The sequence below is a fragment of the Drosophila arizonae genome, chromosome 4 (assembly GCF_054131065.1).
Source record: "Drosophila arizonae isolate 15081-1271.41 chromosome 4, UAZ_ARI_1.0, whole genome shotgun sequence".
Classification (NCBI taxonomy): Eukaryota; Metazoa; Arthropoda; class Insecta; order Diptera; family Drosophilidae; genus Drosophila; species Drosophila arizonae.
The window spans coordinates 26,991,519-27,221,143 of NC_142924.1; the positions used below are offsets into that span (position 1 = coordinate 26,991,519).

At 39.5% G+C, this 229,625-nt stretch overlaps 1 protein-coding gene, 5 long non-coding RNA genes and 1 pseudogene across 33 annotated transcripts; 1 reads left to right on the plus strand and 6 right to left on the minus strand.

Moving 5' to 3' along the window:
- Positions 1-4,083: 4,083 nt before the first annotated feature.
- LOC149269514 (uncharacterized) lies at positions 4,084-6,001 on the minus strand. The gene is made up of 2 exons (XR_016269802.1): positions 4,833-6,001; positions 4,084-4,774 (listed from the first exon to the last, which is right to left on the minus strand). It is a non-coding gene; the product is annotated as an uncharacterized LOC149269514 (long non-coding RNA).
- Positions 6,002-26,144: 20,143 nt separating this feature from the next.
- LOC149269515 (uncharacterized) lies at positions 26,145-49,818 on the minus strand. Its single transcript, XR_016269614.1, has 2 exons — positions 48,644-49,818; positions 26,145-29,762 (listed from the first exon to the last, which is right to left on the minus strand). It is a non-coding gene; the product is annotated as an uncharacterized LOC149269515 (long non-coding RNA).
- A 4,732-nt stretch (positions 49,819-54,550) lies between these two features.
- Positions 54,551-58,732, minus strand: LOC149269516 (uncharacterized). The gene is made up of 2 exons (XR_016269615.1): positions 56,323-58,732; positions 54,551-56,258 (listed from the first exon to the last, which is right to left on the minus strand). It is a non-coding gene; the product is annotated as an uncharacterized LOC149269516 (long non-coding RNA).
- Positions 58,733-73,936: 15,204 nt separating this feature from the next.
- Positions 73,937-163,092, minus strand: pHCl-1 (pH-sensitive chloride channel 1). Of its 28 annotated transcripts, none has more exons than XM_089467659.1 (16): positions 162,340-163,092; positions 137,902-138,720; positions 137,763-137,777; positions 137,041-137,129; positions 114,158-114,232; positions 113,170-113,234; positions 112,893-113,113; positions 98,597-98,679; positions 93,427-93,564; positions 92,885-93,037; positions 92,026-92,178; positions 89,977-90,191; positions 88,373-88,423; positions 85,616-86,242; positions 75,965-76,075; positions 73,937-75,899 (listed from the first exon to the last, which is right to left on the minus strand). In XM_089467659.1, the coding sequence occupies exons 1-16, from the start codon at positions 162,342-162,344 to the stop codon at positions 75,753-75,755; spliced, it is 2,967 nt and encodes a 988-aa protein (XP_089323785.1). In that variant the 5' UTR covers positions 162,345-163,092; the 3' UTR covers positions 73,937-75,752. The 28 variants fall into 28 exon arrangements, with proteins under 28 accessions (XP_089323785.1, XP_089323789.1, XP_089323788.1 ...); XM_089467663.1 differs by having other exon boundaries at positions 162,114-163,092; XM_089467662.1 differs by having other exon boundaries at positions 161,931-163,092.
- Positions 104,496-112,886, minus strand: LOC149269517 (uncharacterized; annotated as a pseudogene).
- LOC149269518 (uncharacterized) lies at positions 161,074-204,668 on the plus strand. Its single transcript, XR_016269857.1, has 2 exons — positions 161,074-161,748; positions 202,239-204,668. It is a non-coding gene; the product is annotated as an uncharacterized LOC149269518 (long non-coding RNA).
- On the minus strand, positions 203,379-205,245 carry LOC149269519 (uncharacterized). Its single transcript, XR_016269856.1, has 3 exons — positions 204,315-205,245; positions 203,699-204,228; positions 203,379-203,572 (listed from the first exon to the last, which is right to left on the minus strand). It is a non-coding gene; the product is annotated as an uncharacterized LOC149269519 (long non-coding RNA).
- Positions 205,246-229,625: the final 24,380 nt, after the last annotated feature.

Here is a 229,625-nt window from a genome sequence, read left to right on the forward strand (position 1 = left end):
TTCTCGAGAGAGCTCTACAAGAATCAGCTGCCTTTTTATGCACATATTCTAAGTGCTCGCGGAAAGTTAATCTTGTGTCTATCATGACACCAAGATATCTTATCGCCCTCTTTGACGCAATGGTGACGCTGCCGATCTTTATATTGGCAGTTTCCACTCTTTTGCGACTGCTGACTAGTACAACTTCGGTCTTGTGTGCCGCTAGCTCGAGTCCAGCTCCTGTCAACCAGCTTCGTATGCGATTGATACTTTCGCTGCACATATCCTCTGTATCTTTGAGCTCCTTTCCTATGGCTACGACAGCTACATCATCAGCAAAGCCAATGGTGTGCGCACCTGCTGGTAGTTCCAAGCGCAGTACGCCGTCGTACATGATGTTCCATAGGAGAGGCCCCAGCACTGAGCCTTGGGGTACTCCAGCTGACACTGTATGAGTTTGGGGACCCTCACTCGTGTTGTATACCAGTGTTCTTCCTCTGAAGTAGCTCTTTATTATCTCTCTTAGATATTTAGGGATATTATATTGTGACAGCGCATTCAGTATCATATCCCAACTAGCTGTGTTGAAGGTATTCCCTACATCCAGGGTCGCGATGATGCAGTATTCCTTCGTCCCGTGCCTCCATCTGGTGCCTTGAATAGCGGAAGTTGCCAGACCAACAACTTTGTTAAGCGCGTCCGTTGTTGACCGGGCCTTCCGGAATCCAAATTGATTTGGTGATAGACCTCCGGCGCTAGCAATAGCAGTCTCCAGTCTAGAGCAGATCAATTTCTCAAACACCTTTCCCATGGTGTCTAAGAGACAGATCGGTCTGTATGAAGATGGCTCATCTGGTGGTTTGCCAGCCTTGGGTAGCAACACCAGGTTCTGGGCTTTCCATTTTGCCGGGAACGTCTCTTGAATTAGACATTCGTTGAATAAGTCAGCGAACGTACTAGGGTGCAAGGCGAGGGCTAGCTTTAGCGCACGATTTGGGATCCCGTCCGGCCCTGGAGCAGTGTTGGTTCTAAGACCCCGGAGAGTTACTAAGATTTCTTCCTCTGTGACTAAAACAATTTCAGTGTTCGTTGAGCCCTGATCAGCAGACTCGGACCCAGGGGCGTGAATGGAGCTTAAACGTTCTGGAGAGAGCGTTTCCACAATCGATTTAAGCTCCAGCCGATCCGTAGGCTGCACCTGTCTACCTGCGTATAGTCTTTTAACTACTGCCCTGGGTCATATTCGGCTGAGTCGCACAACTGTAAAAAGCATTCTCTTTTGCTTGCCCGAATGGCCCTCTTCAGTTTTCTTCTAGCTGCCTGGTAAGCTAATTGTTTCTCAAAAAACGTAGACCTACCGCGAGCCCGTTGGTAGCTTCTTCTCGCCTGGATGCATTTGCGACGAATGTCACCTATTTGTGCATTCCACCAATACGGAGGCTCTTGTTGTCGCGTGAACTGCTTGCGGCGTAACATGCTGCTATTGCAGGCACTCTGTATTTGGGCTACCATTTGGCATGCTCTGGCCTCAGCATTACCAGTTGTACCCAGAGACTGAATGGCCTCTGAAAAGACCGCGGGGTCAAAAGTATCTAGCCGATACGACTCCCTCCACAAGGTTGACGCCCTGGCAGGTGGCTCACCTATTGTGAACAGAAGTGCCGTATGATCGCTGCCTGTATAGCTATCGCAATGGCTCCATGTTGCTCCCCGAAAGAGGGATGAAGTGACAAAAGTAATGTCGATAACAGACCCGTATCCCGCCCGACTGAAGGTGTACTCATGGCCAGTGTTGAGCAGTGCAACATCTAGTGTCGCGAAGATCTCCAGTAGGATACGACCTCTGGCATTTGTTGTTGGGCTACCCCATTCTAGCGCCCAGGAGTTAAAATCTCCAGCTATAATGGCCTTCCGACCCTTAGCATCCTCGGCAAGCTCATCGAGCACCGTCGTGAATTCACTGAGCTGCATGCTGGGGGCCAGATAGCAACTGTAAAGCCATAAGTTACCATATCGGCCGCGTACGAACCCATTGAATGACTTGACATTCGAAAGTACGTTCGTTGTGTTGCCGCATACCCACAACGCAGCTTTGCCATTAACGTCTATTGACCATGTCCTAGGGCAGCTGGTTATACAGTGGTGGGGCTCACTGAGAAAAGCTACGTCTATACATTTTTCCCTAATGGTCTGCTCTAGAAGATCTTGTTAAGCTGCAAGAACCTTAACATTTCATTTTACGATCAGCTTCACGGTAGGATGGGCACTTGAAGCTGCCTGCTGAATGGCCCGTCTGCTTTTCACCTTTCCGGATGCAGAGGCTACATTTTGGTGGCTTAGTGCATGCTTTTGCACTGTGACCCATCTCTCCACACCTGAAACAGGCGCCCTTTAGGTCACAGTCGCTGCCACAGTTTGCTGCCATATGACAGTAATCGAGGCACTTGAAACAGCGTTTAGGCTGTTCCACGGCTCGGATACGGCATACAACCCATCCAATTCTAATTTTGGACAGCTGGAGCAGAGTTTTAGCTTTCCAAATTGGAAGAGCAACCGTAGCTCTTTGCTGTCCACCAAAAGCTGGCCGAAGCGATTTGATAGCCTCAATGGGGAGTGAGCTATCCTTCAACTCCACTCTAATTGCCTCCAAGATCTCCTCTTTGCTTGCTAACTCATCTAGGTCCCGAATCTCAATTTGAGCCGATTCGGTAAGTGTTTTAACTACCGCTCGGTCACCCAAGGCTTTGCCTACAGCTTCGTGCAGAGCCTCAGCGCTATGCTCCGGCTTTCTATTAAGTTGCAACAAGAGGTCCCCCTTAGCTGTCTTCCTAATACCTTGGACGTCGCCGCTCAGATGCTTTAAATTTGGGTCGCTCTTCACTACGCGAAGCATGTCCACATAGCTGCAACCACCTACACCTGAAACCGCGATGGCGTCACTTCTGGAACGTTTTTGCAGCGGCTTGTGTCCCTTAACAACCGTCCAGCTGTTCGAACTCGTCTGTCGACCTGCCTGGTTGGTTTTATCGGCTGCAGCCCGTAGAGCCATTGGCTCTATTGGGTTTGCTGCGCTTTTATTGTGCCTCGGCTTTTTCGAGGGAGTTTTCCTCTGCTCAGTGGCAACTTCCCTCGACCGCTTGGGCGTATTACTACCTGCTGTAGCACTAACGCTCGCTGTTTTAGCCTTCTCAGCTACTTTCTTGACCAGCGTGGTCTGCACCTCGCAGTCTTTGACCGGTCGGTTGCAGCCAGCCTAGCCAGTTCCTCTCTCATTAGTGCATTTATATGCCGCTGCCCCCCAAATAGGGCAGACAAACCCTCTAGCGAAGCTCCTATTTGGGCTAACGCTTCTTTTAGTGAGTTGGGTGCCTGGCACTCAGCCACTGGGGACTGATTAAAGGTCGACGGCTGCGGCAGCGCCCTCTGTTGTTGCTGCGGTGATCGCTGCAACGAGGAACGACGCGCAAAAACTTGCAGCTCGTCCTCCATCCTGGCATTAATTTTTTGCTCCGACTACAACGACGTGAAGCCTGTAGTGGGTAATGGCTACTAACTACAGCAAGAGCCCGAAAATATGCACTACTTTTCGTAACTGCGTCTTCACTCCAGATGTTAGGTTGCTGTCTTTGCTAAGACTTAGCAACTTACCAAAGTTAGTGAGCAGCTGATTGTCCGCTGCAATTTCCAACACTACTAACAGCTGTTAGAGTGAATGCACCTGATTTTTTATTATTTGCACAAATGTGACGCCTAATGTGACAAATCTTTTCGCACTTAAAAAAAAAAGAAAGGGAAAGAGGAAAGCCCTGACGCCAAAAACAGTGACGCTATTGCCCCCCTCTCTTGCACCACCGGATTGTACCACTGGGGTACTCCGCGAGACCGCCGTGAAGTAAGTCTTTGATAGTTTTTGTCGTCGCTGGGTGCGTCGCGCCCACAGCAACCACGTTGTCTACAGTTCTTTCCACTTTCACAGGGAAAAACACAGATCAAGCTATTGTCCATGATGGATCACGATGACGTCGACCGTACTCTACGAAAACGCAAAACGCCGCCCTTCCGCCCATGCGTGTTTATGCTTGTGTGTGTATGCGTATGTAAATGTTTGTGTATGTATGTGTGTGTGTGTGTGTGTGTGTGTGTGTGTGTGTGTGTGTGTGTGTGTGTGTGTGTGTGTGTGTGTGTGTGTGTGTGTGTGTGTGTGTGTGTGTGTACGTGTTTCTTGTGTAAGCTGAAAGACGCGAAAAATTATTGAAATAGCTATTACTCCAAGGGTTCAGGGGATCTCGTAGTCGAGTAGTCTCGACTAGAGCTTTCTTACTTGTTTCGGTTGAAAATGTGTATAAAATAATTTTAATTATATATAATTATTTACGGATATAAACACATTTACAAACATGATTAGCAATAATAATAATTATATATAAATAATTATATATAAATGTACTTATGTATGTACATATGTATGTTCATACATAGTACATCTGTGTAAAGTGGTTATGACAGTCCGTAAGACCGACCAAATGCAAATGCTTTGCAGCAAGAGTAACGCACGCAGGTCACAAATTCTCATACATGTAGCAAGGGACTACAAGTGTGTGTGTACTTGCCCGTCGCGAAATCATATTCTTTATGCGTATCAACGCTTTCATACCCTTCCCACGAATAACCATCGAAACGCTTACATGTTGTTTACATGAGCGTGACAAACGCTTTTATGATTTCGGTATACCCTTCACTCAAAAGGAAAGAGCTGGGATCGTCGCGAACAATTTTCAATTTCTGTGCGCTGCTGCTATAGAGAGAGAGATAGAGTGAGAGAGAGAGTAGGACAAATAGCGCAAAGCGCATACATGATCATTTCGTTTGCGTGCTTGGAGCGCACTGAGCCAGCCAATACCAAGCCGAGCGAATACGAAGTTGGCCGGGACCTGCTAGACAGATGTTGCGGCGTGGAAAAACGTTGCTCTACATGTCTATGTGTTGTTTGGTCAGTGGTTTGGCGCGAATTAAACGGAGAATGGGTGGGCAACCCAGTTGCCAGAATGTTGCAATTAACTTGTAGAATACTATTGACTAGCGTTCGGCCACGGAGACAAGATTTGGCGTTGCCCCACCACTGACTTTTCGCATTCCAGTCACCACCGACTATAAAAGTGTCACCCAGAGAAGATAGCAGGTTGTTGAGATCTTGCCCAGACCAGATGATTTGCGGCGGGCAGTAGATTGAGACAATATTAATGTGACTGCCATTTTGAAGGCTGACTGAAACAGATTGATGCGAGTCGTTAGATGTAAAGCGCATAGCATAATGGCATATATATATATATATATATATATATATATATATATATATATATATATATATATCAAGAAGAGAGTTCTCAGTGAGAGTTAACAGACGTGTTTATTTTTGTGCTCTGCAATTATTATTGTTTTCTTAGTTATATGGTAATGTTAAATTTCACATAATTGCGGTTCGGTTGAATATTGCAAATATCTATATTTCCTGTGCAAGGTTTGATCCGTGGTTGGCTTGTGTTTTTAATAATTTGCTTTTTATACCCTGAACCCATTTTCAATGGGAAATCAGGGTATAATGGTTTTGTTGAAATGTATGTAACAGGGAGAAGGAGGCGTGGCAGACCCCACAAAGTATATATATTCTTGATCAGGGCGACGAGCTGAGTTGATTTGGCCCTGTCCGTCTGTCTGTCCGTCTGTCCGTCTGTCCGTCCGTCCGTCTGTCCGTCTGTCCGTATGTATGAACGCGTCGATTTCAGAAGATATAAGAGCTAGAGACTTCAAATTTTTTTTTAAAATGTCCGTAATTACAGCGCGCATATCAAGTTTATCATTAAAATTCGTTAACTCATCCCGATCTTTTTTTATCGATAAAAAACCTTATCGAAAACCAGTTATAAAATTATATCTTCTACACCTTTATTGCTAGAGTCTCCAAATTTTTAATGTATGCTTATATGCAATTTATACAATTTCGATTTTTGTTAAAATTAACCCCCCACCCTTAAATTCACCCCCTGACCCTCACTTTTGTAAAAAGCGTATTTCAAATACTAGAGACTTGTGCTTTAGCAGTTACATGCATATCCATGTTATAAACATAATCTAAAAGTTTCATGAAGATCGTACGTCCACAAAAAAAGTTATTAAACAATTAAGTTCTCATAGTAAGCGCTCACTGCCGCCCATGCGTGTATATGCTTGTGTGTGTATATGTATGTAATTGTTTGTGTATGTGTGTGTGTGTGTATGTGTGTGTATGTATGCCCGTGTGTGCGTGCGTGTGTGTGTGTGTGTGTGTGTGCGTGTTTCTTGTGTAAGCTGAAAGTCGCGAAAAATTATTGAAATAGCTATTACTCCAAGGGTTCAGGGGATCTCGTAGTCGAGTAGTCTCGACTAGAGCTTTCTTACTTGTTTATTTTGTGAAGTTTTGTGTGCAGCGTCGGTTCATTAGTTTCATTATTTGCATTTTTGCTTTAGTGTTTCTATTTGTTGGCGCTGTTCCCAGTTCACTCTTTCTAAGTTTTGTTAGTGTAGTGTGTGCATAATTTGCTCTCACTATCTACTGTTGTTGTATTTGCCTCTCTCGAATTTTTGATTTTCGTGTTGGGCAAGTATACTCTCTCGCTGTGTACTTTCGATCTGCTCTTTAACGGCTGTCTTTGTTGTTGACTCGCTCTCTCATCATATATTTTCGTTGCGCTCTGTAACGGCTGTTTTGTTGTTGGACTCGCTCTCAACACATTTATATCTCTCTTTGTTTTTATACCCTGAACCCATTTTCAATGGGAAATCAGGGTATAATGGTTTTGTTGAAATGTATGTAACAGGGAGAAGGAGGCGTGGCAGACCCCACAAAGTATATATATTCTTGATCAGGGCGACGAGCTGAGTTGATTTGGCCCTGTCCGTCTGTCTGTCCGTCTGTTCGTCTGTCCGTCTGTCCGTATGTATGAACGCGTCGATTTCAGAAGATATAAGAGCTAGAGACTTCAAATTTTTTCTAAAATGTCCGTAATTACAGCGCGCATATCAAGTTTATCATTAAAAATCGATAACTCATCCCGATCTTTTTTTATCGATAAAAAACCTTATCGAAAACCAGTTATAAAATTATATCTTCTACACCTTTATTGCTAGAGTCTCCAAATTTTTAATGTATGCTTATATGCAATTTATACAATTTCGGTTTTTGACAAAATTAACCCCGCACCTCTAAATTGACCCCCTCACCCTCACTTTTGTAAAAAGCGTATTTCAAATACTAGAGACATGTGCTTTGGCAATTACATGCATATTCATGTTGTAATCATAATCTGAAAGTTTCATGAAGATCGTACGTCCACAAAAAAAGTTATTAAGCAATTAAGTTCTCATAGTAAGCGCACACTACAGCCCATGCGTGTTTATGCGTGGGTGCTTGTGTGTGTATGTGTTTGTGTATGTGTTTGTGTATGTGTGTGTGTATGTGTGTGTGTGTATGCGTTTGTGTGTGTATACGTGTGTGTGTGTATGTGTGTCTGTATGCGTGTGTGTGTATGTGTGCCTGTGTGTGCGTACGTGCCTGTGTGTGTGTGTGTGTGTGCATGTTTCTTCTGTAAGCTGAAAGACGCGAAAAATTATTGAAATATCTATTGCTCCAAGGGTTCAGGGGATCTCGTAGTCGAGCAGTCTCGACTAGAGCTTTCTTACTTGTTTACATTTGTGTTTACATTCAGTAATTTGTGTTTGATCCCAATTGCCAATATTAGTTGCTGTAAAAAATCTTGCAGTTACAGGCAGGCAGTTGATTCTGCTCAACCGCAATTGATAAATTGCTGGTTGTGCGATAATATGATGCATACTAAGTGTGCAGGTCTTACTGGGCGTGATAACGACAAGATTATGTCCACTACTAAAGCTGGTAGTGGAGGCGTACGCTGGTCTTGTCCGACTTGCTTGGAAAAACAGATCAACTTTTCTAAAATGTATAGTGCTGTGAGGGCTCAATTTTTGAAACTGAAGAAGATTTCTATGCAGTTGACCAGTGACATGGCTGCTGCTGAAGAAATATTAAATCAGTATGGCTTTGAAAATCCTCTCTCTCAATTGGATACTTCTTTGTTGTCGGTAACTCCTTCTATAATAGTACCGTCACCTAATTCGCTTGCTCCTCCCTCACCTTGCGCTTCTGTTTTGTCATCGGCTCCTAATTCACTTGATCCTCCTTCACCTGGTCCCATATCTGTTTCTCCTGTTGATGCTTCTATTGAAACCCAAGCCCCTGTTCCAAAATTGGATACTACTTCTATTGTTGCTCAAAGAGTGACAATAAGTCGGTCACTCCGGGCATCACCTTATCCGTTGTCTCTCCACGAAAGCAAGTATTTCTATCTAGGCTTTCATCTGATACTACATGTGAGGCAGTATCTGCTTTTATTTCTAGCAAGATATCAGCCAATGTTTTTATATCGAAGTTTAGTTTCGCAACTCCGCGAGAAATTGCTTCATTTAAGATTAATGTGCCGATGGAATATTTTACAACCATATGTGACCCTAAATTCTGGCCACCTCACGTAGTCGTGCATGAATTCAAACCTAAGAATCGCAATAAATCAACTCCTGTTTCCTTGAATCCACCTTCGGTGCAATCAACATCAAACATTATACCAAAAAACTAAATAGTTTACATTCCTCTTCTCATATGTCCCTGGTTTATCAAAATGTACGCGGCCTAAATACTAAACTTAAAAAGTTATTCATACATAGTTTTAGTGTTCAATATGATATTATTGCTTTCACTGAAACATGGTTGTGTAAAAATGTTCATAATAGCGAGAGTCTTTCAAGTAATTTCACTATCTATAGGCTTGACCGTGCTATGCGTAGAGGGGGTGGGGTGTTAATTGCTGTTAAATCCTGTATTCTCTCCGAAGGGTTTAGCTTTTCATCCCTTCATGATGTAGAGATTATAGGGGTTAAATTAACTCTCCTATCGTACTCCTTATTTATCACTTGCTCTTACATCCCTCCATCGTCTGATATACAAGTTAATGTTCAACATATAACTTGTATTAAAGAAATGTATGCGTATGTAAATGATAAAGACTTGTTTCTGGTTTTGGGTGATTTTAATATTCCCAACACTTCTTGATCATCAATTTTTAATGCAAATTACTTTATTCCGACTATCGATCACTATCTCTTTGATGAATTGTTTAACTCTATTTCAAACCATCTAAATCGCACTTTAGATCTTGTGTTTGTTAATCATGATTCGCTCATTAATGTCGCGAGATCAACTCCTTTCTGCTTACCAGAGGATACACATCATCCCACTTTAGAGGTTTTATTCAGTTTTGATAATCCTCCCACTAATACTCCAATGCCTTCTAAGCTTAGTCGCTGTTATAGTAAATGCAATTTTGTTCTGCTTAACGAATTAATTAATTCAACAGACTGGTCTATTTTATATGAGTCGGTTGATATTAATTTGGCAGCATCGTTCTTTTATTCTACCTTAAACTCTATTTTGGATGTTTGTGTCCCTCTCTGCCGTATTTCGCCGGTTTCAAATAAGCCACCTTGGTTTACCAAAACACTTTCGAACTTAAGAAACATTAAAACCAAATGTTTCAGAAATTATAAAAAATCTGGTTCAAGTGTTGACTGGTCCAAATATTCCATTGCCAAGTCAAATTTCAATCTTTTAAATTCTAGTTGTTATGAGAATTATCTTATACGTTGCAAACGTCAGTTTGCTCGAGATCCCAAACAATTTTACTCATTTGTTAATTCGAAACGTAAATCTTCTGGTTTGCCGTCCTCATTTGTCCTTTGTGGTGTAAAAACTTGCAATGACCAGGATTCCTCTGATCTATTTGCTTATTTTTTTCAATCCACTTATTCTTCTGCTGATCTCTACAGCAACTCATATCCATATTCACTTCCTGAATTTGGGTCTATAAATGCTCCTAAAGTTACTGCAGCCTCTCTGGCTGTAGCCATTAGGACATTGAAATCATCTTTCTCTCCTAGTGCAGATAATATTCCTAGTTGTGTGATTAAAGAGTGCAGTGTTTCTCTTCAGTCACAGCTACTAAAATTGTTTAACTTGTCCTTGGATACTTCTGTGTTCCCGTCAATTTGGAAAGATTCTTTTATCATTCCCTTATATAAACAAGTAAGAAAGCTCTAGTCGAGACTGCTCGACTACGAGATCCCCTGAACCCTTGGAGCAATAGATATTTCAATAATTTTTCGCGTCTTTCAGCTTACACAAGAAACACGCACACACACACACACACAGGCACGTATGCACACACAGGCACACATACACACACACGCATACAGACACACATACACAAACACACACGCATACTCACACAAACGCATACACACACACACATACACACACATACACAAACACATACACACACAAGCACCCACGCATAAACACGCATGGGCTGCAGTGTGCGCTTACTATGAGAACTTAATTGTTTAATAACATTTTTTATTGATGTACGATCTTCATGAAACTTTCAGATTATGATTATAACATGAATATGCATGTAATTGCCAAAGCACAAGTCTCTAGTATTTGAAATACGCTTTTTACAAAAGTGAGGGTGAGGGGGTGAATTTAAGGGTGGGGGGTAAATTTTAACAAAAACCGAAATTGTATAAATTGCATATAAGCATACATTAAAAATTTGGAGACTCTAGCAATAAAGGTGTAGAAGATATAATTTTATAACTGGTTTTCGATAAGGTTTTTTATCGATAAAAAAGATCGGGATGAGTTATCGATTTTTAATGATAAACTTGATATGCGCGCTGTAATTACGGACATTTTAAAAGAAATTTGAAGTCTCTAGCTCTTATATCTTCTGAAATCGACGCGTTCATACATACGGACAGACGGACAGATGGACGGACGGACAGACGGACAGACGGACAGACAGACGGACAGGGCCAAATCAACTCAGCTCGTCACCCTGATCAAGAATATATATACTTTGTGGGGTCTGCCACGCCTCCTTCTCCCTGTTACATACATTTCAACAAAACCATTATACCCTGATTTCCCATTGAAAATTGGTTCAGGGTATAAAAAGGTGGAAGATCTGATATTTCCAATTATAGAGGCATTGCTAAATTATCTGCTATTCCGAAGTTATTTGAGAAAATAATAACGTCGGCCTTTCAGCATTTTTGCAAATCGATTATTCAACCATCTTAACATGGTTTTGTTCAAAATCGATCAACATCCTCTAATTTACTTGAGTTTACTTCGCTCGTTAATGACAGCTTTGGTAAAAAAAAATGCAAACTGATGTTATTTATACTGACTTCAGTAAAGCATTTGACTCTGTACATCATCACATATTATTTCTTAAGCTTGAACGCTTAGGATTTTCTCCTAGACTTGTGTCTTGGATTTCTTCCTATTTAATGGGTAGAACCCAAAGAGTCTTGCTGAGAACAGCTATGTCTAAAGAGATTTTTGTATCGTCAGGGTAGCCATTTGGGTCCATTGCTCTTTTCCCTTTTCATAAATGACCTTCCTAGCTGTATCTCATATTCTACTATGTTTATGTATGCTTTGCCTTCCATACTCCAATGCAAATGGTCATCATCACCTTTAAGATGACCTTAATGCATTTCAACTTTGGTGTGTGGCAAACCAGCTGGACTTAAATTGTTCAAAGTGTACGACAATGACCTTCAGTCATACCGTTCCTCTAATTGCTGATTATAAAATTAGCAACATTTCCCTAAGACGCATCTATACAGTCAAAGATCTTGGTGTGCTCTTTGACTGTAAACTTAACTTCAATCTTCATATTTCTACCATCGTTAATGAAGCCAAAAGTGTGCTCGGCTTTATTAAACGTTGGTCTAAGGAATTTAAAGACCCTTTTATCACCAAGCGATTATTTACTTCGCTTGTACGTCCTATATTAGAGTACTGCTCTGTTGTATGGTCTCCTCAGCATAAACTGTGTCAGGATCGTATTGAATCGGTCAAAAAACAGTTTCTTCTCTTTGCCTTAAGAGACCTTAGATGGGACAGTAATGTACGATTACCGTCTTATCATAGTAGGCTCCAGCTGATTGACCTTCCATCACTAACCAATCGCAGAACAATTCTAGGAATTGTTTTTTTGCATAAATTGATTAGTGGTGACATTGATTCAGCCTCTCTGTTGAGTCGTCTAAGTTTTTCGGTTCCGTCCCGAACAACTAGACACTATCGGCCTCTCCACTTGCGTTTTATGTCCTTTGTGTGAATTTTAATAAATACTATCACGTTTTTCCCTTATTTTATGTCCTTTGTGTGAATTTTAATAAATACTATCACGTTTTTCCCTTAGAGCTCTCTCTTCCTAAACTTAAATCTACTCTGTCAGCTTATCTTAGGGAAATCACTCACAATGCCCAGGCATAAGCATTGGTATACATTTTTCGTTGCCAATGTTGTGCTGTGAATTCTCAATTCTATCCTATACTCTATTTCGACTATTCCCTTACTCTTTTCTTTTTGATTTCTCATTATCTGTATTATCTCTTTCGCAACTTCTTTTAATATCTTCATTTTCCTTTTTCAGTACTAAATCTTTCTTAATATTTTTTTTTCTTTTCTCTCTTTTTTTCGTAATTATTATAATTTTTTTTTCTTTTTTTTATACCCTGAACCCATTTTCAATGGGAAATCAGGGTATAATGGTTTTGTTGAAATGTATGTAACAGGGAGAAGGAGGCGTGGCAGACCCCACAAAGTATATATATTCTTGATCAGGGTGACGAGCTGAGTTGATTTGGCCCTGTCCGTCTGTCTGTCCGTCTGTCCGTATGTATGAACGCGTCGATTTCAGAAGATATAAGAGCTAGAGACTTCAAATTTTTTCTAAAATGTCCGTAATTACAGCGCGCATATCAAGTTTATCATTAAAAATCGATAACTCATCCCGATCTTTTTTATCGATAAAAAACCTTATCGAAAACCAGTTATAAAATTATATCTTCTACACCTTTATTGCTAGAGTCTCCAAATTTTTAATGTATGCTTATATGCAATTTATACAATTTCGGTTTTTGTTTACCCTTCACCCCTATATTCACCCCCTCACCATCATATTTGTAAAAGCCGTATTTCAAATACAAGAGACTTGTTCTTTGGCAATTACATGCATATTCATGTTATAATCATAATCTGAAAGTTTCATGAAGATCGTACGTCCATAAAAAAAGTTATTAAACAATTAAGTTCTCATAGTAAGCGCACACTGCAGCTCATGTGTGTTTATGCGTGGGTGCTTGTGTGTGTATGTGTGTGTATGTGTTTGTGTATGCGTGTGTGTGTGTGTGTGTGTCTGTATGCGTGTGTGTGTATGTGTGCCTGTGTGTGCGTACGTGCCTGTGTGTGTGTGTGTGTGCGTGTTTCTTGTGTAAGCTGAAAGACGCAAAAAATGATTGAAATATCTATTGTTCCAAGGGTTCAGGGGATCTCGTAGTCGAGCAGTCTCGACTAGAGCTTTCTTACTTGTTTTGTGTTTTATTTATTTTATTAATGTTTTTTTTGTGTTTTTTGTTTTTATACCCTGAACCCATTGAAAATGGGAAATCAGGGTATAATGGTTTTGTTAAAAGTATGTAACAGGCAGAAGGAGGCGTGGCAGACCCCACAAAGTATATATATTCTTGATCAGGGCGACGAGCTGAGTCGATTTGGCCCTGTCCGTCTGTCTGTCCGTCCGTCCGTCCGTCCGTCCGTCCGTCCGTCCGTCCGTCCGTCCGTATGTATGAACGCGTCGATTTCAGAAGATATAAGAGCTAGAGACTTCAAATTTTTTATAAAATGTCCGTAATTACAGCGCGCATATCAAGTTTATCATTAAAAATCGATAACTCATCCCGATCTTTTTTTATCGATAAAAAACCTTATCGAAAACCAGTTATAAAATTATATCTTCTACACCCTTATTGCTAGAGTCTCCAAATTTTTAATGTATGCTTATATGCAATTTATACAATTTCGGTTTTTGTTAAAATTTACCCCCCACCCTTAAATTCACCCCCTCACCCTCACTTTTGTAAAAAGCGTATTTCAAATACTAGAGACTTGGGCTTTGGAATATACACACATATTCACCTTATGATTACGCTCTAAAAGTTTCATTAAGATCGTATGTCTACAAAAGAAATTATTCAACAAATAAATTCTCATAATATTGCCCACACTGCAGCGCAGCCCAAGCGCAGTCGCTGCTTACTGCGCAGTTAGCAGAGCGCAGGCTTATGCGTGCGTGTGGATGCATGTGTATGTATGTGTGCACAAAAGAAGTGCAGAATGATTAGAATATCAGCTTGGAGGGTTCAGGGTATCTCCTAGTCGAGCAGTCTCGACTGGAGCTTTCTTACTTGTTATACCCTGAACCCATTGAAAATGGGAAATCAGGGTATAATGGTTTTGTTGAAATGTATGTAACAGGCAGAAGGAGACGTGGCAGACCCCACAAAGTATATATATTCTTGATCAGGGCGACGAGCTGAGTCGATTTGGCCCTGTCCGTCTGTCTGTCTGTCCGTCTGTCCGTCCGTCCGTCTGTCCGTCTGTCCGTATGTTTGAACGCGTCGATTTCCGAAGATATAAGAGCTAGAGACTTGAATTTTTTTTTAAAATGACCGTATATACAGCGCGGACGTCGAGTTTGCTTTTAAAATTCGATAAATCATCCCGTTATGTTTTTATCGAGTAAAAACATTCAAGTTCAAATCAGATGCCTCTATAGCTAATTGTGAATGATTTTTCTTTTTTTTTAATTTCTCAAATATTCAATATAATATGTAGATCATATGCTGAAAGTTTCATTAAATTCCGTTCAGTCAAAAATTAATAAAAAATAATCAAATATTTGGCCAATTAACAAACGCACGTGCAGCAGCTACAACAAATACATCACATCAGCTGTTAGTTTCGTTTAGTTTTGGTAGATGGCGCAGCAACAGTGAATCTATTTGAGTTTTGCCAGCGCCACCAGCAGGAGTGGGGTGGCCTAGTGTGTTAGCAGCATGACGCTCGATCAAAAAGTCGTGGTTCGAATCCCGATCGGTGCAACACTGATGTTAATTTTTTTTAATTGTTTCAAAATATTTTTATATTTTCATAAATGCGTTTTTTATTTAATTTATATTTTTAAATACACCGAAATTGAAATTTTAACTATACTTTATGTGCGTTTTTAATAGTTTGGTTATTCTAGCAGATTCTTAGAATCACATCAGCAGTTAGTTTCGTTTAGTTTTGGTAGATGGCGCTGCAGCAGTGAATCTATTTGAGTTTTGCCAGCGCCACTAGCAGGAGTGAGGTGGCCTAGTGTGTTAGCAGCATGACGCCCGATCGAGGAGTCGCGGTTCGAATCCCGATCGATGCAACTGATGTTAATTTTTTTTAATTGTTTCAAAATATTTTTATATTTTATTAAATGAGTTTGGTATTTGATTTATATTTTTAAATACATCGAAATTGAAATTTCAGCCATACTAAATGAGCATTTTTATTTGTTGGGTTCAGGGTAGTATCTAGTCGAGCACTCTCGACTAGAATTTTCTTACTTGTTATTTTTAATTTTATATAGTTAATATATATGCATTTAATATGTTATTTTAGTTTTCTTACTAACACCTTTTTTTCATAGCTTCACTAGTAGCACTGACCATATTTGGCTGTGAAATGTGGGCATAGCTGGCCAGACTGGCAAATAAAACACCTCCATCGGGTCGGTGCTACTAATAATATTCTCTGTACTTTGTTTAGGCTTTTTATACTCATTCACGAAAGTGAATCAGTATATTGGTTTTGTGCAATGTCCGTCTTGCTGTCCGTCCGTCTGTCCGTCCGTCCGTCTGTCCGTATGAACGCAATCTATTTCGGCGCTATTGAAGCTAGAGGCTTGAAATTTGGAGCACATACTCGTGTATATCTCCGATTTATAAAGTGTTAAAATTTTCCCGATCCGCCCACTAGGGGCGTGGTAAATCGGAAAATGCATTTTCCGATATACCAGAAATCATGTTAGTTAAAGAGCTAGAAAACTGAAATTTGGTATGTAGGTCCGCGCCGACCATCCAAGATCACAAGCTATGGCGGATATATCTCCGCCCATTAGGGGCGTGGCAAATCGGATAAAACTGTATCTCCTAAAGTTACAAACCTAGAATGTTGAAATGCACGTAAGCTGATGTTTTGATTCTATGAAGATGGGTAAAAAATTATATATCTACGCCTACTAGGGGCGTGGTAAATCGGACCTGAAGATATTGTGATTTTTCGAATTCAGGTATATTTTAGGCACTATTGATGCTAGAGATCTGAAATTTGGTATATATACGCGGGTTGATCGCCCAAGTCCAACGAGCTATGGTAGATATATGTCCGCCCATAGGGGGCGCAGCAAACCGCAAAAGTTTATATCTCCTAAAGCATAATAGCTAGAAGCTTCAAATTTGGATAGTTGAGTTACTGGTAGCCTCCTCTATCGATTCTCCAAAAAATAATTTTTACGTCTCTTTAGGCGCGTGGCATATCGAAAAATACCCTGTAATTTTCACTTTTTTTGAGAGTAAGCATTCAAACTTTGCAGTTAGGGTACTGTTATCTCGTTCTAGAAACTAACCAAAAATTAGGTGTCTACGCCCAGTAGGGGCGTGGCAAATTGGAAAAGCCTCTATATTATACAGTATTAGAGTGAAACTTAACTATAGTTGATGGGATGTGAATGAGTATTCCGCAGTCGGTAACGCCCGACTGCAACGTTCTTACTTGTTTAATTTTAATTTGACTCTATGTTTGTCAATTATCCTTAAGAAATAAATAAATAAATATACATATGTTGTTTAATTATAAAGGCTGCACCTCCTCTGCGTCTGTTTGTGGGGTGATTTGCTAAATAAGCAATATAACAATTAATTGCAATGCTATCATTATCAGTCAGATGCGTCTCAGACACTAGCATTATGTCTATATCGTGCTTGACGAGATACAGATTGAGCTCATTAAGCTTTTTCTTGACACCGGCAGCATTCCAAAAATATATGTTCATATTGTTGACACGTTGAGATACAGCAGGCTGCAGTGCAACGCTGCGTCTACTGGCATTTGGGGAAGTGGATACATTGTTAGACATTTAAGCGCTCATTGGGAGGCGCAGGCCGTGAGAGTGGTCATCATCCCAATGAGTTTGTCTATTTTAGCCTCTAGTCTAAAGCTAACTTGCTCTGGCATACTTGGCACACTCGCATTCATTGGCTGCTCGAACACCCCCACTAACAGGATGCGCGCCCTCATCTATTGGTTGCGGATGCCTACGGCGCGTACTCAGACTACGGCTACGTTTGCCTTGCCTGCCTAGGTAAGCGGACTTGTTGCTGCTGCTGTTGTTGTTGCTGGCTAACTTTGGTGGCTTTTTGCCTCGACTGACGCTGTTTGCTGCTAATAGCTGCCGGTCCGACAGGCTGAGCAAATTGAAGGCCCGCCCGAAGGGCAGCCGAATAACTGGGCCCTGCAATAACAGTTTGCGGTCGTGACTGAGGGGGGGCTTGCTGTAAAAGATTTGGCATATTAGACATATTTGGCATATTTACTCGACTGCTCTGGGTAGCAGCAGTGGCAGCTGGCTTGGCTAAGTTGCTAATGACTTTAGCTAGTTGCGTGGCACTCTCATTTTCACGTCTTTTGCACGCTTCTTTATAAGAAGGGCAGCCTTTGTAGCTCGCAGCATGTGGGCCGGAGCAGTTGGCACACTTCGCTGGAGTTTGGTCGCCATTCTGCTTGCCACAGTCCGTGGAAGCATGGTTAGCGCCGCACTTGACGCATGCAAAGGGGCGATGGCAGTAAATTTTTTGTGTGCCCGAACTTTTGGCACCTATGGCATTGAGCAATTTCGTTCGTTTTATACGGCCGCTCAATTTTAACACGCTGATTGCCAATGGCAGTAATTTGCAGCAATTCTGCGTTGTTTGCGCTGACGGCCAACTCAACCTCGAAGAGATCGAGAGGCTTTTTTTGAAAACCGAGACTTAATGCCTCTTAGAAAGCGGACTTCGTGCCCTAACTTGGCCAACTGCTCACGAATATAGTGATCCGGAGTGGAGAAGTGCAAGTGCCGAATAATGGCTCTATAGCCGCACTCGCACTTTAATTGAAAAGTGTAATTTTCAATTGAATTAGCATCGAGGTACTTTACCAATTTGCGGTGCGTGGCGACGTCCTTGCACTGGACACGAATGCCGTGGTTAGCAGCCAGCTTGGTTGAATAGAATAGCATCATCCAGGCGTACTAGCAGAGGCATAATGTCCGTGACGTTGGCAAGAAATAGCGGCGCTGGCTTCGCGCTTGGTTGCGCACGGCTCCAGTTGTAGTGGCAGCGGCAGCAGCATTAACAGCGGCAGCAGTAGTAGCAGCTGCAGCGGCAGCATTAGGTGGCATAACTTGCACTTTTGCAGGGGTGCAAACTGTATTGGCGAGGCAAGTTGCCTCTCGCTGCATGTCCTCAGTCCTGGGGGTCCGTATATAGTTGTCAATTGGCAGGTAGTCCTCGTCACTGCCATCCAGATCAACTGCGCCGAGCTGCGCAGTCTTCTTCTTGGGGCTGTCGCCTTTTTCCGCAGTCCTCTTTGCTGCTCTCTCACTAGAGAGCGGCTTTGTAGCACTTTGCATTGCATTTTTCGCAGCTAGATATTCAGCGACCATAGATGCGGATGCAGAGGTGTAAGGTTTTGCCTTAAATTGCTGAGCCGCAGCTCGAGAAGTTGTTGGTCGTGCCATAACCACACTTTTCTTCACCGGCACTTTTAATGGCGTGGGCGCAGGCGCTAATGGCTGCGAGTCGATTAATAATTCGACTTCCACGTCCATATCCTCTTCACCGTCATCTGCAGTATAGCCCCTAGGCATTGCAGCAATTTAATTTGCAAAAATGAATTGCAAAAACACCGATTTAAATAGATTTAAATAACAACTTTTTTCTGTTCGTATGTTACAAGAGAACACACATTGATGATCTCAGTTTAATTTAATTATTTATTTTTTTATTATTTGCACTTATTAGTAGTCAGTTAAGTTTTTTTTTAATTACTTGTCATCTGCTTGCTATCTATCTTTATATCGATTAGAAAATGCCTTTATCGCGTAGTAGCGAAAATTTATCCCGGCCTGACGAGCCTATCATAAACTGTTTTATTTGCACAGAATCTATTATTAATGAAAGTCAGCTATTCAAAACAAGTTGTGGCCATAGCTTTCATCAATCGTGTTTTAACACCAAGATAGATAATAAGACAGTTTCTCCAGTTTGTAAAAAGTCGTTGCGTTTACAGAGTGTTGCCGTCAGCACAGAATCTTTAATGGATAAGCCATCAGAGTCGAATATAGCAACCAAAACTAGATCTCAGGCAAGAAAGACAGCAACCTCCAATATGTCTGAAGGTGATATTTCGTCACCAGTCTTGGTGCCTTCAGTGGCTACAATAATAGTTGACGCCATTTCTGCCGCTACACTTTGGCAAACAGAGTTGATGGCTCAGATTTCTTTGAGGAAAAGTGAGACGTTGTCGCAGGTGATAGAGACTGGCTTCCAGAAACTGCTTTCATCATCTTCAGGGCCGTCTACAAGTCGCAGTCCCAAACTGCCAGTGCAAGATAACACCAGCAATCTTCGCCAACAAGAGTTTCAACCAGCCTCAACTGTATCTGGCACCCATTCCAACAATAGATTCACGTCATTAGAAACGGATTTGCGACCAGATCACATCGGTCAAATTATTTCAAATTGGAAGGTTCGTTTCAATAGCAAAACGGCCTTGTCAGTAGACGATTTTATTTATCGAACTGAAGCGCTAACGCATCAGACTCTAGAAGGCAATTTTGAGCTGTTGTCTAGATACGTTAGCAACCTCTTTGATGGTAGCTCGAGTGATTGGTTCTGGCGCTATCACAAAAGTGTGCCTGAGATTCGCTGGCAAGAACTTTGCTTTGCACTTAGAGAGCAATTTAACGATGATAACGATGACCTTCATATCCGAGCTGCTATCGATAGGCGTAAGCAAAAGATAGGCGAACCCTTCGATGAGTTCCATGAGGCCATCGTAGCACTTGCGGACAAGCATTCGAGTCCCTTGCGTGAGTTATCTCTACTCCAAGTTCTCCGTAATAATTTGCTCCCTGAAACTCAGCATGAACTTCTTTATGAGAGAATTGAAAGTGCGCTACAGAAATCAAATTTAAAAATGAAGCTATAATGTTGACGTTTTATATAGTACCCTCCTTGTCTCAAGATTTATATTTAGGTACAGATTTTTGGACCCAATTTAATCTTCTTCCACTGGAGGTGGTGCCCACAGTTAATAATTTGTCTTCTTTAGCGGATCGCAACCTAAAACCACTTACAGTCACGCAGCATCAATTGTTGCTGCAACACGTTAACATGTTCCCTTCTTTTGCTAAACTGGGCTTAGGACGAACAACTCTTCTTTCGCATGAGATTAATGTCGCCGGAGCAGCTCCAATTAAGCAACATCATTATCCAGTTTCACCAGCAGTAGAAAAGTTAATGTATGAAGAGCTGGACAGAATGCTTAAATTAGGCGTGATAGAGGAGTCACAAAGCGCTTGGTCTTCTCCAGTTGTGTTAGTTCGCAAACCAGGAAATGTTCGTTTTTGTTTAGATAGCAGGCGTGTTAATGCGGTTACCATTAAGGATGCATATCCTATGCCGTTCATTGATGGTATTCTTAATAGGCTACCAAAAGCTGAATTCATAACCAGCTTAGATTTAAAAGACGCGTTCTGGCAAATTCCATTAGAGCCAAAATCACGCGATAAAACCGCATTTAGCGTACCTTGTATCAATGTAATCACTGTAATACCTTTTGGGCTTCGTAATGCAGATAAGATTGCATCTATTGCAGAATTACCAGTTCCTAGGTCGGTCAAACAAGTTAGGCGGTTTTTAGGCATGACTGGATGGTACAATAAATTTATTCAGAACTATGCCACCATTGCATCCCCTATAACAGATACGCTGAAACATAAACAAACAATTGTATGGGGTGAATCAGCACAAAAGGTGTTCGAAGAACTCAAGGAGAAGCTTAGTACGGCTCCAGTTTTGCATAGTCCAAATTTTGACAGACCATTCTCTATATATCATATTCTCTAAAATGGCTCATGTCTCAAACTGACTTGAATTCTCGGTTAGCAAGGTGGGCTTTAAAACTTCAGGGTTATGATTTTAATATAGTCCATAGAAAAGGCAATATATAGTCCATACCAGATGCTTTATCGCGAGTATACACAGAAGATGTGTCTGCAATTTCAGCCGATTGTCTAGTGGGTCTCGACTCGGTATATTTTAAGACATCTGACTATCAAGAACTCAAAGCCGAAATATTATCCAAACAATCAATCTAGATCACCAGATGTGAAGGAAGTTGACGATTATATATATCGGAGAGCCAATCACGCGTCGGGTGAGAAAGTAGCCGATGATCTGTGTTGGAAACTTTGGGTTCCCCAATCGCTGGTTCCAGATGTCCTTAAGACGGCCCAAGAGCCTCCACTAGCTTCTCACCTCAAAAAATGGTAGTAGATGTAAGAAAATTCCACCCTTAGGAAAATCGGGCTAAACGCTACGCGTGGAATATAGGAGTCTTTGTTGTTTTAGACCATATGTCGAAATTACCTTTTTTAAAACCCGTCAAAAATTTGACTGCCGACGCCATCACCGACTATTTAGAGCAGGATTTGTTTCATTGCTTCGGAATTCCCGTAACTATAGTCTTTGACAACGGTGTACAGTTCAAGTCTCAGTTGTTCAACGTATTATTACAAAAGTATGGAGTTAATCATACATATACGGCCGTTTACTCCCCACACAGTAAATGCTTCGGAGCGAGTTAACCGATTGGTGATAGCAGCAATAAAGTCATATATTGTGCCTGATCAAAAAGATTGGGACGCTCATCTAAGCTCTATCTGTTGCGTTCTGCATTCAGACGTGCATTCGGCTATCGGCACAAGCCCTTATCGAATTGCCTTTGGCCAAAATATGGTGACCAATGCATCCACGTAAAAACTGCTACGTAATTTGAACTTCTTAGAAGATCGCGCTATTCGATTTAATCGCGACGATTCATTTGATCTTATACGCGACAGGGCAAAAGATTGCATGCAACAACAACGTAATCGAAACGAGAATACCTATAATATGCGTTGTCGCGATGTTTCGTTTGTGGATGCCCTCGGTAGAACTGGGAAGACATTTCTCATGTGCGAGATCCGAAATTGCGGTAGCAATTGCTTCTTCTGGAATAGCGGCCACATTGAACAACCGACATGTAACATTTCGAAACACTCCGCAATGGCCAAAGTTTTAGTAGCATCAAAAATTATCATATGGGACGAATGCACAATGGCGCACAAACGCGCATTGGAAGCACTAGACCGAGATGTTTTGGTGGTTCAATGATTTTATTATCTGGCGATTTCCGACAAACGCTATCAGTAATTCCAAGATCTACTGCTGCCGACGAAATAAACGCTTGCCTCAAATCAAATCCGCATCAAATCTATGGCGATATGTACATAAAGAAACTTCAACTGTCTGTAAATATGAGAGTTGCATTGTTGAACGATCTATCTGCTGATGATTTCTCGAAGCAATTGCTGAATATTGGTAATGGCCGTGTTCCTGTTGACGAATCGAGCAGTTTAATTTCATTTCCTCCAAATTTTGCAATTTCGTCTCATCAAAAGATGAGCTTATCAACAAAGATATCATTGCTAACAAAAACATATTAAATGGTTAAGCGAGCGAGCAATTTTAGGGGCTAAAAGTAAAGATGTAGATGACCTCAATTTTATAATTCAAAATCAAATCGTAGGTACTCTGTATTCATTCAAATCTATCGACTGTGTAACACGCGAAGAAGAAGCCACTAATTATCCAACTGAATTTTTGAACTCCTTGGATGTGCCTGGATTATCACCGCACAATTTACAATTGAAGGTTGGCTTGGTAGCTATCATGCTTAGATATTTAAACCAACCAAAACTGTGCAATGGAACGCGTTTGGGGATAAGAAAACTGATGAGCAATGTGATTCACGCGTCGATACTCAAAGGACAATTTGAAGATGAAGTTCTTATTCCAAGGACTCCGATGATCCCAACATTTATGCCCTTTGAGTTTAAACGAATTCAATCCCCGATTCGTCTTGCCTTCGCCATGACGATTAACAAATCACAGGGCCAATCCTTGACTATTTCTGACCTCAATCAAAAGAGGCATGTTTTTCTCATGGTACGTGGCATGCTCACGTGTCGGCAAACCATCCGCATTATTTGTTCTTGCACCTGACAAAAAAATAAATTAATTAGAGTGTATCCCAGCCTAAACAACATAGCTTTCAATGATTTTTTTCTGACATGGGAAACTTAATTATTTCTTTTCGTTTTTTAATTATACCCTGAACCCATTGAAAATGGGAAATCAGGGTATAACGGTTTTGTTGAAATCTATGTAACAGGCAGAAGGAGGCGTGGCAGACCCCACAAAGTATATATATTCTTGATCAGGGTGACGAGCTGAGTCGATTTGGCCCTGTCCGTCTGTCTGTCCGTATGTATGAACGCGTCGATTTTAGAAGATATAAGAGCTGAGACTTCAATTTTATTTTTAAATGTCCGTATTTACAGCGGATATCGAGCTTATCACAAAAAATCGATAACTCATCCCGATCCTTTTTATCCACAAAAATCCTTATCGAAAATCAGTTATAATATTAGATCTCATACATCTTTGAAGCTACATTCTCCAAATTTTATACAATTTCGGTTTTTGTTAAAACCCATTGAAAATGGGAAATCAGGGTATAACGGTTTTGTTGAAATCTATGTAACAGGCAGAAGGAGGCGTGGCAGACCCCACAAAGTATATATATTCTTGATCAGGGTGACGAGCTGAGTCGATTTGGCCCTGTCCGTCTGTCTGTCCGTATGTATGAACGCGGCGATTTTAGAAGATATAAGAGCTGAGACTTCAATTTTATTTTTAAATGTCCGTATTTACAGCGGATATCGAGCTTATCACAAAAAATCGATAACTCATCCCGATCCTTTTTATCCACAAAAATCCTTATCGAAAATCAGTTATAATATTAGATCTCCTACATCTTTGAAGCTACATTCTCCAACTTTTATACAATTTCGGTTTTTGTTAAAATTTACCCCCCCCCCCCCCTATATCCACCTCCTCACCCTCACATTTATAAAAAGCGTATTTCAAATACTAAAGACTTGTGCTTTGGCAAGTGCCCGCATATTATTGTTATAATTACGATCTAAAAGTTTCATGAAGATTGTATATCCACAAAAAAATTATTAACCCTCTAACGCTCATAAGTGTCTTGAGACACTTATTTTATTTTTAAATTTAAAAAAAAAAGGGAGCTTTTTTGTCTTTCAAATATTGCTTGATCGTTAATAAAACATTCAAATTTACTGAGAAAAAAGCTTTAAAAGCTCTCCAGTGCTTTAAACGGTACTTTTTATTTTCATAAACACAAAACATATGTTTTTTCGCGCGTGTAAATTGATCTGCTGCATGTGCTGTTGTGCAACAATTATTTTACAAAATCTGTGAAAGCAATCCATTTAAAAAAATTTTTTATTGGAAGGTATGTTTATTTACAATTAAAACTAGTTTACAAAAATAAAAATAAATAAAAAATGTGCGTTGTAGCTTAAAAACAGTGATAAGTGTCTTGAGACACTTTTGGGGCTGCAAGCAACTTTTTTTACCAGCAGCTATTTCACAACTGCTTGCAATTTTGTGTGTACACTTATTCATTATATGGATTGTTTTACTAGAAACTGACATATTAACCATATAAAGATGGCAAACCGGGTACGATTCAAATTATCCGATTTAACTGATGAACAGTTGTTGGAATTGTTTGAGAATGTCCCTTCCGATGCAGAGTTATCCGAGTCAAGTGACGACGAGGAAGATGACTTAAATGTGGCAGAAACTCTAATAGCTGCTGTGGAGGATATTAGCACAATATCATTTGCTTGTAATGATGAAGAGAATGTGCCTGATAATGGTCAGTCTGAGCCTATTAGGAAATCCCTGAAAAGACAACGATCGCCACTACCAACTATTAAAGGTATAACATGCGTGGCTTTGCCATCTTCTGGTGGCTTTACTGGTGCTGGTAAGACAACAACATTGCGATATATTATTTTATATTATGTGATTAGTTAATTAATGTCTTTTAGGTATTGAATCAATAGCAAAGGAGCCGAGCAAAATTTTGTGGCGACAGCAATTTATGCAATTGCATGTAAACAATGTTGCTTTTCAAGGCGACTCTTCATTGCCGGCTGAAATAATGAATCTCAAAACTCCTTCAGAGATATTTCGTTATTTTTTTGATGCCAAAATCATGGATATGATAGTGGAAGAAACCATGCGCGCAGCTTTAGTGGAGAACATATCAACAAGATTCCAAATGAACATTGAAGATGTTCATCATTATATAGGAATTTTGATATATATGTCAATATATCGCTACCCGAGTATGAGAAGCTACTGGGGAAGAAATGCCTTTTTACCCATTGCATCCAGTATGAACCGCACAAAATTTGAGACAATTAAACAGCACCTGTCATTACGTGATGAAAGCCAGCGGATCAAAAAGGGACAACCAGGCTACGATCCATTATTTCGCACTAGAAGACTTGTCGATTATCTTAATACAAGATTTGACTCAGTGCCAAAGCAACCACGCCTCTGTGTTGACGAACAAATGTGTAGCATAAAGATGAAACATCACTTACGACAATATATGCCCAATAAGCCATACAAATGGGGTATTAAGCTGTTCGTTTTGTGTGATTCATATGGCTATGCATACCGATTCGAAATTTATAGTGGAGCAGGCGATAACATTGTCTTACCTGGTCACCCAGATCTTGGTGCTTCGGCCAACATAGTAGTACGTTTGACCAAAACAGTACAAAGCTTTAAGCACCACATCGTCTACTTTGATAATTTTTATACCTCTTTGCCTCTAATGGTATATTTGCGAGCAAAGGGTATTTATAGCCTTGGCACAGTACGTGCGAATCGAATCCCCAATTGCAAGCTACCTGACGATACAATCATTAACAAAAAGCCGAGAGGGTTTTCGACTGAGTTCGTAGGCACGTCATACGGGGTAGAAGTCAGTAATGTACTTTGGAAGGATAACAAGGCCGTTCGCTTATTGTCAACTTACGTAGGTGTTAAACCGTTTGCTACGGAAAGTTTAAGTGAAAGAACACTTAAGATTGACCGTTATGACAGGAAGAAAAAGCAACATATTGAAATTGACTGTCCGCAAATAATTCGGGAATATAACTCACATATGGGCGGCGTTGATCTTATGGATGGACTTATGGGCCGTTATCACATCAAAGCTAAAACCAAAGATGCTGCTACTCGAATTTTTTATCATTGTATTGATATGGCAGCAACAAATGCTTATATTCTTTATAGGCGAATTCAAAAACAAAACGCAATCAGTGACAAATTGATGGAACTTCCCGATTTTCGCGAGTTAATCGCTGAAGGATTGGTGGCTTTTAGAAATAAAGCCCACGCAGGTCGTCCAGTCAGTACCGTATCTCTACAAGACCAGATGCAGTCACCATCTTTGCGAACAGATCGGTCACCTTTTTCACAATCCCCACGGGCCCGACCATCACAGCTTGAGCTTAAACTTGGAAAAAAAACTTTACACCCAATAGCGGAATTACGTTTTGACCAAGTCAACCACTTCCCAAATTGGTTGGATCGGGACAATAAGAGACGGTGCAAGCTCTGTAAATCATCACAAACGCAATGCATTTGTGAAAAATGTAATTTACATCTATGCTGCACATCAACAAAAAATTGTTTTAAAACATATCATATGAATAATAAAAATTAACATTTCTATTAAATACGTTTTTTTTTTACTCTTAGATGCCCAAGAGTGTCTTGAGACACTTATTACCTTTTTTGCACCTGACGGCTAAACAAAAACTTCTATATTTTTTCTGAGTTCATTTTTGAGTTTAGAAGCCTAAATTTACTTAAAAAAAAATTGTTCCAATTATTTTCCTCCAATAGTTAAGAAAACAGCATTAGAGGGTTAAACAATTAAGTTCTCATAGTAAGCGCACACTGCTGCCCAGGCGTGTTTATGCGAGGGTGCTTGTGTTCGTGTATGTGAGTATGTGTCTGTATATGTGTGCGTGTGTATGTGTGTGTGTGCCGAAAAGAAGTGCAGAATGACTAGAATATCAGATTAGAGGGTTCAGGGTTCTCCTAGTCGAGCAGTCTCGACTAGAGTTTTCTTGCTTTTATTCTCATTCTGTGTGAACCACTAACCAGAGAACAAATAGACTGGCCACGTGGTCTAAAGCGTTTTGAACGCTTTCTTTCGAGCGTTGAGTCCCACACAACTTCGTATTTGCTCGGCTTCTCACTTTTAGGCTTGGTCTACGAAAATATACGAAAGCGCAAACATTTCGCTTCGTGCGCTCTGCCGAGATGGTCGGCTGTTGAACAGAAGATCCCTCTATATTCAATGTTCCCTTCCTCTCTCTCTCTCTCCGTCTCTCTCTCTCGATGCTCTCTGCTCCCTCTAATATGTATACGTTATTATGTAAAGCTTTATAAATCCAAAGTGACATTCGATACAGGGGCTTAAATACTATCACTCGAAGCTTTGTTCCCACAAAGCTAATCTCAGCTGATAGCACTATCATTGAATCTCCCTGTGGTTATCACTCGACGCTTTGTCCCCACAAAGTTATTCTCAGCTGACAGCCCAAACGTAATATATCTATGTGGTTGCTGACGTGGCGTCCGATTATTGGCTTTATCTCTTGGAGCAGATCGCGTGGCCGACTGTATCAAAAAGAACTCACCTAAGAGTAACACGCACAAGCTGTTGCTAATAGCTATTAATTAGAATAAAGTCGAGCTTATACAAATCTTTTGTGGATCGCTAAATAAAGCCTCCACACTACAAAATAAAATAATTTTTATGTATGTATGCATGTGAGCACAAGAAGGAGCTCGCAAAAATAGATATTTCTTCGCAGCAAGACCCATGTCTTCCCTTCTGAGTGAAGAGTATTCTGAACTATTCAAACCGTTCGCCATGCTCGCGCAAATAGTTTGTCATTATTTGTGGGAAGGGTATGAAAGCGTTACTGCGCATAAAGAAAATGATTTCGCGACGAGAATTCACACATATTCTGTCCCTTGTTACATGTACTATGAGCACTTGTATGCCTGTGTGCCTATGCTCGAAGCTCTGGCTGCCTGTGCTCACATACATATGTATATACATTTGAATGTGTGAACGCATGGGATGAGATGCCCATTATTATGGGATATCACTTGTAAAAGCGCGGTTCAAAGAGTTCGGAATACTCTTCACTCAGAAGGGAAGACATGGGTCTGCTGCGAAGCATTATCAATTTTTGTGAGATGCTGCTTTTGCTCACATGCATACATACATATGCATATTTGAGAGAGCAGAGAGCATCAAGAGAGAGAAATAGAGAGAGAGAGAGAGAGAGAGAGAGAGAGAGAGAGAGAGAGAGAGAGAGAGAGAAAATTGAGCATAAAGGCATCTCAGTCGAGCGCACGAAGCGAAATGATTGTGCTTTCGTATGTTTTCGTAGCCCGAACCTAAAATAAAGAGCCGAGCAAATTCGAAGTGGTGTGGGTGATAACTTCCGAAAAATAGTGTACAAAACGCTTTACACTACGTGTCCGGTCTATGTGTTCTCTGGTTAGTGGTTCTATTGTTAGTGATAGAGTTTATCAGCAAACCAATTATTTTATTTTTAAGATTCATACTATGAATCTTTAGGATATAAGATTTTTGCATCCCATTTTTTCCACTTTCAAATGATTCAGGATATAAACACAAATCGGGAAGAAAGTATTGCGCATTCGGTTACGTGAACATTAATTATGTGGCATACTTAAATACTATTAGCATTTCAAAAATTTTATTGGTAAACTCAATAATATATAAATCAAAGTTAAACTAACATGTTTACATTACTAACGTAGAATTCATAAATATTATCAACGAACTTTATGTTCTCAACCATTTTTGTACTTTTTTCCAATACCATTAGCTTAAGGTTGTTTATTAGGAATGTAAATCGTTTCGTCTAATTTTTCAGCTCGAGGAGCTCGTTCTCCGTTTTAATATCTTCTGCTTAGGCTTCAATATTAAGTTGCAACTTTCCCACGGAAAAGTCCATATCTCTATTCGAATACCTCTCATTTTGTAATTAAGGATGTCAATTTCTCACGTAAACTATTGTTGTTGAGCAGATTTTTGCGTCGGCGTCGAATGCAATTGTTGTCGATAAATGTTTCAGATATCTTTTTCCTTTGACGGTGCTTGTTTTAAAGAAATTCATTTGTATGTGGGTTTTCGTACTGTTTCGTACTGGTAATATTACCCATATTGTAACGTGTTTCCTTTTTCGACGAAAATAAATTCGTTTTATCGTTAGTCTCAATGGTTAAATTCAAAATCCCTTTCATCCATTTAAAATTGAAAACCGTGGGGAAAATTTCATAAAGTCAAGTAATAGCGATTTTATTCTTGATTTCGATTCCTTTACATATGGACGGTGTTTGAGCGACAGACACAACTATAAAATGGAAAAATATGAATATATGTAAAATAAAATATAAATATAAATAAACATTTTCATTTAACCAATATTAACCCAAAAATTAGCGAAATTTTTTTAAGTAAAGTGAATTGTGAAAGTGAGTTTACGCATGTATACCAAACACTAGGTTTCAGAGATTGAAATAAAAACCAATTTTTTTAGCGTCAATGTTAAAATAGACTAAGGCCATATTTTTATACCCTGAACCCATTTTCAATGGGAAATCAGGGTATAATGCTGTTGTTGAAATGTATGTAACAGACAGAAGGAGGCGTGGCAGACCCCTTAAAGTATATATATTCTTGATCAGGGCGACGGCCTGAGTTGACTTAGTCCTGTCCGTCTGTCTGTGTGTCCGTATGCTTAAACGCGTCGATTTGAGAAGATATAAGAGCTAGAGATTTCAATTTTTTTAAATGTCCGTATATACAACGCGGATATCGAGTTTATCATTAAAAATCCATAACTCATCCCGATCTTTTTTTATCGATAAAAAACCTTATCGAAAACCAGTTATAAAATTATATCTTCTACACCGTTATTGCTAGAAGCTTCAAATTTTTAATGTATGCTTATATATATCCATGTTATAATCATAATCTAAAAGTTTCATGAAGATCGTATATCCAAAAAAAAGTTATTAAACAATTGAGTTCTCATAGTAAGCGCACACTGCCGCCCATGTGTGTTTATGCTTGTGTGTGTATGTGTGTGTAAATGTTTATGTGTATGTGTGTGTGTGTGTGTGTGTGTGTGTGTGTGTGTGTATGTATGTATGCCTGTGTGTGCGTGCGTGCTTGTGTGTGTGTGCGTGTTTCTTGAGTAAGCTGAAAGACGCGAAAAATTATTGAAATAGCTATTACTCCAAGGGTTCAGGGGATCTCGTAGTCGAGCAGTCTCGACTAGAGCTTTCTTACTTGTTATACCCTGAACCCATTTTCAATGGGAAATCAGGATCTAATGGTTTTGTGAAATGTATGTAACAGGCAGAAGGGGGCGTGGCAGACCCCACAAAGTGTATATATTCTTGATTAGGGTGACGAGCTGAGTAGATTTGGCCCTGTCCGTCTGTCCGTATGTATGAACGCGTCGATTTCAGAAGATATAAGAGCTAGAGACTTCAAATTTTTTTTAAAATGTCCGTAATTACAGCGCGCATATCAAGTTTATCATTAAAATTCGTTAACTCATCCCGATCTTTTTTTATCGATAAAAAACCTTATCGAAAACCAGTTATAAAATTATATCTTCTACACCTTTATTGCTAGAGTCTCCAAATTTTTAATGTATGCTTATATGCAATTTATACAATTTCGGTTTTTGTTTACCCTTCACCCCTATATTCACCCCCTCACCATCATATTTGTAAAAGCCGTATTTCAAATACAAGAGACTTGTTCTTTGGCAATTACATGCATATTCATGTTATAATCATAATCTGAAAGTTTCATGAAGATCGTACGTCCATAAAAAAAATTATTGAACAATTAAATTCTCATAGTAAGCGCACACTGAAGCTCAGCGTGCTTAAGCGTGGATGCCTGTGCGCGTGTATATGTGTGTGTGTATTTTCGTTTATTTACAATCTTATTATACTACAAGATGCAAGTTGAGTGGTGGCTCGGATAGCGCGCGATGCTTGCGGGACGGCCGTAAAGCATTGCTTCGCAAGCACTATGCGCTACCTTAGCCTGGTACAGCTCGTCTTCTTATTCGCTCGACTCTGCGCAGCACCATCATCACTGTGTCCGCGAAGGTGCTTCTTAGTTCCCAAGCTTCCTCCGATTCCAGCATGGTGTTGACTATGTTGTCCACTCTGATGGAGCGGCCCAGTGCCACTTCTAGACGATGCCTCTCCTCCAAGAAAAATCCATATACAACAAGTAAGAAAATTCTAGTCGAGAATGCTCGACTAGATACTACCCTGAACCCAACAAATAAAAATGCTCATTTAGTATGGCTGAAATTTCAATTTCGATGTATTAAAAAATGTAAATCAAATACCAAACTCATTTAATAAAATATAAAAATATCGGGATTCGAACCGCGACTTCTCGATCAAGCGTCATGCAGCTAACACACTAGGCCACCCCACTCCTGCTAGTGGCGCTGGCAAAACTCAAATAGATTCACTGTTGCTGCGCCATCTACCAAAACTAAACGAAACTAACAGCTGATGTGATTCAACGAATGTTTTTGTTGTAGCTGCTGCACGTGCGTTTGTTAATTGGCCAAATATTAGTTTATTTTTTTATTAATTTTTGACTGAACGGAATTTAATGAAACTTTCAGCATATGATCTACATATTATATTGAATATTTGAGAAATTTAAAAAAAAGAAAAATCATTCACAATTAGCTATAGTGGCATCTGATTTGAACTTGAATGTTTTTACTCGATAAAAACATAACGGGATGATTTATCGAATTTTAAAAGCAAACTCGACGTCCGCGCTGTATAAACGGTCATTTAAAAACAAATTCAAGTCTCTAGCTCTTATATCTTCGGAAATTGACGCGTTCAAACATACGGACAGACGGACAGACAGACAGACGGACAGGGCCAAATCGACTCAGCTCGTCGCCCTGATCAAGAATATATATACTTTGTGGGGTCTGCCACGCCTCCTTCTGCCTGTTACATACATTTCAACAAAACCATTATACCCTGATTTCCCATTTTCAATGGGTTCAGGGTATAAAAAGGATGTTGTTGTCGTCTTCCACACGCCCTCGCCCGCACCAGGGGAACTCATCAGTTTCCTCGTGACCAAAGCGCTTCAAATAGCTCCGAAAGCATCCATGGCCCGAGAGGATCTGCGAAAGATAGAAGTTAACCTTGCCGTGTTTGCGGTTAACCCATGGTTCGAGATCCGGGATGAGCTTGTGCGTCTACCGCCCTTTAGCTGAGCTATTCCAATTTCTTTGCCATCGTGCAATGCTGTTTGCTCTGATATCGTTGAGTCGCGCAGGCGCGTGCGAATTCCGCTCCACGGCTTCGGCGACCAAGTACTCCAGTGGTACCATACCAGGTATGACGAGCGCCGCGTCATCGGAGATAGTCCTGAAAGCGCAGCTGACTCTGATTGCGCTCAGTCTGTAGATCGCGCAAATGCCCCGGCAGTAGCTCGGCGTTGCCATCGCTCTTGCCCATATTGGCGTAGCATAGAGGATGACAGACCTAATGACGCTCATTAAGAGGAGACGTCGTTGCTGTTTAGGTCCCCGCGTGCTAAGCATATTTCTTGAGAGAGCTCTACAAGAATCAGCTGCCTTTTTATGCACATATTCTAAGTGCTCGCGGAAAGTTAATCTTGTGTCTATCATGACGCCAAGATACTTTATCGCCGTCTTTGATTCAATGGTGACGCTGCCGATCTTTATATTGGCAGTTTCCACTCTTTTGCGACTGCTGACTAGTACAACTTCGGTCTTGTGTGCCGCTAGCTCGAGCCCAGCTCCTGTCAACCAGCTTCGTATGCGATTGATACTTTCGCTGCACATATCCTCTGTATCTTTGAGCTCCTTTCCTATGGCTACGACAGCTACATCATCAGCAATGCCAATGGTGTGCGCGCCTGCTGGTAGTTCCAAGCGCAGTACGCCGTCGTACATGATGTTCCATAGGAGAGGCCCCAGCACTGAGCCTTGGGGTACTCCAGCTGACACTGTATGAGTTTGGGGACCCTCACTCGTGTTGTATACCAGTGTTCTTCCTCTGAGTAGCTCTTTATTATTTCTTTTAGATATTTAGGGATATTATATTGTGACAGCGCATTCAGTATCATATCCCAACTAGCTGTGTTGAAGGCGTTTTTAACGTCCAGGGTCGCGATGATGCAGTATTGCTTCGTCCCTTGCCTCCATCTGGTGCCTTGGATGGTGGAAGTTGCCAGGCCAACAACTTTTTCTAGAGCATCTGTTGTTGACCGGGCCTTCCGGAATCCAAATTGATTTGGTGATAGACCTCCGGCGCTAACAATAGCAGTCTCCAGTCTAGAGCAGATCAATTTCTCAAACACCTTTCCTATGGTGTGTAAGAGGCAGATCGGCTTGTATGAAGATGGCTCGTCTGGTGGTTTGCCAGCCTTGGGTAGCAATACCAGGTTCTGGGTCTTCCATTTTGCAGGAAACGTCTCTTGTAGTAAGTATTCGTTGAATAATTCGGCGAACGTACTAGGGTGCAAGGCGAGGGCTAGCCCTGGAGCTGTGTTGGTTCTAAGACCTCTGAGAGCTACTAAGATTTCTTCGTCTGCAACTAAAACAATTTGAGTGCTCGTTAAGCCCTGATTAGCAGACTCGGACTCCGGGGCAAGGAAAGCATTCTCTTTTGCTTGCCCGAATGGCCTTCTTCAACTGTCTTCTGGCTGCCTGATAAGCTAATTGTTTTTCGAAAAACGTAGGCCTACCCTGAGCCCGTTGTTTCTGCCTGGATGCATTTGCGTCGAATGTCACCTATTTGTGCATTCCACCAATACCTAGGCTCTTGTTGTCGCGTGAACTGCTTGCGGCGTAACATGCTGCTATTGCAGGCACTCTGTATTTGGGCTACCATTTGGCATGCTCTGGCCTCAGCATTACCAGTTGTACCCAGAGACTGAATGGCCTCTGAAAAGACCGCGGGGTCAAAAGTATCTAGCCGATACGACTCCCTCCACAAGGTTGACGCCCTGGCAGGTGGCTCACCTATTGTGAATAGAAGTGCCGTATGATCGCTGCCCGTATAGCTATCGCAATGGCTCCATGTTGCTCTCCGAAAGAGGGATGAAGTGACAAAAGTAATGTCGATAACAGATCCGTATCCCGCTCGACTGAAGGTGTACTCGTGGCCAGTGTTGAGCAGTGCAACATCTAGTGTCGCGAATATCTCCAGTAGGATACGACCTCTGGCGTTTGTTGTGAGGCTACCCCATTCTAACGCCCAGGAGTTAAAATCTCCAGCTATAATGGCCTTCCGACCCTTAGCATCCTCGGCAAGCTCATCGAGCGCCGTTGTGAAATCACTGAGCTGCATGCTGGGGGCCAGGTAGCAGCTGTAAAGCCATAGGCTACCGTATTGGCCACGTACGAACCCATTAAATGACTTAACATTCGAAAGAACATTCGTTGTGTTGCCACATACCCACAACACCGCTTTGCCTTTAGCATCCTAGGGCAGCTGGTTCTGCAGTGGTGAGGCTCACTGAGAAATGCTACGTCTATACATTTTTCCCTTATGATCTGCTCTAGAAGATCTTGGGCAGCAACACAAAGATTTAAGTTAAGCTGAAGGAACCTTAACATTTAAATTTACGAGCATCCTCGCAGTAGGATGGATGGTCCGTCTGCTTTTCACCTTTCCGGACGCATAGGCTACATTTTGGTGGCTTAGTGCATGATTTTGCACTGTGACCCATCTCTCCACACCTGAAACAGGCGCCCTTTAGGTCACAGTCGCTGCCACAGTTTGCTGCCATATGACAGTAATCGAGGCACTTGAAACAGCGTTTAGGCTGTTCCACGGCTCGGATACGGCATACAACCCATCCAATTCTAATTTTGGACAGCTGGAGCAGAGTTTTAGCTTTCCAAATTGGAAGAGCAACCGTAGCTCTTTGCTGTCCACCAAAAGCCGGTCGAAGCGACTTGATAGCCTCAATGGGGAGTGAGCTATCCTTCAACTCCGACCTAATTGACTCCAAGATCTCCTCTTTTTTTCCGCCCTCTGTTGTTGCTGCGGTGATCGCTGCAACGAGGAACGACGCGCGAAAACTTGCAGCTCGTCCTCCATCCTGGCATTCATTTTTTGCTCCGACTACAACGACGTGAAGCCTGTAGTGGGCAATGGCTACTAATATAATTTGAGTTCACAGACCGCAGTATCTTAAACTCAGCTTAACTACAGCAAGATCCCGAAAGTATGCACTACTTTTAGTAACTGCGTCTGCACTCCAGATGTTAAGTTGCTGTCTTTGCTAAGACTTATCAACTCACCAAAGTTAGTGAGCAGCTGATTATCCTTTGCAATCTCCAGTACTACTAACAGCTGTTAGAGTGAATGTACCTGATTTTTATACCCTAAACCCATTTTCAATGGGAAATCAGGGTATAATGGTTTTGTTGAAATGTATGTAACAGGCAGAAGGAAGCGTGGCAGACCCCAAAAAGTATATATATTCTTGATCAGGGCGACGACCTGAGTTGATTTGGCCCTGTCCGTCTGTCTGTCCGTCTGTCCGTATGTATGAACGCGTCGATTTCAGAAGATATAAGAGCTAGAGACTTCAAATTGTAAAATGTCCGTAATTACAGCGCGGATATCGAGTTTATCATTAAAAATCGATAACTCATCCCGATCTTTTTTATCGATAAAAAACCTTATCGAAAAGCAGTTATAAAATTATATCTTCTACACCTTTATTGCTAGTCTCCAAATTTTTAATGTATACTTATATGCAATTTATACAATTTCGGGTTTTGTTAAAATTTACCCCCACCTCTATATCAACCCCCTCACCATTACTTTTGTAAAAGGCGTATTTCAAATACTAGAGACTTGTGCTTTGTCAAATACATGCATATCCATAATATAATCATGATCTGAAAGTTTCATGAAGATCGTATGTCCACAAAAAAAAGTTATTAAACAATTAAGTTCTCATAGTAAGCGCTCACTGCGCGCATGCGTGTATGTGTGTGTAAATGTTGTATGTGTGTGTGTGTGTGTGTGTATGTATGCTTAAGTGTGCGTGTGTGTGTATGTGTGTGTGTGTGCGTGTTTCTTGTGTAAGCTGAAAGACGCGAAAAATTATTGAAATAGCTATTACTCCAAGGGTTCAGGGGATCTCGTAGTCGGGCACTTGTTACTTGTTATTAATTGCGCAAGTGTGACGCCTAGTGACAAAACTTTTCGCGCTTAAAAAAGAAAAGGAAAGAGAAAAGCCCTGACGCCAAAACAATGACGCTATTGCCCCCCTGTCTTGCACCACTGGATTCTACCACCGGGGTACTCCACGAACCGCCGCGCAGTGAGTCTCTGGTAACTTTCGAGGTCGCTGGGTACGTTGCGCCCACAGCACACACGTTTTCTTTAGATATTTCCACTTTCGCAGGGAAAAACTCGGAGCAAGCTATAGTCAACGATAGATCACAATAAGATCGACCGCACTCCACGAAAACGCAACTCGAACTTTTGTCTCTTGTGTGTGTATGTGAGCAAGTGTGTGTGTGTCTTGTGTAAGTAGAAAGACGCGAAAAATTATTGAAATAATCGAGCAGTCACGACTAGAAATTTCTTACTTGTTTAGTTATAAAATGATATCTCCAACAACTTTAAAGCTAAGGTCTCTAAATTTTTAATGTAGATTTATATCCAATTTATACGATTTCGGTTTTTGTTAAAATTTACCCCCCACCCCTGTATACACCCCCTCACCCACATATTTGTAAGAGGCGTATTTCAAATACTAGAGACTTGTGCTTTGGCACATTCACGAATTTCAATGCTATGATTACAATCTTCAAATTTCATGAAGATAGTTCATTGACAAGAAAAGTTATTAAACATATGCTTATGTGTGTCTGTGCGTGTGTTTCTTGTGTAAGCAGAAAAACGCGAGAAATTATTGAAATACCAATTCCTAGAACGGTTCAGGGGATTTCGTAGTCGAGCAGTCTCGACTACAGCTTTCTTACTTGTTTTTATTTTGCTAGTGGTGCATATTCAAGTTATACATATGTATGTATGTATGTACATATATCATTGAAGTATTAAACCAGAAACTACACACATACATACAATGGTTCACAGCCTAATTCAACCAGCACCTCAAAAAAAGTTTGCTGATCTATAAAATCTAAACTATTGGGGATTTTGAAAAAATTTATACGCAGGTTGTTAGTGTGATGTTTAAACTAATACAAAATCAATTTATTTATTTTTTAAATATTTTTTAAGATTTTAAATTGCTTAAAAACTAAAAAATGAGACCCAAACAATTCCACAGCTTATTTCAACCATAGACTTAGCTGCTTATTAAAGTCCGTTATTTCGCAATGCAGATGTAGATTCTTGTTATATGCTTTATTCAATGGTTTCGAAATGTGATGATATAAGTTTGTGTTGAATTTGGAGAGCTCAACTTGCAGAAAAGTGAATTTAGCAAAGTGGGACCACGCACAACTATTGAGCAGCGGGAACTTGTTCTTAAACTCTATGAAAATGACCATTCCCGTACAAAAATCGATGAGGTGGTTGGATCTAGTGATTCTACAGTTAAAAGCATCATATACCGATTTTTCCGTGAAAATAGAACCCACAATAAAGGTAGAAATGCTCCGAACAAAATTTTGAATCCCACGGATGAGCGCTGTATTGTGAGAAAAATCCGAGACTACCCAAGGCTATCGGTACGACAAGTGGCCAATTATGTTAAGGAAGAGTTGGCAAGTCATTCCACCCAGAAACTATTCGCCGTACGCTTCGGGAACATGACCTTAATGACAGAGTACCACGCAAGAAGCCCTTCATTAACGACAAAATAATGAAGTGTCGCCAAAAATTTGCCGAGGAGCACTTGCACAAGGACATTCGATTCTGGAACACTGTCATAGTTTGCGATGAGTCCAAATTCAATTTATTTGGCTTGAAATGGCTCTCATATTGTTGGCATAAGCCTAATACAGAGCTTGACACAAATAATTTGATGGCTATAGTAAAGCATGGCTGAGGTAACGTTATGGTTTGGGCCTGTATGTCCGCAGCCGGCATTGGGAACTTGGAGTTTATAGAGACTACGATGGATAAAGGCAAATATCTTGATATTGTGAAGTCTAATTTAATTCAAAGTGCTCAGAAACTGGGCATAAAGGATGACTTCAGATTTTACCAAGATAATGATCCGAAATGCACTGCGGAAATTGTCCAAACTTGGCTGATCTAGAAATGTTCCAACATTATGAGCCACTGGCCCAGTCATCAGAAATAAATATAATCGAAAATTGGTAGTTGATGTTGGAAATAAACATTCGAAAACACAAAATATCAAAGAAATTGGACCCAAAATCTGCATTGGTTGAGGAATGGGATAAAATTACTGCAGAAGTCACTTAAAAGTTGGTGGAATCTATCCCAAAAGGGTTTAAAATGGTAGTTAACCAAAAGGGCAGTCACAAACAAGTAAGAAGGCTCTAGTCGAGACTGCTCGACTAGGAGATACCCTGAACCCTCTAAGCTGATTTTCTAATCATTCTGCATTTTTATGCACACATACATACTTACTGCTAACTGCGTAGTAAGCAGCGACTGCGCTTGGGCTGCGCTGCAGTGTGGGCAATATTATGAGAATTTATTTGTCGAATAATTTCTTTTGTAGACATAAGATCTTAATGAAAAGCACAAGTCTCTAGTACTTGAAATGCGTTTTTTACAAATTGGGGGAGAAGGGGGCGTGGTATCCAAAATCTGTAAACTACAAAATTTTTGTATCGATTAACTTTATATACAACGCAAATTTGAAGACTCCAGGTCTAAAAGTGTTCAAATTATGCTAAAAAAACAAAATCAATTTTTCGATTATTCTCGATAAAAAAGTTATCGGATGAATTATCTAAAAAATAAAGCAAACTCGTACTGCGTATGGTACACACGAGTATGCATGCCAAATTTCAGCTCTCTAGCTCTTATAAGTTCTGAGATCGACGCACTCATACGGACGGACGGACGGACCGACGGACAGACGGACGGACGGACAGACGGCTATATCGACTCAGCTCGTCGCGCTGATCAAGAATATATATACTTTGTGGGGTCTGCCACGCCTCCTTCTGCCCGTTACATACTTTTTCACAAAACCATTATACCCTGATTTCCCATTTTCAATGGGTTCAGGGTATAAAAATATTAATTTTCTGTTATTTCAAAAAACACATAGTTAATGTGGTTTTGTTGAAATGTATGTAACAGGCAGAAGGAGGCGTGGCAGACCCCACAAAGTATATATATTCTTGATCAGGGTGACGAGCTGAGTTGATTTGGCCCTGTCCGTCTGTCTGTCTGTCCGTCTGTCCGTATGTTTGAACGCGTCGATTTCCGAAGATATAAGAGCTAGAGACTTCAAATCGATAACTCATCCCGATCTTTTTTTTTATCGATAAAAACCCTTATCGAAAACCAGTTATAAAATTATATCTTCTACACCTTTATTGCTAGAGTCTCCAAATATTTTATATATGCTTATATGCAATTTATACAATTTCGGTTTTTGTTAAAATTTACTCCCCACCTCTAAATTTACCCCCTCACCATCACGTTTGTAAAAAGCGTATTTCAAATACAAGAGACTTGTTCTTTGGCAATTACATGCATATTCATGTTATAATCATAATCTGAAAGTTTCATGAAGATCGTATGTCCACAAAAAAAGGTTTTAAACAATTAAGTTCTCATAGTAAGCGCACACTGCAGCCCATGCGTGTTTATGCGTGGGTGCTTTTGTGGGTAGGTGTTTGTGTATGTGTGTGTATGTGTTTGTGTATGTGTGTGTGTATGTGAGTGTGTGTATGCGTTTGTGTCTGTATGCGTGTGTGTGTATGTATGCCTGTGTGTTTGTGTGTGTGTGTGTATGTTTGTTGTGTAAGCTGAAAGACGCGAAAAATGATTGAAATAGCTAACACTCCAAGGGTTCAGGGGATCTCGTAGTCGAGCAGTCTCGACTAAAGCTTTCTTACTTGTTTTATTTCATAAGTGGTTGAAATAAGCTGTGGAACTGTTTTGGTGTCATTTTTTAGTTTTTAATCAATTTAAAATATTAAACAAGTAAGAAAATTCTAGTCGAGAGTGCTCGACTAGATACTACCCTGAACCCAACAAATAAAAATGCTCATTTAGTATGGCTGAAATTTCAATTTCGATGTATTTAAAAATATAAATCAAATACCAAACTCATTTAATAAAATATAAAAATATTTTGAAACAATTAAAAAAAATTAACATCAGTTGCATCGATCGGGACTCGAACCGCGACTTCTCGATCGAGCGTCATGCAGCTAACACACTAGGCCACCCCACTCCTGCTAGTGGCGCTGGCAAAACTCAAATAGATTCACTGCTGCAGCGCCATCTACCAAAACTAAACGAAACTAGCTGCTGATGTGATTCTAAGAATCTACTAGAATAACCAAACTATTAAAAACGCACTTAAAGTATAGTTAAAATTTCAATTTCGGTGTATTTAAAAATATAAATTAAATAGAAAACTCATTTATGAAAATATAAAAATATTTTGAAACAATTAAAAAAAATTAACATCAGTTGCATCGATCGGGATTCGAACCGCGACTTCTCGATCGAGCGTCATGCAGCTAACACACTAGGCCACCCCACTCCTGCTAGTGGCGCTGGCAAAACTCAAATAGATTCACTGCTGCTGCGCCATCTACCAAAACTAAACGAAACTAACAGCTGATGTGATTCAACGAATGTTTCTGTTGTAGCTGCTGCACGTGCGTTTGTTAATTGGCCAAATATTTGATTATTTTTTATTAATTTTTGACTGAACGGAATTTAATGAAACTTTCAGCATATGATCTACATATTATATTGAATATTTGAGAAATTTAAAAAAAAGAAAAATCATTCACAATTAGCTATAGAGACATCTGACTTTAACTTGAATGTTTTTACTCGATAAAAACATAACGGGATGATTTATCGAATTTTAAAAGCAAACTCGACGTCCGCGCTGTATATACGGTCATTTAAAAAAAAAAAAATTCAAGTCTCTAGCTCTTATATCTTCGGAAATCGACGCGTTCAAACATACGGACAGACGGACAAACGGACAGACGGACAGACAGACAGACGGACAGGGCCAAATCGACTCAGCTCGTCGCCCTGATCAAGAATATATATACTTTGTGGGGTCTGCCACGCCTCCTTCTGCCTGTTACATACATTTCAACAAAACCATTATACCCTGATTTCCCATTTTCAATGGGTTCAGGGTATAAAAAATAAATAAATTGATTTTGTATTAGTTTTAACATCACACTAACAACCAGCGTATAAATTTTTTCGATACCCCCAATAGTTTAGATTTTATAGATCAGAAAACTTTTTTTGAGGTGCTGGTTGAAATAAGCTGTGAACCACTATATGTATGTATGTACATGTACATACATATGTATGTATGGAGTAACAAAGACAATGGTTAGGGGATGAGAATGGCGATGGTTGGTTCTGAACGCGAATTTAGCCTTTTCAGTCGCGTGTGGCGCCAGACGGACGAGAAGAAGCGAAAAAAGCCTATTATGCAATCACTGTCAACTATCGTTCATGCATTTGGGCCTAGTTTTTGAACCGCAGAATATGGTGCTAGGGTGGTAACGGGAAGTGTGGGCTTAGTGCATATTACCTCATTGTGCACACGGCTCCAAGTTAGCCAAGTATATAAAATGGCCATGTTGCCATCGTAGCTGCGCTCGATACCACGCCAACGTACCGTTATAATGAAATCGTTGTAGTCACGCAATTCCGTTCCAGAGTTTGACTCATGGTCGCCATCTTCCTTTTTTTTTTTTAACACAGAGAATGTAACAATAAAAAAACTAAGATAAGTAAGAGTGCTCTTGGAACTCAAGAGCTATACGAATTTAGGCTTTATATACAAAAATATACGTACTCATCCATACACATACATACGTTCTAGACTATTTTAACCCCTATTTGCTAATGCACAAATATCTAATAGTTAATTTATATTTTTATTTTTCATATTTGTATTAGCGCGAAAAATAGGAAAAATCTATATGCAATATTGCAATATTTCGTTACTTATTTATTTATTTATAACAGTTAACTATAATTAAAATTATGAGCTAACTTAACAATTAAAGCACTGGCTACTAAGGCCTTCGGCTTGCTTATATATATGTACTTCGTTACTTATTTTAGTTTTCTTGTCCTGTCAGTATCCTAATGTAAAATAAATAAATAAACCCGTGTAATTTCGCCAGAATAAATAAATATTAAAAATGCAGAAGTGAAACAATAACAAGTAAGAAGACTCTAGTCGAAACTGTTCCACTAGGAGATACCCTGAACCCTCCAATCTGATATTCTAATCACTCTGTACATCATTTAAGCACACATACGTACATACGCACGTATTAGAACGCGCTCTGCTAACTGCGCAGTAAGCAGCGACTGCGCTTGGGCTGCGCTGCAGTGTGGGCAATATTATACGAAGTTATTTGTTGAATAATTTTATTTCTAGACGTACAATCTTAATGAAACTTTCAGAAGTTAATCATAATATTCAAATGTATGTACATTCCAGAGCACTTAAAATACGCCTTTTACAAAGGTGATGGTGAGGGGGTGGATATAGGGGTGGGAAGTAAATTTTGACAAAAAGGAATTTCTATAAAGTACATATGAATATATATTTAAAACTTATCTTTAAAGATGTAGCAGATACAAATTTATTACTGGTTTTCGATAATGATTTTAATCAATAATAAAATATCGGAAGTAGTTATCGATATATAGAGAAAAACTCGCGCGGGGTATACACTGACCTTGGACAGACAGACGGACAGGGCCAAATCAACTCAGCTCGTCGCCCTGATCAAGAAGATATATACTTTGTGGGGTTTGCCACGCCTCCTTCTGCCTGTTACATACATTTCAACAAAACCATTATACCCTGATTTCCCATTTTCAATGGGTTCAGGGTATAATTAGGTTATGATGGCTGTAAGTAAAAGGCAGAAGGAGGCATGCTAGACTTCAGAAAGTGATCTAGTTCGACGACGAGCTGCGTCGATTCCGTCGACTTCGATTAAAAAATCGATATGTAATCAATACCAAAGTTTTGATATTAAATTAAATGTGATTCGTTGAGATTTTCTACATATTCTATACATATATAATTAATATGAAAGTGAAAGTGAAGTGAAGTGAAGTGAGGTATAGGTCGTTTGCTAATTGGATACACCAATTATGGGTTTTTGGAAGAATAAAAAAATATGTAAATGTATTAAGATTTCAGTCAAGCACAATGAAATGTGTCTTAATTTTTTATTAGCAAGTCAAGAAGAATATGATGAGTCCCAGAAAAAATGTGTATCAACTATTTCAATTTATTTTCAATTTTCTATATACTTCTATATATATAAAAGAGAGTTGTGTAAAAGTGTCCCGAGACTTATAACTTGATATGTGCTGGACCAATTTTCATGGTTTTAGATTTGTTGGACTTGTCTCCGCCACGAGTAGGATAGTAGATCTTAAAAATACTGAAAAAATTTGACGAATACTTGAAAAACGCGGTTTTTTCCTTAAGATTCAAATTTCCATTGATACGCAGTAGGCTTGATAACAGTGACAGTTTTCGGTCCTGCTCTCATATTATACAATAGTATAGAAGTAAATAAACAAATGTAGTCAGTCAGTCTCGGCACAGCCTCAGGCAAACCTGACTATTCATAAACAAGTAAGAAAGCTCCAGTCGAGACTGCTCGACTACTAGATACCCTGAACCCTCTAAGCTGATACTCTAATCATTCCGCACTTCTTTTATGCACACATACATACACATGCATCCACACGCACGCATAAGCCTGCGTTCTGCTAACTGCGCTGTAAGCAGCGACTGCACTTGGGCTGCGCTGCAGTGTGGGCAATATGAGAATTTATTTGTCGAATAATTTCTTTTGTAGACATACGATCTTAATGAAACTCTCAAAATGTAATCATATGGTAAATATGTGTGTACATTCCAAAGCACAAGCCTCTAGTATTTGAAATGCGTTTTTTACAAAGTGGGGGAGAAGGGGGCGTGGTATCCAAAATCTGTAAATTACAAAATCTGTGTATCGATGAACTTTATATACAACGCAAATTTGAAGACTCCAGGTCTAAAACTGTTCAAATTAGGCTAAACAAACAAAATCAATTTTTCGATTATTCTCGATAAAAAAGTTATCGGACGATTTATCGAAAAAATAAAGCAAACTCGTACTGCGTATGGCACTCACGAGTATGCATTCCAAATTTCAGCTCTTTAGCTCTTATAACTTCTGAGATCGACACACTCATACGGACGGACGGACAGACGGACAGGGCTATATCGACTCAGCTCGTCACGCTGATCAAGAATATATATACTTTGTGGGGTCTGCCACGCCTCCTTCTGCCTGTTACATACTTTTTCACAAAACCATTATACCCTGATTTCCCATTTTCAATGGGTTCAGGGTATAAAAATAAGCACATTTGATAAAAATAATACGAGTGCGTACAGAAACTAAATATCTCGAAAGTTCAGGTATTTTTTTGTCTCAAACATAAATTTGTGTAAATTATTTATATTTATATTTCTCGATTGTTTCATGTGGTTTTGTGCGAGGGCATATTCAGTATTACTATTAATAAAAATTCCGCGTCCTAGAAGATCTAATCTTTCCCGGCGGACCCATAATGCAATTAGGCATCGGAATATCGCGAGTCAATTATCTGACGAAGAACGAGAAAGGCGCCGCGTTAGTACCCAGCAAAGAAGGGGCTTAATTCGTGCTTCTCAAAGAGAGGCAGTCCGTGAAACGGCAATAAGAAATGGTTCAAGGATTGATTTGAATCGAGCAGCGTTTCGATATGATTGCACCATTGACTACAGCTTGAATCGTTTAGTTTGCATTGGTCCAATGGACGGTGTTTGCCACCCTTGTGGCGTATTGAAGTTTGCTGGTGAAACGCCCGGTTTGTGCTGCCTTAATGGTAAAGTGACATTGCCATTAGTGGTCCCGCCACCAGAGCCATTGCGTTCCCTGCTTTATGGCGAAACACTAGAATCACGACATTTTCTAGCGAACACTCAAAAATACAATGCCTGTTTCCAAATGACTTCATTTGGGGCGGAAATTATTGGAGACGGATATAATCCGACATTTAAAGTAATTTACGTTAAAAAATTTATTTTCTATAATAAAAAAAAAAAAATGATTTAAAAAAAAAAAATTTTTTTTTGAATAATGTAGTTTGTTAGATTTCTGTAAAAAGTGTTTGTAAATCTAACTATAACTATGGCCTTGAATTTAAAGATTCAAGGCCAGATTTGCCAACGCATTGGATCATTGCAACCTATTGAAGATGCACAGCACTAATTCTTGCAAATATACTTCATGGGCAATATGGAAGAACAATTTGACCGGCGTCAAGAAATGAACACAGCTATGAAAAGAGCAGTTCTCCAAGATTTGCAGCAAATGCTTCACGAACATCATATATTGGTCAAACTGTTCAAGACTGCTTTAGAGCGCATGCCAAGAGATGACTATAAAGTAGTAATCAGAGCAGATAAAAGACCAGCTGGAACACATGAACGCACATTTAATGCTCCAACAATCGATGAAGTGGCAATCCTGATTGTTGGTGAAAGCTTGAAAGCACGCGATATTGTGCTTACACGACGCAGTACTGGGCAACTACAAAGAATATCTGAAACGCACCGTTCATATGACGCTTTACAATACCCGCTGATGTTTTGGCAAGGAGACGATGGATATCACTTTAATATCAAAATGATTAATCCATTGAATGATAAAATCAATCATTGTTTTCATTTTAACTTTATATACATTTCATTCTTTTTGTTTTTGGTACACAAAAAAGTTATCACTCTTAATTTAGTAAAGAGTAGCTGTAAGAGTCGTAAACCTATTAGGGGTTCTAAAATACAATTTTTACTGTATTTGTTTCAGGTGAGGAAACTGCCAAGTAGGTTAGTTCGATGAATTATTGCGTATATTGTTTGATGATTCGTGATTGTATTATTGCATTACGTTCATAAAAGCCTAAATTAGTTCAGCTAAAAGGTAATACGACATTACTTACTGATTTTGATAAAAAAAATTTGAAAGCTCCGAAATTAAAGAACTTTTAGGGAAAATAACGTATTTTTCACCTATTCCTAAATTTTTCAGTATTTTTAAGATATATTCTGCTATTCGGGGCGGAGACAAATCCAACAAATCAAAAACCATGAAAATTGGTGCAGCAGATCTCAAATTATAAGTTTTGTAACAAACTCGACTTTGTTTTATATATATAGAGACTGTTAGGCGGTACGAAGTTCGCCGGGACAACTAGTATGTATATAAATATGTATGTATATACATATACATATGTATACGCTTGAGTAAAAATACAGTGCGGCGGATCGTCCAACTACAGGTTTTTCATTTGACCGCATATGAACTATGAAAAACAAGTAAAAAAGCTCTAGTCGAGACTGCTCGATATAATGGATATAATATCCCTAATTATCTAAATGAGATAATAAAGAGCGACTTCAGAGGGAGAACACTGGTATACAACACGAGTGAGGGTCCCCAAAGTCATACAGTGTCAGCTGGAGTACCCCAAGGCTCAGTGCTGGAGCCTCTCCTATGGAATATTATGTACGACGGCGTATTGCGCTTGGAAAATCCAGCAGGTGCGCACACCATTGGCTTTGCTGATGATGTGGCTGTTGTCGCCATAGGCAAGGAGCTTAAAGATACAGAGGATATGTGCAGCGAAAGTATCAATCACATACGAAACTGGTTGACAGGAGCTGGGCTCGAGCTAGCGGCACACAAGACCGAAGTTGTACTAGTCAGCAGTCGCAAAAGAGTGGAAACTGCCAATATAAAGATCGGCAGCGTCACCATTGAATCAAAGACGGCGATAAAGTATCTTGGCGTCATGATAGACACAAGATTAACTTTCCGCGAGCACCTAGAATATGTGCATATAAAGGCAGCTGATTCTTGTAGAGCCCTCTCAAGAATTATGCTTAACACGCGGGTACCAAAACAGCAACAACGTCTCCTTCTAATGAGCGTCATTCGATCCATCATCCTCTATGCTGCGCCAATATGATCAAGACCGATGGCAACGCCGAGCTACAGCCGGGGCATTTGCGCCGCCTACAGATTGAGCGCAATCAGAGTCTGCTGCGCGTTTAGAAAAGTCTCAGACGACGCGGCGCACGTCATAGCCGGTATGGTGCCTCTGGAGGACTTAGTCGCCGAAACCGTGGAACGGAATGCACACGAGCCTCTACGACGCAACGATATCAGAGCAAACAGCATCGAACGATGGCAAAGAAGGTGGAGCAGCTCAAATAAAGGGCGGTGGACGCATACTCTCATTACGGAACTTGAGCCATGGGTAAACCGCAGACCCGGCGAGGCTAATTTTTATCTTTCACAGATTCTTTTGACAAAAAAACAAAAAACGAAATGGTATAAAATGCATATAAGTATAAATATAACATATAAAGATGTAGGAGATATAATTTTAAAACTGATTTTCGATAAGGTTTTTATTAATGAAAAAAAAAAAAAAAACGGGATGCGTTATCGATTATTTGTGATGAACTCTATATCCACGCTATATATACAGACATTTTAAAATAATTAAAAATCTCTAGTTCTTATATCATCTGAAATCGACGCGTTCATACATACGGACAGACAGACTGGCAGGGCCAAATCGACTCAGCTCGTCGCATTGATTAAGAATATATATACTTTGTGGGGTCTGCCACGCCTCCTTCTGTTTGTTACATGCATTTCAGCAGAACCATTATACTCTGATTTCCCATTTTCATGGGTTCAGAAAATAAACAGGTGAAAGCTGTTCTTGAGAGTATTAGCTTTAGTAACATTTATTTAAAATTTATAATTTATTTTGCGCAGATTTATTCTGAATATTACATTTTGGCACCCGCAGAACCACAGAATATTATATAATCAACTGTGAATTCTCCCAGTGCCAAGATAAAATATCAGAACATTCGTTTCATCGGGATGATCATATATTATTGCCTTACCAATTGCTAAATTTTCTATTTAGTTCGAACTAGTTACTGATCACAATAATTTAAATAATAGTTCAATAGGCTCACGGTCTGGATATTACTTTGGATAAAAAATCTAGAGACTAGCTGCCTACTAGGTGCAGGACATGTTAATCCATTCAGCTTTGATACTTGACTGAAGTTCAAATTTGAATGTACAGCTGCGTCAAGTTCTTCTACAAGTCGACGTCAGCAGCGCCGCCAATTCGATAGTGGAAACTTCTTATATTTCTTCTAGATCTAGGCAGGTGTCATGCGCTTAGTTGCTGTCCTTGTTTTGCTGCAGGTGTAGAATGATTACCGCAGCATATGTGCATACCAGACGGTTCACACACACTAAAGCCCGCGGAGAGTCACGAGAGAGAGAGAGAGAGAAAGATAAAGAGAGAGAGAGATAGAGAGAGAGTGAGAGAGAAAGAGGGAGAGAGAAAAATAGAGTGAATGAGAGCTAGAGAAAGTGGACGAGACGGAGAGAGTTAAAGAGGTACATAAAGATAGAAATAGAACGATAGATTATTAGAGTGTATTGCTAGTGTTTTATGAATATTCTGTTGCAGTCCTATAGTCCGCTGGCTAGTTGCCATTGACAACTTGCGTTCGATGCACAACAAACAAAAATTACGATGACGTATCCTTGACAACGGCATGTGACTAACTAAAATTTTATTTGCTACTACACAAAACTTTAAAGCAATAGTAGGCAGCTACAAGCACGCACGCACACCTGCCATATATACAACATATGTGCACGCACACACATATATGGTATTATAAAAAGAGGGTAGTTAGGTTCTGTTTTCTACCGTCATCAGCGAATGTTGTGGCTAGCAGTAGCACTGAGCGGCTAAAAACAGGCCTGTCGTCGTTTTTGGCCAACCAGCAGCAACCACCAACCAAACGAAGTCGCGTTTCGTCGTATTAACAATTTCCCACTTGCCATACAGATAGGCGAACCACATGCGACCACTCCCTCAATCCACAGTAACTTTTTTCTAACTTTTTTCATTGCGTGCAACGGCTACTTTGACTATCACCACACCACTCAACTCCCTTTGATGTTATTAGTAGATATTCGTCTACCAAATACACAAATAGAAATACACAGGCGTTATTTGGTAAAAACAGATTGTTGATAAAATGTCAGGGAAACTAGCTGTATGTATATTAAATTTACTTAACTGGCAGGACCGAATTCTAGACTTCTTATATATATATGTATATATACATATATAAATATATATATATTTATATTTATATATGCATATGCAATGAAAACCAGCAATATGTACATACCCACATAAAATTTACTTTCAATAAATATAATATAAAAGTAACTTTGTTCTCCGGTATAAAAATCATATATCTAAATAAATAGTCTTTTCTTTACCAAATTATGACTTACAACTATCAATTCTATCATAAAGTCTCATGTATAACATGTTAATCCTTTCACAATCCTAGAGGTTCTGAAAGAAGGCTACGTCGGGAATCTTATGTGATTATCAGGGACCGCAAATAAGAGTTATGAATTTAAAAACAAGTAAGAAAGCTCTAGTCGAGACTGCTCGACTACGAGATCTATTGAGCCCTTCGAGCAACTGCTATTTTATGCCTCTTTCTGAAATTGTTACAGTCGTGCATTGCGAACTGCAGAATAATCATTCACATCCCAATTTTCGATTTGGTATAAATGTGTATCTACTCTTTTTGTGCAAATTAATAGACGATGCTGTAGTCACGTAATTTTTGATCAGTTTTTAGAACTTGTGACTTTAAATTTTGAACGAGGACACCCAAAAAATGTAAAAGTTACAGTGTAACCAGTTACTCAATTATCCAAGGGATAAGAATTTTAATTGACAACATTGAGTTAAGTTGCGAATGAATGGTAAGGATGCTCCATTTAATACCTACAAAAAATGTCGAAATTTGTTTTTTTGTAAAGTCTTCTTATATATGCGTATCATATATATAATTATGTATATATTATACTGTTCTGTTTGAGCCTTGAACAATAATATTTTAAAGTTGAATAACAACATAAATTTAAATATATACATATACCGAATTATTTATATGTACATATATAAAAGTTATCAAAAGATGTAGCGAAATAAAAAGTGAAATATACAACTTTTTTCTACCCAAAAGATCCAGAAATTTTAGGAGGAGATAACAGATACAAAAAAAAAAAAACGTTGTCGTTGCAGCGGCAGGTGTTTAAAAAAAACACAACGACGAGGGTATCGAAGCGGGGCTGACTGTTTAAAACTGTGGCCGGTGGTTGCTTAATAAGTTGGCTACGTTTAGCTGTTGCTTTGGCCAACACACTTGTTTTGTAAATGTGATGGGGAAGGAACCTGTTTTAAGCGCGCGGATAATGTAAGCAATTTGCCACTGGTCATTGCTTTTCTCTTTTTAGGGGTGGTTAGGTTAAGATCCTGGCGGCTGCGTCGCAAATTCATTTACCTTATATGTATTACTAGTTGACCCGGCGAATTTGATGAACGTAATACAATAATACAAAACAATATTAATATAGATAGAAATATTAAAGTTTTTTTATACCCTGAACCCATTTTCAATGGGAAATCAGGGTATAATGGTTTTGTTGAAATGTATGTAACAGGCAGAAGGAGGCGTGGCAGACCCCACAGAGTATATATATTCTTGATCAGGGCGACGAGCTGAGTTGATTTGGCCCTGTCCGTCTGTCTGTCCGTCCGTCCGTCCGTCTGTCCGTATGTATGAACGCGTCGATTTCAGAAGATATAAGAGCTAGAGACTTCAATTTTTTTTTTTTAATGTCCGTAATTACAGCGCGCATATAAAGTTTATCATTAAAAATCGATAACTCATCCCGATCTTTTTTATCGATAAAAAACCTTATCGAAAACCAGTTATAAAATTATATCTTCTACACCTTTATTGCTAGTCTCCAAATTTTTAAAGTATGCTTATATGCAATTTATACAATTTCGGTTTTTGTTAAAATTTACCCCCCACCCTTAAATTCACCCCCTCACCGTCACTTTTGTAAAAGGCGTATTTCAAATACTAGAGACTTGTGCTTTGGCAATTACGCTCAAAAAATGTGAAAATTACAGGGTATTTTTCGATTTGCCGCGCCCCTAAAGAGGCGTTACAATTATTTTTGGGGCATCGATAGAGGAGGCTACCAGTAACTCGACTTTCCAAGTTTGAAGCTTTTAGCTCTTAAACTGTAGGAGATATAAACTTCTGCGGTTTGCCACGCCCCTTATGGGCCGACATATATCTACCATGGCTTGGGTGGTCAACCAGCGTATATGTACCAAATTTCAGGTCTCTAGCATCAATAGTGCCTAATATAGAGCAGAGGTCTCTAGCATCAGTAGTGCCCAATATAGAGCAGAATTGCAAAAATCTCTATATCTTCAGGTCCGATTTGCCACGCCCCTAGTAGGCGTAGATTTCAGCCATCCTTATTGAATCGAAACATCAGCCCACCTGCAAAATTTCAGCATTCTAGACTTACTACTTTAGGGGATAATGGGCAGAGATATATCCGTCATAGCTCGTGATCTTGGGTGGTAGACGCGGACCTACATACCAAATTTCAGCTTTCTAGCTTTTCAAATAACATGATTTCTGGCATATCGGAAAATACTTTTTTCGATTTGCCGCGCCCCTAGTGGACGGATCGGGAAAATTTTAACACTTTATAAATCGGCGATATACACGAATATGTGTTCCAAAGACTGCGTTCATACGGACAGACGGACGGACAGCAAGGCGGACATTGCGCAAAACCAATATACTCATTTCACTTTCGTCAATGAGTATAAAAATTACCATCGGTTGCCCGGACGGGACTGGCACTCAAGATTTCTCGTTCGGGCGTCACGCCTCTACTCACTACGTCACCTCACTTTTCAGAGTTTCGTTGGCAAAACTGAAATAGATTCACTGCTGCAGCGCCATCTAGCAATACTAATCCAAACTAACTACTGATGTGATTCTAAGAATCTGCTAGAATAACCAAACTAAGACAAACGCACATTTGGTATGGTTAAAATTTCACTGCAGCCAATGCGTGTTTAGGCGTGGGTACTAGTATGCATGTATGTGTGTGTATGCGTGTGTGTGTTTGTGTGTGTGTGTGCGAAAAAGGATTGAAATAGCTATTGCTCGAAGGTTTCAGGGGATCTCGTAGTCGAGCAGTCTCGACTAGAGCTTTCTTACATGTTTTTTTTTTTTTTTTTTTTAATTTGTCAACTATTCAATATCATATGCTGAAAATAATAAAAAACTAGTAAGAACGTTGCAGTCGGGCGGTACCGATAGCAGTATACTCATTCACAGGCCAAGCGCTGTCAACCAGAGTATATAGTTCAATTTTCAAGTCCAGTGCGCAACAAAAAACAGGGCATGATCCCATTAAAATTGGAAAATCAACGATAGCTATTTATACAGTTTTGATTTGTATTATATATTTATATCCATGTATTGGATATTCAAACTAGCTGCAGATCAGCTCGATTTTCCTATACATGTGCACACACTCAAAGTCTATTCTATGCGTACAGACAGAAGCGAGCCTTTTCGCACATTCTTGGAACATCGAGTGATTTCTGTATTTTCTAGCCGTTACTGTAGCTTTTCAGATGACGCTCTGTTATTAAGTTATTCTATTTTATCTACAAGCTGATCAAGTTATGTAAGTGTAGGGGAGGTTAAAAACCTCTTCAATGTTATTTTTTTTTTTTTTTTTCATACATATTTAGTTGTTTATAAAATATATATTTTATTGGGAAGGTGCGAGCTTGAATGAATGGTACTTAATACTTTTCTTTTACTTAGTCGAATAATTTTATAAGTTTAAATTTGTTTCTTCTTAAATAGCCCTCAAATACATATTTATGTATATATGTATATATACATATGTAAGTCTGCACGCATAGCATCAATCATTCCAGCCTTATACACGCGCTCATTTGTCTCATTTGAGTGTATGTATGCACACATAAATGAGTACTCTAGCGTATTCTAAGAATCTCAGTTGCGATTGATTTGTCTTTGCATTGTTTTTGAATTTCCAGCCGCTACACTGGCTTTTCTTTGCTATATGGCGTCATAATAATAATATGATATCGATTGTGATTTTATTGATTATTGTTGTTGTTTTAGCTTTTTTGACAAACATGCTATTTCTCATTTAAAAGTGTTACTTTCCGTATTATGAATATCTATTAATCTTATTTATATGTACAGATACATAAATAGATGGCTCACTAAAAATGTCGATTGCCACGCCCCTAGACTCCTCATTTTTGGCCAGTTCTTAAAACGAGCAACCGGTAACCCAAATCACTATATCTTCAGGTCCGATTTGCCACGCACCTATTGGGCGCAGATATATACACTTGCTCGCAGAACTCTGCGTACACTGCCAAACAAACCCCTATTTCTAAGTTTACATGTATATAGTATTTAATATAGAAGACTTACGGCAATACTTCTTTTTGTATAACAATTTTCATGAATTTATTAACATAATTATGTTTTCATTTTATTATTAAAACTAATCCTAATATTAAAAAAAATTATAAACAAAACACATTACCAAAAAATGACACCTCAAAAGTCTGCGTACATTTTAAGTTTGCTACGTACAGCGCTGGAATTCACGATCACCGTTAGTTTTTAACCCTCTAATGCTGTTTTCTTAACTATTGGAGGAAAATAATTGGAACAATTTTTTCTTAAGTAAATTTAGGCTTCTAAACTCAAAAATGAACTCAGAAAAAATATAGAAGTTTTTGTTTAGCCGTCAGGTGCAAAAAAGGTAATAAGTGTCTCAAGACACTCTTGGGCATCTAAGAGTAAAAAAAAAACGTATTTAATAGAAATGTTAATTTTTATTATTCATATGATATGTTTTAAAACAATTTTTTGTTGATGTGCAGCATAGATGTAAATTACATTTTTCACAAATGCATTGCGTTTGTGATGATTTACAGAGCTTGCACCGTCTCTTATTGTCCCGATCCAACCAATTTGGGAAGTGGTTGACTTGGTCAAAACGTAATTCCGCTATTGGGTGTAAAGTTTTTTTTTCCAAGTTTAAGCTCAAGCTGTGATGGTCGGGCCCGTGGGGATTGTGAAAAAGGTGACCGATCTGTTCGCAAAGATGGTGACTGCATCTGGTCTTGTAGAGATACGGTACTGACTGGACGACCTGCGTGGGCTTTATTTCTAAAAGCCACCAATCCTTCAGCGATTAACTCGCGAAAATCGGGAAGTTCCATCAATTTGTCACTGATTGCGTTTTGTTTTTGAATTCGCCTATAAAGAATATAAGCATTTGTTGCTGCCATATCAATACAATGATAAAAAATTCGAGTAGCAGCATCTTTGGTTTTAGCTTTGATGTGATAACGGCCCATAAGTCCATCCATAAGATCAACGCCGCCCATATGTGAGTTATATTCCCGAATTATTTGCGGACAGTCAATTTCAATATGTTGCTTTTTCTTCCTGTCATAACGGTCAATCTTAAGTGTTCTTTCACTTAAACTTTCCGTAGCAAACGGTTTAACACCTACGTAAGTTGACAATAAGCGAACGGCCTTGTTATCCTTCCAAAGTACATTACTGACTTCTACCCCGTATGACGTGCCTACGAACTCAGTCGAAAACCCTCTCGGCTTTTTGTTAATGATTGTATCGTCAGGTAGCTTGCAATTGGGGATTCGATTCGCACGTACTGTGCCAAGGCTATAAATACCCTTTGCTCGCAAATATACCATTAGAGGCAAAGAGGTATAAAAATTATCAAAGTAGACGATGTGGTGCTTAAAGCTTTGTACTGTTTTGGTCAAACGTACTACTATGTTGGCCGAAGCACCAAGATCTGGGTGACCAGGTAAGACAATGTTATCGCCTGCTCCACTATAAATTTCGAATCGGTATGCATAGCCATATGAATCACACAAAACGAACAGCTTAATACCCCATTTGTATGGCTTATTGGGCATATATTGTCGTAAGTGATGTTTCATCTTTGTGCTACACATTTGTTCGTCAACACAGAGGCGTGGTTGCTTTGGCACTGAGTCAAATCTTGTATTAAGATAATCGACAAGTCTTCTAGTGCGAAATAATGGATCGTAGCCTGGTTGTCCCTTTTTGATCCGCTGGCTTTCATCACGTAATGACAGGTGCTGTTTAATTGTCTCAAATTTTGTGCGGTTCATACTGGATGCAATGGGTAAAAAGGCATTTCTTCCCCAGTAGCTTCTCATACTCGGGTAGCGATATATTGACATATATATCAAAATTCCTATATAATGATGAACATCTTCAATGTTCATTTGGAATCTTGTTGATATGTTCTCCACTAAAGCTGCGCGCATGGTTTCTTCCACTATCATATCCATGATTTTGGCATCAAAAAAATAGCGAAATATCTCTGAAGGAGTTTTGAGATTCATTATTTCAGCCGGCAATGAAGAGTCGCCTTGAAAAGCAACATTGTTTACATGCAATTGCATAAATTGCTGTCGCCACAAAATTTTGCTCGGCTCCTTTGCTATTGATTCAATACCTAAAAGACATTAATTAACTAATCACATAATATAAAATAATATATCGCAATGTTGTTGTCTTACCAGCACCAGTAAAGCCACCAGAAGATGGCAAAGCCACGCATGTTATACCTTTAATAGTTGGTAGTGGCGATCGTTGTCTTTTCAGGGATTTCCTAATAGGCTCAGACTGACCATTATCAGGCACATTCTCTTCATCATTACAAGCAAATGATATTGTGCTAATATCCTCCACAGCAGCTATTAGAGTTTCTGCCACATTTAAGTCATCTTCCTCGTCGTCACTTGACTCGGATAACTCTGCATCGGAAGGGACATTCTCAAACAATTCCAACAACTGTTCATCAGTTAAATCGGATAATTTGAATCGTACCCGGTTTGCCATCTTTATATGGTTAATATGTCAGTTTCTAGTAAAACAATCCATATAATGAATAAGTGTACACACAAAATTGCAAGCAGTTGTGAAATAGCTGCTGGTAAAAAAAGTTGCTTGCAGCCCCAAAAGTGTCTCAAGACACTTATCACTGTTTTTAAGCTACAACGCACATTTTTTATTTATTTTTATTTTTGTAAACTAGTTTTAATTGTAAATAAACATACCTTCCAATAAAAAATTATTTTAAATGGATTGCTTTCACAGATTTTGTAAAATAATTGTTGCACAACAGCACATGCAGCAGATCAATTTACACGCGCGAAAAAACATATGTTTTGTGTTTATGAAAATAAAAAGTACCGTTTAAAGCACTGGAGAGCTTTTAAAGCTTTTTTCTCAGTAAATTTGAATGTTTTATTAACGATCAAGCAATATTTGAAAGACAAAAAAGCTCCCTTTTTTTTTTAAATTTAAAAATAAAATAAGTGTCTCAAGACACTTATGAGCGTTAGAGGGTTAAATGTTTCTTTAATTCCTCTTCGCTGATTTGCGTAATTTGCTATCACTTTGAAAAGAAATTTGGCACGCGTTTCATCATTGAGCAAAAAGGAAAAGAAATATCGGTAGAAGTTCGTAAGCTTATATTAAAATATAGATTAGAAGGCAAATCCTACCGAGAAATTGGTCTATTGGTAGGCAGAACTCATTCTTCGTGCCAAAGAGTCTACGACAATTATGTCTCATCGGGCTCTATATTATCAAAGCCTCGTTCAGGCCGCCCAACCTTGCTCACGGAACGAGAGAAAAAACGTATTGTCCAATTGGTACCTCAAAATCCAATGATATCTGCTCACCAAGGACGTCTGGAAGTTGCAGAACGTTTCTCCAAAAGTGTTTCTGAGGAAACCGTTCGACGCACTTGGAAAAAAGCGGGCTATCATGGCCGCGTTGCACGTAGGAAGCCACATGTATCAGAGGTGAACAGGAAAAAGCGTATGGACTTCGCCAATGAGCACATTTCCAAGCCTTCTAGCTTCTGGAAAAGGGTAATTTTCTCAGATGAGAGCAAGTTTTGCCTATTTGGCATAAAAGGAAAGAAAATAGTATGGAGAAAAAGCGGAACAGCCATGGATAAGGAAAATTTATTGCCTACAGTAAGGCATGGTGGAGGTGGTGTAATGGTGTGGGGATGTATGGCGGCTAGTGGCGTGGGAAATCTCTCTTTTATAGAATCAACAATGGACCATAAGGATTATATAAAAGTTCTTAGTGAGAATCTGCATCAGAGTGCCCAAAAATTGCACCTGGAGGGCGAGTTTTGCTTCCAAAAGGACAATGATCCGAAGCATACAGCCCACAATGTAAAGCTCTGGCTACTTTACAATGTAAAAAGCCAACTCCGAACGCCTCCCCAGTCCCCAGACCTCAATCCTATTGAACATCTATGGGACTTACTCGAGCGTAGGATTCGGCAGCACACCATAAGGTCTAAGAACATGCTGAAGGAGGTCATGATGGAAGAATGGGGCAAAATACCTGCAGAGGACACTAAAAAGCTGGTTGAGTCAATGCCTCGCCGTCTGGCTGAGGTGTTAAAACAAAAAGGGTATCCTACAAGATACTAACAACTAACAAATTCCAGCGCTGTTCGCAGCAAACTTAAAATGTACGCAGACTTTTGAGGTGTCATTTTTATACCCTGAACCAATTTTCAATGGGAAATCAGGGTATAATGGTTTTGTTGAAATGTATGTAACAGGCAGAAGGAGGCGTGGCAGACCCCACAAAGTATATATATTCTTGATCAGGGTGACGAGCTGAGTTGATTTGGCCCTGTCCGTCTGTCCGTATGTATGAACGCGTCGATTTCCGAAGATATAAGAGCTAGAGACTTCAAATTTTTTTTAAAATGTCCGTAATTACAGCGCGCATATCAAGTTTATCATTAAAATTCGATAACTCATCCCGATCTTTTTTTATCGATAAAAAACCTTATCGAAAACCAGTTATAAAATTATATCTTCTACACCTTTATTGCTAGAGTCTCCAAATTTTTAATGTATGCAATTTATACAATTTCGGTTTTTGTTAAAATTCACCCCCCCACCCTTAAATTCACCCCCTCACCCTCACTTTTGTAAAAAGCGTATTTCAAATACTAGAGACTTGTGCTTTGGCAATTACATGCATATCCATTATTATAATCTGAAAGTTTCATGAAGATCGTACGTCCACAAAAAAAGTTATTAAGCAATTAAGTTCTCATAGTAAGCGCACACTGAGCCCATGCGTGTTTATGCATGGGTGCTTGTGTGTGTATGTGTTTGTGTATGTGTGTGTGTATGTGTGTGTGCGTATGCGGTTGTGTGTGTATGCGTGTGTGTGTGTGTGTATGTGTGTCTGTATGCCTGTGTGTGTGTGTGTGTGCGTGTTTCTTGTGTAAGCTAAAAGACGCGAAAAATTATTGAAATAGCTATTACTCCAAGGGTTCAGGGGATCTCGTAGTCGAGTAGTCTCGACTAGAGCTTTCTTACTTGTTAGGTTTAGTTTTATTAATAAAATGAAAACATAATTATGTTAATAAATACATGAAAATTGTTATACAAAAAGAAGTATTGCCGTAAGTCTTCCATATTAAATACTATATACATGTAAACTTAGAAATAGGGGTTTGTTTGCCAGTGTACGCAGAGTTCTGCGAGCAAGTGTAGTTTTTTCAACGATCTTTATAGAATCGAAACATCAGCCCACGTGCAAAGTTTCAGCATTCTAGATTAACAACTTTAGGAGATACAGTTGTACCCGATTTGCCACGACCCCAATTGGCGGAGATATATCCGCCATAGCTTGTGATATTGGGTGGTTGATACGGACAGACGGACAGGCGGACATTGCACAAAACCAATATACTCATTTCAGTAAAATAATAAAATATTTGGACAATTAACAAACGACGTGCAGCAGTTAAAACAGTATCGTATACGTGTGCACACATTCATTCAAGCTTCTTCTGGAACATTCTTTGAATCACATCAGCTGTTAGTTTTATTTAGTTCTGATAGGTGGCGCTGCAGCAGTGAATCTATTTGAGTTTTGCCAGCGCCACTAGCAGGAGTGAGGTGGCCTAGTGTGTTAGCTGCATGACGCTCGATCGAGAAGTCGCGGTATTTCAGTTTTGCCGGCGCAGCGTCCAAAAGTGAGGTGGCGTAGTGAGTAGTGGCGTGGCGCTCGATCGAGAAGTCGCGGATTCGAGCCCCGAGCGGCGTAACTGATGTTAATTTTTTTTTAATTGTTTCAGAATATTTATATATTTAATTAAATGAGTTTTTTTTCCATTTAATTCATATTTTTAAATACACCGGAATTGAAATTTAAACCATACTAAATGTGCGTTTGTCTTAGTTTGGTTATTCTAGCAGATTCTTAGAATCACATCAGTAGTTAGTTTGGATTAGTATTGCTAGATGGCGCTGCAGCAGTGAATCTATTTCAGTTTTGCCAACGAAACTCTGAAAAGTGAGGTGACGTAGTGAGTAGAGGCGTGACGCCCGAACGAGAAATCTTGAGTGCCAGTCCCGGCCGCGCAACCGATGGTAATTTTTATACTCATTGACGAAAGTGAAATGAGTATATTGGTTTTGCGCAATGTCCGCCTTGCTGTCCGTCCGTCTGTCCGTATGAACGCAGTCTTTGGAACACATATTCGTGTATATCGCCGATTTATAAAGTGTTAAAATTTTCCCGATCCGTCCACTAGGGGCGCGGCAAATCGAAAAAAGTATTTTCCGATATGCCAGAAATCATGTTATTTGAAAAGCTAGAAAGCTGAAATTTGGTATGTAGGTCCGCGTCAACCACCCAAGATCACGAGCTATGACGGATATATCTCTGCCCATTATCCCCTAAAGTAGTAAGTCTAGAATGCTGAAATTTTGCAGGTGGGCTGATGTTTCGATTCGATAAGGCTGGCTGAAATAATTTTATATCTACGCCTACTAGGGGCGTGGCAAATCGGACCTGAAGATATAGTGATTTTTTCCAATTCTGCTCTATATTAGGCACTATTGATGCTAGAGAGCTGAAATTTGGTACATATACGCTGGTTGACCACCCAAGCCATGGTAGATATATGTCGGCCCATAAGGGGCGTGGCAAACCGAAGAAGTTTATATCTCCTACAGTTTAAGAGCTAAAAGCTTCAAATTTGGAAAGTTGAGTTACTGGTAGCCTCCTCTATCGATGCCCCAAAAATAATTGTAACGCCTCTTTAGGGGCGCGGCAAATCGAAAAATACCCTGTAATTTTCACATTTTTTGAGCGTAAGAATTCAAATTGTGCTCGTTCTAAGAACTGGCCAAAATGAGGAGTCTACGGCTACTAGAGGCGTGGCAATCGGCATTTATAGTGCCCGACGCATTTATATGCGTCAGCCAAAATTTGCAATTTACAAAAAAGAGTTTTCCGTGGGATTTGAACTCGCACCCAAGCCGAATAGCATATTTGCCAAAATAACTAAGAACAAGTAAGAAAGCTCTAGTCGAGAAATTGTATAAATTGCATATAAGCATACATTAACAAGTAAAAAAGCTCTAGTCGAGACTGCTCGACTACGAGATCCCCTGAACCCTTGGAGCAATAGATATTTCAATAATTTTTCGCGTCTTTCAGCTTACACAAGAAACACGCACACACACACACACACACAGGCACGTACGCACACACATACACAAACACATACACACACATACACAAACACATACACACACATACACAAACACATACACACACAAGCACCCACGCATAAACACGCATGGGCTGCAGTGTGCGCTTACTATGAGAACTTAATTGCTTAATAACTTTTTTTATGGACGTACGATCTTCATGAAACTTTCAGATTATGATTATAACATGGATATGCATGTAATTGCCAAAGCACAAGTGTCTAGTATTTGAAATACGCTTTTTACAAAAGTGAGGGTGAGGGGGTGAATTTAAGGGTGGGGGGTAAATTTTAACAAAAACCGAAATTGTATAAATTGCATGTAAGCATACATTAAAAATTTGGAGACTCTAGCAATAAAGGTGTAGAAGATATAATTTTATAACTGGTTTTCGATAAGGTTTTTTATCGATAAAAAAAGATCGGGATGAGTTATCGAATTTTAATGATAAACTTGATATGCGCGCTGTAATTACGGACATTTTAAAAAAAATTTGAAGTCTCTAGCTCTTATATCTTCGGAAATCGACGCGTTCATACATACGGACAGACGGACAGACGGACAGACAGACGGACAGGGCCAAATCAACTCAGCTCGTCACCCTGATCAAGAATATATATACTTTGTGGGGTCTGCCACGCCTCCTTCTCCCTGTTACATACATTTCAACAAAACCATTATACCCTGATTTCCCATTGAAAATGGGTTCAGGGTATAAAAATTTGGAGACTCTAGCTATAAAGGTAAAGAAGATATAATTTTATAACTGGGTTTCGATAAGGTTTTTTATCGATAAAAAAAGATCGGGATTAGTTATCGATTTTTAATGATAAACTTGATATTACGGACATTTTTAAAAAAATTTGAAGTCTCTAGCTCTTATATCTTCTGAAATCGACGCGTTCATACATACGGACAGACGGACAGACGGACGGACGGACAGACGGACAGACGGACAGACAGACGGACAGGGCCAAATCAACTCAGCTCTTCGCCCTGATCAAGAATATATATACTTTGTGGGGTCTGCCACGCCTCCTTCTCCCTGTTACATACATTTCAACAAAACCATTATACCCTGATTTCCCATTGAAAATGGGTTCAGGGTATAAAAAGATCGCCGGCGCTTCTGCCTACAGCTCCACCGCGTCGTTTCAAACAACAGTAATTAAAACGAAATCACGTTATAACATTACGCCATATAGAAAAAAAAAGCCAGTGTAGCGTCTGGAAATTTAAAAATAATGCAATGACAGATCAATCGCAACGAGATCTTAGAATATGCTAAAGTACGCATTTATGTGTACATACATACCCGAATACAAATGAGGCTGGAATGCTTGATGCTATGCGTGCAGACTTACATATATACATATATACACTGCTTTTCTTGACCAGCCAGTTGCTAAAATAGAATAGATTAATTAGAGCGTCATCTGAAAAACTACAGTAACGGCAGAAAGTGCAGAAATCACTCGAAGTTCTAAGAATGTGCGCAAAGGCGCGCTTCTGTCTGTTCGCATAGAAAAGACTTTGAGTGTGTGCACATGTATAGGAAAATCGCGCTGATCTGCTTTTAGCTTGAAGCCGATATCAAATATATGGGTAATATATAATAAAAATAAAAATTGTATAAATTATATATGTAATTTGAAGATCCTAGCGGCAATGATGCAATGATGATAGCAATATCTATCGCTGATTTTCCAATTTTAATGGGATCATGCTCTGTTTTTTGTTGCGCACTGGACTTCAAAATTGCACTATACACAGCGTTTGGGCTGTGATTGAGTATTCTGCAATCGGTATCGCCCGACTGCAACGTGCTTACTTGTTTTAATTGTTTCAAAATATTTTTATATTTTATTATATGAGTGTTGTATTCATTTATATTTTTAATTACATCGAAATTGAAGTTTTAGCCATATTAAATGGGTATTTTTATTAGTTTGGATCAGGGTAGTATCAAGTTGAGCACTCTCGACTAGAGTTTTCTTACTTGTTATACCCTGAGCTCATTGAAAATGGGAATTCAGGGTTATACCTTGGTTTTGTTGCAATGTAAGTAACACGCAGAAGGAGTGTATATACTCTTAATCAGGACGACGAGCTGAGTCGGTATAGCCCTGTCCGCCTGTCCGTATGTTTGAACGCGTCGATCTCAGAAGATATACAAGCTAAAAACTTGGAATTTGTTTTCCTAGGTCTTTGTATAGCACGCGCATATCAAGTTTTGCTTCAAATATCGATAACTTGCTCTGTTATTTTGTTATCGATTAAAAACATTATCGAACACCAGTAAGAAATTTATATCGCCTACATCTTTAAAGATAGTGGTACCAAATTTTTAATGTAGATTCAAAATCATTTCTGCCTATGTGCCTTTACATGTGCGTATGTGTATGTGTTTGTTTGTATGCATGGGACATGAACATTGGCGTGTGCCTACCACAACTTAGAATTGTTTGTGAGAACGATTTTCGGTTCGAATTTCAGAATCGTGTTTATATTTAAGTACCTGATTAACTAAAGTGACAAGTGCACTGCCCAATACATTTTATAGGTAGTTTTTACTTGCATGATTTTTATGACATATAAAGATGCACCCATTTAAATGGGTTCATTTAACCAGTATGTGTATGAAAGTATGCTTATTTTTAAAAAGGTAAATTTTAACTGTATATGTATTTACATATATTCACAGGTGTAGGGGATCGAAAATCGAAAATCCTATTTTGCCCACTGGGATTAATCAGGTACTGCATTTTTTTTTTTTTAAACATTCATTCAGAGAGGCATTGACATAAAATCAGGGTCTGTAGTGTGCGTGTGCACGCTCGTCGCGAAAACATTTTCTTTATGCGCACCAACGCTTTCACACCCTTCTCACAAATAATAACGAAAACGCCAACTTTTAGCACGATCATAGCAAACGCTTTGAAGAGTTCGGTATACTCTTCATATAGAAGGGAAGACATGGGTTCTTGCTCAAAGAAATTTCAATTTTTGTGAGCTGCTGATTGTGCTCACATGCATACATACATATACATATTTGAGAGAGCAGAGAAAGAGAGAGAGCAAGAGATAATTGAGCATAGAGGCATCTTATTTTCAACATTTGACCATCTCGGTCGAGCGCATGAAGCGAAATGATTGTGCTTCCGTATATTTTCGTAGCCAGTAGCCCTAAAATTGTAGAGCCGAGCAAATACTTATTGGTTATTTGGTTAAATGTTCTCTGGTCAGGGTCCGTGTATATCGTGCGCATATCAAGTTTTTCTCAAAACATTGATAGCTATAGAAATGTGCATTAGCAAATTCATTTAGACCATCGATAGATCATCGACAATAAAAGTTATTAAACAATTAAGTTCCCATAGGGAGCACTGTGTCTGAGTTTCTTTTATAAGCAGAAAAGAAGCGAATAGTTATTGAAATACCAGTTGCTCGAAGAGTTTAGGGGATCTCGTAATCGAGCAGTCTTGACTAAAGCTTGCTTACTTTTTCTAAATTATTGAAAATGATAACTCTTTAATCTACAGAAATAATAAAGTAGACAAATATCTTTGCAAAGGATTTATTTTTAAATTTTTGTGAAGCTTATCACAAGGCTTTAAGGATTGAGTTTTTTAAACATTCTCTGTTCTATATGCAAATGTTGAGTTGCAATTTTAGCGCTTTAAGCTAAATTGTATATAAAATACCTAGGTGAGTTATTTGTAATTGAGATAACATTGCTTCTACTTTTTTGGTTTTGGGCTTTAAATATATTTATACATTATATTTATTTTTGATATGTAATATTGAATCCAATTCCAATTTAGGAAGTATTAAAATTTATTCACATTAAAGAATTTGAGTAGTTATTTTCCTATTGCAATTTGAAGCTTACAAAAGTGGAATTGCAAATGACTTCGTACATTTTTATACCCTGAACCCATTTTCAATGGGAAATCAGGGTATAATGGTTTTGTTGAAATGTATGTAACAGGCAGAAGGAGGCGTGGCAAACCCCACAAAGTATATATATTCTTGATCAGGGTGACGAGCTGAGTTGATTTGGCCCTGTCCGTCTGTCCGTATGTTTGAACGCGTCGATTTCCGAAGATATAAGAGCTAGAGACTTGAATTTTTTTTTTCTAATGACCGTTTATACAGCGCGGACGTCGAGTTTGCTTTTAAAATTCGATAAATCATCCCGTTATATTTTTATCGAGTAAAAACATTCAAGTTCAAATCAGATGCCACTACAGCTAATTGTGAATGATTTTCTTTTTTTTTTTAATTTCTCAAATATTCAATATAATATGTAGATCATATGCTGAAAGTTTCATTAAATTGCGTTCAGTCAAAAATTTATAAGAAATAATCAAATATTTGGCCAATTAACAAACGCACGTGCAGCAGCTACAACAAAAACATTCGTTGAATCACATCAGCTGTTAGTTTCGTTTAGTTTTGGTAGATGGCGCAGCAACAGTGAATCTATTTGAGTTTTGCCAGCGCCACTAGCAGGAGTGGGGTGGCCTAGTGTGTTAGCTGCATGACGCTTGATCGAGAAGTCGCGGTTCGAATCCCGATCGATGTAGCTGATGTTATTTTTTTTTTAATTGTTTCAAAATATGTTTATATTTTATTAAATGAGTTTGGTATTTTTTTTATATTTTTAAATACATCGAAATTGAAATTTCAGCCATACTAAATGAGCATTTTTATTTGTTGGGTTCAGGGTAGTATCTAGTCGAGCATTCTCGACTAGAATTTTCTTACTTGTTTTTTTTTGCTGAGGTTTTTTTTTAGACGGCGTTACTTTTTGATATATACTTTTAGCATAAGTTCTTAAAAATCATTCATTTAAAACAATATTTTTCTGTATATATTTTTTGAATCATTTTTCGTATTGAATTTTAATCATTTTTCACGGCTTTTAAATGAAGCAGTCGATTTTTTTTTTGTCTACTCTGTTCACGAAGTAATAAATTGTGTTAACGATCATCTTAATGCAACATTCTTTAAGTACGGCTGTATAGCCGTATTTATAAATAAAATAATATATTATATTATTTTATGGCAAAAAAAGTCTTCTAGTTATTATTAGAATGTCCATATAAACTGAATTTAAATACATTGCACCAGGGCTACTGTGAACAGAGCATTTATCAGCCGGTTGCACCCGACCACAAGGTTCTTATATATTCATTTTTTTTCCATATAAATAAAATATAATAATAATAATTAATTAATTCCTTAAATTTTAGATGATTACGCTCTGAAAGTTTCATGAATATAGTCTATCCACAAAAGAAACTATTCAACAATGTAATTCTCATAATATTCCCCACACTGCACTATGGTCCAAAATCCAGATTTTGTGTCATTAACTATAAGGAATGCAGTTACAGAGCTCATATAACCATATTAGCATGCATAATAAAAAAAACTGTGTGATTTGACCACGCCCTCTTGACCTCCCATACTAGCCCACGCAGCGTATACGTAATGTGATTTAAATTAATCTGGGATTAAAATAATTATAGCAATTAATAGTCAACAACTTAAATTTTAATATTTTATTTTGAACTGTTATTAATAAAAAATTTTTGTTTCTAAATTTAGCAATACAAACTATAAATAAAAAACTTTGATTTTATTTTTAATACAAATAACGGAGTAAAATACTTAATTAGTTTTCTTCTATTTCTAATTCAAACGAATATAGATTTATTGATTCGGTTTCGGAATCAGAATCACTGTCCGACTGATCAACATGAATATAATCACCAAGGAACGGTTCATCTAAAAGTGCAACGACATCCTTAGATAATATTGGTTTTTTATGTTGAGCCGACCTTTTTTTGAGATTTAAACTAGATATAAGTGGATCGGAGGAGTCCATTGATCTTAAGAATACATCTAACAAGTTATTAGCGCGAGAGTTTTTACGAGCATGTAATTTTCTATCTCGATTGTACAATTTGTTTTTCGCTTCAGAAGCATTTTCACCATGTTTCCATAATTTGCGATCCATGTACCAACATTTTGTGTAAGGTGGGTGGCATTGGATACCACGGGAGTATTACCATATACATAGTATAGACCTTATTACAAAACTTTTGAAATCGAACCGTATTAACAGAAAATTCACTTGAAATGACTATTAAAATGGTACGAAGGCATTTTATAATTTCTAAGTCGATTTCTAAGATAGAAGCAAAAAATTTTGCATTTGAAAACGCCCTTCTCGCAGTGTTGCCATCGTTTGTGTTACCGTTGCCATTTTGTTTCGGTTTAACCACATGTATACCCATTTTTTGCCAAAACATTTTTTGTATACACTGTTTTTTCTCCATCATTATATTTTTTTCAGCTTGATCCCTTACTTGCCATTTTTTTTATCCCAATCCTGTACGAAATTTTAAGCAACAGTTCGAAAATTCGTATCCAGGCATGCAGAGGACTCATTCCATAAATGAGACTCCCAGGATTAGGCTTAAATTTCAAAGAGCTCATATCATTGACCTTCATAAACTGTTTAGGACCAGCACCACATATTGGACAAAGTTGACAGGACTTTGTTCCAGTTAAAAAATTTAATACTTTACCGTCTATAAGAGTCATATGAATATTATAGGACACTGTGATTGTTTTTTTTTTTTTTTTGCTAAATGTGAAAGTGAATGGCAAAAGTTCCATTATTTGTTTGTCTAAATTAGCCTTCTCAATTAGAACGTAATCTTTGGTTTCTTTAGCGAAATCTATTTTGAAAGGCCCACAAAATATCACAGATTGAGGAGTTCTATTTAGCCAGAAAACTGTATTAGAGCTGTCTATAAGTTTGAGCGGTATGACGGTCGTTACGAACAATGAGTGGTCATTTGTTTCGTATATTTGTTTATACATGCTTTGTCCCATAGATCCATCAAATCCAAAGCTTAGTATTAACACGGCAGTATTAGTATTCCAGCTTAGTATTCCAAATTGAAAAATATCTCTTCTTGCATAAGAACGATTCGACTGGCCGTATGATTCAAAAGTTCTTGTAGGGAAACTTCGGCTGTAATATCAGTACAATGTACTCCCTTGGGTCTTAATAGCGATTTAGCTTCTAGAACTTGGTGGTAGCTTGGGAATATATCACAGTTTTGTTTTTTTTTTAAGATCTCTCATATCATTGTATTGCTTATAGCGAGCTCTCAAGCAAATGCGCTAAGGCTTCGTGCGGTGTTAGAGGTATGAGTTCCTTAGCAGCAATTTTTTTTCTTATTTCACTAGGTACACTAGTACAAAAGCTGCATCAGTTTCATTTGATTTTCTTGCAGAGCAAGCTGCCGCATAGAACAGAAGATTTGTTTCATCTGCAACTTCTGCAAGTTCCGATGCCATCTTCCGCTTCAGACGTGCCCCTGCTGCATCATATGATAAATATGGGCGTCCCCTTATTATTTGATGTTGTTTTTAAATCCAATAAAGTAACCACGGGCATCGAAAGCCATTTTCATTTCAAATAGTTTTGCTTCACATAAAGTTCAAAGCTCTTGACCTTTTTGTTAATTTCAGTTACGTTTTTATTGCTCAGAAAACTCTCACCAACTTGCTCAGAGATTCAGTTCAAAATTGCAGAAGCCTTTCGATTATTTTTCGCCCAAACCTCCAAAAGCGAGGTGCGGCAGAAGTCAAACTTGGCTAAATAAATGATAATATAAATTTACCTCGGAAAAAGTAATCATAACATAATTTGATACATACTTTGAGCTATAATTTGCCATAATTACAAGTTCGCAGAAATTCACAGAAAGTTAGTTTTCACTCCACAATAGACGCACACATGGGTTAAGTTTTCTTTATTTTAGGACTTAAACAATCATTACACAAAAAAAAAAAAATAAATAAATAAATAAAACAAGTAAGAGGGCTCCAGTCGAGACTGCTCGACTGGGAGATACCCTGAACCCTCTAAGCTGATATTCTAATCATTCTGCACTTCTTTTTGGCACACATACATACACATGCATCCACACGCACGCATAAGCCTGCGTGCTGCTAACTGCGCTGTAAGCAGCGACTGCACTTGGGCTGCGCTGCAGTGTGGGCAATATGAGAATTTATTTGTTGAATAATTTCTTTTGTAGACATACGATCTTAATGAAACTTCAGAGCGTAATCATATGGTGAATATGTGTGTACATCCAAAGCCCAACTCTCTAGTACTTGAAATTTTTACAAATAGGAGGAGAAGGGGGCGTGGTATCCAAAATCTTTAAATTACAAAATCTTTATATCGATTAACTTTATATACAACGCAAATTTGAAGACTCCAGGTCTAAAAGTGTTTAAATTAGGCTAAAAAAACAAAATCAATTTTTCGATTATTCTCGATACAAAAGTTATCGGAAGATTTATCGAAAAAATAAAGCAAATTCGTACTGCGTATGGTACTCACGAGTATGCATGCCAAATTTCAGCTCTCTAGCTCTTATAACTTCTGAGATCGACGCACTCATACGGACGGACGGACGGACAGGGCTATATCGACTCAGCTCGTCGCGCTGATAAATAATATACATACTTTGTGGGGTCTGCCACGTCTCCTTCTGCCCGTTACATAGTTTTTCACAAAACCATTATACCCTGATTTCCCATTTTCAATGGGTTCAGGGTATAAAAAGCGCCAAAATTTCTGGGGTGCAGTAAAAACAAAAATTTTTTGTATTCGATATATTCAAAGTATTCTGTCCAACAAGAAATTGTTTAAATACGATTTTGTTTCAACAATTTTTTTAGGTTTATGCCACAATATCTGGATTTTGGACCATAGTGCACTGCAGCGCAGCCCAAGCGCAGTCGCTGCTAATTGTGCAGTCAGCAGAGAACGTGATTATGGGTGCGTGTGTATGCATGTGTGCATAAAAGAAGTGCGGAATGAGTCGAATATCAGCTTAGAGGGTTCAGGGTATCTCCTTGTCGAGCAGTCTCGACTAGAGCCTTTTACTTCTTCTTATTTTGGTTTTTTATATTCTCTTCTATTTCAAAAAGAGTCGTTTGGTATGTATATCGGCAGACTCATTTGGCAAGGTGATTCTAAACAAATAAGAAGACTCTAGTCGAGACTGCTCGACTAGGAGATACCCTGAACCCTCTAATCTGATATTCTAATCAGTCTGCACTTCTTTCCGACACACATACATACACACACACGTATTAGAACGCGCTCTGCTAACTGCGCAGTAAGCAGTGACTGCGCTTGGGCTGCGCTGTAGTGTGGGCAACATTATAAGAATTTATTTGTTGAATAATTGAATTTCTAGACGTACAATCTTAATGAAGGCGTAATCATATGGTGAAAATGTATGAACATTCCAAAGCACACGTCTCTAGTACTTGAAATACGCCTTTTACAAAGTTGAGGGTGAGGGGGTGGATATAGGGGGGGGGGGGGGATGGTAATGTTGATAAAAACCGAAATTATATAAAATACATATAAATCTACATTTAAAGTTTGGAAGCTCTAATTTTGATAAAAACCGAAATAATATAAAATACATATAAATCTACATTTAAAGTTTGGAAGCTCTAGCTCTAAAGGTGTAGGAGATATAATTAAAAAACTAGCATTCGATAAGGTTTTTAATCGATAATAAAATATCGGGAGTAGTTATCGATATATAGAGAAAAACTTGATATGCGCGTGAAAATTTCAAGTCTCTAGCTCTTATATCTTCTGAGATCGACGCGTTCATACATGCGGACGGACGGACGGACGGACAGACAGACGGACAGGGCCAAATCGACTCAGCTCGTCGCCCTGATCAAGAATATATATACTTTGTGGGGTCTTCCACGCCTCCTTCTGCCTGTTACATACTTTTAACAAAACCATTATACCCTGATTTCCCATTTTCAATGGGTTCAGGGTATAAAAATTATCTACCATTTCTACAGTTTGAGTACCATGTACATCATTGGGCTTAAAAACCAAGCTTAAGTGTTTTGCAAATGCTTCAGCCCTTCAACGTTGGCTCCTGCTGTCTACAATTGTGGTGATTCTTCTGACCGGTCTCTTCAAATATCTCGTCGCTCTCCAAAGCCTGTAGTTTTATATTTTCTGAAGTCTTCTTTTTGCAGGTATTTGTGCTCTCTGTTCTAGTGGCAGAAAAGTTTGGTGCAGTGAACATGCATCCAGCCACGTTAATTGAATTAGTGAGTTTTTCAATCACATTCAATTTCATCCCCTGACTTTACTGATATGTCTAGATTAGTTCGTTCTTCAAGCCAGTTCTTAAATTCATTTATATTTGTTTTTGCATTAATGATCCTATAAGGTCTCTGCATGAAACAAACTGTAGAGCCGTAGGTCACAATAATTGGTGAATGATCAGAGCTCAGATCGAAATTCTCCTCTATTTTGAAATTGTTCTGCGGTAGTCCAGAGTATACAACAAAATCCAGTAAATCTGGAATTTTATACAGATCAGCAGGCCAGTATGCTGGCATTCCGGTAGATAATGTTGAATAGTTGTTATTATACTCATTCACGAAAGTGAATTAGCATATTGGTTTTGTGCAATGTCCGTCTTGCTGTCCGTCCGTCTGTCCGTTAGTTGTTATTATACTCATTCACGAAAGTGAATATTATTGAATATTAATTAAAGAGCGAGGAAGCTGAAATTTGGAATATAGATCCGCATCGACCACCCAAGATGACGGTATATACATATCTCCGCCCATTGGGGGCGTGACAAATCGGATAAAATTGTATCTTCAAGAGTTTTACAGCTAGAGCGCTGAAATTTTGCACATCAGCTAATGCTATGATTTTATAAAGTCTAAAGGCAAAAATTTATGTCTACGCCCATTAGGGACGTGGCAAATCGGACCTGAAAATATAGTGATTTTTTAATTCTGCTATATTGTAGACACTATTGATGCCAGAGACCTCAAATTTTGTATATATACTAGGGCTGACCACCCAAGACTAAAAAGTTTTGTCGGGTATATGTCCGCCCACAGAGGGCGTGGCAAGCCGCAAAAGTTTACATCTCCTAAAGTATAATAGGTAAAAGCTTAAAATTTTGATAGTTGAGTTGTAACCTCCTCTATCGATGTCCCAAAATAAATTTTACGACGAGCTGAGTCGGTATAGCCCTGTCCGTCTGTCCGTATGTTTGAACGCGTCGATCTCAGAAGATATACGAGCTAAAAACTTGGAATTTGTTTTCCTAGGTCTGTGTATAGCACGCGCATATCAAGTTTTGCTTCAAATATCGATAACTTGCTCTGTTATTTTGTTATCGATTAAAAACATTATCGAACACCAGTAAGAAATTTATATCGCCTACATCTTTAAAGATAGTGGTACCAAATTTTTAATGTAGATTCAAAATCATTTCTGCCTATGTGCCTTTACATGTGCGTATGTGTATGTGTTTGTTTGTATGCATGGGACATGAACATTGGCGTGTGCCTACCACAACTTAGAATTGTTTGTGAGAACGATTTTCGGTTCGAATTTCAGAATCGTGTTTATATTTAAGTACCTGATTAACTAAAGTGACAAGTGCACTGCCCAATACATTTTATAGGTAGTTTTTACTTGCATGATTTTTATGACATATAAAGATGCACCCATTTAAATGGGTTCATTTAACCAGTATGTGTATGAAAGTATGCTTATTTTTAAAAAGGTAAATTTTAACTGTATATGTATTTACATATATTCACAGGTGTAGGGGATCGAAAATCGAAAATCCTATTTTGCCCACTGGGATTAATCAGGTACTGCATTTTTTTTTTTTTAAACATTCATTCAGAGAGGCATTGACATAAAATCAGGGTCTGTAGTGTGCGTGTGCACGCTCGTCGCGAAAACATTTTCTTTATGCGCACCAACGCTTTCACACCCTTCTCACAAATAATAACGAAAACGCCAACTTTTAGCACGATCATAGCAAACGCTTTGAAGAGTTCGGTATACTCTTCATATAGAAGGGAAGACATGGGTTCTTGCTCAAAGAAATTTCAATTTTTGTGAGCTGCTGATTGTGCTCACATGCATACATACATATACATATTTGAGAGAGCAGAGAAAGAGAGAGAGCAAGAGATAATTGAGCATAGAGGCATCTTATTTTCAACATTTGACCATCTCGGTCGAGCGCATGAAGCGAAATGATTGTGCTTCCGTATATTTTCGTAGCCAGTAGCCCTAAAATTGTAGAGCCGAGCAAATACTTATTGGTTATTCGGTTCAATGTTCTCTGGTCAGGGTCCGTGTATATCGTGCGCATATCAAGTTTTTCTCAAAACATTGATAGCTATAGAAATGTGCATTAGCAAATTCATTTAGACCATCGATAGATCATCGACAATAAAAGTTATTAAACAATTAAGTTCCCTTAGGGAGCACTGTGCCTGAGTTTCTTTTATAAGCAGAAAAGAAGCGAATAGTTATTGAAATACCAGTTGCTCGAAGAGTTTAGGGGATCTCGTAATCGAGCAGTCTTGACTAAAGCTTGCTTACTTTTTCTAAATTATTGAAAATGATAACTCTTTAATCTACAGAAATAATAAAGTAGACAAATATCTTTGCAAAGGATTTATTTTTAAATTTTTGTGAAGTTTATCACAAGGCTTTAAGGATTGAGTTTTTTAAACATTCTCTGTTCTATATGCAAATGTTGAGATGCGATTTTAGCGCTTTAAGCTAAATTGTATATAAAATACCTAGGTGAGTTATTTGTAATTGAGATAACATTGCTTCTACTTTTTTGGTTTTGGGCTTTAAATATATTTATACATTATATTTATTATTGATATGTAAAATTGAATCCAATTCCATCCTTGTCATGCATAATGAGGTGCAAATATAGGACAAATATGCCATTATTGACACACATTATAGAAATAATAACGAATAAATAATAAGACTTACTTAATATTAATTAATAGTATGTTACTTTGATTCTGGTTTAGTAGGACAAATAATCTAATCAGGCTCTAGTTGAAAGTAGTCGATTAACATAATCCCTGTACCCACTTTTGAAATAATGAAAATTATACATTACTTACTTAAAGCGAATTGTTCATATTAAACCGTGATTCAGAAAAACGCTCCAAAAAAGGAAGTCTGTCGTTGAATATAAGAAAATACTCAGCAGACAATAAAAGAAAATTATTTTAAGTTTTCGGTTTGCAGTTCGAAAAGCGTTTAGGAAATATTAAAATTTATTCACATTAAAGAATTTGATTAGTTATTTTCCTATTGCAATTTGAAGCTTACAAAAGTGTAATTGTGAAATTAAACATATAAAGAAATTAGTTTTGCAAATGACTTCGTACACTTTTTAATACTTTATTTTAAATAATGTTCAAAATCTGAGTAACAAATTTGAAGATGGGTACAGAGTTTAACAACTAGTTTCATTAAAAATAACTACAAATTTATTTAAAAGTACAGTGAGGAACATAAAAATGGTAAAATTGCTTGTGACAGTTTTCTGAAGGCATTAAAATAATTAATTAGAACAATATTCCTTCACTCATAGCATCCTCACATTTGAGTTTACCGTATTATTTTCAATAATTGTAGTTATGGTAAGTACGAATAGCGTGGTATGGTTATTTACTTATAGCAATAAAGTATATATATTCATATGTTTTTTTTTTTCTGAGGTTTTTTTTAGACGGCGTTACTTTTTGGTATATACTTTCAGCATAAGTTCTTAAAAATCATTTATTTAAAACAATATTTTTCTGTATACATTTTTTGCATCATTTTTCGTATTGAATTTAAAGCATTTTTCACGGCTTATAAATGAAGCAGTCGATTTTTTTTGTGTACTCTGTTCACGAAGTAATAAATTGCGTTATCGGATCATCTTAATGCAACATTCTTTTAGTACTTAATACAGCCGTATATATAAATAAAAAAAAATATTCTTTTATTTTGTGGCAGAAAAAGTATTCTAGTTATTATTAGAATGTCCATATAAACTGCAATTAAATACATTGCACTGTGAACAAAGCATTTATCAGCCGGTTGCACCCGACTACAAGGTTCTTATATGTTCATTTTTTTCCATATAAATAAAATATAATAATAATATCAATTAATTAATTCCTTAAATTTCATACAAAAAATTATGTTTTATTTTAAGTTGCTTATCACGTGTAATTTTTGTTGCTTTATATTTACTGTTTTGAAGATTCAACTAATGTACTTTAAAATAATTTGGGTTGCTTTCTTGTTACATTTAAATTAAATGTCCTGAATAACGACGAAATTTTTATTTATTTATGACCGAGATATTACGAGTATTTACCACATTTGAAGATTACTTAATAATTGATTTTACTTAGTAAAGCGCTTGATAATTGATGTTGATATTAGTTTAGCCTTATGAAAATCCCTTATAGTGTACAAAGAAAAATATGAGAAAAATCGCATAGGCTGTTGGAAATGTTATTCTTGCAATGACATCAATCGTCTTAGCCACACGTATAGGATGTGGCGGCTCCTTTTTGCGCATCTGTACAAAACAGGTCTGAGGACAAATAGTATATGATTTAAAATATTGTTTTTTTGTATAGTTAATGTATTATTTTTTACCTCTGTGGCGCATCCATTATTGACCGAATGGGTGCATGGGCTATTACTGCTGCCACATGTGGTGCATGCCACAATTTCATTTGGCGCGCCGGCATCGCGTCGCTTTTCACCCTGATATGCGGTATTGAAAGACAAGAAAAATAAATTTATTCGGAGGAGAGCACTTATTAAATTAAATTAAATGTCCAGTTTGAATAAATAATTTTAATGTAAAATCCATCCATAATTTACGAGAGCTGTGAAGTTTACAAAACGTACGAAATCCACAGTTGTTAGTTAACTCTTAATCACTTAATATATATAATCATTAATAAATTAACTTCCTTTATTTATTATAAACTGCTGGTCTTAGGTTAGACGCACCCATAATTTTTGTAAAAAAAAACGGTTTTATTTAATTATTAGGCATGTCTTGGCTGCCAAAACTTTTTATACTCATTCACGAAAGTGAATCAGTATATTGGTTTTGTGCAATGTCCGTCTTGCTGTCCGTCCGTCTGTCCGGCTGTCCGTCCGTCCGTCTGTCCGTCTGTCCGTATGAACGCAATCTATTTCGGCGCTATTGAAGCTAGAGGCTTGAAATTTGGAACACATACTCGTGTATATCTCCGATTTATAAAGTGTTAAAATTTTCCCGATCCGCCCACTAGGGGCGTGGCAAATCGGAAAATACATTTTCCGATATACCAGAAATCATTTTAGTTAAAGAGCTAGAAAGCTGAAATTTTGTATGTAAGTCCGCGTCGACCACCCAAGATCACGAGCTATGGCGGATATATCCCCGCCCATTTGGGGCGTGGCAAATCGGATAAAACCGTATCTCCTAAAGTTGTAAACCTAGAATGCTGAAATTTTGCATGTCAGCTAATGTTATGATTCTATAAAGTCTAAAGACAAAATTATAAGTCTACGCCCGTTAGGGGCGTGGCAAATCGGACCTGAAGATATAGTGATTTTTTTAATTCTGCTATATTTTGGACACTATTGATGCCAGAGATCTCAAATTATGTATATATACTCGGGCTGATCACCCAAGACCAAAAAGCTTTGACGGATATATGTCCGCCCACAGGGGGCGTGGCAAACCACAAACATTTACATCTCCTAAAGTATAATAGCTAGAGGCTTAAATATAGTTGAGTTACTGGTAGCCTCCTCTATCGATTGCCCAAAAAATAATTTTTACTCCTCTTTAGGAGCGTGGCATATTGAAAAATACCCTGTAATTTTCACTTTTTTTGAGAGTAAGCATTCAAACTTTGCAGTTAGGGTACCGTTACGCCCAGTTGGGGCATGGCAAATCGGAAAAACCTGTATATTCTACAGTATTAGAGCGAAACTTAACTACTATATTGTTGATGGGATGTGAATGAGTATTCCGCAGTCGGTAACGCCCGACTGCAACGTTCTTGTTTATTATTAAAGTTCGAGTCTAGTCGAAAAACATCTGTTAAAAGTTTGTTGATATTCGAAAAGATAACTGTGAATTCGAAGACTCTAGAAATTTCTATGCAATCACATGGCTTTTTGGTTGGTCAATGAATTACGCGCACATTCACTTTCTTAGTTTTGTGTGAAAAACTGCATCGTTTTTGATTGGATAAAAGCTAAAAATTAAGAAATCAATCATTTTGAAGTGATATTAAAAGAAAAAATGGGAAAAGCTACTATGTTAAACTTATTGGAGCGTCAAAAAGAAGACTTCTTCCACTCACAGGGACTGTCAAACAGAAATATTGCCAAAAAGATAAAACGCAGCTCCAGAACTGTTGACAGATACTTGAAAGATCCAGAGGCATATGGAACATACTTTAAAAGCGAAAACGAGCACTTACTTCCCGAGATGAGCGTAAAATTGTTCAACTTGCTTCAAATTCGACTAAGTCTGCAGCTAAAATTAAGGAATCAGCCGGTGTAAACGCCAGCCTTTCAACTGTTCAGCGTACAATTAGAAATGCAAAACATCTAAAGCGTCTGAAAATTAAGAAAAAAAAAACACCTCTAAATGCTATACATAAAGAAAAAAGGCTCCAGTATGCGAGAGAATACATGACATGGACAGTTCAATCTTAGGGATCTTTTCGGACCATTGCCATGGGTTTTCCAACAAGATAATGCTCCGATCCATAACGCTAGTGTTGTGAAGTCATTTATTACGAGTGAAAATGTTCAGGTCATGAATTGGCCTCCGTATTCCCCAGATCTTAACATAATTGAAAATGTTTGGGGATGGCTTTCAAGGAAAGTATTTGAAGGGGGTAAACCATACGCTGCAATTAAATTCGCTTGGAGCGAGATTTCACTGAGCTACATAAACTCATTGTATCACTCTATGAAAGACCGGATCTATGAAGTTATTTCGAACAAAGGAGGCAGCACTCATTATTGAAATTATTTTTGTATACTTACTTATTATTCAAATATTGATAAAAAATTAAATTAAGGCTTAAAATGAAGTTTCTTGCTTTACAAAAAATGAATTTGTTTAAGTGCGTCTATTTCAGTGACCAAGAAAAAAGTTCCTTTTTTTTTTAACAGTTTTCATAAAATGAATAAAAAAAACTGCTATTTTATAAAATTAAAATTTTTATGTTTTGTATACTTGAAGAGTCATCGAATATCGAACATTTTTGTATATCCACTTTTTAAAAGTTGCTTTCCAAATAAAAGTTAAAAAGCATATATTAACGAAAGTACGAGTGCGTCTAACCCAAGACTAGCAGTGTATATGTATATATAGTTAATAGTTTAGGTTATATATATTATTTATTTATATTTTTTTGTTCCTTATATTTCTTATACCTGCTTCCTTCCAGACATTAAGTAATTAATTATTACCTATATTATAATATATAATATCAATATTTTCAATTAATTTATGATGGGACACCAAACAGACTACAAAAAAAAAAAAAAAAAAAAAATATATATATATATGTTGTATCATAACAAGATGGAAAAGAATTCCACAGTCTATAAAACAATGTTTTGGATGTGTTTGATTTTAGGTGTTTACAAATTTATGAAACAAAACTTCATACTTACGGGCTGTTTTATTATTATATATTATAGTTTTTCAAGCAGCATTGAATAAATTGGATCATAAATTAGTTAAAGATATATTGTTTTATTCGTTTTAATTGTATTCTTATTAATTATTATTAATTTATTTAAGCCCTTGCAGATTTGTAATTTATTTCCAGAGTTTATGCATAGAAATGCATAATTTAATAATCAAATATTAATCACATATAAAATATGTGATTTATTTAAATTCATTTTTTTAAATGAATTGTTTAGTTGAACGTCGTACGACAAATGTAGATTAATCACTCTCAAAGTAAATTTTAAAAATCACAACTACAATGAATAATAAAAAGAAAAATTAAATGATAAAAAAGGGCTTTCTTCTTTTCACTGTTTAAAAATATATTTATATTGGTACTGAGAAATCATATTTTAGTCAATCAAGTCCACAAGGTCTTGAGTGCTCAAACACTATAATGGTGAGACGATACATAACAATTCGAAATATTTTAGTCAGTAGCTTCAGACGTTTTCTTCTTTTTCTACTCGACTACGAAAGTAAAATTGTTAAATTGGTTTTCTGCAGTTTTCATCTCGGTGTCCGTCCGTTTGTCCGTATAATACTAAAAATTTTGAGCATATAGCGTCGTAATAAGTGACTTGACTTCATAAGATACGGCATACCCTGAAATTAAAAAATATCAAGATTTTTACGATCCGCCCACTTGGGGTGTATATTTTCAATATTACAAGGATTTACCTTGACAATGCACTACGAAAATCAAACTTCTCTAGCTCTCAGATTTTCGATAATGTTTCTAGTTAATTACATTAAAACAAAACAAGTTAGAAAGCTGTAGTCGAGACTGCTCGACTACGAGATCCCCTGAACCCTTTGAGCAATAGCTAATTGAATAATTTTTCGCGTTTTTCTGCTTACAAAAGGAACACGCACGCACACACACACACATACACACACACACGCATACACATACACACATACACGCACACACACACACGCATACACACACACACACACACACACACACACACCGATTATGATTATAAAATGGATATGCTCTCTCGCTTTATCGCGTAATAAAGCTTGTCTTATACGTGTGTTTTCGTTGCGCGATGAGCTTAAATAGCCGTTGGTTAGTAGGTGAAATATATTCTTTTTGGTAATTCAAGCAATATTTCTCTCTTTCACTCTGACATGGCATCGCTTTGCAAATCGCTTCTATAAGTCTCGCTTATAGCATCGCATCGTTTATCGCGGCCACTCTGTCATCAGCCTAAGAATTGACAAAAATAAGGTGTATACGCCCAATAGGGGCGTGGCAAATGGGGAAAAACTTAGTTCTCTACAGTATTAGAGATAAACTTATCTACTAAATTGATGATGAGGTGTGAATGAGTATTCCTTAGTCGGTAACGTCCGACTGCAACGTTGTTACTTGTTATACCCTGAACCCATTTTCAATGGGAAATCAGGGTATAATGGTTTTGTTGAAATGTATGTAACAGGGAGAAGGAGGCGTGGCAGACTCCACAAAGTATATATATTCTTGATCAGGGCGACGAGCTGAGTTGATTTGGCCCTGTCCGTCTGTCTGTCCGTATGTATGAACGCGTCGATTTCAGAAGATATAAGAGCTAGAGACTTCAAATTTTTTTTTAAATGTCCGTAATTACAGCGCGCATATCAAGTTTATCATTAAAAATCGATAACTCATCCCGATCTTTTTTATCGATAAAAAACCTTATCAAAAACCAGTTCTAAAATTATATCTTCTACACCTTTATTGCTAGAGTCTGCAAATTTTTAATGTATGCTTACATGCAATTTATACAATTTCGGTTTTTGTTAAAATTAACCCCCCACTTCTAAATTCACCCCCTCACCCTCACTTTTGTAAAAATATAAAATACTAAATAAAAATTTCAAATACTAGAGACTTATGCTTTGGCAATTACATGCATATTTATGTTATAATCATAATCTGAAAGTTTCATGAAGATCGTACGTCCATAAAAAAAGTTATTAAACAATTAATTTCTCATAGTAAGCGCACACTGCAGCGTGCATGCGTGTTTATGCGTGGGTGCTTGTGTGTGTATGTGTTTGTGTATGTGTGTGTGTATGTGTGTATGTGTGTGTGTGTATGCGTTTGTGTGTGTATGCGTGTGTGTGTGTGTATGTGTGTCTGTATGCGTGTGTGTGTATGTGTGCCTGTGTGTGCGTACGTGCCTGTGTGTGTGCGTGTTTCTTGAGTAAGCTGAAGGACGCGAAAAATTATTGAAATATCTATTGCTCCAAGGGTTCAGGGGATCTCGTAGTCGAGTAGTCTCGACTAGAGCTTTCTTACTTGTTTTTAATATGATTCCGAACAAATATTCGACCAAATAACATCATCTATTGTCATATTTCTACCGGCCCTTCTATTAAAAGCCAAAATGTGGTACGAAGTTATCGATCTCTTAACACAGTCCTTTTGGTAGAAATTAGATGTACCATTCCATTAAGGAACTAAGAAAATAACAAATAAAGGTAATAGCTGAACACTTTATAGTTAACTGTCTACTAAAATAAGGATGTGAATTGTTACCAACCCGCTTTATGTTAATGTACTGAAGTTTCATCAGTAATATAAATAGATCACAACTCTGCAAGGGTATTCAATCTTCGGTTCACCGATAATCATTTTTGTTTTTTAAAATTATAAAAATAAATTTTTTTTTAGTTTTAATTATGGTTTATCCTATATGGCATGAGAATTTTTCTACTGGTTTATAAAGATTATGAATCGATTATACAATCTGTTATTTTAAAATGATTTAATTTGGTGATTAAAATTGCTATTGGTTAAAATTTTCTTTAAGCATATTAAAAACGTGCCAAATAAAATTTACGAGTGTATAATGCAAGAATTAATAAACAGCCTCAAATTGATATACTCTCTTATCAATTAAAAATTTGTTGGTATTATTGTGCAAATTAATGTAATAGCCAAAAAGGACAGAAAAGCGATCTGTAGCTATATTTTTTTACATATCAACTTTGTGAATTTAACATGTGCTAGGGTCATGTATCTGCTGATACATGATTGTACAAATTCGCATAGCTAATTTAGATCCTGTCAGAAATATTATTCGCAAATTTAGCTATCATCATCTAAAAAATCTTGTCATTCTCCAATCGTTTGCTAATTGGCATTTGACAAAAAGCGGTTGCGTCCATATTCCGCTTTTTGTGTATTTACTCGGTTTATTTGTATTTAAGGTTGGTAAAAAATGAATATATTTTACTGTAAACTTTTGGAGAGTTATCCATGTCAAATTACTACGTTTCGCTGTTTTATCCGTTATAAATCTCATACATATTTGATAATTATGATAGTATTATAGCATATTAAGAGCTGAATCGTTTGTCAGAAAATATTCTGTAAATATAAGTTTACATACATATCCAATACTTTAGCATAATGAGAATTCATTTTTATTATTATTAAATCTTCGGTTTCGTTAAATGTTTATAGTAAATTTAATTTTAAATCTAAATATTCCAAAAAACAATATATGTATATAACAGTAGTAATCATTCGCAAAATTGGCACCTTGTAATCTAAATGTTTTTAATAATATTTTAAACTAATAGCTACTTTTTATACTCATTCACGAAAGTGAATCAGTATGTTGGTTTTGTGCAATGTCCGTCTTGCTCCCGTCTGTCCGTCCGTCCATGTCCGTCCGTCCGTCCGTCTGTCTGTCCGTATGAACGCAATCTATTTCGGCGCTATTGAAGCTAGAGACTTGAAATTTGGAACACATACTCGTGTATATCTCCGATTTATAAAGTGTTAAAATTTTCCCGATCCGCCCATTAGGGGCGTGGCAAATTGGAAAATGCATTTTCCGATATACCAGAAATCATGTTAGTTAAAGAGCTAGAAAGCTGAAATTTGGTATGTAGGTCCGCGTCGACCACCCAAGATCACGAGCTATGGCGGATATATCTCCGCCCATTGGGGCCGTGGAATCGTGTTGGGTAAACGTTGCTCAATTTGGGGAACTTGTTCACTTGTTCTTTTTTTCGAAGTGAGTCGATTCGCTCACTTTGCTCAGTTGCTCATTCACATTGCTCACTCACATTGCTCACATTGCTCAGTTGCTCACTGTTCATGAACAGCTCAAAGCTACTGAATTCTTCACACAACAGACAATGAAATACGTTCTTGTGGGAAGCTTATACCCTGGAGCGTGCGAGACATCATCAATAAGCTTTTTGAATTCCGGCTCTTCAACCAATCGCAAAGCGTGATGACCCTTGTCGATCATTTTCACAAGCTGGCGGTCAATTTGTTCTGCTTTTCCATCTGACAACGGCTTATTTACAAAATTTGTAATTTTTGGTTGAGGGTTTTGTACAACACCGTTATCTCCTCGCTCTGTCGAACAACGGGCTCCATAGCTGTAGGGTGTTTGTTTTTAAAGTGCCGGCTCAAATTTTTGCATTCGGTCTGTTGACTCCCTATGTCGTCAAAATGATTCCAAATCTCACTGTGTTTCCGGATTAGCGACATAATGAATTTTTAAAGGCGAAACAAAAATTGGCGCTAACACGAAAATGTGAGTTTGAAGACAATAAAAACCGGAAGAATGCAAAATGAGCTATCAGTACGTAAAAATGAGCAAAGCCAAAAAAAGTGAGTGTTAAAAAACAGCTGAGCAAAAAAGCATGTGAGCAAAAAGAGCAAGTTAACAATAGTGAGCAAGTGAGCAATAAAGAACAAATGAGCAAAAAAGAGCAAATGAGTAATAAGGAACAATTCGAGAGGAAAATATTCAGTTGCTCAGTTTAGTGAACAACTCTTTTTTGTTCAGTCACTCATGAGCAACCCAACACTACCGTGGAAAATCGGATAAAACGGTATCTCCTAAAGTTGTGAACTTAGAATGCTGAAATTTCGCACGTCAGCTAATGTTATGATTCTATAAAGTCTAAAGACAAAATTATAAGTCTATGCAAGTCGGACCTGAAAATATTGTAATTTTTCGTATTTTTTATTTTATTATTATTATTTTATTATTATTTTATTTTGGTCACTATTGATGCCAGAGACCTCAATATTTATATTATATTTGTATATATACTCGGGCTGATCACCCAAGACCAAAAAGATTTGTCGGATATATGTCCACCCACAGGGGGCGTGGCAAACCGCAAAAGTTTATATCTCTTAAAGTATAATTGCTAGAAGCTTCAAATTTAGATAGTTGAGCTATTGGTAGCCTCCTCTATCGATGCCCAAAAAATAATTTTTACGCCTCTTTAGGGGCGTAGCAGGTCGAAAAATACCCTGTAATTTTCAGATTTGTTGAGCGTAAGAATTCAAATTTTGCATTTAGATTACCGGTTGCTCGTTTTGAGACTGGCCAAAAATGAGAAGTCTACGCCCAGTAGGGGCGTCGCAAATCGTAAAACCTGTATATTCTACAGTATTAGACCGAAACTTAACTACTAAATTGTTGATGTGAATGAGTATTCCACAGTCGGTAACGCCCGACTGCAACGTTCTTACTTGTTTACTTTTATGTTATGCTAGAAGTAAGCTAGAGACTTGAATTTATTTTTTTTTTAAATGACCGTATATATAACTTTAAAAAAAGATAAATCATCCCGTTATGTTTTTATCAATTAAAAATATTAAAGATTAATTCAGATGACAGTATAGCCAATTGTGAATGATTTACCATTTTTTTTTTATTTTTCAAAATTTTAATAATATAAATATGTAGATCATATGCTGAAAGTTTCATTAAATTCCGTTAAGTCAATCGACATTAATATATAACAAAATGTTTGGCCAATTAACAAATGCACGTGCAGCAGCCACAACAGTTTTCCTATGCGTGTGCACATACATATTCAAACTTATTATAGCACATTCTTAGAATCACAAAGCAGTTAGTCTACCTTAGATTTGCTAGATGGCGCTGCAGCAGTGAGCCTATTTATTCAATTTTGCCATTACACTTTTAAAAAGCGAAGTGGCGTTGATACTAGCAGCGCGACGCTCGATCAAGAAGTTTTAGGTTCGGTTACAGAGCACGCAATTTATGTTTATTTTCATTGGTTCAAAATATTTAATTTTTCCAATTGATACTAGTAAAAGTGCGCCATATCATTTCTTTTTGCACTACATATGTACATAAATATAAATATATTACACTTTGTAAGTAAATGAGTTTTTTTATTTTATTTATATTTTTAAATACATCGAAATTAAAATTTTGAACCATACTAAATGTGCGTTTTTATTAGTTTGGTTGAGGGTAAAATATAGTCGAGCACTCTCTACTAGAGTTTTTTTTACTTGTTTGTATCTGGGTTTATTGGTAGACAAAATTGCTTGTCTTATTCATATGAAATTCTTTTTTAACAAGTTTCTGTTTTACAATAAATTTTTCTTATATTTACTACCTATATTTATATTAGTATTGAAAAAGTATATAAAGAGTTCACTTCTTAATTCTCAGTATGAACTTGTTTGCAGGCAACAAATAAGAAATTTTTAAAGGGCACTTGAAAATTTTTCGGTTTGACAACTTGCAATTACTCACATTTTCCACTGGAGCTTTAGCTTTAGCTGCAGCTATCTTTATCCTGTTATTCATATCTGATTCCATATCCGTCACATATATGCTATTTGGAGAACTAGAGCGCGAAGATTTCTTACGTGGCGGTTTTAGTGGCATGTTTAATTGACGTCTCATGTCCACCGGTTTTTCCACCAGCTGTTCCTCGTTATCTTCTAATTTTTCTTGGTCTATGCGTACAACTAATGCTGGTGTGCTTGTTGCGATGGAGCGGCGCAACATGGGAGATAATTCTTTTTCCTGAATATCTTCAAGCTTAATTCTTGTCACAATTACATTCGTCCTCTTATTATCTGTTTCTGGCTCGTGGTAAACATTTTCAGTTGGCAACGTAGATACGGAAGACAATGTCGCCGCTAATTTTGAAGAAGCGGCCGTTGTGATCTGATGACCACTTTTATGATTCATAGAACGTGCTCGCAAATTCTTAACTGCTGCTCCAATGATTCCACCATGTGCATCCTGCCACCTCATACCGCTTAGAAATTCGGTCTCCGTTTTCCTTAGACCGGTACCCGCTATAAATTTAGAGGTGGCTACGTTCGTTGGGAGTGGTGCACTGATCATCTCCGATGTGCCGATAGCGCTTGCCTTTTCGTTAAAAGACGATAAAGCAGCGTCAAATTGTCTTTTTATTATTTCCTATATTTTTATATTTTGATTGGAGAGTAGGGTGCTACAATTGATTTGAAAGTTGAACGCGCACATTGAGAGGAAATTTTGATGTTGAGATTGGAGAAAAAGTTGGAGAATGATTTTAGTTGGGGATTTCTTGCAGCATATACGATTTCTCAGTTAGTTAAATTAGTAAACATTCAGGTTCATAATGTCTGAATTCAGCACAAGCAATAGTTACAAGAAGAAGTCAATTTATGTATATATATTATATCATATCAATAATCTGCTTACAAGTAATCAAAACTCATCTGTCTTTTTAAGTTTAACAAAATAATACATATAAACTTATCAACTAAAATTATTAATATAGGACCTACTAATAAACTAGGTTGGTACATTCGTATCTAAGTCAAACTTCCCTTTTAATATTTTTTGTGGCGATATGTAGGAATAAATGTAATTACAAATTTTTGTACAATTTCAAGATACTCATAACCAAGTATAAAGAAGTGCATGTGAAAATTTTCATGCCTGAGTGTTAATTTACACACTGACGAATTTTTTCATTATGTATAATATAAACGATTAATGTGTTATTTGAATTAGGGTTTTTAGTAAAGAAAAGAACTTTTTATGCATACATTACAAACATACGTGTAAAAAATTATTTGTTGGATATCTAATATCTACTTATATTTTTAGAATGTGTTGGACTACAGTCACGTGCAATAAGAAATAGAAGAGGTACAGATGTGAATACATTTTTTGATTAAAAATGAAAATTGATATCTATTGTGCTAAGTTCACAACAGTATTTCTCAATTAGAAAAGTCGAATTAAATGCATATTATCAGGTTTTCGAATTTGGCATAATAAGTAAACACATATAAAACAAAAACAAAAAAAAAATATATATTAAAAAAATTGTTAATAAATAATCAAATTAATTTTCAATAATGATTTTATTGCTCATTAAAATCTTTACTTAAGGTTTCTGAGTAGTACCATAAGGAAAATGAACATATTTTCAAAGGTGCATTCTATTACATCTTTTTAACATTTTTCCCAATTGTGAGTGACCTTAAAGTGTGTTTCTTTTCTTATTTTATTTCTTCAATTAACTTTTTACTCTAGTCTTGCTGGTTGCAAATTCTTGTGATTTTTGCTGCTTTCGTATTTCATTTTATAATTATTATTATTTTTGTGGTATTTTACGACAGAACTAATTGTTTATTGTGGTAAAAAACTTAAAAAGAAGAAAATAAATCGAATAGAAAATTTGAAGAAAAACATATACGCCATATTCGAAAAATAAGGTTTGTAATGCATGCTCCTACATAATAATAATGTAGTTTGATTATGTCTTAATAATTGAGTTGCGCTTAAAATAAATATCCCGAGCCATTTATTTGTATGTTCTATGATTTAAGTAATTCATTTAATAAAAAAGCAAAATTCACATGCCATATGTAAATGTAAATATAAATGTGAATGTAAATGTAAATGTAAATGTAAATGTAAATGTAAATGTAAATGTAAATGTAAATGTAAATGTAAATGTAAATGTAAATGTAAATGTAAATGTAAATGTAAATGTAAATGTAAATGTAAATGTAAATGTAAATGTAAATGTAAATTTAAATGTTAATGTTAATGTAAATGCAAATGCAAATGCAAATGTAAATGTAAATGTAAATGTAAATGTAAATGTAAATGTAAATGTAAATGTAAATGTAAATGTAAATGTAAATGTAAATGTAAATGTAAATGTAAATGTAAATGTAAATGTAAATGTAAATGTAAATGTAAATGTAAATGTAAATGTAAATGTAAATGTAAATGTAAATGTAAATGTAAATGTAAATGTAAATGTAAATGTAAATGTAAATGTAAATGTAAATGTAAATGTAAATGTAAATGTAAATGTAAATGTAAATGTAAATGTAAATGTAAATGTAAATGTATGTATTGTCAATGAGAATTTCAAAATTTATGTCAATAGCAATGTCAATGCCAATGTTAAAGTTAATGATTTAATTAACTTTAATTTTTGTATTCAGTGTATTTGCTTATTAGCAAATTAATTGGTGATCAAAAGCTTACCAAAGGACTTGCAAGAATTACTCCGATCCTGCTTAGTACTGCTGGAAGTCGCTGCAAAAATTTACACAAAATAATTCATACTCAAAACACACTTTAAGTTTAATTGTTGTTCATTTCAGTTTGAATTGCTTTGACTTTGTTGATGTACATATTTTATACAAATTAGTGGCTGTTATTTAAGCAATATTTTTTTTATGCTCAAGTATCTGTCTCAAATAAATATAACATATATAATATTTTTTACAGCACTTAAATTGGGAACAATGTTTCATTTTTAGTTGGAATAAAATATTTATAAAAGCTATTTCGATGAGTAATTAAATTTAATGTCATGAAAATTATGAAAATAATTTTATTTCAAAACTTTAAAATAATAAGCCCAATGCTTTAGTGGTTAAAAACTAAAAATCAACTGAAAATTTAACAAATATTGATCGTAGTTCAACATTTCAAAAACAATTTTTAATGTAATACATAGTATATGCGATGGATATCTTTGAGTTCATATAAACATTCATATATATATCGGTATACTCGAACAAAATAAATAAGCCACTATAATTTATATACGCTATCAATATTTGTTGAATTTGTATACAGTTGCAATTAAATGAATAGCATGCACCATTTTGGAATTATCAAATTTGTTATCCTGTTTCATTTGCAAACTCATACAAGGAAAAATAGATGTGTTGAGAAAAATAAACAAAATCAACAAAATACACTAGCATATAACCATATAAGTTTGTCTGGGGTCCAGAATTTTGAAATAACCGTATGGACGCTATAAGAGAATATATGTTTAAATATTATATGTAATATACATACATATATATATATATATTTAATACCAAAGTTAATAATAATAAATATTATATTATATTATATATATATATATATATATATATATATATATATATATATATATATATATATATATATATATATATATATATATATATATATATATAATTTATATAATGTAATACATTATTAACTTTGGTATTATTAAACCACACACTTATATTTGGTTAACAAACTGATAAAGAACGTTTTATTCACACTCCAAGAATTTTTTTTTCTATTTTATTCAAAATGATAATTTATTATGGGGATTTCGAGAGCATAATTACAATGTGAGGGAAGATGAGAGTAAAAATATACACACATAATTTGGCTTTGAACAAAGAGAGAAACAACACAGTGAATTCATTTCATTTTATTTAAACAAAATTTTTGCCTGTTTATGTGTGCTCACATGATGCTTATATATATAAATAAAGTGCTATTTTTGTTTTTGTTATTATAGCTGAATTAAATATAAAATAGCCTAGACTCGAAAATTATCAGTAAAATGGAGATGATTGAAACGAAGCTTGTACAAACTTTAGAAAAAAAAAAATTAGATACTGTGTTAGTTTACAAATAGTTTAAAGGATCCACAAGAAAGGTTTTTATTAAATATTCGGAATGTGGAATGTGTATAGTATGGATCATGTAAAATAGATAATTATTTTCTCGAAGTACATAATAGATTGAGTTCAGACCACCTTAGGGCGTCTTTTTGGCATTCACTTTTTTCTTGAGTTTCAATATTAATTTACCTGTGTTACGGGATTTTCCCCGGGGCGATAGACGACGTTGTGTAGTGGTCGTTTACGTCCCACATAATTAACACAGACGAACTCCAGTAAAGAGGCGTAAATAAAGCACATGCAAACGCCATCCCATACATTCATCGCCGTCAAATTTGACACAACGGGCAAGGTGCTGCGGAAACCATTCGAGGTAGTAAAGAAATTCAACATTGTTGTCACGCCTAGTTTGTGTTGGTAAAAAAATTTGGGTAAAAGATAATTAAAAAAGAATAAGAAGAGCAAGAAATTTCCATTAGATTTTTTAAAATATTTTTTTGTTAGCTGTCTATGTTTTAGCGGTCTATGTATTTTCTTTGGTTACTACCATTTTTTATTAATAGTATATATGAGAGCGAATATTCAAATTTAATTGCATGGCATATTGTGGATATATGTATGTATAGCGTGTTAAATATCAATTACGAAAATATTGAATATTTATATGATATCTTTACTCAATAAAATAAAAATAAATAGTACATTCTGTTTTAAAAAAAATGTAGGGAATCAACTAGCAACATTATATATGTATAACAACTTTTCTGCTAGAATCACAAAAAGACACACTGAAATTTATTTCCTAATGCATTTTAGTGTGCCTTCGAAAGTGTCCGTGGTGATTATAGATACTTACCTTATATACGGATCGAGAAGCCATAATACTTTATTTTACTTACGTATATAAACGCATGCATTATTTGATTTTCGATCGTGACTAGATTGAATAATATACATACAAAATCATGTTTATTTTTATTAGTTTGCTGTTTTGGTTACTCTTCTTCGTCTATTTAACTGTATACCCAATAAATTATATTATATTCTTGGTCAGGACTACGAGCCGAGTTGATCTAGTCATGTCCGTCTGTCCGTATAAACGCCAAGATCTCAGAAGGTATAAGAGCAAAACTCTTAAGACTTTATATTAATTATTATTTTTTCGGTAACTCATGCCATTTCTTTGTTATCGCAATATAATAAATTGATTGTAATTAGAGACATTAGATTAGATTACAGAGAATACAAAAATTTTGTAATTTATAGATTTTTGATAACACGCCCCTTGCGCTCTAATTTTTAATTCAAAATATTTCATGTACTAGAGACTAGTGCTTTATATTATGCTGTATGTATTCAACAAATGAGTTCATACAATACACTTCAGCGCAAGCTCAGTCGGTGTTAAGTGTGCAGTTATGCAGTTAGCAGTATATGTATATGTATGTACAAAAGAATGCATACAAGAACCGTAGAATGATAAGAATAAAAGATCTTTGCAGGACTATATGTAAAATGATATTTTCTTCAAAATATTGTGCATTATATATACTTAAGTGCATAAAATGGTGGTATTTCATACAATGCATCTCCAACTAGGACTTTTGTTTAGTCTTAGGAACATAATTAAAAATTCAAGTCTCTTACTTAAGGATTAACAGTTTAAATCAAATAATATTGTATGCTTGTCAATAAAAATTTGGATTCAAAATATTTTTAATCTACCCAAGCATCCAAATAATGGTATATTCTAATAAAAATGAAAAGACGATTAGTACGGGTCAACAAAAAATATATTCATATATTGGCGGTCTAACACGCCTTCATGACTGCTGCATGCTTACAAAGGGTAAGCATGCAAAGTATGGCTTGTACTGTGGCTAATGCAATAAATACTAAAAGTGCAAGGATAAAATGTACATTAACTAGAAAACATGAAAATATTTACTTTGTTCCCAATTCTAAGCCCCTAGGTCTAATATCTTATAATGAATTCTTCGAATACTTTGAATATATCACAAGCCCTTTTATACACTCTTGGTTAAGGAAAAGTTCCGTTATTTATTATTACTTGCTAGATTTTCACTGTCTAAAATGCCATAAAACTAATAATCGGAGAGATATGACATAATTGCTTTTTTTTTATATGAGTTTCTGATATAATTTTAATTTGGTTGAACTGTAAATTGACTTGTGTTTTTTCCTTTGCATTAAACATTTGGTATTTGTTTTACGTACCGATCATAACCCGTGCTGGTACTGCATTCCACTCTAGCCAAAATGTGATAAACGACGAGGTGACCAATATAATGCCAGGTATAAAAACGGTTGTAAAATAATATGCACGATCACGGGTAAATGTCATTTCGACTTGCAGGCAACTGTAATTTCCTTAAAGTACAATGCCAAAATCATTGAATTTGGGCCACATAATAAAAATTATACGCAATATAAGTCTATTGATGCAGACGAATCAAAAACCAGAGGCAGAGCCACAGTCAGTATATATACAGATTTATCTCCTATCTAAGCTCTAAATATTTTCATTTTAAGTTGTATTTCCATAGAAAACAAAAATTACTAAAAACAAAATAAAAATAAATATTTATCTAAGCTTTTTGATTGATTCAGTTTTGGTTGGTTGGCTTTGTATAGAAGCCATTGCTATGAATTATACGCATATATATAATTTAGAAACCATGCTCAAAATCCATAAAGCCATATTTTGTTAAGAGGAAGTGTCGGATATTTTTTTGCAATATTAAAGTTTGAAGTAAATGCTGTTAAATAAATATTTTTTTTTTTTAAAGTTGTGTCTTTAAATGCGAACTACTTTAAAAAGCAGGTAGGCAATTTACAAGTTGTCGCCTAATAAAATTTAAATTATGATTATAAATTGCATATGCAAAGGACAGAAGAATTGTTGTAAGTCTATCGCTACAAATGCGAAAAAATTGAAACTATTAAAATTTGTTTACCTTTTTTTTGTGAAAAAGCAAGGTCAAATTTATATAAAGCAAATATGTTTTTGGTAGTTTTTTTAAACTTTGTTTTGGTAAATTTTTAAACTGGTACTTTATTATATACTATTCGTTACCTATCATTGATCTAGCAGGCACTGCATTCCATTCTAGCCAGAAAGTTATAAAAGATGACGTCACCAATATAATGCCAGGTATAAAAACGGTGGTAAAATAGAACGCACGATCTCTCGTAAAGATTAAATCGACCCTAAGGCAGCTGTAGTTCCCTATTTAATTTTTGATAACATGTATGTACGTTGTTAATGATTTTTTAGTAGTAAGAGGCAGCACAAATATTTGTGTAAAAGATATATTTTATTTTATTTTATTTTAATTATATTTTTTGTTTGTTTAGAAGTAGACAATTATTATACCGTTAGCTACGCAAAACAATGTTGTAAAAATATATATTTTTTATTTTAATTAGCGTTACTAATATTCAGACTTCACGAAGAAACTTAAGTAATTGCTAATTCCCATCACAGCAATTAAAATAAAAAACTAATATAATAACCATAAACAAAATCTATCCTTCGAATAAACAAATTTAATCATATGTAAAGGACAAACACAAGATATAGGTGTTATTAAATTTGATCGCCATGGGGTAACTTACCTCGCCAACTATTTTGATCACATGCCGTTGTTTGATTTTTAATCAAATATGCATTTAATGTTGTTAACGAGGGGCTTTTACGTAGTGTGTCTTCATCATTCTTCCAAACATATTTGATTTGTGCTTCCTCGTAAGAAACTGGTAAATATTTAAGGATAAAGAATATATGGAGATAATCATAGAATCAGTTAAGGTTTTTATATATTGGCCCAATATTTTTCTGAAGTTTTTAATACCCTGAATGGGGTCAGGGTAGAAAATGGGAAATCAGGGTATAATGGCTTTGTGAAAAGTATGTAACAGGCAGAAGGAATCATTCTTGATCAGGGTGACGAGCTGAGTTGATTTGGCCCTGTCCGTCTGTCCGTATGTTTGAACGCGTCGATTTCCGAAGATATAAGAGCTAGACACTTGATTTTTTTTTTTTTAAATGACCGTATATACAGCGCGGATGTCGAGTTTGCTAGAACATTCTTTGAATCACATCAGCTGTTAGTTTGGTTTAGTTCTGCTAGGTGGTGCTGCAGCAGTGAATCTATTTCAGTTTTGCCAACACAGCTTGGAAAGGTGAGGAGGCGTAGTGAGTAGCGGCGTGGCGCTCGATCGAGAAGTTGCGTGATCGAACCCCGAGCTGATTTTAGTTTTTTTAATTGTTTCAAAATATTTTTATATTGTATTTTAAATGAGCTTTGTATTTCATTTATATTTTTAAATACATACATCGAAATTAAAATTTTAGCCATACTAAATGGTCATTTTTATACCCTGAACCCATTTTCAATGGGAAATCAGGGTATAATGGTTTGTTGAAATGTATGTAACAGGCAGAAGGAATCATCGCAGACCCCACAAAGTATATATATTCTTGATCAGGGTGACGAGCTGAGTTGATTTGGCCCTGTCCGTCTGTCTGTCCGTATGTATGAACGCGTCGATTTCAGAAGATATAAGAGCTAGAGACTTCAAATTTTTTTAAATGTCCGTAATTACAGCGCGCATATCAAGTTTATCATTAAAAATCGATAACTCATCCCGATCTTTTTTTATCAATAAAAAACCTTATCGAAAACCAGTTATAAAGATATATCTTCTTCACCTTTATTGCTAGAGTCTCCAAATTTTTAATGTATGCTTATATGCAATTTATACAATTTCGGGTTTTGTTAAAATTTACCCCCCACCCTTAAATTCACCCCCTCACCGTCACTTTTGTAAAAAGCGTATTTCAAATACTAGAGATTTGTGCTTCATGAAGTTTCATGAAGATCGTACGTCCACAAAAAAAGTTATTAAGCAATTAAGTTCTCATAGTAAGCGCTCACTGCCGCCCATGCATGTTTATGCTTGTGTGTGTATATGTATGTAAATGTTTGTGTATATGTGTGTGTGTGTGTGTGTGTATGTGTGTGTGTGTGTATGTGTGTGTGTATGTATGTGTGTGTATGTATGCCTGTGTGTGCGTGCGTGCGTGTGTGTGTGTGTGTGTGTGTGTGTGTGTGCGTGTTTCTTGTGTAAGCTGAAAGACGCGAAAAATTATTGAAATAGCTATTACTCCAAGGGTTCAGGGGATCTCGTAGTCGAGTAGTCCCGACTAGAGCTTTCTTACTTGTTATTAGTTGAGTTCAGGGTAGTATCACTAACCAGAGAAAACATAAATTAGACATGGAGATCAAACTTTTTCAACACCGGAAAAATGCGCTGAAGCGACCGGACAACTTCGTATTTGGTCGGCTCCGTCGTTTGAGGCTCAAGCAGTGAAAATAATGCACGACAAATCAGTGCGCTGCGACTGCTGCCACGAAATGTACACATTTTCATATGAAGCACGGTTTTACGCTCTTTTTCCCCTACTCACTCTCTCCCTCTCTTTATGCTTTCTCTCTCTATGGTCTCTCAAATAGCAGCAACGCACAGAAATTGAAAATTGTTCGCGACGATCCCAGCTCTTTCCTTCTGAGTGAAGGTAATACCGAAATCATAAAAAAAATCGATAATTTGCCCCGTTATTTTGTTATCGATTAAAACATTATCGAAAACCAGTAATAAATTTATATCTCCTACATTTTTAAAGCTAGTTTCCAAATTTTATATGTATGCTTATAAGTATTTTATACAATTTCGGTTTTGTCAAAGTTTACCCCCCACCCCTATATCAATCTTATCAGCATCATGTTTGTAAAAGGTGTATTTTAAATACTAGGAACTTGTGCTTTGGCAAATGCATGCATACCTATGTTATATTCAAAATCTGAAAGTTTCATGAAGATAGTCCATCCACATCTCGACTGGGAGATACCCTGAACCCTCTAAGCTGATATTCTACTCATTCTGCACTTCTTTTATGCACACATGCATACAAACGCATCCACACGCACGTATTATCACACGAAGTTAACAGCGACTGCGTTTGGGCTGCGCTGAATATATATATAAATATATTTCAAATACTAGAGACTTGTGCTTTGGCAAATACATACATATCTATGTTATATTCATAATCTGAATGTTTCATGAAGAAAGTACATCCACAAAAAAAGTTATTAAACAATTAAGTTTCCATAGTAATCCACTACTGCAGCCAATGCTTGTTTATGCGTGCATGCGTATGTCTGTGCGTGTGTGTGTGTGTGCACGTGCAAATAATTATTGAAATGTCAGTTGCGTGAAGGGTTCAGGAGATCTCGTAGTCGAGCAGTCTCGACTAGAGCCTTCTTACTTGTTTTTTTATACCCTGAACTCATTTTCAATGAGAAATCGGGGTATAATGGTTTTGTTGAAATGTATGTAACAGGCAGAAGGAGGCGTGGCAGACCCCATAAAGTATTCTTGATCAGGGTGACGAGCTGAGTCGATTTGGCCCTGTCCGTCTGTCTATCCGTCCGTCAGTCCGTACCCGTCGATTTCAGAAGATATAAGAGCTATAGACTTCAAATTTGTTATACTAATTCACGAAAACGAATCAGTATATTGGTTTTGTGCAAGGTCCGTCTTGCTGTCCGTCCGTCTGTCCGCCCGTCCGTCTGTCCGCCCGTCCGTCTGTCCATCTGTCCGTATGAACGCAAACTATTTCGGCGCTATTGAAGCTAAAGACTTTAAATTTGGAGCATATACTCGTGTATATCTCCGATTTATAAAGTGTTAAAATTTTCCCGATCCGCCCACTAGGGGCGTGGCAAATCGGAAAATGCATTTTCCGATATGCCATAAATCACATTAATCAACCACCCAAGATCACGAGCTATGGCGGATATATCTACGCCCATTGGGGGCGTGGCAAATCAGATAAAACTGTATCTTCAAGAGCTTTACAGCCATAACGCTGAACTTTTTATTCTATAAATTTTAAGTCTACGCCCATTAGAGGCGTGGCCGAAGATATAGTCATTTTTTTAATTCTGCTATATTTTAGACACTATCGATGTCAGAGACCTAAAATTTTGTATATATACTCGGGCTGATCACCCAAGACCAAAAAGCTTTAGCGGATATATGTCCGCCCACAGGGGGCGTGGCAAACCGCAAAAGTTTATATCTCCTAAAGTATAATAGCTAGAAGCTCCCAAATTTAGATAGTTAAGCTACCAGTAACCTCCTCTATCGATGATCTAAAAATCATTTTTACGCCTCTATAGGTGCGTGGCATATCGAAAAATACCCTGTAATTTTCACATTTTTGGAGGGTAAGCATTCAAACTTTGCAGTTGGGGTACCGCTATCTCGTTCTAAGATCTCACGCCCAGTAGGGGCGTGGCAAATCGGGGAAAACTGCATTTTATAAAGTATTAGAGCGAAACTTAACTACTAAATTGTTGATGGGATGTGAATGACTATTCCGCAGTCGCTAACGGCCGACTGCAACGTTCTTACTTGTGTTTAAATGTCCGTATTTGCAGCACGGATATCGAGTTTATCACTAAAAATCGATATCTCATCCCGATCTTTTTTATCGATAAAAACCTCGATCGGAAAACCTTATCAATAATCAATTAAAAAATTATATATCCTACATCTTTGGAGCTACAGTCTCCACATTTTGAATGTACATTTATATGCATTTTATGCAATTTTTTTTGTTAAATTTTACCGCCCACCTTTCTATCCATCCCCTCACCAACATATTTGTAAAAGACGTATTGCAAATATTAAAGACTTGTGCTTTGGCTAGTGAAGGCATTTCATTGTAATAATCACGATCTTTCATAAAGATCGTATGTCCACAAAAAAAGTTATTAAGCAATTAAGTTCTCATAGTAAGCGGACACTGCAGCCCATGCGTGTTTATGCGTGGGTGCTTGTGTGTGTGTGTGTGTGTGTGTGTGTGTGTGTGTGTGTGTGTGCGTGCGGGTTTCTTGTGTAAGCAGAAAGACGCGAAAAATGATTGAAAAGGTATTGATCGAGGGGTTCAGGGGATCTTGTAGTCGAGAAGTCTCGACTAGAGCTTTCTTATTTTTTTATACCCTGAACCCATTGAAAATGGGAAATCAGGGTATATTGGTTTGGTTAATTGTATGTAACAGGCTGAAGGAGGCGTGGCAGACCCCATAAAGTATATATATTCTTGATCAGGGCGATGAGGGACTTGTGCTTTGGCAAATACATGCACATATATGTCATAATCATAATCTGTAAGTTTTATGAAGAAAGTACATCCACAAGAAAAGTTATTAAACAATTAAGTTCCCATAGATTGCCACCACTGCAGCCCATGCGTGTTTAGGCGTGGGTACTAGTGTGCGTGTATGTATATGTGTGTGTGCGTGTGTGTGTTTGTGTGTGTTTGTGTGTGTGTGTGTGTGTGTGTGAAAAATGATTGAAATAGCTATTGCTCGAAGGGTTCAGGGGATCTCGTAGTCGAGCAGTCTCGACTAGAACTAGAGTATGAGTCAGTAACATGCATATAGTTCTATCTAATTCTATATTTATAAATATACATCTACGAATAACAATCTGGATTGACTATTATGTATTTCCCTGACATTAATCATTATCATATGTATTCCTCAACTAAGAAGGATAAATTGACAAGCTTTCTAACCTAAAAAGCTTCTTTTCTAAGTTTTCCTTATGGAAACGCCGTATTAGATTGAGATACCACTTTCGGTTAAGGTTCTATAAACTGTTGCTTATATTATATTACATTCAATTGGCTAGAAATAAAACTCATACTTACTGCTTTCCATTGAGAACGAACATTTTGGATCATCGAATGGAAATATATGCAGACTTCCCTGACACGACAATATCAAGTGTCTTCTGTAATATTTAAAAGAAATCAAACAGAATTATATAGTTATTCAATTTATGATAGTAACAAGTAAGAAGACTCTAGTCGAGACTGCTTCGAGCAATAGCTGTTTCAATCATTCTTCGCGTCTTTCTGCTTACAGAAGGCACACACACACACACTAACACATACACACACACACACATACACAAACATTTACACACACAAGCATAAACACGCATGGGCTGCAGTGTACGCTTACTATGAAAATTTAATTGTTTAATAACTTTTTTTTTGGACATACGATCTTCATGATTTAGATTATGATTATAACATGGATATGCATGTATTTGCCAAAGCACAAGTCTGTAGTATTTGAAATACGCCTTTTACAAAAGCGATGGTGAGGGGGTGAATATAGGGGTGAGGGGTAAATTTTGACATGTATGTATGCATATAAGCATACATTAAAAATTTTGAGACTCTAGCAATAAAGGTGTAAAAGATATAATTTTATAACTGGTTTTCGATAAGGTTTATTTATCAATAAAAAAGATTGTGATGAGCTATCGATTTTTAATGATAAACTCGATATCCGCGCTGTAATTACGGACATTTAAAAAAAATTGAAGTCTCTAGCTCTTATATCTTCTGAAATCGACGCGTTCATACATACGGACAGACGGACAGACAGACAGACGGACAGGGCCAAATCAACTCAGCTCGTCGCCCTGATCAAGAATATATATACTTTGTGGGGTCTGCGATGATTCCTTCTGCCTGTTACATACATTTCAACAAAACTATCCCTGATATATATACCCTGATTTCCCATTGAAATTAGGTTCAGGGTTTTTATCAATACACGCATTAATAAACATGATTAGATATAATAGTATATAAATGTACGTAAATATGTACATATACATCTGCGTGGAGTGGATATGGCAGTCCGTAAGACTAACCAACCAGCGGCAAAATGATCTATATTGCCAAAATTACTGATTGAGTCATAAAAGCTCATTTGACAGTCACTCTACAATTCAAACAATGCAAAATTGATAAACTACTGCATCGCCAGACAATTATCATCCCATCTCATACATACATACACATATGTATGCAAATGTATGTGCTCCCTCAAAGGCCAATTAACGGTAAATTTTGGGAATCACAAATTGCTGAGGCAGCAAGAGTTACGCACACAGGCCACAAATGCTCACACAGGTTTCCAGAGACTGCAAGTGTGTGTGTACTTGCCCGTCGCGAAATCATATTCTTTATGCGTATCAACGCTTTCATACCCTTCCCACGAATAACCATCGAAACGCTTACATTTTGTTTAAATGAGCGTGACAAACGCTTTTATGATTTTGGTATACCCTTCACTTAGAAGGAAAGAGCTGAGATCGTCGCGAACAATTTTCAATTTCTGTGCGTTGCTGCTATTTTAGAGAAAATAGAGAGAGAGAGAGAGCATAACGAGAGAGTGAGTAAGGGATAAAGAGCGTAAAACCGTGCTTCATATGATAATGTGTACATTTCGTGGCAGCAGTCGCAGCGCACTGATTTTGTCGTGCCTTATTTTCACTGCTTGAGCATCAAACGACGGAGCCGACCAAATACGAAGTTGTCCGGTGGCCTCAGCGCATTTTTTCGGTGTTAAAAAAGTTTGTTCTACAGGTCTAGTCTATGTGTTCTCTGGTTAGTAGTAGTATCTAGACGAGCACTCTCGACTACAGGTTCTTACAGTTTTCTTACTTGTATACCCTGAACACATTGAAAATGGGAAATCAGGGTATAATAATTTTGTGAAATGTATGTAACCCATTTTCAATGGGAAATCAGGGTATAATGGTTTTGTTGAAATGTATGTAACAGGGAGAAGGAGGCGTGGCAGACCCCACAAAGTATATATATTCTTGATCAGTGTGACGAGCTGAGTTGATTTGGCCCTGTCCGTCTGTCTGTCCGTATGTATGAACGCGTCGATTTCAGAAGATATAAGAGCTAGAGACTTCACATTTTTTTTTAAATATCCGTAATTACAGCGCGCATATCAAGTTTATCATTAAAAATCAATAACTCATCCCGATCTTTTTTTTATCGATAAAAACCCTTATCGAAAACCAGTTATAAAATTATATCTTCTACACCTTTATTGCTAGAGTCTCCGAATTTTTAATGTATGCTTACATGCAATTTATACAATTTCGGTTTTTGTTAAATTTAACCCCCCACCTCTAAATTCACCCCCTCACCATCACTTTTGTAAAAAGCGTATTTCAAATACTAGAGACTTGTGCTTTGGCAATTACATGCATATTCATGTTATCAGGGATGCCAACCCTCCGTCTTTTGACGTAGATCTCCGTATTTTAAAGGAGATCTACGTGCCTACGTGTGATGAGATTAAAACTACGTACTTTTAAAAGGGATAAAGAGCGTAAAACCGTGCTTCATATGATAATGTGTACATTTCGTGGCAGCAGTCGCAGCGCACTGATTTTGTCGTGCCTTATTTTCACTGCTTGAGCATCAAACGACGGAGCCGACCAAATACGAAGTTGTCCGGTGGCCTCAGCGCATTTTTTCGGTGTTAAAAAAGTTTGTTCTACAGGTCTAGTCTATGTGTTCTCTGGTTAGTAGTAGTATCTAGACGAGCACTCTCGACTACAGGTTCTTACAGTTTTCTTACTTGTATACCCTGAACACATTGAAAATGGGAAATCAGGGTATAATAATTTTGTGAAATGTATGTAACCCATTTTCAATGGGAAATCAGGGTATAATGGTTTTGTTGAAATGTATGTAACAGGGAGAAGGAGGCGTGGCAGACCCCACAAAGTATATATATTCTTGATCAGTGTGACGAGCTGAGTTGATTTGGCCCTGTCCGTCTGTCTGTCCGTATGTATGAACGCGTCGATTTCAGAAGATATAAGAGCTAGAGACTTCACATTTTTTTTTAAATATCCGTAATTACAGCGCGCATATCAAGTTTATCATTAAAAATCAATAACTCATCCCGATCTTTTTTTTATCGATAAAAACCCTTATCGAAAACCAGTTATAAAATTATATCTTCTACTCCTTTATTGCTAGAGTCTCCGAATTTTTAATGTATGCTTACATGCAATTTATACAATTTCGGTTTTTGTTAAATTTAACCCCCCACCTCTAAATTCACCCCCTCACCATCACTTTTGTAAAAAGCGTATTTCAAATACTAGAGACTTGTGCTTTGGCAATTACATGCATATTCATGTTATCAGGGATGCCAACCCTCCGTCTTTTGACGTAGATCTCCGTATTTTAAAGGAGATCTACGTGCCTACGTGTGATGAGATTAAAACTACGTACTTTTAAAAAATATTGCAAAATACACTAAAAGCTAAATTTTTTGGGTAATATCAATATATTATGAATTAAATAAAAAGGATAATATGGTTTATATTGGGTTAGCCGCACTAAACTTCATTTTCGATATGTTTACGAATGCCGTTTTCAATGGGTTAGCAGCGCTAAATTGAAAAAGATTGGCATCGCTTACTTTAGAATTTGGGCTTTAGAATTTGGGCTAAAAATTGGAGAGAAAAAATTCAAGTGAATGAATTCACAAAAAATGGAAATTTTGACAAGTGACACCGACGAAGAAGCAAACGTAACTCCAACCAAGAGTAATCCGTACTGCCAGACGACTTTTGGCGTTATGTTTCAAACGTAAAAAAGGGAAGTTCAACCCACATGTTTCCCATCTTGACGGAGTTAACGCAAAATATGCTTATTTTGCCACATAGAAGTGCTAATGCTGAGCGTTTATTTTCAGCAATTAATGTAATTAAGACAAATAACAGAAACAAATTAGACACGGAGACTTTAAAAGGCTTGCTTCACACCAAAAGTGGATTAAAAGAAAACTTAGAGACTTCTGACAAACACCTGTAATATTTAAATCGAAACATGTATACATTTTTGTAAAACATGTACATACATAAATGAATATGTATAATTTGAATAATGTAATTTGCTTTCTAAAACGACAAATGAAATTAATAACGACGAAGTACAATACAGTTAATTTACAAATTTAATGGTTTATTCATTTTTTTTTATTGCTTAAAAAAAGTACGTAGATCTACGTATTTCAGCAACATTGCGCTACGAAAAAACACGTAGATTTTGTAGCCTGGCTACGTAATTTTCAAAGTTTGACTTGGCATCCCTGCATGTTATAATCATAATCTGAAAGTTTCATGAAGATCGTACGTCCATTCTTCTTCTTCTCATAGTAAGCGCACACTGCAGGCCATGTGTGTTTATGCTTGTGTGTGTATGTGTGTATATGTGTGTGTGTATGTGTGCGTATATATATGTGTGTGTGTGTATGCGTGTGTATGTGTGTGTGCGTGCGTGTGTGTGTCTTGTATAAGTAGAAAGACGCGAAAAATTATTGAAAAAGCTATTGCTCCAAGGGTTCAGGGGATCTCGTAGTCGAGCAGTCTCGACTAGAGCTTTCTGACTTGTTTTTAATTACTGTTGTTCGAAACGATGCGGTGATACTGTAATCTTAAGCGCTGGCTTGGGTGCGAGTTCAAATCCAGCGGAAAACTCTTTTTTGTAAATTGCAAATTTTTGTTATTTTAGCTTCTGTTATATTTTTTAAATTTTATAAAAATGTTTCTTTCCGTATTATGAATATCTATTAGGCTTATTTATATGTACAAATACATAAATAGATGGCTGACGCATATAAATGCCGCGACTCGGGCACTATAAATGCCGATTGCCACGCTCCTAGTGGCCGTAGACTTCTCAGTTCTTAGAACGAGCAACCGGTAACCTAAATGCAAAATTTGAATTCTTACGCTCAAAAAATGTGAAAATTACAGGGAATTTTTCGATATGCCAGGCCCTTAAAAAAGCGTTACGATTATTTTTGGGACATCGATAGAAGAGGCTATTAGTAACTCAACTATCCAAATTCTAGCTCATAAACTGTAGGAGATATAAGCTTTTGCGGTTTGCCACTCCCCTTATGGCGGACATATATCTACTATAGCTCGTTGGACTTGGGTGGTCAACCGACATATATAAGATAAGGCTATCGCTTAACTTGTATACCAAATTTCAGTAATCTAGCATCAATAGTGCCTAAAATATAGCAGAATTGGAAAAATCACTATATCTTCAGGTCCGATTTGCCACGCCTCTAGTAGGCGTAGATAGAAAAAATCTGAGCATTCTAGACTTACTACTTTAGGAGCTACAGTTTTATCCGATTTGCCACGCCCCCGATGGGCGTAGATATATCCACCATAGCTCGTGATCTTGGGTGGTCGACGCAGACCTATATACCAAATTTCAGCTTTCTAGCTCTTCAACTAACATGATTTCTGGGATATCGGAAAATGCATTTTCCGATTGCCACGCTCCTAGTGGGCGGATCGGGATCACTTTCGTGAATGAGTATAAATATAAAGCATACTTCGGTTGTTTACAACGCTTTTGACTATAACGGCATCCCCACACAGTTATAGTAAATTAGTTATTTTATTTGCAAAGCAACGTTTGCCGGGTCAGCTAATATTATATATTATATAGCATTAAATTAAAATAACTTCAAAATATTACGTATGTCTTTAAAAAGGGGTGTAGTATGTTTAATATAACATCAATAATAGGCGACGCAATGTAGAGTATACTACATGCAATAGCGTCATATACACACCACCTAGTAGTATATACTACATGTGCACATAGTTGTTACTATGTATTTACGTAATCATAACCGAAATATTATCAGTCTTGTTGAAGGTTTTTCTTAAATGAAACACGGTATATGTAGGCGCAACGCAAAAAGTTTATTTAACACAATATTCAGTAACAAGTACACTTCTTCACGTACCGCGACGATTTGAACTTAACTAACCGAGCCGACACACTGACATTGATCTTACACAATGAACTTACTGAATTAACTTTGGCTCGACTTACAGCACGCTTATATACCTACTTCTACTGCATATCGAATGTTCTGGATGTCTCCTTATGCTTCTATGTTTGCGTCTATTTCATAATCCAGAACATTCGGTTTCTTATTCTAGAGACAAATGTGCGATCAGCCGACGACTGTGTTTACCGTTAGGTCAAATGCTTACTTGATGATGAGTTTTTCGAGATCAATCCTCAACACCCTCCCTAAAACTCAACATCTCCTTCATATTGTGACTCATGGACCTAGAAACCCAAATCGGCAATCACCGCATCCAGTTCATCCTGCAGATTGGTAGCTCTGGAGCGCACCTGTGAATTTGGTCCTGCAAATTATCCACGTTCGCCTGCAGCAGCACATTGCACTTCTTCATTGCTGCAAAGCGACTCTCGTTCTTCTTCACGCGCGGCTCCAAGTTGTTCTTCTTGGCGGAATTGGGAGCATCTTCTGCCTCGGATTCACTGTCCGGTTCTGCTTCGCTCTCCTCTGATTCGGATTCTTCTGACTCCTCCTGTCCCTCTTCGGCTGCCTCCTCTTCTTCTTTGTCCTCGGCATCGATCTCGTCCTCGTCCAGCTTCATCGATGCGGCCATCTTTTGCACCTCTTTCTCCAGTTTCTTGAACTTTTTGTTCTCCTCTTTGAGTATAACATGATTCTTCTTCATGGCTTGCTTCAGCGCATCCTTCTCCTTCTTGGCCGCCTCCTCCTTGACCTTCAGTTTGGTTAGCTTGCTGCGTAGCACCTTCACCTCCTTGCCCATTCGTCGCTCGCGTCGCTCAGTCTTCTTCTCCTCCGGCTCATCGGGATCGCTCTCGCTCAACTCCAGCTCCAGTTCGGGTGAGCTGTCGCGTCCGAAAAGTGGATCGCTCGGTCTTCTCGAGCCATCAAATGTGCCGCCCTTATGATTGCTCCCCTTCTCACCGTAATAATCATCGTCCTCGTCCTCGTCGTCGTAAGCAAAGCGAAAACTAATGCGCGGTCTGTTAGTGCTTGGTGTCGTATTTGCCTGCAAAGCAGCTGCCAATTTGCGTTCGAGCAATTGTATCTGTCGCTTTTGTTCCTCGATTTCTATTTTCGCCTCGACTAGCAGTTTGCCCGTGTCGTGATAGTTCTTCTCTGTTTCATAGATGAATTTATCGTCCACTTTGGTCATCGATTTGCATGTCAATATGGGCTGAGATCTGTCGTTGCATGCCACGTGGGGCAGCTTCTTGACGCTCTCCACCTCCTTCATCATCTCGGACCAGTCGGGCCGTCTGCGTGGTCGTGACTTGAGCTTCTCGAGCGTTTGCTTTTGCGTTTCGCTGAGCACCCGCTTCTCGCCGGGCGCCAATGGCGGTGGGGGCGGTGGTGGAGCCTTTGGCACCAACGAGGGCAGCGGCGGTGGCGCTGGAACGTTACCTACGCCTATCCTCTGGGGCTCCAAAAATTCTTCATAAGTAGAATACCAATCTCGACGCCTTGACATGTGATCAGAAGCTCCTGAGTCGATCACCCACACGTCATCTTCTCTGCCGTCCCTGCTCGCAATCAATCCTTTCCTCGATGATTCACCCAATTCTCCTTGATTATTTTCCGCTTGACTTCCTGCATTTCTCCTTTGGTGACAGGTGTTGCTCTTGTGGCCTTTCTTCTTGCATATATAACACCTGTAGCAGTCCTTCTTCAGATGTCCCATCATGCCGCAGTTATAGCACTTCATAATTTTCTTCTTATTTTCATGTTCTCTTTTATTTTTTCCGTTGTCGGCAACTAACGCTGTTGACTCTTCAGGTACCACTTCTTGTTCTTTTGACCGCATTTCTTCTGTCATTAAACGAGTCGTCAAATTGTTCAATGTTCTTTTGCTGTCTTCGACCGAATCCCACGCACTATGAAAATAGTTAAACTTTTGAGGCAAAGATGACAGGATTCGCGACATTAACATTGTTTCAGGCACAGCACTTCCAAGATTTTTCATCTTGCTCCACAAAACTTCCAACTTTGAAATATTGTAGTCCACACTCTCACTTTCAATCCATTTGAAATCAAAAAATTGTTTCTGAATAGCCGATAAATTTTCTTCTGATTTCATATCATACACTGAGTTCAATTTTATCCACATTTCTCTTGCTGTTTTGCAGCTCACAATCAATTCCATCGGTCTTCTCTCGATAGAATGAATAATTATTTTCCTTGCAGTCTTATCAGCTTTCAAGAACCTTTTCGAGTCTCTCTCGTATGTTGCAGACTCCTGTGTCGGACACGTCAAACTACCTTCACAAACGGCAAGAACATCGTCGTCTTCTTCCAATAGCGTACGAATCATAAAACACCACAAATGCCAATTGTCTTTGTCGCGTAATCGTTCAATTCTCATATTTAATGGCTCCATTTTCATTGTCTTTATTTAGTTACAAATTTGCCACTAATTCACTTTTGTACTTGCACTCGATTTCACACTACATTACACATTTAGCACTGTCTGGGCCCATAACCTGTTGAAGGTTTTTCTTAAATGAAACACGGTATATGTAGGCGCAACGCAAAAAGTTTATTTAACACAATATTCAGTAACAAGTACACTTCTTCACGTACCGCGACGATTTGAACTTAACTAACCGAGCCGACACACTGACATTGATCTTACACAATGAACTTACTGAATTAACTTTGGCTCGACTTACAGCACGCTTATATACCTACTTCTACTGCATATCGAATGTTCTGGATGTCTCCTTATGCTTCTATGTTTGCGTCTATTTCATAATCCAGAACATTCGGTTTCTTATTCTAGAGACAAATGTGCGATCAGCCGACGACTGTGTTTACCGTTAGGTCAAATGCTTACTTGATGATGAGTTTTTCGAGATCAATCCTCAACAAGTCTTCGTAGAGCCACTAACCTTAGAATATATAGACCGGATACGTAGTGTAAAGCGTTTTGCACACTTTTTATACCATGAACCCATTGAAAATGGGAAATCAGGGTATAATGGTCTTGTGAAAAAGTATGTAACGGATAGAAGGAGGTGTGGCAGACCCCATAAAGTATATATATTCTTGATGAGCGCGACGAGCTGAGTCGATATAGCCCTTTCCGTCTGTCCGTCCATCCGTCCGTATGAGTGCGTCGATCTCAGAAATTATAAGAGCAAAGAGAGGGAGAGAGCAAAGAAAAAATTGAGCATAATGCCTTCTTTTGTTCCTGAACCTAAAAGTGAAGAGCCAAGCGAATACGAAGTTGTTGGTGGCTACTAGACAGATTTTTGGTGTTGAAAAAGTTTGTTCTACATGTCTAGTCTATGTGTTGTTTGGTTAGTGACCATACGCAGTACGAGTTTGCTTTATATTTTCGATAAATCATCCGATACTTTTTTTATCGAGAATAATCGAAAAATTGATTATGTTTTTTTAGCCTAATTTAAACACTTTTAGACCTGGAGTCTTCAAATTTGCGTTGTATATAAAGTTCATCGATACACAGATTTTGTAATTTACAGATTTTGGATACCGTGCACCCTTCTCCACCAATTTGTAAAAAACGTATTTCAAGTACTAGAGACTTGTGCTTTGGAATGTACACACATATTCACCATATGAAAGTTTCATTAGGATCGTATGTCTACAAAAAAAATTATAAACAAATAAATTCTCATAATATTGCCCACACTGCAGCGTAGCCCAAGCGCAGTCGGGGCTTACTGCGCAGTTAGCAGAGCGCAGGCTTATACGTACGTGTGGATGCATGTGTATATATGTGTGCATAAAAGAAGTGCTGAATGATTAGAATATCAGCTTAGAGGGTTCAGGCTATCTTCTATCATCATTATAGCATCACTTCGTATTTTCTCGGCTCCTCACTTTTAACTTCAAGCTAAGAAAAAATTTGAAAGCACAATCATTTTGCTCCATGTGACCGACCGAGATGGTCTCTCTCTCTCTCTCTCTCTCTCTCTCTCTCTCTCTCTCTCTCTCTCTCTCTCTCTGTCGATGATCCCTGCTCTCTCAAATATGTACATATATGTATGTATGTATACATGAGCACAAGCAGCAGCTCACAAAAATTGAAATTTCTTCGCAGAAAGAACCCATGTCTTCCCTGTGTGAAGAGTATACCGAAGTCAAGCTCGTACAAAATATTTGTGTTTTCGTTATTATTTGTGGGAAGAGTATGAAAACGTTGGTGCGCATAATGAAAATGTTTTCGTGTCGAGCATGCACACACTTACAGTATGCTACATGTATTAGCATTATGCCTGTGTGCGAAGCTCTTGCTGCCTGTAGCAATTTTAGAACGTAGCATATGAATTTGCTAGATCTTATGAACTACACACCCATAAATACGTTTAATTGTGTGTACGCAGGTGTCGCGGTGCCTACAATATGTGGGGTATCAGTTGTAGGAGCATTTGTGTGCCTATGTGCATGAACATGTTTTTTTGTTTTCTCTCTATTCGTTTATTAACAAATTTATAAATGACTGTGGCCGCGAAGGTGCTTTTTAGTTCCCAAGCTACCTCCGATTCCAGCATGGCGTTGACAATGTTGTCCGCTCTAATGGGGTGGTCCACTGCCTCTACTAGACGACGCCTCCACGACGTCCACAGTCGAATAAGACGTGTTTGGCGTCTTCTAAATGCCCTCGTCCGCATCAAGGGCATTCGTCGGTTTCTTCGTGGCCAAAGCGCTTTAAGTAGTTCCGAAAGCAACCGTGTCCCGAAAGGATCTGCGAAAGATAAAAATTAACCTCCCCGTGCTTGCGGTTTACCCATGGTTCAAGCTCCGGGATGAGAGTATGCGTCCACCGCCCTTTAGTTGAGCTGCTCCACGTTATTTGCCATCGTGCAATGCTGTCTGATATCGTTGCGTCGTAGAGGCTCGTGTGCATTCCGTTCCACTGCTTCGGCGACTAAGTCCGCCAGAGGCACCTGCCGGCTATGATGAGCGCCGCGTCGTCAGAGACTGTTCTGAACGCGCAGCAGACTCTCTACGCATGTAGCTCGGCGGTGCCATCACTCTTGCTCATCAGAAGGAGACGTCGTTGCTGTTTTGGTGTCCGCGTGTTAAGCATAATTCTTGAGAGAGCTCTACAAGAATCAGCTGCCTAAGTGCTCGCGGAAAGTTAATCTTGTGTCTATCATGACACCAAGATATTTTATCGCCCTTTTTGACACGATGGTGTCGCTGCCTATCTTTATATTTTCAGTTCCCACTTTTTTGCGACTGCTGTCTAGTACGACTTCCGGTTTGATCGCCGCTAGCTCGAGTCCAGCTCCTGTCAACCAGTTTCGGATGCGATTGATACTTTCTCTGCACATATCCTCTGTATCTTTAAGCTCCTTGCCTATGGAGACGACAACTATATAATCAGCAAAGCCAATGGTGTGCGCACCTTCTGGAAGTTCCATTCACAGTACGCCGTCGTACATGATACTCCATAGGAGAGGCCCCAGCACTGAGCCTTGGGGTACTCCAGCTGACACTGTATGAGTTTGGGGACCCTCACTCTTATTGTATACCAGTGTTCTTCTAGCTGTATTGAAGGCATTCTTTACGTCCAGGGTCGCAATAATGCAGTATTGCTTCCATCTTGTGCCATGGATGGCGGAAATTGCCAGGCCAACAACTTTTTCTAGAGCATCTGTTGTTGACCGGGCCTTCCGTAATCCAAATTTATTTGGTGATAGGCCTCTGGCGCTAGCAATAGCAGTCTCCAGTCTAGAGCAGATCAATTTCTCAACTACCTTTCCTATGGTGTCTAAGAGGCAGGTCGGTCTGTATGAAGATGGCTCCTCTGGTGGTTTGCCAGCCTTGGGTAGCAATACCAGGTTCTGGGTCTTCCATTTTGCAGGGAACGTCTCTTGTATAAAGCATTCGTTGAATAATTCGATGAACGTACTATGGTACACGGCGAGGGCTAGCTTTAGCGCACGATTTGGGATCCCGTCCGGCCCTGGAGCTGTGTTGGTTCTAAGACCTCTGAGAGCTACTAAGATTTCTTCGTCTGTAACTAAAACAATTTGAGTGCTCGTTGAGCCCTGATTAGCATACTCGGACTCCGGGGCATGATTGGAGCTTAATCTTTCTGAAAAGAGCGTTTCCACAATCGATTTAAGCTCCAGACGATCCGTCGGCTGCACATGTTTACCTGTCTACTGTCTACTACTACTGTCTTATATGCCCTGCCCCAAGGGTCATATTCGGCTGAGTCGCACAACTCTAGAAAGCATTCTCTTTTGCTTGCCCGAATGGCCTTCTTCAACTGTCTTCTGGCTGCCTGATAAGCTAATTGTTTTTCGAAAAACGTAGGCCTACCCTGAGCCCGTTGTTTCTTCTCGCCTGGATGCATTTGCGTCGAATGTCACCTATTTGTGCACTCCACCAATACGTAGGCTCTTGTTGTCGCGTGAACTGCTTGCGGCGTAACATGCTGCTATTGCAGGCACTCTGTATTTGGGCCACCATTTGGCATGCTCTGGCCTCAGCATTACCAATTGTGCCCAGAGACTGAATGGCCTCTGAAAAAGCCGCGGAATCAAAACTATCCAGCCGATTCGATTCCCTCCACAAGGTTGACACCCTGGCAGGTGGCTCACCTATTGTGAACAGAAGTGCCGTATGATCGCTGCCCGTATAGCTATGGTAGTGGCTCCATGTTGCTAACCGAACGAGGGATGAAGTGACAAAAGTAATGTCAATTACAGATCCGTATCCAGCCCGACTGAAGGTGAACTCGTGGCCAGTGTTGAACAGTGCAACATCTAGTATCGCGAAAATCTCCAGTAAGATACGGCATTTGTTGTGTGGCTACCCCATTCTAACGCCGTTGTGAAATCATTGAGCTGCATGCTGGGGGCCAGGTAGCAGCTGTAGAGCCATAGGCTACCGTATTGGCCACTTACGAACCCATTAAATGACTTAATATTCGAAAGAACATTCGTTGTGTTGCCACATACCCACAACAGTAGCCAGTAGCATCTGTTGAGCATATCCTAGGGCAGCTTGACCGACAGTGATGAGACTCACTGAGAAAGGCTATACATTTTTCCCTTATGGTCTGCTTTAGAAAATTTGTGGCAGCAACACAATAATTCACATTAAGCTGCAGGAACCTTAACGTTTTATACTACGCGTAGTTTCGGTAGAATGGGCACTCGAATCTGCCTGCTGAATGGACAGTCTGCTTCTCGCCTTTCCGGACGCAAAGGCTACATTTTGGTGGCTTGGTGCATGCTTTTGCACTGTGACCCATCTCTCCGCACCTGAAACAGGCACTCTTGAAGTCACAGTAGCTGCCGCAATTGGCTGCAATATGACCGTAATTGAGACACTTGAAACAGCATTCAGGCTGGTACGCGGCTCGGATATGGGATACTACCCATCCTATTCTAATTTTGGACAGCTCGAGCATAGTTTTGGCCTTCCCAACTGATAGAGTGATCGTAGCTCTTTGCTGTCCACCAACATGCGCATGTGCGTATGTGCATGTGTGCAGAAAGAGTTGCGTAGACAGGCACACAAATGCTTATACTCAGCGAGGGACTACAGTTGAGTGCTCACGCTTTCATACCCTTCCTAGAAATAATTATGTGAACGCTAAACTTTTGTATGAACGTGGCAAACGTTTTTAAGATTTCGGTATGCTATTCATTCAAAAGGAACGAGCTGGGATCGTACATTTTTGTGCGGTGCTGAGCTGATGATTTGAGAGACTGTAGAGAAAGAAAAGAGAGACTAGGACAAATAACGCATTAAATAACGGGACCATTTCGTTTGCGTGCTTGCAGCGCACTGATTTCGTCGGGCTATCTTTCATTACCCAAGCCAAAAAAATACCGAGCCTAGCAAATACGAATTTGCTTGGTAAAAATTTAGAAAAAATTTATTCTAGATGTCTAGTCTATGTATTCCTTGGTAAGTGGTAAAATACTTACCAAATATATCAAAAGTCTAGCTTAATTTATTATTTAAATCACTACTTTGAATTTATATTTTACAATGATTCTAAATTACTGAAAAAAACGTGGCTCGTCAAATAGAATAGCTATATCTTGGTGTCTTCTGATATGTGAGGAATAGAAATGTACTTTAATCTTTAAATCTTGTATATAGGTAAAGATAGCAATGAAGCACGTAATTATATAACTTCATTTAGATACATTAAAATCTTGAGTTTTTAACATAAGAACAGAGTTCCATTGTTTGTGTTTATATAGCTGGGCAATGCCATCTTATTATGAGATTATTCAAATTGATTTAACACACCTCATTGCGTATGTAATGGTCCCGTTTCGGAATATTCTTAAAGCGAAATGCATTGGTATGATGGGATCCTTAAAATCGCCATGCATAATGAAATATGTGTCGGGCGTCCAGATACTGTCATGATGATGCAAAGCATTTAAGAAATCATAATGAGACTTATTGCCATATTGCAGACGCGGATCGTTCCATTGCTGATTCAACAGAAATTCCACTTCATATTTCTGCAATAAATTTGTATTTGATTATTACATAATGTACATATTACCTATCTTCTTACCAAGCTGCTCTCATCTGGTGATGCCAAGCTTAAAAGCAATACGTTAACATTAACCGTCAGTGTACCTAAAACAATATTAAATAATAATAGTTACAATAATACTGAAACTTTGTGAAAAAATTATTTAAGGCTATATGCACAATAACTAATTTAATTAATTTTTATGTTTAGTATTAACCGAATAAATAAATGTACGATTTTAAATCTTAATCTTAATTACAGGAGAAATAAAATGTAGGGTACCTATTAGGCAGAGAACTGCAAGTGTGTCAATTTTTGCCGCCTTACTCACACTCAATCAAATTTGTGTGCCGGTGTCACTCATTACTGGCTCAGCAAATCATAAACACACACTTATGAAAAATTGTGTAAGTGCTACTCATGCAGGCAAAATCTTGCTGTCCCTCACAACAATGTACCGTTTTCTTTTTGCTTGTCACAAGTATTTTTCGTTAACGCTTGCCTGTCGCACTTATACTTACAGGGAACATAGAAAAAAAAAAAAGCGAAAGTGTGAAAAAAGCAATAGGCAATAAATACAAGTAGACAAATCACATTAATGTCACCCAAGTGTTTTACAGGCACCATGGTGTGTGTGTTCAAGTAAAGGTTGTTTTGATTTTGCACTAGCTCCTTTTTTAGTTTCCTAGTTTATTTCGTGTTTCATGTTGTTAATTAAATGAATGTTTATTTAATATATTAAATGAATGAAAAAAAAAAATTATTTTTGATTTCAATATTGTTTTTTTTTTTCTATTTGTTCAAATATTTTTGTGAGGCGAGTGATTGTATGCATTTGTGCGGTGGCGGAAAACAGCCGGGTGTCAAAATCATCCAACATTTACCCGGTACACCCTAAGTGCCGGTGGCTTGTTGCAGTTCTCTGGTGCCTAACTATATGGTGCCAATATAAAAAAAAACTAATTCGTGATGTGCTTCGTAAAAAATGTTTACTGGACAAATTAATTTCGTTTGTATTTTTACCAACCGCGATTATGTGTTCTGCGCTCATTATGAATTGTAGCCATATCGGGTGATTGCAAGCCACAGCAAAAGTCCTCATCTGTAAGATTTAATTAGTATGATTTTTTATGCAAAGATATGATAAAAACGTATTGTATATAATTCCTATTTAATACATTTTGCAGTCCAACGCTTCCAGACACGTTTTTTCAACGGCACTGCACTTGCTTTACGTCAATATCACCCTTTTTGTGCTTTTATTGCGATGTTATTCGGCTTTTATGCCCTAGACCCATTGACCCATGATTTGAAAATGTTATGTAACAAGTCAACAGCACATATTCTTGATAAGGGCGAGGAATCATCGTCCATATGTATGAACGCGTTAATCTCAGAATATATTTAGGTAGAGAAACGAAATTTTTTTTCCTAGGTCCGTGTATATTACATGCATATGAAGACAGTTCTTCTACAAGAAAAGTGTGTGTATATATGTGAAGCAGAAAGATGCGAAGAATTATTTTGATACATGAACCAGTTCCGCGAAGGATTCAGGGCATCTCCTAGTCGAGCAGTCTCGACTAAAGCCTTCTTACATGTGTAAACACAGAACCCATTGAAAATCGGAAATCAGGGTATAATGGTTTTGTTAAAAGTATGTAACAGGTAGAAGGAGGCGAGGCAAGCCCCACGAAGTATACATATCCTTGATCAGAGCGACGATCTGAGTCGATATAGCCATGTATGTCTGTCGAACCGTTTTTCGATAACTCATTCGGTTCTTTTTATCGAGAATTATCGATAAATTGATTTTTTTTAACTAATTCAGATATACTGTCTATATACAGCTGCAACTGATATTTCAATAATTATTCGCACATGCACACACACACACAGACACACATACGCACGCATAAACACGCATTGGCTGCAGTGTTGGCTTACTATGGGAATTTAATTGTTTATTAACTTTTCTTGTGGACATACGATCTTTATGAAAGATCGTGATTATTACAATGAAATGCCTGCACTAGCCAAAGCACAAGTCTTTAATATTTGCAATACGTATTTTACAAATATGTTGGTGAGGGGATGGATAGAAAGGTGGGCGGTAAAATTTAACAAAAAAAATTGCATAAAATGCATATAAATGTACATTCAAAATGTGGAGACTGTAGCTCCAAAGATGTAGGATATATAATTTTTTAATTGATTATTGATAAGGTTTTCCGATCGAGGTTTTTATCGATAAAAAAGATCGGGATGAGATATCGATTTTTAGTGATAAACTCGATATCCGTGCTGCAAATACGGACATTTAAACACAAGTAAGAACGTTGCAGTCGGCCGTTAGCGACTGCGGAATAGTCATTCACATCCCATCAACAATTTAGTAGTTAAGTTTCGCTCTAATACTTTATAAAATGCAGTTTTCCCCGATTTGCCACGCCCCTACTGGGCGTGAGATCTTAGAACGAGATAGCGGTACCCCAACTGCAAAGTTTGAATGCTTACCCTCCAAAAATGTGAAAATTACAGGGTATTTTTCGATATGCCACGCACCTATAGAGGCGTAAAAATGATTTTTAGATCATCGATAGAGGAGGTTACTGGTAGCTTAACTATCTAAATTTGGGAGCTTCTAGCTATTATACTTTAGGAGATATAAACTTTTGCGGTTTGCCACGCCCCCTGTGGGCGGACATATATCCGCTAAAGCTTTTTGGTCTTGGGTGATCAGCCCGAGTATATATACAAAATTTTAGGTCTCTGACATCGATAGTGTCTAAAATATAGCAGAATTAAAAAAATGACTATATCTTCGGCCACGCCTCTAATGGGCGTAGACTTAAAATTTATAGAATAAAAAGTTCAGCGTTATGGCTGTAAAGCTCTTGAAGATACAGTTTTATCTGATTTGCCACGCCCCCAATGGGCGTAGATATATCCGCCATAGCTCGTGATCTTGGGTGGTTGATTAATGTGATTTATGGCATATCGGAAAATGCATTTTCCGATTTGCCACGCCCCTAGTGGGCGGATCGGGAAAATTTTAACACTTTATAAATCGGAGATATACACGAGTATATGCTCCAAATTTAAAGTCTTTAGCTTCAATAGCGCCGAAATAGATTGCGTTCATACGGACAGATGGACAGACGGACGGGCGGACAGACGGAAGGGCGGACAGACGGACGGACAGCAAGACGGACCTTGCACAAAACCAATATACTGATTCACTTTCGTGAATGAGTATAACAAATTTGAAGTCTATAGCTCTTATATCTTCTGAAATCGACGGGTACGGACTGACGGACGGATAGACAGACGGACAGGGCCAAATCGACTCAGCTCGTCACCCTGATCAAGAATACTTTATGGGGTCTGCTACGCCTCCTTCTGCCTGTTACATACATTTCAACAAAACCATTATACCCCGATTTCTCATTGAAAATGAGTTCAGGGTATAAAAAAACAAGTAAGAAGGCTCTAGTCGAGACTGCTCGACTACGAGATCTCCTGAACCCTTCACGCAACTGACATTTCAATAATTATTTGCACGTGCACACACACATACACACGCACAGACATACGCATGCACGCATAAACAAGCATTGGCTGCAGTAGTGGATTACTATGGAAACTTAATTGTTTAATAACTTTTTTTGTGGATGTACTTTCTTCATGAAACATACAGATTATGAATATAACATAGATATGTATGTATTTGCCAAAGCACAAGTCTCTAGTATTTGAAATATATTTATATATATATTCAGCGCAGCCCAAACGCAGTCGCTGTTAACTTCGTGTGATAATACGTGCGTGTGGATGCGTTTGTATGCATGTGTGCATAAAAGAAGTGCAGAATGAGTAGAATATCAGCTTAGAGGGTTCAGGGTATCTCCCAGTCGAGATGTGGATGGACTATCTTCATGAAACTTTCAGATTTTGAATATAACATAGGTATGCATGCATTTGCCAAAGCACAAGTTCCTAGTATTTAAAATACACCTTTTACAAACATGATGCTGATAAGATTGATATAGGGGTGGGGGGTAAACTTTGACAAAACCGAAATTGTATAAAATACTTATAAGCATACATATAAAATTTGGAAACTAGCTTTAAAAATGTAGGAGATATAAATTTATTACTGGTTTTCGATAATGTTTTAATCGATAACAAAATAACGGGGCAAATTATCGATTTTTTTATGATTTCGGTATTACCTTCACTCAGAAGGAAAGAGCTGGGATCGTCGCGAACAATTTTCAATTTCTGTGCGTTGCTGCTATTTGAGAGACTATAGAGAAAAAGAGCGTAAAACCGTGCTTCATATGAAAATGTGTACATTTCGTGGCAGCAGTCGCAGCGCACTGATTTTGTCGTGCATTATTTTCACTGCTTGAGCCTCAAACGACGGAGCCGACCAAATACGAAGTTGTCCGGTCGCTTCAGCGCATTTTTTCGGTGTTGAAAAAGTTTGTTCTCCATGTCTAATTTATGTTTTCTCTGGTTAGTGATACTACCCTGAACTCAACTAATAACAAGTAAGAAAGCTCTAGTCGGGACTACTCGACTACGAGATCCCCTGAACCCTTGGAGTAATAGCTATTTCAATAATTTTTCGCGTCTTTCAGCTTACACAAGAAACACGCACACACACACACACACACACACACACACACACACACACACACACACACACACACACACGCACGCACACACAGGCATACATACACACACATACATACACACACACACACACACACACCGCCACGGTGATGATGGAGCTCCGCAGAGTCGAGCGATCGAGAAGACGAGCTGTCCCAGGCTAAGGTAGCGCATAGTGCTTGCGAAGCAATGCTTTACGGCCGTCCCGCAAGCACCGCGCGCTATCCTAGCCACCACGCAACTTGCAATTTGTATAATTTTTGTCAATAAATGAATATAAAAAAAAAAACACACACACACACACACACACACACACACACACACACACACACACAAACACACACACAAACACATACACACAAGCACCCACGCATGGGCTGCAGTGTGCACTTACTATGAGAACTTAATTGTTTAATAACTTATTTGTGGACGTACGATCTTCATGAAACTTTCAGATTATGAATATAACATAGATATGCATGTACACTGCGCGTCATCAGGTTAGCGCCCCGTTGACACTCAACCTCAATGGTAAATAAAATCTAAACCATCAGAGCTCCATCTTTAATTTTTATACTCATTCACGAAAGTTAAGTAATAAACTAATTCAAGAAAGTGAATTGATATATTGTTTTTGTGCAATATCCGTCTTGCTGTCCGTCCGTTCGTCTGTTTGTCTGTCCGTATGAATGCAGTTTATTTCCGATATGCCAGAAAATATATTAGTTGAAGAGCTAGAAAGCTGAAATTTGGAATGTAAATCCGCGTCGGAGGAGATCACGAGCTATGGCGGACATATCTACGCCCATTGGGGGCGTGGCAAGATAATGTTATGATTATATAAAGTCTCATGACAAAACAAGTACGAACGTTGCAGTCGGGCGATACCGATTCAAGAATACTCATTCACAGCCCAAACGCTGTCAACCAGAGTATATAGTGCAATTTTCAAGTCTAGTGCGCAACAAAATACAGGGCATGATCCCATTAAAATTGAAAAATCATCGATAGCTATTTATGTATATGATCACTGCATCATTGCATTCAAATTACATACATATATAATTTATACAATTTTGATTTTTATACCCTGAACCCATTGAAAATGGGAAATCAGGGTATAATGGTATTGTTGAAATGTATGTAACAGGGAGAAGGAGGCGTGGCAGACCCCACAAAGTATATATATTCTTGATCAGGGCGACGAGCTGAGTTGATTTGGCCCTGTCCGTCTGTCTGTCCGTATGAACGCAATCTATTTCGGCGCTATTGAAGCTAGAGACTTGAAATTTGGAACACATACTGTATATCTCCGATTTATAAAGTGTTAAAATTTTTCCGATACGCCCACTAGGGGCGTGGCAAATCGGAAAATGCATTTTCCGATATACCAGAAATCACGTTTGTTGAAGAGCTAGAAATGAAATTTGGTATGTAGGTCCGCGTCGAGCACCCAAGATCACGAGCTGTGGCGGATATATCTTCGCCCATTGGGGGCGTGGCAAATCGGACCAAACTGTATCTCCTAAAGTTATAAACCTAGAATGCTGAAATTTAGCACGTAAGCTAATGTTTTAATTCTATAAAGATGGGTGAAAAAATTTTATATCTACGCCTACTAGGGGCGTGGCAAATCGGACCTGAAGATATAGTGCTTTTTCGAATTCGGCTATATTTTGGACACTATTGATGCTAGAGACCTGAAATTTGGTATATATACGCGGGTTGACCACCCACGTCCAACGAGCTTTGGTAGATATATGTCCGCCCATAGGGGGCGTGTCAAACTGTCCTACAGTTTAAGAGCTAGAAGCTTCAAATTTGGATAGTTTAGTTACTGGTAGCCTCCTCTATCGATGCCCCAAAAATAATTTTTACGCCTCTTTAGGGGCGTGGCGTATCGAAAAATACCCTGTAATTTTCACATTTTTTGAGCGTAAGAATTCAAATTTTGCATTTGGGTTACCGGTTGCTCGTTCAAAGAACTGGCCAAAAATGAGGAGTCTACGGTCACTAGAGGCGTGGCAATCGGCATTTATAGTGCCTTTATTGCGGCATTTATATGCGTCAGCCATCTATTTATGTATTTATACGCATAAATAGGCTTAATAGTCATTGATAGCACGGAAGGAAACATTTTTATAAAATTAATAAAACATAAAAAAGCTAATATAACAAACAAATTTGCAATTTACAAAAACGAGTTTTCCGCGGGATTTGAACTCGCACCCAAGCCGAATAGCATGTTCATGTCAAAATATCTAAAATAAAGATCGCCGGCACATCAGCCTACAGCACCATCGCGTCGTTGGATCAACAGCAGTTAAAGGAAAATCACATTACTGTTATGACGCCACATAGCAAAGAAAAGCCAGTGTAGCGGCTGGAAATTCAAAAACAATGCAAAGACAAATCAATCGCAACGGGATTCATAGAATATGCTAGAGCACGCATTTATGTGTACATACATACACACAAACAAATTTACGCGTGTATAAGGCTGGAATGCTTGATGCTATGCGTGCAGACTTACATACATATATACATATACATATGTATGTATTTGCTTATACATATGGATGTATTAAGCTCGCACCTTCCCAATAAAATATATACATATGTATGTATTTTATAAAAATCGAAATATGTATGAAAAAAAAAAAAACACCAGAGAGGTTGAACCTTCTACTCTAACATTACTTGCGTCGCCTTTAGCACCCGCACCACTGCTTTGCTTGACCAGCCAATTGCTAAAAAGAATAGCTTATTAAGAGAGCGTCATCAGACAAAACTACAGTAACGGCTAGAAAGTCCAGAAATAAATCGAAATTCTAAGAATGTGCGAAAAGGCGCGCTTCTGTCTGTACGCAATAGACGATGAGTGTGTGCACATGTATAGGAAAATCGCGCTGATCTGCTGCTAGCTTGAAGCCGGTATCCAATATATGGATATAAATATATATTATTAAAAGTCAAAATTGTATAAATTATATACATATGTATGTAATTTAAAGGCGATGATGCAATGATCATAGCAATAGCTATCGATGATTTTCGAATTTTATTGGGATCATGCCCTGTTTTTTGTTGCGTACTAGACTTGAAAATTGCACTATATACTCTAGGTGACAGCGTTTGGGCTGTGAATGAGTCTTCTGCAATTGGTATCGCCCGACTGCAACGTTCTTACTTGTTTTTTTTTTTTTTATACCCTGAACCCATTGAAAATGGGAAATCAGGGTATAATGGTTTTGTTACAAGTATGTAACAGGCAGAAGGAGGCGTGGCAGACCCCACAAAGTATATATATTCTTGATCAGGGCGACGAGCTCAGTCGATTTGGCCCTGTCCGTCTGTCTGTCCGACCGTCCGTCCGTCTGTATGTATGAACGCGTCGATCTCAGAAGATATAACAGCTAGAGACTTGAAATTCCTAGGTCCGTGTATATCACGCGCCTATAGAGTTTTTCTCTATATATGGATAACTACTCCCGATATTTTATTATCGATCAAAAACCTTATCGAAAGCTAGTTATTTAATTATATCTCCTACACCTTTAGAGCTAGAGCTTCCAAATTTTATATGTAGACTTATATGTATTTTATATAATTTCGGTTTTTGTTGTAATTTACCCCCTACCCCTATAGCCACCCACTCACCCTAGGTATGCAAAACAATCGATGGTACAATCGATACTATCGATGGTTTTCTAAAACGGCGATACCTCGATATTATTTCGTCTATCGATAGTCTGACATTCAAAAAAGTTAACGTTAATTTGGCGAACGCCAATTCCGAAAAATGCAAAATGAGTCATACGAGCTAATGTGCCAAAATGAATATTGAAAGAACAAGTTCAGTGGCTCAGTTCAGTGAACTCACTCACTAATGAGCTACCCAAGTCTAATTCAAAGCTCGAACGCGTATGTAAATTGTAAAAATTTTAATTTTAGTTATTTCATTTTGGATTTTTCCATCATAAGTACTTATTTTTTTTTTTTTTTTTTTTTTTTTTTTTTTTTTTTTTTTTTTTTTTTTTTTTTTTTTTTTTTTTTTTTTTGTTGGGCTGAGGTAGGAAAAAATGCTTTATGCACCGTCAGTCATGTCGTCACTTTGACCGGTGTGTCGGACTGCATAACTGCTTACCGACTAAAAAATCCTCTTCTTCTGGGGCTCAAATCCACCTTGGAACCAGGAGATATCCCGCATTAACCTTCAAGGTGGAACCCCATTGTGTGCTCTAAATGAGCGTTGCCCTCTGTGTGCCTGCGTCCAGGTCATACTTCTTCCGCCGCAGAACCTTTTCGGCGAAGTCATAGACTTTTTTCCAAGCGTCTATGCTGCTGCACATTTGCTGTACTAACGTCTCTACTTTGACTTCACCTACTGTATCTGCCAGGTCGATTCTTTCTTCCGACCATCTTTTGCAATTGAAGAAGGTGTGTTCTGCATCGTCCATTGCATTTTCGCAGTAAATGCAGCTGGATTCGGCAGTTTTCCCCATTTTATTTAGGTACTTTCGAAAGTATCCATGTCCGGAGAGTAGTTGTGTCAAATAGAAAGACGTTTCACCGTGCTTTCTATTTATCCACTGCTCCAGATCGGGGATTATTTTAGCGGTCCATCTTCCATACCTTTCGCATGACCATCTCGCCTTCCACGAGACTATGGTTTGCTGTCGTATGCTCTTTGCCGCATGTTCTGAGTATTCTCCTCTTTGCCGAAGATTCCATATTTTTTTGCGCTCTTGGGCAAGCAAGTCAACCGGTATGACTGCTGCTATCACAGTCACGGCCGCCCCGGAGACTGTGCGGTACGCCGATGTTATCCTTAAGGCTGCTCTTCGTTGCACAGCTAGCATCGGTTTTCGCCTTACATTCGCCTCTAAGGTATCCGCCCATACTTCACTGCCATATAGCAGTATTGCATTTGTCGCTTCCATGAGGAGTCTCCGTTTTCCTGCCGTCGGGCCGTCAACGTTTGCCATCAGTCTACTCAGAGACCCCGTTGCTGTCGCTGTTTTCCGCGTGGCATACTTCAGCTGTTCCCAGAAGGTAAGTTTACTGTCCAGCCTAACGCCTAGATAGTTCACTGTCCTCTGCGTCCTTATCAGGTTTCCGCTTACTCGCATCTCTATTTCGGTTGGGATCTGCTTCCCCGTGAACAGAAGTAACTCTGTTTTATGGGTGGCAAGCTCCAATCCTCGAGAGCTGAGCCATGTCTGTGTGCGGATCATGACTTGGGTAAGTCTCTTTTGGGCCTCTATGGTGTTTCTGGCAGTAATGACGGCTGCGATATCATCGGCATAACCAATAAGGAAGGTGTCTTCAGGCATTTCCAGTCTTAGGATGTCGTCGTAGCTGATATTCCACAGGTCTGGTCCCAGGATTGACCCCTGTGCAGCTCCTCCAGTTACTCTGTATCGTTTTGTTCCAGTTTGCGTGGAGTACAGGAGTATTCGATCCTGCAAATAGCTCCTGATCATATTCATGAGGTACTCCGGTATCTGGAAGCGGTGTTCCAAGGAAGTAAGCATATCAGTCCACCTTACACTATTAAAGGCGTTTTTAACGTCCAGCGTTGCTAACAGAACAACTGGGCGCGAGTATGCATTTCCTCTTTGCGTAGCTCTGGCTGCCTGAACCACTTCATCGATAGCTCCCATTGTGGATTTTCCAGCTCTGAACCCATGTTGCCTAGGGCTAAGTCCTCCAGCAGCCTCTACTGCTGCGAGTAGTCTAGGTCTTATGAGCTTTTCTAAAAGCTTCCCAGCTGTGTTTAACATACACAATGGGCGATAAGCCGAGGGTGTATTGGGATCGCCTTTGCCTTTGCTAATGAGCACCAGTCTTTGTTCTTTCCACGCTTCTGGGAATATCCTTTCTTTTAGACATGCGTTATACATCCTAAGTAGAAAAGTGGGACGTCCTGATGCTATCACCTTCAGTATTTCTGCCGGTATATTATCTGGTCCCGGCGCTTTCTTGTTCTTCAGGGAGAGAGCTGCAATGTTGAGTTCTTCCTCGGTGAAATCTGGGACTGAACCATCGAGCTCTACGGGTGCTCGCTCATGCGCCTCGTGGATGTGTGCTGGAAATAGTGTTTCCACTATGTGATCCATCGTGTCATCATCCACGTTTGGCACTGCTCCGTAGTTTCTCAGCTTTTTCATGACTATCTTGTAGCCAAGTCCCCAAGGGTCTTTATTTATATCTTTGCAGAGCTCTTTCCACTTGTCATGCTTACTGCGTGTGATAGCAATCGACAGTTCTTTTCTCGCAATCTTGGCTGCTAACGCTTCCGTCGTGAAAATTCCAGAGCGTCGTGCCCTTGTTAGCCTTCTTCTACATTGTATGCATACTTTCCTTTTTTCTGCAATATCGTGGTTCCACCAGTACGCCTGTCGTCTACCTCCGTGTTTGCTGTGCGTTTTTGGCATCGATACGTTACACGCTCTTTCCATAGCGGTTAGGCTTCTTTCGACCACTTGCTTCGACGTCAATGTGCCGTCGAACTGTCGTTCTCGCCTATCTAATTCAGCTAGTAGTTTGCCTGTATCCACCTTACTTATGTCCCATCTATGAGAAGTCTTTCTTGAGTATGATGGGTGGTTTTGCTGACTGGTATTTTGGAAGTCATATGATATATACTCGTGATCACTTCCCGTGAAGTCATCGAGTATCTTCCAGTCCTTTATCCGATCTACGATGTGTTCGGATCCAAAGGTTACGTCAGGTATTGTGCCTTCACATCCCGGCCTATGGAAGGTAGGTCTGCTTCCGCGGTTTGCTACCACTAACCCGGACCTAGCGGCCATATCCATAATTTTTCGTCCTCTAGAGTTAGTAGACGACATTCCCCAGTCCACTGCTCGTGCATTCAGATCGCCTGCCACAATGAAGGGCTGCCGTCGATCCACGAGGAGATCCTCGATTGCATCGAGTTTATTCTGGAAGGTGCTTATGTCATCGCTAGGGGTTAGGTAGCAACTGACTACTGCGACTTCTCTGAAGCGTGCGTAGACGTAGCAGTTTCCCATCTTGCTTTCTAGTGGCTGTTGTCCACTACTACTGGGGATCCATATGGCCGCAGTCTTGGTGTCGTCCTCTAACCAGACTCCGTTCTCTTTTCGCTTATATTGCTCACTGATGATCACTACATCTATAGCATGTTCTGCTACTATCTGTGTCAAAAGTGCATCTGCCGTTTTGCTCCGGTGTAGATTACCTTGGAGAATTTTCAACATTTTGCTGTAGTTTGTCGTGTGCTTGGGCATTTCTGCGATCCCGGCATGTGATCGACAGAAGTACGCCCCGCATCCGTGCAAATGCAGCATTTTGGTGGTTTTTTGCAGTCTTTCATCTTGTGACCTGATTCACCACATCTAATGCAGATGCCACCACCACTTCTGTCCGGTCCTGTGCAGTTGGTCTGCAGATGGCCGACCCCGAAGCATCTGTAGCATCTGCGGATGGGTTGACACATCCTGGGCCTAGCCCTGACAAAACCAATTTTAATGTCTGAGCTCAGCAACGTCTCCGCTAATTGGCTTTCTAAAGTTACAAAGGCCCTTACTTGCTCTCGACTGTTTGGGGCAGTGACTTTTATGCGCAAGTCCACTGATGAATTATCAAGGACTTGTCGCACTGCCTCAGCCACCTCAGACTCTACAGTTAGTGAGTCTAGATCTCGGATCTCCACTGTCGCTGTAGGCTTTAACTCGGCTACCGTGGCTGTTTTTTTAACGGTAGCCTTTAGTTTTTCAACTAGTTCTGGATGTAACTTTTCCCCTCTGCTCAGTTCTACAAGGAGTGCCCCGGATCGGGTTTTCCTTATGCCTCTCACGTTTGCCTTTTCGTCCTGTTGGATTGTGCTGCGTATGTTTCGTAAAACATCTACGTAGCTTTGTCCACTTTCAGGTTTTATGAGGACTGCTTCTGAACGGGGAGGTTTCTTCTTCTCTTTTTTTGCTGGTTGTTTTACTACTTTCGGCTTTTCTGCGGGTGCCGAAGTAGTCTTTTCCGCTCTTTGTTTCAAAGTCCCTTTTCTGGTGACTTTTTGCCACAAGTTCTGTTGTCCCTTGCAAAGTTTTTTGCCGGACTCAGACTCTAGGGGGCTAGGGGCTTGTCTCTTTTGAATGGTAGGTGTTTCCACCGTTTCCAAGATCCGTGCCTCTGCTGCTGGCTCTAATTGCTTCTGCTTAGTTGCTTCAGCTTCCAGTTTCTTCCAGGAGTTCCTACAGTGTCCTAGGATATCGAGTAGTTCGTCTAGGTCGGATACCCCGCTTTTAACATCCAGACTGATGTTTTTTTGTTTAGCGACAGCGGTCTTTATGCGCCGCAGCGCCTGGCGACATTTTAGAATGGCATCCTCTTCCTCGGCCCGGAGTTTCAACATGTACTCATGCCTTGGAGAGATTACCGCCTCTGCAACAGTGTTTGGGACACCTACTTCAGCGGCAGCGGTTTTTGAAGTTTCCTCCACACTTCTTGGCGCCTGCGCTACAGGGCTCCTTTGCATTTTTGAGCTTTTGCCAAAGCCCAGCCGTGGGTCCGTGAAACGGGCCTCGCTCTCTTCCAGTGGTGTTCCACTGATTGTTTTTTTGGTTGTTGGGGTCTTTCTAAATTCCATTTTAAGTACTCATAAGTACTTATTATCAATGCAATAATAATATTAATATTATATTTGTTGAAGATTTTCGGTTTAAGTTGTTTAAATACTTTTAAGTTTTTATTTATTTTTTATCTTATATTACATTCCATTACATATTTACCTATTACTGCTGTGAAAATTATGAATGAATCTATTTTTTACTTGCTTCAAATATTGGTTTTTGTTTTCGTTTGATATAAATATACAATAGTTATAAATAATAGCTGTAAATTAAGTCAGAAACATTTTTTAGTACCGTTCTATATATGCAGACTTTAAGAAAAAAATGGAGTAAATTGTAATTATTTTAAATTTTCGATAGTACTATCGATAATATCGATGGTTTTCACTATCTGATGTGAAAAAACCGATGGCCTCACTATCGATAGTTTTGCATCCCTACCTCACCAACACCTTTGTAAAAGGCGTATTTCAAGTACTATAAACGTGTTCTTTAGAATGTACACACATTTTCACCATATGATTACGCTCTGAAAGTTTCATTAAGATTGTACGTCTAGAAATTAAATTATTCAACAAATAAATTCTTATAATGTTGCCCACACTACAGCGCAGCCCAAGCGCAGTCGCTGCTTACTGCGCAGTAAGCAGAGCGCGTTCTACTACGTGCCTCTGTATGTATGTGTGTCGAAAAGAAGTGCAGACTGATTAAAATATCAGATTAGAGGGTTCAGGGTATCTCCTAGTCGAGCAGTCTCGACCAGAGTCTTCTTACTTGTTTTTTTTTTTGCCTTTGTAAGCGTGTGTGTGTGTGTGTGTGTGTGCGTGTAAGCTGAAAGACGCGAAAAGTTATTGAAATAGCTATTGCTCCAAAGGTTCGAGCAGTCTCGGCTAGAGCTTTCTTACTTGTTATACCCTGAACACATTGAAAATGCCAAACCAGGGTATAATGGTTTTGTTAAAAGTATGTAAGGAAGGAGGCGTGGCAGACCCCACAAACTACATACATATATTCTTGATCAGGACGACGAGCTGAGTTGATTTGGCTCTGTCCGTCTGTCCGCCTGTCCGCATGTTTGAACGCGTCGATTTCCGAAGATATTAGAGCTAGAGACTTGAATTTTTTTTTAAATGACCGTTTATACAGCGCGGACGTCGAGTTTGCTTTTAAAATTCGATAAATCGTCCCGTTATGTTTTTATCGAGTAAAAACATTCAAGTTCAAGTCAGATGCCACTATAGCTAATTGTGAATGATTTTTCTTTTTTTTTAATTTCTCAAATATTCAATATAATATGTAGATCATATGCTGAAAGTTTCATTAAATTCCGTTCAGTCAAAAATTAATAAAAAATAATCAAATATTTGGCCAATTAACAAACGCACGTGCAGCAGCTACAACAGCATCGTATGCGTGTGCACAAATACATTCAAACTTCTTCTAGAAACATTCGTTGAATCACACAGCTGTTAGTCTCATTTAGTTTTGGTAGATGGCGCTGCAGCAGTGAATGTATTTGAGTTTTGCCAACGCCACTAGCAGGAGTGGGGTGGCCTAATGTGTTAGCTGCATGACGCTCGATCGAGAAGTTGTGGTTCGAATCCCGATCGTTGCAACTGATGTTAACATTTTTTATTGTTTCAAAATATTTTTATATTTTCATAAATGAGTTTTCTATTTAATTTATATTTTTAAATACACCGAAATTGAAACTTTAACTATACTTTATGTGCGTTTTTAATAGTTTGGTTATTCTAGCAGATTCTTAGAATCACATCAGCAGTTAGTTTCGTTTAGTTTTGGTAGATGGCGCTGCAGCAGTGAATCTATTTGAGTTTTGCCAGCGCCACTAGAAGGAGTGAGGTGGCCTAGTGTGTTAGCTGCATGACGCTCGATCGAGAAGTTGTGGTTCGAATCCCGATCGGTGCAACTGATGTTAACTTTTTTAATTGTTTCAAAATATTTTTATATTTTATTAAATGAGTTTTGTATTTTATTTATATTTTTAAATACATCGAAATTGAAATTTCAGCCATACTAAATAGGCATTTTTATACCCTGAACCCATTGAAAATGGGAAATCAGGGTATAATGGTTTTGTTGAAATGTATGTAACAGGCAGAAGGAGGCGTGGCAGACCCCACAAAGTATATATATTCTTGATCAGGGCGACGAGCTGAGTCGATTTGGCCCTGTCCGTCTGTCTGTCTGTCCGTCTGTCCGTATGTTTGAACGCGTCGATTTCCGAAGATATAAGAGCTAGAGACTTGAATTTTTTTTTAAATGACCGTTTATACAGCGCGGACGTCGAGTTTGCTTTTAAAATTCGATAAATCATCCCGTTATGTTTTTATCAAGTAAAAACATTCAAGTTCAAATCAGATGCCACTTTGAATGATTTTTTTTTTTTTTTTTAATTTCTCAAATATTCAATATAATATGTAGATCATATGCTGAAAGTTTCATTAAATTCCGTTCACTCAAAAATTAATAAAAAAAAAATCAAATATTTGGCCAATTAACTAACGCACGTGCAGCAGCTACAACAAAAACATTCGTTGAATCACATCAGCTGTTAGTTTCATTTAGTTTTGGTAGATGGCGCAGCAGCAGTGAATCTATTCGAGTTTTGCCAGCGCCACTAGCAGGAGTGGGGTGGCCTAATGTGTTAGCTGCATGACGCTCGATCGAGAAGTCGAGGTTCGAATCCCGATCGATGCAGCTCATGTTAATTTTTTTTTAATTGTTTCAAAATATTTTTATATTTTATTAAATGAGTTTGGTATTTTATTTATATTTTTAAATACACCGAAATTGAAATTTTAACTATACTTTATGTGCGTTTTTAATAGTTTGGTTATTCTAGCAGATTCTTAGAATCACATCAGCAGCTAGTTTCATTTAGTTTTGTTAGATGGCGCTGCAGCAGTGAATCTATTTGAGTTTTGCCAGCGCCACTAGCAGGAGTGAGGTGGCCTAGTGTGTTAGCTGCATGACGCTCGATCGAGAAGTCGCGGTTCGAATCCCGATCGATGCAACTGATGTTAATTTTTTTTAATTGTTTCAAAATATTTTTATATTTTATTAAATGAGTTTGGTATTTGATTTATATTTTTAAATACATCGAAATTGAAATTTCAGCAATACTAAATGAGCATTTTTATTTGTTGGGTTCAGGGTAGTATCTAGTCGAGCACTCTCGACTAGAATTTTCTTACTTGTTATTTGTTGGGTTCAGGGTAGTATCTAGTCGAGCACTCTCGACTAGAGTTTTCTTACTTGTTATACCCTGAACCCATTTTCAATGGGAAATCAGGGTATAATGGTTTTGTTGAAATGTATGTAACAGGCAGAAGGAGGCGTGGCAGACCACACAAAGTATATATATTCTTGATCAGGGCGACGAGCTGAGTTGATTTGGCCCTGTCCGTCTGTCTGTCCGTCTGTCCGTCTGTCCGTCTGTCCGTCCGTCCGTCTGTCCGTCTGTCCGTCTGTCCGTATGTATGAACGCGTCGATTTCAGAAGATATAAGAGCTAGAGACTTCAAATTTTTTTTAAAATGTTCGTAATTACAGCGCGGATATCGAGTTTATCATTAAAAATCGATAACTCATCCCGATCTTTTTTTATCGATAAAAAACCTTATCGAAACCCAGTTATAAAATTATATCTTCTACACCTTTATTGCTAGAGTCTCCAAATTTTTAATGTATGCTTATATGCAATTTATACAATTTCGGTTTTTGTTAAAATTAACCCCCCACCCTTAAATTCACCCCCTCACCCTCACTTTTGTAAAAAGCGTATTTCAAATACTAGAGACTTGTGCTTTGGCAATTACATGCATATCCATGTTATAATCATAATCTAAAAGTTTCATAAAGATCGTACGTCCACAAAAAAAGTTATTAAGCAATTAAGTTCTCATAGTAAGCGCTCACTGCCGCCCATGCGTGTATATGCTTGTGTGTGTATATGTATGTAATTGTTTGTGTATGTGTGTGTATGTATGTGTGTGTATGTATGCCCGTGTGTGCGTGCGTGCGTGTGTGTGTGTGTGTGTGTGCGTGTTTCTTGTGTAAGCTGAAAGTCGCGAAAAATTATTGAAATAGCTATTACTCCAAGGGTTCAGGGGATCTCGTAGTCGAGTAGTCTCGACTAGAGCTTTCTTACTTGTTATACCCTGAACCCATTTTCAATGGGAAATCAGGGTATAATGGTTTTGTTGAAATGTATGTAACAGGGAGAAGGAGGCGTGGCAGACCCCACAAGTATATATATTCTTGATCAGGGTGACGAGCTGAGTTGATTTGGCCCTGTCCGTCTGTCTGTCCGTCTGTCCGTCTGTCCGTCTGTCCGTCCGTCCGTCTGTCCGTCTGTCCGTCTGTCCGTATGTATGAACGCGTCGATTTCAGAAGATATAAGAGCTAGAGACTTCAAATTTTTTTTAAAATGTCCGTAATTACAGCGCGCATATCAAGTTTATCATTAAAAATCGATAACTCATCCCGATCTTTTTTTATCGATAAAAAACCTTATCGAAAACCAGTTATAAAATTATATCTTCTACACCTTTATTGCTAGAGTCTCCAAACTTTTAATGTATGCTTATATGCAATTTATACAATTTCGGTTTTTGTTAAAATTTACCCCCCACCCTTAAATTTACCCCCTCACCCTCACTTTTGTAAAAAGCGTATTTCAAATACTAGAGACTTGTGCTTTGGCAATTACATGCATATCCATGTTATAATTATAATTTGAAAGTTTTATGAAGATCGTACGTCCACAAAAAAAGTTATTAAGCAATTAAGTTGTCATAGTAAGCGCTCACTGCCGCCCATGCGTGCTTATGCTTGTGTTTGTATATGTATGTAAATGTTTGTGTATGTGTGTGTGTGTGTGTGTGTATGTGTGTGTATGTATGCCTGTGTGTGCGTGCGTGCGTGCGTGTGTGTGTGTGTGTGTGTGTGCGTGTTTCTTGTGTAAGCTGAAAGACGCGAAAAATTTATGAAATATCTATTGCTCCAAGGGTTCAGGGGATCTCGTAGTCGAGTAGTCTCGACTAGAGCTTTTTTACTTGTTTTTTCCTAGGTTCGTGTATATCACACTCTAATCGATTTTTTCTCCAAACATTGATAACTACTCCCGATGTTTTATTATCCATTAAAAACCGTATCGAAAACTAGTTTTTATACCCTTAACCATTGAAAATGGAAAATCAGGATAAAATGTATTTGTAAAAAGTAAAAAAAGAAGGAATCATCGCAGTTATAGATTCTTGATCAGGGCGATGAGCTAAGTCCGTCTGTCCGCCCGTCCGTCCGTCGATCTCAGAAGTTATAAGAGCTTGAGAGCTGAATACGCAGTACAAGTTTATCATATTTTTTCGATAACTCATCCGATAACTTTTTTTATCGCGAATAATCGAAAAATTGATTGTGTTTTTTCAGCCAAATTTGAAAACTTTTAGACTTAGAGACTGTAAAAAACGTATTTAAAGTACTAGAGACTGTGTGTTTTAGAATGTACTCTGAAAGTTTCTTATGATTGACCGTCTACATAAGAAATCATTTAACAAATAAATTCTCGTAATATTGCCCACACTGCATGGCAGCCCAAGGGCTGTCGCTGCTAGCTTCGCAGTTAGCAGAGCGCGTGCTTATACGTATGTGTGGATGCATGTGTATGTATTTATGCATAAAAGAAGTGCAGAATGATTAGAATATCAGGTTGGAGGGTTCAGGGTATCTCCTAATCGAGCATTGTCGACTAGAGCCCTCTTAATCCCATTTTCAATGGGAAATAAGGGTACAATGGTTTTGTTAAAAGTATGTAACAGGCAGAAGGAGGCGTGGCAGACCCCACAAAATATATATATTCTTGATCAGGGCGATGAGCTGAGTTGATTTGGCCCTATCCGTCTGTCTGTCCGTCCGTATGTATGAACGCGTCGATTTCAGAAGATATAAGAGCTAGAGACTTGAAATTTTTTTCCTAGGTCCGTGTATATCACGCACATATCAAGTTTTTCTTTAAATATCGACAACTACTCCCGATATTTTATTATCGATCAAAAACCTTATCGAATGCTAGTTATTTAATTATATCTCCTACACCTTTAGAGCTAGAGCTTGCAAATTTTATATGTAGACTTATATGTATTTTGTATAATTTCGGTTTTTGTTGTAATTTACCCCCCACCCCTATATCCACCTCCTCACCCTCACCTTTGTAAAAGGCGTATTTCAAGTACTAGAGACTTGTGCTTTGGAATGTACATACATTAAAACATTATAATTATGTTCTGAAAGTTTCATTAAGATTGTACGTCTAGAAATTAAATTATTCAACAAATAAATTCTTATAATGTTGCCCACACTACAGCGCAGCCCAAGCCCAGCCCAAGCGCAGTCGCTGCTTACTGCGCAGTTAGCAGAGCGCGTTCTAATGAAGTGCAGAGTGAATATCAGTTTAGAGGGTTCAGGTTATCTCCTAGTCGAGCAGTCTCGACTAGAGTCCTCTTGTTTTGTTTTGAATTTTTAAATTTATTATCACGGTTTGCAATTTTGGTAAAGATAATCCACCAAAAATAAGAAAACTCAAGTCGAGAGGGCTCGCTTCTAGGCAGTTATTGATCATCCAATCCCTTGACCACTTTTACTTTTTATACCCTGAACCCATTTTCAATGGGAAATCAGGGTATAATGGTTTTGTTAAATGTATGTAACAGGCAGAAGAAGGCGTGGCAGATCCCATAAAGTATATATTCTTGATCAGGACGACGAGCTCTATATAATGGTTTTGTGAAAAGTATGTAAAAGGCAGAAGGAATCATTGCAGACCCCATAAAGTATATATATTCTTGATCAGGATGACGAGCTGAGTCGATATAGCCCTGTCCGTCCGTCCGTATGAGCAAAAGGATCTCAGAAGATATAAGAGCTAGAGAGCTGAAATTTGGCATGCATACTCGTGTATACCATAGGCAGTACAAGTTTATCTTATTTTTTCGATAACTCGTCCAATAACTTTTTTATCGAGAATAATCGAAAAATCGACATTGTTTTTCAGCCTAATTTGAGCACCTTTAGACCTGGAGACTTCAAATTTGCGTTGTATATAAAGTTAATGGATACAAAGATTTTGCAATCTACAGAGTTTATATACCAAGCCCCCTTTGCCACCAATTTGTAAAAAACTACTTGTGCTTTGGAATGTGCACATATTTTAACCATATGATTACGCTCTGAAAGTTTCAATAAGATTGTATGTCTATAAAAGAAATTATTCAAGAAATAAATTCTCATAATATTCTTCACATTGCAGCGCAGCCCAAGCGCAGCCGCTGCAAACTGCGCAGTCAGCAGAGCGCGAGCTTATAAGTGCATGTGTATGCATAAAAGAAGTCCAGAATGATTAGAATATTAGCTTGGAGGGTTCAGGGTATCTCCTAGTCGAGCAGTCTCGACTGGAGCCTTCTTACTTGTTTTTTGTATACTCATAAGCATTTTATACAATTTCAGTTTTTGTCAAAATTTACCCCCACTTCTAATTCACCTCTCATCACATTTGTAAAAGGCGTATTTCAAATACTAGGGACTTGTGCTTTGGCAAATACATGCATATTATATATTATATTAATAATCTGAAAGTTTCATGAAGATCGTCCATCCAGAAGAAAAGTTATTACGCAATTAAGTTCCTATAGTAAGCCAACACTGCAGCCAATGCGTGTTTATGCGTGCGTACTTATGTCTGTGTATGTGTGCATATGCAAATAATTATTGAAATATCAGTAGCTCGAAGGGTTCAGGAGATCTCGTAGTTGAACAGTCTCGACCCATGGAAAATAGGATATCAGGGTATAATGCTTTTGTTGAAATTTATGTAACAGTCAGAAGGAGGCATGGCAGACCCCACAAAGCATATATATTCTTGATCAGGGCGACGAACCGATTTGGCTCTGTCCGTCCGTCCGTCTGTCCGTATGAACGCGTTGATTTCAGAATATACAAGAGCTAGAGACTTCAATTTTTAATGTCCGTATATACAGCACGGATATCCAGTTTATCACCAAAAATCGATAAGTCATCCCGTTCTGTTTTATCGATAAAAAACTTTATCGAAAATCAGTTATAAAACTATGTATCATACATCTTTAAAGATAGAGTCTCCAAATTGTAAATGCATACTAATATGTATTTTTTACAATTTTTGTTCTTGTTAAAATTTACCCGCACCCCTATATCCACCCCCTCACCATCACCTTTGTAAATACTAGAGACTTATGCTTTGGAAATATATCCAAAAAGTAGTTATTAAGCAATTAAGTTCTTATAGTAAGCACACAGACCGCAGCCAATGCTTGTTTATGCGTGGGTGCAATTGAAATAATTACAAAAGGGTGGGTGAGGGGCAGAATTTAAGGGTGGGGGGTAAATTTTAACAAAAACCGAAATTGTATAAATTGCATGTAAGCTTACATTAAAAATTTGGAGACTCTAGCAATAAAGGTGTAGAAGATATAATTTTATAACTGGTTTTCGATAAGGTTTTTTATCGATAAAAAAAGATCGAGATGAGTTATCGATTTTTAATGATAAACTTGATATGCGCGCTGTACTTACGGACATTTAAAAAAAATTTGAAGTCTCTAGCTCTTATATCTTCTGAGATCGACGCGTTCATACATACATACAGACGGACGGACGGACAGACAGACGGACAGGGCCAAATCGACTAATCTCGTCGCCCTGATCAAGAATATATATACTTTGTGGGATCTGCCACGCCTCCTTCTGCCTGTTGCATACTTTTAACAAACAAGTGAGAAGGCTCAAGTCGAGACTGCCCGACTTCGAAATCTCCTGAACCCTTCGAGCAACTGATAGTCCACCTTCAAGAACAATTATTAAATTAAATGTCCCATAGTAGGCCAACACTGGAGCCAATGCGTGCTTGTGCGTGCGTATGTCTGTATGTGTGCATGTGCGAATAATTATTGAAATATCAGTTGCTCGAAGGGTTCAGGGGATCTCGTAGTCGAGCAGTCACTCCACTTTGCAGTTTTTTTGGGCTCAAACGACAGGAAAGCCCTGCTATAGAGCCGAATAGGGCCCGTTCAAGCGCGAAGCGGGGCTTGGTCATGATAGCCATAGACGGCGGACGGACGTCCGCTTGGCTTATCCTGCGCCAAGGACAGGTGCAACAGTACCAAGGACACACATCCCAAATCCACCCAGCGCTTTTGCGTGCCGCAATATGGCGCTGCAATTTTGCTGGCAGTACGCGCACATTGGAGTGCTAACTGCTGCCTGTTGCCAGCCTCTTGATGGCGATCGTGGCCATTGGCGCCACTCAGCAAAAAGCAAAGATCGACACGGAAATCAGACTCCGAGGAATGGACATGGTGCATGCCACTCGGCGGTACATGCGCTTGGCGGATGGCAGCTGCACTCAGGTGGACGCGCAGCTGGAGATGAGGATTAGCCTGAGGAGTCAGCAAATCCAGATGTCTTATTCTGCCAGGAGTGATCCACGATCTGGTGCTGGGCTGGGATTTCTGGCAGCTGCAGGTGGATGAGCTGTTAGCCAAAGGTTGCATCGAGCGCACATAGCGCGCCGATTATCATGGTCCGCAAGAAGGATGGGAAGTGGTGGCTATGTATGGATTTTCGGCAGCTGAGCAGCGAGTGCATCACATTCTGGACCAGCTGCGAGAGGCACGGTACATCAGCAGCTTATATCTGAAGGATGGGCATTTGTAGATAGCTATGGAGAGGGCCAGCGACCACTGATGGCGTTCAACCTTAAACAAACAAACTTAAAAGAGTTCGTCAATATGTGAGAGTGGCCTCATGGTACCGCCGCTTCGTTCCAGATTTCTCGAAGGTATTCTCGTGCTATAATCTCCTGCTATAATGACTTTCCAGCTCCTTGCATGATCGGCGAACTCGTTTAGCTCTGTTGAAGATTCGCTAATCTATTTGGGCTTAAGAGAATTATTTCCCGTTAAAGAAATATTGCTCACCACTTGGTTTCTTCTTTTGCGATATAGTCTGCACCTCACAATCACAATGGGAATCCATCGATGGTGGCACCACTCGATAGATATTGCAGCGACGGAAGAAACCATCCATACTATCGATATTTCCATTAGTAATTTAAAAGGGTTTGTTTAAAGCTATTTTAAGGTTTTAAAAATTTATTTAAAATTGTTAAAGCCTCGCGAATAAAATTGTAAATTGTTTATAATGTTTTTAAAGTAATTTTATAACTTTTCAAAGAAAACAAAGATTTTCGGTTCTGGTTCATAAAGACCAAAGAATTGACTATAGTTGACTATAAACTCGACCTTCGACCGGACCGACGCATCAGCCATCTCTCTTGCACCACTGATCTTTTGGACACCTTGTATATTGCACAGTTACCTTTTGGCAGACTTTTGATTTGCTGGGTACGTCGTGTCTACATTGCACATTGCTTAAATTAATTTTTCTCACTTTCACAATGGAAATAGAGAAGTCTACAATAGAACACTCTGCGATAGCGACCGTATACATATAGAATATTTATTTTGATTTTTAATTGAAAAATGTTAAAAGTCTCTTACCATTCACAGGTGGCAGTAATCGTTTATCATATCGTTTCTTCTCAAGTAATAAATCTAAAATCTCTTTATCTGAACTGGACTCGTCAAATCTGCATATAAAGAATACAATATTAATTTTAACTAAGTAGTATTCATTATTTCAATTGTGTTGTTAGGATATTTGCACACCTTAAAAATGTAATTAAATTGATTAATACATACAAATATGTATTAGTTAAATTTATGGGTATATAAAATGCATACATTATTATTGAAATAAATGCTTTTAGTATCAAATAATAAATTAAATTAAAATTATTTGTATTCAAGGATTATGGCATAAGGATGCTGAATGAATTGTCTACATTCATAAAAAGCGTATGTGGCGAATGGAATGACGTAATTATGTATTTTAGCGTGAGATACCAGACCTAGATCTTAAAGTTAATAGTTTTACACACCCATTAGGGTTACATATTAATGTAACCTCTAACTGTGTAACATTGTTAGTGGTTCAACGAAAAAAATATATATTATATAAAATGGTTAGAGGCTTAGCGAAATAAATATAGTCGCTGATGTAGTGATCCCCATTAAATATAATATAACAAAAAATATACTGTTATAAAAAATTAACGATTATTAATAAAATTAAAAAATAATGGTTTTTATTTTGTTTTTTGCTTTTTATTTTGATGTTTTCGTCATTTGCCTGTTGCTAATTGCCTAAATGAAAAACTTACTTTGACCAATCGATGCTGTGAATGAAAGAATTTTATAAGACATACATGTATAGATTTTGGAGTAAGATGATAGGCGAATAATATAAATTGAATGAATGAGAAATAAATGGTTACCTAGGCTTCTTCGAAAATTACTTACATCGGATGCTTATCGATGGCAACCGTTTCCGATTGTGTAGCAGCAGCCGTGGATGGGGTCGTCAGATAGCACAGCATCAATATAACACTGGAAGCCGCATAAAAGCTAAAAGATTGGCTATATTGCTTGTAATGCTGTGCCATATACTGATATCCAGCTGCTAAAGTGGTGCTCAGACTCGAAAGAATTGCAGCCGGCATAGTTACGGGGACAACAGATCTGGCGATATTGCTTATGCATAACGTTAGATAGGCAAATGATCTCTCCATATACACATTGTATATATTCTCTTGGTGCCGAAAATTATGCTTGTCTATACCTGTAGCATTTGTTATGTTAGTTTGAATATGGCACGTGGGTATTCCAGCCAGTGAAGATTCTCTAGCAAAATCATTACATTTTCCATTAATGCTGCTACGTCCCCAGGACATATAATTCTGATTCCAGCGACACCATCGATAACTCTCCTGGTCATTTTTTTTAATTTTTGGGTTGCGGCTATAGCAATTGGAGCAATTTATATGCAAAGAGCTTGGCTGCGTCCGAATATTGATTGTAAAAAATGATTTGCTTCCTGCCAACGTGACTTGGTTGTCATGCACTACTTGGAAAAACGATTGATGTTTTTGTTCCGCTAAAAGCACTTTTACTGACGCCTTCAAATGATTACCGGTCGCTCTTGCTGTTTCCTTTTTAAAAATTTGTTGATAGTTGTCCAATTTTGAATTTTTGCGAGAAGAATAGTTTTGTAATTCTTTTCCTATACTTTTTTTGGGCTCTTTTATAGCTGAGTCAAAGTCGTAGCCCATGGTACGATAACTGAAAGTAAATATTTACATAAATTCGATATAGTACATATAATATAAAATTTTATGTTATTTAAATATTTTGTATACTTTATATACCCTGAACCCATTTTCAACGGGAAATCAGGGTATAATGGGTTTGTTGAAATGTATGTAACAGGCAAAAGGAGGCGTGGCAGACCCCACAAAGTATATATTCTTGATCAGGGCGACGAGTTGAGTTGATTTGGCCCTGTCCGTCTGTCTGTCTGTGCGCCTGTGCGCCTGTCCGTCCGTCCGTCCGTCTGTCCGTATGTTTGAACTAGAGATCTCAATTTGTATATTCATTCACGAAAGTGAATTATTATTCTCATTCACGAAAGCGAATTAGTATTTATACTCATTCACGAAAGTGAATAAGTATTTTGGTTTTGTGCAATGTCCGTCCGTCTGTCCGTCTCTCCGTATGAACGCAGTCTATTTCGGCGCTATTGAAGCTAGAGACTTAAAATTTGAAGCACATACTCGTGTATATCTCCGATTTATAAAGTGTTAAAATTATCTCGATCCGCCCACTAGTGGCGTGGCAAATCGGAAAATGCATTTTCCAATATACCAGAAATCATGTTTGTTGATTCTATAATGTCTAAAGATTATATGTCTACGCTTTTTAGGGGCGTGGCAAATCAGACCTGAAGATATAGTGATGTTTTAATTCTGCTATATTTTAGACACTATTGATGCCAGAGACCTCAAATTTTGTATATATACTCGGGCTGATCACCCAAGACCAAAAAGCTTTGTCGGATATATGTCCGCCCACAGGAAGCATGGCAAACAAAATATAAGTGAAGTGAAGTACTTAGAATCGGCAGTGTATCAACATTTGAGCGGCGTAACGAATTGCGATCTTTTGATGATATGTATCTACCCAATGGTATGTCAAAAGGAACGACAACCAAAGTTTGTGTTTTGATTACCGAAAATTGTGTGTGTGGGCTTACTATGGAAATTTAATTGCTTAATAACTTATCTTATGGATGTACTTTCTTCATGAATCTTTCAGATTATTATTATAACATGGACATGCTTATATTTGCCAAAGTACAGGTCTCTAGTATTTGAAATACGTCTTTTACAAATACATATGTTGGTGAGGGGGTGGACATTGGGGTGGGGTGTAAATTTTAACAACAACCGAAATGCATATATAAGTCGAGACTGCTCGACTATGAGATCCCCTAAACCCTTCGAGAAATAGCTATTTTAATCATTTTTCGCGTCTTTCTGCTTACACAAGAAACACGCACACACCAGTGATGCCAGATTTCGAACGAAAAAATAGGCCAAATTTCTCAAAAATATAAGCTAGAATAGGCTAAAAATTTGAAAAAACTGGCTTAAAAAAAGGCAAAAAATTAAACAAAACATAAATTTTAAATGTTTAATTTTGTAATTATATTATCTAGTTCACAGTCTGAAGGACTTGCGTATTTATCGCTGGAACTTATAAGATAAATATATTTTTCAGGCAATTCGTAATTATGGCAACATATGCCATGCCGCCGCAATCCATATCTGTATAAATATAAGGTATATTTTTTATATACATCAAGCATCAAGCAAGTATATTTACCAAGTAATTTTGTTACACTTATATCCGTGGATTCATCCAACATTAGGCTAAATTTGGATGAACCGATGTCCGCGATAAGATCTTCACGAAAGTGAAGCGCTAGAACATTGTTAATGATTTGTGTGCATTTTGTTCTCTTTAACTTTATGTTGACTGCGGCTTTACAGTCGTTAAATTGTTGCACACACATAGTGGACAAATTGTCTATTGGAGCAATGGCAGAGTGCTCGGCAATATATAGGCATAACGCCGCCTCCTGCTCCTCAGTTTTTGTGTGTTTTTTTTTTAAATCTATTTTATTTTTTTGGGCAATGCCTCCAATTGCGGACAAGTGCTTTTTTGTTGCCGCATGTTGCCGAATATCGTACAGTTTGGCGCTAACTGTGCACTTGCAAAAGCTGCAGTACGCCTTTGTTTGGTCGGCAGGTACTTTTACCAGCCACTTCTTAAACTCGTCCCATTTGGCCCAGGCGTCCCGAAAATTCTGTTTATATATTTATATCTTTGGCATTATTGCTAATTAGGAATTTCACAATTTTGAGCGCGATCAACGAATCAAAATGTGACCAAAACTTTTCAACAAAAATATACCATATATTAATACGAATGGTATGGTATTTCAGAATTAATTTATGGTATTTACCATGGTATATAATGGTAAATACCATATTAAACAAAAAGGTCTACAAAAAAGTTTAGTTTGGTTCGCTTTGCTTCTATAGATAATCAAATAATATAAAATGATAAAAATAACAAAACCAAAATATAATAATAAAAAGGCTAAATTTATAGGCATTTTGACATTTTTCCAGGCTATTTCATTTTGAAATAGGCTAGATCTAGCTTTAAATAGGCTAAAATGGCAACACTGGCACACACACACACACGCATACACACACACACACACCCACACACACACACGAATTCACACACACACCCATATAAAGAGAGTTCGAGTTGCGTTTTCGTGGAGTGCGGTCGATGTTATGTGATCCATCGTTGGCTGTAGCTTGTTCCGAGTTCTTCCCTGTGAATGTGGAAATATCTAAAGAAAACGTGTATGATGTGGGTGAAATGTACCGGCAGGGCTTTCCTCTCTCCTCTTCTTTTTGAAGCGCGAAAAGATTTGACACTTTAGGCGTCACACTTGCACTAATAATAACAAGTAAGAACATTCTAGTCGAGAGTGCTCGACTAGATACTACCCTGAACCCAACATATAAAAATGCTCATTTAGTATGGCTGAAATTTCAATTTCGATGTATTTAAAAATATAAATCAAATACCAAACTCATTTAATAAAATATAAAAATATTTTGAAACAATTAAAAAAAATTAACATCAGTTGCATCGATCGGGATTCGAACCGCGAATTCCCGATCGAGCGTCATCCAGCTAACACACTGGGCCACCTCACTCCTGCTAGTGGCGCTGGCAAAACTCAAATAGATTCACTGCTGCAGCGCCATCTACCAAAACTAAACGAAACTAGCTGCTGATGTGATTCTAAGAATCTGCTAGAATAACCAAATTATTAAAAACGCACATAAAGTATAGTTATAATTTCAATTTCGGTGTATTTAAAAATATAAATTAAATAGAAAACTCATTTATGAAAATATAAAAATATTTTGAAACAATGAAAAAAAAAAAACTAACATCAGTTGCATCGATCGGGATCCGAACCGCGAATTCCCGATCGAGCGTCATCCAGCTAACACACTAGGCCACCTCACTCCTGCTAGTGGCGCTGGCAAAACTCAAATAGATTCACTGCTGCTGCGCCATCTACCAAAACTAAACGAAACTAACAGCTGATGTGATTCAACGAATGTTTTTTTGATTTTTTTTTATTAATTTTTGACTGAACGGAATTTAATGAAACTTTCAGCATATGATCTACATATTATATTGAATATTTGAGAAATTTAAAAAAAAAAGAAAAATCATTCACAATTAGCTATAGTGGCATCTGATTTGAACTTGAATGTTTTTACTCGATAAAAACATAACGGGATGATTTATCGAATTTTAAAAGCAAACTCGACGTCCGCGCTGTATAAATGGTCATTTAAAAAAAAAAAATTCAAGTCCCTAGCTCTTATATCTTCGGAAATCGACGCGTTCAAACATACGGACAGACGGACAGACGGACAGACGGACAGACGGACGGACGGACAGACGGACAGACGGACAGGGCCAAATCGACTCAGCTCGTCGCCCTGATCAAGAATATATATACTTTGTGGGGTCTGCCACGCCTCCTTCTGCCTGTTACATACATTTCAACAAAACCATTATACCCTGATTTCCCATTTTCAATGGGTTCAGGGTATAAAAATCAAGTGCATTCACTCTAACAGCTGTTAGTAGTGCTGGAAATTGCAGCGGACAATCATTTAGCTGCTAAGTCTTAGCAAAGACAGCAACCTAATTTCTGGAGTGAAGTCGCAGTTATTAAAAGTAGTGCATAATTTCGGGCTCTCTCTGTAGTTAAGCTGAGTTTAAGATACTGCGGTCTGTAAACTCAAATTATATTAGTAGACATTGCCCACTACAGGCTTCACGTCGTTGTAGTCGGAGCAAAAATTGAATGCCAGGACGGAGGACGAGCTGCAAGCTTTCGCTCGTCGTTCCTCGTTGCAGCGATCACCGCAGCAACAACAGAGGGCGCTGCCGCAGCCGTCGACCTTTAATCAGTCCCCAGTGGCTGAGTGCCAGGCACCCAACTCACTACGCACAACTCACTACGCTAGAGTTACGCTAGAGAGCGTGACTACCTTATTTGGGGCTCAGCGGCATATTAATGCCCTAATTAGAGAGGAGCTGGCTAGGCTGGTCAATCTCCATAAGACGGCCGAAAAGCTCTGCAACCGACCGGCTAAAAGCGGCGAGGTGCAGACCATGCCGCTTAAGAAAGTAGTGGAAAAAGCGAGCACTAGCGCGATCTCAGGTAGCAATACTCCCAAGCGGTCGAGGGAAGTTGCCACCGATCAGAGGAAAACACCCTCAAAAAAGCCGAGGCCCAATAAATTTTCAACGAACCCAAAAGAACCAATGGCTCTACGGGCTACAGCTGAAAATTCAAATCAGGCCGGTCGTCAGACAAACCCAAAAAGCTGGACAGTCGTTAAAGGACGCAAGCCCATGCGAAAACGACCCAGAAGTGACGCAATCGCGATTTCAGGCGTGGGTGGTTGCAGCTCTGCGGACATAGTTCGTGTAGTCAAGACCGACCCAAATCTAAAACATCTGAGCGGCGACGTTCAAGGCATTAGGAAGACAGCTAAGGGGGACCTTTTGTTAGAAATGAGCAGAAAGCCGAAGCATAGCGCTGAGGCCCTTCACGAAGCTGTAGGCAAGGCCTTGGGTGACCGAGCGGTAGTTAAAACACTTACCGAATCGGCTCAAATTGAGATTCGTGACCTAGATGAGTTAGCGAGCAAAGACGAGATCTTGGAGTCAATTAGGGTGGAGTTGAAGGATAGCTCACTCCCCATTGAGGCTATCAAGTCGCCTCGACCGGCTTTTGGTGGACAGCAAAGAGCTACAGTTGCTCTTCCAATTGGGAAAGCCAAAACTCTGCTCGAGCTGTCCAAAATCAGAATTGGATGGGTTGTATGCCGTAATTAGGCCGTGGATCAGCCTAAACGCTGTTTCAAGTGCCTCGATTACGATCATATGGCAGCAAACTGCGGCAGCGACTCTGACCTAAAGGGCGCCTGTTTCGGGTGTGGAGAGATGGGTCACAGTGCAAAAGCATGCACTAAGCCACCAAAATGTAGCCTCTGCATTCGGAAAGGTGAAAAGCAGACGGACCACTCAGCAGGCAGCTTCTAGTGCCCATCCTACCGCGAGGCTGCTCGTAAATTGAAATGTTAAGGTTCCTTCAGCTTAACTTAAATCTTTGTGTTGCTGCCCAAGATCTTCTAGAGCAGACCATAAGGGAAAAATGTATAGACGTAGCATTTATCAGTGAGCCTCACCACTGCAGAACCAGCTGCCCTAGGACATGGGCAACAGATGCTAAAGGCAAAGCGGTGTTGTGGATATGTGGCAACACAACGGATGTTCTTTCGAATGTTAAGTCATTTAATGGGTTCGTACGTGGCCATGGCTTTACAGCTGCTACCGGGCAGCAGAATGCAGCTCAGTGATTTCACAACGGCGCTTGACGAGCCTGCCGAGGATGCTAGGGGTCGGAAGGGCATTATAGCAGGAGATTTTAATTCATGGGCGTTAGAATGGGGTAGCCACACAACAAATGCCGTATCTTACTGGAGATTTTCGCGACACTAGATGTTGCACTGTTCAACACTGGCCACGAGTTCACCTTCAGTCGGGCTGGATAAGGATCTGTAATTGACATACTTTTGTCACTTCATCCCTCGATCGGGAAGCAACATGGAGCCACTGCGATAGCTATACGGGCAGCGATCATACGGCTCTTCTGTTCACAATAGGTGAGCCACCTGCCAGGGCGTCAACCTTGTGGGGGGAATCGTATCGGCTGAATACTTTTGATCCCGCGGCTTTTTCAGAGGCCATTCAGTCTCTGGGCACAATTGGTAATGCTGAGGCCAGAGCATGCCAAATAGTGGCCCAAATACAGAGTGCCTGCAATAGCAGCATGTTACGCCGCAAGCAGTTCACGCGACAACAAGAGCCTAGGTATTGGTGGAATGCACAAATAGGTGACATTCGACGCAAATGCATCCAGGCAGAAACAACGGGCTCAGGGTAGGCCTACGTTTTTCGAAAAACAATTAGCTTATCAGGCAGCCAGAAGACAGTTGAAGAAGGCTATTCGGGCAAGCAAAAGAGAATGCTTTCTAGAGTTGTGCGACTCAGCTGAATATGACCCTTGGGTAACCTTGGCATATAAGACAGTAGGTAAAAGGCTATACGCAGGTAAACATGTGCAGCCGACGGATCGTCTGGAGCTTAAATCGATTGTTGAAACGCTCTTTTCAGAAAGATTAAGCTCCAATCATGCCCCGGAGTCCGAGTCTGCAAATCAGGGCTCAACGAGCACTCACTCAGTTACAGACGAAGAAATCTTAGTAGCTCTCAGAGGTCTTAGAACCAACACAGCTCCAGGGCCGGACGGGATCCCAAATTGTGCGCTAAAGCTAGCCCTCGCCTTGCACCCTAGTACGTTCGTCGAATTATTTAGCGAATGCTTAATACAAGAGACGTTCCCTGCAAACCACCAGACGAGCCATCTTCATATAGACCGATCTGCCTCTTAGACACCATAGGAAAGGTGGTTGAGAAATTGATCGGCTCTAGACTGTAGACTGCTATTGCTAGCGCCGGAGGTCTATCACCAAATCAATTTGGACTCCGGAAGGCCCGGTCAACAACGGATGCTCTAGAAAAAGTTATTGGCCTGGCAATTTCCGCCATCCAAGGCACCAGATGGAGGTACGGCACGAAGCAATACTGCATTATTGCGACCCTGAAAGTAAAGAATGCCTTCAATACAGCAAGAAGAACACTGGTATACAATAAGAGTGAGGGTCCCCAAACTCATACAGTGTCAGCTGGAGTACCCCAAGGCTAAGGGCTGGGGCCTATCCTATGGAACGACGGCGTACTGCGCTTCGAAGTACCAGCAGGTGCGCACACCATTGGCTTTGCTGATGATGTGGCCGTCGTCGCCATAGCTTAAAGATACAGATGATATGTGCAGCGAAAGTAACCAATATAGTCAAGAGCGATGGCAACGCCGAGCTACAGCCGGGACATTTGCGCGATCTACACAGTCAGCTGCGCTTTCTGGACTATCTCCAATGATACGGCGCTTGTCATAGCAGGCATGGTGACACTGGAGTACCTGGTCGCCGAAGCCTTGGAGCGGAATTCGCACGCGCCTGTACAAACAGCATTCTACGATGGCAAAGAAAGTAAAATAGCTCAGCTAAAGGGTGGTCCCACACAAGCTCATCCCGGAGCTCGAACCATGGGTTAACCGCAAATACGGCGAGATTAACTTCTACCTTTCGCAGATCCTCTCGGGCCATGGATGCTTTCGGAGCTATTTGAAGCACTTTGGTCACGAGGAAACTGATGTGGAAGACGCCAACCACATCCTTTTCGTATGTGGACGGTTCCTGGAGGAGAGGCGTCGTCTAGAAGAGGCACTGGGCCACTCCAACAGAGCGGACAACATAGTCAACGCCATTCTGGAATCGGAGGAAGCTTGGGAACTAACAAGCACCTTCGCGGCCACAGTGATGATGGAACTCCGCAAAGTCGAGTGAATAAGAAGACGAGCTGTCCCAGGCTAAGGTAGCGCATAGTACTTGCGAAGCAAGACTTTACGACCGTCCCGCAAGCATCACGCGCTATCCTAGCCACCACACAAATTGCAACTTGTAATATAATAAGGTGGTCAGTAAACGAATATAAAACAAGTAAGTAAATTCTAGTCGAGACTGCTCGACTAGATACTACCCTGAACTCAACTAATAACAAGTAAGAAAGCTCTAGTCGAGACTGCTCGACTACGAGATCCCCTGAACCCTTGGAGTGTTAGCTATTTCAATAATTTTTCGCGTCTTTCAGCTTACACCAGAAACACGCACACACACACACACACACAAACGCACACACAGGCATACATACACACACGCATACAGACACACACGCATACACACACTCACATACACACACACATACACAAACACATACACACACAAGCACTCACGCATAAACACGCATGGGCTGCAGTGTGCGCTTACTATGAGAATTTAATTGTTTAAAAACTTTTTTGTGGACGTACGATCTTCAAGAAACTTTCAGATTATGATTATAACATGGATATGCATGTAATTGCCAAAGCACAAGTCTCTAGTATTTGAAATACGCTTTTTACAAAAGTGAGGGTGAGGGGGTGAATTTAGAGGTGGGGGGGTTAATTTTAACAAAACCCGAAATTGTATAAATTGCATCTAAGCATATATAAAAAATTTGGAGACTCTAGCAATAAAGGTGTAGAAGATATAATTTTATAACTGGTTTTCGATAAGGTTTTTTATCGATAAAAAAGATCGGGGTGAGTTATCGATTTTTAATGATAAACTCGATATCCACGCTGTAATTACGAACATTTTACAAAAAATTTGAAGTCTCTAGCTCTTATATCTTCGGAAATCGACGCGTTCAAACATACGGACATACGGACAGACAGACAGACAGGGCCAAATCAATCAAATCGGGATTCGACCCGCGACTTCTCAATCAAGCGTCACGCAGCTAAACAACTACGGCACCTCACTTTTAAAATGTGCGCTGGCAAAACTCAAGTAGATTCACTGCTGCAGCGCCATCTAGCAAAACTAAACCAAACCAACTGCTGATGTGATTCTAAGAGTCTGCTAGAATAACCAAACTTTTTAAATCGCACATTTAGTATGGTTAAAATTTCAATTTCGGTGTATTTAAAAATATTAATTAAATAAAACTTATTTATGAATATATAAAAATATTTTGAAACAATTAAAAAAATGAATATTAGTTGCACCGTTCGGGATTCGAACCCCGACTTCTCAATCAAGCGTCACGCAGCTAACCCACTACGTCACCTCACTTCTAAAATGTGCGCTGGCAAAACTCAAATAGATTCACTGCTGCAAAAAATTGAGGTCTCTAACTCTTATATCTTCGGAAATCGACGCGTTCAACCATACGGACAGACGGACGGGCAGATAGACGGACAGGGCCAAATCAACTCAGCTCGTCGCCCTGATCAAGAATATATATACTTTGTGGGGTCTGCCACGCCTCCTTCTGCCTGTTACATACATTTCAACAAAACCATTATACCCTGATTTCCCATTTTCAATGGGTTCAGGGTATTAAAAAAAAAAACAAGTAAGACTCTAGTCGAGACAGCTAGACTAGGATATACCCTGAATCCTCTAATCTGATATTCTATTCAGTCTGCGCTTCTTTTCGACACACATACATACACACGCACTTAGTAGAACGCGCTCTGCTAACTGCGCAATAAGCAGCGATTGCGCTTAGGCTGCGCTGTAGTGTGAGTAACATTATAAGAATTTATTTGATGAATAATTTAATTTATAGACGTACAATCTTAATGAAGCTTTCAGGGCGTAATCATATTATTAAAATATATGTACATTCCAAGGCACACGTCTCTAGTACTTGAAATACGTCTTTTACAAAGGTGAGGGTGAGGGGGTGGATATAGGGGTGGAGGGTAAATTACAAAAAAAACCGAAACTATATAAAATACATATAAGTCTACATTTAAAATTTGCAAGCTCTAGCTCTGAAGGTGTAGGAGATATAATTAAATACCTAGCTTTCGATAAGGTTTTTGATCGATAATAGAATATTGGGAGTAGTTATCGATATAAAAAGAAAAACTTGATATGCGCGTAATGTACACGGACCTAGGAAACAAATTTCAAGTCTCTAGCTCTTATATCTTCTGAGATCGACGCGTCCATACATACGGACGGACGGACGGACAGGGCCAAATCGACTCAGCTCGTCGCCCTGATCAAGAATATATATACTTTGTGGGGTCTGCCACGCCTCCTTCTGATTGTTAAGGTTCCTTCAGCTTATCTTAAATCTTTGTGTTGCTGCCCAAGATCTTCTAGAGCAGACCATAAGGGAAAAATGTATAAACGTAGCATTTCTCAGTGAGCCTCACCACTGCAGAACCAGCTACCCTAGGACATGGGCAACAGATGGTAAAGGCAAAGCGGTGTTGTGGATATGTGGCAACACAACGAATGTTCTTTCGAATGTTAAGTCATTTAATGGGTTCGTACGTGGCCATGGCTTTACAGCTGCTACCGGGCAGCAGAATGCAGCTCAGTGATTTCACAACGGCGCTTGACGAGCCTGCCGAGGATGCTAGGGGTCGGAAGGGCATTATAGCAGGAGATTTTAACTCATGGGCGTTAGAATGGGGTAGCCACACAACAAATGCCGTATCTTACTGGAGATTTTCGCGACACTAGATGTTGCACTGTTCAACACTGGCCACGAGTTCACCTTCAGTCGGGCTGGATACGGATCTGTAATTGACATACTTTTGTCACTTCATCCCTCGATCGGGAAGCAACATGGAGCCACTGCGATAGCTATACGGGCAGCGATCATACGGCTCTTCTGTTCACAATAGGTGAGCCACCTGCCAGGGCGTCAACCTTGTGGGGGGAATCGTATCGGCTGAATACTTTTGATCCCGCGGCTTTTTCAGAGGCCATTCAGTCTCTGGGCACAATTGGTAATGCTGAGGCCAGAGCATGCCAAATAGTGGCCCAAATACAGAGTGCCTGCAATAGCAGCACGTTACGCCGCAAGCAGTTCACGCGACAACAAGAGCCTAGGTATTGGTGGAATGCACAAATAGGTGACATTCGACGCAAATGCATCCAGGCAGAAACAACGGGCTCAGGGTAGGCCTACGTTTTTCGAAAAACAATTAGCTTATCAGGCAGCCAGAAGACAGTTGAAGAAGGCTATTCGGGCAAGCAAAAGAGAATGCTTTCTAGAGTTGTGCGACTCAGCTGAATATGACCCTTGGGTAACCTTGGCATATAAGACAGTAGGTAAAAGGCTATACGCAGGTAAACATGTGCAGCCGACGGATCGTCTGGAGCTTAAATCGATTGTTGAAACGCTCTTTTCAGAAAGATTAAGCTCCAATCATGCCCCGGAGTCCGAGTCTGCAAATCAGGGCTCAACGAGCACTCACTCAGTTACAGACGAAGAAATCTTAGTAGCTCTCAGAGGTCTTAGAACCAACACAGCTCCAGGGCCGGACGGGATCCCAAATTGTGCGCTAAAGCTAGCCCTCGCCTTGCACCCTAGTACGTTCGTCGAATTATTTAGCGAATGCTTAATACAAGAGACGTTCCCTGCAAACCACCAGACGAGCCATCTTCATATAGACCGATCTGCCTCTTAGACACCATAGGAAAGGTGGTTGAGAAATTGATCGGCTCTAGACTGTAGACTGCTATTGCTAGCGCCGGAGGTCTATCACCAAATCAATTTGGACTCCGGAAGGCCCGGTCAACAACGGATGCTCTAGAAAAAGTTATTGGCCTGGCAATTTCCGCCATCCAAGGCACCAGATGGAGGTACGGCACGAAGCAATACTGCATTATTGCGACCCTGGAAGTAAAGAATGCCTTCAATACAGCAAGAAGAACACTGGTATACAATAAGAGTGAGGGTCCCCAAACTCATACAGTGTCAGCTGGAGTACCCCAAGGCTAAGGGCTGGGGCCTATCCTATGGAACGACGGCGTACTGCGCTTCGAAGTACCAGCAGGTGCGCACACCATTGGCTTTGCTGATGATGTGGCCGTCGTCGCCATAGCTTAAAGATACAGATGATATGTGCAGCGAAAGTATCAATCGTATACGAAACTGGTTGACAGGAACTGGGCTCGGGTTAGCAGCGCACAAGGCGGAAGTCGTCCTAGTAAGCAGTCGAAAAAATGTGGAGACTGCCAATATAAGGATAGGCAGCGTCAGCATCGCGTCAAAGAGGGCGATTAAGTATCTTGGCGTCATGTTAGACACAAGATTAACTTTCTGCGAGCACTTAGAATATGTGCATAAAAAGGCAGCTGATTCTTGCAGAGCTCTCTCAATAATTATGCTTAACACGCGGGGACCTAAACAGCAACGACGTCTTCTTCTAATGAACGTCATTAGGTCTGTCATCCTCTATGCTGCGCCAATATAGTCAAGAGCGATGGCAACGCCGAGCTACAGCCGGGACATTTGCGCGATCTACAGAGTCAGCTGCGCTTTCTGGACTATCTCCAATGATACGGCGCTTGTCATAGCAGGCATGGTGACACTGGAGTACCTGGTCGCCGAAGCCTTGGAGCGGAATTCGCACGCGCCTGTACAAACAGCATTCTACGATGGCAAAGAAAGTAAAATAGCTCAGCTAAAGGGTGGTAACCACACAAGCTCATCCCGGAGCTCGAACCATGGGTTGACCGCAAATACGGCGAGATTAACTTCTACCTTTCGCAGATCCTCTCGGGCCATGGATGCTTTCGGAGCTATTTGAAGCACTTTGGTCACGAGGAAACTGATGTGGAAGACGCCAACCACATCCTTTTCGTATGTGGACGGTTCCTGGAGGAGAGGCGTCGTCTAGAAGAGGCACTGGGCCACTCCAACAGAGCGGACAACATAGTCAACGCCATTCTGGAATCGGAGGAAGCTTGGGAACTAACAAGCACCTTCGCGGCCACAGTGATGATGGAACTCCGCAAAGTCGAGTGAATAAGAAGACGAGCTGTCCCAGGCTAAGGTAGCGCATAGTACTTGCGAAGCAAGACTTTACGACCGTCCCGCAAGCATCACGCGCTATCCTAGCCACCACACAAATTGCAACTTGTAATATAATAAGGTGGTCAGTAAACGAATATAAAACAAGTAAGTAAATTCTAGTCGAGACTGCTCGACTAGATACTACCCTGAACTCAACTAATAACAAGTAAGAAAGCTCTAGTCGAGACTGCTCGACTACGAGATCCCCTGAACCCTTGGAGTGTTAGCTATTTCAATAATTTTTCGCGTCTTTCAGCTTACACCAGAAACACGCACACACACACACACACACGTACGCACACACAGGCATACATACACACACGCATACAGACACACACGCATACACACACTCACATACACACACACATACACAAACACATACACACACATACACAAACACATACACACACAAGCACTCACGCATAAACACGCATGGGCTGCAGTGTGCGCTTACTATGAGAATTTAATTGTTTAAAAACTTTTTTGTGGACGTACGATCTTCAAGAAACTTTCAGATTATGATTATAACATGGATATGCATGTAATTGCCAAAGCACAAGTCTCTAGTATTTGAAATACGCTTTTTACAAAAGTGAGGGTGAGGGGGTGAATTTAGAGGTGGGGGGGTTAATTTTAACAAAAACCGAAATTGTATAAATTGCATATAAGCATATATAAAAAATTTGGAGACTCTAGCAATAAAGGTGTAGAAGATATAATTTTATAACTGGTTTTCAATAAGGTTTTTTATCGATAAAAAAGATCGGGGTGAGTTATCGATTTTTAATGATAAACTCGATATCCGTGCTGTAATTACGAACATTTTACAAAAAATTTGAAGTCTCTAGCTCTTATATCTTCGGAAATCGACGCGTTCAAACATACGGACATACGGACAGACAGACAGACGGACAGGGCCAAATCAATCAAATCGGGATTCGACCCGCGACTTCTCAATCAAGCGTCACGCAGCTAAACAACTACGGCACCTCACTTTTAAAATGTGCGCTGGCAAAACTCAAGTAGATTCACTGCTGCAGCGCCATCTAGCAAAACTAAACCAAACCAACTGCTGATGTGATTCTAAGAGTCTGCTAGAATAACCAAACTTTTTAAATCGCACATTTAGTATGGTTAAAATTTCAATTTCGGTGTATTTAACAATATTAATTAAATAAAACTTATTTATGAAAATATAAAAATATTTTGAAACAATTAAAAAAATGAATATTAGTTGCACCGTTCGGGATTCGAACCCCGACTTCTCAATCAAGCGTCACGCAGCTAACACACTACGCCACCTCACTTCTAAAATGTGCGCTGGCAAAACTCAAATAGATTCACTGCTGCAAAAAATTGAGGTCTCTAACTCTTATATCTTCGGAAATCGACGCGTTCAACCATACGGACAGACGGACGGGCAGATAGACGGACAGGGCCAAATCAACTCAGCTCGTCGCCCTGATCAAGAATATATATACTTTGTGGGGTCTGCCACGCCTCCTTCTGCCTGTTACATACATTTCAACAAAACCATTATACCCTGATTTCCCATTTTCAATGGGTTCAGGGTATTAAAAAAAAAACAAGTAAGACTCTAGTCGAGACAGCTAGACTAGGATATACCCTGAATCCTCTAATCTGATATTCTATTCAGTCTGCGCTTCTTTTCGACACACATACATACACACGCACTTAGTAGAACGCGCTCTGCTAACTGCGCAATAAGCAGCGATTGCGCTTAGGCTGCGCTGTAGTGTGAGTAACATTATAAGAATTTATTTGTTGAATAATTTAATTTATAGACGTACAATCTTAATGAAGCTTTCAGGGCGTAATCATATTATTAAAATATATGTACATTCCAAGGCACACGTCTCTAGTACTTGAAATACGTCTTTTACAAAGGTGAGGGTGAGGGGGTGGATATAGGGGTGGAGGGTAAATTACAAAAAAAACCGAAACTATATAAAATACATATAAGTCTACATTTAAAATTTGCAAGCTCTAGCTCTGAAGGTGTAGGAGATATAATTAAATACCTAGCTTTCGATAAGGTTTTTGATCGATAATAGAATATTGGGAGTAGTTATCGATATAAAAAGAAAAACTTGATATGCGCGTAATGTACACGGACCTAGGAAACAAATTTCAAGTCTCTAGCTCTTATATCTTCTGAGATCGACGCGTCCATACATACGGACGGACGGACGGACAGGGCCAAATCGACTCAGCTCGTCGCCCTGATCAAGAATATATATACTTTGTGGGGTCTGCCACGCCTCCTTCTGATTGTTAAGGTTCCTTCAGCTTAACTTAAATCTTTGTGTTGCTGCCCAAGATCTTCTCGAGCAGACCGTAAGGGAAAAATGTCTAAACATAGCATTTCTCAGTGAGCCTCACCACTGCAGAACCAGCTGCCCTAGGACATGGGCAACAGATGGTAAAGGCAAAGCGGTGTTGTGGATATGTGGCAACACAACGAATGTTCTTTCGAATGTTAAGTCATTTAATGGGTTCGTACGTGACCAATACGGTAGCCTATGGCTTTACAGCTGCTACCGGGCAGCAGCATGCAGCTCAGTGATTTCACAACGGCGCTTGACGAGCCTGCCGAGGATGCTAGGGGTCGGAAGGGCATTATAGCAGGAGATTTTAACTCATGGGCGTTAGAATGGGGTAGCCACACAACAAATGCCGTATCTTACTGGAGATTTTCGCGACATTAGATGTTGCACTGTTCAACACTGGCCACGAGTTCACCTTCAGTCGGGCTGGATACGGATCTGTAATTGACATACTTTTGTCACTTCATCCCTCGATCGGGAAGCAACATGGAGCCACTGCGATAGCTATACGGGCAGCGATCATACGGCTCTTCTGTTCACAATAGGTGAGCCACCTGCCAGGGCGTCAACCTTGTGGGGGGAATCGTATCGGCTGAATACTTTTGATCCCGCGGCTTTTTCAGAGGCCATTCAGTCTCTGGGCACAATTGGTAATGCTGAGGCCAGAGCATGCCAAATAGTGGCCCAAATACAGAGTGCCTGCAATAGCAGCATGTTACGCCGCAAGCAGTTCACGCGACAACAAGAGCCTAGGTATTGGTGGAATGCATAAATAGGGTAACCTTGGGTAACCTTGGCATATAAGACAGTAGGTAAAAGGCTATACGCAGGTAAACATGTGCAGCCGACGGATCGTCTGGAGCTTAAATCGATTGTGGAAACGCTCTTGTCAGAAAGATTAAGCTCCAATCATGCCCCGGAGTCCGAGTATGCTAATCAGGGCTCAACGAGCACTCACTCAGTTACAGACGAAGAAATCTTAGTAGCTCTCAGAGGTCTTAGAACCAACACAGCTCCAGGGCCGGACGGGATCCCAAATTGTGCGCTAAAGCTAGCCCCCGCCTTGCACCCTAGTACGTTCGTCGAATTATTCAACGAATGCTTAATACAAGAGACGTTCCCTGCAAACCACCAGACGAGCCATCTTCATATAGACCGATCTGCCTCTTAGACACCATAGGAAAGGTAGTTGAGAAATTGATCGGCTCTAGACTGGAGACTGCTATTACTAGCGCCGGAGGTCTATCACCAAATCAATTTGGACTCCGGAAGGCCCGGCCAACAACGGATGCCCTAGAAAAAGTTATTGGCCTGACAATTTCCGCCATCCAACGCACCAGATGGAGGTACGGCACGAAGCAATACTGCATTATTGCGACCCTGGACGTAAAGAATGCCTTCAATACAGCAAGAAGAACACTGGTATACAATAAGAGTGAGGGTCCCCAAACTCATACAGTGTCAGCTGGAGTACCCCAAGGCTAAGGGCTGGGGCCTATCCTATGGAACGACGGCGTACTGCGCTTCGAAGTACCAGCCGGTGCGCACACCATTGGCTTTGCTGATGATGTGGCCGTCGTCACCATAGCTTAAAGATACAGAGGATATGTGCATATATAAGGATAGGCAGCGTCAGCATCGCGTCAAAGAGGGCGATTAAGTATCTTGGCGTCATGTTAGACACAAGTTTAACTTTCCGCGAGCACTTAGAATATGTGCATAAAAAGGCAGCTGATTCTTGCAGAGCTCTCTCAATAATTATGCTTAACACGCGGGGACCTAAACAGCAACGACGTCTTCTTCTAATGAACGTCATTAGGTTTGTCATCCTCTATGCTGCGCCAATATAGTCAAGAGCGATGGCAACGCCGAGCTACAGCCGGGACATTTGCGCGATCTGCAGACTGAGCGCAATCAGAGTCAGCTGCGCTTTCTGGACTATCTCCAATGATACGGCGCTTGTCATAGCAGGCATGGTGCCACTGGAGTACCTGGTCGCCGAAGCCTTGGAGCGGAATTCGCACGCGCCTGTACGAACAGCATTCTACGATGGCAAAGAAAGTAAAATAGCTCAGCTAAAGGGTGGTAACCACACAAGCTCATCCCGGAGCTCGAACCATGGATAAACCTCAAATACGGCGAGATTAACTTCTACCTTTCGCAGATCCTCTCGGGCCATAGATGCTTTCGGAGATATTTGAAGCGCTTTGGTCACGAGGAAACTGATGTGGAAGACGCCAACCACATCCTTTTCGTATGTGGACGGTTCCTGGAGGAGAGGCGTCGTCTAGAAGAGACACTGGGCCACTCCAACAGAGCGGACAACATAGTCAACGCCATTCTGGAATCGGAGGAAGCTTGGGAACTAACAAGCACCTTCGCGGCCACAGTGATGATGGAACTCCGCAAAGTCGAGTGAATAAGAAGACGAGCTGTCCCAGGCTAAGGTAGCGCATAGTACTTGCGAAGCAAGACTTTACGACCGTCCCGCAAGCATCACGCGCTATCCTAGCCACCACACAAATTGCAACTTGTAATATAATAAGGTGGCCAGTAAACGAATCTAAAACAAGTAAGTAAATTCTAGTCGAGACTGCTCGACTAGATACTACCCTGAACTGAACTAATAAAAATGCCCATTTAGTATGGCTAAAATTTCAATTTCGGTGTATTTAAAAATATAAATTAAATAGAAAACTCATTTATGAAAATATAAAAATATTTTGAAACAATTAAAAAAAACTAACATTATTTATCGGGATTCGACCCGCGACTTCTCAATCAAGCGTCACGCAGCTAAACAACTACGGCACCTCACTTTTAAAATGTGCGCTGGCAAAACTCAAGTAGATTCACTGCTGCAGCGCCATCTAGCAAAACTAAACCAAACCAACTGCTGATGTGATTCTAAGAGTCTGCTAGAATAACCAAACTTTTTAAATCGCACATTTAGTATGGTTAAAATTTCAATTTCGGTGTATTTAAAAATATTAATTAAATAAAACTTATTTATGAATATATAAAAATATTTTGAAACAATTAAAAAAATGAATATTAGTTGCACCGTTCGGGATTCGAACCCCGACTTCTCAATCAAGCGTCACGCAGCTAACACACTACGCCACCTCACTTCTAAAATGTGCGCTGGCAAAACTCAAATAGATTCACTGCCGCAAAAAATTGAGGTCTCTGACTCTTATATCTTCGGAAATCGACGCGTTCAACCATACGGACAGACGGACGGGCAGATAGACGGACAGGGCCAAATCAACTCAGCTCCTATTTTCAATGGGTTCAGGGTATAACAAGTCTCTAACTCTTATATCTTCTTAGATCGACGCGTTCATACATACGTTCATACTTTGTGGGGTCTGCCACGCCTCCATCTCGCTGTTACATACATTTAACAAAACTATTACACCCTGATTTCCAATTTTCAATGGGTTCAGGGTATAACAAGTACGAAAGCTCTAGTCGAGACTTCTCGACTACGAGATCGCCTGAATCCTTCGAGCAATAGCCATTTCAATCATTTTTCGCGACTTTCTGCTAACACAAGAAATACGCATACACGCACACACGCATTCACGAACATAATTACGGACATTTTAAAAAAAAATTTGAAGTCTCTAGATCTTATATCTTCTGAAATCGACGCGTTCAAACATACATACAGACGTATGGACAGACCAACAGACGGACAGGGCTAAATCAACTCAGCTTGTCGCCCTGATCAAGAATATATATGTTTTGTGGGGTTTGCCACGCCTCCTTCTGTCTGTTACATACATTTCAACAAAACCATTATACCCGGATTTCCCATTGAAAATGGGTTCAGGGTATAAATATGCAGAGTTTTTTGTCCATGTGTAACCTCAAACCCCGTCAAATGTTTTTAATATTTATTGTTTGCCGGGCACAGCTTGACACGCAATGTGAGCCAAATTAGGCTGACTCATAACGCGGTCCTTCCAACAAAAGCAGTTTCAACTGGCTATTTCGCTGACTGACTGGTTATTTGCTTTTGCGTGTAGGATGTTACTTAAGTTATGTGGGTCGCAAGAATGTTAGGGGTTGTACAGGTTGGAGCCCTGGCTTTTCTCAGCTAGACTACTGTCTTGTACTTGGCAAAGCCATAACCAACTAAACTTTGATACGCAGAGCTCTAGGTGGTAGGGCCATGTACATGGTAGGGTCATGTATGTGCATACATACATATGTGTGCATAGAACATGAGCTTGCGTTTTAGCGACTATATGAATAAAACAAGTAAGAAAGCTGTAGTCGAGACTGCTCGACTAAGAGATCCCTTGAACCCTTCGAGAAATAGTTATTTCAATCATTTTCGCGTCTTTCTGCTTATACAAGGCACACGCACACACACACACGCTCACCAGCACCCACGACTATACGCGCATGGTCTGCAGTGTACGCTGACTATGAGAATTTAATTGTCTACTAACTCTTCTCGTGAATATACTATTTTCATGAAACATTTAGATCGCGATTATAACAATAAAATGTGTGCATTTGCTAAAGCACAAGTTGCAAACTTAATGGTGAGGGGGTGAATATAGGGGTGGGTGGTAAGTTTTGACATTTGAATCTACATTAAAAATTGGGAGACTTTCGCCTTAAAGATGCAGCAGATCTAAACTTATTACTGGTTTTCGATAATGTTTTTAATTAATAACAAAATAACGGGGCAAGTTATCGATTCTCAAATAAAAACTCGATATCCGCGTTGTATACACGGACATTTACTCTATCTCTAATATTTTTTAAAATCGACGCGTTAAAACATACTGACAGACGGACGGACAGGCAGACTGACGGACTGGGCTAAACCAACTCAGCTCGTCGTCCTGATTAAGAATATGTATACTTTATGGGGTCTGCCACGCCTCCTTTTTCCTGTTACATACATTTCAACAAAACCATTATACCCTGATTTCCCTTTGAAAATTGGTTCCGTATAAAAAACTTCATGAAGATCGTATGTCCACAAAAATTATATTAAACAATTAAGTTCTTATAGTAAACGTATGGATGCTTGTGTGCGTGTATGTGTGTGTGATGTGTGAGTATGAGTGAGTGTATTGCTCGTACATATGTACATATGTACATCTATATGAAGTGGATATGACAGTCTGTAATACCGACCAACGATCAATTTTCGGCTTTAAAATTTGCACAGGCCACAAATAGTCACATATGTTTCCAGAGACTGCAAGTGTGTGTGCTTGCTTGTCACGAAACATTTTCATGAGCACCAACGCTTTCATACCTTTCCTAGAAATAATTATGAAAACGCTAACATTTTATATGAGCCTGCCAAACGCTTTAAAAATTTCGGTATACCCTTTACTCAAAAGGATAGAGCTAGGAGCATCGCGAATGAAGATAGTCCTGTTACAAAAGAAATTATTCAACAATTAATTTCTTATAATATTGCCAACACAGCAGCGCAGCCCTAGCGCAGTCGCTGCTTACTGAGCAGCTAGCAGAGTGTGTGCTTATGTATATGTGCAAATGACTTATAAAATTATATCTCCTACAGAGATTATATCTCCTAAAGCAGCAGTATATAAATTTTATATATGCAAAAACCGAACACACGAACTTGTGTTCGTCAAATATTCGAATGTGGATAGCAGTGCTCGTATGAAATTTTTGTTCGTCGCTAGTGCTCGCACAAAAAAGAAATCTTACGAGTGTTCGTGCAAACATGTTGGACAATGGATTCGAATGTTCGCATGAACATCATTTTTAGAAATATTTCGGACAGCCAAGACATGCCAAAATTAACAGAAAATTTCTTGAATATTTGCAAAATTCAGCAAACGAATTCGTCTGTGGATACCCCGCTTTACGCTTTAGCAAATGCACACATTTAACTCTTATACAAAAAGGTTATTAAACAAATTACTCTTAAAGTAAACCCACACTGCACTGTTTTTGCTGCGTGCGTATGTTGTACCTTGATTTTACAGATATTAAGTTTCGTTAATTGTAGACAAATGTGCTTTAACGATATGTACATTCTTCTATAGATACATACACAAATACATACACAAATGTACATAAGGAAAGGATTCAGGGGCTATTCCAGGCGGGCACCCCTACAGTTTTCTTGTTTGTTATTGTTTAAATAATTAGTTTATTATTCATTTTTGATTCGTTTAAATTACGGTTTTTACACCTTTGCGGGAAAATAATATTTTGTTGCTGATCGAAAACTTGGCGTTTATAAATAAATATTTTTGTAGCCGTTGTTAATTCATGAGTTGTTCACCTGGCTCTGCATTAACGACTGCACCTTGACACTAATATTAACAATAAAAAAAAGTGCAGCTATAAATAAAAACAGCGCGACGGCAATGAAAATAAATAAATGTATTAGAGGGTTGTTCGTTGTCTACGGTGGAGTCCAATAAACGATTATTGTTTTTATACCCTGAACCCATTGAAAATGGGAAATCAGGGTATAATGGTTTTGTTAAAATGTATGTAACAGGCAGAAGGAGGTGTGACAAACCCCACAATGTATATACATTCTTGATCAGGGTGACGAGCTGAGTTGATTTGGCCCTGTCCGTCTGTCTGTCCGTCCGTATGTATGAACGCGTCGATCTCAGAAGATATAAGAGCTAGAGACTTGAATTTTTTTCCCTAGGTCCGTGTATATCACGCGCATATAGAGTTTTTCTCAATATATGGATAACTACTCCCAATATTTTATTATCGATCAAAAACCTTATCGAAAGCTAGTAATTTAATTATATCTCCTACACCTTTAGAGCTAGAGCTTGCAAATTTTATATGTAGACTTATATGTATTTTATATAATTTCGATTTTTGTTGTAATTTACCCCTCACACATATATCCACCCCTCACCCTCACCTTTGTAAAAGGCTTATTTCAAGTACCAGAGACATGTGCTTTGGAATGTAGACACATTTTCACCATATAATTACGCCCTGTAAGTTTCATTAAGATTGTACGTCTATAAATTAAATTATGCAACAAATAAATTCTTATAATGTTGCCCACACTACAGCGCAGCCCAAGCGCAATCGCTGCAGAGCGCATTCTACTAAGTGCGTGTGTATGTATGTGTGTCGAAAAGAAGTGCAGACTGAATAGAATATCAGATTAGAGGATTCAGGATATATCCTAGTCGAGCAGTCTCGACTAGAGTCTTCTTACTTGTTATTATTGATATTAACTTTATTTATAATAATTATAAAGAAACTAATAAATGCGTTAAATTCTTCAATTTGTGTGGGATGTGTGAGTATATATTTATGTGTGTGTGTGTGTGTATGCGTGTGTGTGTGTGTAAGTGTGTGCGTGTGTCTTGTGTAAGTAGAAAGACGCGAAAAATGATTGAAATAGCTATTGCTCGAAGGGTTCAGGGGATCTCTTATATCCAGGTCCGTGTATTCCACGCGTATATCGAGTTTTGTTGCAAAAATTGATAGCTTGTTATTTTGTTATCGATTAAAAACATGATCGAAAACCAGTAATAAATTTATATCTGCTACTCTTTAAAGCATCGTTAAATTTTAGATATATGTATATTTAGATGCGTTTTATCACTGACCAAAGAACACATATACGAGACATTTAGAACAAACGGGAAGGGTATGAAAGCGTTGATGCGCATAAACAATATGATTTCGCGAAGGGCAAGCACTCACACACTTGCAGTCTCTGGAAATATGTGTGAGTATTTGTGGTAAAATTCTTCGATTTGGATCATAAAATTCTTTGTTTTTTTTTTTTTTTCAAATTGATTATTATTACTGTGTCATAAAACTGTTGCAATATTATTATTATAATTTTTTTTTTTTTTTTATTATTATTATCTCATTGATTGTTGTTTATATTAATAAATATCTATTTACATGAAAACTGTGTTTTGGTTTTCTATTATTCATGTCTTACTCCCAGGGCTCTGTACCGAAATATACTTTACATAATTCACTTAATGCATACGTAAATTATAACAAAAAAAAAACTAACCTAAATTGAAACGGAATTTTAGCTATGAAAAAAGCAATCACAATTTTAGATTATTCACTTCATACAATTTTGTTCTTTACACATTGTAGGGCTTCAATTATACATCCAAGCTAATATATCAATGATATACACGTATTTATTTTGAAAATATGGGTACCCAGTTGTATTTTAATGATTTCCTTTGAATAAATTCTCTTTCATAATATTCCATGTAGAGAGAGAGAGAGAGGAAAAACGAGTTCTATCGTGCTTATTGTTTTGAGTCTTGTGTTGGCAGTTGAATGTCAATACCACATATCACTCAAATTTTTTATCCGTTTTACTGTGCTGTTTTGTTGCTAACCCGACCCGAACTGAGTGTCCAATTGGCAACATTTTATTCAATGCATCTGCCAAACTAATTCATTTCTCAAACACAGTAGAGAGAACTATACACGATGAACACAGCTGCATCTCTTGTTATTCTGACTTCGGCAACCAATTTCGCTCTAAAGCTCAGAGAAAATCCTCTCGCCAAGTTTTGAAATAAAAGCTTTCTTTTATATTTGATTTCCACAAAAACTCTCTCTCTCTCTCTGTTGATGATACGCACTGTCTCTATTTCTCAACTGCTTTTTTTTGTGAAAACAGCCGTTTTGTGTAAGTACATACATATGTACATATGTACTAATAGCTATCTGCCACAATATTAAAATAGTCCTCTACAATGAAATAAGATAATATATGACGTAATTTTATAATTGTTTGTAACTTCGATAGTTAGACAAGAAAATATAGAACGAAGAACAAAAGCCCACCATCTAAATATTCTGTTTCAACAATTTGTTAATGATTCCAAAAATAAGTTGAAATTCCCCAGGTTCATGTCAACACGGCGTCAAACCTATTCGCATTCATGTTTATACTATGTACATACATACATATGTCTTCGCTTAACATTGTATCTTTTCGAACAGCTTTTAAGCTAAAAACAGCTTGTTTGCAAATGAGGCTATTGCTGGTATCGATTTACCGATGTACATATGTACATATGTATGTACATGTATGTTTTGGTTATTCGCCTACATGTTATAATTCTAATATGTACATACATACATTTAAATGGTTTTGTTGAAATGTTTGTAACAGGCAGAAGGCGGCGTCGATAGTGAGTCGATAATATAGTAAAGCTAATTGCGAAGGATTTTTCATTTGTCAGATTTTCAATAGAATATGTAGGTCATATGCTGAAATAATAAAATATCTGGCCAATTAACAAACGCACGTGCAGCAGCTACAATAGTTTTCATATACGTGTGCACACATACATTCAAACTTCTTCTATCACATTCATAAAATCACATCTGCAGTTAGTTTGGTTTACTTTTGCTAGATGGCGCTGCATCAGTGAATCTATTTCAGTTTTGCCATCACAGCTCGGAAAAGTGAGCGGCCCGATCGAGAACTCTCGGTTTCAAATATAAACTACACAATTGATATTTATTTTTTTAATTGTTTAAAAATATTTGCAGCAAGATTTGATCCAAGCACACAAATGCTCAAGCAAGGGACTGCAAGTGTGTGTGCATGCCCGTCGCGAAATCAAATTCTTTATTCGCCTCAACGCTTTCGTACCCTTCACTCAAAAGGAAAGAGCTGGGAACGTCGCGAACAATTTTCAGTTTTTGCTCGCTGCTGCTATCTGCCATAGGGAGAGAGCATAACAGTGTTGCCAATTTTTGTTGAGTAAAAAAAACTGTTTTTAGTGGGAAGATACTTTAAAAAAAATCCGAAATTTTGTGAAAAAATCGGAAAAAAAGCTGATGTTTCTTGCTTTGATTTGATTGATATTTAAATATATTTTTAACAACTTACAATCCGGCATCATTTCTTCAACCACCGTAAGCCGTATCTGTGAAGTTTTATAATATATATGTTTTACCTGATGCTTAACTATTAATCTGACGAAAAATGTTACCCACTTGGGCATTGACAAAGAAAGCAATGCAAAAGTGGCCAAGTTCCTAAATTTCTTATACGAGTATCATATCAAACCCTTAGAACACGCTTCTCAACTCAAAACTTTGTAGCGTCTTGAGTAGTTTCCTACTGAATTGGGTGGATGTTCTTATATTGGGGTTCAATACTATCAATGTTCTCCAAAAATATCAGAGCTTGCAAATGAGAGTTGAGCGTTTTTTCGTTTATTCTCTTTCTCGCATCATAACCAAAAAAAATTGTGCAGACACGTCTCTCTCTGAGCGTCACTCTCTGTTTTCTTTAGCATCTGTTTCACTCAGACGCAATGCGATGACTCATTCGTTTGACGCTCTCACATGAGTGTCGCGTAAAACTAACACGATTTTCCCTCACACAAAGCCTCTCAGCAAAAAACACTTTGACTAACAAACTCAGCAGAAAATGTTTTTGCCTTCGTGTGCATGTAAATACACGCATACATACATACAAAAAGAACGCAGCAATCGCGCGTGATTACCCATACAAACGCAACTTACCGTTACTTCATTTAATTCAAGCAAACGATCAGTGTTTGACTTGAGAAAACCAAAACAGAAACAACTATCTCCCTCAGAGCGCGAGAGAGCTAAGCCAGACGCGACAAAAACAGTTTCTGTCTGAGTTTTTTTGACTGTGTCACTGAAAGACACTTTTTTGCAGACAACGAAAAAGTGTTAACAGTTATTTGCGAGCTATGAAAAATATATATGCATGAAAAGGAATCAACATTTTTCACTATTTGAAAATTTGTCGGCAACCTTAAACACATAAATTCTTGTACTACACGCTATCAAAAGAGTTGCATGCATTTTTTAATCTTTTCGTTTCATTTACATAGAATCAAAAAGTTCGATATTGTTGTTCTCAATAAGTTGTTCTGAATTAAATATAAACACTGACCAGAGAACACATAGACTAGACATGTAGTACAAAGTTTTTCAACACCGAAAAATCTGTCTCCTAGGGCCTATCAATTTCGTATTTGCTCGGCTCTTCACTTTTTAGGTTCGGGCTACGAAAATATGCGAAAGCACAATCATTCCGCTTCATTCCGAACTCTTCAAACCGTTTACCAAGCTCGTAGAAAATATTTGCGTTTTCGTTATTATTTGTGGGAAGGGTATGAAAGCGTTGGTGCGCATAATGAAAATGTTTTCGCGATGAGCATGCACACACACGATCTTGTGAAGTCCTCACATACATATGTATGTATGTATGTATGTATATACATTTGATTGTGTGTACGCATGGGATGTGCTGCTCACAATTATGGGATATCACTTGTAGAAGCATTTGTATGCCTATGTGCTTTTACATGTGCGTGTGTGTATATCTTTGTTTGTATGCTTGCGAGATTAACATTGGCGTGTGCCTACCTTAACTTTTAATGGTTTGAACGATTTTGGGTTTTAATTGAAGAGGCGCGCTTGTACCTTTTATTTTCTATTATTATATTATGTACATATGTACATATATGTGTGTGGTATAGTGACTGGGTAACTCGCGCTTATCTTTAAGCACCTGATTTTATTTCAATGACTGTGGGTTTGCCTATCAGAATGCATTTTGAAAGAAATGTAGTACCTGATTAAACTCAGTGGGAAAAATGGGATACAATTTTCGATCCCTAGCACCCGTTCATATATGTATGTACATACATACATATACAGGTGCATGCAAGTAAAGAAACGTATAACAAGTAAGAAAGCTCTAGTCGAGACTGCTCGACTACGAGATCCCCTGAACCCTTGGAGCAATAGATATTTCAATAATTTTTCGCGTCTTTCAGCTTACACAAGAAACACGCACACACACACACACAGGCACGTACGCACACACAGGCATACATACACACACACGCATACAGACACACACACACACGCATACATACACAAACGCATACACACACACATACACATACACACACACATACACAAGCACCCACGCATAAACACGCATGGGCTGCAGTGTGCGCTTACTATGAGAACTTAATTGTTTAATAACTTTTTTTATGGACGTACGATCTTCATGAAACTTTCAGATTATGATTATAACATGGATATGCATGTAATTGCCAAAGCACAAGTCTCTAGTATTTGAAATACGCTTTTTACAAAAGTGAGGGTGAGGGGGTGAATTTAAGGGTGGGGGGTAAATTTTAACAAAAACCGAAATTGTATAAATTGCATATAAGCATACATTAAAAATTTGGAGACTCTAGCAATAAAGGTGTAGAAGATATAATTTTATAACTAGTTTTCGATAAGGTTTTTTATCGATAAAAAAAGATCGGGATGAATTATCGAATTTTAATGATAAACTTGATATGCGCGCTGTAATTACGGACATTAAAAAAAAAAATTTGAAGTCGACGCCTTCATACATACGGACAGACGGACAGACAGACGGACAGGGCCAAATCAACTCAGCTCGTCACCCTGATCAAGAATAAATATACTTTGTGGGGTCTGCCACGCCTCCTTCTCCCTGTTACATACATTTCAACAAAACCATTATACCCTGATTTCCCATTGAAAATGGGTTCAGGGTATAAAAAGTAATGGGAAGTGCACTTGTCACTTTAGTTAGCTATTTAAATATAAGCGCGCCTCTTCAATCAAAACCCAAAATCGTTCACATAATTCTATGTTGCCGTAGGCACACGTGAATGCTCATGTCGCATACATGTAAGTGTGAGCAGTTCACAAGATCAACCAAATGCAAATGCTGGGCTCCAAAATTGCTACAGGCAGCAAGAGCCTCGCACACAGACATACAAATGCTCATAGTACATTTAGCAAGGGAGAGTATGTTTGTGTATGCCCGTCGCAAAATTATATTTTTATGAGCACCAACGATTTCATACCCTTCTTAGAAATAATCATGAAAACGCTAACATTTTCTATGAACGTGGCGAACGCTTTATAAATATAAGTATACCCTTCACTCAAAAGGAACGAGCCGAGATCGTCGTGAACAACTTTCAATTTTTGTGCGCTGCTGCTAGTCGAGAGACCATAGAGAGACAGCATAAAGAGAGGGAGAGAGTAAGGGAAAAAGAGCGCATAGCCGTGTTTCATTTGGTAATGCATGCATTTCGTGGCAGTAATCGCAGCGCACTGATTTAGTCGTGCCTTATTTTCACTGGTTGAACCTTTTATATATATAAAAGAGAGTTGTGTAAAAGTGTTCCTCCACTTATAACTCGAGATCTGCTGGACCAATTTTCATGGTTTTTGATTTGTTGGATTTGTCTCCGCCACGAATAGGATAGGAGATCTTAGAAGTACTGAAAAAATTTGACGAATACTTGAAAAACGCGGTTTCTTCCCTAAAGATTCAAATTTCCATTGATACTCAGTAGCAGGGATGCCAAGTCAAACTTTGAAAATTACGTAGCCAGGCTACAAAATCTACGTGTTTTTTCGTAGCGCAATGTTGCTGAAATACGTAGATCTACGTACTTTTTTTAAGCAATAAAAAAAATGAATAAACCATTAAATTTGTAAATTAACTGTATTGTACTTCGTCGTTATTAATTTCATTTGTCGTTTTAGAAAGCAAATTACATTATTCAAATTATACATATTCATTTATGTATGTACATGTTTTACAAAAATGTATACATGTTTCGATTTAAATATTTCAGGTGTTTGTCAGAAGTCTCTAAGTTTTCTTTTAATCCACTTTTGGTGTGAAGCAAGCCTTTTAAAGTCTCCGTGTCTAATTTGTTTCTGTTATTTGTCTTAATTACATTAATTGCTGAAAATAAACGCTCAGCATTAGCACTTCTATGTGGCAAAATAAGCATATTTTGCGTTAACTCCGTCAAGATGGGAAACATGTGGGTTGAACTTCCCTTTTTTACGTTTGAAACATAACGCCAAAAGTCGTCTGGCAGTACGGATTACTCTTGGTTGGAGTTACGTTTGCTTCTTCGTCGGTGTCACTTGTCAAAATTTCCATTTTTTGTGAATTCATTCACTTGAATTTTTTCTCTCCAATTTTTAGCCCAAATTCTAAAGCCCAAATTCTAAAGTAAGCGATGCCAATCTTTTTCAATTTAGCGCTGCTAACCCATTGAAAACGGCATTCGTAAACATATCGAAAACGAAATTTAGTGCGGCTAACCCAATATAAACCATATTATCCTTTTTATTTAATTCATAATATATTGATATTACCCAAAAAATTTAGCTTTTAGTGTATTTTGCAATATTTTTTAAAAGTACGTAGTTTTAATCTCATCACACGTAGGCACGTAGATCTCCTTTAAAATACGGAGATCTACGTCAAAAGACGGAGGGTTGGCATCCCCGTCGGGCATGCACACATGTACTATGAGCATTTGTATGCCTGTGTGCGTTACTCTTGTTTTTCCATTTGGTCGGTCTTGGGAAGCACGATTGAGTGATAGTAGGTTATGCAAAGCGAACAGCTGATTTGACAGCGTGACGTCATTCAGAAAATGGTGGGCGCGCGTTTGAATTTGTATGAAAATCAAGCAACTTTGACACTGTTATTTGTCTTTAAACTAGTAGACTAAATAAAATGAGCTGGGCCGCTAATAACATGTTCTATATAGATTCACGAATCGGAAAATATAAAGGTTTTTGCTAATTTTTATACCCTAACCCGTTTTCTAAGCAGTTATTGATCATGCAATCTCTTGACCACTTTTACTTTTGCATATAATGGATTTAACCTTACTATCTAAGGCTTGAATTTGTAAAACTAAAGAGTTACTACTAAGTATCATGCATTTCCCATTAATCCGCATCATTATATGTACTAATTTCATTCTTTATATTACAAATCCGATGGCCATAGATGATACGCCGCATTGTTAGCTTCTGTCTAGGTTTTAAGAGCTGATTCAGGCAGATTATGTGTTTCTTATGTTTCAATACTCATAATCATACAAGTTTTCGACTTGACAATTAATACACAAATTTTATTTCATTCCACTGGATGCTTCTGACATGACAGTAGGTGTGAGCAGCACCTTTATTGATGCAGCTTCAGAGTGTACTATATTTGAATGTATAGGTAAATTGGCATAAATAAACAATACTGATAGCAAGAATCCAGTTAACTATGTCCGTCAACAATTCCTGCTGACTTATTGGCCATTTTGGCCATATCATTGCTGCATTCAAGAGGCTTTCCACTTCATTCCATTGTATACTTAATTTCTTTATTTTATGGTAATAAAGTTAATGATTGGCCATGTTTAAGTTATTGAAATTTTAAGCTATTGAAATTTCCTTATATATACTTCATTTTGGTTGTTTTCGACCACTTAGCCGATCTGTGCTTCAGCCTGGACAACATAGGAAAATCTGATAATGTGACGTCACAAGAGTGCTGTTAGTTAACATTAAAAGTAACGGGACTGCTCTTTGCGCAACCTACTGTGTCTTTTAACAGTGTTGGGAAGTGCTCACATACATACATACATACATACATATGTACATACATATATACATTTGATTGTGTGTATGTGCATGTGTGTGTTAGAGATCTGCATGAATGTATTCATTTCCAAAACCATAGTACTGTACAGTAGTAAAATGTGCTTAAAAATACTGTACTCATTCCTTGCTGTACAGTATGTACAGTTTGACACGAAAGTGTTTTCACATGGGGAAAAAAAAGCTTTTTTGTTCTTTGACATTAAAAAAAAACTACTAAATGTGATATTTCTAATTTTTTAAAAATTACATTATGTTTTTCAATTTGTTGTCAGTGAAAAATAAATTTTTTCACAGCGCACGTGCGCGTGTGTTTGGTTTTGGTTTTAGCCAAACAAACCCGAGTTCCAGTTCAGGACTAAAGGGATTTACGTCAGACTTTAAATTTTTAAATTTTTAAATTCCTAAAATAATTCTCTTAAACAAGCCCACAATTGTGGCCCATTTATAATAGTGGCTTCTTGGGGCACTGCTTGTGATATAAGTTCAAGGGCATTGATATATTCACTATTGACAAATTGCTAACCGGGGCTTTGCTGCCCGGCTTGCGTGTGCAAGCAAAACAGCTGTTTTTAAAATAGCATCTATGTACAAAGCATTGCCAGAATGGTGCTTAACAAAAATCTTCGTGATGCACTCTTGAAAGCTGTCAACGAGCCTTCAAACAACGAAATGGTGATTACAGTGCTGCCTGCAGTACAGGTACCCAAAACCAATCCTCAAAGCGCAAATGGAGCAATGCGTTTTCAAAATGTGGAAAGTTGGCGGAAAAATTCTACAATTAAGCGCAAGATAATTACTACGACTTCTCCTAATCTTGCTAAGAAGAAATTCAACCTTGGAAAGAATAACGAACGCTCTACCTCGCAACAATCTCATTATACTGGCAGTTCTAACAGATTCGGATTGCTTGCGGAAATTCCAGCTGACATGGATGTAGAAGACTTGTGTGAACAGCCCAGCACCAGCAATCAAGCGGCTATTGCTGCGTCGAATCGGACTGCTGCCATAGTTGGCAACTCTGGGGCTCCAGTTAAAGCTCAGCCGTCGAAACCACCCCAAATAGTACTTAATGTTAGCGACTTAAATGACCTCTTTGAGCTTATAAGCGAAGTTGCCAGCTTAGATAACGTCGTTGTTAAAGCTAATCAAGGGGAAACGGTCAGAGTCTTCCCTAATGACAGCGACACCTATAGAGCCATTGTGGATCGACTGGATACACTTGGAATAGAATTCCACACATACCAAATGCAGTCAGAAAAGCCACACCGGATTGTTGTAAGAGATCTGCACAACAGTACTCTAAATAAAGACATTATTGCCGATTTTAATAAACTGGGCTTCGAAGTTCTCCATATTCATAACCCAAGATCACGCATAAATAAGGATGAAAAACTTAATATTTTTTTCATTAATATTAAGCCATGTCCAAAAATTAACGAAATTTATAAAGTTAAGACTCTTTGCCGCCAAAAAATTAGAGTTGAGAGAATGCGAAAAACAACCGAAATCGCACAATGTCGTCGATGCCAAGACTACGGCCATACTGCTAAATATTGCCGCCGACAGCCTAATTGTGCCCGATGTGGTGAAAACCATCAAACAATGCAATGTATATGTCCTCCAGATGCACAGCCCAAATGCATACACTGCTCTGGCAGCCACATGGCTAGCTATAAAGGATGTGAATGGTATCAAGAATTTCTTCGCCGATCTATGAGGCCTGCAAGGAGGGAAAATAATCCGAACAGGCCAAGACACATTAACTTAAATGCACAGAATGATTATGCTTACCCTTCCGCACCTTCTACAGCGAACCAGCAATTCCCCACCTTGAGGTCTGATCGTAAACAAAGGGCTAACAGACAGACAACTCAGCAACAGCCGCAGCTAACTCAACATCAGCCAACGGCAGGCACTGGAAGGAATACATCAGTCTCTTATGCTGAAATGGTTAAAAGAAATCCTATTGCAACACATTGCAAAGACGGACCTGCTCAGCAGCGTCTTCATAATCCTCTAGCGCATCTAATTCCACAGCAACATAATTTGAATAATCTGCAACACAGCCCTTATGATTTACAGGCAGTGTTGCAACAGCAGCAGGAACAGTTCCAACAGTGGCAGCAGCAGCTCCAGCAGCAACAACAACAACAGTTTCTCACATGGTTGCAGCGGCAGCAACAAGAACAGCAGCAGCATAACAGGCAAGTAAACCAACGTATCGAAAAACTCGAGAGTATAGTACTTGAGTTGACCAACTCGATTAAGGTATGGACTGGGGAAAGGCCAAATTGTCAGTCTCCAAACAACGTTGCAGCTTCGAAATGAATCCACTAAAAGTTCTTATCTGGAATGCTAACGGCATTTCAACAAAAGCTAAAGAAATTGAACTCTTCTTTTAACGGAGATCAGGATGAAGCGTGGAGACACTATAAAAATATATGGATATGCCTGCTACCCAGCTTTCAGACCATCACGAAATAATAACAGCGTTGGCGGAGTGGCGGTATTGGTCAGGACAGCTCTTCGCCATTTTCCTCAAAGAGTCACTGAAACCCGTAACATACAAATGTCATCTGTAAAAGTAGCTACGGCCCTGGGAGACGTGGAGTTCAGCGCTATTTACTGCCCACCAAGGGTGAGGATTGACGAAATGCATTTCATCAACACACTTCGTGCTTGCGGCCAAAGGTATTTAGTTGGTGGCGATTGGAATGCCCGCCATTGGTTGTGGGGAGACACATACAACTCACCGAGGGGACGCGAACTAGCAGAAGCCATCTCCGTTACTGGCTCTAGGATCCTTGCTACTGGATCGCCAACCAGGTATCCATATGTGCTTCACCACACACCGTCCTGCATAGACTTTGCCCTGTATCATGGAATACCGGATTTTCGAGTAAGCATAACTCAGAGCTGGGATCTGGACTCGGATCATCTGGCTTTAGTCATTAATATTGAGACAGAAGGCATAAACGTTAACGCAAATCGCTCTCTAATAACCAGACACACAAACCTGCTCGTCTTTAGGCAACATTTAGAGAGCTCGATTCAGCTAAACACTACTCTAAACTCTGGTGAAGATATTGAGATGGCTGTCAATAGCTTCACTGAGAGCATTTATACGGCTGCTGCTGCATCAACACCTTCTGAGCCCCAGATAGGTTCCAACTATGGAATTCGACTAACAAGAGAGGCCAGGGATCTTTTGTTGCAAAAAAGAAGACTTCGTAGACGCGCAATCAGAACGCAGGACCCATGGGACCGAATCTTATGGAACCGGGCTGCTAGGCAACTACGAAATGTATTGAGAGAACTTCGAAGCAACTTCTTTGAGCAGAAGCTGGCTTCTTTGGATTATACAGTTGATGCTGGATACTCGCTTTGGAAGTGTACCAAGTCACTTAAGAGACAACCGTTTAGGCAGGTACCAATCCGGTGTCCTAGCGGTGATCTAGCTAAGAACGAAGAGGAGCAAGCGAATTCGTTTGCGAAGCATCTAGAAGCCAGGTTCACACCCTATGAATTTGCCACTGCTGATCAGATCGAAGAGACCACTGATAGTCTACAGACACCTCTACAAATGTCCTTACCCATTAGGGCAGTTAGGGTTGAGGAAATTGCTGAAGTCATAAAGTCCTTGCCGAATAAGAAAGCACCTGGTTATGACAGACTGAGCAATGCAACGCTAAAAGCCCTCCCTACTCGGGCGATCATCTTCATAGCTTTAATATTTAATGCTATGCTGAGGGTGGAATTCTTTCCTAAGCAATGGAAGATGGCAGCGATTGTAATGATCCACAAACCAGGAAAGCCAGAGGATGACCCAGAATCGTACCGCCCAATAAGTCTGCTGTCGTCACTTTCCAAAGTATGGGAGAGACTTATTGCCAATCGACTTGGCAATATCATCAGTGAACGTCATATCTTACCGGACCATCAGTTTGGCTTTAGAGAAGGACACGGAACTGTGGAGCAGGTTCACCGGTTGACGAGGCACATCCTTCATCCATTTGATGACATGGAATACTGCAACGCAGTTTTTGTCGATATGCAGCAAGCATTTGATAGGGTCTGGCATACAGGGCTTCTCAGCAAAATCAAAAACCTCTTCCCAGCACCTTACTTCGGGATTCTACGATCGTATCTGGAGGGACGGCAATTTATTGTCAGAGTACGGAACACATACTCGACTCCTTGCCAAATGAGAGCTGGAGTTCCTCAGGGCAGCGTATTAGGGCCGCTGCTTTACTCCATTTACACGGCCGACCTACCCTCCCCTAGCGTGCGCCACATGGAGAATCCTGGCAAAGCCCTTCTCGCTACTTACGCAGACGATATAGCGGTGCTCTACAGCTCAAAATGTCCCACTGAGGCTTCGAATGGAGTGGAGAGCTACCTAAACACACTAGTAGCATGGTGCAAAAGATGGAACATGAAAATCAACCCACGCAAGACCACCAACACTTGCTTCACCCTAAAAACCTTCATCAGCCACACCCCGCCTATACGTTTAGATGGCGAAACACTTGATCAACCTTCGCAGGCAAAGTACCTTGGCATCACCCTTGACAAGCGTCTAACATTTGGTCCTCATCTTAAGGCAGTGGCTAGGAGATGTGGGCAACGCATGCAACAACTGCGGTGGCTGCTCAACAGACGCAGCACCATGTCACTCAGAGCTAAGAGAGCGGTTTATGTCCACTGTGTAGCCCCAATTTGGCTCTACGGTGTGCAGATTTGGGGAATATGCGCAAAAACAAACTATAAACGCATACAGGTCCTGCAAAATCGTGTATTGCGGCAAATTACAAACTGCCCATGGTATGTGCGCGGCTCAACTCTACATCGAGATCTGAAACTGTTTACTGTGGAGGAACAGATTGGGAGACACACTAGCCGATATAGTGACAGACTGGCTAGACACCGGAGCAGACTAGCGAGAAGATTGCTTCCTGCGAGACCACTAAGGCGATTAAAACGCTTGGGTTTTGCCAAAAATATGAGATAAGTCGTTTAGGGATACTTGTAAATATATATTTGTAAGTCCTCCTGAATACATCAGAAGGTTAGGTGTTATATAAAAATTCTAATTGTGTTGTTAAGGTACTAAACTTGCATTGTACAGATTCAGCGCTTAAAATATATATACAAACAAAAAAAAAAAAAAAAAAAAAAAAAAAAAAAAAAAGCCAAACAAACCAAAAACTCTAGCCTACTTGTAGGCCGTTAATTTAATATATTCAAGGCATACTTTTAGGCCTAGCAATATAACTTATTGTGTGCGACTGCACTTATCCAAGATGCCCAACACCGCTACCAGCAAGGAAGCTTCAGGATCCTCAACCCTGCAAGCGGACATACAAGCTCGGTTCGACGCCAATATGGCTAAAAAATTGGCAAACACCCCAAGCGTAGATCTCGCTGCTGCCTCAGCAAAAGCGCAAGTAAACTTGCAAAACCAACTCAAGCTGTTCATGGCTCAAAAAACAAACGCTACAGCCAAATTAGACGTTGCGTCAGTGCAAACCCCTAGAAACGTGAACACGAACAGGAAACTACTTGCAACTTCTCCAAAGCCAACAAGTAAAAAGATATTGGTAGATGAGCCCAGCACAAGCAAAGCGGCTATGTCTCAAAATCGCTTTGCACTCCTACAAGCGGAAGAAGATACCGACGAAATTGAAGATGTGCCGATGAACGATGCAGCGCCAACGGAGAAACCAAAGCCACGCCCGCCCCCTATTTGGTGTCCAAACATCAATTCGGTGGCTAATTTGCACCTGTTGATCGAGCAATGCATCAGCAGAGACTCGTACGACATCAAGGCAAGGCGAAGAGACATTGGAGTTCTCACGCAAAACAGCGATGATTACCGCGCTGTCGTGAAGCACTTCACCGAGCAAGGACTGGAGTTCCATTGCTACCAGCTGAAGGAGGACAAACCTTATCGAGTTTGTCTCAAAGGACTTCATCACAGCACTGAAGTTCAATGCATAAAAGAGGACCTTGAGGCAAAGGGGCACGCTATAAAAAACGTGTACAACCCAGTCAGCCGCATCGACAAATCTCCGCTCAATATATTTTTTTGTTGACGTGACCCAGGCATCTAACAACAAGCAAATTTTGGACTTACGAGTCATCTGCAGACAGCGATGTACGGTTGAACTGCCACGAAAGTTCAACGACCTAACACAATGCTATCGTTGCCAGGAATTCGGGCACACGCAGAGATACTGCCACAAAGCACCTAGGTGTGTGAAATGCGCAGGGGATCACGACTCCAAAAGCTGCAATAAAGAAAAGTCACAGCCACCCACATGCGTACACTGCGATGAACAACACCCTGCCAACTACAAAGGCTGCCTCGTCTACAAGCGCCTTCTCAAGATGCAGTCTCCAGCAGAAAAAAGGAACCCTGCATTAGACCGTAACGGCCCAACAGGTCACCATTCAAGACCTGCTGCAGCTCTACATAGCAGCTCTTTTAGCAGAAGTGCCCTTCCTGTTGGTGGCGTATCATATGCTCAAGCCCTGCGCGGAGAGGGTAGAAATCAAATCCAGCCAACAAATGAGAATTTCTTCGCTGAACTTCTCCAAAAGCAACAGGCTCAGTTTGATGAAATCCGGTCAGATCTCAAAAGGATGAATGAGATGTATGTTCAGCAGCAAACAATTCTACAGAGCCTAATGGTTATTGTTTCGAATTTTACATCGAAATAATGGCTTTACGAGTGGGCATTTGGAATGCAAATGGCCTCAGAAGCAAAACTGAGGAGCTAGCAGTATTTCTGACAAGCAAGCAAATAGACATAATGCTAATTGCAGAAACTCATGAATGCCCTCACGTCAAATTACACGGATATGAGCACTATCAGGCCTACGGTGGAGGAGCAAACAGGTTCGGCGGATCTTCGGTCCTCGTACGCTCTTCCCTCACACATTTACCTCTACTCCCAATATCCAACCCAACGATGCAAGTTGCAGCCATTCGACTATCTACGTCTATCGGAGAGCTAGAGATCGCATCGCTCTATTGCCCTTGAACAGAGACAGGACAAAACTCTCATCGGAGGAGATTGGAATAGCTGGCATCCATTCTGGGGAAGCAACAGCATAAACCCACGAGGCGAAGCTACCTTCGAGGCTATACATACAATGCAGTACAAAATACTTGCTATTGGAGCCCCTACGCGGTATCCATTAAATGGACATAACCCATCAGCAATTGATTTTGCTGTTTACAAAGGTATCGCTGACCGTCAGATTGACATAGAAGAGTGCTTCGATCTATCTTCAGATCACCTTCCCCTCATAGTGACAGTGCATGCACAGCCTCAGCCTTTCCCAAGCAAAAAACGACTTCTGCCGCCAGGATCTGATCTAGGAGCCTTCAGACGCCATCTGAACTCTTCGCTACACCCGGAAATGGAGCTGAACACACCCGAAGATATAGACTATGCAGCAAACAGGCTGCAAGAAACAATAGTTGAAGCTGCACACCTGGCTATACCGCACCCCCCTCGCAGACTAGAACGCTCTCAGCACAACATCGCTCTTCCGCTGAATATTCAAAATCTCCTCACGTACAAAAGGTGGGCAAGGCGACGTTGGATGATCTCAAGGACGTCAAGAGATAAAGGGAGATACATTGAAGCCACCAGGCAACTCAAAACTGCCCTCAGTGCGCTTCAACAGAAGCGAATAAGCGATGCCCTGGAACGAGCGGACTCCCCGTGCGACGCTGAATTTCAACTGTGGAAGTACACCAGAAGCATCAAAAGGCAGCCAATGCGTCGTCACCCTATCCGCAGCACATCTGGTGCTTGGTTAACGGGTGATGAGCAACAAGCCGAAGCTTTTGCCCTCCACCTGCAGCAGCAGTTTACGCCCCTGATCAGAACTGAGCCAAACGAGGTAGAAGAGACAGTAAACAACTTACTCTCTCCACTCCCAGCAGATGACGGGATTAGGAATTGCACTAAGGAGGAAGTCGTAGACGGAATCAGCCGGATCAAGAAGAATAAAGCGCCCGGACATGATCTAATAGACAGCAGAGTCCTAAGATCGCTGCCCGACTCGACTCTGGACTACATCGTCATGCTGTACAACGCCATTGTTCGCATCCGGCACTTTCCAGCTTGCTGGAAACGGGCTGTGATTGTGATGATCCCCAAACCAGGCAAACCAGTAGGCGAAATTGGCTCGTACAGGCCAATTAGTCTGTTGCCTGTACTTGCTAAAATATTCGAAAGAATATCCTTAGCTAGAGTACAGCCGCATCTGGAATGCAGGGGGATCGTACCAAATCATCAATTTGGCTTCCGGAGGCAGCACGGAACACCGGAACAGGTACACAGAGTTGTACACCATATCCTTGGCGCCTTCGAGCAGAAGATGTATTGCTCTGCAGCATTTCTAGATGTCAAGCAAGCCTTCGATCGTGTATGGCACTTAGGTCTGTTGCAAAAAGCAAGGGCAGCCCTCCCGGTATCTATCTTTATGCTGCTGTCATCATACATCGCTAACAGAAGCTTCCAAGTGGCTAAGGGTCAGGCTATATCAACAGAAAGACCTATCAAGGCTGGAGTCCCTCAAGGCAGTGTACTGGGGCCAACACTGTACACACTATTCACAGCTGATATGCCACTTCCACTGGACAACGACGGAGCTGCAGTCTCGGAAGTGCTGATAGCAACGTATGCAGATGACACTGCCATCCTGTCGAGATCTCACTCTGCGCAAGGAGCTAGCGAAAGCCTCGAGAGGTACCTGGACGCATTTGGGTGCTGGGCAAAACGGTGGTGCATAACCATCAATGCACAGAAGTCAGCCCACGTAAGCTTCACAACGCGAAGAGGAGACTGCCCTGATATAGCTCTGGGAGTGCAAATACCGAAGGTCAACAAAGTTAAACATCTCGGTGTAACACTAGATAAAAAGCTGACCTATAGTGCGCACATCACGCAGGCAGTTAACACAGCCAAGATGAGAATCAAAAAACTGGATTGGATGCTGAGGCCCTCTAGCAAGCTGTCGCTACAGAGCAAAATAAAAATCTATAATGCCATCGTTGTTCCAACTCTAACATACGCTATCCCCATTTGGGGTACCGAAGCGAGGACTCACATAAATAAAGTGCAAACCCTGCAAAACAAGGCGCTTCGGCGACTCACAGGCGCTAGCTGGTACGTCCGCAACTCTGTGCTGCACAGCGACCTAAGCGTACCAACAATCGCTGAACTGATTGGACGTCACTCCTCGAGGTACGCGGACAGGCTCTTAGCACACCCAAATCCTCTGGCTACTGACCTGGCAGTAAACAACAGTAGGCGAAGGCTTAAAAGATCTCATCCCTTAGACCACAGACCTTAAATGTTGTTAAAAATTGTAAATATGTAAATACTGGCTTCTAGCCCATAATCTAAGTTAAGGTTTAAGTCAATAATGCGGTTAATAGTCTCAGACAATAAGCTGCAATAAATGAATTTAAAATAAAAAAATAAAAAAAAAATAAAAAATAAATAACCATCCAATAAAGGACTTGAGGTGTGAATTTTTGAATCATTAGACCCCATGAGCCAGAGCAGTTGGATCGCAATGTGGGAAAAAGATGGTCAAGCACTGCAAAACTTCACAAACGCAGTGCATTTGCATATTGTGCAAACTGCATTTATGCCTCTCGGCCAATGAAAATTGTTTTGCTGAGTATCAGAGCAACAAATAATATGATATAAAGAAAAAAAAAATTTTTTTTAATAAAAAAATCAATTTTTTTGAGAAATATTTTTTTACCCTTTAAGACCCAAGAGTGCCTTGAGGCACTTATTTAAATTTTCTCACCTTCCAGGTAAACCAAAGCTTCTACATTTTTTCTGAGTTCATATTTGAACTCAGGTGCCCCTATTTACTTAAAAAAAAAATTATTCGAATTAATTTCTGCCTTTATTTTAGAAAGTAGTCTTAGAGGGTTAATTCGTGCTTCTCAAAAAAAGGCAGCCCGTGAAACGGCAATAAGAAATGGTTCAAGGATTGATTTAAATCGAGCAGCGTTTCGATATGATGGCACCATTGATTACAGCTTGAATCGTTTAATTTGCATTGGTCCAATGGACGTTGTTTGCCAGCATTGTGGCGCATTGAAGTTTGCTGGTGAAACGCCCGGTTTGTGCTGCCTTAGTGGTAGTAGTGGTGGTTAGTGGTCCCGCCACCAGAGCCATTGCGTTCCCTGCTTTATGGCGAAACACTAGAATCACGACATTTTCTAGCGAACACTCAAAAATACAAAATACCTAGAAATAATATACTCATTCACATCCCATCAGCAATTTATTAGCTAAGTTTCGCTCTAACACTGTAGAAAATGCAGTTTTTCCCGATTTGCCAGGCCCCTACTTGGCGTAGACACCTCATTTTTGGCCAGTTCCCTAAAAAGGCGTAAAAATTATTTTCGGGTCATCGATAGAGGAGGTTAATAGTAACTCAACTATTCAAATTTGAAGCTTCTAGCTATTATACTTTAGGAAATATCAACTTTTGCGGTTTGCCACGCCCCCTGTGGGCGGACATATATCCGACAAAACTTTTTGGTCTTGGGTGGTCAGCCCGAGTATATACACAAAATTTAAGGTCGCTGGCATCAATAGTGTCCAAAGTATAGCAGAATTAAAAAAATCATTTTATCTTCAGGTCAGATTTGCCACGCCCCTAATTGGCGAAAACACATTTTTGCCTTTAGACTTTATAGAGATATAGTGGAGATATAGTTTTTCCCGATTTTCCACGCCCCAAATGGGCGTAGATATATCCGCCATAGCTCGTGATCTTGGGTGGTCGATGCGAATCTATATTTCAAACTTCAGCTTTCTAGCTCTTAAATTAATATGATTTCTGGCATATCGGAAAATGCATTTTCCAATTTTCCAGGCCCCTAGTAGGCGGATTGGGAAAATTTTAACACTTTATAAATCGGAGATATACACGAGTATGTGCTCCAAATTTCAAGTCTCTAGCTTCAATAGCGCCGAAATAGATTGCGTTCATACGGACAGACGGACAGACGGACGAACAGCAAGACGGACATTGCACGAAACCAATATACTCATTTCACTTTCGTGAATGAGTCTAAAAAATAATAATGTTTGATTAAACAAATCAAAGGAGTCGAACAAGAAGACAATAAAAGAAACTAGAAATAATTGGAAGAAAAGTTTAAAAAAGTGCACGAATAAAAAAAAATAAATGAAAATAAAATAAACAAATATTAAATGAGATATACATTAAAATTAAAATTAAATTTTCAAATTATTTAATTTTAAATTGTAATGGAAAGTTTTATTTAGTTTGTTCAACTATCAGTATTATTTTGTGTTGGAGTGGTGGCGTCGCCGATAAGTAAAAAGACCGGGGTGTAATTTCCTAATCTTTATTGGAGGATGAGAGCTGTGTTGCTCGTATAAAGTGTATTGAATATATGTATGTATGCCAGGATAGGCAAGTGACAAGTAGTCGCGAGACGAAGTACTCAGCGGGCGCTAAGTACCGCGAACCAGTAGGAGAACTGGGTGATGTTATTAACAGAATGCTGTAACAACATAACATTGTGTGGTGCGGGAGGAGCAATTCTTGTTAATGGGATCTGGCATTAACATACTCCCCCCCCCTTGCAAGGATTGCAAATTAAGACGTCGTGTCCAAGCTGGAGACCTCTTGCTGTGCGGATCAAGGTCGTCAGCGGAGCTGTGACCGCCTGTTTAGGAATCGAGGCGGAGAGACGTGCTGATCCCTGGAGATGCAGGAGCGTGTGGTGATTCTGGCCACACGTTTTGCAACGTCCCTTGCTTCGGCAGGATTGCCCGGAGTGCTCGTGAGCCAAGCTGTTCGTACAGTACTTATGTGTAAGTACCGCACGCATCCGCTTCTCCCCTGAAAGGCCCAGAAAACGCTGGCAATCCCGGAGACCGTGGGCTCCTGGGCACACGCGGCACTGGAAGGAATTGGTACCGCGTGGCTTGCTGCTTTCTGATGACGGCGTCTTTATCTGGAAGAGTTGAGTTGGAGGTAGAATTACTTGCTCGTTAGGACACAACATGGAGGTTAGTTTGACAGCACAAGGAGGACGAGGATCGGGTTGAAATGATGGGCCTGAATGAAGAATATCATTCAGTGCTGGACGAAGAGCCTTGAAACCGACCCTCACTTTCGGAGTGGTGCTGTTTGGAGATCGGAATGGAAGAGCTTCGTCAGATGATACGGTTGGCGGAGACTCAAGTTTCGCCTCTTCCGAAACGGAAACCTGAGTTGTGAAGGAGGAGACCGTTCCTGGTATCATCTGTGAAAGTGGGCCTGTCAGTACCCAACCGAAAACAGTCTCCAGACCTATAAGAGGCCCACAAATATTAGGGTGATAACCTCCCTGAATGATAGTCGGAAGGATATCCGCGCCTATCAGGACATCAATTTCCACACTCTTGTAGAACTCGGGGTCAGCTAGCTGAAGCGGAAGTTTGTTTAACAAGAGTTTGCTGACCTGGGGACGAAGGGATGTTACCAGCCAGATTTGGAACGACGAGAGCAGAAGCCTTGATTCGCATTCTCGGCTTCAACGGAGAGCCAATATCAAAGTTGCATACCTTGTGTGCCTCAGCTGTCACTGTTTGATTCAGGCCGGAGACCTGAGTATACACGGACTTGAATGGCAACTTGATTTTTCGGAACAGTCGCTCAGAAATGAAAGTCGCTTCGGACCCTGAGTCGACTAAAGCACGGGCGGGATAAGTTGCACTGAAATGGCATATATTAATCACCGCCGTGCCGAGGAGGACACCTCGTGTGTTGGTAGCCAGATACGTTTGGACGTTGGACATAGCTGGAGTACGAGTCGGAGCTATAGCTGTTGCGGAGGCAGCAGCGGTCCGAAGAGTATTGTCCCTATGGAGTAGGGTGTTATGTCGACCATTGCACGTGAAACAGTTGTGAGTACTGGTACACTCTCGTAACTGGTGACCTTTAGCGAAACAGTTTAGACAAAGCTTCTTCGATTATATGTAAGTTTCTCGTTCATGAATGGATAGTTGGAGAAACTGATGGCAGAATCGGATTGGATGATTCTCTCTTGAACACAGATCGCACCTTGTGCCGATTGTGTCCACTTGCGTTCTGAACGAGTTCAGTCGTTCGGGAAGGGCAGGGTTCGCAGATCTCGGAATTGAGTTCGGAACTTTTGGAACAGAACGGTCACCTTCCATAGCTTCAAGAGCACGAGCGCGCTCGCTAAGGAAGTGACTGACGTCCTGCCAGGCTGGGATTTCTGTTTTTCGTTTCAATGAATGCTCCCAGAGAGATCGAGTTTGTTCCGGCAAATTTGAAGTGCACAGGAACACAAGAATGCAATCCCAACTTTCAGTGGATATCTGAGCATGCTCGATTGCCGTGACACATCTGTGCATAGTGCTATGCAACTCTCTGAGAGCCGAGCCTGACTCCTTGGTGATCTTGGAAAGGTTGAGAAGAGTTTTAAGCTGGCTGTTGACTAACAGCCGCTTATTCTCAAATCAATCACACAAAGAGACCCAAGCCGATGCAAAGCCGTCGTTTGTGAGAGGATACTCTGCGACTAGTGCGTTTGCATCGCCTGCTGTTTTTGAATTAAGGTGGAATAGCTTTTCCACCGGAGTTAAACACGGATTGTTTATGTAGATCGCAGTAAAAAGATCGCGGAATGTTGGCCAGCGCAAGTAGTCGCCGTGGAACACTTCCATGTCAACGGGTGGAAGGCGACAGCCTTCAGACGTGGCGAAAGGAGCGGACATGTAGCGGGCGGTGTACTCGATGCGGAAAGTGTGTCGATCTGTACACCCAGATGGGTCGTACACCGCTCGTGTACAGTGTAGCAGTTGTCGAATTTGGCCTCCGTGGCTTCAACTTCGCCACTGCTCGCCCCTTGGCTCAATGCTCTGGCACAGACCTTATATTGCTGCTCAGCATCATCCCACAATGCCTTGACCCGATCTCGACGGATCTCGAAGGCCCGGAGCTGCGCCGCCTGGGTGGCATTAGAGTCTCCGGGACCGTCAATGCGCGACTCAAACTTGATGAGCCTATCCGCAGCCGAGATGAAGTCAGACAACGACATTTTAGACGGACTGGCGGGCTTTATACTGGATCGGGTGACGACCGGACTACGCTTGAAAGTGCTGCTTGTCTGCGGTTTCCCGGACGGAATGGGTGATGCAGAGGCACTGCGCTTGATCAGACGCGAAGCTGGTACACTAAGTTGCGCTCGACCCGAACGATCAAACATGGATGCTAACAAGAAGTTAGCTGCTGGAAATTTCTGATATGGAGACAGAAATTCACTCAAAGAGCAAAGTAATTCAGTTGACAAGAGCAAGAAAGTTGTCACCTGAACGTAGAGCAAATTGGAAAAGAATTATTGCCTTGTTAAGCAAGTAAAGCGAAAACAAAGAAGAAGAAGAGGCAAAAAAGTTTAATTTATTTAATTAGGATAAATTAAATAACCAAATTCTTAATTTGAAATTCGACTTTGTAATTAATTATTGTAATTAGGATAAATTTAATAATTAAAAGGGTGGCTTTATATTTTGCTTTACAATGGCTCTTTGAAATACGATAAATACTGATCGTGACACAACTATCGTCAGAAATTGTGGCGGCCGGTGATAGTTATTGAAAATGTTATCGATACTAGTGACAATCAGCTGCTTGGACACAAAACAAAACAACCAATTTAACAATTTAAGTTTATTATTTTGTAAATGTGTCGTGTATATGTATGTGGAAGTTGCAATTGTGAATTTACATATATGTTAATTGTGTTGCTTGGCTATTTGTACGCCATATGTTGTCATATGTGCATACATGGATGTGTATGTATGTATGAGCGTATGTTCGTACAAACAGAAGAAAGCGGACACACAATTAGCAAATAGATACATAAATAAAACAAGTGGAAATAATTATGCTTGGAGGATTAATTATTAAATTGCAAAATAAAACTATTAAAAATAACAATGGATATTGTGTTTTATTTAATAGTTAAGCGAGGAGCATGTACATATATATGTATGTATATATGTATGTCACTCTGCAGCCGGCGACTAGTTATAAATATGAGTATGTGCGGATGTGTGAAAAGGCAGAATATGTAAATAAATTTATTAAACGATCAACAAAGGATATTGTTCTTTTCGTGTTAATAAATATTAATCGGATTTAAACACAGCTTAATACATATCTATATATATAAGAATATATACATATAGGTATGTAGTCGAAATATTGCTAGATTAGTACATATACATATATGTATATACAAGGGAAGGCGGATGAGAGGTGCCAGTGTATTTATGCATATATATATGTATGTACTACTCTAGACAAGAATGGGGTACTTATCTCGACGGCCGATGGAATGCTGGTGTGAAGGTGGATGAAGATCCGGCTCGAAGGACCAAATATTGGAGTGGTGGCGTCGCCGATAAGTAAAAAGACCGGGGTGTAATTTCCTAATCTTTATTGGAGGATGAGAGCTGTGTCGCTCGTATAAAGTGTATTGAATATATGTATGTATGCGAGGATAGGCAAGTGACAAGTAGTCGCGAGACGAAGTACTCAGCGGGCGCTAAGTACCGCGAACCAGTAGGAGAACTGGGTGATGTTATTAACAGAATGCTGTTAACAACATAACATTGTGTGGTACGGGAGGAGCAATTCTTGTTAATGGGATCTGGCATTAACATTTTGAATGTACGATAGTTGCGCGCTCTGATCTTTAGCACTGACCAGAGAACACATAGACTAGACATGTAGTACAAAGTTTTTCAACACCGAAAAATCTGCCTCCTAGGGCCTATCAATTTCGTATTTGCTCGGCTCTTCACTTTTAGGTTCGGGCTACGAAAATATACGAAAGCACAATCATTTCGCTTCATGCGCTCGACAGAGATGGTCAAATGTTGAATAAAAGAATTGAGCATAGATTCTTGTTCTTGCTCTCTCGCTCTCTCTGCTATCTGTCTCTCTGAAAGCTGAAAAAGCATTATGCCATGAAGCATAGTGGAGTTTGCCTGATGGTATGACGCTGTTTCACATGGTGGAATATCTACCCGCTGGTCGATGGACTTATGATTAAGGAAGACTATCTGAATATTATGAAGGCCTACCTTCCAGATTTTGTGGATAATAGTGCGTCTCCCGAGGAAGAAGTCGTGTTTCAGCAGGACAATGACCCCCAGTACAAAGCGAAAATCGTCAAGAATTAACTCGATTATCAAAAATTTTTGATAATGGAGTGGCTTACTCAAGGTACAGACCTGAACCCCAATAAAAATTTAGGAACTGGGATGAATGGGTTGTCGAATCCAGGCGAAGTTGAGCGAAATTCCTCAGGCTTTTTTTTGGAAAAGTGGTGGAGAGTATGCCTAGGCACATATGTAGCTAGTGTGATTAAAGCTAAAGATCTTTAGAAAAAATATTACAAATAGTAAATATTTTCAAGAAGTTTAAAACGGGGAAAAGTGGATACATAGCTCTTTTTATGTATCCATCTGAAAAACTTTAATTTAGAATCAAAAAGTAAAACAAATGATTTTACCATTTTAAAATTTAAATATATCAAATGAAAATAATTTAAAAATTTCAGACAGATTCATGAATTTTTTATGTTTTTACAGGCATTTTAAAGTCGACTTGGCCAACATGTATCCATGCGCGTCACTGTATAAGGATATATATATATATATATATATATATATATATATATATATATATATATATATATATAAATATATATATATATATATATATATATATATATATATATATATATATATATATATATATTTATATATATATGTAATCGGTGAATAAGTCGCAAAATTAGTACATACATATATATGTACAGCTGCGAGAAATAAAATAGCACCACTTGGAAATGCAAAGTTTAAGAAGTTCTCCTAGGTACATTTATCAATGTATTGATCTAATTTTTGATTGTAGATAAGCAGAAAACAATTAATAATAGCAACAAATAAGAATTATCACAAAAATATTAATCGTTTTTATATAATTCAAAAAATTCTCAAAAAAGTCGTAAAAATGCCGAAAAAAAAAATAGAACCACTAACCCTTTTCGAGTGAAAATCTGTATTTTTCGCAGATTTGAATATATTAAAAGCACTTATTGATGAAATTGGTTGTTTATATATCTATTTTGATTAAAAAATGTTCAGAATTTGTGAAAATTTGCAACAACAAAAATGGGTTGTAAAAAGTATTACCCCACCGAACAACCCAATCTCATCAAAAAGTTGATTTCAGCTCGAAATTCTCACAGGAAAGTTGATCATTTTATGGGTTATTCAAAAAATCCATAAAAAACAAGTAAGAACGTTGCAGTCGGGCGATACCGATTGCAGAAGACTCATTCACAGCCCAAACGCTGTCAACCAGAGTATATAGTGCAATTTTCAAGTCTAGTGCGCAACAAAAAACAGGGCATGATCCCATTTAAAATGGGAAAATCATCGATAGCTATTGCTATGATCATTGCATAATTGCATTCAAATTACATGCATATGTATATAATTTATACAATTTTGACTTTTAATAATATACATGTATTTATATCCATATATTGGATACCGGCTTCAAGCTAGCAGCAGATCAGCGCGATTTTACTATACATGTGCACACGCTCATCGTCTATTCTATGCGTACAGACAGAAGCGCGCCTTTTCTCACATTCTTAGAATTTCGATTGATTTCTGGACTTTCTAGCCGTTACTGTAGTTTTGTCTGATGACGCTCTCTTATTAAGCTATTCTATTTTAGCAGCTGAGTGCTCGAGCAAAGCAATGGCGCGGGTGCTAAGGGCGACGCAAGTAACGTTAAAGTAGGGAGGTTCGAACCTCTACTATGTTTTTTTTTTTTTTTTTTTCATACATTTTTCGTTTTTTATAAAATAGATATTTTATTGGGAAGGTGCGAGCTTGACTGAATGGCACTTAATACTTTTCATTTTCTTAGTCGAATAATTTTATAAGTTTAAATTTGTTTCTTCTTAAATAGCCCTCAAATACATATATGCAAATACATACATATGTATATATGTAAGTCTGCACGCATAGCATCAAGCATTCCAGCCTTATACACGCGCTCATTTGTATGTGTGTATGTATGCACACATAAATGCGTACTCTAGCATATTCTAAGAATCTCAGTTGCGATTGATTTGTCTTTGCATTGTTTTTGAATTTCCAGCCACCACTCTGGCTTTTCTTTGCTATGTGGCGTCATAACAATAATGTGATTTCGTTTTAACTTCTATTGATCGAAACGACGCGGTGGTGCTGTAGGCTGAAGCGCCGACGACCATTATTTTAGCTATTTTGACAAACATGCTGTTTGGGTTGGGTGCGAGTTCAAATCCCGCGGAAAACACTTTTTTGTAAATTGCAAATTTTTGTTATTTTAGCTTCTTTTAAATTTTTTTAAATTCATAAAAATGTTTCCTTTTGTATTATGAATATCTATTAAGCTTATTCATATGTACAAATGCATAAATAGATGGCTGACGCATATAAATGTCGCGATACGGGCACTGTAAATGCCGATTGCCACGCCCCTAGTGGCCGTCGACTCCTCAATTTTAGCCAGTTCTTAGAACGAGTAACCGGTTACCTAAATGCAAAATTTGAATTCTTACGCTCAAAAAATGTGAAAATTACAGGGTATTTTTCGATATGCCACGCCCCTAAAGAGGCTTAAAAATTATTTTTGGGGCATAGATAGAGGAGGCTACCAGTAACTTAACTATCCAAATTTGAAGCTTCTAGCTCTTAAATTGTAGGAGATATAAACTTTTGCGGTTTGCCACGCCCCCTATGGGCGGACGTATATCTACCATAGCTCGTTGGACTTGGGTGATCAACCCGCGTATATATACCAAATTTCAGATCTCTAGCATCAATAGTGCCTAAAATATAGCAGAATTCGAAAAATCACTATATCTTCAGGTCCGATTTGCCACGCCCCTAAGGGACGTAGATATATAATTTTTTCACCCATCTTCATAGAATTAAAACATTAGCTTACGTGCAAAATTTCAGCATTCTAGGTTTATAACTTTAGGAGATACAGTTTTGTCCGATTTGCCACGCCCCTAATGGGCGGAGATATATCCGCCATAGCTTGTGATCTTGGGTGGTTGGCGCGGACCTACATACCAAATTTCAGCTTTCTAGCTCTTCAACAAACATGATTTCTGGTATATCGGAAAATGCATTTTCCGATTTGCCACGCCCCTAGTAGGCGGATCGGGAAAATTTTAACACTTTATAAATCGGAGATATACACGAGTATGTGTTCCAAATTTCAAGTCTCTAGCTTCAATAGCGCCGAAATAGATTGCGTTCATACGGACAGACGGACAGACGGACAGACGGACGGACAGCAAGACGGACATTGCACAAAACCAATATACTCATTTCACTTTCGTGAATGAGTCTAAAAATTGATGAAAAGCGCGGATTGCGTTGAGCTCTGACCCAAAATCATGTCACTTGACTCATTTACGAGAGTAAAAGGATCCTTTTAAGTCGGCTACTCAACTGAAAAAGAACCTAAACATATCAGCAATGGACCAAACAGTACGGATATATTCAATACATCACGATTTGAAGACTTTCCGTTCAAGAAAAGTACCATATTTGAATATAAAATACATTTCCCAACGGATGGCGTTGTCATTATGCAATAATGCCCTGAAAGCGTTGTGTCGCGCAGGCGCGTGTGCATTCCGCTCCACGGCTTCGGCGACCAAATCCTCCAGTGGCACCATGCCGGTTATGACAAGCGCCGCATCATCGGAGATAGTCATGAAAGCGCAGCTGACTCTGATTGCGCTCAGTCTGTAGATCGCGCAAATGTCCCGGCTGTAGTTCGGCGTTGCCATCGCTCTTGACTATATTGGCGCAGCATAGAGGATGACAGACCTAATGACGCTCATTAGAAGAAGACGTCGTTGCTGTTTAGGTCCCCGCGTGTTAAGCATAATTCTTGAGAGAGCTCTACAAGAATCAGCTGCCGTTTTATGCACATATTCTAAGTGCTCGCGGAAAGTTAATCTTGTGTCTAACATGACGCCAAGATACTTAATCGCCCTCTTTGACGCGATGCTGACGCTGCCTATCCTTTTATTGGAAGTTTCCACTTTTTTGCGACTGCTTACTAGGACGACTTCCGTCTTGTGCGCCGTAAGCTCGAGCCCAGCTGCTGTCAACCAGCTTCGTATGCGATTGATACTTTCGCTCGACATATCCTCTGTATATTTAAGCTCCTTGCCTATGGCGACGACGGCCACATCATCAGCAAAGCCAATGGTGTGCGCACCTGCTGGATTTTCCAAGCGCAATACGCCGTCGTACATAATATTCCATAGGAGAGGCCCCAGGACTGAGCCTTGGGGTACTCCAGCTGACACTGTATGAGTTTGGGGACCCTCACTCGTGTTGTATACCAGTGTTCTTCCTCTGAAGTCGCTCTTTATTACCTCTTTTAGATATTTAGGGATATTATATTGTGATAGTGCATCCAGTATCATATCCCAACCAGCTGTGTTAAAGACATTCTTTACATCCAGGGTCGCGATGATGCAGTATTGCTTCGTCCCGTGCCTCCATCTATAGCCTTGGCCAAGGAGGAGGAGGCGTTTTCAAATGCAAAATTATTTGCTTCTATCTTAGAAATCGACTTAGAAATTATAGAATGCCTTCGTACCATTTTAGTAGTCATTTCAAGTGAATTTTCTATTAATACGGTTCGATTTCAAAAGTTTTGTAATATGGTAATATTCCCGTGGTATCCAATGTCACCCACTTTACACAAAATTTTGGTACATGGATCGAAAATTATAGAAACATCAATACTACCTGTGGGTTGCCTTGGCGAAAATGCTTCTGAAGCGAAAAACTAATTGTACAAACGAGATAGAAAATTACATGCTCGTAAAAACTCTCGCGCTAATAACTTGTTAGATGTATTCTTAAGATCAATGGACTCCTCCGATCCACTTATTTCTAGTATAAATCTCAAAAAAAAGGTCGGCTCAACATAAAAAACATATATTATCTAAGGATGTCGTTGCACTTTTAGATGAACCGCTCCTTGCTGATTACATTCATGTTGATCAGTCGGACAGTGATTCTGATTCCGAAACCGAATCAATAAATCCATATTCGTTTGAATTAGAAATAGAAGAAAACGAATTAAGTATTTTACTCCGTTAATTTATAATTTTGTTTCTGTGTTTATATGATTGAAGCAACTGTCAAAAATATCTTATTTAAAATAAAATCAAAGTCATTTATTTATAGTTTGTATTACTTAATCAAGAAACCTATTTTTTTTTTATTAATAACAGTTCAAAATTAAATATTAAAATTTAAGTTATTGACTTTGAATTGCTATAATTATTTTAATCCCAGCTTAATTTAAAACACCTTACATATACGCTGCGTGTGCTAGTATGGGAGGTCAAGAGGGCGTGGTCAAATCACACAACTTTTTTTTATTTTTTTATTACGCATGCTAACATGGTTATATGTGCAAAGTTTGATCTCTGTAACTGTATTCCTTTTAGTTAATGCCACAAAATCTGGATTTTGGACCATAGTGCTTGGGTGGCGGAAGTTGCCAGGCCAGAAACTTTTTCTAGCGCGTCTGTTGTTGACCGAGCCTTCCGGAATCCAAATTGGTTAGGTGACAGGCCTCCGGCGCTAGAATAGAAGTCTAGAACCTTTCCCATGGTGTCTAAGAAGATGGCTTCTCTGGTGGTTTGCCAGCCTTGGATAGCAATACCAAGTTCTGGGGTTTCCTGGCTGCAGGGAACATTTCATGAATTAAACATTCGTTATATAATTCGGCAAACATACTAGGGTGCAAGGCGAGGGCTACCTTAAGCACGCGATTTGGGATACCGTCCGGCCCTTCAGCTGTGTTAGATCTAAGACCTCTGAGAGCTACTAAGATTTCTTCGTCTGTAACTAAATCAATTTGAGTGCTCGTTGAGCCCTGATTTGCAGACTCGGACTCCGGGGCATGAATGGAGCTTAATCTTTCTGGGAAGAGCGTTTCCACAATCGATTTAAACTCCAAGCGATCCGTAGGCTGCACCTGTTGACCTGCGTATAGTTTTTTAACTACTATCTTGTATGCTCTGCCCCAGAGGTCATATTCGGCTGAGACACATTTATTCTCTTTTGCTTGCCCGAATGGCTTTCTTAAACTATTTGTTTCTCGAAATACGTAGACCTACCGCGAGCCCGTTGATAGCTTCTTCTCGCCTGAATGCATTTGCGTCGAATGTCACATATTTGTGCATTCCACCTATAAGTAGGCTCTTGTTGTCGCGTGAACTGCTTGCGACATAACAGACTCCTATTGCAGGTACTCTTAATTTGGGCAACCATTTGGCATGCTCTGGCGTCAGCATTACAAATTGTGCCCAGAGACTGAATGGCCTCTGAAAAAGTCGCGGGATCAAAAGTATCCAGCCGATACGATTCCCCCCACAAGGTTGACGCCCTGGCAGGTGGCTCACCTATTGTGAACAGAAGTGTCGTATGATCGCTGCCCGTATAGCTATCGCAGTGGCTCCATACTGCTTCCCGAAAGAAGGATGAAGTGACAAAAGTAATGTCAAACAGATGCGTAATGTCAATAACAGATCCGTATCCAGCCCGACTGAAGGTGAACTCGTGACCAGTGTTGAGTAGTGCAACATCCAGTGTCGCGAATGGCTACCCCATTCTAACGCCAATGAGTTAAAATCTCCTGCTATAAGGCTTTCCGACCCCTAGCATCCATCGGCAAGCTCGTCAAGCGCCGTTGTGAAATCAATGAGCTGCATGCTGGGAGCTAGGTAGTAACTATAAGTTACTATATCGGCCATATACATTGACTTAACATTCAAAAGTACATTCGTTGAGTTGCGGCATACTCACACCATAGCTTTGCCACTAGTGTCTGTCGACCAAGTTCTATGGCAGGCGGTCCTACAGTGATGAGACTTACTGAGAAGCAGAGAGACGCGAAAAATTATTGAAATAGCTATTGCTCGAAAGGTTCCGGGAATTTCGTAGTCGGGCAATCTCGACTACAGCTTTCTTACCTGTTTTGGGTTGTCTCATGTGTTTTTGTTCCTCTTTGAGGCCGACAGTATTTCCTACTTAGGAATAATACTCGCAAAGGTATTGACACTTTCGGAAATCGCAAGATTTTTTATACCCTGAACCCATTTTCAATGGGAAATCAGGGTATAATGGTTTTGTTGAAATGTATGTAACAGGCAGAATGAGGCACAAAGTATATATATTCATGATCAGGACGACGAGCTGAGTTGATTTGGCCCTGTCCGTCTGTCTGTCCGTTTGTCCGTCCGTCTATCCGTCTGTCCGTATGTATGAACGCGTCGATTTCAGAAGATATAAGAGCTAGAGACTTAAAATTTTCAAGTTTATCATTAAAAATCGATAACTCATCCCGATCTTTTTTTATCGATAAAAAACCTTATCGAAAACCAGTTATAAAATTATATCTTCTACACCTTTATTGCTAGAGTCTCCAAATTTTTAATGTATGCTTATATGCAATATGCTGCAGTGTGTGCTTGCTATGAAAACTTAATTGTTTAATAATTTTGCTTGTGAACATACGATCTTAATAAAACTTTCAGATTATGATTATAATATGCATGTATTTGCTAAATCACAAGTATCTAGTATTTGAAATACGCCTTTTACAAATGTGATGGTGAGGGGGTGAATATAGGGGTAGGGGGTACATTTAGACGAAAATCGAAATTTTATAAAATACACATGTCTACATTTTAAATATGGAAGCTCTAGTTCTAAAAATATAGGAGATAGAATTAAATAACTAACTTCCGATAAGGTTTTTAATCGATAATAAAATATCGGAACTAGTTATCCATATGTTTGAACACATCATCACCAAAACACAGTGTATGTTCCTCCAATTACGGTTCTTAAATGCACAGCAGAGCAACTTCATCTTATATGCAATAAATAAATAAATAAAGTGCACTCAATACTCTATCGAAAAGATGTTCAACGGAAGAGAGCAAATGACTCCTTATATATTTGTGGTCTATTTACAAAAAAAAAAAAAAACAAAAAACAAGTAAGAACGTTGCAGTCGGACGATACCGATTGCAGAAGACTCATACACAGCCCAAACCTTTTCAACCAGAGTATATAGTGCAATTTTCAAGTCTAGTACGCAACAAAAAACAGCGCATCATCATTAAAATTGGAAAATCATCGATAGCTTTTGCATTCAAATTACATACATATATAATTTATACAATTTTGATATATATTTATATCCATATAATGGATACCTTCAAGCTAACAGCAGATCAGCGCGATTTTCCTATGCATGTGCACACACTCATCGTCTATTCTATGCGTACAGACAGAAGCGTGCCTTTTCTCACATTCTTAGAATTTCGATTGATTTCTGGACTTTCTAGCCGTTACTGTAGTTTTGTCTGATGACGCCAGGGATGCCAAGTCAAAATTTGAAAATTACGTAGCCAGGCTACAAAATCGTAGCACAATGTTGCTGAAATACGTAGATCTATGTACTTTTTTAAGCAATAAAAAAAATGAATAAACTATTAAATTTGTAAATTAACTGTATTGTACTTCGTCGTTATTAACCCTCTAATGCTGTTTTCTTAACTATTGGAGGAAAATAATTGGAACAATTTTTTTTTAAGTAAATTTAGGCTTCTAAACTCAAAAATGAACTCAGAAAAAATATAGAAGTTTTTGTTTAGCCGTCAGGTGCAAAAAAGGTAATAAGTGTCTCAAGACACTCTTGGGCATCTAAGAGTAAAAAAAAAACGTATTTAATAGAAATGTTAATTTTTATTATTCATATGATATGTTTTAAAACAATTTTTTGTTGATGTGCAGCATAGATGTAAATTACATTTTTCACAAATGCATTGCGTTTGTGATGATTTACAGAGCTTGCACCGTCTCTTATTGTCCCGATCCAACCAATTTGGGAAGTGGTTGACTTGGTCAAAACGTAATTCCGCTATTGGGTGTAAAGTTTTTTTTCCAAGTTTAAGCTCAAGCTGTGATGGTCGGGCCCGTGGGGATTGTGAAAAAGGTGACCGATCTGTTCGCAAAGATGGTGACTGCATCTGGTCTTGTAGAGATACGGTACTGACTGGACGACCTGCGTGGGCTTTATTTCTAAAAGCCACCAATCCTTCAGCGATTAACTCGCGAAAATCGGGAAGTTCCATCAATTTGTCACTGATTGCGTTTTGTTTTTGAATTCGCCTATAAAGAATATAAGCATTTGTTGCTGCCATATCAATACAATGATAAAAAATTCGAGTAGCAGCATCTTTGGTTTTAGCTTTGATGTGATAACGGCCCATAAGTCCATCCATAAGATCAACGCCGCCCATATGTGAGTTATATTCCCGAATTATTTGCGGACAGTCAATTTCAATATGTTGCTTTTTCTTCCTGTCATAACGGTCAATCTTAAGTGTTCTTTCACTTAAACTTTCCGTAGCAAACGGTTTAACACCTACGTAAGTTGACAATAAGCGAACGGCCTTGTTATCCTTCCAAAGTACATTACTGACTTCTACCCCGTATGACGTGCCTACGAACTCAGTCGAAAACCCTCTCGGCTTTTTGTTAATGATTGTATCGTCAGGTAGCTTGCAATTGGGGATTCGATTCGCACGTACTGTGCCAAGGCTATAAATACCCTTTGCTCGCAAATATACCATTAGAGGCAAAGAGGTATAAAAATTATCAAAGTAGACGATGTGGTGCTTAAAGCTTTGTACTGCTTTGGTCAAACGTACTACTATGTTGGCCGAAGCACCAAGATCTGGGTGACCAGGTAAGACAATGTTATCGCCTGCTCCACTATAAATTTCGAATCGGTATGCATAGCCATATGAATCACACAAAACGAACAGCTTAATACCCCATTTGTATGGCTTATTGGGCATATATTGTCGTAAGTGATGTTTCATCTTTGTGCTACACATTTGTTCGTCAACACAGAGGCGTGGTTGCTTTGGCACTGAGTCAAATCTTGTATTAAGATAATCGACAAGTCTTCTAGTGCGAAATAATGGATCGTAGCCTGGTTGTCCCTTTTTGATCCGCTGGCTTTCATCACGTAATGACAGGTGCTGTTTAATTGTCTCAAATTTTGTGCGGTTCATACTGGATGCAATGGGTAAAAAGGCATTTCTTCCCCAGTAGCTTCTCATACTCGGGTAGCGATATATTGACATATATATCAAAATTCCTATATAATGATGAACATCTTCAATGTTCATTTGGAATCTTGTTGATATGTTCTCCACTAAAGCTGCGCGCATGGTTTCTTCCACTATCATATCCATGATTTTGGCATCAAAAAAATAGCGAAATATCTCTGAAGGAGTTTTGAGATTCATTATTTCAGCCGGCAATGAAGAGTCGCCTTGAAAAGCAACATTGTTTACATGCAATTGCATAAATTGCTGTCGCCACAAAATTTTGCTCGGCTCCTTTGCTATTGATTCAATACCTAAAAGACATTAATTAACTAATCACATAATATAAAATAATATATCGCAATGTTGTTGTCTTACCAGCACCAGTAAAGCCACCAGAAGATGGCAAAGCCACGCATGTTATACCTTTAATAGTTGGTAGTGGCGATCGTTGTCTTTTCAGGGATTTCCTAATAGGCTCAGACTGACCATTATCAGGCACATTCTCTTCATCATTACAAGCAAATGATATTGTGCTAATATCCTCCACAGCAGCTATTAGAGTTTCTGCCACATTTAAGTCATCTTCCTCGTCGTCACTTGACTCGGATAACTCTGCATCGGAAGGGACATTCTCAAACAATTCCAACAACTGTTCATCAGTTAAATCGGATAATTTGAATCGTACCCGGTTTGCCATCTTTATATGGTTAATATGTCAGTTTCTAGTAAAACAATCCATATAATGAATAAGTGTACACACAAAATTGCAAGCAGTTGTGAAATAGCTGCTGGTAAAAAAAGTTGCTTGCAGCCCCAAAAGTGTCTCAAGACACTTATCACTGTTTTTAAGCTACAACGCACATTTTTTATTTATTTTTATTTTTGTAAACTAGTTTTAATTGTAAATAAACATACCTTCCAATAAAAAATTTTTTTAAATGGATTGCTTTCACAGATTTTGTAAAATAATTGTTGCACAACAGCACATGCAGCAGATCAATTTACACGCGCGAAAAAACATATGTTTTGTGTTTATGAAAATAAAAAGTACCGTTTAAAGCACTGGAGAGCTTTTAAAGCTTTTTTCTCAGTAAATTTGAATGTTTTATTAACGATCAAGCAATATTTGAAAGACAAAAAAGCTCCCTTTTTTTTTTTAAATTTAAAAATAAAATAAGTGTCTCAAGACACTTATGAGCGTTAGAGGGTTAATTTCATTTGTCGTTTTAGAAAGCAAATTACATTTAAAAAAATTATACATATTCATTTATGTATGTACATGTTTTACAAAAATTTATACATGTTTCGATTTAAATATTTTAGGTGTTTGTCAGAAGTCTCTAAGTTTTCTTTTAATCCTTTGTGTCTTTTGGTGTGAAGCAAGCCTTTTAATTTTTTTTCTGTTATTTGTCTTAATTAAATGAATTGCTGAAAATAAACGCTCAGCATTAGCACTTCTATGTGGCAAAATAAGCAAATTTTGCGTTAACTCCGTCAAGATGGGAAACATGTGGGTTGAACTTCCCTTTTTTACGTTTGAAACATAACGCCAAAAGTCGTCTGGCGGTACCGATTTCTCTTGGTTGGAGATACGTTTGCTTCTTCGTCGGTGTCACTTGTTAAAATTTCCATTTTTTGTGAATTCATTCACATGAATTTTTTTCTCTCCAATTTGAAGCCCAAATTCTAAAGTAAGCGATGCCAATCTTGTTATACCCTGAACCCATTGAAAATGGGAAATCAGGGTATAATGGTTTTGTTAAAAGTATGTAACAGGCAGAAGGAGGCGTGGCAGACCCCACAAAGTATATATATTCTTGATCAGGGTGACGAGCTGAGTTGATTTGGCCCTGTCCGTCTGTCTGTCCGTCCGTCCGTCCGTCCGTCCGTCCGTATGTATGAACGCGTCGATTTCAGAAGATATAAGAGCTAGAGACTTCAAATTTTTTTTTTTTAAATGTCCGTAATTACAGCGCGCATATCAAGTTTATCATTAAAAATCGCTAACTCATCCCGATTTTTTTATCGATAAAAAACCTTATCGAGTTATAAAATTATATCTCCTACGTATTTGGAGCTACAGTCTCCAAATTTTTAATGTATGCTTATATGCAATTTATACAATTTCGGTTTTTGTTAAAATTTACCCCCCACCCTTAAATTCACCCCCTCACCCTCACTTTTGTAAAAAGCGTATTTCAAATACTAGAGACTTGGGCTTTGGAATATACACACATATTCACCATATGATTACGCTCTAAAAGTTTCATTAAGATCGTATGTCTACAAAAGAAATTATTTAACAAATAAATTCTCATAATATTGCCCACACTGCAGCGCAGCCCAAGCGCAGTCGCTGCTTACTGCGCAGTTAGCAGAGCGCAGGCTTATGCGTGCGTGTGGATGCATGTGTATGTATGTGTGCATAAAAGAAGTGCAGAATGATTAGAATATCAGCTTGGAGGGTTCAGGGTATCTCGTAGTCGAGCAGTCTCGACTGGAGCTTTCTTACTTGTTCAATTTAGCGCTGCTAACCCATTGAAAACGGCATTCCTAAACATATCGAAAACGAAATTTAGTGCGGCTAACCCAATATAAACCATATTATCCTTTTTATTTAATTCATAATATATTGATATTACCCAAAAAATTTAGTTTTTAGTGTATTTTGCAATATTTTTTAAAAGTAAGCAGTTTTAATCTCATCACACGTAGGCACGTAGATCTCCTTTAAAATACGGAGATCTACGTGAAAAGAATCTCGTTGCGATTGATTTGTCTTTGCATTGTGTTTGAATTTCCAGCCACCACTCTGGTTTTTCTTTGCTATGTGGCGTCATAACAATAATGTGATTTCGTTTTAACTACTGTTGATCGAAACGACGCGGTGGTGCTGTAGGCTGAAGAGCCGGCGATCTTTAGATATTTTGACATGAATATGCTATTCGGCTTGGGTGCGAGTTCAAATCCCGCGGAAAACACTTTTTTGTAAATTGCAAATTTTTGTTATTTTAGCTTCTTTTATATATTTTTTAATTCATAAAAATGTTTCTTTTCGTATTATGAATATCTATTAAGCTTATTTATATGTACAAATGCATAAATAGATGGCTGACGCATATAAATGTCGCAATTCGGGCACTGTAAATGCCGATTGCCACGCCCCTAGTGACCGTAGATTTTAGCCAGTTCATTTTTAGCCAGTTCTTAGAACGAGCAACCGGTTACCTAAATGCAAAATTTGAATTCTTACGCTCAAAAAATTTGAAAATTACAGGGTATTTTTCGATATGCCACGACCCTAAAGAGGCTTAAAAATTATTTTTGGGGCATCGATAGAGGAGGCTACCAGTAACTTAACTATCCAAATTTGAAGCTTCTAGCTCTTAAACTGTAGGACATATATCTACCATAGCTCGTTGGACTTTGGTGATCAACCCGCGTATATAACCAAATTTCAGATCTCTAGCAAAATCACTATATCTGATTTACCACGCCCCTAGTAGGCGTAGATAAATAATTTTTTTACCCATCTTCATAGAATCAAAACATCAGCTTACGTGCAAAATTTCAGCGTTCTAGGTTTATAACTTTAGGAGATACAGTTTTATCCGATTTGCCACGCCCCCAATGGCCGGAGATATATCCGCCATAGCTTGTGATCTTGGGTGGTCGGCGCGGACCTACATACCAAATTTCAGCTTTCTAGCTCTTCAACAAACATGATTTCTGGTATATCGGAAAATGCATTTTCCGATTTGCCACGCCCCTAGTGGGTGGATCCAGACAATTTTAACACTTTATAAATCGGAGATATACACGAGTATGTGCTCCAAATTTCAAGTCTCTAGCTTCAATAGAAGTTATAAGAGCTAGAGACTTCAGATTTTTTTAAATGCCTGAATTTACAGCGCGGATATCGAGTTTATCATTAAAAATCAATAACTCATCCCGATCTTTTTTTATCGATAAAAATCCTTATCGAGTTATAAAATTATATCTCCTACATATTTGGAGCTACAGTCTCCAAATTTTAAATGTATAGTGATATGCATTTTATACAATTCGGTTTTCGTTAAAAATATACCCCCACCCCTATATCTACCCCCTCACCCACATATTTGTAAAAGACGTATTTCAAATACTAGAGAATTGTGCTTTGGCAAGTGTACGCATATTATGGTTATAATTACGATCATAAAGTTTCATAAATTAACTTCTTAAAGTAAGCGCACACTGCAGCCCATGCGTGTTTATGCGTGGGTGCTTGGGTGTGTATGTGTCTGTGTATGTTTGTGTGTGTGTGTGTGTGTGTGTGTGTGTGTGTGTGTGTGTGTGTGTGTGTGTGTGTGTGTGTGTGTGTGTATGCCTATGTGTGTGTGCTTCTTGTGTAAGCAGAAAGACGGGAAAAATTATTGAAACAGCTATTGAATGGCTGGGGGTGAATTATAGATATAGTCGAAGCACTATCAAATTTATATGAATCTATATTAATAATTTGAAAACTATAGCTTTAAAGATGTATGATATACAATTTTTTACGAATTTTCGATAAGATTTTTAATTGATAAAATCATAACGGGGTGAATAATTGATTTTTGGAGATAAATTCGATAACCGCTCTATATATACGGATATTTAACACAAAATGTATGTCTCTAGCTCCAATTTCTTCTGAGATCGACGCGTTCATACGTGCGGACAGACAGACGGATAGGGTTAAATCGACTGCAACGTTTTTATTGACTAACATGCTTTTTAATTGTAAAGTGCAAACTCAGAAAATAAACCAATTTTCAATAATTAACTAGGTTTTTTCTAGTATTACCAGACTAATTATATACTCATTCCCGAAGCGATATAGAGTAGAATCCCGTTATAACGACTCCGCCTATAGCGTGGGTACGGTTAATTTGACGAAAATGCTGGTCCCAAACATATATGAGCAAACTTATACGGTCATAGCGTTCTCCTACTGTGAGTAGATTGGATTTTTGCAAAATCTGTTTTTCTGTCCTGTTTTATTAACGCAATCCATTTTGTAGTAATACAAAATATTGGGTAGTCTAAAAAGTCTTTTCGTATTTGTAGTGAAACTTCAAATCATATTTTTTAATATTTATAATAAACTTTATTAAATCAAATATGCACCATTTTGGTCGGCCACCTTTTGCCATTTTTCCACTAGAGACATAATTCCATTCGTGTAAAACATTCGTGGTTTCTCTTTGAAAAACTGCTCCAAGTAATTTTCACAGGCTTCTCTTGAAGCCAACTTTACTCCATTAAGGGAGTTCTGCATTGACCGAAATAAATGGTAGTCCGAAGGTGCAAGGTCAGGGCTATATGGTGGATACATCAAAACTTCCCAGCCAAGCTCTCTCAGTTTTTGCCAGGTCATCAAAGATGTGTACGGTCAGGCGTTGTCCTGATGGAATACGATGCCCTTTCTTTTGATCAGTTCTGGCCGTTTTTTTTCGATTGCTTGCTTCAATCTCACCAGTTGTTCACAGTAAAGTGTCGAATCAATCGTTTGACCAGGCTGAAGCAGCTCATAGTGGATTATTCCTTTCCAATCCCACCAAACACACAGCATTACCTTTCGAGCCGTCAATCCTGACTTTGCGACCACTTGTTGAGCTTCACCACTCTTGCACCATGATCTTTTTCGCACATTATTGTCGTATTTGATCCATTTTTCGTCCCCTGTTACCATTCTCTTCAGAAATGGTTCGATTTCATTTCGTTTCAGCAAAGAATCGCAAATGTTAATTCTGTCCAATAAATTTTTCACAGACAATTCATGTGGTATCCATACATCGAGCTTCTTTTTGTAGCCAGCTTTTTCTAAATGGTTCAGAACCGTTTGATGACGATTGTTTAGTTCATTTGCGATGTCATGGCTGCTTATGTGACGGTCCTGGTCAATCCTTTCCATAATTTCATCGACTTTTTCAAAGATTGGAGCGAGGTGCATCTTTCACATCGAAATTTTCAGAACGGAAGCGAGCGAACCATTGTTGTGCTACACGAACTGATAGAGCATCGTCACCGTAAACATCATAAATTTCATTAGTGGCTTGCGTGGCATTCTTCCCTTTTTTATACAAAAATTTCAAAATATAGCGAATTTCATCATTATTTTTACTCATTTTTGAACAGCTGTAACTTTTTTCAAATTCTTTGAATTACATTTTTTTTTTTTTGGCAATCGAAGCTTAAAGTGCTACCAATCGAACACCATAATGTGCACATCATGTGATTTGTAGCACTGGAGATATATGACGCCAACGACATCTATTGGCAAAATACGAAAAAACTTTTTAGACTACCCAATATTAATACATTAATACTGATTATTTCAGCCAATAAACTTAAGATTGATGAGCTACTTACGGTTGATCTTCTCAATTGATGTAAATACCAAATAGGAGAGTAGCAAATTGGAAAATCTATATTTGGTAATGGTTTTAACCCAGCAGCATTTGCACCATAAATGAATATTATTAATTATTTTAAAATATAATAAAATGTTAAAAAGAAAAAACATTTCCTTTTTTTTCATATTAGACACATAATGATATCATAATATCATAACATAATGATCTATTTGTAAGCCTATTTTAAGTGTTGTAAGTTAATATTTGCAAACCGCATCAAAATAAAAACCCTAAGCCAGAAGAAACCTTGCATATCGAAACCCGTGAATTAATGGTAATTTAATATTGTTGCATCTTTCGGATTATAAATGTAAATGTAAGCTTGTTAGTCAGGAGTAAAACGCATAAAGTGCACATTATCTTTATAATATACACTCATGATGAAAATAATAAGTACACCAAAATAATTTTGGAGATTCTGTCATAACTAATAAATTTTTTTCTTTAAGAAAACAATCTGGCGTTATGATGCATGCCAAAAAAAATTGTATTTCCCCCTAAACTCATAGTAGTCACAATTAATTGAAAATGGCTTGTTGAAAATAGTAGGTACACTCCATTTCTTCAGCCTGAAAAAAGTTTAGAATATAAAACAACTAGCTGGCCCGGCAAACGTTGCATTGCCCTCTATATTATTTCTAGGTAAAAAATTGTTGAAAGCTATGTTGTTCAGGCTGGGATACACTGATAAATTTATTAATCGGATTTTCATTCAAGCACCTTGTTGTAAATGACATTCTTCGTTTTTTGGTCGGGTGCAAGAACAAATAATGCGGATCGTTTGCCAACACGTGAGCATGCCACGTACAATTGACCATGAGAAAAACACGCATTTTCTAGATTGAGGCCACAAATAGTCAAAGATTGGCCCTGTGACTTGTTGATCGTCATGGCGAAGGCAAGACGAAGCGGGAATTGAATTCATTTAAATTCAAAGGGCATATCTGTTGAGCTCATCGGAATCCTAGGAATAAGAACTTCCTCATCTTTAAATTTTCCTTTGAGTATCAACGCGTGAATCACATTGCTCATCAGTTTTCTTATCACCAAACGCGTTCCATTGCACAGTTTTGGTTGGTTGGTTTAAATTTCTAAGCATGCAAATCATGGAGAATTGCTCTTTTCATAGCTGTGTTCATTTCTTGACGCCGGTCAAGTTGTTCTTCCATATTGCCCATGAAGTATATTTGCAAGAATTTTTGCTGTGCATCTTCAATAGGTTGCAATGATCCAATGCGATGGCAAATCTGGCCTTGAATCTTTAAATTCAAAGCCATAGTTATTATAGTTATATTTACAAACACTATTTACAGAAATCTAACAAACTACATTATTCAAAATTTTTTTTTGGCAGTCATAGAAAATAAAATTTTTAACGTAATTACCTTAAATATCCGTCTCCAATATTTTCCGCCCCAAATTATGTCATTTGGAAACAGGCATTGTATTTTTGAGTGTTCGCTAGAAAATGTCGTGATTCTAGTGTTTCGCCATAAAGCAGGGAACGCAATGGCTATGGTGACCGCTAATGGCAATGTCACTTTACCACTAAGGCAGCACAAACCGGGCGTTTCACCAGCAAACTTCAATGCGCCACAATGCTAGCAAACAACGTCCATTGGACCAATGCAAACTAAACGATTCAAGCTGTAATCAATGGTGCAATCATATCGAAACGCTGCTCGATTCAAATCAATCCTTGAACCATTTCTTATTGCCATTTCACGGGCTGCCTCTCTTTGAGAAGCACGAATTAAGGCCCTTCTTCCCTGGGTACTAACGCGGAGCCTTTCTCGGGCGATTTCTCGCTCTTCGTCAGATAATTGACTCGCGCTATTCCGTTGCCTAATTGCATTATGGGTCCGCCGGGAAAGATTAGATCTTCTAGGACGCGGCATTTTTATTAATAGTAATACTGCCCTCGCACAAAACCATATAAAACAATCGAGAAATATAAATATAAATAATTTACACAAATTTATGTTTGAGACAAACAAATACCTGAACTTTCGAGATATTTAGCTTTTGTAAAAGTCCAAAAATACAATTTTTAATAATTAACTTTTTTTTTTTAATTTCGAATTTTGAATTTTGAATTTTTTATTTATTTTTGATTGTTAGGTTTTAATCTTTTGATTTTTTTTTTTTAATTTTTGCAGATTTTTGATTTGAAATATTTATAAAGTTTAAAAGTCCGAAAATATAAAAAGCCAAAAATACACTTTTTAATAATTACCTTTTTTTTTTTAATTTCGAATTTTTAATTTTTTATTTATTTTTTGAACAGTCAGGTTTTAATCTTTTGATTTTTTGCAGATTTTTGATTTGAAATATTTTTCCTTTTGATTTGAAATTTTTTTTTTTTTTTTTTTTTTTTTTTTTTTTTTTTTGAATAGTCAGGTCTGCTCGAGGTCAGGAGACCGTAGACTGACTGACTACATTTGTTTATTTACTTCTACACTATTGTCAAAACTGTCACTGTTACCAAGCCTACTGGGTATAAAAAAAATTTGAACATTTGGGGAAAAAACCGCGTTTTTCAAGTATTCGGCAAATTTTTTCAGTATTTTTAAGACCCTATACTAAACTCGTTGCGGAGACAAATCCAACAAATCAAAAACCATGAAAATTGGTTCAGCCCAAATCAAGTTATAAGCGGTCATCACTTTTACACAACTTTCTTTTATATATATAGATGTAATTTTTTTTTTTTTTTTTTTTTTTTTTGTTGGGCTGAGGTAGGAAAAAATGCTTTATGCACCGTCAGTCATGTCGTCACTTTGACCGGTGTGTCGGACTGCATAACTGCTTACCGACTAAAAACCCTCCTCTTCTGGGGCTCAAATCCACCTTGGAACTAGGAGATATCCCGCATTAACCTTCAAGGTGGAACCCCATTGTGTGCTCTAAATGAGCGTTGCCCTCTGTGTGCCTGCGTCCAGGTCATACTTCTTCTTCTTCCGCCGCAGAACCTTTTCGGCGAAGTCATAGACTTTTTTCCAAGCGTCTATGCTGCTGCACATTTGCTGTACTAACGTCTCTACTTTGACTTCACCTACTGTTTCTGCCAGGTCGATTCTTTCTTCCGACCATCTTTTGCAATTGAAGAAGGTGTGTTTTGCATCGTCCATTGCATTTTCGCAGTAAATGCAGCTGGATTCGGCAGTTTTCCCCATTTTATTTAGGTACTTTCGAAAGTATCCATGTCCGGAGAGTAGTTGTGTCAAATAGAAAGACGTTTCACCGTGCTTTCTATTTATCCACTGCTCCAGATCGGGGATTATTTTAGCGGTCCATCTTCCATACCTTTCGCATGACCATCTCGCCTTCCACGAGACTATGGTTTGCTGTCGTATGCTCTTTGCCGCATGTTCTGAGTATTCTCCTCTTTGCCGAAGATTCCATATTTTTTTGCGCTCTTGGGCAAGCAAGTCAACCGGTATGACTGCTGCTATCACAGTCACGGCCGCCCCGGAGACTGTGCGGTACGCCGATGTTATCCTTAAGGCTGCTCTTCGTTGCACAACTAGCATCGGTTTTCGCCTTACATTCGCCTCTAAGGTATTCGCCCATACTTCACTGCCATATAGCAGTATTGCATTTGTCGCTTCCATGAGGAGTCTCCGTTTTCCTGCCGTCGGGCCGTCAACGTTTGCCATCAGTCTACTCAGAGACCCCGTTGCTGTCGCTGTTTTCCGCGTGGCATACTTCAGCTGTTCCCAGAAGGTAAGTTTACTGTCCAGCCTAACGCCTAGATAGTTCACTGTCCTCTGCGTCCTTATCAGGTTTCCGCTTACTCGCATCTCTATTTCGGTTGGGATCTGCTTCCCCGTGAACAGAAGTAGCTCTGTTTTATGGGTGGCAAGCTCCAATCCTCGAGAGCTGAGCCATGTCTGTGTGCGGATCATGACTTGGGTAAGTCTCTTTTGGGCCTCTATGGTGCTTCTGGCAGTAATGACGGCATAACCAATAAGGAAGGTGTCTTCAGGCATTTCCAGTCTTAGGATGTCGTCGTAGCTGATATTCCACAGGTCTGGTCCCAGGATTGACCCCTGTGCAGCTCCTCCAGTCACTCTGTATCGTTTTGTTCCAGTTTGCGTGGAGTACAGGAGTATTCGATCCTGCAAATAGCTCCTGATCATATTCATGAGGTACTCCGGTATCTGGAAGCGGTGTTCCAAGGAAGTAAGCATATCGGTCCACCTTACACTATTAAAGGCGTTTTTAACGTCCAGCGTTGCTAGCAGAACAACTGGGCGCGAGTATGCATTTCCTCTTTGCGTAGCTCTGGCTGCCTGAACCACTTCATCGATAGCTCCCATTGTGGATTTTCCAGCTCTGAATCCATGTTGCCTGGGGCTAAGTCCTCCAGCAGCCTCTACTGCTGCGAGTAGTCTAGGTCTTATGAGCTTTTCTAAAAGCTTCACAGCTCTGTTTAACATACACAATGGGCGATAAGCCGAGGGTGTGTTGGGATCGCCTTTGCCTTTGCTAATGAGAACCAGTCTCTGTTCTTTCCACGCTTCTGGGAATATCCTTTCTTTTAGACATGCGCTATGCATCCTAAGTAGAAAAGTGAGACGTCCTGATGCTATCACCTTCAGTATCTCTGCCGGTATTTTATCTGGTCCCAGCGCTTTCTTGTTCTTCAGGGAGAGAGCTGCAATGTTGAGTTCTTCCTCGGTGAAATCTGGGACTGAACCATCGAGCTCTACGGGTGCTCGCTCATGCGCCTCGTGGATGTGTGCTGGAAATAGTGTTTCCACTATGTGATCCATCGTGTCATCATCCACGTTTGGCACTGCTCCGTAGTTTCTCAGCTTTTTCATGACTATCTTTGCAGAGCTCTTTCCACTTGTCATGCTTACTGCATGTGATAGCAATCGACAGTTCTTTTCTCGCAATCTTGGCTGCTAACGCTTCCGTCGTGAAATTTCCAGAGCATCGTGCCTTTGTTAGCCTTCTTCTACATTGTATGCATACTTTCCTTTTTTCTGCAATACCGTGGTTCCACCAGTACGCCTGTCGTCTACCTCCGTGTTTGCTGTGCGTTTTTGGCATCGATACGTTACACGATCTTTCCATAGCGGTTAGGCTTCTTTCGACCACTTGCTTCGACGTCAATGTGCCGTCGAACTGTCGTTCTCGCCTATCTAATTCAGCTAGTAGTTTGCCTGTATCCACCTTACTTATGTCCCATCTATGGGAAGTCTTTCTTGAGTATGATGGGTGGTGTTGCTGACTGGTATTCTGGAAGTCATATGATATATACTCGTGATCACTTCCCGTGAAGTCATCGAGTATCTTCCATTCCTTTATCCGATCTACGATGTGTTCGGATCCAAAGGTTACGTCAGGTATTGTGCCTTCACATCCCGGCCTATGGAAGGTAGGTCTGCTTCCGCGGTTTGCTACCACTAACCCGGACCTAGCGGCCATATCCATAATTTTTCGTCCTCTAGAGTTAGTAGACGACATTCCCCAGTCTACTGCTCGTGCATTCAGATCGCCTGCCACAATGAAGGGCTGCCGTCGATCCACGAGGAGATCCTCGATTGCATCGAGTTTATTCTGGAAGGTGCCTATGTCATCGCTAGGGGTTAGGTAGCAACTGACTACTGCGACTTCTCTGAAGCGTGCGTAGACGTAGCAATTTCCCATCTTGCTTTCTAGTGGCTGTTGTCCACTACTACTGGGGATCCATATGGCCGCAGTCTTGGTGTCGTCCTCTAACCAAACTCCGTTCTCTTTTCGCTTCTATTGCTCACTGATGATCACTATATCTATAGCATGTTCTGCTACTATCTGTGTCAAAAGTGCATCTGCCGTTTTGCTCCGGTGTAGATTACCTTGGAGAATTTTCAACATTTTGCTGTAGTTTGTCGTGTGCTTGGGCATTTCTGCGATCCCGGCATGTGATCGACAGAAGTACGCCCCGCATCCGTGCAAATGCAGCATTTTGGTGGTTTTTTGCAGTCTTTCATCTTGTGACCTGATTCACCACATCTAATGCAGATGCCACCACCACTTCTGTCCGGTCCTGTGCAGTTGGTCTGCAGATGGCCGACCCCGAAGCATCTGTAGCATCTGCGGATGGGTTGACACATCCTGGGCCTAGCCCTGACAAAACCAATTTTAATGTCTGAGCTCAGCAACGTCTCCGCTAATTGGCTTTCTAAAGTTACAAAGGCCCTTACTTGCTCTCGACTGTTTGGGGCAGTGACTTTTATGCGCAAGTCCACTGATGAATTATCAAGGACTTGTCGCACTGCCTCAGCCACCTCAGACTCTACAGTTAGTGAGTCTAGATCTCGGATCTCCACTGTCGCTGTAGGCTTTAACTTGGCTACCGTAGCTGTTTTTTTAACGGTAGCCTTTAGTTTGTCAACTAGTTCTGGATGTAAATTTTCCCCTCTGCTCAGTTCTACAAGGAGTGCCCCGGATCGGGTTTTCCTTATGCCTCTCACGTTTGCCTTTTCGTCTTGTTGGATTGTGCTGCGTATGTTTCGTAAAACATCTACGTAGCTTTGTCCACTTTCAGGTTTTATGAGGACTGCTTCTGAGCGGGGAGGTTTCTTCTTCTCTTTTTTTGCTGGTTGTGTTACTACTTTCGGCTTTTCTGCGGGTGCCGAAGTAGCCTTTTCCGCTCTTTGTTTCGAAGTCCCTTTTCTGGTGACTTTTTGCCACAAGTTCTGTTGTCCCTTGCAAAGTTTTTTGCCGGACTCAGACTCTAGGGGGCTAGGGGCTTGTCGCTTTTGAATGGTAGGTGTTTCCACCGCTTCCAAGATCCGTGCCTCTGCTGCTGGTTCTAATTGCTTCTGCTTAGTTGCTTCAGCTTCCAGCTTTTTCCAGGAGTTCCTACAGTGTCCTAGAATATCGAGTAGTTCGTCTAGGTCGGATACCCCGCTTTTAACATCCAGACTGATGTTTTTTTGTTTAGCGACAGCGGTCTTTATGCGCCGCAGCGCCTGGCGACATTTTAGAATGGCATCCTCTTCCTCTGCCCGGAGTTTCAACATGTACTCATGCCTTGGAGAGATTACCGCCTCTGCAACAGTGTTTGGGACACCTACTTCAGCGGCAGTGGTTTTTGGAGTTTCCTCCACACTTCTTGGCGCCTGCGCTACAGGGCTCCTTTGCATTTTTGAGCTTTTGCCAAAGCCCAGCCGTGGGTCCGTGAAACGGGCCGACTCCAAGCCGCTATCTTAGATCGGGTGTACAGTTACTCAAACGATCCTCATGGTTATCTGTGCATAGCAGGGAGGCCATGCGAGGGTTGACTTTGGTCCTTATGGGAGCCAATGTTCAGAGCCAGGATCTTGCACAAATTAAGGATATATATCAACTTAAACCTGTACCACCAATGACAAATCAGTTGGTGACGATCTTCGAACGTACTTGGAGGCCTGCCAGGGTTATAACGGGACGGAGACAGCTGCAGCATTGAGAATGCGACAGCTGTCAGCCCAAAAAATCGTGTATTTTTTCGAAGTCAGGGGTCGGTCAAAGATTTCACTTTAGTGAGTTCCATCTTTCTATTTCTTCTAAAGTCGCTGCACACATTAGTTCACGATTGGTCGGCTGCCCAATCGCTATCCAGTGGGGCCGATCGTGGAGGCTGTGTGTCAACTTGAATTACCAGTGACAAGGATTGCTATTGAAAGTCTCTAGACGAGCAACGTAGCGTTGCCTTGTTTTCGTAACCCTATCCCACCATAATAATAATAATAATAATAATTTTTTTTTTTTTTGTTGGGCTGAGGTAGGAAAAAATGCTTTATGCACCGTCAGTCATGTCGTCACTTTGACCGGTGTGTCGGACTGCATAACTGCTTACCGACTAAAAAATCCTCCTCTTCTGGGGCTCAAATCCACCTTGGAACCAGGAGATATCCCACATTAACCTTCAAGGTGGAACCCCATTGTGTGCTCTAAATGAGCGTTGCCCTCTGTGTGCCTGCGTCCAGGTCATACTTCTTCCGCCGCAGAACCTTTTCGGCGAAGTCATAGACTTTTTTCCAAGCGTCTATGCTGTTGCACATTTGCTGTACTAACGTCTCTACTTTGACTTCACCTACTGTTTCTGCCAGGTCGATTCTTTCTTCCGACCATCTTTCGCAATTGAAGAAGGTGTGTTCTGCATCGTCCATTGCATTTTCGCAGTAAATGCAGCTGGATTCGGCAGTTTTCCCCATTTTATTTAGGTACTTTCGAAAGTATCCATGTCCGGAGAGTAGTTGTGTCAAATAGAAAGACGTTTCACCGTGCTTTCTATTTATCCACTGCTCCAGATCGGGGATTATTTTAGCGGTCCATCTTCCATACCTTTCGCATGACCATCTCGCCTTCCACGAGACTATGGTTTGCTGTCGTATGCTCTTTGCCGCATGTTCTGAGTATTCTCCTCTTTGCCGAAGATTCCATATTTTTTTGCGCTCTTGGGCAAGCAAGTCAACCGGTATGACTGCTGCTATCACAGTCACGGCCGCCCCGGAGACTGTGCGGTACGCCGATGTTATCCTTAAGGCTGCTCTTCGTTGCACAGCTAGCATCGGTTTTCGCCTTACATTTGCCTCTAAGGTATCCGCCCATACTTCACTGCCATATAGTAGTATTGCATTTGTCGCTTCCATGAGGAGTCTCCGTTTTCCTGCCGTCGGGCCGTCAACGTTTGCCATCAGTCTACTCAGAGACCCCGTTGCTGTCGCTGTTTTCCGCGTAGCATACTTCAGCTGTTCCCAGAAGGTAAGTTTACTGTGCAGCCTAACGCCTAGATAGTTCACTGTCCTCTGCGTCCTTATCAGGTTTCCGCTTACTCGCATCTCTATTTCGGTTGGGATCTGCTTCCCCGTGAACAGAAGTAGCTCTGTTTTATGGGTGGCAAGCTCCAATCCTCGAGAGCTGAGCCATGTCTGTGTGCGGATCATGACTTGGGTAAGTCTCTTTTGGGCCTCTATGGTGTTTCTGGCAGTAATGACGGCTGCGATATCATCGGCATAACCAATAAGGAAGGTGTCTTCAGGCATTTCCAGTCTTAGGATGTCGTCGTAGCTGATATTCCACAGGTCTGGTCCCAGGATTGACCCCTGTGCAGCTCCTCCAGTCACTCTGTATCGTTTTGTTCCAGTTTGCGTGGAGTACAGGAGTATTCGATCCTGCAAATAGCTCCTGATCATATTCATGAGGTACTCCGGTATCTGGAAGCGGTGTTCCAAGGAAGTAAGCATATCGGTCCACCTTACACTATTAAAGGCGTTTTTAACGTCCAGCGTTGCTAGCAGAACAACTGGGCGCGAGTATGCATTTCCTCTTTGCGTAGCTCTGGCTGCCTGAACCACTTCATCGATAGCTCCCATTGTGGATTTTCCAGCTCTGAACCCATGTTGCCTGGGGCTAAGTCCTCCAGCAGCCTCTACTGCTGCGAGTAGTCTAGGTCTTATGAGCTTTTCTAAAAGCTTCACAGCTCTGTTTAACATACACAATGGGCGATAAGCCGAGGGTGTGTTGGGATCGCCTTTGCCTTTGCTAATGAGAACCAGTCTCTGTTCTTTCCACGCTTCTGGGAATATCCTTTCTTTTAGACATGCGCTATGCATCCTAAGTAGAAAAGTGAGACGTCCTGATGCTATCACCTTCAGTATCTCTGCCGGTATTTTATCTGGTCCCAGCGCTTTCTTGTTCTTCAGGGAGAGAGCTGCAATGTTGAGTTCTTCCTCGGTGAAATCTGGGACTGAACCATCGAGCTCTACGGGTGCTCGCTCATGCGCCTCGTGGATGTGTGCTGGAAATAGTGTTTCCACTATGTGATCCATCGTGTCATCATCCACGTTTGGCACTGCTCCGTAGTTTCTCAGCTTTTTCATGACTATCTTTGCAGAGCTCTTTCCACTTGTCATGCTTACTGCATGTGATAGCAATCGACAGTTCTTTTCTCGCAATCTTGGCTGCTAACGCTTCCGTCGTGAAATTTCCAGAGCGTCGTGCCCTTGTTAGCCTTCTTCTACATTGTATGCATACTTTCCTTTTTTCTGCAATATCGTGGTTCCACCAGTACGCCTGTCGTCTACCTCCGTGTTTGCTGTGCGTTTTTGGCATCGATACGTTACACGATCTTTCCATAGCGGTTAGGCTTCTTTCGACCACTTGCTTCGACGTCAATGTGCCGTCGAACTGTCGTTCTCGCCTATCTAATTCAGCTAGTAGTTTGCCTGTATCCACCTTACTTATGTCCCATCTATGGGAAGTCTTTCTTGAGTATGATGGGTGGTGTTGCTGACTGGTATTCTGGAAGTCATATGATATATACTCGTGATCACTTCCCGTGAAGTACATCGAGTATCTTCCATTCCTTTATCCGATCTACGATGTGTTCGGATCCAAAGGTTACGTCAGGTATTGTGCCTTCACATCCCGGCCTATGGAAGGTAGGTCTGCTTCCGCGGTTTGCTACCACTAACCCGGACCTAGCGGCCATATCCATAATTTTTCGTCCTCTAGAGTTAGTAGACGACATTCCCCAGTCTACTGCTCGTGCATTCAGATCGCCTGCCACAATGAAGGGCTGCCGTCGATCCACGAGGAGATCCTCGATTGCATCGAGTTTATTCTGGAAGGTGCCTATGTCATCGCTAGGGGTTAGGTAGCAACTGACTACTGCGACTTCTCTGAAGCGTGCGTAGACGTAGCAATTTCCCATCTTGCTTTCTAGTGGCTGTTGTCCACTACTACTGGGGATCCATATGGCCGCAGTCTTGGTGTCGTCCTCTAACCAAACTCCGTTCTCTTTTCGCTTCTATTGCTCACTGATGATCACTATATCTATAGCATGTTCTGCTACTATCTGTGTCAAAAGTGCATCTGCCGTTTTGCTCCGGTGTAGATTACCTTGGAGAATTTTCAACATTTTGCTGTAGTTTGTCGTGTGCTTGGGCATTTCTGCGATCCCGGCATGTGATCGACAGAAGTACGCCCCGCATCCGTGCAAATGCAGCATTTTGGTGGTTTTTTGCAGTCTTTCATCTTGTGACCTGATTCACCACATCTAATGCAGATGCCACCACCACTTCTGTCCGGTCCTGTGCAGTTGGTCTGCAGATGGCCGACCCCGAAGCATCTGTAGCATCTGCGGATGGGTTGACACATCCTGGGCCTAGCCCTGACAAAACCAATTTTAATGTCTGAGCTCAGCAACGTCTCCGCTAATTGGCTTTCTAAAGTTACAAAGGCCCTTACTTGCTCTCGACTGTTTGGGGCAGTGACTTTTATGCGCAAGTCCACTGATGAATTATCAAGGACTTGTCGCACTGCCTCAGCCACCTCAGACTCTACAGTTAGTGAGTCTAGATCTCGGATCTCCACTGTCGCTATAGGCTTTAACTCGGCTACCGTAGCGGTTTTTTTAACGGTAGCCTTTAGTTTTTCAACTAGTTCTGGATGTAACTTTTCCCCTCTGCTCAGTTCTACAAGGAGTGCCCCGGATCGGGTTTTCCTTATGCCTCTCACGTTTGCCTTTTCGTCTTGTTGGATTGTGCTGCGTATGTTTCGTAAAACATCTACGTAGCTTTGTCCACTTTCAGGTTTTATGAGGACTGCTTCTGAGCGGGGAGGTTTCTTCTTCTCTTTTTTTGCTGGTTGTGTTACTACTTTCGGCTTTTCTGCGGGTGCCGAAGTAGCCTTTTCCGCTCTTTGTTTCGAAGTCCCTTTTCTGGTGACTTTTTGTCACAAGTTCTGTTGTCCCTTGCAAAGTTTTTTTGCCGGACTCAGACTCTAGGGGGCTAGGGGCTTGTCGCTTTTGAATGGTAGGTGTTTCCACCGCTTCCAAGATCCGTGCCTCTGCTGCTGGTTCTAATTGCTTCTGCTTAGTTGCTTCAGCTTCCAGCTTCTTCCAGGAGTTCCTACAGTGTCCTAGGATATCGAGTAGTTCGTCTAGGTCGGATACCCCGCTTTTAACATCCAGACTGATGTTTTTTTCTTTAGCGACAGCGGTCTTTATGCGCCGCAGCGCCTGGCGACATTTTAGAATGGCATCCTCTTCCTCTGCCCGGAGTTTCAACATGTACTCATGCCTTGGAGAGATTACCGCCTCTGCAACAGTGTTTGGGACACCTACTTCAGAGGCAGCGGTTTTTGGAGTTTCCTCCACACTTCTTGGCGCCTGCGCTACAGGGCTCCTTTGCATTTTTGAGCTTTTGCCAAAGCCCAGCCGTGGGTCCGTGAAACGGGCCTCGCTCTCTTCCAGTGGTGTTCCACTGATTGTTTTTTTGGTTGTTGGGGTCTTTCTAAATTCCATTTTAAGGGGTCCCGACTCCAAGCCGCTATCTTAGATCGGGTGTACAGTTACTCAAACGATCCTCATGGTTATCTGTGCATAGCAGGGAGGCCATGCGAGGGTTGGCTTTGGTCCTTATGGGAGCCAATGTTCAGAGCCAGGATCTTGCACAAATTAAGGATATATATCAACTTAAACCTGTACCACCAATGGAAAATCAGTTGGTGACGATCTTCGAACGTACTTGGAGGCCTGCCAGGGTTTTAACGGGACGGGGGCAGCTGCAGCATTGACCTAGGAGCCATTTCCGCAGGATGTCACTCCTGCTTACTGAGGTCCTAGAATGCGACAGCTGTCGGCCCAGGGGCAAACATTTCAGAAGTCGTGTATTTTTTCGAAGTCAGGGGTCGGTCAAAAATGCTTTACATTTGCTGTACTAACGTCTCTACTTTGACTTCACCTACTGTTTCTGCCAGGTCGATTCTTTCTTCCGACCATCTTTCGCAATTGAAGAAGATGTGTTCTGCATCGTCCATTGCATTTTCGCAGTAAATGCAGCTGGATTCGGCAGTTTTCCCCATTTTATTTAGGTACTTTCGAAAGTATCCATGTCCGGAGAGTAGTTGTGTCAAATAGAAAGACGTTTCACCGTGCTTTCTATTTATCCACTGCTCCAGATCGGGGATTATTTTAGCGGTCCATCTTCCATACCTTTCGCATGACCATCTCGCCTTCCACGAGACTATGGTTTGCTGTCGTATGCTCTTTGCCGCATGTTCTGAGTATTCTCCTCTTTGCCGAAGATTCCATATTTTTTTGCGCTCTTGGGCAAGCAAGTCAACCGGTATGACTGCTGCTATCACAGTCACGGCCGCCCCGGAGACTGTGCGGTACGCCGATGTTATCCTTAAGGCTGCTCTTCGTTGCACAGCTAGCATCGGTTTTCGCCTTACATTTGCCTCTAAGGTATCCGCCCATACTTCACTGCCATATAGTAGTATTGCATTTGTCGCTTCCATGAGGAGTCTCCGTTTTCCTGCCGTCGGGCCGTCAACGTTTGCCATCAGTCTACTCAGAGACCCCGTTGCTGTCGCTGTTTTCCGCGTGGCATACTTCAGCTGTTCCCAGAAGGTAAGTTTACTGTCCAGCCTAACGCCTAGATAGTTCACTGTCCTCTGCGTCCTTATCAGGTTTCCGCTTACTCGCATCTCTATTTCGGTTGGGATCTGCTTCCCCGTGAACAGAAGTAGCTCTGTTTTATGGGTGGCAACTTGCCACTGGCAAGCTCCAATCCTCGAGAGCTGAGCCATGTCTGTGTGCGGATCATGACTTGGGTAAGTCTCTTTTGGGCCTCTATGGTGTTTCTGGCAGTAATGACGGCATAACCATTAAGGAAGGTGTCTTCAGGCATTTCCAGTCTTAGGATGTCGTCGTAGCTGATATTCCACAGGTCTGGTCCCAGGATTGACCCTTGTGCAGCTCCTCCAGTCACTCTGTATCGTTTTGTTCCAGTTTGCGTGGAGTACAGGAGTATTCGATCCTGCAAATAGCTCCTGATCATATTCATGAGGTACTCCGGTATCTGGAAGCGGTGTTCCAAGGAAGTAAGCATATCGGTCCACCTTACACTATTAAAGGCGTTTTTAACGTCCAGCGTTGCTAGCAGAACAACTGGGCGCGAGTATGCATTTCCTCTTTGCGTAGCTCTGGCTGCCTGAACCACTTCATCGATAGCTCCCATTGTGGATTTTCCAGCTCTGAACCCATGTTGCCTGGGGCTAAGTCCTCCAGCAGCCTCTACTGCTGCGAGTAGTCTAGGTCTTATGAGCTTTTCTAAAAGCTTCACAGCTCTGTTTAACATACACAATGGGCGATAAGCCGAGGGTGTGTTGGGATCGCCTTTGCCTTTGCTAATAAAAACCAGTCTCTGTTCTTTCCACGCTTCTGGGAATATCCTTTCTTTTAGACATGCGCTATGCATCCTAAGTAGAAAAGTGAGACGTCCTGATGCTATCACCTTCAGTATCTCTGCCGGTATTTTATCTGGTCCCAGCGCTTTCTTGTTCTTCAGGGAGAGAGCTGCAATGTTGAGTTCTTCCTCGGTGAAATCTGGGACTGAACCATCGAGCTCTACGGGTGCTCGCTCATGCGCCTCGTGGATGTGTGCTGGAAATAGTGTTTCCACTATGTGATCCATCGTGTCATCATCCACGTTTGGCACTGCTCCGTAGTTTCTCAGCTTTTTCATGACTATCTTTGCAGAGCTCTTTCCACTTGTCATGCTTACTGCATGTGATAGCAATCGACAGTTCTTTTCTCGCAATCTTGGCTGCTAACGCTTCCGTCGTGAAATTTCCAGAGCGTCGTGCCTTTGTTAGCCTTCTTCTACATTGTATGCATACTTTCCTTTTTTCTGCAATACCGTGGTTCCACCAGTACGCCTGTCGTCTACCTCCGTGTTTGCTGTGCGTTTTTGGCATCGATACGTTACACGATCTTTCCATAGCGGTTAGGCTTCTTTCGACCACTTGCTTCGACGTCAATGTGCCGTCGAACTGTCGTTCTCGCCTATCTAATTCAGCTAGTAGTTTGCCTGTATCCACCTTACTTATGTCCCATCTATGGGAAGTCTTTCTTGAGTATGATGGGTGGTGTTGCTGACTGGTATTCTGGAAGTCATATGATATATACTCGTGATCACTTCCCGTGAAGTCATCGAGTATCTTCCATTCCTTTATCCGATCTACGATGTGTTCGGATCCAAAGGTTACGTCAGGTATTGTGCCTTCACATCCCGGCCTATGGAAGGTAGGTCTGCTTCCGCGGTTTGCTACCACTAACCCGGACCTAGCGGCCATATCCATAATTTTTCGTCCTCTAGAGTTAGTAGACGACATTCCCCAGTCTACTGCTCGTGCATTCAGATCGCCTGCCACAATGAAGGGCTGCCGTCGATCCACGAGGAGATCCTCGATTGCATCGAGTTTATTCTGGAAGGTGCCTATGTCATCGCTAGGGGTTAGGTAGCAACTGACTACTGCGACTTCTCTGAAGCGTGCGTAGACGTAGCAATTTCCCATCTTGCTTTCTAGTGGCTGTTGTCCACTACTACTGGGGATCCATATGGCCGCAGTCTTGGTGTCGTCCTCTAACCAAACTCCGTTCTCTTTTCGCTTCTATTGCTCACTGATGATCACTATATCTATAGCATGTTCTGCTACTATCTGTGTCAAAAGTGCATCTGCCGTTTTGCTCCGGTGTAGATTACCTTGGAGAATTTTCAACATTTTGCTGTAGTTTGTCGTGTGCTTGGGCATTTCTGCGATCCCGGCATGTGATCGACAGAAGTACGCCCCGCATCCGTGCAAATGCAGCATTTTGGTGGTTTTTTGCAGTCTTTCATCTTGTGTCCTGATTCACCACATCTAATGCAGATGCCACCACCACTTCTGTCCGGTCCTGTGCAGTTGGTCTGCAGATGGCCGACCCCGAAGCATCTGTAGCATCTGCGGATGGGTTGACACATCCTGGGCCTAGCCCTGACAAACCCAATTTTAATGTCTGAGCTCAGCAACATCTCCGCTAATTGGCTTTCTAAAGTTACAAAGGCCCTTACTTGCTCTCGACTGTTTGGGGCAGTGACTTTTATGCGCAAGTCCACTGATGAATTATCAAGGACTTGTCGCACTGCCTCAGCCACCTCAGACTCTACAGTTAGTGAGTCTAGATCTCGGATCTCCACTGTCGCTATAGGCTTTAACTCGGCTACCGTAGCGGTTTTTTTAACGGTAGCCTTTAGTTTTTCAACTAGTTCTGGATGTAACTTTTCCCCTCTGCTCAGTTCTACAAGGAGTGCCCCGGATCGGGTTTTCCTTATGCCTCTCACGTTTGCCTTTTCGTCTTGTTGGATTGTGCTGCGTATGTTTCGTAAAACATCTACGTAGCTTTGTCCACTTTCAGGTTTTATGAGGACTGCTTCTGAACGGGGAGGTTTCTTCTTCTCTTTTTTTGCTGGTTGTTTTACTACTTTCGGCTTTTCTGCGGGTGCCGAGGTAGTCTTTTCCGCTCTTTGTTTCAAAGTCCCTTTTCTGGTGACTTTTTGCCACAAGTTCTGTTGTCCCTTGCAAAGTTTTTTGCCGGACTCAGACTCTAGGGGGCTAGGGGCTTGTCTCTTTTGAATGGTAGGTGTTTCCACCGTTTCCAAGATCCGTGCCTCTGCTGCTGGTTCTAATTGCTTCTGCTTAGTTGCTTCAGCTTCCAGCTTCTTCCAGGAGTTCCTACAGTGTCCTAGGATATCGAGTAGTTCGTCTAGGTCGGATACCCCGCTTTTAACATCCAGACTGATGTTTTTTTGTTTAGCGACAGCGGTCTTTATGCGCCGCAGCGCCTGGCGACATTTTAGAATGGCATCCTCTTCCTCGGCCCGGAGTTTCAACATGTACTCATGCCTTGGAGAGATTACCGCCTCTGCAACAGTGTTTGGGACACCTACTTCAGAGGCAGCGGTTTTTGGAGTTTCCTCCACACTTCTTGGCGCCTGCGCTACAGGGCTCCTTTGCATTTTTGAGCTTTTGCCAAAGCCCAGCCGTGGGTCCGTGAAACGGGCCTCGCTCTCTTCCAGTGGTGTTCCACTGATTGTTTTTTTGGTTGTTGGGGTCTTTCTAAATTCCATTTTAAGGGGTCCCGACTCCAAGCCGCTATCTTAGATCGGGTGTACAGTTACTCAAACGATCCTCATGGTTATCTGTGCATAGCAGGGAGGCCATGCGAGGGTTGGCTTTGGTCCTTATGGGAGCCAATGTTCAGAGCCAGGATCTTGCACAAATTAAGGATATATATCAACTTAAACCTGTACCACCAATGGAAAATCAGTTGGTGACGATCTTCGAACGTACTTGGAGGCCTGCCAGGGTTTTAACGGGACGGGGGCAGCTGCAGCATTGACCTAGGAGCCATTTCCGCAGGATGTCACTCCTGCTTACTGAGGTCCTAGAATGCGACAGCTGTCGGCCCAGGGGCAAACATTTCAGAAGTCGTGTATTTTTTCGAAGTCAGGGGTCGGTCAAAGTAAGTTCCATCTTTCTATTTCTTCTAAAGTCGCTGCACACATTAGTTCACGATTGGTCGGCTGCCCAATCGCTATCCAGTGGGGCCGATCGTGGAGGCTGTGTGTCAACTTGAATTACCAGTGACAAGGATTGCTATTGAAAGTCTCTAGACGAGCAACGTAGCGTTGCCTTGTTTTCGTAACCCCATCCCACCATAATAATAATAATAATAATAATTTTTTTTTTTTTGTTGGGCTGAGGTAGGAAAAAATGCTTTATGCACCGTCAGTCATGTCGTCACTTTGACCGGTGTGTCGGACTGCATAACTGCTTACCGACTAAAAAATCCTCCTCTTCTGGGGCTCAAATCCACCTTGGAACCAGGAGATATCCCACATTAACCTTCAAGGTGGAACCCCATTGTGTGCTCTAAATGAGCGTTGCCCTCTGTGTGCCTGCGTCCAGGTCATACTTCTTCCGCCGCAGAACCTTTTCGGCGAAGTCATAGACTTTTTTCCAAGCGTCTATGCTGTTGCACATTTGCTGCACTAACGTCTCTACTTTGACTTCACCTACTGTTTCTGCCAGGTCGATTCTTTCTTCCGACCATCTTTCGCAATTGAAGAAGGTGTGTTCTGCATCGTCCATTGCATTTTCGCAGTAAATGCAGCTGGATTCGGCAGTTTTCCCCATTTTATTTAGGTACTTTCGAAAGTATCCATGTCCGGAGAGTAGTTGTGTCAAATAGAAAGTGTTGGAGATATTTGGCTTTGCGTTGCAATGCCAGCGAGAGTAAAACGTTGTGGTTCGGGTAAAGGTTTAATCAAGAGTAAAATATGAACAGAATAATGTTAATTACATTTTTCGTATGGTGTTGCCAGATTACATGTATGCTTATGTTAATGCTAATTTCAATTACATTTTCAACACTTCTTCTTAAGCTACATATAATCCTTTTTTTAGTTAATAAATCTTTTGCTAGGATAAACCAAGTAACTTAACGAAATAGTTATGCTTAGACTTATGTAAACATTTGGTAAGAATATCAGCTACATTACAGTTTGAATTCACATATGTAAGCTCTATCTCTTTAGATTGTAATTTTTCACGAACAAAGTGGTACTTAATATCTATGTGCTTTGACCGTTTGTGATGCACTGGATTCTGTGCAATGTGTTGCGAGCTGATATTGTCACCATGGATCTTCATTGGCTTCTCATCTGTTGACCAGCCAATCTCATTTAAAAGTCTTCGCAAATAGACTGCTTCCTTTGCAGCCAACGTTAACGCAATGTACTCCGCTTCTGTGCTGCTTAAAGCAACGACACTCTGCTTTGCTGAAGTCCAAGAAAATACACTGCCAGCGAGGAAGAACGCGTAGCCACTATATGAGCGTCTGTCTCGTCTGTCATTTGCCCAATCTGCATCGGCGTATCCTGTTGCTGATTCATCACATTTGCTATATGTGATAGCCAAATCCATCGTACCTGCCAGGTACCTGAGAATATGTTTTGCTGCAGCTTCATGCTCTGTATGCGGATCGTTATTCCTCTGAGATAGCACTGCTAAATACATAAGGGAGCCAATTAGTGACTGATATTGGGTTTTATTTACCTTTTTGCAGTCGTCGTCGCTACATTCAACTTGAAAACCTGGATCAAGTGGTGTATTGACTTGCCGGCATTTGCTCATGCCGTATGTTTCCAGCAATCTTCTAATGTGTGATTTCTGGCATAGCGAAATTGAACCTAGTTCACCGTCCCTCTCAATTTCCATGCCTAGGAAATAGCTTATGGGGCCTCCATCATGCGTCTTGAACTTTGATGCAAGCTTCTTCTTAATCATTGCTATGTCTGTTTTGTTCGGACACGCGATGATTAAGTCGTCGACGTAGACGGCAATATAGCTGAATGCTTCTTCTTCCACTTTGGTGTACAAACAGGCCTCGTTTTTGCATTTGTTGAATCCAATGGAATGCAAGACCTCATCAAGTGTTTTATTCCAAGCACGCCCTGATTGCTTAAGTCCGTAAAGCGCTTTGTTCAGTTTTAGTACTGCTTTAGGTTGACTGTTGTCCACAAAGTTTGCAGGCTGCTTCACATACACAGTTTCGTGAAGCTCGCTGTTTAGATATGCATTTGTTATGTCTATTTGGTGCATATATAAACGTTTTTCTGCAGCTATCGCGAGAAGCATCCTGATTGTCTCGTATCTAATTACTGGCGAAAATGTTTCCAAATAGTTTACGCCAAATTGTTGCCCACATCCTTGTGCAACTAAGCGAGATTTGAACTTCTCGACATTTCCATTTTTATCGCGTTTGATTCGAAAAACCCATTTTGAACCAATTGCCTTTTGCGCTGGAGGGAGGTCGCATAATGTCCATGTGCAGTTTTCTTGGAGTGCTCTGTACTCTGTTTCCATGGACTCTCTCCACTCTTGCGCGTATTGACTCTGCAACGCCTCTTCGACGGATTGAGGTGTCTCTATGTCTACTTGATCAAACACACTATTGAGCCTCGTCTGGTACTGCTTCGTTGGTCGTCCTGGTTGACCATTTCGAATTATCGTAGGCCTGCCAGGCCCACGCTGCTGTCGTGTCACTGGTGCATCATTGTTGTTGCTTTCAGCTTCTGGATTCTCTTCGTTCTCTTGCCCTTCTTCTGATTTGCTGCTCTCATCCGGTGTCATCTGCTCATGACCTGTAAGCTCTGGTGTATCAAGGCTTATTATGATCGTCATGAAATCATTATTCGTGTCTTCAACATTTTCGATTGTTTTTGTGTCAAACTCACCCTCTATGAATTTAACGTCACGCCTTTCGATAACACTTCGCTTCTCTGAATCGTACAGACGGTATGCCTTTGCGGTGTGAGAGTATCCAACAAAAATATACTTCTTTCCTTTTGCCTGGAATTTGCTTGTCTTAGCTTTGTCCAGAGCAAACACGCGAGATCCAAACACTCGCAAATGCTTCACAGAAGGCTTCCGATCTCTCCACATTTCGAATGGTGTGCCTCCATTTAACGCCTTTGTGGGACATCTATTGCGCAGATATACAGCCGTTGTGACAGCCTCTGCCCACAAAAACTCACCAAGCTTTGCATGGATTAGTAGACTTTTTGCCATTTCTACTATGGTCCGGTTGGCACGCTCTGCAACGCCGTTTTGCTGAGGTGTATACGGTATTGTCAACTGCCTTTGTATACCACATTCAGTTAAGAAATCAGTAAACTGTTTATTTACATACTCCGTGCCATTATCGCTGCGTAAAGCCTTTATTTTCTTGCCTGTTTGGCATTCTGCAAAGCTTTTAAATGTCTTGAATTTTTCAAAAACTTCGTTTTTTGCTTTCATTATATAGACGAATATCATGCGCGAGTAATCGTCAATGAATGTCACAAAATAACGATTGCCACCGATTGATTTGATATTCATTGGTCCACATACATCTGTGTGCACTAATTCAAGCACATCTTCTGTACTTCGATTCATTTTTTGATTAAATGGCAAAGCACTCAATTTGGACTGGTTACAAGTATCACAATTCATCTGCACTTGCATATTCTCAACATTCATACCATACACTAGCTGTTTATCGTTCAGCTGTTTTAAATCTTTAAAATTAAGGTGTCCAAATCTATTATGCCATTGCATTGCGGGCGAATTTGTGCTCATTGAATGTACTGAGCTGCTTTGTGAACTTTGAGTAAACACATACAGGTTATTTTCTTCGTTTGCTTTTAACAACACTTCGCCTTTATTATTTTTAATAATCGACACTTTGCCTATAAATGATGTGGAGTTTTCAAATTTGGATGCCGCACTCACTGAGAAAAAATTCATATGGAGTTCAGGCACATGCAAAACATTTTTTAAATGTATTATGCAGTGTTCTCCTTTTATTTTGACGTTTCCAATCCCTTTTGCAGCAACATACTTATTTGCAGCTAGCATTATCGGCGATTCTTTTTCAACGTAGTTTGTAAACATGTTGCGATCGCAACACATATGAGATGTTGCGCCGCTGTCTGCGCACCATACGCTCTTTTTCTGCTCTCCAGCAAAACAGTGCATTAAACTGCTTGCTTGTTCGCTGCTTGCTCTCTTTCTGTCGTACCTCTTTTCGTTCTTCTTCTTTGATTTGCATTCGCTTGCTCGGTGCCCAAATTTGTCGCAGTTGAAACACTTTCCGTTAAACTGTTTATTCCGTTCTTTCGAGATGTTTTGTGCGTGGGTGTACACAGCTTGCGTTTCTGCTTTAACTTCTCTTTCTGCCTTTTCTGACTTTCGTGTGCCTTCTTCTATTAATTTGATTTTTACAGCATCAAATTTTGGCAACTCATCGCGCGTAACTATAGCTACTATGAAGCTCTCCCACGTATCTGGTAAACTGCTCAGTAGCATAATTACCTTCAACTCGTCGTTTAGAGCTATTTCTAGCTCTGCCAATTTATCAATTATTTCAACAAATGAATTGATATAAGTGACGATGTCATCTTCCTGCTGCATGCTTAATCGAATCAGCTTCTGATATGCTTGCACCTTTTGAATAGGTCCAACTGGCATGTGCAACTCTTTGAGTTTTCTCCAGATTTCTTCGGCTGTTGTGCACCTTTTAATATGCATCAACTGAGATGGCTTTACGTTTAGAGTTATATATGCTCTTGCCTTCTTATCATCCTTGTACCATTTCGCGGCTGCTGCATCATCTTGACCCTCATATTTTCCACAAACAACTTCCCATAGGTCGGCCATTTCCAATACACTTTCCATGGCCATATGCCACACGCCGTAATTATTCTCATCAAGCTTTTCGATTTGGTACGACATGTTCATTTTGCTTGCAATTCCGCGTTAATTCGCGCACGATATTAACTATTGATCACTAAGCAAAAATAAAAACGACTCTTTGCTCTTAGACACTTTTGTATATTAAACCGAATAGCGATTACTCTGGGCCCATAACCAATGTTGGAGATATTTGGCTTTGCGTTGCAATGCCAGCGAGAGTAAAACGTTGTGGTTCGGTTAAAGGTTTAATCAAGAGTAAAATATGAACAGAATAATGTTAATTACATTCTTCGTATGGTGTTGCCAGATTACATGTATGCTTATGTTAATGCTAATTTCAATTACATTTTCAACAGAAAGACGTTTCACCGTGCTTTCTATTTATCCACTGCTCCAGATCGGGGATTATTTTAGCGGTCCATCTTCCATACCTTTCGCATGACCATCTCGCCTTCCACGAGACTATGGTTTGCTGTCGTATGCTCTTTGCCGCATGTTCTGAGTATTCTCCTCTTTGCCGAAGATTCCATATTTTTTTGCGCTCTTGGGCAAGCAAGTCAACCGGTATGACTGCTGCTATCACAGTCACGGCCGCCCCGGAGACTGTGCGGTACGCCGATGTTATCCTTAAGGCTGCTCTTCGTTGCACAACTAGCATCGGTTTTCGCCTTACATTTGCCTCTAAGGTATCCGCCCATACTTCACTGCCATATAGTAGTATTGCATTTGTCGCTTCCATGAGGAGTCTCCGTTTTCCTGCCGTCGGGCCGTCAACGTTTGCCATCAGTCTACTCAGAGACCCCGTTGCTGTCGCTGTTTTCCGCGTGGCATACTTCAGCTGTTCCCAGAAGGTAAGTTTACTGTCCAGCCTAACGCCTAGATAGTTCACTGTCCTCTGCGTCCTTATCAGGTTTCCGCTTACTCGCATCTCTGTTTCGGTTGGGATCTGCTTCCCCGTGAACAGAAGTAGCTCTGTTTTATGGGTGGCAAGCTCCAATCCTCGAGAGCTGAGCCATGTCTGTGTGCGGATCATGACTTGGGTAAGTCTCTTTTGGGCCTCTATGGTGTTTCTGGCAGTAATGACGGCTGCGATATCATCGGCATAACCAATAAGGAAGGTGTCTTCAGGCATTTCCAGTCTTAGGATGTCGTCGTAGCTGATATTCCACAGGTCTGGTCCCAGGATTGACCCCTGTGCAGCTCCTCCAGTCACTCTGTATCGTTTTGTTCCAGTTTGCGTGGAGTACAGGAGTATTCGATCCTGCAAATAGCTCCTGATCATATTCATGAGGTACTCCGGTATCTGGAAGCGGTGTTCCAAGGAAGTAAGCATATCGGTCCACCTTACACTATTAAAGGCGTTTTTAACGTCCAGCGTTGCTAGCAGAACAACTGGGCGCGAGTATGCATTTCCTCTTTGCGTAGCTCTGGCTGCCTGAACCACTTCATCGATAGCTCCCATTGTGGATTTTCCAGCTCTGAACCCATGTTGCCTGGGGCTAAGTCCTCCAGCAGCCTCTACTGCTGCGAGTAGTCTAGGTCTTATGAGCTTTTCTAAAAGCTTCCCAGCTGTGTTTAACATACACAATGGGCGATAAGCCGAGGGTGTGTTGGGATCGCCTTTGCCTTTGCTAATGAGCACCAGTCTCTGTTCTTTCCACGCTTCTGGGAATATCCTTTCTTTTAGACATGCGTTATACATCCTAAGTAGAAAAGTTCGAGCGTCACGCACCTACTCACCTCACTTTTCAAAGAAGCGTTAGCAGAACTGAAATAGATTCACTGCTCCAGCGCCATCTAGCAAAACTAAACCAAACTAACTGCTGATGTGATTCTAAGAATCTGCTAGAATAACCAAACTAATAAAAACGCACATTTATAATGGTTAAAATTTCAATTTCGGTGTATTTAAAAATATGAATTAAATAGAAAAAAACTCATTTAATTAAATATATAAATATTTTGAAACAATTAAAAGAATTAACATCAGTTGCGCCGCTCGGGATTCGAACCCGTGACTTCTCGATCGAGCGTCACTCCGCTACTCACTACGCCACCACACTTTTGGAAGCTGCGTTGGCTGATCTGGTTCTAAGAATGTTCTAGAAGAAGTTTGAATGTGTGTGTGCACACGTATACGAAACTGTTGTAGATGTTGCACGTGCGTTTGTTAACGGAATTTAATGAAAATTTCGACATATGATTTACATATCATATTGCAAAATTGACTAATAAAAAAAAAAAAAGAAAAATCATTCACAATTAGCTATACTTGCATCTGAGTTGAACTTTAATGTTTTAATTCGATAAAACCATAACGGGATGATTTATCGAATTTTAAAAGGAAGCTCGACATGCGCCTGTATATACGGTCACTTAAAAAAAAATTCAAGTCTCTAGCTCTTTTATCTTCTGAAATCGACGCGTTCAAACATACGGACAGACAGACAGACGGACAGGGCTAAATCAACTCAGCTCGTCGCCCTGAATATATATACTTTGTGGGGTCTGCCACGCCTCCATCTGCCTTTTACACACATTTCAACAAAACCATTATACACCGATTTCCCATTGAAAATGGGTCCAGGGTATACAAAGTGGTGTATTATCCTATTTAGCGTAGGAACCAACATTTGAAATGACTATCCAAACATGTAAGACTCTCTAAAGTTAAAGAATTTGATCCTCGCTAGACAAAAAACAAGTAAGAACGTTGCAGTCGGGCGATGCCGGTTGCAGAATACTCAATCACAGCCCAAACGCTGTCAACCAGAGTGTATAGTGCAATTTTCAAGTCTAGTGCGCAAGAAAAAACAGGGAAGGCTCCCTGTTGAGCTATCGAGATTTTTCGAATAGCTTTAAATTATTAAACGATTGAATTTACTTAATGATTAGTTTATTAGAGATTATAAGAGTTTACAGAGTTTATGTGATAGACGCGAGCAAGCGACTAGGCTGTCGTGCTGTCCGCTACTATGTTTGTAATAGTCAATCTAACACTGCATCTGCTCTAAACAAGAGTTAACTGCATACTAACTACAATGTACGCGAGCCGGCGGATTAAGCTGAGCCGGTGCGTGGGTGAAAGAGACAACGCAAAAGGGAGAGCGTGATCTCCGTTACAAATTCTCTTAAATGATAACATATTCTATGAACTGCCGCTCTTAATTACAATGAAGCGATGATTGCTGAGCCCAATATCCTCCCCCCGTTGAAGACTTAGTCTTCAACAGAATCCTTAAGGGGCAGCAAGCACAGCTTATTTGTAGCTCTTCTAATCTCGCCAGCTTCAGTTTTTAGTAGGGCTACCCGTGCAACGCCATCACTTCCAGGGATAAGTTCGATTATTCTGGCTAGTGGCCACTTAAGTGAAGGTAGATTCTCATCCTTCACAAGAACTATGTTGCCAACAGCCAAGCCAGGTTTGGAGGTTCTCCATTTCGCTCGCTGCTGTAACAAGTTGAGATATTCGTCCCGCCAACGAGTCCAGAACACCTGCTGGAGATAGCTTACGCGCTGCCAAGCATCCAAACGATTAAAATTAAGCCCTGTCAGGTTTGGCTCACTGAAGGACGAAGGAGCGCCACCGTTGAGGAAATGCGCAGGAGTCAACACGTCTATGTCTGATGGGTGCTCTGAAATCGAAACTAAAGGGCGTGAATTAACGACAGCAGCGATGTTGCAAACCAGTGTGCGAAGCTCATCGTAAGCTAGGACGGAGGACCCAACACATCGGTAAAAATGATGCTTCGCTGTCTTCACTGCAGCCTCCCACAAGCCACCAAAGTGAGGCGATCGTGGAGGGATGAAATGCCATTCGATTGAGTCTGCCAAACAGAAATCCTTCTGGTGGGTGTCACCCACCTTCTGGTGGGTGTCTGACAGAAATAGACGCTTCAACTCCTGAAGCTGGTTGCGTGCACCAAGAATGTTTGTGGCGTTATCCGACCAGATTTGACTTGGCTTTCCTCTGGTGCATATGAAACGTTGAAGTGCATGCAAAAATGCCCCGGTAGTTAAATCCTTGACTAACTCCAACCAAATAGCCTTCGTAGCAAAACAAATAAACACACAAACGTAGCATTTCACAGGCGCCTTGTTTCGTGACTCAGGCTTGTAAAAGAAGGGTCGACTCCAGTCACTCCAAAGACCCGATAGCCGTCGACTCGATCCCTTGGTAGATCTGGCATTATGTGTTCAACGAGTCGAGGCCTTGCACGAAAGCAAATTACGCATCTCTGAATTACACTGGCTACAGTTTTTCTACCTCCAATTGGCCAATATTGGGAACAAACCAGCGCTAGCACTGCTCGGGGACCAGCGTGCAAGTTTCGCTGATGGAAATGCATTATGATGCCTCTAGTTACTGGATGAACTTTAAAGTTGAGTTTTTGAGACGACCATCGACACGTAGCAGTCCAATTTCATCAAGAAACGGTGTCAGCGAGGCTAGACTGCTGGATGACGGAACCATTCCTTTATTTTGAAGAGCATTTATGTCGTCTGAGAGATGTGTTCGTTGAATCATTCTTAACAGTATATGCGTGCCGTTCCGGATGTCTGCTAGGGTTACTTCTAGACCATGACTTTTTTTTAATAAACTTTGATACGTATGTAGGGACACGATATCGAATGCAAAGTATCGATCATGTACTCATAAGAAGCATCAAAAGAAGAGCATCGTACTTATAAAAATATCAAATCAAAAGCATCGATGTTGCAAGGTATCGGGTATTTATATTTGGATGAAATGTTTATTAAATCTAGGATATATTTCATGTTTTTTTTTAAATTAAAAAGTAAAAGTTACAAGTAAATTTTCAATTATTACATAGTACAATGAAGTTATGTTAAGTTATATATTCCTCCTGTACACAATCGCCTAAAAAAAGAAGTTTGTCAAGCCTTTTGGGTGACAGTCGGCTGCGAGTTTTGGTTATGGTACTTCCAGCTTTGGAGAAAAGGCGCTCAGAGGGCACGGACGTTGCGGGAATTCCCAAGACAGTTTCATGACTTGATGAACTTATTAGATCAAGATCTCTTGTAAAAGTTGATTGTTTTTTTTCAGTTTCTTTTGCACTAAAATACATGGAGCATAACATAATTTTATAAATTTAAATATATATTTTTGACAATATTTACTTACCTCACTTCGGGGTGACTCTTTATATGCTTTTGCATGTTTGAGGTGTTTCCTGATGA

What these genes read in the sequence shown, in the direction of transcription:
- pHCl-1 (XM_089467656.1), bottom strand. Translation starts at nt 161,785, where the DNA reads ATGATCCAAATCGAAGAATTTTACCACAAATACTCACACATATTTCCA. An exon ending in ATTACTGCCACCTGTGAATG is followed by an intron (nt 114,233 to 137,040) that starts GTAAGAGACTTT and finishes TAAATCTTACAG; the next exon opens with ATGAGGACTTTTGCTGTGGC. An exon ending in ACCATTACATACGCAATGAG is followed by an intron (nt 98,680 to 112,892) that starts GTGTGTTAAATC and finishes TAAATATTACAG; the next exon opens with AAGACACTTGATATTGTCGT.